Genomic DNA, 234,775 nt, shown 5'->3' on the forward strand with positions numbered 1-234,775 from the left:
TGAAGGCAGAGGCTTTAACCCACTGAGCCACCCAGGTGCCCCTAAACATTAGTCATTTCTGAAGACAAAATGGTAACCAGTTTAGGTGGATGTGTAGTGCCTTGCTAAAAAAAGAAAGAAAGGTGAAATAATTCTGACTATTTTCTTTCTTTCGTTTTCTTCCAAACTTTTGCATGACTTATTTCCAAGACACAGAATGGACTGACTTTAATTTTCTTCAGTTGTTCCCTTTCTCTGACAATTTCTTAACTTCTTACATGTATACACTTAAGGATCAGAGGTGAGCAAACGAAATATCCAGTCAAGCCATGTTATTTCATTGCATTTGATGTCAACTTCCCTGGTCTTCCTGCTTTTGTCCGTAGCTTCCGTCAGTCATTTTCAGCAGAGCAACAGGAGTGATTCTTTTAAAATTGGAAGTCAGGTCATATGACTTCTCAAAACTCTGCGACAGTTCTGCTGTCAAATTCAAATGTTGAAATCCTAACACCCAGTAGATGGTTTTAGGAGGTGAGGCCTTTGGGAGGGGATTAGGTCATAAGGCAGAATGCTCATGGATGGCATTAGTCCTCTTTGCCCTGTGAGGACACAACAAAAATTCTGTGACCTAGAAGAGGGCCCTCACGGGATCATGCTGTTACCCTGATCTTGGACTTCCAGCCTGTAGGATTGTAAGAAATAAATTTTTGTTGTTTATAAGCTATGTGGATTACATTATTTTGTTTCAGATGCAACCCAAACACCCTCAGGCAAGCTTCTGACTTCAGAGGAAAAGCAAAATCCTTGGAATAGCTCTAAGAGCCTGTGTGATCAGGTCCAGGGTCACCCTTTTCGACCTCAGCTACCGACCCTCCTGCTCACTCACTCTGCTCCAGCCACCTGGTTCCCTTATTGTTCTTTGTGGTAGGTACTCTTCTCTCTCAAAACTTTGCTCTTGCTGTTTCCTGGGCATGGAAAGCATTTACCTGAGAGATGTGCTTGGCTCACTCAAATGTTACCTCTTCATGAGGCCTTCCTTGGCTATTCCATCTAAAATCATAATATCCACCCCACCCTCTAGCCCTCTCTCTTCCTCTTCTCTGCTTTATCTTTTGCATTTTGCTCATGGTTTCTTTTGTTGTTCAGAAGCCTTTTAGTTTGATATAGTCCCATTTACAATTTTTGCTATTATTGCTTGTGCTTTTGTTGTCATATACAAAATAAGATTAATATTGAGGACATTTTTTTCCTATGTTTTCTTCCAGGAGTTTTATGGTTTTAGGTCTTACATTTAAGTTCTTAGTCTATTTCAAAATTATTTTTATGCACTGTGTAAGAAAGGGGTTCAATTTCATTCTTTTGCATGTGAAGATCCAGTCTTCCCAGGACAATTTATTGAGGAGACTTTCCTTTTCCCATTGAGTATTCTTGGCTTTCTTGACCACATATGCATGTGTTTATTTCTGAGTTTTTGGTTTTGTTCCATTGGTCTTTATATGTCTGTTTTTAATTCTAGTTATTTTTTTTTTAATTCCAGTTAAATTTCAGTCAAATACTGTTTTGATTACTATAGCTTTATAATAAAGTTTGAAATCAGGAAGCATGATGCCTCTAGCTTTGTTTTATCTCAAAATTGCTTTGGCTATTTGGGGTCTTTAATGGTTCTAAATTAATTTTAAGATTGCATTTTTCTCTCTTTGTGAAAAAGACCATTGGAATTTTGATAGGGATTACACTGAGTTTATAGATGGCTTAGGGTAGAATGGACATTTTAACAATATTAACTCTTCTGATGCATAATCAGAATATCATGAATGATCTTTCTATTTATTTGTATCTTCTTCAGTTTCTTTCATAAAGGTTTTATAGTTTTCAATGTATAAATCTTTCACTTTCTGGGTTAAACTTATTCCTAAGCATTTTATTGTTTCTGATGCTATTGTAAATGGGATTGCTTTTTGTTCTTTTCAGATGGCTCATTGTTATTATGTAGAAATGTAACTGATTTTTGTATGTTAACTTGTAACCTGAAACTTTACCAAATTCACTTATTATACTAAAAGTTGTGTGTGTGTGTGTGTGTGTGTGTGTGTGTGTGTGTAGTCTTTAAGATTTATTATATGCAAGATCACGTCATCTGTAAACAGAAACAATTTTACTTTTTTTCTAATTTGAATAACTTTCATATCTTTTTCTTGCCTAATTGCTCTGGCTAGGAGTTCCAATTCTAAGTTGAATACAATTGGTGATAGTGGGTGCCTTTGTCTTGTTCCTGATCTTAGAGGAATAGCTTTCAACATTTCACCATTAAGTATGATGTTAGATGTGGGCTTGTGTCATATATGGCCTTTGTTATGTTGACGTATGCTCCTTCTACACATAGTTTGTTGAGAGTTTTATCATGAAATGATGTTGAATTTTGACAAATGCTTTTTCTGCATCTGAGATGACATATGATTTTTATTTTTCATTATTTTAAAGTGATGTATCACATTTATTGATTTGTGTATGCTGAACTACCCTTGCGTCCTGTGCATAAATCCCACTTGCTTGTGATATGTAATTATTTCTTTTTTATTTTTATTTTTTTAATTTATTTTATTTTTTTATCTTTAAAGATTTATTTATTTATTTATTTATATTTCTTTTCAGCGTAACAGTATTCATTGTTTTTGCACCACACCTAGTGCTCCATGCAATCCGTGCCCTCTCTAATACCCACCACGTGGTTCCCCCAACCTCCCACCCCCCGCCCCTTCAAAACCCTCAGATTGTTTTTCAGAGTCCATAGTCTCTCATGGTTCACCTCCCCTCCCAATTTCCCTCAACTCCCTTCTCCTCTCCATCTCCCCATGTCCTCCATGCTATTTGTTATGCTCCACAAATAAGTGAAACCATATGATAATTAACTCTCTCTGCTTGACTTATTTCACTCAGCATAATCTCTTCTAGTCCCATCCACGTTGCTACAAAAGTTGGGTATTCATCCTTTCTGATGGAGGCATAATACTCCATAGTGTATATGGACCACATCTTCCTTATCCATTCGTCCGTTGAAGGGCATCTTGGTTCTTTCCACAGTTTGGCAACCATGGCCATTGCTGCTATAAACATTGGGGTACAGATGGCCCTTCTTTTCACTACATCTGTATCTTTGGGGTAAATACCCAGTAGTGCAATGGCAGGGTCATAGGGAAGCTCTATTTTTAATTTCTTAAGCAGCCTCCACACTGTTCTCCAAAGTGGCTGCACCAACTTGCATTCCCACCAACAGTGTAAGAGGGTTCCCCTTTCTCCACATCCCCTCCAACACATGTTGTTTCCTGTCCTGCTACTTTTGGCCATTCTAACTGGTGTAAGGTGGTATCTCAATGTGGTTTTAATTTGAATCTCCCTGATGGCTAGTGATGATGAACATTTTTTCATGTGTCTGATAGCCATTTGTATGTCTTCATTGGAGAAGTGTCTGTTCATATCTTCTGCCCATTTTTTTATATGATTGTCTGTTTTGTGTGTGTTGAGTTTGAGAAGTTCTTTATAGATCCTGGATATCAACCTTTTGTCTGTACTGTCATTTGCAAATATCTTCTCCCATTCCGTGGGTTGCCTCTTTGTTTTGTTGACTGTTTCCTTTGCTGTACAGAAGCTTTTGATCTTGATGAAGTCCCAAAAGTTCATTTTTGCTTTTGTTTCCTTTGCCTTTGGAGACATATCTTGAAAGAAGTTGCTGTGGCTGATATTGAAGAGGTTACTGCCTATGTTCTCCTCTAGGATTGTGATATTTAATTCTTTTAATGTGCTGTTGAGTTAAATTTGCTAGTATTTTGTTGAGGATTTTTGCATCTATATTCATCAGGAATATTGGCCTGTAGTTCTCTTTTTTTACAGTGTCCTTACTTGACTCTGGTATCAGGCTAATGCTAGCCTTGTCAAATGAGTTTGGGAGTTCTCCTCTTCAATTTTTTAGAAGGGTTTGGAAAGAATAAATATTTTAAATATTTTTTATATGTTTTGTACAACTCACCAGTGAAGCCACCTGGTTCTGGAATTTTTTGTTGGGGGAGGATGTTTTGATTACTGATTCAATCTCTTTATTGGTGATTGGTCTGTTGGGATTTTCTATTACTCTATGATTCAGTCTTGGTAGGTGGTATGTTTCTAGGAATTTATCCATTTCTTCTAGGTTGCTCAAGTTTTTGGCATATAATTGCTTATAGTAGTCTTTTTTTTTTTTTTTTTTTTTTGAGGAGAAGATGAGAAATTTTATTAGTAACCCACCACATAGATTCTATAATTTGTTGTAGTTATGCTTAAATTGACAGAAAGTAAAGTTACACTGTATATTATATGAAGATTGTTCTATAATACAGTGTGATATTTTTGGTGACTTTTAAAAAAAATTATATTGTCATCATAAAGTTATGAATCAACTAAGCACTTCAGGTAAATTATAGATATCTATCTCAGTTTAGACTTCACCTAACAACAATTATTAAGAACACACTGTAGGAAATATTCTTTGAGGACTATAGTGGACTTGAAGGACCATGTTTTAGTACTTTTTTTTTTTTTAATTTCTTTTCAGCGTAACAGAATTCATTGTTTTTTTGCACCACACCCAGTGCTCCAGGCAATACGTGCCCTCCATAATACCCACCACCTGTTTCCCCCAACCTCCCACCCCCGCCCCTTCAAAACCCTCAGATTGTTTTTCAGAGTCCATAGTCTTTCATGGTTCATCTCCCCCTCCAATTTCCCTCAACTCCCTTCTCCTCTCCATCTCCCCATGTCCTCCATGTTATTTATAGTAGTCTTTTATGATCCTTTTTATTTCTGTGGTATCAGTTGTAACATCTTTTTCGTGTAAAATTTATTTATTTCTGTCCTTTCTCTTTTTTTCTTGGTAAGTCTAGCTAAAGGTTTGTCCATTTCTTTTTCAAAAACCAATTCTTAGTTTTGTTGAACTTTTATGTTGTCTTCTATTCTGTATTTCATTCATTTCTTTTCTAACATTTGTTACCTCCTTCCTTCTGCTATCTTTAGGCTTAGTTCTTCTTTTTCTAGTTCCCTGAGGTATAAAGTTAGATTGTTTATTGGAAATCTTTCTTTTTCCTTAACATGGGCACTTATCACTATAAACTTCCCTCTTACAACTGCTTTTGCTGCGAGCCATAAGTTTAGGTGTTGACATTTGTGTACAACTTTTTTTATGGTCATATTTTAAAAATTTCTCTTAGATAAATACTTAGAAATAGAATTGCTGGTTCATCATATATAAAAGTGCTTAACATTAAAAGAAATTTCCTCTGTTTTTTCCCCTAGAAGTTTTATAGTTTTAGCTTTTGCAAATAATTTTGCATTCTAAATTAATTTTGTGTATGTTGTGAGGTCTGAGTCAATGTTCATTTTTCCCCCCTTGTGGATACCCAGTGGTTCCAGCATCATTTGCTGAGATTTTCTTTCTCATTGAATTGCCTTGGTCAAAAATCAATTTATCATGTAAATGTGAGTCTACTTCTGGATTCTCTTACTTCATTCCATTTATCCATATGATCATCTTTACACCAATAACTTGGTTACTATAGTTACATAGTCAGCTTTAAAATCCAGGTACATGGATGTATATTCCAACTTCATTCTCAATCAAAGTTGTTTTGGGTATTTTAGGTCTTTACATTGTCATAAAAATTTTAGAATCTGCTCTTTAATTTATACAATGATACCTGGTAGTATTTTTATTATAATTGTGTTGAATCTATAGATCAATTTGAAGATAATTAATATTTCACAACATTGAGTCTTCTAAAACATGAACACTGTATATCTCTCCATTATTTGAGTCTTAAAAATTTTTCTCAGTAATGTTTTATAGTTTTTAGTGTAGAAGTCTTGCACTATTATATTAAATTTATATTTACTTTGTGTTTAAATGTGATTATGAATAAAATTTTAAAATATTTGACTTCCCAAATTTTTGTTCTAGTATATAGGGATGACCTTGTATCCCATAACTTTGTTAAATTTACTTATTAGTTGTAGTAGTTTTTATGCAGCAACCTTGGGATTTTGTAGGTAGAAGTCATGTAATCTGTGAATAAAGACAATTTTACTGCTTTTTTTTTCTTTAATAATCTCTATGCCTATTATTATTATTTTTTCTCATTGTCCTGATTTGGACCTCCATTTACAATGTTGAGTAGAAGTAATGAGAAACAATATATTTACTTTGTTTCCAGCCATAACAGAGAAGACTTCAGTCTTTCTCCATAAAGAAAATTAACATAAAGTGTTATGTTCAGTGTGAAATTTTTTGGGTTGCGTGAAGTTCCCTACATTGTTGCTTTGCTTTTTTTAAAAAAAAATTTTTTGTATGTAATGTGCCTTTTTTCTTTAGCTGCTTTTAACATTTTTTCCTCTTTATCACCAGTTATCTGCTATGTGACTATAATGTGACTATAATGAGTTTCTTTGTTTATCCTGCTTGAGATTTGTTGAACAGCTTGAACAAGGACACAGGAATTCAGTTTTTCATCAAACATTGAAAATTTTAAACCATTATTATTTCAAATACATTTTCTGTCTTCTCTTTCTCCCCCTCTTCCTGCCTTTTTCCTGGTACTTTGTATCTTTTAGATCACTTGATAGTGTTACATATGTCATCAAGGCTCTGTTCATTTTTCAGTCTTTTTTGCTTTGTGTATTTTTGTCTGAAATTTTGTGTCATTTTTTCTGAATAGTTTCTATTGACCTGTCTACAATTGTTTAACCTATTGTCAAATCCAGTGAATTTTGTTTTTGTTTTAAATATAGTTTTTGTTCTAGAATTTCCATTTAGTTATTTTAAAATATTTTCTATTAAGATCCCTTGTTTGTTCTTTTATTATGTATATGCTTTGTTAGAAATTTTTCTTTTTAATTTTTAAATGTTTATTTATTTATTTGTTTGAGTAATCTCTATATCCAACATGGGGCTTGAACTCATGACCCTGAGATCAAGAGTTGCATGCTCTTCCAACTGAGCCAGCCAGGCACTCCACTTTCTTAGAAGTCCTTGCCAATATTTATATTAATTATAATGTTCTTGTCATGGTTCATTGTTATAATCATCTCTGTCATTTCTGAGTCTGTTCATGTTGACTAATTTTTTTGCCTGGTTATGGGTCACATTTTCCTGCTTCCTTGCATGTTTAGTAAATTTTAGTTGTATGATGGTTTCTACATTTTTACAGATGCTGGTTTTTTTAAAAAGTTTTTATTTAAATTCCAGTCAGTTAAGATACAGTGTGATATTAGTTTCAGGTGTACAATATAGTGATTCAACACTTCCATACAGCACCTAGTGGTCATCACATGTGTACTCCTTAATTCTTTTTTTTTTTAAATTTTATTTATTTATTTGTCAGAGAGAGAGCACAAGCAGTCAGAGCCGCAGACAGAGGCAGAGAGAGAAGCAGGCTCCCTGCTGGACAAGGAGCCCGATGTGGGACTTGATCCCAGGAGTTTGGGATCATGACCTGAGCTAAAGGCAGCAGCTTAACTGACTGAGCCACCCAGGCATCCCTAATTCTCATCACCTATTTAACCCTCCTCCCCTGCCTTGTTTCTTTCCATCAGTTTGTTCTCTATAATTAAGAGTCTGTTTTTCGGTTTGCCCCCCCCTTTTCCCTTTGCTCATTTGTTTTGTTTCTTAAATTCTGCATGAGTGAAATCATATGGTATTTGTTTTTCTCTGATTGACTTATTTCACTTAGCATAATACTTGGTAGCTCCATCCATGTCATTGCAAATTTCAAGATTTCATTCTTTTTTATGGCTGAGTAATATTCCGTATCTCACCCCCACACCCCCATACCCCCACACCCACACACCCACACACCCACACACCCCACACATCTTCTTTATCCATTCTAAGTCAATAGACTCTTGGACTGTTTCCATAATTTGGCTGTTGTAGACATATAGATGCTGTATTTTTGAGTGTCTGTATTTTGTTGTCTAGGTTAATAAACACTAATTTTTTTCTTATAGGCAATTAATTTTCTTGAGGATCAACTTGATTCTTCTCAGCCCAGTTTTTAAATTTTGTTAGGTTGAGTCACAAGTAATCTTTACTTCAGGACTAGATTAGTTCCATTTCTAAGGCATAGCTGTTCTGGGATTTCCACTAAAAGCTTTTGGTTTTCAGCTGTCTCTTAGTCCTGGGAGGGCCCAGGTAACTAACCAGTTCATAGGACTTGGTAGTTGTCGATTTCCTAGCAGTTGTCTTTCCTTGACCTTGAGGAGTCTCAGCTTGTGCATACACAGCTTGCTCTTTAGGGAAGGGTTCATGAGGACCCATATGCTGATTTTTGAAGCCCCCTCTTTTCACAGCTCTCTTTAATCTGCTGCCTTATTCTACAAAATTCTGACATCTCAGTAGCCTTGAATTCCAACTTCCAAGCCCTCAGCTCAGCCAGCTGTTGTATTTTATTTGAGCTCAAATTTCTTGCACTAAAACTTGAAAAGAAGTTTGAGGCAGAAAACTGGAGAGAGAATGGAGTTCATTGAGCTCATTTTGCTGTTTTCCTTCTCTCAAGGATCATAGTTCTGTGCTGCCAGATATTCAACATCTTGAAATACTTGTTTCCTAAATTTTGTCTAGGTGAAGTGCTAGTGTAGTAGTACCAATTTCCTTCATGATCAAGAGTTGAAGTCCCTTACTAATTTTTGAAACTTGGAGTCTTTTGTTCTTACCATTCACAATAGCTTCATTGTTGACAGATCACAAATGTTGTTCAGTGACAAATTATAATCCTTCAGATCTTGTTTCAGTTCATTTAATAAATTCACAGACAGGTGGTTTTCAGTTAGTAAAAATATTAAAAATCATTCATAACATATTACACTAAAATACATGTAGAGAATAACCTCCAGATAATCAGCACTTGTCACATATATTGTAGACTCTACCATAACAGAATAGTTTCAACTTATGACTTAATTTTGTACATATTTTCTAGTATTTCCATTAATTCTTTATGAAATATTTTAGATAAATTAGTCACTTTTCTCTTTCTTGTTCACCTCTTCCCAAGTAAGTGATCATGATACGTGGATAAAGTGTAATAATTAGCTTGATGATTCCAATCATATTTCTGTTATTTGAAGGACACTCTTTTCTATGTAAGAGAAAACTTCCATCATGTAAGTAATGTAGTAACTGGTATTCTTCTTACAGTGCCTCAAAATTATGTTCTTTCTTATCTGTTACTAATGTATCAGTTCTATATATTTTTCCTTTCCCACCCTTTTAAAAATTGTTATGTTAGCCACCATACAGCCCATCATATTTTTTTTATTTAAGTGTAATTCAAGCAAACAGATCTTTATTGTACTTTGTGAAATTTTTATAATTTTTGAGAGATTTTAATATATTTATCCAGTCAATTTGTTCAAGGTAATGTTTGTCTCGAAAGTAGTTCACCAACAAAATGAATAACACAATGACAAAATGATAACAAAATTTTTAGTTTTGTAATAGACTACCCCAGGTCTCAATAGTTTCAAAATTTAACTTTTATTATTAAAATATATTTTTAAGAGAACAATTCTAAATTTTATTGTCTATGCTGATTGATTTTTTTGGTAATCCTTTTTGGGATATGTAATTTTATTTATTTATTTGTTTTTGTTATAATCACAGTTACACTTCATTTAATGAAAAGGCTACAGGTTAAAATCAGCCAAGGGGAGAGGCACCTGGAGCAGAATCCAGGGGATTTCTAGCACCGACTTCTAATTGCTTCTCCCAGAAGAGTTATAGACAGCATTAATTCTTCCCAGCAGTGATGGTTGATAATACACATGGAATATTGCCAACCAGAGAGGATCATACAAGCCCTGGTGTCTAGAGCTTTTATAGTGGTTTGGCCATATAGATGCATTTGGACACCTATGTGACTGACCTTGATTTCCAGCCTCACTGGAAATCAAGCTGATAGCAGGTGGCCCAAAGGCCCACCATAAATCACATTGTCAAGCTATCTGGTGGTGGTGGTCCAAGGCCTTCAGGTAAGAAAGACACTCTTGCCAGACAGGAAATCCCAAGGGCTTATAGATAACTTCCCAAGATCTGAGGACGAAGACCAGACCTCTCTTCGGGCAAGGTTAATTCTTCACTGAATACTGTAGGATACATGATTTTAACAATCGAACTGTCTTTTACTAAAGAATGCCTAATGAAATTATTTCTTATTGTAACAGGTCAATGGGAAAGATCACAGTACAAATTGAAATCAACAAATTCATCAACTGAAGCTGCCACTGACTTTCATGCATGCTCCATTGACTGTAAAATTGCATGTATTATTTACTATGCCTATCATCTTCTATTTGATTTTTATTTATCTTTATTTTTAAATTTTTGTTTCCTGGTTGTGAGTGTACTGCTTCTCATAATATTATTTCTTTATTTATTTTTGTTGTCATTTTATTATCTATGCCTGACTCTTCTTATTATTTTCCTTGTGTTCCTAAAATTGATTAGCATAGTTTTTTTTTTCCACTATAGTAATGTTAAGAGTTTTTGACATTTTTGTTTGTAGTTTGGCATAATTTCAAACTTAAAGAAAACTTAAAGAAAACTTCAAAACTTAAAGAAAACTTCCTTTCCTTAAGCTTTTCAGTGTTAAGTTGCTGATATGATACACCAGCCTGAACACTTTAGAATACATTTCCTTCAAACAAAGACCTTTATCTATATAACTACAACAGAGCCATCAATATCACAAAATTAATAATGATGTATTGTTATTACTTAATCCTCAGATTCCATTCCAATTCTACAATGATCCCAATAATGTACTTTATGGTAAAAGGACCATGTCTTTACAGTCCTTCAATCTGGAGCAGTTCTTTAAACTCTCCTAGTTTTCATGACATAGACACTTTTGATGATTATGAACCAGTTATTTTGTAAAGCGTTCCTTTAGATGCTGCTGATATTCCTTCATGATTATATTCAGGTTATGCTTCTTTGGCAACAATATTACAGTTGTCATGCTGTTTATGTCTCATTGAATTATATTAAATGGCGCATGACTTGGATTTTTCTTATCATTAGTGATCTGGCATTAGTCACTTGATTAAGGTGATGTCTGCCAGGTTTCTTTCAATGTTTCTTTTTTCCTTTTGTAATTACCACACATTTTGTAGGCAAATTTGGGGAGAGTATTTAAATACGCCATTTGTTATCAAACTTTCACTCACTAGTTTTAGTATCCATTGGTATTTCTTGACTAAATGAACTATGATGGTTATTAAATGGTTATTTTCTTTAAAAATTTAAAAATCATTTTACTGGGGTATTGATACATAAAAAAACATGCCTATTTAGTGTATGCAACTTGATGAATTTAGAGTTTAGATAGATCAAACTATCATCACAACTGTGTCATAAATGCATCCATCACCTCCAAAAGTTATTGTGTGTGTGATAAGATCAATTGATGTAAGGTCTACCCCCTTAGCAAATATTTAAGTATACAATAAAGTATTATTTATTATAGGTGCTGTGTTGTTCAGGAGATCTTTAGGACTTACTCATTGTTGCATAAGTGAAACTTTGTATCCTTTGACTATTACCTCCCTGTTTTCCTCTCCCCTTGGGCTTTGGCAATTGCTATTCAACTCTCTGTTTCACTATTTTGTTTTATTTACCTTATTTTTAAAAAGATTTTATTTATTTAGAGAGAGCACCAGCAAGGGAAGAGGCAGAGGGAGAGGGAGAGAGAGAATCTCAAGCAGACTCCCTGCTAAGAACAGAGCTTCATGCAGGGCTTGATCCCATGACCCTGAGATCATGACCTGAGTCAAAGTCAAGAGTCAGATGCTTAACTCACTGAGCCACTCAGGTGCCCACAAGTTTAACTATTTTAAAGGTTTTATTTATTTATTCGAGAGGGAGTGTGTGTGAGAGAGAGATAGCACATGATAGCATGAGCAAAGGGAAAGGCAGAGGGATAAGGAGACTCCCTGCTGAGCAGAGAGCCTGATGTGGGGCTTGATCCCAGGACCCTGAGACCATGACCTGAGCAGAAGGCAGACACTTAACTGACTGAGCCACCCAGGCGCCCCAAGTTTTAGATTCCTCATGTCAAGAGCGTCATGTAGTATTTGCTCTTCTGCGTCTGCCTTAGTTCACTAAGCATAATGTTTAAATGGTTATTTTCTTTTTTTAAAAGATTTTATTTATTTATTTGACAGAGAGAGAGATCACAAGTAGGCAGAGAGGCAGGCAGAGAGAGAGGAGGAAGCAGGCTCTCCGCTGAGCAGAGAGACCAATGCGGGGCTCGATCCCAGGACCCTGAGATCATGACCTGAGCCGAAGGCAGTGGCTTAACCCACTGAGCCACCCAGGCGCCCCTAAGTGGTTATTTTCTAATTCAACTCCTCCTTTTAGGTCCATGAGTTGATGGAAGATAGGCACTTTTATTTGTTTATTCATTTACATTAGTAAGGACCCATTGTTTACTAAACTGGTTATAACCTGTTACTATTATTTATTTCAGTGCTGAAACTGTGCCAGTTTTAGTCAGTGGTTGTCCCCTCAAGCTGGCTTTCATGTTCCATTTACATTTTCTTACCATTCTTGGAGCCCTTCCTGACTTTCTGCCACAAGATAATCCAGGCTTATCTTGTATTTTCCCCGCCATAGACCTAAAGTTAGCCATTTTTTTTTTTTCAAGAAGTTCTGGTTCCTTTCTGTGGCAAATGGTATGTGGAAACCATGATGTGTGTGTCAGGTGTGTTCATTGCTGTTAGGTAGTAGACAGTGGACAGAATGAGAGAATATAAGTATGTATATTACAAATATAGTATACATATTTCTATCTACCTACTCTCTCTCTCTCTTTCTATTTATCTATCATCTATCTATCATCTGTCTATCAAAAGTGAGGGTTCACACCAATACTTCCAATTTTGATTCGACCTTATAGACAGTTGAACACATTCTAGTGTTTTCCCTTTTCATCTTTGTAACTATCTGCAATATAATTACCAGTCTCCTGCCACCAATACTGGCCTCTACCCATCCCTCCCTCTTGCTGCAAAGACATTTAACCCACCTAGCTTGGGCTCTAATATTCTGCCTTGGGCTGCCACTACCACTCTCTCCAATGAGGATGCCTTCCTTACTTTACTTGAGGCTTTGACAACCTGCATGGTGCTACCTTCCCCCCTGGTATGGGTTCCATTAGCCTATGCCAGGCTGCTGATATCACCACCTTCCCATTACATGGACACCTTCTGCACCTGGCTCTGGCTCCAACAGTCTGTGTTGGGCTGATGCCATCCTCCTGTGAAGATGGCTCCTCATCCTGCTTGGGATCTGATGCTGACTGACTGCTCTCATTATCCTACCCCATGAAAACCTCTTCCTCAACCTTCAGGCTCTGACAGCCCATGTTGTGTTCCCACCATCCCCCAGATGGTACCCTCTTCATCTTGCCTGGGTTCTAATACCCCAGGCTGGGATGTTGTCACTCCACCACCTTGCTTGGTCCCATCTAAAGGTATTTTGTTTGAAAGAAGAAAGAATGATATGAAGAAGCAAGACAAATAGAAATGCTTGAAGAAGGTTTTTGGTTTTTTTTTTAAGATTTTATTTATTTATTTGACAGAGAGACACAGCGAGAGAGGGAACACAAACTGAGGGAGTGAGAGAGGGAGAAGCAGGCTTCCCACCAAGCAGGGAGCCCGATGTGGGGCTCGATCCCAGGGGCCTGGGATCATGACCTGAGCCACAGGCAGATGCTTAATGACTGAGCCACCCAGGCACCCCTTGAAGAAGGTTTTTACATATTGAAACTTCTACAAGTTTTCTCTCTTTTATTTACATTTTGGCTCCCACTAGGATTCTTCCTTTTAGTCACATATGAATCTTAGTATGATCTAGAATTTTGAAAATATCTCAAAATTTATCTGGAAGTAGGGCATGAACAAGAGCAATTTGAATGCATTTTAAAACTACTCCCACGTTATACCTAGTTGTATAATTGTGTCGTCAAATTACCATTATGACATACATTATGACTTATTGGTGAATATGTGTGGGAGTTGTCACTGGAATACTTGTTTCTTCAGCCTGTTTCACTGCATCAGTGAAAAATTTCATGGTATTTCATTTGGAACTACCAGACTCTATTAGGTTTAGGCACATCAAATTTGCTAAGATGTGATCTGATACTTTAGGATGCATAAAACATGAGTCCACATGCTGATGTAATTGCTTGTGTGATGTAATCTAAAAAATTTTCAAAATTTTATTTTATATTATTCCCCCAAGACAGACATTGTATATTTAAAATTATATATGCTCTAATATTTAGTGTATATCTAATAGAGAGTTTTTTTCATTTGGTATTGATAAGAAGTGAATTCTTAGCTTATAAGTACACAGACTAGCTTCTAGCTGTTTACATCTGAAACCTTACTTCTCCCACATACTTCCAATGATGAGCACATTAAATCATAGTCATACCGTGGCATATTCCTGTTCCCTACATCTTTTGTGAGGAAGAGATAGCAATATTCCTAGAAGTCATTCTTAGGTTAAGACAAACTTCTGCAAGTTCCCTACACACAATAGGGAAGTGAACCACAAAAGCGTGTCCAGCTAGGTATAGAATGAATCTATTCTCAATTCACCTTTCCTTTATCTGCATCCCCCAAATCCCTGTGGATAGCCCAATGCCACTTAACACAAAGGGAGGTATGACAGAGGGAGAACTGCTAATTTAACTGATTGTTGTTGAAATACCTTTCCTTTTGCAAATTTTACAATATTTATGACCATATGACAATTACGCTGGGACCCTTCCAGGGCTTTGAAATGGTATGAAGAAGCTTAAGTTTTGTTAGCTTTCTGGTTAGTCTGCCTAGGTGGGCACTGCAAGGGAGTCTTTGTTCTGTGCAGCCACATCATCGGAAATACATATGCCTTCAACCTTCATCTGATATATCCCAAGCTCTGTCACTTTATGACACCATGAGAATCTGACCTTAGCATTTTTTATTCTCAGTCCATAGCTTTTGGGAGGAATACAAAGAAACAGAACAAAAAAGGCATGTTTTTAGGTTGGTGTAAAGGAAGAGAATTTAAGCAGTTTTATCAGGGGAATTATGAACCTGTTTAATAAATGAGCATGAAATTAAATTCAACTTGCATTTACTTGAGAACTGTTCATATAAAGCATTATATAGATGATGTGGAAAACAAAAGTTACACAAATCATATGAATTAGCCAATCTTACCTGAATGGCCTTACAAAATGGTTAATTAAGCCTGATATAGGTTATTCAACAAGAAAGATAATTTATTTTGTAAATCAAGAAGTGTAACTTTATACTTGTAAGCCTTGTCTAGTGTCTGTGTCCTTGAGATGAATACTTACCAAAGCAGATAATGAATTAGACTTTTAAGACTAAAACGATACTGCATTCTAGCAGGTAAGATACAATGAAATCGTCACTATTGATTTATAGAGTAGACTACCTAGACCATCAGGAGATTATCAAAAAGCATATCTTTATTGTTAAACTTTGAAATAGCTTTTCACTCATCTTTTTCACATCCTTCCTTTCTCCTCATATATAAGAAACAGAATTAAATGTAGTGGAATCAAAGGGAAATTATCATAAAAGTCAATGAAATTAGGTCCTGCTAAGAGTGACTGCATCTTTAGAGAAAAAGGCTATTGGTTTTTTTAAAAATTTCAAAACAATTGTTTATTGTAATATTTCAAATATAAAGAAATATCTCAAAAATAAAGAAATATTTCAAATATAAAGAAATATCCAGAACCCAGATTCAAATTCTGTATGTCCCTCTCTCTGATCTCTGTTAGTGGTAACCACAACCTTTAAATTGGTGTCTATACTGTTCATGAATGCAGCCATATGCAATGTGGAGTATTACTTTGGAAGCTCTTAAACTTTGATTAAAAGGTATAATATATAGATTATTCTGTAACTTGCTTTCACATAAACATTGTTTTTGAGATATTACCATGTTGACTAAGCTATCCTCATTTCTATGCAGTTGTTAGCATATATATTACCTTTTTAAAAAACCTTATGACTTATTCTAAGAAAGAAAGGCTATTGTCTTTATCTTAAGCTTCCTTAATATCTAAATCTATAGTTGATATTGCTTTTGTACTCATGCTGCCCACGTTTCAATTTGGATCCATTTAAGGATCAGCCACAATGTGGCCATGCATCTGCTTTCATTATCCTTTCCTAGAATTCCAAAATCAAATGGTTTTCAAAGGCACATGCAAATGAGTCAAAGTAGAGAAGGGATGCACAGGGGAGGCAGAGATGCTGCAAACCCTCCCTGAGGCCAGGAGAAGGCAAGTGAAAAGAGCTACTGAGTATCTGAGATAAGTCTAGGAGAAGAGGCAACACTGAGTCATGGTCAGTTCCCAGTCTGCTCAGCCCTTCCCGTCCTTTTTCAGGACTTGGTGCCAATGCCTTTACTGTCAGGAGATTTGATGTCAGCACTTGGTCTTTTGAGACATAAGAAATTTCCCTTTTTCCATAACATCATTTTTGTTAATTCAGATTTCCCTGAAAGCTTAGCTCCTGTGCATTTAACACCCTAAGAATTCGGAAATAACACACATCTGTATTTCATTCTAAATGGGACATCTTTATACCTGGAATTATAGGCTTTCTCTTTCACTGAAAATTACTTCAGAGGCGGCAAAGGGACAGACACAGGAGTGGAATTTGAATGTCACTCTTTCCAGGGTTGGTTTCCTGCTGTCTTTTCAGATGACAGACACAGAAAATGGCAATTATATCACCGCCCTTAATGCTGATTCTTTACAAGACAAACAATCCCAATTTTCTATGACTTTTAGTATGGTTCTAGATATAAAGGCTGAGACTTCGTTGTTAACAGCCCAGCTCTGCTCTGCTCTGTAAAAACCTTTTTACCACCCCCTGGTGGGTAAAGTAAGAGAAACAAGATCCCTTCAGTCCAAGGCCAAAGAATGAGCAAACTGGTTAATCTAGGGGAGCAGAGGTGCGGAGGGAAGGAGGAACAATATTAAGTATACGTGGAGCTGTGAAGTGGGCGATAATTTGGTAACTCCCGTATTTAAATGTCCTGTCCCTATTTTGTAATGCCCACCATTGGGTCCAGGCCCTTCACTGTTACATTCCTTCTGGTCTACCACTTTGGCCCACCCTTCCTACCCAGGGGTCCCCAACATTTCCCATATAAAGGAGCCTCTTTCCCGGACAACTTGGATGGAGGATCAGCCTCCATCTCAACATACAGTGTTCAGCTGTTTTGCTCCTGACAGTTTTCCCTCCCAGACCTGTCTTCTCATTCTTAGTGATCTCAAAGCTTATTCATATTCTGGATAGTGGTTAGCTTACAATGGGTCTATGCAACACAGTGTACCACATGTTTCCCAATGAATTTATGCCTCCATACGTATGCAGTGTTTCTCGAAACTCTGACCTCCTCCAACCTGCTGATGCAGTTAACATTTTTGGAGTCTGGAATTTTATTAGTTGCTGAGTCCTTAACATCTCTTTGCTTCCGGACATTTATTTTACTTCCTTTTACTAGTATCCATGGTTGTTAGTTGGAAGACTATTGTCATTAAAAATTGGTCCTCAGGTGCTGTGGAAAAAGCCCGGGAATTCAGCTAATAAATTGGAAAATCTCTGTCTCTTCTTGTTACTTCTACCATTTTCATTACTAACAGTCCAAGTGCATATTGTCCTTATTGATAAAAAGTTGTTTACAAGGGCTCATTCATGAGGCCCAAGTTACGGCTTATGAGAGAGGTAACAGAATTCTTGTTTATGGACACGTGGTACAAGCATAATTCATGATAGTCGACTATCTCGGTGTTTCAGCTCAGAGTGTTGATGTGGAAATGTTAGGTGTTATAGAAAATGTTATAGAAAATGCGAAGTCTTATAATAATAGATCCTGATAATTGGAAGTGATTTTAGAAATCATCTTATCCATTCTCTTGTCTAATTCAGAACCTCATGGAACCATAACCAACAAATGGACTGGACACCCAACCCCTGGTTCAGCATGTCCAGGTTGAGGACTCTCTACCTCAAGTGGCTGTTTGGTTCAATGTGGGAAGCTGTATTTGTGGGTAGGTCAGCACACGGTGCCCAGTTTGGAGATAGAAAATGAACTCAGTTTTGCTCCTTTCTGTTGTCTTCATCTCTAAGTTCCTAAACCCAGCCTCACCCTGAACCCAGTCTCAGCAACTGAAAGAGCTCTAGAGTGATTAATGTTATCTGCAAAATTGTTTAAAATCACTTTGGCAGGAATCTGAGCAGTGAAAAGGGCTATTTCTGACTCTTTGATTATGTCTTGAGGGTGCTTGTTATAGGAAAATGGGAGACAGGGTTCTGGGAAAACCTGATTCAGATAATTCAGGTTAGAATGCTTTAGGATATTCCATTTCCAGGGAGGAGCAGAAAGTCAATGGACTATGTTCAAATGAGCTGTGTTCAATGATGGGAGTTTTCATTCTCATCCCACCTTGACCCCCATTCTCTTTTATATTATTTAGGCTTCAAAGCTTGGGCCACCTCTAGAAGGTAGAATGGCAAAAAGAAAACAAATTGCCTAGAGACAAAGTGCTTTGGACTTCAAAGGCATATGGGAAGTGCTTGAATGAGAGTCACCAGAATGACAGAGTTAGTCTGGACTCTAAGTACCAGGGAGAAAAACACTCTTTCCCTAATCCATTAGGTGGCCATTGTGACCCTTCATTCATTCAACAGTGGTTACTGACAGACTACTCTGTACCAGATACATAGTGTTATATACACCAGAACCACAGACTTTCTTTTGTAAGTTGAGAAGTGAATGCTTACTTAAATGGGATCTATTTTAATCATTTGAAACTGTTAGTCATTTTTGGCAAAGGAAATCATCGTGATGGGTCAGCCAGATACTACAACTTCTTTCAACATTTGGTACAAATTGTCGGTGAAGCCATGCCAAGGCATAGCAGAGATGAAAAGAGATAATCAACTTTAAGATTAAAGGGTATTATTTTTCCACATGTTAACATATGGTCTGTCGCACAACCTCTGCTGCATTTACTGGTTTTTATACACAATGAGGTGGACCCCAGCTGAAGTAGCCTGAATATTAATGATGAAGACTGTTAGTTTTCTGAGTTCTTTCCTAAGCTTTATCTGTATGGCATTGAGGTGAAGACATCAACTGCTCTTTCTCTCTGGGATTATGGTATTACCTTCTTAGGTAGAGAAGTACTAGTTGGTCAAAGAGGCTCATTTGGGGTCTGGTCAGATGACAGTCTTTCAAGAAGGAAATCCTCAAGTTGATGTCTTCTCTTAAGGAGGAAATAGCCCCAAGAAACTTTATTGGAATTCAATTAGTATTCATGGAGATCTTCTTTGGCCCAGGAAAGAGGACAACATAAAACAAAAAAATCTGAATGTAGTCAGAACCTGTGGCTTCATCAACTTGGCACTTCTAAGAATAATTTTCTTACACAAATTTCATTGAGGAATAACTAAGATAGCTCCCAATGATTTCTGTTTTCTGATATTCATGCCCTGTGTAATTCCTTTCTCTTGACTGTAGGCTGGACTCAATGATGCATTTTGGACAGGATATGACAAAAATGATGAGTGTCACTTCTGAGGATAGGTTACAGAAAGATTTTGGTTTTTGTTTTGCTCTCTTGCCTTATCATTGTGATGCAGGCCAGATGTCCAGTTGTGAGCTGCCCTATGGAGAGGCCCATAGGACAAAGAACTGATGCAGGCTGCCAGTCCACAGCTAGCAAGGAACAGAGGCCCTCAGTATGCCGGTCTGCAGAGAACCCATGAATGAGCTGAAAGCAAGCCTTCAGATATACTACAGCCCTGGCTAACCTTGACTCCTGCCTTTTAAGAAATCTCGAGCCAGAGCACCTAGTTAAGTCTCACCTGGATACCTGAAAAAAAATTTTTTTTTCTTAGATTATTTTGCATGTTATGGATGTTCTTGAATGCTCTTATCTTTTGGTAAATGTATATACACTTTTCTGTCAGAAATATACCTAGGAGTTGAATCACTAAGTCACAGTATGTGTTCAGATTTAGTAGATATTGCCAAGTAGTGTTTCAAGTCTACACTCTCACCAGCATTGCCAGACCAATCACTATTTTCGGCAGGACTCTTTGCTGTGTCTCAGTTCAGCACAGGACCTAGTGTGCCGTGGTATTTAAACAGCAAGTTTTATTAGTAATAACACTAATGAGAAAATAATAACAGTGAGGGTAACCTTTTGGATACCTAATTATCTAATGTATTAGTTTTTGAAAAGCTTGTGCAGCTAAGACTTCATCATGTGTTATTACATTACATGTATAGAGCACTAACAGAGCAAAACATTACTAACAGAACAAAACATTAGTTAGGATACGTAGATACCTCGGCTGTGCCTAAACTAGATTTTTAGGGAGATAACCAGGATTTAAAAAAAAGAAGTGGTGGAAGTAGAACACTTTTATATAATGTTTTCAATGTTTAGGTTATTTAGGTGAACCCAGACTTTTTTTTTTTTTTTAGTTTACATTTCCCAGATAATAACTGTCCCTTTCTGCTTAACATTACTAATGAAGATATCATGAAATCCTATTGTTTTTCATTGTAGAGAGAGGCTTTATTTTATTGTACCTATTTTTAAATTTTATCTCAGTAATGACACTTTGTTGATTTATATGGGTTTTTAGCATTGTATACTCAATAAAGATAATTGGGATATTATTGAACATACCTAGCATCTCTTTTAATGATCAGATTCCTTTCTTAGAGCCATATTTTTTGAATTTATAGTTATAACCAAAACAAAAGAATAATACTCATGAGCTTGGCCTTGTGTCTGTAGTAAAAGCAATGTATAAAAAATAAAGTTTTTTTGTATCATGAGTACATCAGCCTGGACAAGTCTGGTTTGGGTAGGGGAATATTTGGTGGCAGGGTGAACTTCTCACTTGAAAATCCCCAGATGCTATAGGTGTCCTGTTTTGAAATATGGGTAACATTAGCCATCAGAAACTAGTCCCAGAAACAGTAAAGAAAAAGTAAATGATAAATATCATTAAAAGCAAGAAAATAAAGGTGTCACTATGGTAGGAAACTATTCAAAGTCCATATTAAATGCCATAGTTTGTAATATAAGGTCATGGTCTGCTAAGCTTAGGAATCTCTCTTTTGAGGAAAAGGTATAGAGTGGCAAATCAGATTGTCCTCCACTTCCTGAGGGCTGTGTAGTGCTGAGAAGCACAGGTGAGGGCAACAAGCATTCACTAAAGACTAGTGGGGAACCAGCTGGAATACACCTTCTGTGGTTTGGGATGTTTTGATGAAAGACTGCACAAAAATGTGACATAAAGGCCCTTGTAGATGAGAGGCTGGACAGAGGACAGCTACTCATTATGACTACTGGTGAGTGCTGAGGACACCATTTTTTTTTTTAAGTCAATGCAAAATTGCTTCTACTTTTTTCTTTCTTTTTTCTTTTTTTCTTGAGATTAAGAGTCTTATTGTTTGTCTCCTTCCTGAACCCATTTTGTTTCATTTTTTCCTTCCCTACCCCCAAAACCCACACTTTGCCTCTCAAATTTGAGGACACATTTCTAAAGGGCAAGATCACTCTAGGGTCACTGCCATCAAATGGCTAATATTTGACTCAACTTTAATTGAACACTTCAGGTTTTAGGCCATTATCAGGCTTATCTGTAACTGTGGCCACAAATTTCAGGTTTAGGTATAACTGATATAAAAATAAGTTACTTTATTCCATTTTGTTTCACATAGTTAGAGCCAAATCAGTGTAGACCTATGTGCAAATCAAGGGATTTTTGAATGTTCAGAGGAAAACAACAGCATGTAAGTTCATGACCAGACACTTCCCTAGTACTTCAGCTCATGGGGATGCTGGATTTGTGGGGGAAGTAGAGGATCTGACATTGCTTTGCGGTTCTCAGTGGAATGGCCCTATTTCCTAAGTCTCTGTGGGAGAGCAGTGTCATCCTCCATCCTTGTGTTCTCTCTCTCATCTTCAAGTTATCCCTAATGGCACCTAACCAAACCTCAATGAAGTGGATGAAGATGCCAGAAAAGCAAACTTTAAAAGGAAGAGTTCAAGGAACTGGCAATACTGGAACTATTAAACTTGGAAGTATACATGTTAGATCTCTTCAGATACATGGGAGCTGCTGAGTAATGACAATCTATGCATTGTCCTATATATTTTTTTTTTGAAAGAAACAATGAAGTTCAAACACATAGCATTTCCGCAAAGCAGGAAGAGCATTAAGCAATAAATCGTTCTCCTTTCTGAGATGGTTGGGCTCAGCGCTCTGGTTTTATCCTACTGTATTGCAGATAACCTCAAATCTAGTGACTTAAAACGACAACCATTTTATCATATCTCATGATTTGGTCAGGAATTTGGGCAAGGCTTGGGAGAATGATTCTTCTGCTCTAAGTGACTGAGGTCACTTGGTGGTGGGTGGTACACACTGGTGGATGGGCTGATTTGGGGAGCCCAAGATAACTTTATTATCAAAAATGATACCTTGATGGAGGTTGTTGCAAGGCTGAGTTCACCTATGATGGCTGATCAGAGAATTAACATGTGGCTTCTCCAGCATGGCAGTCTCAAAGTAGTTGAGCCTTACGTGGAAACTCAGACCTTCCAAGGAAAGGATTTCAAGAGACAAGAACTGAAAGCCACTATTCTCCCAAGACCTGGGCCTTAGAACTTGTAGCATTGTTTCTATCACATTCTTTCAGTCACAGCAATCAAAGAGCCTGCCTAGAGTTGAGGGGTGGGAAGGTGGACCCCACCTCTCAATGGAAGAAGTAACAACAATTTTATGGTATTTTATAATCCACCACCTTTAGGTAATAAACTCTGAGTGTAATCATTTTTACACTGTCTAACCTTGTTGTATTTTTCCACTGTCTAAACTTGCTCAAACCAAAAAGAGAAAAGGACGCTTTCTGTGTTATAGGTATTTGCTATTTACTAATAGGAAATACTCATTAGGACCCCTTGTATTTGAATTAGTTTCAGGGCCGGTGAAACATTGCTTAGATAATTACTTAAGTCCTGGAACAATGATTAGTGTGAAAACTAATAGGATTTCATTAATTGTGTCAGCAGTAAACTGACCAAGCATCTTTTTGAAAATGGCCATTGTCTTTGGAGGTTAAATGTACTCAGATTAACTCCCAGCAGTTGAGGTGAGCACAATCTCTTAGTTACTCATCTTACTGCAACAGAGCTCTTTGTTTTTTCTTCTCATGTATTTATGTGTTTGTTTTTATAGAGTGATTTCTGACAGGCACCCTCAAAAGATGTTTTTCTGATCTTGCTTTCATTCTATGGAGACAGGAGGTAAAACTGAGTCTAAGTGGGTCAAAGTGCTGAATATGGAAGGAGTGTCTGTAGAAGCATGTGGATTTCTTGGGTACTGAGTTGGAGAAGTTGGCCTTTACATAGAAGTAAGAATAACCCTAGGAATAAGATCCTGGGTCTTCATCAGTCTCTGCCAATGGTAACTACTTGGTTTCCCAAATTTCAGCCTCTAGGAACTTATCTGTCATTTACCTGTATCAGTCTTTGAAATAGACAACCTTGACATACTACGTTTCTCACTTTGTATTCACTTTATATTCTCACTTTGTATTCACTGGTACATTTAATTTCCCATTCATATACCCCAAAGTGGCCATGCTCCCAACCTTATACCTTTCTCACTGACCTGAGTTAGACATTCCACCGCATACTCTCTTGATCTCATCCCTCCTTGACCCACCCACTATAGTTCTTAGTTTTGATCCAGTTTTTTTTTGTTTTGTTTTGTTTTTTAATTATCAGTCTTTCTTAGCCTTTCTCTACAACACAGGGCAGAAGGAACAAATTCTCATTCTTGAAAGTGCTCCAACTTTGACCCGTACCTGCACTTCTGTGGCTGAAATCTCTGTAGATACCATTTACAAGTGATTTCGTGAGTCACTATGGTGAATATGGAGAGCCCTGCCTCTTCTTGCTGGATACTGACCATCTTGCCACACCAAGCTAATTGCAGTTCCCCAGAAAGGTCATTCTCATTCTCTTCTCTAGGCTGTTACATGAGCTTTTCTTTGTCAAATGATCTATATCTTACCGCTTGCTCTTTTTTTTTTTTTTTTCATAGTTCAAGTTTGTTCTCCATTAATGGAGATAGTAAAGGAGGCGTTTTCAGGCATTTTTTCTCTTTATTCCCATGGTATGCAGGGCAACTCTCTATTACTCTAGTGTCCCCATGTACCTTATCTATTTATATATCTGCCCCCCACCTCTGGATATGAGATTTTTTCTGGGTAGGGGTCATGGGACTTTTCATTGTTGAATTCCCAGACTCTAGGATGATGGCTAATGTTCAATAAATATTTGTTAAATTCATGCTTGCACAATTAATTAATGCATGAATGGTTAAATAGATTGTTGGAATAAAAATGGATGTGTGGTCGTACGGCTGGCTGGTGGGCTAGTTGTCAGGAGGATGGCTTGATGGTAGAAAAGATGAATGAATGGATGGTTGGGTTGGTTGACTATTAGCTTTGTAGTAATATTGGAAGAATGTTCATAAATGAAAAACTTACATCTGGAATTTTGTGACTTGATTGCACAAACTCGATTTCCTTCCATATTTTTATTATAAGTTTGTACATATTTTTGTTGTTATACTGCAGCTCTACGAAGAGTCTTGAAGTTGATTTTAATTCCATATTCTTAAAAACGTTGAGAGACAAAAGATTTAAAGAATATACAGTAAACCTATGGTGAGCACTGTGAATTGTGTAAGACTGATGATTCACTGACCTGTAGCCTTGAAGCAACTAATACAATATATGTTAATAAAAAATTTAAAAAAAAGAATATACAGTAAACCAAGGGTTGATTTCACCACTTGCTTATATCTGTAGCTCGATTTGCCATGATGTGTGGCTTTCTACGCCTTTTTAGGATCTTTATCAACAGGCTGCAAATAATTATATTTATTTCTTTTATAAGGTTGATGAGGTGAAATTACTTGGAAAAATGTATTCATACAATCCCTCTCTCTCTCTGTCACTGTCTCTTTCTATCTATCTACCTATCGTCTATCTATCTACCTATCTCATTGTCTATCATCTATCTGCCTACAGTTTTGCATGCATTGTTGTTAAGTTTTTCTCCATATATCCCCAGAAGAATCTTGTGGAAATGTAAGTATCCTTACTCCTCTTTGGTCACTGAAGCTATAAACATGAAGATTTGTTCAGAAGCATACAGGACTAGCAGGGGCAGAAACTAGAATTCAGAGTCTCTGGTGCTATCTGCAATTCATTGCTTGTTACCACTGCTAAAATGATTTTTAGAGCCACAGCATTATTATACAGTGTAGAATTCCAGCTGTCAGAGGGGATGGGATGTCTCTTAGGCATGATGAATAGGTTTTATTTTGAGTGCCAACTCTAAATCAGTTGGTAGTAGCTGCCTGGAGTACTGCATTGAGGAGGATTCTGAGGTCCTATCTGAGCTGCAATTGTTCTGTGATGTTGCCATGAATGTAGGATCTACCATACACACTTGCTGTATATTTTCCATCTCTGTTCTAAGACCACAAAAGGTGTCCGTTATGATAGGTGTTAACACTGGCTTGTCCACTGATTCACTGTAATGATTCGTGAGATCATTCATGAAAAAGTATCTACAGATATTTTGCAGTTTCTGGAAGCTGGTGTTGAACTAAATACATTTCGTCCTTTGATGAATGTGGCTAATAAAATGAAAAGAGAGCAGCGAGGAAAGCTAACTGTGCATGAGTACCTATTAAAGTCATTTCCTTTAAAGGAGAAATGCTTGCTTTCCTAGCCAGGGTAGGTCATCTACTGCTAAGGAAGGATGGTTTTTTGACCACTTGTGGTTAGTAGTATGTTGTGTTGAAAATTAAAAATGTTCACTTTTATGCAGATGCAAACACAATCACATCAACTTTATTTGAAGCTTTGATTACATTCTCGTTAATAAGCATATAATTACATTAAGCCAGTTTAACCATATAGCAACGTGCATTTCATTTTAAAATTGGGTATTGGAAAGCTCGGCAAATGCTGGGATTATTAATTACTTAATAGAATTAGATATAATGCACATAAGGAGGTGACCAGCAGTCCTCATGGATCGCTGGTTCCCAGAAGAGTCTCAAAGGCTTAGAAATGTGGTTATGCAGATCAGAAAAACTCATTCTAGCTTCTCCCACTTTGTTTTTGTTTTTGCTAAGAATCATACCTTAGGCATATTGATAGATAATTTTGATCATAAATCAGCCTTGCAAATAAACAGCAGGTGGCCTTGCCAGTTGGAACCTTGGAGCATAATGCAAATGATGTCAGCATCTTCTGTCATTGGGTCTGCGTTAGCATTGGCCACTTGCATGATGGTGTCTGTATTACCTTTTAGTTTCTGAGTCCTAAGCTGAGGTGATATGAAGGACATTCATATCACATGAATGATATGAAAGACAACAGGGAATTAGTGGCTGCCCATATTTCTATATGTCTGGCCACTAAGTCTGCCAGATTCTTCAACTCATAGGGCTTATTCTCTCTCTAAAAATGTACCTGGGCTGGCATCAATGTGCGAAGGAGATGATCCCAGAGAGACAGATGAAATATAATCACTAATAAAAGAGACCAATTCCTCATTTTTCCTGTCTCAAGTTAGCCTTGTTACTTTCTAGTCCTGCGGCCCCCAAAGAGTTAAAGTTAAGGATATTGGTTCCTGCTGATCAGGCCACAGTGTGACACCTCTTATAGAACACACCATAATACTACATTATTTAATAGATCTGGGTATTGCACCTGCTATCTTATCTCCTCTTAGGTGATTAACTTTCCCACAAATGCAATTTGTTAATATGGGGCCACATCTTCTCACAAGGTAAATCTGTGAAATTTGGCAGATAGTTGTTTTGCCGCAGGTGCAAGATGAAAGACCTTGCCCTGGCTTTGCCAAGAAGAAAAATGATGTTGTTCTCAATATCTGGGAAAAATAGTCTGACATAGAGCGTAGAACCTAATTCCAAAAAGGGAGTATAGAATTCTAGGGCCCAAATCATGTGCTTCTCTACCTTTTGGGGAGTATATTACCTCCAAAAGGCTGAGTGGGAGATCAGAGTCTTGTTTTTACGAAACCAGGTATTGAGCAAATCCCCTTGTTAAGAGAAGTCCTCTGATATTTGGAACTGCACCCATTTGTGATGATAAATGATGACTTTTACTCTTATGAGCTATGAGAACTTAATTAGAGCTTAATTAAGGCTAATGCTCAGAATCCTTTGGAAGGTGGAGTGATTAAAAACTAACTTCCAGATTGAATAGTCACACTGAAAAGTAGTCTTTGAAATACATGGCATCTCCACTCTAGGGCCCCTCGTAGTCCTGGCTGAGTCTCCACACCTAAGTTAAAGCAAGAGCTGACTATTTTTTGCATTAGAATTTCTTTAGCCAAGACTACAAGAGGCCCAGTACTCAGGTCCGTCTCAGCTCCCTGTGCATTTATGCAGAAGGTCGTCTCTGAATCTCCAAATCCAGCTCACCGTACACGTGTCTCAGGGTGTCACTGGTCATGCTGGCTATCAACTTCCGATGGCCAGACACCCAGGGTCGACACACTTCTTCCCATTGCACGGTGGAGTTGGGCTGTATTTCACTGAAAGGATGACAAGGAGAGGAAAGGTTTTACTTTGCAGAGAGGCAGATCCAGTTCCCCACCTTAACCAGGAAGCAGTGAGAACCCCTGCTTCCATCACATGCTCTTTTTCTCTCAGTTGATGGTAGAGGAGATAGAAGGGCTGGTTTTACCAGTTCCAACCCAAGTGAGGTCCCTAGATGGGGATGTGCCAATGACAGACTCATTGGGTCATCGTTCCTTCCACTTGGGTGCATCAGCTGGCATCTGCGGCCACGCAGTAGATATGGTCCATCCAGTGCCTGGTGAAGGGCTGAGTCTCCCACCAGGCATGAGTCACCTGAAGTCTAGCTTATACCCCAGCCTCCACAGTAGCCTCATGAATGTGACTGATCTTCCTGGGCTCATTTTGGGTCATTCTAGCTCCTTCCTGAATTACACTCCTATCTGAATCCCCAGCTCCTTTGCTGAGGTCCAGATATTCTAATTGGTTCTTGCTAATCCCTTTGGGACAGAGCTTGTTCCCAAGCCTAAGACCTGGAACATAACCGTACCTGATGCCAACGGATGGAGTGTGTGCATGCTCCATAATTCATAATCCTGTTTAACCACCAAATTGGATCCCCGTGCCCAAGCACCTGTCTGCTATTCAGTTGTATCCATTCTGATAATGGGGCTGGCCTTTAATGGTTCTGGTATTCTCGTCTCCCTCTGCAGCCTATGCTCTGAGATTTTCCTAAGCTTCATGGCCAAGCCCACTCCAGTGAATGACTGAGATCAACCAGGGTTGGGAAGATTTAGGCTTCTCTGGGGTGCTTCACATGTATTACACTATGGAAGCCTCAGGCGGAAGTTACATGCAGGTTTTACATGCATGATAGTCCCTCGAGGTAGGTACCATTTGACACACTGAATAATTAAGAAAAATGGAGGAATAAACAAGTGAAGCAGTTTTTCCAAGATCACACAGCTGTGAATGGGCGGAGATGAGATTTGGAGCCAGGTTGTTCTGATTCCCAAATCTATGCTCTTTCTATTATTGTATACTGTATTTCATACTATAGCCTCCATGAAGATGACTTTTCTGATCTCTGTGCTAGCTTTTTTTTTTTTTTTAATAAGAAAGACAGATGCCCTTTTATTCAGTACCAAGAGCTTCTTGCAGTATTGTTCATAGAGGATTCCTGGTCTCTGCTTGCTGATCCTCAGGAAGAGCATGTAGTGGGTGGCCTTGCTGGGGATCTTGGGCCAGCACTTCTCTGGGAGGACATTAGGGAGATGAAGGGAGACCACCATAAGTGCCTTAGACAGAAAAGGGACCTGTTTTCATGGGGATTACTGAGGCACAGCAGGTCAGAATTGGAAAGGACTTAGAAATCACTTAGTCCAGCTACCTCATTTATAGGCAAAGAAGATGAGATCCTAAGGAGACTTATGGAATCTTCCACATTCATAGCCTGATGGCCCAGACCATGGATGAACAAAAAAGTGCTGGGGAAAATGAAAAGTGTACTCATGCTTAGATATGAGGAACATGCTGTGCAGAGGAATTCTGTGAGTACATCCCTAGTGGAGGGTGCTTCCTACTAGTACCATGGAGGGACTGAGGGATCAAAGGAGCTGGGGATGCTGTAGCTTCAGACTGGAGTGGTGGTTGGAGGGGTCATGAGGGAGGGGAACTGCCAAAGAAAGTCTGGAGTGGTTCAAAGGCCTCAGTGTGTGATCCCCTATTTGCCCTGAGGGTCCAGGACCATAGAGCATCACCTTAAACACAGCCAAAATTCAAGGAGAAATGGGGGCCACATACCTGTGCTTGACCTATTCTATGTAAAGTTAGAACCCCCAAATTTCCTCAAATAGAGCTAAAACGATATCTATTTTAGATGGCAGTGGGTGTACATCCTCTGGGATAGATTTCTAAACCTTAGAAATGTAGACACTAAATAACAAATCCCTTTCAAACTCTTCTACCTTTGTTCAGTGAATTGGGAAAGGCCTCTAAGGCCTTGGGGACTCCTCTCTTTGGAACGGCTCCAGGCATGGACTCTGCCACTGCTGGTCTAAATGTCTCAATTAATTTGGTATTTGCTGATTCTCTTCTTTATTTTTGTTCTTTATAAATGTGGTTCTATAAATTATTTTCACCCATTATATAAAAGCCAAACTGGGTGAAAAGTACACACATATAACCTAGATAGGTATTGTTCAAACTCAGTAAATTGATTTTATGATTCAAGGGTTGAAAAACATTGACCTCATCATGTGTTTCCTTGCCTATAAAAGGCAGATGCTACAGAATATTGAATAGAGTTTGTGAGCACCTGGGTGGCTCAGTTGGTAAAGTGTCTGCCTTTGGCTCAGGCCATGATCCCAGGGTCCTGGAATCAAGCTCTGTATCGGGCTCTCCACTCAGCGAGGATCCTGCTTCTCCTCTCCCTCTGCCTCCCACTCTGCCTACTTAGGTTTGCTTGCGTTCTCTCTCTCTCTCTCTATCAAATAAATAAATATTGAAAAGATGAATAGAGTGTGGAGAGGGGTGAATTATTATTTGTACTGCACTTAGAAGCATGGCATATATGGCAATCGCCAAGTGTCATTTAGATTTGTATTACTGTTGTTGTTGCTATAATTACTATTATTAACACAATCACCCTTGTGGTGGTTGTTTCCTCTGCCTGAACTCTGCAAAAGAACTAGGAAAATAAGTTCCTCCTGCCTGATTGCAGAGAAACAGTTCTTTGTCCTCAATTTACAGTGATTAATTCAATATAAATACATGTTTTAAGATATTTATTTCTCAAGAGCTGGGCTATTTTTACCCTGATCCATTCATTCTTTCTTCCCTGGTTTCCCCAAGTGATCAATCAGAAACACTTTGCAAAATAGTTGTCTTGCTTCGGGATCTGGCCTGGGGCCACGTAACGCAGGTGACTACCTCAAATAGAAACTATAATCCCTGAGCTTCACTTCATTATTGACTCCCACTCATAAACTCAGCCCCATAATAATATTCACATACGTATCTCATACATGTATAGATGTCTACTCAAGACTATCATACAAAGATACTCATACATGAAGATGCACATGTATGTCTAAGTCTGCGTTTATTCATAAATATGTCCAGAAAGAGAAAAGAATCACTCACTCATATTGGTAAGTGGAGTAATACTGGAATAATCCTATTTGCCTGAGGATAGATGTTGTGATAAATGGTTCTCAGTTAATGTGCTGAGCTATCAAGATACACTGGTCATTTATCATCTTGAATGCATACAGGCAAATGGGATTATTATTACAATAAACTGCAACTATCTATGGGTTGTTCTCCATGTGTTTAGCCCTCAGCTTCTGTCCTACGAAAGAAACGCAAAATTGTTTTAAAAAAATCACAAAGTCGGGGAACTTTTCTCTCGAAATAACTTACTGAACCTGATCATTTTTTAAAGACAAAAATGAATCTGGAAGATGAATTATTTGATGTTCTGGAAGTATCAAGTACAGAAACTTGGAAACTGAGAGTCTGTGGGGGCAGCACTTTCAAGCATCTGAGATAGGTGGGAGGTGGTGGCAGAAGGCAGGAAGGTGAAGCATCTCGGAGCAAGTTGGCTCATACCCTGAGCAAAAAGTGAAACACCGCTGCTTTCCTCATTCCTAGTTCAATTCCCTATTCTCTAGCTCTTGCCTTCCAGGACCCTTGCTTTGAGCTTGATGCCCTTTGTCTTCTAAGGCCCTGACAGGACTATGGGTGATTCCCTTGACTATTCAAGATGTGTATCCTAGAAGGGAATACAATCTTGTGAATGATTCTGTTTCTACACATTGCTCTTTTTAAGGGTCCAAGTTGTTACATGGATCTGTCACTCTTAGATCAGATCTTGGCAGCATAGGGTACCCTGGAGTGCTTATAATTATCTGACAATATGGATGTGGGTGCTGGCTGGCTCAGGTCTTGGTTGTGAATGTGTGTGCTGGAGTCAGGAGGAGACAGGGTAAGTAGTGCTCTCTCCAGAGTCCTAAACCCACCCTCGATCGTAACTATTTTCCCTCTCAAGTTCTTTCCAATTGTTGACAGTCTCAGAGAAATAAAGCTACTCTTGCATTGGAGAGATCCACCCCCTGCATCTGGATTCCCATAAGAGATTGAGGACCTTGTTTTCTGTCTGTTAGCTATCTGCCATGGCTGTGTTGGAAGTAATGACAAACAGTACCTTAAGGAAGAGTGTGGGCAGGGCATTTGCCTTGTGTCCATGTAAGGGCTGGACTCTTCCATCCTTTCCATGATTCACTCCACTTTGCCCTACTGCAATGTCAGATATTACCCATAAGCACCTGGACACTCCACCCACTTAGAGCCCTATGCATCCCAAATGGTGGGTCATTCCACTGTGTGAAGATTAATCTTTCTTCTAATACACAGATTGTCCCTTTTCATGCATTGGTCTGTGATCAAGGTGGGGTTTTTGCCACAGCCAAGGTGTGCTGGTAGCAGGAGGTTCTAGTACCCGCAGATGAGGTTTCTAGGGTTACCGCTTGAGAAGGAAAAATTGGATGCAGCAGTGGGTTGTTCTGAGGAAGAAACGTGTTTCACTTTGGCTGAGTGATTCTCGCATCTGATTCGAGTGGGAAGGTGTGAGAAGGGGTGAGTGAGGCTGTCGTTTCTGATGAAAGCAGGGCTATCACTGCTGACCTCTCCCTCTCGCTAAGGATGATTTCTAATTTAATTCTTTTTTTTCCCTTCAACGTTCTTATTAGCACAGGAAGCATTGTTATGTTTTGTGCTTGCATTTTTAAAAAAGCACTCAAATTATTTTCCCTGTTGTTTATTGCATTCATGGACAGCAGGCATCTCTTGGACAATGGGATTGCAGAAGCTGTGAACACTGTAATTTGAAAGAAATGCAGAGAGCCCTTAGTGGGCAAATTATTCTTTAAAGGCATTCCGGAAGGGGTGAAGGAAGCCTTGGCCTGGTCCCACAGATTCAGAGGGGGTAATTTCCAGAAAGGGTGTTAGGGAGATTCCTAACATATCTCGTTATCAGGCACTTTCTACAGCCCTCCACCTCCCCTTCCATGCTTCAGAAGTTCACCCCACAGGAAATATGCTAGACTGATTGATGCTGACAGGGACTTATTTGTGGTAGAAATGAAAGTATTAAGCCTCAAAGATTGGGATCCATTCTGGGTGTCACACTTTAAGAGCAGCACAGATGACCTGGAGTATGTGGGAAAGCGGCGGAAGCTAAAGCCACATTAGGGGTCAGGAGAGGGTTAGAGAAGATGTGACAGTTGTTTGCAAATATTTCTAAGGCACCAGATGGAAGAGAGATGGGCTTTATTCTGTGCTGACCCAAATGACAGAATTAGGATCACCAGGTAGGATCAGAAGGTAGAATTGTTTTTGAACAATGAGAGCTACCTGACTGTGGAATGCGCTGTCTTGTTGGGGTACACTCTTTGTCAGCAGAAGTCACAGAAGCTGAGCCACTATAAGGCACAGTCTGATGGGACTAGATGTGAAAGAAGCAGTCCCATTCATTTTATCACAGAGCCTGAGGTAGTTATTGGTCCCCTAAATAGAAAACCAAGTCTGAAATTCTTTAGGCTCCCCTTTATTTTACAGAAAGCAACAGTTCTAGAATGCTTGTATCAGGGAAATCTGGAAGGTGGGGCTGGAAAGAAAGGACCCTTGAAAAGGGACATCTTTCAGCATAATATCTGACACAAACTAGATACTCCATGTATATTAGTAGAATTGACACCTGAGGAGGTGGTATGGCAGAACGCTTGAAACATAATTTCTGAATCAGCCACCCTGAGGCTGAATCTGGGCACCTCTTATAAGCTGTAAAACTTGGGGCAAACCAGCTGACTTCTCAAAGCCTCTGCTCCCCAAAGGGTGATGATAATAGTACCTACCTCATTAGGGTGGTCGTAAGGATTAAATGATGGAAATGCCAGCCAAACCAACCTACTTTTACCCCCTGACTCCTAGAAATGGCCAATAAGAAGGCGGCAGCTTCTCAGACATATTCATCAGGTATTAGATGTAAGTTTGGAAAAGACAGAGAAAGCTAAGCCATCCCACAGTCCCACGTCCCTTGTCACCTTCTCAGTCCCCAACCCACACCTTACCGGAACATCTTCCTCCTTGGCTTCAACACTCCAGGACCATCCAGGTGTATCCACACATTCCTCAGAGTTTCTTTTAGAGGATTGGTGAACTCAACTGTCACCACCATGTCAGAACCGACCATCCTGGCGCCGCGGACCTAAGACAGGAGTTGGAGGAGAATGCAACTCATTAGCAGCACATAAAATCTTTCTGTTCTCCTGTGTCCTTAGCCATCTTCACTTTTGCTGGTTCTACAGAATGGTTATTTTCTGGCAATAGAACTTGTGTGATGAGGATAGCTGATTGCTTTGACTGGGGGATACCTATTGAGACAAAGATGGAAAATTACTAATTAGGATCACACTCTTTTCCTCATTATAAAAACCACCCTAATTAGAGCTCAGGTTAATAGCCGTGACCACCAGCTGCTCTTTCTCAGCAGGAGGTAGAAGTGTATTTGGTGAAAAGCAATACATTTCCATGGTGAGGGTGGCCAGGCAGACTCTGCTTCTGGACAGGACTCAAGTTTCCTGCCAGCACACAGGGGATTCCTGCGTTCAAGAGGAAGAAAATGCTCCAGGGGGGCTGAGCCTTCTCACCTTTAGGTACACTAGAAAGAAATATGGCCAAAGAGGGAGTCTTCACTGTGGAACTTGAAGAAAAGGAATTTGGATACTAAGATAGGCAAAAAAAGACTTTTCATCTGCAGTTACAATGTCTGAGTCCAACAGAGTCTAAGCCCTTTGTTGGCAAGTTTATCTATGACAAGTCTCAGAAATATCAGGTATTTGGCAAAGGATCTCATGAGGTGGCCAGAGTTCAAGGTCAGTTCAGCACTTGTAGTGGGGCCTTGGGTGACTTCCTCAACCTTTTTGAGATTCAGTTTTCTTGTCTCTAAGACTGGACTGACATTCTAGTGGGATCATTGATGTGAAATGCTATTATTATTTGCTCCTAGGCTATGTTTACTAGGTTCCAGGAATAGTACGCTTTCCCGACACCAACACAATGAGCTGGAAAATGGCCATGTGGCTCTGGGGTTGGTTGGTTTGTTTGTTTAAGAGATAATCTGTGCCAAATGGATAGATCCAACTAACTTCTACATAACTTGGGAGATAATAGTAATAGTAATAGTTCCTACCTTGTGGGTAGAATGGGATTATGCATACAAAGCAATAAACATGCTGTAGGACACAAGGCAAAAGCCCCATACTTTATAGCTCATACTGTTTTTGGAATAGCAATGCTCAAGGTAGGTTGTTTTATTCACCATGTATTTAGTGTACTTTCAACTCCAACATCTAGCCAGTGCCCAGCAAATATTTGTGAAATTAGGTTAACTTCTTAACAATGGAATTTATTGACTGAGTTTCCTATGTAAGGACTCAGCCATTCTTATACCTTATTTCTTTAAGTGTCATATACTATAGAAAAAAATCATGTGGAAATGAGCCTTTCTTATGAACAGAGGAAAAGAGGAAGGACAATTCCCAGAGAAAAAGACTCTCTGACTGACTTTGCAGTAAAGAACAAATCTTCATGGGCTTTACTCTTTGAGACACAGTTTGTGTCTAAATTTACATCTATGGAATTTTAAAAATCTAGGAGAAAAATGAAAATTGCACCCAATTCTCCATGTTTATTACATTCAAATCAATATCTGCTGGGTGGGATGTGTGGAGTGGTAGGGTCAGAAGGATCAGGTGTAGAACAGACAATGATCATGGTGCTGACCACAGCATGTGTCATCAAGAGAGCACAGATCATAGGCTAAGTGGTTTCTCCAGTGCTTCGCCAGTAGTCTTCAGCCTGCCATGCATACAGAGTCACCTGGGGAACTTTAAAATCACAGAGGTCTAGGCCCACTCCCAAGCAATTAACTCAGAATCTCAGACGGAGCCTGTAATAAGTTTACTCTAAGCACCCCTGTTGACGTCTAGGAGTCAACTTAGAAAAGTGCTCCCTAGGTGAAAATCTCCGATATAGAAAAAACACTTAGAAGACAAGCTGAAATTTTCACCCCCCTTCCCAGATGTCCCGATTCTCTCAATATATACGTTGGAAGTACAAAAGTGCTTTATGAGAATACTCTGATTTCTCTTGGTTTAATTTTTGAGTGTGGCCAACATATTTTTCCTAAGTTGGCAATAAAATTTCAGAAGACTTAGATTTTTAAATATGTAAGATAAAGATAATATTTACAAAATCTGTCTGAATTGGAGAAAGTGGGGCTGCTTCAGAGACCCTATTGGTAAAAGTCTGATCACTTTAAATTCGGGGGGGATATTTTGTAGCCATCTGCTGTCTTCATGGCATGCTATTATAGGTATGGACAGAAGCCCCTTACAAAAATCTGGTAATAGCTACTGACCCTTCCTCAACACAGACACACAAATACAAGACACATACACCCCTCACGTGTGGTTTTTGGGGATTCATTACAGACCCAGAAGATCTATCCATGGACCTCCCCAGGTTCATGGGCTGCTGGTGAAAAATGATTTCCACGTGTGAGGCTAGCTCTACAGGAAAATTCCTGCACTGTGGAAAGCAAAGTGTACTTTCCAGGTCACTTTTGACAGTGTTGGGGAAATTAAGTGTTTGAAAGTCTGGCCTCTCTCTGTTCTTTGGGTCTTCATGGACAGGCTTTAGATTTGGCCATGATTCGAAGATTAAGCCTTCTCACATAATGCCGCACCATGCCTAACCAGTTTCCCTTCAGATGTTATTTCTGTAGCTGGCTGCTTCCATGGGTGTGTAAATATTCCCTGGGCTTCCCCAATTCTGAGTAGGCAGGAGGCCAGGGAGAAGTGGGAGGGTGAAAGGAGAGGTCTCTTCTCAGGTTGTAGAGTGTTTCTTTTGCAATTAACAAAGACTCAGTGTCCCTTTCCTGACATTCCTCTCCTGCACCCAGAATGTAAACATCCTTTGCCTGACTATTGAGATGCTAATGAACCTTAGAGACTCAAACCAGCCAAATAGAAAAGCCTGCCTAACAGTTAACATCACTGTTTCTGTGTGGGAGACTAAGTGGAGATATGTTCCTCCCTTCTTTTGAGGAAAACGGACATAGTATTTTCACAGTACGTGTTGATTGAAGCGAGGCGCCATGCTTTGGTATCTGCCAAATGCTGAGAAGACCATTGTAGATGAAAATGTCCAAATCTAGTTCTTTAAGGAACCCACACTGTTCCCTTTTCTTTAATTCTGTAAAAATAATTCCCTATATTGTCATTGTATTTCTGAATTTCTTGCTCTTGCAAGAAGTTAAACAAAGGGAGCCTTGAGCAATCCAGAGAAGGTTAGGTCAGGAAAAAACTTTTATATGTACTCACTTATGAGAAGAGTAGCCATTACTCAGTCCAGAGAAAAGGATAAAGTGTATGTCATTCTTCATGACATCAAAGTCTCTTCTATGTGTTTGATAGTCCTTATTGTTTTCAGTATTCTATTTAAAATATCTTCTTTAAAATTTTTTTAAAAGATTTTATTTATTTATTTGTCAGAGAGAGAGAGAGAGAGAGAGCAAGCAAGTGCACAAGCAGGGGGAGCAGCTGGCAGAGGGAGAAGCAGGGAGCCTGATTTGAGACTCAATCCCAGGACTCTGGGATCATGACCTAAGCCAAAGGCAGCCACTTAACTGACTGAGCCACGCAGGCATCTCTAAAATATCTGTTTTTAGGGCACCTGCATGGCTCAGTCAGTTAAGTGGCTGCCTTCACCTCAGGTCATGATCTCAGGGTCCTGGAATTGAGCCCCACATCCAGCTCCCCGCTCAGCAGAGAGCCTGCTTCTCCCTCTCCCTCTGCCTGCCGCTCTGCCTACTTGTGCTGTCTGTCAAATAAATAAATAAAATCTTTTAAAAAAATCTGTTTTTAAATATTGACTTGGATATGATGCTTTCCTAGTTAAACATTCACCAATACTGACATATTGAGCTCTTGTCTTTTGTAGGACTTCATGATAATGAGAAACTATTTTGATTCTTTGGTCAAGGAGAAAGTTACTGATAGGTGCGCGCGCGCGCGCACACACACACACACACACACACACACACACGCTGATACACACTCTTTAATCCTCACAACCCTATGAGGTACATACTATATGAGTCTCTGTTTTCAAGAGGAACTGAGGCTCAGGGAAGTGAAGTAACTTGTTGGAGTTCACATGGAAGTAAGAGGGAAGACAGGCGATCTGGTGCCAGTCACTGCTCAACCACACCCCCACACGGACTTTGATTGGTATCCCTGATAATAGCACCTCGCATAATTTTTAGTGTTCCTTTAGTAATCCAGGCTTGTGTTTCACTTACATTATCTTGTTCCATCCTCCCTCCAGCCCTCCTTATGGGCTTGGGGGCAAACATTATCATTATCTTCATTCAGCTGACATCAGTCTGACACTTAGAAGGTAATCAAAGAACCCAAGTGAACGGCGCTCGTAAACTGGCAGAACCCAGTGAGCAATCTAGGTCTTTCTGACTCCAAAACATTCCTCTTTAAGCCCTACATACACTGTCATCTCTGACAGCAGAGAGGCAAAAATAGTGACTTTTTTCTGATGGAAGTAGCTGCTTTATCTTCTGAAATCCACTGATGAAATCATTCACGATATTAGCTAAGGCTACCATTAAACTTCCAGGTAAGCACAGTGATTATAACCTGACCCTGAACTAAATTTGAAAATGTATGTATAACCCAAGTCTTTGTTTTTGACCTCATGGGGGAAGAGAATCTGATTCTTACGCCAGAGTAAAACATGACAAGGTAGCCCCGGGGCCTTGACACATTACTTGACGATAATAGGATTTTCTATTTAAGGTAAAGATAGAAATCTAATTTTAGAAAATAACCGGTAGCCTGAACAGAGTGGGATCATATGAAGGTAGATAAGATTCATTATTCTTGAGGTTTTACTTTGTATATATGTTTCTTTTTTAAGATTAAATATAGCAAACGGGGAATGTATAGAAAAAAATATGTCTTAGGCACTCCAGTTAGCAGTGATTTCTCATTTTTGTTCTCAAATACAGGTCGTTCAGTAGCTGTGCCGAGCAGGGAAATGGAAATGCACACTTATAGTGGCAGGGCTCGCTCAGAGACCTCGTCTAGGATGTGCTCTCTTGGCTGATGGAGCATGTGCACGGTCTGCTCCTCTGTGACAAACAGCCATGAATGGGCAGAGAATCAGCTCCCCGAGCATGGAAAACCATGGCTGGTGGTGCCCCATCTGGGAACCTTCGGGGTACATAGGCTACACCTGCTCAGAGCCCCCCAGAATGGGACCCGATAGACTCACATCCTTGTTTTTCTCCACAGATTGAGAAGACAGTGCCAAGGGGGACGACTGCAGTGGGTGGGACACAGAACAGGACCACAGTCGGGGGGAGCTGAGGGAGTGCTGCACTCAGGGTGTAAAGACCAGGGGATGCTGCTGTGTGTCCTCGGACCAAGTCCTTCTAACTCTCTGGGCCTTGTTTCCCTGTGTGGTTCTTGGGAGGAAATGTGAAATCACCTGACAAAGCATATGAAACATGGCACTTATTGAATCTAAATGCAATTGACGTTTAGAGGGAGAATCTTAAATGGCCAGCATGACCACGAGAACTTCCTCACCCATAAGTCCTCTTCTGCGGAAGGACAGATATGGTTTCTCAGGTACTGGAGTAAAGAGCCACAACGAGAGAAGCTGCCAGCCTCCACCAACACTTGAAAGAGAAGTGGAGAAGCTCAGGTCCCCATGCCCACCAGCCTCCCTGGTGACCTATGGTCCTCCTGGTGGTCCAGACATGCAGCAGAGTCATGGAGAACCCAAGGGAGGTTGGAACGGATAAATGTGCTTGGTTGGTGACATCGGAGGGTTCTATCGGTCAGGATTCAGGAGACAGAACACAGTCTTTGTTTTCTTCCTTCCTTCCTTCCTCTCTCTCTCCCTCCCTCTTCCTTCCTTCCTTCCCTCCCTCCCTCTCTCTCTCTCTCTTTCTCCTTCCTCTCTTTCTTTCTTTCTCCTTCCTTCCTCTCTTTCTTTCTTTCTTTTTTTTTTTTTTTTAAAGATTTTATTTGTTTATTTGACAGAGAGAGATCACAAGTAGACAGAGAGGCAGGCAGAGAGAGAGAGAGGGAAGCAGGCTCCCTGCTGAGCAGAGAGCCCGACGCGGGACTCGATCCCAGGACCCTGAGATCATGACCTGAGCCGAAGGCAGTGGCTTAACCCACTGAGCCACCCAGGCACCCCCTTTCTTTCTTTCTTTCTTTCTGCCTTTCTGCCTTTCTTGCCTGGCTGGAAAGTTTCAGATGTTTACGCTGTCACAGAACAAAATGATTTACCCAGTAGCTGCCATGGGGGCACTCATTCCTCAAGCAGTTCTGCAATTTTACCTTCCCTCCAGGATAGAGGCATGTGAATTGAGATGCTGGAGGAGCAGGGCTCAGGCACTCCCCATGGCAACCCTCTGCTTTGCTCTCCTCTGGTTAAAATAGGGGCTTTGGGGAGCATGAGCAGAGGGGGAATGGAGAGGATTCTACATTTAACCTCAGTAAGACTGCTGAGTTCCAGTGAGGAAAAACCAATAGTGTTTCAAATCAGAGCAGATGTGGATGTGAAGACAGTGCTGGGGTTTATCTGTGCAAGTTAGGCAAGGGCACCCCTTTTTCGGGGCTGATGCTGCTCCCTGTATGGTACAGCAGGTGGTGAGTGGGTTGGATTTGGTTTCCTCCCTGCATCCCCCATCCCCAGGCTGGGTTATCTGCACCAGTGTTGGCCTGCAGTGGGGCCTGCCCAAAGGAAGATCTCAGCACACTCCTGGGCTGGAGGAGGGGGACACTGGGGACATTTCCTGTGGGACCTGTGTGGTCCTCAAGGCTGCAAGCCCAGAGGACATTCTGCATGTTGATTTCTACGAATCACCTCCCCTCATCGGCCCCTGAGTTAGAACAGCCAACCTGAGCTAGAATAGAGCCACAGCACTTCTGGAGCTGACTGAGGGCAGCCACTGCTAGAAGGGAAATCAGCAGTCTCTCCCCATTTCAGAGAAAAAGTCAATAAAAATGTTCCCGGTGTTGAGTTTTTCTCTGGTATTTTTTTTTTTTTAAAGCATTTGCTACAACTTATTTACAGAGTGCACACCAAATAACTATTTGTTGGATGGATTGAATACCTGAATGTGTAAATGTGTGAGCGGCTAGAAGGGAGGAATCAAAGGGAAGGAAACTTTCAGCCAACGGAGCAAATAAGCAAGGAGCACATGCCTGTTGCGGTCTTGCTTGCAGGGCTCTTGCCCAACACCTAGTGGGGACTGGGCCCAACTCGGGGTGGGAGGAGGCAGGGAGCCATGTCAAAAAAAGCTTGGAAACTCTCAATTGTTCTCATTTTGAATGCTTAAATGATTTTTTCCTTTAAATTTGGGGGCACCTGTGTGTTCATGGCTGTAATTAATTTTTTTAATTTTATGTTTTTATTCTAATTCCAGTTAACATACAACGTGATGTTTGTTTCAGGTGCACAGCGCAGTGATTCAACACCAACACCCAGTGCTCGTCGAGACAGGTGCGCTCCTTAATCCCCATCACCTGTTTCACCCAGGCCCCCACTCCCTCCCCTCTGGTAGCCATCAGCTTGTTCTCTATAGATCAGAGTCTGTAGGTTTGTCTCTCTCTCTCTCTCTCTCTCTTTTTTCCTTTGTTTGTTTGTTTTGTTTCCTAAATTCCACGTATGAGTGAGATCATATGGTATTTGCTTTTCTCTGATTTATTTTGCTTATATTCTCTAGCTCCATCCATGTCACTGAAAATGGCAATATTTCCTTCTTTCTATGGCTGAATAATATTCCATGATACACACACACACACACACACACACACACACACACACCCCACATCTTCTTTATCCATTCATCAACCGACGGACACGGGCTGCTTCCATGTCTTGGTTATTGTAAATCACGCTGCTGTAAACATCAGGATCATGGTTGTAGTTTTTTTTTAATCACACACAGAGGAAGTGGTTATGTTTTCTCCTAGCAAAACTGTCCCTAGTTCATATGAGGAAATTAGTTTTTTCAGTGTATTGTGATGTCCTATAAAGGCTGCAGGATGGGTTCCACGTGACAATACTACGGAGCTGTTTTATAATGGCACTTGGATGAGTTCGTTTCCCAGATCCTGAATGGAGGTCTTCTGAGGAACACGGGAATGCCTCCTCTCTCACAGTCTCATGCCGAGCACTGTAAGAGTGGTCTCCTTCCTGGGCATGTTCCCCAGGGAGCAGAGCACACACTGCACACCCGGGGGTCAGAGTCGATGCCACCAGGTGAGGTTACGTTTGCTCTAGACCAGAGGGCCACATGCTACCCAAAGCAATTCTCAGGGGTGCGCCTGCTGGATTCCCAGGCACACGGGGGACCGGGCATGGAGGGAGGCAGGGGATATTTATCAGCAACTACCAGGTCCTGGTGTGGGCTAAGCATTCTCACAAGCATCCCTGACGTTAATGCTCACAACTTGGAGTTTTGCATCGGATTGTACTGAGTAATAACTAATAATTATCTATGATATTAATTAAAAGAGTAATTATTATTAATTAAAATAAGAATGAATAATTAAGTGTTAATCATTCTACAAAAGTGGGCTCAGAAGTTCAGAGAGACAATGTGTGTGAGACGGAGAGAAAGGAAGAGGAGGGAGAGGAGGAGGAGGAGGAGAAGAGAAAGCAAGATGGCGACCAGGTGTGAGTGGTTGAGTATGTGCTATGATTACCATGGTTTCTTGCTAGACTCTTTATGGGGATTATTTCAATGATTCCTCCCAGAAACCCAACCAGGCCAGGACTCTTATCGGAGCCATTTTATGTAGAAGGAGGTCAGTAATTAGCCCAAAGCAGCTCACATGGGATTACGAATTCAGGAGATCTGACTCCAGTCTTTGAAGTCACTATGCTGTTCTACCTCTCTACAGAGGGACTGCCGGTGTCCCTCCTGGAGTTCTCATCTATTTGGCTAAAGAACCTGAAAATCGAAGCCTTCACTGGTAATGGAGAACTGGAGAAATCCACCAGAACTGTTTCCACGTTACACACCACAGATTGCAAGCAAGCCAGTCTCTAGCCTGGAGAACAGCCAGATTCCCTCCACGTCCCCGTCCTCTTCAAAAAGTAGCTGTTCACTAAAAATCAAAATGGTGAATCTTTTCTTGACTTACAGCATCTTACAACTATCAACACATGAGAAAAACCTCCATGTCTGATTTAATAAAACATACTTTTCTCTTCAAAATATTTTGATAGCACAGATAAAGAGCTGCGTGCTCATTAAAGTTTAATGAGTGTCTCTCCCTGCCATTTTCCACATGAGGATCAGACACTATGACTCACACATGGGGGATGCCAGGGGTAGTTAACTGGGAGCACCATTTAACCCAGTCTCAATCTCTGTTTTCACAGGGACACATGCAGCCCCAGACGGGGTACATTAGGGTATAAGCACACGTCCGCTGACCTTCCTGCTTTGAGAGTGACATAGGTTCAGACAGGTGGGAGCAATAGCGCTTCTGGTTGATCTTTATTTGCTCTAAAAAGGGAGGGAGGTAAGGATAGGGGCACACCGGTTGCCAGGCGACTCCAACCTCAAGGCAAAGCTGGGGTCTCCCAGAAGAGGGCAGTGCCTTGGACAGAGGTTTATCTTCATTAGTCTCCTGCTGACTGCCTGGACTCCATCCAGGGCAGGCCTTCTAGATCTTTCTGTAGACTGCCTACCACTCTCCTTGCTTTTGCTCCCACTTTCTCTAGCCTCTGGGATGGTCTCTGCACCCACGCCTACAGACTGAGATGTTATCCGTTCATTGAGGATTGTCTACTGTTCTACCACCTTGAGTTTTGGTGCCTCGACCTGATGTGATCTCTCCTTCCCAGAACAGCACACACTGTCTGTTAAGGCAGGCACTTTCCACGGAAGTTCTCATGTAAGAGCAATGCAGCCTTGGGGTTATCTGCACAGACTTCCAGTCAGAAAGACTCCATTCCTTCCCTGACCAGCACGTTATTATGGGCAAGTCAGTCATGGACAGAATAGTGACCATACTAACGACGACCCCCCGATGCTCAGTGTTTACTGCGTATGGGGCATACAGCTCACAACAACCTATGAGGTGAGTATGGCGATTTGCAGATGAGGAAAAAGAAGCTATGAGAGATTCAGTGATGCGTCAAGGCTCACACACATGAGAAAGTAGGCTTTGATCTCACAGCGTTTGGTCCCAGAACCCACGTTTTTTATCATGATGCTATCACCCACTCAGGGACTCTGTTTTCTCATCTGTAAAATGGAGACTGCAATAATGCCCACCTCTAGGATGGTCACATGGACTAACTAAGATAATACCAGACAAGTACAATAATCAAGAGCTCGGTGGCTTCTAGCTGCTGTTACTGTCATCACCACAGGCTGGTCTCATCCCTCTCCTGCCCCAAAGTGAAGGGTGAGATGGCCAAGTCCTCCTAACACTTTGTCTCTCACACAGGGTCACCCTGTGCCCAGCATTCCTCACAGGGACCTTGAGAGGGTCTGTCCACTGTGGGCCTGACCTAGGCTCAAAGAGATTGACAAAGTGTTCTAGTGTCTTCCTAGAATTCGGGGACGTGCATCCTAGGTAACTGTGGACCCCTTAGCCATTGTGCTTTTCTTCTTTCACGGCCTTTACCCCCTTGCCAGCTCCTGCTTTAGACAAGTAATTCAACCCTCCTCCCTGAGGTCTCCTGGGCCAAGGTTCATCATAACCTTCTCTTTCTCCTCTCCTCTCACTTCCTCCTTCCCTCCTCTTTCATCTGCCCCCTTCCCTCTCCCCTTCAACACCTTCATTCCCTCCTCCCCTCCTCCCCTCCTCCCCTCCCTCCCCTGCTCCTCTCTCCTCCTCCCTCTTCTCTCTACTCCCCCTGCTTCCCCCTCCTCTACCCTACCCTTCTCTTCCGTTTCCCACTTCCCTACCTTCCTTTTTGTCCCTCCTCTTCCTTCCTCTACCCTGCTCCTCTTCTCTCCTCCCTTCATCCCTCCCTTCCCCCCCAACTTCCTCTCCTCTCCTCTCCTTACCTCCTCTCCTCTCCTCTCCTCTCCTCTCCTCTCCTCTCACTCTCCCTGTTTCTCCCTTCCCTCCTTTTCTCTATGTCCTCTTTCTCTCTCTCAGTCACTCTCAGGACGATCATATCTTCAGTAGGCCAAGCAGCATCCCAGATCCCCGGCCCTGGAGCCAGAGTTTCTGGAACCAGGGCCTCTACAGCTTGGTGACATCTGGGTGGCTGTTAGGCTGTGAGGTATTTTATGAGGAGCACCTCTTCCCTTGCTTGGATTTAGTTAGTCTCTGGGGTTGGTATGGTTAATGAGGTTAGTGGTTCAGGGGCAGCTGAGGTGAGGATGTTCCTGCCTCCTTTCCTAAACAAAGAGCACTGGGCAGCAGCCAGGATCTCCATCTCGCTCTGGCTGGAGCCCTGGTCAAATAGCCCCACCTCTAAGTAAGTTTCCTCCCAGGAACAGCATCTCCCATACCTTTATGGAAATAAAAATTAAAAAACAAAAACCCATAACTCTCTTAAAGGACGCTGCTGTTTCCCGAGTCACTCCACTTGTGGCCAAGGGAATTTCCACTCTGCGCCAGGGGAATTTCACTGCTCTTTAGGTAAACCCAGAAGACAACCAACAAATAATCTTTCACATTAATGATATCTCAAAGATGAAAGGTATTAGTTTCCTTTATACATCCAGTTTATTGTTAGTGGTGCAATTAAATTCTATCCTATGCTGTGGCTGGATCATCCCACAGCTTGGAGGGGCTCTCTCCTGAGACCTTCACAGGGACAGCGCATTGGTTCTTAATGAAGTGGGCCCCGCCTCTGGTGGGACAGGTCTCCCAGGGAGCACCTGCCATTGTGGAGGGACCCTGGTTACAGGTCGGGCACCTCTCGCTACTGAATGCCTGTCCTCATGGCATTGATGGCCCCTCTGGAGGAGCCCTATCCCACCCTCCATTTGCAGCTATTTCCTGTTCTGTCTGAAGACCCTGCCTGACCCCATTTTTCAATTATCTTCTCAGGCCTCTTGTGTGGATGATACTGTCATGGGCTGTGGGCGGTGCCTGAGGGGGAAGGCCTACTGATGACTTAAGCCTTTCTCAAAATGAAGGACTTGGGCTGTCTGGATGGGCACGGTCTGTCTGTGTTTGTGTAAGCCCTGGCCTGGGGTGACTCATTCGTTACATGGCGGTCCTCTCATGCCATGTGCACAGCACTAGACCCATTGACGGCTGCCCTGCTGAATGAATTAGCTTTACAAATGATTCATAGCAAAGGATTCATGAGACCCAGGGCTTACCGTCCCCCCACCCCTGCCACCTCTAGGGCCATTTAAGATATGCTCAACTTGGTAAACTTTGATCATTCCTTTAGAAGAATGATGCTTACCGTCTGTGCTAATATTTTTAATCACTTTTGGGAAAAAAAAAATTCTCCAGCACCTTGGAGTAAGGCTGACAAATGGTGCCCTACTCCAAGGACATGGATGGAGGCCTGGGTTTCTGCTCACAGGACAGGAAGGTGTCTCAGGATGTGGCTACTTATGGTGCCAATGTTCCTCCAAAGAGGGAGCGAACAGGTTGCCATATTTGTGTTCCATTTCCATCCGTCCTCAGCCCTTCTCTGTTAAGTTACTTCGAACAATTTGGGCAGAGATTTCTGGTGGTAAATGGAGTGACAACGTAAGAACTACTAGGCAAACAGGCAAAATAACCATATGGTGATAGAAATCAGAAAAGTGGTTCTCTTGGTGATGAGGGAAGGGGTTATTGACTGGAAAAGGCATGAGGGAGCTTTCGGGAGTGTTGGGAATCCTCGATGTCTTCATCTGACTGGGAATTGCCAAGCGTCCACGTATACACAAACCCACTGTTGCCAAGCTGACATCTCAGTGAGTGCCTCCTACTGTATACAGTTAGATCCCAGTGAACAAGATTACTGTCCCAAAGGCAGGCAGGACACAATCCCAGTGGTTTCCATTTCTTGCCATGCCTGACCCACTTTACTCTGGAGACACTGAAATTCTATCTGCATCCATTACACATCTTTATCTTCCTCCACAAGTATGTTTATACCCACAGGTTATATTTATATCTGCAACCACATCTATATATTTAAATCCGGAGAGGAGAGGAAAGTGTTATATGTGTGTGTCTATATATAGGGTAGTTTACTTCTTTCAAAGAACAGGAGGATCTTAGCCCCCCCCCTTTTTTTGGTTGAGCAGGACACACACACACACACACACACACACACACACTAAGTATCCCTGACTGCCTATCAACAACCTTGCTTTCTCCCTTGCCTGAGATGGTAAAACTGACCTTGATGACGAGCTGGGGGATGGTCAGCACGGTGGACTTCTGCTTGGCCAGAATATCCTTCGTCTCGTTGATACGTGCTGTGACGAAGAAATGCAGGTACGCTTGTTCCAGCAGATGGCCCATGTACTCGCCCGCTCTGATCAGCACCTCCTCTTTCTTGACTGGCAGGAGGAGAAACAAACACACAGGGCATCAGGACCTGAGTGAGATCTGCTTGACTTTGCCCAAGTGCCCCGTCCTCTTCCCCATCGGGATTCAAGGGAGCCAAAGGACCTCAGCATCCACCAGACGCACAGCCAAGGTGAGGGACGAAGACTCAATCGAGGACAAAGTCTCCTGCCTCTTGGATAAAACAAGAATGTGCTAGAAATTTAATATTCAAGAAAGCCTTACTAGAGAACGTGTCAATTTTTCCAAATGGTGCTTTTGCTGTTGTAAAAACGCAAAGCCATGACAGTCCTATTCAAGATGAAGGACACAGGGGTTTTAACTGTGGCTGTTTAGACTTGACCAGGGACAATCCCGAGATGACAGATATGGAGCTGTGAAACCCAGGGCCACCAGTCCATGCCCTGCCCCCTTGTGCAACAAGAAACCTCTCCCAGGCCATAGGCCACCCTTGAGCAGAACTGTCAACTACCTGAACCTTCTCCTTACAGCTCTTCAGCTTTTCTTTCCAGCTTTTTCTGTACCACTCTTACATGATTTTTCCATTTAAGACAAAGAAGCCTATGAAATCAGTTTTTACCTGAGGCATCCGGCTCTTTCCCATCCCATTCCTATTTGCAACATAGAGGACCTCTGTGCCAAATGCCTGTTTCCTGAAGTCACTGACCTTAGCTTTTCGGTGTTGAGGACAGGCCAGGGAGACTGGCACTTGGAGGCTGGGGAGTGGTCAAGGCTCCCCTCTGTTCACCATCTGGGCTGAGGGCGGGAATGCTATCTTGTGGCTCTGAGTATAACAGAGAGGTCCTGTTCGGCTGCCCTGCCCGCTTTCTCCATCACTCTCATTTCCCACTGCTCGGGATTCGGAGAGCAAAGAGGCCAACCTGGGTGATGGTGTAGCACCTGCTGCACCTGCTCAGAGTCAGGTGCTAGTGCGGCGTGGACTGCTGGCCCTGCAGGGCAATGCGTGGTCATGTCTCCATCCCCGTGCCCAGAACACAGGCTCTGCAAATGCTCACAGGATGCAACATCTCACCTACTGCTTCCCTGCCCCAGGTCTGCCCTTGGCCGAAGATTCCTCCTCCCTGTGGACGTTATTAAAGGGAATGACTCCCAGCGTCCATTGCTTTACGTGAAGGTGCAGGGCATAGTCAGTCCCCAGTGAGCAGTCATGAAATGAGGACAGGATACTGTGTAGGGCGAGCCGGGGCACAGGGAAGGCCCCCTGACTTGCCGGCCCACAGGCAAGGGCGCATCAGCACGCTCATCAGCGGCTTCAAAGCCCCTTCACAGATGAATAGGCACTGTGACGTCTCTAGTCCCCAGTGAAGTAGAGTTTAGGAGGCTGGGGTCCAGGCATTATTTTACAGGTTCACAGCTGACTTTAATGTGCAGCTGGGGTGGGGAGACATTTCTCCAACAACCCAGAGGGCCCCCACAGGATCAGCTCTGTAGAAGCCTTGGTTCATGTAGAAGGTATGGCCCTTCCCATCCAGGAGCTTGCTGCTCAGAATGTGGCCTGCAGACTATCACCTGTGAGTTTATAAGAAATGCAGGTTCTCTGACCCCCCACCCCCACCCCAGCCCCACCACCCAGCTCACTGAATTAGGATCTGCTTTTGAATGAGATACCCGTAGGATGCATATTCAACTTTGAGAAGCTCCCAGATTTAGGAGGACCTTGGCTTGAACTTGGCCCTTGAATTCTGCTTTTTTAATGACCTGTTCATATTGCCTTCTTTGGGCCTGATCCTGGAACCTACTTCCTCCATGGCTCCCCTGGAAATTAATTGTCCAGACACATAAGACTCCATCCCTTGACTGGATACAACCTCAGATGAGCACAAGGGGGCCTGTTTTTCATTCCCCCAGCTCTGGATGGATGGAGTGGCAAACGGTATGCCTTGAAGAACAAGTGTTTTGTCTCCAGCAATAATAATAATAATAATAATAATAATAGGCTTCCTCTGGTTTTTACTGGCAGAGGGGCTGTGTTCAACCACTGAGTTCCTTAAGGCTGGTGAGATATGCCAGACTTCTTCCTACCCATCTTAATGGAGGCTTTTGCTACCTTTATAATGTTGGCACCAGGACAGTATTCTCTGGGGTAGAACATTCTCTAAATCATAGCACTAAGGAAACTGGGCTGTGCTTCCAAGCCCAAGAGAACAGTGCTCCTGAAATAGTATGTTATGTAAGTGCTGTGTTTTGCCACTGCACAAGAAATTGTTCTAGATAAAGTTTATTAAACGTGGCAAGAGAAAGAAGAATAGGTTTTCATTCTATGAGTGGTGAAGCTGGGCTCCTGCCAATATCACTTACTGTGTCTGGGGAAAGCCGAGGGAGACACAGACAGGAGCTGCCTCATCTCTTTTTCCAAAAAGCAAAGAAAACTAAATATAGCCAAGTGGAAATGATAGCACCTTTGAAGGTACTGGAAGGTTTAAGTTATTCAAATCTTCCAAGCTGATTCTAGCCCACACATTCTCTTTAATCATCAATCTGGAAAGTATGCCTCCCATTCTACTTGGAAAACTTTCTTTGCAATCGAGCCTCCTAGGAGTGTAGTCTGACCTGCTTGATCAAGGTCTAGAATCAGGTGGCTTTTTGCAACACGTTGTGATTTATTTTATTTTATGATTATTATTATTTTTTTGCAATTTATTTTAGATTGCAGTTTGCAACCTATTCCATACGGTTAAGTCCACCTGGTCACTGTCCCTGGATCAGTGACCGAGAGGGTTAATGTATCATGCCATTCCAGCCCACTAACTCACAGAAGCTCATTTTCTTATTGGATTAGGGAGAAAAGGGGAAGGAGATGGAGAGATAGGACTCTTGTGAGGTGGTACAGGATGGTGCATAGTGAAACCTGAGTTAGATTACGCCTCATTTCTGCTCAAAATCCTCTAGCGGCTCCTCCACTCACTTGGAATCAAAGCCTAAGTCCTTACAAGGCCCCACAGTTCTTGATGTGGTCTAAACCATGCACTCTCTCTTGCCACCTTTGCTCCCAACTCTGGTTTCCTTGCTACTCCTTGAACACATCAATAGGCTCTGGCCTCAGGGCCTTTGCATTTACAGTTTCTTCTAGCTGCAAAGCTTGCTCCTTTCCTTCTGCCAGGTTTCTGTTAAATGTCATCCCATTAGAGAGGTTTTCCCTGATCATTCCACCCCCGCCAACATTCCTTCCTTCCCTCACCCTGTTTTATATTTTTTATTATGTGCATTATTATACTATATGGGACTTTGTTTATTGCCCAGCCCCACCTCTTAAGACCACAAACCCCGTGAGGGTTGGCACTTCTGCTGTGTTCATGGCTGTGTCTCCAGCACCAAACAGCATCTAGATATTAAGCAGCAAATAAAGGTTAGGGGAATGGATCTACAATCCTGTGATGTGGGTGGTATTGTTCCTATGCACAGAAGAGCTCAGATTAGTTAAGGAACTTGCCTTGGGACACACAGCCTGTAGGTGACATAATCACACCTAAAATCTCCATTCATCTAATTCCAAGTCTCAGTTTCTCTTAAACTCCACTGTTTGAGTCCTTTATACCGACTACTCTTGTTTTTAAGTATTCCCCTTCCTATCTTGAGGGATAGGAAAAGTGCTAGATCTCTCAGTCCCTCCCCCCCCACCCAAAATGTACCATGATGATTTCCTAATTGTTAGTCATGTGACAGTAGCTCTGGAAATTTGTTGCCCTATGGTTGGGTAGGCTTCTTGGAATTAGGATTCTTAGGAATGTTCCCCATTTTTCTGGGAATATCTTTCTAAAACATTACAAGAGTACTGATTGCAGCTTGGGACAGCCCCTGAAGCCAGAAAGCCTGAAAACCACTGGGATGTGTGAGTCGGCCATTCCTGAGGGCCATATTAGTCTTGTTTGCCTTCACGTTGTGAAACTCGTTATTTGTACACCTTTAAAATATTTTTCTTTTTCTTTGCCACATGTCAGGCCAACGGAAATCTAGTGCTCTGAAGGGTTCAGGTCCTGAGCCCTTGGCCTGGAGACTGGTTTCTCCTGGTTAACTCATTTTACCAGTTGTGTGACTAGCCTCTGTGCCCCCTAGATACTTGTACCCCAAGAACTGAGATTGGTCGAAACTGCAATCTCCAAGGTAAGCTGAAGTCTGTCGAGCCCAAGCTTGGTTAAAATATCCTGAAGTTTTACACTGAAGGAGAGGCTTTGCAAGGGCATGTGTTTGAGGGAGGCTGGGCAGGATCAAGGATGAGAACGAGACCCCATGAGAGGTGGCAGAGAGAACAAAGCCCTTCAGAGGCTCCTGGACAGCAGGCCCCGAGTCTCTAGTCTCTTCTCCCAACAGTGGGCTCTCCCCTGTCCTGATATATCAGCAGATGAGTTTTCAGAAATGGCCTATATACAGAGCTCAGATCTTTTACCTTCTCAGTGGTAAAACAAAACACATCATTCCTGCTGGGGCAGTCCCCCAAAATGTTACCTGATGTGGGTATAGAGATATCAGCAGGCATGGTAGGGGGATTGCTTTCTGACCCAGGAAAGCATCGCAAACTTTCCTGGGCACTAAAAGCCCCTCGGGATTTTGTTACAATGTAAATCCCAGGTCAACAGATCTGGGGTGGGGCTGACAGTCTGCATTTCTAACCTGCCCCCCCACCCCCACTCTGGTTGTTGGGGGAGATTCTGATGTTTCAGGTCCTTGGCCCACACCTGGAGTCACAAGAAGTTACATTTAATTTTCATGACTCGGGCGGCTCCAGGCCTTGAAAATTTCAGTGTTCACGTCTACGCATGAGAGGGGAAGCCGGAATCTGAGGCCCTCTGGCAGAAAGGGGTTCTCCTCTGGGACTCATATTCCTGAGCTCTGAGGTAGAACTTCAACTTTGACAGGAAGTTATTATTATTATTTTTTAAGATTCACTTAATTATTAGAGAGAGAGAGAGGGGTAGAAAGAGGGGGAGAATGGGGGAATGGGTAGAGGGAGAGAGGGAGAGAGAATCCTCAAGCAGAGTGCAGAGCCAGAAGCAGGACTTGACCCTGAGATCATGATCTGAGCCTAAACCAAGAGTCAGACGCTTCACCGAATGAGCCAGCCAGGTGCCCTGACAAGAAGTTATGAATGAGTGACAGCACCAAGCCAGACAGAGAGGCAGAGAACGTTAGCTTACGAGACAAGGGCTCCAGCGTCACTTCGAACGTCTCCTTCTTGAATTCCGTCTTGGAGACCCCCGTGTAGAAGACAATGTTGCCCGAGAGATAGGCCGAGAGGGTGTAACGGTTGGGGCTGTTGTTCTGGAAGGTGATGGTGAGCTTGAAGTCTCTTCCCAGCACAGCATTTTCCACTTCAAAATTCATGGTCACATCAGACCTGGGTTTGAGGATGCCGTCCGTGTTGATGGGCTTTTTAGCCCCATACATCAGGGCAGTTTCCAGGGACAGTCTCTCCTCTTCTTGGCCTAGGAGAGACTCAGAGATCATGACAGGGGAAAAGAAATGTAATCCATCCAAGAGAAATTATGAAACACTCGGTGCTCTGGGCACTGTGTGCTCTACTCATCCGTTGGCCTCTGTAAGCCACTGACTGCCCTTCGAGACAGGTGTCATCATTATTCCAGGGCTACTAATTCTCCAAAATCAGGTTTCTGGGGAACTATGACCTGCCTGGCTGCCGAGTGGCATCTCCAGGGCTTATCTGAAAGGGGGGTGCTAAGGGGTTGCTCTCAGGGCTGTTTCTCCAGGGCTGCTACTTTGGGGTTCTGTGGGCAGAGTTGGCCCAGTCGCACTCTTCTCAAATGGTAGCACCAGTTTGCTTCCCTCCCCAAATCCTAGCTAGAATTCGGGGCTCTCTAAGCAAAGATTTTGGCCATAGTTGCATCTTGCCATTCCATATTGTGCTCTACGAGTTTTCTCCTATTCACAGATCTTTCTGATAAGACCTATCTTCTTTGCTGTCTCTCTTTCCACGTGGGCCTGTCCCACTTGCTACTGCTGACCTGACCCCTGGGCAGCTGCTGTCCTGCCCCTCTACTCCTTCCCCTGTTGCCAATACCCCCGACAGAGTGCAGAGATCCCCCCCTTTTTTTTTTTTTTTGCATATAGTGCACAGCGCCATACACTCAGATCTGGCAAGTCGTTAACAAGCCTTCCCTGCCAAAGGGCTCTAAGGTCAAGTTCCCTTAGGGAGCACTGGGTTATCTAGTGCCTCCAGATAGATGTTCACTGTCTTGATTCCAGCCTATCAGACTTTCTGAGCCTGAGCCCTACAGTGAGGAATCTTAGTTAACATAAGACTTCCCAAACTCATCTGATGCAAAACACGTTTTTTGTTTTTTTGTTTGTTTGTTTGTTTGTTTTTGAGGAACACCTATTGGCATCTGGGGTACGCTGAAGTTCTAATGCATTTGGAGATGTGTGTGCCTTTTTTAGGAAAATGTCTTCTGTGGGGTATCCAGGGTCATGGTGGAGGAGATGAATGTAGGGACAGAAGGAGAAGGGGTGAGCTCTGGAAGAAACAAACAGTAGCTTTGGGCAGGTGTGGAAGCAAGAAATACAGGTACAAGTCAGACCTCAGGGCTCGCTCCTCCTGGCTCCGAGCTAGGCTGATGTTCCTTACAGAGCTCTGGACAAAATGCTCGCTTGAGGAGACAGAGAGAGTCTCTGTTCTCCTTACCACCCGAATACCTTTGGGTACATCTTGGTGCATTGTGGAAGACACAGAGGCAAATTCTTTGACTTGTGAAAACTAGTCATGGGAATGGCTAGCAAAAAAAGAATCACCTGGAAATAAAAGTGCAAGCTTTTAAATTCATTAATTTTAAGATAATGCCTTCTACTTTACTCAGCAATGAACTGCAGGGCAGATGAAGAAGTTGATTAACAGCAACAGCTATCGCTGAGAGCTAACTCTGTGACAGGTATTGTGGTTAAGTGTATACTGGGCATTGTCTCCTTTAATCCTCAAAGAACTCTACAAGGAAGAGGCTATTATTACTATCCATGTCCTTGTTTGTAAAAAAAAAAAAAAAAGGGAGGGCTACCTATATCAGAAGGCTTTTAGGAGGTCTGGAGGCATGCATAAGAACTGGTACTTTGCAAAGACAGACAGTGCCAGTAGGTCTCGCAAACAAACGTGAATGTGTGTATGTGTTAATTTCTCTGATCGTCAGGATTGCAAGAATGTGCCAGGAGCAATTGGTCTAGGACAAGCATTGGCTAGAGCACATGTTTATAGATCAATAGGAGGGAGACATTATCTCCCTGTAAAGGGAAGGAGGGGCTATGACAAGGAAAGCTCAGTGAAATATTTTAGCAGAAAGCACCTGGCCAACAGCTCCTCGGGAGAGCTTTATTGATGATCGCTTTGGATGGGCACCAGATATGCATTTAGACAAAATGCAGGAGGGGAACACCAGCACCAGGGACCTACCTGGCAGAGAGGTGCCATCCCGGGGGAGAGAGGCGAGCTGGCCCAGATTGGGGGAAGGGGCAGTGGAAGGCTTCTGGTCTCCTCAAGGGATCAGCTTCCCGTGAGCAGGAGTTGCCTGCCAGTTGTTCCAGGAAGCACAGGCCCAGATAGGAGGCAGGAACATCAGGGTTTCCCCAGAGCTCTGCAGAATTCCCGTCTCTCTGCAGCTGTGCTTTACGCTCTGACATCTTACATAATTCAGGGCCATGAATTTAGTGCTGTGGGAGAATGATCTAAAGCCAGATTGTATTTTCTGAGATTCCTCTGCAGCCTCCAGGAGCAAGGTCAAAAGCATCTTTCCGTTAACCGGGATGTAATGAAAGTGCCCTTTTATGTTTGATAAGCTTCTCGTTGTTCAGATTTTTAGCTCAAATGGCACCTTCTCAGAGAGCACCCCCTTCCATCACCCTGTGTAATGTGTCCCCAAGCCCAGTCCTCTCATCTCTTCCTAACACGTTACCTGGTTTTTGTCCTTTTCCCAGAACTTGACACTGCATAACATTATTTTCCTCACTAGAGCCTATCTCCCTGTCCCCAGGACCTATGACCCAGCCTGGCACAGAGGCTTTGAAGGATCAAGGTTTGGAAAAACACTTCGCTTTCATCCAGAGACAGAACTTTCATCTTTATAATGGATATGAAATAGTCTAGTTTTGGGGTATGTGATGTGCATTTAAATTCACCCGTGGAAGGGTCACCTGCATTAGCATTTATTTGACTGTTTGGTGCTGCTTGAGCCACTGTGATGTCCAGGCACTGTGTTAGGCTCAGATGAGAAGCACAAGCCTTCCCTCCCTTGTCTCAGGGACACGTGCAGAGGGATTGCTATGTGTATCCATCACAGATGCCGGGTCAGATGTTTGCATGTGGGGCAGGCAACAGGGGGAGAGATTCAACAGCCCCTAGCGGCAGGGAAGACTTCTCGGAGAGGTTTTTCTCCGAGGCATGAAGGCATGAAGAAAATGGCAGCCTGGCTCTCAGGAGGACCATGAGTGAGCAGCTTTCCAGGCTGCTGCTTGGGGAGCCTGTGGGTGTGGTCAGGAGGAGGAGCTGGAGGGTCCCAAAAGGCAAACAACAGAGGCTTGGTGAGCTCTGATTGAAGGGCCCTGCAAGGCAACAGAGGAGATCAAGGGCTTTTAAGCAGTATCCTAACAGGCTCAAATTTATATTTTAAATATGTCACTTTGGCAGCAATGCACAGGTTAGACAGAGGGAAAGAGAGGATGTGGCGGGAAGGTAGCCTTGGGAAGTAACCCAAGGTAGCCAGGAGAAAAATACTCATACACTGACTAATAGTAGGAGTATCATAGTAAGAAAAGAATTACTAGCAGGAGCAGAAAGTAACTTTATCGGAGATTTATTTTGTATCAGGCACGATGCTAAGGGCTTTCCACACCTGATACCACTGAATTCTCAGAGTGCCCATGGTATAGAGAGAGAGGAGAGGAGATGAATTTGAACTATTTCAAAGGGGACATTTTCAGGGTTTGCTGCTTGACTGATTCTCGAGTTGCTAAACTTGGGGGGACTGTGGTTCTCTTTACTGGAGTCTGGAGTAGGGGAAAGAGATCCAGGTAAGGGAGGGAGTAAGAGAAGGCGACATTCTAGAAGGGTCAGTTTCAGGTTTCTACAGGAGACTTAGGGGAATGTGAAGCTGAACAGAGAAGCTGGGCCAGAGATACCAACGGGGCGGGGGGTGATGAGTAAATATGTGACTCAGCCACAGAGAAAGAACATAAAGTGGGTAGGAATGAAGCCTGAGGATTGAGCCTAGAATGAGTACCATTCAGAGGTGAGGGGAAAAGAGGAGCTTAGAGTTGCAGAAAGGGTTAGAATAAAGAGTCAAGTAGGTTGGGATGGAATCTGGAGAAGTGGTGTCCTAGGAACAAAGAGGAGAGAGAATTTCAAGATTCGAGGGGTTGAGCAGGAGCATCAGAAGGTACGAGAAGGTACGAGGAGCTCAGGCAAGCTGAGATCTTCAAACATTTATTCCACATGGCAATCAGGTGGTGCTGGCAGTTTTGAGAAGAGGAGCTTCAAGGGGCACCTGGGTGGCTCAGTCAGTTGAGTGTCTGCCTTTGGCTCAGGTCGTGATCCCGGAGTTCTGGGATGGAGCCTTGCTTCCGGCTCCCTGCTCAGCAGGGAGTCTGCTTCTCCCTCTGCCCTTCACCCCGCTCATGCTCTCTCTCACTCTCTCTCTCAAATAATAAAAATAAACAAGACCTTCCAAAAAAGAAGAAGAAGAAAAAGAAGAAGAAGGGGAAGAAGAAGAAGGGGAAGAGGAAGAGGAAGAGGAAGAAGAAGAAGAAGGAGAAGAAGAAGGGCTTCAGGGATCTGGGGCTGGGAGCAGAATGCAGGGGATGGTAAGTGAGAAAGGAAAGGAAAAGGCACATAATGGGCTGCCAAGGACAGGCAGCTCTTTCAAGATGCCTGGCCGTGGAGAATAGCGGGAAGAAAGAATGGGGCATGTTTGGTGGGGAATATATTGCTGAAAAAAGGTAGCCCATTTTTTTTTTTTTAAACACAGGTGACACCAGATCCTGCTTAAATGCAAATGAGGAGCTAATAGGGAAGGAGACATGGAAATACAAGTGACAGAGTGAGTGATTGATGGAACAAAGAGGAAATGGGATCCAGACACCATCATAAAAGAAGACAGATTGCCGCAGAAGTTTTAAGAATTCTGGTTTTCAAAATTTTATAGTTTCCTTATCTTACATATTTGAAAAAAGTGTAAAATTAATATTAAGCTTTAGTTCATCCACATGAAAAATGATCTTTTCACGATTTAGTTAATTAAAATAGTTAATCCCTGAATCTGGTAATAATTTCTTCTCTATGTTTTTATTCATCTGCACATTTTAGTGGCCACATTCAGCATTTATGATTAGAGAAATTATATGAGAGATTCAATAATGAGAATCGGAGTGACAAATGTGTGACCACGGATGCCTGCAGCCTTTCCTAGGCGCCTGTGGCAATGTCTATAATCGCTCAGTCGGTCCCACCAGATTCAGGCGTGGTCTCTGAATCCTTCTGTAAAGTAGCTCCCCATTTGGTCATTCCTAAGGTCAGAATTTAAAATGCAGCTCCCATTCTTGATTAAGAGGCTAATTAACCTTCTGGGATCAAACTCCAGCCCAGAAGCCAGGTGGGGTGTCTCATAACTATCTATGCAGATTTAGGGATTCTTTTGCTTGGACCAGACCCCCATACTGTCCACCACCCTGAGCCTTGCCTTCTTCCAAACTCTGGAAGCCTGTACCTCAGCTATCTTCCTCATCTGGAGTGGGCACATGTTACTTCTTTTTATTTATTTATTTATTTTTTTTACATGTTACTTCTTTTAATCTGGTGTCCAGCCTTGGTCTAGCTCCAACTCCTCTTCTGTTGGACTGGACTTTGGTCCTTTCTCTTTGGACATCTGACCCTGATTTGGTCTTCACTGTCACCTCCACGGATGACAGCTGATGACAATGGCTCTCTGCTGTGTGGTTTAGAAGAGTCAGCTGGTTGTCTGCATGGCTCCCTGTAGGGCCATGGCTTTTTCTCTACACTGTCTGTTCAAGACTTCTTCCACATCAGTTTATCCACAATCCCTGATGGGCTGCCTCTTCCTGAAGAAGTCTCCCCTCATAGTGTTTGACCTGGCCAGTTCCTGTTTCTCCTTCTCTCTCAGTGAGCCCATCACTAATGTCCTTCAGGATCCCAAGTCTGATTTGGAAACTCCCTTCTCTGTGCCCTGTTCCGGGCACCTGCTGCACAGCATGGTGAGGGCTTGGTTCCTGATCATCTGTCCAGCTAGACGGGAAAACAGGTCTGTGTGTCTCATCCCTACACAACAGTGCTGGGAATATGGTGAGTGGTTAAGAGCAAGTTGTTGAATGGATGAATGAATAGATTACGGAATGTTGCAGCTAGTTTCTTTCTCTCTCTCTTTTTAAGATTTTATTTATTTATTTTTTGTCAGAGAGAGATAGAGTGTGCACAAGCAAGGGGAGTAGCAGGCAGAGAGAAACAGTCTCCCCACGAGCAGGAAGCCCGATGCGAAACTCGATCCCAGGACCCTGGGATCATGACCTGAGTGGAAGTTAGTGCTTAACCGATTGAGCCACCCAGGTATCCCTCTTTCTCTTTTTCTATGGACTTTTATTTTTCCTTTTCAAACCTTTTTGCCCATAACTCTATAACAAGAGGGCATTACTTGTTTGCTTTATTGTACTTATGGGTTTTTAAACTCTCATTTCAGGAAAAAGCCAAAAAGGAAAAAAAACCAAAAACAACCCCATGTCCTTCATGCTATTTGTTATGCTCCACGAGTAAGTGAAACCATATGATAATTGACTCTCTCTGCTTGACTTATTTCACTCAGCATAATCTCTTCCAGTCCTGTCCATGTTGCTACAAAAGTTGGGTATTCATCCTTTCTGATGGAGGCATAATACTCCATAGTGTATATGGACCACATCTTCCTTATCCATTCGTCCGTTGAAGGGCATCTTGGTTCTAGCATGAAGGACATGGGGAGTTAGGAGAAGGCATTTGGGGGAAATTGGAAGGGGAGGTGAACAATGAGAGACTATGGACTCTGAAAAACAATCTGAAGGGTTTGAAGAGGTGGGGGGTGGGAGGTTGGGGGAACCAGGTGGTGGGTATTAGAGAGGGCACGGACTGCATGGAGCACTGGGTGTGGTACAAAAACAATGAATATTGTTATGCTGAAAATAAATAAAATAAAAAAAATTTTGCTATAAAAAAAGAACTGTAGATGTTAATCTACTGGCAACCAAAATTTCAAAATATACTCTTAAAATACAAAAAAACCCACCACATTTGTATCTATGTTGTGCAATGGATGATAACCACTAGAAGAAAAGAATGAACCATTTCAGAAATACAGCAAAAATTCACTAGTTCAGGTGGCAAAAATCCTGAATTTTACAATGCATGAGAATTCTCAATTCAGCAAACTTTCTCTTTATAGTGCAAATTGTTTTTTTAAATAAGAGCAGAGAGACTATCTAAAATATTTAAAACAAATTCTGCCCTCCTTAGCACTTCAGGAATACTGATGAATATTTAGGTATATGCTAATTACTTGTCATTTCTCTCCATTCACTAAAATAAATGCCACTCCTAAGAACCTCTGCTGGTGAATCATTTGTATAATATACTCCATATTCCCCATCAAGAAACCTAAACTCCTCTAACTCCTGTCCACTACTGACCTTGGGCAGCTTTGCCTTTAGCCACTGGCACTCTAAGCTTGATGTTTTTAGAACCCTAAACACATCGACTAACTTACACCTCCCAGATGCCTTTGGTCGTGTTCCCAGTGCCTGGAAGCCCCCATCTAGATTTCTTTAACTGTGGCCTGTGATTTCTCTCATCCTGCTCTGCTTTTTCTGAATCTTCTGGCTGGACTGAGTGTCTTTCTTTTTTGCTCCCAAACCCTCCACATGATGATCCTATCACTTTTCCAGGAACAGAAACTGAATCCTGCTCACCATGGGGATCCCTGGCACCAAATGTAATTCCAGACATTAGAGTAGGTGCCTGGTACTGACTGAAATGGCTTTGAACTCCAGAGCTCCCTTGGAAGCTCCCAATAAACACTATTAACATTAACATTATTTTATGATTGAAATGTGACTTTGACCTAATGGACCTGAATTAGTGAGACCACACTTCCTGTTGATATTTTATTACCTATCTCAAGGGACTTCCATGATAATTCAATGGAACAATGCATGTAAAAATAGTTTGTTAAGTACTAAACAGCTGTGAACGGTTGTTTAAATTTCTATTATTGAACTAAAATCACATTAGTTGCACAGTGTTTTCTATTATTGGAAGTTAAGATTCTTCCATGTTTTTGTGGGCAAGAACTAGATTGTGTTAAAAAAGACATGACTTTAAACAAGATTGTCTTCACAAGTGATGCAAAGGGGAATTCTGCTCAGAGCAAATCAAGAAAACTACAAGGAGAAATTGTGGGTGTGAGGTGTCTCCCTCATGAAAGTTTAGGGTATTTTCTCCAGAACACATTTCATAGTGACAGTAAGTAAGTATTAAACAAACTTGGGCAAAGAAATCTTCATTCAGGGGCAGTAAGTTACCTTCTTGGAACTTGTAGGTATCAGTAATATCCCTTATGCCATCTCCTCCCACTTCTTTGGTCACAATCAATTTCCCGATGTGAGTGGTATCAACAGCTTCAACCACATGAGTGCCATCTTTCTTGGCTGTAATGTAAATGAGATCACTGTTGACCTAAAAACAGGAGAAGAGAGCGTTAGCTACCCTCTGAAGTCCTTGTCATCAAAATCTCTTCGTGGTGTAGCCGTCCGGGATCCCTAGAGCAGACATGTTCTTCTCTTCAACAACACTGGATTCACAGGGCTGAATTTGTTTTAAAATGAACCTGAAGGACAAGCTAGCTTATTTTAGTCATCAGGCATTATAAATGAAGAGTATTTGGATATTGATTGTTTAAACATCATTCACTTTTTTCTCCCCTTTTTCTTGCTGGTGAATTCTACCTCTTCAGAAAGGAGCCCAAACCATCACACCTGTTACTCACTTTCCCAGACTGCTCTTAATCGGGCCGTGGTTTTGTGACCTCCTTCTGGGAAGAAGAGGAAGTCTGCTGGGTGGCTTCTTGGAAGGATTCTTCTCTGTTATAAAAAGAGAGGGTTTGCCCTTCGCTTCCTGCTTTTCAATGTTTACACCTGAAGTGAGGTGATGCTTGGACCTTCTGTAGCCACCCTGGGACAGTGAAGAGAAATACTGCCAACAGTACAAAGATGGCCGTGTGGAGAGATAAGAGGCACCTGAGGACTTAACAATGCTGTACAATAAGTACCTGGGGTGGGGGGATGCTGAAGATACCACGAGAGCACCTGGGGCAGTGGGGTGGGGTGGGGCGGGGGGGGAGGGCGGCGAGGAAGTAACAGCAAGTTGAAAGTTGGAAGATGCATGGGAGTCAGCGAACTAAAGAAGCTCATGTTACTTGTTCTTACCAACCAACCCACAGAAGCTCACGAAAGAACACAAGGAAATTTGTGGAGGTCATGGCCATGCCTATTTCCTTCATTGTGGGGAAGATGTCACAGGTGTATGCATATGTCCAAACTCATCAAGATATATCTATTAAATATGTACAATAGTTTACATTAATCATACCCTGTTAAAGCTAAGAGGAATAAAGGAAAAAAAAAAAAATGGAAAGAGGAAGGTGGTGACAGGCAGAGGGACTGCCCCAGCCCCAGTTCTGAGAGGGTGGATCAGGGCCATGCTGGATTAGCTGCAAGAACCTTGGGTTCTGATCTAGAATGTGTACTTTTGGAAAACTACTTTATCCTCCCCGAACTTCAGTTCCTTCTTCTATAAAATGAAAATGGTTATACTTGTTCTGCCAATCTCATAGTAACGCGCTAGTGAGACAGCACCGAGCGAGCTGTGATCTATGTGAGCATGACTTGTAAACTTTAAAACTGATGAAAACGTAATGGTTTTTATTAGGTAAGGGGGAACTCGATGATAAAACCTGAACTTTCAAAGTCGAGGTTACAAAGAGCAACTTTTCTCTACTTTCTCACAAAATGTTCGGAATTTACATGGACTCTGACCTCTACTGAGGGGAAAGCAAGTAGCCGACATTTACTGAACAGCCACAAGGTTTCAGGGACACTTACAAATTATTTAATCTAAACCTCACAGCAATAAACACCTGTAAGGTATGTATTCTTATCCCTGTTTTAGAGATGAGTGTGCCAAGTGGGTTAAGAAGGGTCATCAAAGTGTTGGTGGTCCCATAGCTGGGAACTGCTAGAGAAGGAAACCCTGGGCTAGCCCATAGCCTGTTCCCTGACCTTCACCCTGGGCTGGCCCATTCTCTGACCTGCACTGTGCATTGCCTCTCCCATACAACCCTGCTGCACCACGAGGACTGCCATGAGGTGGGGAGGTGGTTTCATGCTTGGGGTACAAGTGGTCCCATGCATGCGGCTCAGATATTTGAGGGATGATAAATGGTGACCTCATTCTTCAGCAGAATAATCCTGGCTTTGTGGCATTAGCCATAGGATGTGCAAGACCAAAATATGAATTTAGGAATCAGGATAGGCCATGATAGGGTAGACATCAGGGATATTTGTCATTTTGAGGGGGAAAAAAAAAAAGTAAAGCTTCCCGAGGATTTTGGCTTTCCCTCTGGAGAAGGCCACGGGAGCACAAACAGCCTCCTCATTCACTTGCAAATTATAGCAACCATGCTGATAAATATCCTCTTAATAAGCACCCTTACCGCAGTTTACAGTTTTCCAGGGAGACGAGGCTAAAATGAAAGTGGCTAAATCATTGTCTTCCCTTGAACGTAGAGCTTAGGAAATGTACTTGGGCTAAAATCTCAGGCCAGCCCAGCAGCACTGTCCCTTGTGGAGACAGGCTAGGAGAAACCCACATATGAAATGGCTATTGCATTTGTACGTCATGGGGGTGTGGAGAGAAAGTATTCTTTCCGATCAACATTAGCAAACTTTCTTTTCAGTTTCAGCTGCCAGGGCAATGGTCCTCCAACCTGGCTGTGTATGAGCCACTGAGGGCTTAAAAGAGTAATGGTGCTAGGCCCCCAGCCAAAGCCAACTACATGTCGACGGCAGACAGTAAGTGCAGGTGATGCTGGAAAGAATATTGGATCTATATTGGATCTATACTCTGTGACTTTGGGCAAGACTCAATGTCTCTCAGCTTGGGTTTAATAATGCCATTCTTGCAGGGTGGGAAGCTAGTACTGCTGGAAAAAGCCCTATGTTGAAGGCTAACTTCTTTCAAAGAAAAGGAGTCTTAATGGCCATCTAGTCCTACCCCTATGCTTGAGGGGACTGTGGGCATGCAGAACCTGGGCATCCCAGCATGGAATCTGTTTCCACCACATCTTTGTCTCTTTGTCAGACACAGGAACTAAGCCTCTGCTCAGGTACTTACTGAGCTCCAGAGTCCCAGCAAAGGTGGACTGGGGTTGTAAGCTGAGGGTCCCCTCCCTACAGAGTTCAGCATGTACCCCTGGAATGTAAGCTTATGTCTACTGCTGGCAGAAGCTATGCTCGTGACCGCTAAGGATGAAAACTCTTTTTACAGGATGCAGCAAGATTTGTTTTGCTCCTTTGTTCCCAGGTAGAGATAGCTACAAAAATAGGCTGTGGAGAGAAAGTGGTGCTCCTCTGAGAGTGCATGGAGGCCGTGGGTCCATGAACCTGGTCCATGAGCCTTCTGGCACAATTGCCATCCTTCTACTCTGTGCTTGCCATTCCTTCAGCCTGTAGATGCTGGCTATGAGGCCAGAGCCCTGTGTGTGTTCCCTGCTGCTTTGTCCCTGTGCCTCGTCTCCCACCAGGATTGCCAGCTCTGAGGGCACCATTGGGATCCTATCCTAATCTCTGAGATTCTGTTCTTAGCAGGGTCCTCTGCATCTGCTTTTGTTTGCGTGCTTGCTTCACGCAAGCACGTTCATTCAGCTTCATTCAGCCATCCACCCATCATTCATTCATTCTACAAGTACTTATCCATGACTACTTTGTGCCAGAACTTGCTTTCAGTGATGACGATACTTTCACAGAGCTTATGTTCTAGAAGGGAGAGAAATAATAACACTAAGGCAGGGTAGAAAGATAAAAGCAACGGGTCAGGAAGTGAGATTTTAGATGGGGGTGGGATAGGGTGAGTCAAGGCCTCTTTGAGGAGGTGACCTGAGCAGAGACTTGGATGCAAGGAGGGGTCAGGTGTACAAAGTGTGGTGGAGGGTAGGGAAGAGCTTTTCAAGAAAAAGGAACAGTATATATAAGGGCTCAGAAACAAGAGTATGTCTACATGTTGCCAGAAGCGCAAGGTCAGTATGACTGGAGGGAAATGAGCTAGGGACGAGATGGAAAGAAAGCCAGGGGCCAGATCACATAGAATCTTGTAAAGACTTGTGATCAGTGTTATTGTAAGGGTGGTAGAAATCCACTAGAAAGTTGGGGGCAAGGGAATAATGTGTTTTATTTACATTTTTAAAGGATAATTCTGGCTAGTTTGTGGAGAATAGATAGGAAAAGCCTCAGAGGAGAGAAGGGAGGTGGGCTAGGAATCAAGTTCATAAAGCTCAGTGTTGTACAGAGTTCAAAGGAGAACAATCAGCATCGCAGACTTGGATGGATGCATGTTATTTTTAGAAGGCATTTCTTTTTTTTAACTTAACATATAATGTATTATTTGTTTCAGGAGTACAGGTCTGTGATTCATCAGTCTCACCGTAGCATACATGCTCCCCAAAGTCCATCATCCAACCACCCCATCCCTCCCACCCCCTCCACTCCAGCAACCCTCAGTTTGTTTCCTGAGATTTAGAGTCCTTTATGGTTTGTCTTCCTTCCTGGTTTCATCTTGTTTCATTTTTCCCTCCCTTCCCCTATGGTCCTCTACCTTGTTTCTCAAATTCCTCATATCAGTGAGATCATATGATAATTCTCTTTCTCTGATTGACTTATTCTGCTTAGCATAATACCCTCTAGTTCCATCCACGTTGTTGCAAATGGCAATATATGGGGGTTTTTGATGGCTGCATACTATTCCCTTATATACATATATCCCAGATCTTCTTTATCCATTCATCTGTTGATGGACATCTAGGTTCTTTCCATAGTTCAGCTATTGTGGACATTGCTGCTATGAACATTGGGGTGCACGTGCCCCTTCAGATCACTACATTTGTATCTTTGGTGTAAATACCAGGAGTGCAATTTCTGGGTCATAGGGCAGCTCTATTATCAACTTTTTGAGGAACCTCCATGCTGTTTTCCAGAGTGGCTGCACCAGCTTGCATTCCCACCAACAGTATAGGAGGTATATACCCTTAGAAGGTATTTCTGGCAAGATGCATGAAGAAGATTAAGAAGAGAAGCCAAACTGATTCTAAAATCATATACATTATTTGAATAAATGGTTGAACTATTTTAGATCAGAATAGGAGCCCCCCAAATGGGCTAACAAGTAGTAGCAAAATAACCTTGAATTGAGAAGGAAGCATCTGTACCATTGGTATCCACAGTGCCTCTGGCCCAGATCAAGGGAAATTGCTATGTAGCTTCTGAGCAATGGAGCAGTTACTGTGGCCCTGGGGGACCAGTCATCCTTGCTGCAGAAATCATCTCAGGAACAGGGAGGGAAGGAGGAGTGGGTATGTGCTCGAGTGTGCATGTATGTGCAGTCTTGGGGTGGGCTGGTACGAAGGGGAGGACAGAGCCAATGAGAGGAAGCTAAAATCAAGTGAACACGGGATCTCATGAGATGACTCTGCAGCTTAGCACTGTTCTGCTCTCTCCTCTCCCCCTTTAGACGCCAAAGGCCACCATTAGTTGGGGAAAGAAAAGGCAGATGGGCTTCCAGAATGGAGGTCCTCTCCATGGCACTGAGGGCATGAGAAAGGAAGAATTAGAGAAATAAACTTCAAGCCCTGGAAACAATCTAAAAATGTGAAGAAGGGCATTTCTAAAAGAGAGGAGGAGAGGAAATGGGGCAGAGATAGGATGCTTCCCATGTACCTGCCTCTTTTTTTTAATTTTGAATTTTTTAATATGAGTCTAGTGGATACACAATGTTACATAAGTTTCAGGTGTACAACATAGTGATTCAACTTCTCTATGCTGTGCTCACGGCAAGTGTAGCTACCATCTGTCACCACACAACACGATTACAACATCATTGACTATATTCCCTATGCTGTGCCTTTCTTCCCCGTGGCTTATTCTATAACTGGAAGCCTGCATCCTCTGCTCCCCTTCACTTCTTATTTTGGATTTTGCTTTCATTAAAGGATACCACGGCTCTGAGATGATCAAAAAACGTCAGTGAATATGATGTTTAATCCAGCCCGGAAGTGAGTAAGGAATGACCAGTGAGAGGCAAGAAAAGGCACACTGGGCTGCCTGCCTGGGGTGTGACAGGCAGGCTTACGCAGCCAGAGGATGGAGCAGGGAAGGGAGGACGCCATCTGAACCTGAGTCATGGGCACTCTCATTAAAGTTAAATACGACGCCCCCCGTGTGGTCCTACTTTGGGCACCCTTGAGAAAAGATTCCTCATACACTTTCAACAGCTTGAGCATCTCTTATAAATGGCTCAGCCCCGGGGCTCAGCCCGTGCCAAAGCAGCAAATCGTACGCTCTGTCAGACAAGTCTGCAGTGGCTGAGAGAGGAGTAATTATAATCTGCGAATCCTGATGACATGCATAACACCCCGATCTATATTTAATAATAGCAAAAAGCGTTTGCATTAACAGCTATTAGGCAATTCGCTCTTGGAAGGAGGTTGCTCCCTCTTTCTCTGCAGCAACGACGCATAATAAAAATATAAGAAACGTGGCTCTGTGAATTTTAGAGTGATTTCCCATTAAGAGGTTCTCCTAGCATCATAAACTATCAGCTGGCGGCTGGGGAGGTTGGATAAATCTCCAAATCCCGAAGTGAAATCGAGGGGGATGAAATTCGAAATACAGTCTGCCTGTTTTCCCCAGGCTTCTAGCAACTGCAATGGAAGTCTCCAAGTAAGAAATACTGTCCCCTTTGTGTATTCAAATTCCTGATCTTTCTGTCTGAATATTCGCGGTAATTTTACTTCCTAAACATTTCCGGATGCTCCCTCCTCCTTCCTGCCTCTTGCCATTTGGGGAGCTCAGGCCCCGCCCTCTCGGGTGGGTGTGTGGCAAGCACAGGCTTCCCCCTGACCTCCCCACTGGGGCCACCTCTTTCAAGTCCCAGTTCCACTGGACTCAAGTTCCTTCTGCCCGCATCTTCTATACCCCGGATATGCCACCTTCCGTGAGCCTGCACAACTTGTCATTTCCCTCACACATCATTCAGAGGCTCAAACTGTCCCCTTTGCCTCAGTTTCTTTCCTTCCTCCGGCTTCTGTCTTACCCACTTGGACTGAATAACTCCAAACTCTCCCTCATGACACAGCTAAGGCACTAATCCCTTCAAGGAGCCTCCCTGTCCCTCTCTCCATGTGCTCCCACAGTGCTCCTGTCCATCCGCTGTGGCTCTCACACAGGTGTCCTTATTGTCCGTCCTCATGTCATCCTCCCTCCCTGTTGGTGTCTTATAGCCTTTACTGTCCCACTCAGTTCCTGACCCGGGTTCCTCAATTAACGAATCTGTATGTATTAAATGCAGATCATTCTTCACCTACACGGCTCATCTGACAATTAGCTCCACAGAACCTCATGTATTTAACCTTTAGTGTGCTATGTATTGCCACCTCCCACCAAGAATCTAATTTTTTTTTTAAGATTTTTTTTTATATATTTGAGAGCGAGAGCACCAGGGGGAGGAGCAGAGGCAGAGAGAATCTCAAGCAGATTCCCGTTGGACGCAGAGCCTGTCCAGGGGCTCCATCATCCAAAACCAAGAGTCAGAGGTTTAATGGACAGGGCCATCCAGGCGGCCCAAGAATCTAGTTTCATAAGGGCATAGGATTCTGAGTTCCCTACAGGACAGTGCCCACCACATATTTATAATAGGGATTTATCCGTCCCAGTGTAGTAGTAGAGTGTGGCGGTTACTGACATGAGTTTCATTCAGTCCCTGCCTGGCTTTAGATCTTAACATGACTGTTTATTTAGTTCAATGAGTGTGGACAGGTTATTAACCACTCTGCCTCAATTTTCCTTTCTGTAAAAAGGGAAGAATCATAATACCAATTTTGAAGGGTGGCTAAGAGTCTCAAATAGTAAGCATAGTGATTACACAGTAACTATTCTGTATACAACTGACATTACTTCAGTGTGTTTATTGGTGAAATTGTACTCTGGGTAAAACCTGCCTCTTAGCCTCTGACATATTTCTCTGCTCTTTACCGCCTGCCCTCAGCCTTCCAGCCTCCCAGCCTTCTCCTTTACCAATACCCTTTATATTTAATTTGATTTTTAGAGATCTCCTTGGTGTGTTCTCTTCCTCATCTACTCCCAATCAACCCATGAAGTATGCTGCCTTCTAGCTGTCATTCCTTCCCTTCCCTAGTTCAGCAGCTCTGCTTTCCCTCCCCAGTGATGGATGGCCTGGAGTGGCAGGAACTGGGCTGCAGTTCCCAGACTAAGACCCTGGTTGGGGTGTGTCTGGATTTTGTTTTTATGTGAACTGCTATGTTAGTGTCGGAGTAAACTAGTATGCTCTAGAAATTTCAATTCATGGACCGTCTCCACCAATTTTTAGTTGAGGGATTCATTTAGTCACTTAATTTCTCAGGAGCAGTTGGTATCTATTTCATGGGTGCGAAGAACTCAGCTAAGGTTAGTAACACAATTGCTTTTCAAGGAGAAAATCTCAAAACATCAAGGAGAGAAAAATGTTAAGTAAGAATTACGTTTAGAATTAAGAGCCTTGAGGTTGGAATGATGTTTAGTCGACTTTGTAGACATGAAACACATGCCACGGACTTGGGAAATTTAGAAGTCACAATCTGATGTCTTATTTTTCAAGTGTTTAGAGGTTGGGGAAGAAAGTGTTGCTTCTCTCCAGCTTACTACTTACCTCTGCGAAAACAAAGGGTGCATCAAACTGGAAGCAAATATGGCCATGCTTAATGGCTTGAACAGAGGCTGGGCCACACCTATACATCCCTGCATCACACAAAGGAAGGGAAATGTGAGTTTGTCATCTCCAGTTCTGTCCAGATACAGATCCAGGCTCTGTAGAGGCAAGTGTTCCCAACTTCAACATTGATATAGCCCCAATGCTTCCCATGGCCAGAGACGGCCAATGACCAATGTGTGTCATCAAGAGGGCTTCATTGAAAATGCCTCCTCAAACCAAAATACAGGGCATCACGATGTCTGTGTCTGGTCTCCCACCTGGAATACATAACTTCAGACGCTTGTGCTGACGCTTGAGGCTGAGCTGTTTGCTTACAGAGGACTGATCCATTTCTCACAGGTCTCTGGAATGCTGGAGACGGTAATGTCTCCCCAGTGATTGTGTTAATTGTTTGTTTTGATTTTTGTGTTTTGTTTTTGGACATTATGGATGGATGTCAAGTGTTAAATTGGGGAATCTGGACATCGATCAATGCCCAACATGCACTCAGCAAGTCAGTAGGCACATGATTACTTTTATAAAGTTCTTTACATTTTAACCAGCTTTCTTTGGTTAATAAGAGATTAACTGCCATTAGTCATCTCTGACGTCTCCTCATGATACATAATTGAGAACAGAGAAAGTGTTGAACATTCTCCCTCAAAATCCAGCATAAATAAAGCATGAGTCTCTTATGAATAAGTTATGAATATCTATGGATATATGCATATATATACACACACGTCAATATTCATATCAACACCTGAGGAAGTAAACATAATGTCCCCAGGCCACTGATTTTTATCATCCTATTAAAGAGAAATGGAGGCCTGTGATGTGATTTTATAAAAATCTGGGGGAGGTCATAGCTGCCACTCATTGCTTAGCATAGACTGCAAGTTAGATGATAAATACCCACATACTTAGGTTTTGGAAGAAATCACACAACATAAAAAGAAATCAGGTTCTGGAAAAACAACTAGATCTGTAACTATTTTTTGAGTTCTTTATTTTCTCTACTGCCTTATAGCTTATCACTGTGCATCACAGAGGGCCAAGGTGTATTTTAGAGCCTAGTAAAAGTGCCTACATGGACATCTTTCTCTTGTCTTCAAAACTGCTTATCAAAGCAAGAGTAGATGAATTATATATGTTAAGTTTTATGCGCTTTTTTTTTTTTTTTTTACCAGTTGTAGAATAATCAGGGGAAAGCCGACCATTGAGATGAAATTAAACTGATTGACAGACTGTTAATACTGTACATGGGCCCAGGAAGCACGCTTTTGATGTTGGTTCCCAGTGGGAGTGTTGCCCACACATCAAATGCAACCCTAAGAGCAAAAGAAAGATTGCCGTGAAACGAGTTCCCAGAGGAAGGATGCAATTTTACCATCGCTGTTTTCTTGCGGGGTGCTGTCCACAGCTTGCCACCCTCCAAATCCAACGGGAAGATCAGGTCTTGTCATCCAGGCTTCATTCCAGCAGTGGTAGTTCCTGAGAAAACACCACCCCAAGAAGATTAAACTTCCCATTCCAGTCAACGCCCCAAGAATTCAAAAGGTGTCCAGAATTCCTGTGAGTACACTACCTACAAGTTGCTGGAATGGAAAAAAAAAAAAACTAAATTGAAGACTCGCCAGATATGTCCTGGACTTGAGTTTGCTGGACAGATGCATTCCCATTGGCACCCTTGAGGGGGCATCAGATAGCTGGATTTCTCTTCCCTGCTAATATCAGTTTCAAGGCCACCCAGTGCATGAAACAGTTTTGGTCTTAACCATCCTTTGCTGCCTAATGAAACAGAGCATACTATGTGCTAAAAGGGTAGAAAAGAAAAGTTAATACTATGTGCTAAAAGGATAGAAAAGAAAAGTTAATTGAAACCGAAATACATATATCTTTGCATTTCTTTTATATTTATGTTTATATTTATGCATACTAGATTTATAAGAAGCAGATCTCTTATAACAATTAAGCAATAAAATGCTTGTGTTTATGGGCTAAGGCTGTTGCCATAGAAACTCTAACGTTAACTTCTGACTATAATTGTCTCTAATTTGGGCAAATTTCCATTTGGTGTCCAAGAAGAAAAGGGTGTCAGGGTGAGTGTCTCTTTACCCTTTATCGAAGGTAGGCAACCCACAAGCCAAAACTTTACAGAACTTTGCATATGACCCTTGAGGCAAGAGCATGGAATAAAATGTCATCATGAATTGTATTATGATGTCCTTGGAAAGACCTGAAATTATATGACAGTACAGAAACCAATGAGAGCACATTAAGCCGTCTGCGCTATAGAAAATATTCATCTAGTAATAACGATTTAACAGTGGGGAGAAGTAGTTACAGCAGTCTTTGTCTATAGCATGGATGAATTTCAGTTCCAGCTACCATTCATCCTTTACTTAAGTGTCCTTCAATGTCAGGAATTTGTACATGTTCCCATCTCTGAGTTTGGCTCCTCTTTGGCTCAATTTGGAGGTATTAATTTCACTGTGTACCCTTTATGTACCAGGCTAGGTGCTGGGGATGCGAGACTGACCGACACGTAGGTTCTTGCCCACAGAGACCCTCGTGATCTAGGAGGAATGATGAAAAGGTAAACCAATTGTTACAACATTTCATAGCTTTGCTGTGAGGCGTAAGCAAGATAATGGGTGTAAAGCACTTAGAATAGGACCTGGCATGTGATAAGTGCTCAAAAATAGTTAAGTCTCGGACTTTTAAAAATAATTCATAGACGTGATGCACTGGAAATTCATTTGGGGTACAGCGGGGTCTCCGTGGGGGAACCCGTATGAAGAAAAGTTTCACAGCAAAAGTGATATTTGAGCTAAGTCCTGGGGAATGTGGGAGGTTGGAAAGTCAACAAGAGAAGCAAGAACAAAATTGTAGAGGCATGAAATAGCCCACACGGTGTGTTTGGGGGACGGCATGCTGTTCGTCGTGGTGTGAGGGCAGCATGCTTGCATATTTGTGTGCATGGGGGAGAGGGGTGGCTGGTAAGGGTGGGCAGGGAATCACAGAACTAACAAAAATGCACAGCACTTACTGTGTGCCAGGCACTGTTCTAAAACTTTTATGTATATTAGCACACTTGACCTTCTGGTACCCTATTAGAAAGATACTACTATTATTATCTCCAGTTTGCAGGGGAAGCCCAGAGAGGTTAAGAATCTTGCCTGAGGTCACAGAGTTGGTTAGTGACAGAGCTCCAGGGCTCAAGCTCTTAAACAATGAACTGTGCTATAAAGGAAGATGAAACTGTGAAATCCTTTTATCCCAGATCAAATGATTAGACTCTATTCTTGGGCAAGTTAGATTTGCAAATCTGTCTTTGTGGAAGATGGGTGGGGAGGCAGGATGGGCCTTGGAGCTGAGTTGACCACTCCCGTGGGGACGACTGGGAGCCATCAGCGGGTACAGGCATGTGGAGATGAGAGAGCTGGATGAGTGGAGGAAGACTTTCATGTTTCCAGGGAATATGATGGTTCCATTGACCAAGACTGAATGAAGGAGGAAGGAAGGACAGTTTGGGTTGGGTGGTGTGTGTGTTGGGTGGCTGACAAGTTCAATTTTGGATGTGATGAACTTGAGAGACAGTGAGAAACCCAGGAGACAAAACCCTAGAGCCATTTTTATATATCTGTGAGACATTCAGGGTTGAACCAGTTGCTGGCGTCTTCACTGACGGTGGAGGAGAATGGGGGGCAGAGCTAAACGAGGAGAGCATGGAAATGGAGGGATGCAGTGCAGGTTTCTCTCCTCAGAGTGATCTAGGTTGTGAAGGGAAAAAGAGAAGATAGGACCATGGCTAGAAGGTAATGCAACACAGGCAAGAGTGTTTTGATTATTTTCACATTAGGAGAGATTATCATGCTTATGGAGGAAGAACCAGGGCAGGGAGTGGGAATAGAGAATAGAGAGATGGAGTAAGAGGACATTCAACTCCCAAGAATGCAGGAGGATGAGGTTGACTGCTAAACCTTGCCGGGTGTGGGGATCGAGGTATTGTTCCCAGGGACAGGGAGGTGTGGATATAGATCAGGGTCAAGGTATGGAGGTGTTGGACAGGAACCTGAGGTTGGTTCCCACTTGAGAGCCTGTATCTTTCCTCTGAAGCTGGAAAGAAGGTCACTGTGAATTTAAACATGACTGTTAGCCTCCCTCCATAACACTGAAAGTTGCATCATTAGGCAGAGAGATCCAGGAAAACAGCAAGGAAACATTTGCAATCCAAATGGACATAGTCCTGCTTCCTACACAATCCGTGTAGGCAACCCGTGTTTAGCAAACCTGGCTCTAGCTATGATTTCACTGTTACACCACCACCCTAGATTAATAGGTGCCAGAACCTCCTTATTTAAATTCAAATATCCTGGGCAAGGTTAGCCTTGAACAAGATAAACAAGCTTTGCATTTCAGATCTCAGATAGAGAACCCAAGTTGAGGTTGGGCCTTAGTCAACGGGTAGAAAGCCAATGGCTGGGCTCCCAGGCTCGTCGTGAACAGAGTGGGAGGATGTTACCTCCAAAGCCACAGATTTTTTTTTTTTTTTTTTTTTTTTTCCAAATCATGCTGTTCTCTCTGCTCAAGAATGGCCAGAGAAAATGTGTCCTGGGCCACTCATGCCATGAGGGTTCCCTTTTGGCTGGATGTTAAGTATTTCTGGGTATACACGTTTGTTTTTCATTTTAAGGTCCCCCATGAAAGGGGCTAATATTTACAGACATTTCTGAATTCTATTTGCAACAAGGTTGTCTGTAGGTTGGGGAATATATGTTTCCTGAAAGGTTATTTTAAAGTTCCTTTATCTAGATCTGTCACAGTCTTTCTGTTTTCATCTTGTAATTTTATTATGCATTTGTTGAGGGATTGATTCACTTCTGGGACTCTGTCTTGTTCACCAACACATTCCCAGCCCTAGCGCTAGGCCTTAGAAAGTTCTCAGAAAGTATCGCTTGATCGAAAGGCAAGGACAACTCCTAGCAAGCGTAGGACATCTCCAAGACAGGTGTAATTAAACTTTCATTTGCTTATTTGTTAAGATTCATTTTCTCAGAGCCTTCATTTGAAATTTGACTTCCCACTTCCCACTATATGATCAAAATGTATGGTGTCACTTTAAAGGTAAAAGAAAAGTTAGAAACCTTCAAGATGATCTAGTTTTCTTATTGCCACTTTCTAAAGAAGCAGTGTAGAAATTAAAATAAAGCCCCATTTCATTGAGAGTTATTTAATCAAGTTGAAAATAACTTTTTTGAGGGAGAATAACGATGGAATGACAAGTGAAGAACACCACTCTGCTTTATGTTACTTTTTGCAGGTTTCCTGCAGTGACAGCTAGTGATTTCTAGAACTCCTTTCAAGGATGCTAATAACTCAGCAGAACTGGTACAAAGGATCAGCAGAATCTTCACCAAAGGCAGAGCTTTTCTAGAAAAACAGCATCATGCATTGCTGAGGGACCTTCGGAGAACGTCACTGCATTGGTTTGGTTTATCCTTTGATTAACCCCTTTCCTTGCAATTTATGTATAGCAAATAATCACACAGATGCAAAGACAAGTACTTCAGAATGTTCATCCTTGCATAATTAGGAAGAAGGAAAAATCAGAAATAGTCTCTCTAATACATGACTGTTTTGAAATACAAAACAGAATATTATTCAATCATAAAAATGCAAATCTACATATATTAGGCAGGAAAGATACTTATGGAATATTAAGTTTTAAAAATCATAGACAGAACACATATTGTGTGTGTACTTATGTGTGGAAGGCAGAATATTAAATGACCTTCACTTTTGTATAATTTCCTCCCCTTGAATGTGGGTGAAATCTATGAATAGGATGGTGTATCATGCCTGTGATTATGTTACTTTACATGGCAAAGAGGATTTTGCACATGTAGTTAATATAATTAATTTGTGGGGTCCGAGTTAGTTAAAAGGGAGCTAGCAAGGTGGGCCTGATCTAATCAGGTGAGCCCTTTAAATTTGGGTCTAGAGGTTAGGGACAAAGCAAGCTGGAGACTGGAAGCAGCAGAGACAGTTTCCTACTGACCCTGTAAAAGATGGAAGCTTCCATGAGTTCTATAGCTCCAAGAACTGAATCCCTGCAAGAACTTAAATGAGTTTGAAAGAGAGTCCTGGACATCAGATGGACCACAGCCTCCCCTAACATTTTGATTGCCATTATCTGAGACCCTGAGGAGAGGATGCAGTTAACTTGTGCCCAAACTGCTGACCCAGATAATAAACTTGTGTTGTTTTAGGTTGCTAAGTTTGTGGTAATTTGTTATGCAGCAATAAAAAATGAGGAGTTAGAAGATGGATGACTCTAACTTTTGTATTTTTTTCTGCAACGTTTGAAATTTTTATAATAAACATGAACTAATTTCTACTCCCCCCCACACACATACACATAAGTGGACTATTTTTTTTGTTAAAAGAAAAGCACAGTTAAAAATCTGTCCGGTTTTAACCACTGGCTAAGGTCACATCTGGAGTTGCAAGAACCTGTGGGATGATGGAGAAGTGGAGAGAGAACACAGCTGAAATCAAGATGGGCTTTGGATCTCTACGTGTTAGATGTTCAAAGACAATAAACTGGATAATTTAAGCAAGGAGTCCTTTACTGCCTTTAACTTGGCTAACTGCTTAAATGCTCCACAGGGTGGTCTCATTTACAATTTGTCCAAGAACATTTCCCTACAAGGGAAGAAAGAGGTGTGGGCCTGTAACCCTGTTTCTGCAGTTTTATCATGGCTCAAGGGAAAGCATGAATAAGATTGACTGAAAGCCCTCAAGAAGATTTGTTGGGCCAATTTGAAATGTAAACAATTCTTTGAATTCTTTTATTTTAAAAATGGGAGGGAGTGGACGAAATGTACTTAGCTATCTTGTAAATTGTGTATTTGTGGCAGATGCATGCAACCCCACTTCCCAGGCTCTTTTGGTATACTCATAATACAGGCAATGCTATTGATGACAAAAATGAGAGCAAACCCTGAAATTGTTGAGCTTTGGCCATTCCGGTGGTAGAGGGTATGGGTGGGCTGGGAGTTGAAAGAAGTATAAACAAGTTGATGGATTCTGAGGCTTGTCTAGCAAGACATTCCAAAGCAGAAACGAAAGCTTGGACCAAGAAAAAATTTGTCAGTTAGGAAAGGTAATGAAGCAAAACAATGAAAAGGAATTATTCAGAGAAAAGGAGGCATGCTGGAGGAATCTTGTATGGAGCTGGGAGATGGGAGCAGTACACTACTTCAGAATGTAGCTGTTTATTGTCAGGGGCTGTTGGAATGCTGAAACCAGGAAGGGGCATTTAAAGTCTCTCTGGGATCGTTAGTTAAAGTTTGGAGGTCCAATCTTCTGAAGACCAGGACAACCCCTCTTTAGAAACCAACTACCCACCAAGAAAAAAGTGAAGTGATGAAGGTGTTTGTTTTTGCTTATCCTTTACAGGGAAGGGGTCCTCCAATGCTAATTGAGAAATCAGTTTAAGCAGTCTTCTGTAGAATGAAAGACCCCAATTGGGGTATTGAAGATAAAGGGGGTGCACTTGGGGATGTGCTGTTATTCCCAAAATGAAACTATGTGGTGTATTTATAGAAGGGGTAATAATCAAAATAATAACTGCTCAGACACAGACATGAACCGACTGGAAAGCTCAACCAATCAGAAAGGACACTCAGTCTATATAAATGCTGTATGTCCCTACCAGTACGTATTGGGTAAATGCCAGCCCAGATGTATTCAATTACATATACAGTACCACAGTACCTAAGAAGTTTGTTTCCATTTACGAAGTTTTCTGGGAGTGTGTCTTTCCTTAGTCTTGAGCCTTTCTGCTCTCTTCTTAAGCTTCCAGGTACTGATTTCTTGAATATTTATTAAGAGCATTTTATAGCAGCCTTATTACAATGATGTTTTTTAATTTTACTTTTTTCTCTTCTTTTGATAGCTTCCCCTCTTTTGATTATCTGTTTTACTTTTTTATTGTGGCATCAGAAAATGGGCAAGACAGAGAATGAAACTAAATTTGGCAAAAATTGGCAAACACAAAATAAATAATCCTTAAAATGCTCAGGAAGTAGATGCCACTCATCCATATGAACCACATTTGCCATTACTTCTTAGCAGAAAGCTCTCTGTAACTCTCCTGGGTTCCATGCACTAGATTCATTTTGAAAATAAGACCCTGTTCCCCTTTACTATTCTCTTTGGCATCACAAATTGGGAATTAATCTCACACCTGAAAATGAAGAAAAAATTAGATTTTGAGAATATTTTTTTGGATAACTCGAAAGTATAAAAAATGTCTACAATAAATTATGGCCAGGTTTATCCATAATTACTGAAGGAATTTAAAAAATATATAGCCAATAGTTTAAATAGGTACCAAAATCACCATTTTGTACTATAAAGCTATTTATAAGTATAATATTTTAAGGTTGATAGCTCTTATTTATATAAGGTTTTTCTAGAGCTCTTATTAATCATCAAAAGAAATTAATACATTCAATATAGCCTACATAGTGTTTATTTTATTAGCTTCTAATCATTTGAAAGCTGGCAAAATTTGAATGGTATATATGATGACTTTTAGGCAGAATTTATGATTAACCAAAACATGATATTTTTCTCATTATGGAAAATACCTTACTGTTTTCTATGTGGTTTATCAAATGGCTCCCACTTTCTTTTCCGTTCTAATTTCCCGAGAGGTATTTGTAGTAACCTCTGATTTTTTTTAAACCTCTTAAACTCCTTCTTTTATTTATTTATTTTTTTTAAGTGGATCTTGAGTAGAATAGGGACTTCAGGCCTCTTTGGAGATATTCTTCAGGACTATGATAGGAATGGGAAGAGAGTCTAGTGAAGGAATTTTCAACCTTCAAAAAACAATGTCCCTTCCCAGTTTTAAAACAAATATTTTATAACATCTCTTTATTGTACTGAAATGAAATCCACAGATAATTTTTTATATACAATTTCTAAAAGAGCAATATAATGCCCTATAATGTACAAAAGAAATAGAGAAATAAAAGGATATACATAAAATATTATGTTTTTTCAATAGGATGTCAGGAAGATGACACTAGATACTTAAATATTACTACAATATGTAAAACTTTCAAGGAGTGTGGTAGACTCCTAATTTGGAATATTACTACAATATGTAAAACTTTCAAGGAGTGTGGTAGACTCCTAATTTGTGTTGTGGTTAAGAGTGTGCTCTAAGGAAACATTTCTAAAATGACAGAGTAAGGACTTCCAAGAAACTGTTCCTTCATAAAAACAAAGGGAATGTTAGGAAACATGATCAAACCAACTTTTTCAGAACTTTGGGAATGGATCAAAGACTTACAATAATCTGAGGTAGAACTTATTCAACAAAAACAAATGAATCTCATTAAGAATAGTGAGCTTTGTAGCATTGGAATTTGCCTTATCCCCACTCCTCTTCATAGCTCCACAGTAGTCATGAAAGTCAAGAGCCTCACAACTATGGTATAAAAACTTGCAACCTAGCAACAAATTAAGGGGAGAAAATTGGGTTTGGAACTCTCTAAAAGCCCCATCTCTAAAGAATTGCCACTAACCTGTCTGGGGGTTCTCTGAAAACTCCATTCTCAGGATTTCTTTTTATTTGATTAGATTCAGAATTCACCCTGTGCAAATAGCCTTATCCAAAGACTGTTTTTCAAAAACAATTAGAAGTGACTGTTTGATATCACAGCTGCCTTAAGGAATGACACCAATTGGTAATAATAAAAGGCTGACCCCCAAAAGAACTTAAAAGGCAAACCTAATGACAGAGATGTCCGTAGCGGGCTTTGAACAACTCTGACATACTCTTAAGAGTCTGGATAGCTACACAGATGTGCAGGTCAGTGAGCATGGCCTGGAAGGCCCTAAGAGGGTTCTAATCTCTCACCTCTTAGTGACCTTGAGATATGGTGGATGCAAACAGGATGTAAAAGCTACAGCAGAATTGCAAATTTACTGGTGGAGCATTGATGACATTCCCCCAACACACAAAGAACTCCTTGAGGACTGAGGACTTTTTAATTCAATTAACTAAGGAAATTTCTGTCCAATTGCTAACTGACAATTAAGCTAACCCAGCAGAGACTTCAATGGCCACACGCGATAAAAAATACAGACTTTCCAGAATTAGTTCAGGAAAGTCACTAAACAAAGAGTAGCAGCAGCAACAACCCTACAAACATCTACAACACACTCTGGAAAGCAGGTAATCTGATTTACAGAGTTGTCACATTGTATTATTTAAAATGGCTAGCACTTTTCTTTTTTAAATGGAAGACACACAAAGAAACAGAGAAGTATGGTCCATACACAGAAAAAAAAAAAAAAAGCAGTCAAGTGTCACTGAGGAAGCCAGGACATTGGTTTTACTAGACAAAGATTTTAAATCAGGTATTATAAGCATGTTCAAAAACTAAAGAAAACCATGTGAATAATGTATAATCAAACAGAGGATATCAATGAAAAGATAGCAATTATGAATAGAAATCAAATAGAAATTCTGGAGCTGAAATATATAACTAGAATGAAAAATTCAAAAATTCACTAGTGGGTCTCAAAAGTATATTGGGGTAGATACGAAGAAGAAAAAATTAGTGAACTTGAAGATAAGTAAATTGAAATGAAAAAATATGAAGAAAAATGAACAGAGCCCCAGGGACATGTGGGACACTATCAAGAGTACCAACATACTCATAGTGAAGGTCCCTGAAAGAAAAGAAAGAGAGAAAGGAGCAGAAAGAATATTTGAAAAAACTAATAGCTAAAAACTTTCCAAATTTGATAAGACATTGATATAGACACCTGAGAAGTTAAATTTCAAAAAGGTTAAACTCAGAGATATATACACCTAAATACCTCAGAATCAAACTGTCAAAAGCTGAAAACAAAGGAGAATTTTGAATACAATATGAGAAAATGATTCATTATCTATATGAGTTCATCAGTAGGATAAAACTAACTACTCGTCAGAAACCATGGAAGCCAGAAGGGAGTGGAATGATGTACTCAAATTGCTGAAAGGAAAAATTAAATAAGAACTGTATATCTAGCAAACACTACCCTTTAAAAAAGAAGGCAAATGTAACTTACATAGAGAAATAGACAAAAACAGTATAAATTTATATTTGTTTGAATTCTTTTCTCCTCTGATTTTAAAGACAGCTTTATAAAGCAGTTATTATAAAATTGTGTTGATGGGCTTATAATATAGAAAGATGCATTCTGTATTACAGTAACAGAACAAAAGGCAAGGGGAATGGGACAATGTTTTTGTATGCTACTGAAATTTATTGGTATTATTATGAACTAAGTTGTTTCAAATGATGGTTTTAAATTGTAATCCCCAGAGAAACACTAAGGAAAAACCTGAAAAATATGTCAAAAGAAACAGAAAAAGAATTAAAATAGTATACTACAAAATATCTTTTTACACAAAGCAAGAAGTAATGGAGGAATAGGGGAAGAAAAAAGACATAATGCATATGGAAAGGAAATAGTAAAATTGCAGATATAAACCCTATTTATCAGTAATTACATTAAACATTAGTAGACTAAATACTAAAATCAAAAGGCAGAGATTGGCAAGATGGAAAACAAAACTGTATGTTGTATCTAAGAGATACACTTCATATTCACAGTTGCAAATAGGTTGAAGTAAAAAGTTGGAAAAACATAAACTGTGCAAATAGAACATAAAGAGAACTGGAGCGGCTATATTTATATCAGACAAAATAGACTTTATGACAAGTATTGTTACTAGAGACAAAGAAGGACATTTTTTTTAAAATTTAAATTCAACTGGCCGAGGAATAGTACGTCATTAGTTTTTGATATAATGTTCGATGATTCATTAGTTGAGTGTATCACCCAGAAGGAGATTTTATAATGATTAAAGGGTCATGTTTTAGGAAAACAACAATCATTAGCATATCTGTACCTAATAAGAGAGCCCCAAAATACAAAAAAGGCAAAACTGACAAAATTGAAGGGAAAATAGATAATTTAACAATTCAAACAGACATGGGAGTAGGAGTAAGGAAAATGGGTGAAGGGGGTCAAAAGGTACAAATTTCCAGTTATTTGAAAGTTGGGAGGTAAGATCTTAAAAGTCCTCATCAGACACACACACACACACACACACACACACACACACACACACACATTTTGTAACTATGTATGGCAACAAATATTAGCTAGACTTACTGTGGTGACCATTTTGCAATATACACAAATCATTACTGCACACCTGAAACTAATATGTCAATTATACCTCAATAAAAACAAACAAGCAAACAGAACAAAAATGATTTAAACAAATAAAATTTGGAGACTTCAATACTGCATTTTCAATTACAGACAGAACAAACAGGTGGAAGATTAACAAGGAAATAGAAGACTAAAACAATGCAATAAACCAACAGACCTCATGGATAGCTATGAAATATCCCACCCAACAACAAAGAAATACACATTTCTCAAGGGGAAATGAAACATTCTTTGGAATAGACCATATGTTAGGCCATAAAACAAATCTTAATATTAATATGTGATTCATTAACATTTAATCTAATTACTGATAAGTAGGACTTACATCTGCCGTTTTGCAAATTCCTTGCTACAGTTATGTTTTTTTCTTCCTCTATTCTTCATTACTTCCTTATTTTGTGTAAAAAGATATTTTCTAATATACCATTTTAATTCTTTTTCTGTTTCTTTTTACTGTACATTTTTCAGTTTTTCCTTAGTGGTTTCTCTGGGGATTACACCTAACAATCTGAGAATTCTAATTCAGATTAATACCAACTTATTTTCAACTGCATGCAAAAACTTTGTTCCATTTCCCTGTCCTTTGTGCTATTATTGTTTTTTTTTTATATTTTTATTTATTTATTTGACAGAGAGAGAGAGATCACAAGTAGGCAGAGAGGCAGGAAGAGAGAGATGGGGGAAGCAGGCTCCCTGTTGAGCAGAGAGCCCCATGCAGGGCTTGATCCCAGGACCCTGAGATCACGATCTGAGTCGAAGGCAGAGGCCTAACCCACTGAGCCACCCAGGCGCCCCTGTGCTATTATTGTAATTCAGATTACATCTTTCTACATTACAAGGCCAGCAACACAATTTTATAATTACTGATATGTGAATTATATTTCAATAAAGGTGTTATTTAAAAAAAGTAGGCTTTAGGGTCAACGCCCTTGGATTTGTAATTCAGGCTCTGCCACTTTTCAGCTGGTAACTGTGGTTAGGTTACTGTGTGCCTCAGTTTCTTCATTTATAAATGTGGACAATAATAGCAAGTACCCTAACAGGTTGTTAAAAATGTTAAATGAGTTACTACGTGTCACCCATTTAGATCAGGACCTGGCACAGTGAAAGCATTCCATAAGCATGAGGCATTTTGGTTCTTTGGAGGTGGCAAACAACTTTTTCCATCCTTTCTTCAAGACTTTGGTATAGATTCAGAGTGTATATTCTTAGTTCTTTAGTGACAGAGCTTGTGATCTTGTTTTAGGGGATTTCCTCAAAAACAATTTGGCTGACAGCAATGCGGTTAACAAGATAATCTACTTGAAAAGAAATATCTATGGTAGATGTTCAAAACTGGCAACCTAGATGAATCACCGGTTAATTTTACAAACCCTTAAACATGTTTAAGCAGTTGGGTTTATATTCAGAAAATTTTCTCTGCCTTTTTATTTGGAATTCATTTTTGTATAATCTTTTTTGCACATACGGTAATTAAAACTTAGTGTGATATAAGAACATGAAAGTCTAACTAGCAGGAACACACTGAACATCTACAACAAGACAGAGCGATTTAAATTTCAAAAACACGCCTACAATGGTCAAACCCCTGTGTCAAGCGCAGAGACTGCAGTGAGAATTAGGATCAGTATGGTACACAGTGCTGATTCCTAGGTGTGAAGGCTGTTTAATTTCTGCTCTAAAACTTGCTTCAAAAGAGCTTTGTTTATAGATTCAGTACTACCCACTACACAGAGTTTTTGTTTTTTTTTGTTTTTGTTTTTGTTTTTTGCATTTGAAGTGAGAAAAATAAAACAATAACGGCTGTACTCTTTCCAGCAAGCATGAAGGAAGTTGGAATTTTTTTTTTTTTAAAAGAACCAGATCCACGGAGGCCAGAAAGTACAGCTACAAAATTTTTCTGTGGTGTGTGCCTGATTTTTGTTTTTGTTTGTTGTTTTTGTTTGTTTTTCTTTCCTTGGGAGCTGATGTTAAGTCAGTTTGCAAAGCGACACTTATATGTGAGTGGGTGGATCCTAGCTGACCCTGTGCATGTGAGTAGGTCTTCACACAGAGCATGTGGTAGAACCTGCTGTATACGGAAGGAAAGGCCTTTCTGGAAGAACAGTGATATTTATTTTAAAAATTTTTGGGAGCTAGAAATGACCCTAGAGCTCATTAAGGCTGAACTCATCCATTTACATAAGAGAAAATTAAGGTCCAGAGAAATCAAGGAACTTGCCCGAAGTGACCCAGCTAATTAGTGGCAGAGCTAATCATATTGCCTTGCACCATGGAGAGAGAGAGGGAGGGCAAAATTACAAGAATAGTTTGACTTGATTTGGTGTTTTTCCATAATGCCCTGGGGAAAAACAGAATAAAATTGTGATTACTTTCCATGTGGATCACTGACTAATTCTTAGATTGTTGCAGCATTGAACTGAAAGTGAGAAATATATATTTGCTAGTTCACAATTATTTGAAAAAAAATTAAATTGTAAAAAGCCAGTTTAATCAACCCTACTTAATTCCAAATGAAAAGGAAATAAAGACTTGCTAATTGTTACAGTACTCATGGTTTTTACAATTATCTTTGATATCATATAAAATGTTTAAAACTCTGAGTTAGGATGTTTCTACATCTGCCAATTGGCTAATCAACCAGAATCTGAGAAGCAGACCAGTCAGCCATGGGCCTGGGTGTATACATATATGTTCAGCCCCCTTCTCCTCACATCCTGAGAGCATGGACAGCACATGCTTCCACCCACCCGACTTGAAGCTCCATTGTCAGGAAATGAACAACTTCCTTGGGAATGTGATCAGGATGGAAAGGGGCACATGAGGGAGGGGCTGAGAAGCTGGACAAAAAGGAGTCATAGGGTCTCAAAGCTGTTGGTTCCAAGAGGAAATCTGGAGCACTGTTGGCTGTTGGCCCCTCTGAAACTAAGAGTGAGGGGTGGGTTTATTTTAAAGGACTCAGGAATTACTGCCTATGGCTCACATATACAATGGAATATTACTCAGTCATCAGAAAGGATGAATACCCACCATTTGCATCAACATGGATGGAACTGGAGGAGATTATGCTAAGCGAAGTAAGTCAAGCAGAGAAAGTTATCATATGGTTTCACTCATGTAGAACATAAGGAAGAGCATATAGGACCTTAGGAGAAGAAAGGGGAAAACTAAAGTGGGTTAAATCAGAGAGGGAGACAAACCATGAGACACTATGGACTCTGGGAAGCAATCAGAGGGTTTCAGAGGGGAGGGGGATGGGGCGATGGATTAGTCCAGTGATGGGTATTAAGGAGGACACATGTGGTGATGAGCACTAGGTGTTATATGAAAACAATGAATCATGGAACGCTACATCAAGAACTAATGTATGGTGACTAACATAACACAATTAAAAAAAAAAAAGGATTCAGTGCCTAGAGGGTAGAGAAGTAGGAGAGGGGGTGATAGGTGGAGAACACAGAAGGAAGGATAGAAGGGTACATCCCTGCCCCTAAACAGTATTAACTCCATCTGCTCATTGAATGCACAGCCTGGGGGCATTAGCTCCTTCAGGATGGTGGGCAAAGAGCCAGCTGTTCTTGGTGTTTTAAAGGAAGGAGTGGCAAGGGGCTGGAAAGTGAATTAGAACAAGTTTTGATATTCAACAACTGTGGTCATAAGAATATAGACTAACTCTGCATGAGCTTTCATTCCTTCCTGCTGGGTCCTGGAAGCAGATTGGTCTCTGGTTGTCTCATCTCAGTGCTTTTGACTTTTGTAGACAAACCCCTGAGTTTCATTTGTGAGCTAAGGTCATTTCCTGGGCATCCGTCTGTGAATAGCACAACCAGAAGATTGCAGAGGGGATAATGGCTTTGAGTCTATGGCCACTTCCCACGTGAACAGCCTTTCCCTTTGCTCCTCTGGGCTTAGGATGGAAGCCCCTTCCCCTCACCTCCGTGCCTCCTGCCTCATGTTACAACCTACTTTATATTTTTTAGAGTTCTATATGTGGTTGTCTCACCCACGAACATTGGATCAAGCTCCTGAAGGGTAGTGACTCCAATTTCTCTCTGAATCCTTAGAATTTGGTATTTGGACATAATAGTGCACCATAGTGTTTGTTGAATGAATTAAATGACATTTATTCAGTTAAATGAGCATCAGAAATTTTTCCAACCAATTCCATTTATCAAGTTCTTGCTCTACGCCCTGCACCTTGTTACATGCTGACAAAACAAATGAAAACAAATTAGATCAGACATTGCTCTCCCTCATGGGGTCTGCTGTCTGGTGGGGGCTAGCTAAGAGGTGGGCATAGTTCTTTCACCCAGAATCATCAAATCTGACTACATCCTCTCCGGCAAAAAGGACACAGGATAATGCTTTCATTTAGAAGGAGAAGAGCCTTTCACTGAAATACCTTCATGACACTAATAAGTGCCACCATCTCTTTCTTTTAAAATTGTTTCCATTTCCACTGTGATAGTCATATAATGAGGTGATCAAACTGAGTTCTTGCAAGGTGAGGCCAAACCGACACTTTACCCCTGCCCACGGAGTGAGCCGTGTTCTCCCTCCTCAATGAACCGTCATCTCCCTATTCACTGTTGGCGCTGCAGCTAAACATTGTGCAAGCATCTTCATTAAACTGTCCGCAGTGATTCATAGTTGCCTTTCTCCAGAGGTTACACATAATTCAAAACCCATCAGCACACGGGGGACAGGCGGCTTAAATTGCTCCTTCCAGGATATGTTACCTTGCATTGGTCCACTCAGAATTTCATTTGCTACGGTGAGGTCCAATTACTCTGTCCAGCTGTGCCCTTCTAAGGTTCCTTGGCCCCTCCCTCTCCTGAATCGCTAAGAAGTGGACTCTTCCCTTGGTGGGCATCAACAGTGTGTCCACTCTGCAAAATTGCTGCTCCCGAAATTCACCTTGGAGGGACCCGAGGTGCCAAACTGGGAGGCAGGCACATAAGCAGTCAGCCCTCCATGGTCTGCAGTGCAAGAAGAAGTCAGAGCACGAGCTGAAATCCATGCTTTGTGCCCCCCACCCCCTGGCCTTGGGGAGTGCTGCACATAATATGCCCTTGAAAGCATTCTTGCACTGGCTCTCTGAGCCCTTTGTACCGGTTTACTTCTGCCCTGGCCACACTGGACATGGCTGAGTCATAGGAAAGAGGACGACTTTCAGTCACGGAGACCCAGTTGGACAAATTAACTCACCACAAACTGTGTACCATCAGGTTACCTCCATGTGAAAGAGATGGTGGAAGCACAAGACAGAGAAACTAAGAAGTCATTCTCACGGTTGCCTTTAGAAAGAAGGGGGCAGGGAAGGGAGCGCAGGAGCCATGCACAAACCAGGAGGGAGTTGGGGCCAGTTTGTCTGACTGGAGCCTGTGGAGGGAAGTGAGTCTGGGGTCTTGGGGGAGCCAACTGCGCCTGAGACCCCTGCTAGGAAATCTGTTAGGCCATTTCTAAGCTATGCTGTGCTGTCTCCTCAGTGATCAGCTGATGCCCACCAAATCCTCCCTGCCCTCACCTCAGCCTCTGTCAGCCTTCAGCCCCTCCGCCTCCCTTGCTCACCAATCTATAGTTCAAGCAGCTCCAGCTTCTTACCCAAGGCTATTACTAATCTCATTAGTAGGCATGGGGGAGCGCACCCTCTGGGCCTAGCACTGTGGTAAATACTTTACCTGTATTACCTCATTTAATTGTTACATATACCCCATCAGGAAATGGTTACCCTTATTCAACTGAAGAAGAAACCGAAGCTCAGAGAGGTGAAATCATTTTCTCAAAGTCACACAGCAAGTAACTGTCAAAGCCAGAGCCAGAGGGTCCTAGAGATTCTTTTGGTTTTATGGAACATCTATAGTTTGTAGGGTCCACTAGTGTTTGCACTGGGGGGTGTGGGGGGAGACACACATTTCTGATTTTGTTTTAAAAATACCCCAAAGGTACAGAAATGGCACAGTCATCTTAGGACATGGGACACCCCCCTTCTTTTCTGACTGTTTCAATGTGCTTAGGTTGATGGCAACATATTGCCTCCAAGAAATTCCAGCTGTGTGACTAATAATGAAGGCAATAATGATAGCTAACATTCATTAGGCACCTGTTATGCTCTGCTATGGGCTGAGTGAAATAGGAAATTCTGTCATCTCCACTTTAGAGGAGGAAAGAGGCACAGAGAGGTTGTTCCTTGCCCAAGGTCACACAGCTGGTTATTGACAGAGCCAGGCTTTGGACTCAGACCTGACTGAGCCCTTCAATTTTTGTGCTCCATGGTCAGACGTGTCCCAAGTTGGGTCCACATCAGCCAGTTAGTGAGATGTCAGTCACCGTACGTTGAAAACCTACCATGAGTCATGCAAGGCAGGGAAGAGAAGCCTAGGGCAGTGGTCTGGTGGTGGAGGATGGGTGAGGCTCCCAGAGCAGGGAACATAGTCCCAGTGTGATGGGACATTTGTGGAAGGCAATGAGGGAGCAAAGGCTGACAGAGACAGGGACAGGAATTCAGAGTAGGAAGCCAAATGAGGAAAGGGTTACCAAAAGCAAGATCTAACAGCTTCACAATTTGTTATCAATTTTGTTAAGGGCCTTGTGGGGTTATTTGTTAGGGGGTCCATGGGGATTCATGGTGGAAGCATTTAGATCAAGGAATAGGGAGGACTAATTTTGAACTTCGGTTGGCTACTAAGGCATTAAGCGTGTGTGTGTGTGTGTTTAAGAAAAGGCACAAAGTACAGAATACCAAATAATTCTCCTTTTGCCATTTTCTACTGTCACAACAGGCTTTTAGGGCAGCTATTTTGGTCTTTTTTTCTTTTTTAAATTCCATACACATGTAGGGATGCTATACTGTAATTCCAAGGGCTTAAATGATGCTTTAAATTGCTGTTCAATTTACAGAGGTGAGGTTTTTGTCTTGCCTGTACTCTCTGGCTTACCATTCCTCAGCTCATTCCCTTCAAATGAACTGCACTGTTTTTTATTCGTAGTACCACACTGCTACTAGTTCCCTGATTTCCATCTTTCCACATCCTCCAATGAGCGCTTCCCAGTACTGGCAAGTTAATACTGCTCCTACCACTGCGATTCATTCCTGTAACACGGGGGAGTAAAGGCACTTCTAACTTTTAATGTCTCTTCAAATGAGCTTGTAACTTCCTCCCATCCCCATTTGGATGCTTTTACAACCGACAGTGTTTTCGCTTTATTACTTAAACAGAACAACCATAGTAGACACACTTTTGGCTTGGAGATTCCAACTAGTTCAATGCCTGGAAATTTCCCCCATTTAGACTTTCATAAATAGCCTTTACGTTTGGGTTTTTTCTCCTGTTTTTAGAATATTGTTTTGGACTGAGTAAGTCCCATGAACATAGGAAATTTCTCTGGGATCTTAAACCCCCCGTAGCCAGCTGTGGTGCAGCTACTCAGGGCAGTGAAAGAAAGATGTGGTTGGTATTAATGACAATTGTAACTTTACTCTCATTCCTATCTCTGTTTGAAAGATGAGGTCACGATCTCGAAGAACCACATCTTTACATTCAAAGAGCATTCCCAAGGACACCTGGGTGACTCACTTGGTTGAGCATTTGACTTTTGATTTTGGCTCAGGTCATGATCTCAGGGTTGTGAGATGAGCCCATGCTCATGCATGGGAGTCTGTTTGTGATTCTCTCTCTCCCTCTTTCCCCACCCCCTACTTGCACACTCTTTCTCTCCCTCTCTCTCTAAAATAAAAAAGTAAATTTTTTAAAAAATTAAAGAGCAGTCTCATACTGCAAAGGCAAAAAAAAAAAATCATGGTTAAGGGTCAGATTCACTTGGGTTTTATTTTCAGCTTATGAGATGTGTGACCTTGAGCAAATTGCTTTAACCTCTCTGGGTCTCAGTTTCCTCTTCTGTAAATGGTGATATTAATAAGCACCCATATGATACAGCTGTTAAAAGAATAAGATGAAATCATGTACCCACAGACACTGGTACATAGTAAGTGCTTAATAAGTGTTAGCTATATTATTCCTGGAGTCCTGACATAGAGAATACTCGACTCCACTATTTCTGCCCCTCACCATAGTATTCTCATACTAAAGTAGAGACAAGCGAGTATGGACTCTCACCTGAAGGCATAGCTAAAACCATGACCCTTTCCAGGGGTTGCTGTTGTAATGCAATGATTGATCTTTATTACTAGAAACGCAAACTGCCTGTTCAGGAACAATTCTTTCATTCACTAAAAAAAATCTCTACCAAACAGCCATTTTTGCCTGGGGTATTGAACAGCCCTTAACATAGAAGGGAAAGAAACATTAGACCCAGTCTGTCTTGTGGTTAATGTGTAATGTCACTCTAATTTGATATCAGCAAGGGCCCTTGTAAATCAAACTCACCACACTGAATCCTTGGTGAGTTTGGAGTTCACGTTCCCATCTTCTTCCAGGAAGATGTCCATTTGCAAATTGGCATCATTATCATGGGCTGAGAAGTAATTGGTAACAACTCTTGCTGGTATCCCAAGGCATCGCAAAACTGCAGGAAAGGACAGGCCACAGTTAAACCCATCACCAAAATTTAATATATACATAGTGAACAATTCCTTTTCATAAAGGACTTCCTTCTTTACCCAAAAGAAAAGCCCTTTGCACATGTTTTATCCTCAAATGTTCCATACTGAAGAAGGGAGACTACTGTCAAGCTTTGGGACTGTGGACAGAAACCTTGCTATGTGTTCATTCAGAATTAATGGAATAAAAGGACTAAAATCCCAATAATGGGGTTCTAATTGTTCAGTTGCTAATCATGCAATCACTTAAATAGTATTATTTTAGTCCATCTAATAGGACTGTGTTCCTGAAAATAAAAAAAAAAAAAAACTCAGCTAGATTTTATTTATTTATTTGAGAGAGAGAAGGAGCACAAACAGGGAGAGTGGCAGACGGAGAAAGGGGACTCAGCAGACTCCATGCTGAGTGGGGAGCCCAATTCAGGGCTTGATCCCAGGACCCTGAGATCAAGAACTGAGTCAAAGTCAGAGGCTTAACTGACTGAGCCACACAGGTGCCCCAGAGAAAGACAAATACCACATGATTTTACCCATATGTAGAATTTAAGGAAAAAAAAAAAAAAAACAGATGGACATGGGGAAGGGAAGGAGAAATAAAATAAGATGAAATCAGAGAGGGAGACAAACCATAAGAGACACTGAGCTCTAGGAAACGAACTGAGGGTTGCTGGAGGGGTGGTGGGTCAGGGGATGAGGTAACTGGGTGATGGGCTTTAAGGAGGGCACTTGATGTAATGAGCACTGGGGGTTATATGCAATGATGAATCAATAAATTCTACCTCTGAAACTAATAAAAGATTTAACTGAAAAAAAAAAAAAAAAAGCAACCCTCAGCTAATAGGAGGTTATAATAGAGGTCCTCAGTGGGGTTTGCTCTCCTGGCTGGAATTTGCTCTTGTGACACTTGGTGGAGGGTGACACCACAGATTCATTTTAATTGCTAGATAATAAATTACCTGGATGCATCTCTTGCCATATGTACCTATTGATTAAACTCAATCCAAATGCCCTCCCTGGCTCCCAGGATGCCAGACATCAGGGCTCATTGAAAATAATTCAGCTGACAATTTTAAGATTAATGACTTGGCTTGCCTTTTTTTCTTCAGAATAGTTTAGCATTTTTAACTAAAGGCTATCCACCTCCTTCAATAGAACAACCTTGGAAGTCCAAACTTGAGTCTGGTAGCATTCAAGTGTCCTCATTATCTGACTTTATCTTAATACCCCAAACAAAAATGATGGCAGCCACCACCTGCTTCCTACTTCCATCTTCCTGTATTGATTCACAGACCCTATTCAAGCCACAGTTTTACCAGTAAGATGATTGGCACTCTAGCTCTATTTCTGGCTTACCACTAATTCACAGAATGAAAATTGTTCCAGACTTTGCCTGACCTCATAATTTTAAGACAGATGAAGCCTGACACTGGGGCACCTGTAACTTCTTCCTTCCCACTTCCCTCTTGGGGTTCATTCTTACTCTAACTTCCCCACATGTTCTTCTGTTTTTTTCGTAGCTTACCACCAAAGCCTGTTTTCAGGAATAGATCTGATGACCTTTTCATATAAAAGGCATAAGTGTTTGGAAGGTGTTCACTATTTTATCTGGTTCTAAGCCCGAGGGAATTATGGTGGGATAGTGAAATTGTAGACAGCTGGAGGAAAGGCAGAGGGTCTTTTCTGTTTTTCTGGAAGCATTTCCTAAGAGTGACTGCTCCCATCAGGCACCCTCTACATAGTCTGGGATTGTGAACAGAGAGGGGGCAGTGGCTACCTCTAATCGTTAGCCCATCATGAATTTCAGCTTCTATCTGGAACCTCAGAGGCCAACACACCTAGGAAACTGACAACACTGGACTTTATTTATATTTCTCAGGAAATATATTCCCTTATCCCTTGAGTACATTCAACTGGCTAAGAAAACAATCTTATTCAGTTTAATAACATAGAAAAACAAAAGCACAAGAGGCATAATTTCTTCCCACTTGGATCACTGACTAATCTTGAACTGTCACAACTTTGAGCTAAAACGGCGAGGCTTCATGATGATTTAAAAAAAAAATGGCCTCATCCTGGCTTCCAACCTCCAGCCCCTCCTTGATTTTTCTGATTAAAAGAAAAATGCTAACTAGGTAAAACATTCTTTATTAAGGAGCAAGCAGAAAGGACACTTCAGCTTGAGCTTAATATTTTCTCCAAGGCTGTAGAAATGGCAAGTGAATGAAAATCATTACCAATGATGAAGACATACTGAAATAAATGTATTTTTAAAAATATTCACTGAATTAACAATAATATTGTCTGGTCCTAGACAGGCAAATGGCATTTCAAAAAATGATGCATGACGCTGAAGAGACTAATTCTGTTCCCATATGTTTTTCTCTATAGATTAGATGTTGGGTAGATTAAAAACCAGAAGGGAAAGTGGGGAGTAAAGATTGTTCATTAAGTTCTGATATGTAATTGCTCATGGGCATTGAGATTCCCATGTAAAAATGGAGTTGAAACCACCTGTCACAATCTCTCCCACAGCTACAGTAAAAATTAAGTGCATATATTTACAAAATTTCTCAATGGTAAACAATGTGGTAAACAAGCTGTTAAACATATTTATAACATATAACATATTTATAACACTTTAATAATCAGTGTATACCTATTATTATTTATTATTTTAAATTTTGTTAATTTAATCTTTTTAAAATATGCGGGGTTACTGAAAAGAAAATGGCATATCCTTTCCCTCACATCATTTCTTGGACCCAGGACCCCCATTTCTCTGGGTGTTGAATGATGGATTATGTAGGAAATAGTCCATCATTCTTTTTACAAAGATTCTGCAGTCAAAGAGAAACTATGAGCATATTTGGCCCAGTACAATTTAATTATGCATTGACTATATCCCAGAATAGCCATCTATAAATTCTAGAGAGCTAACAGGGTTTCTGGGGCTCTTCGCCAGTTTATAGATAAAATGTCTTGAAGTAAAATTCTCTTTACATTAAAAAATGTTATTCAATTTTTTACTTACATGTATTAAAAACACCAGCAAAAACCCAGCACTGACCATACCGGACCGGATTCTTTGTACTCTGGTATTCCAACAGAATGTCAACACTTCCTGTCCAGGCTGATGGGGGGACACCATAGGCATAGACATTGTCCCAGGATCCAACAAGAACACCTTCATCATCTTTGGCATTAACCTAAATGAGACCATGATGGTAAGAAGGAAGAAAGAACATTTAGAAGAATTCTCTCCAGACTCTGAAATTAAGCAAGCTAAGGCATCCAGTGCCTTCCAAATGTCCTGTATGATAAAAACAATCCTACTACTGTTCTGTTCACTGTTGTGTTGTCAGGGAAAAGTGATGCAATAACTAACTGTGCAAGAGAAAACCAAATAACCCAGACTGCTTCTCAAATAACATATTATTGTAATTAAGGTGGTGTTGAATAGCAGCTATGAACAGTTGTAATGTCTTCTCTATATGCTTAGGAAAAGATAGGCACAGGACACTTGGTCTGGTTGGAGTCATGAGGAAGAGAGAAAAAACAACTGCAAAAGAGGACAGTTCAAGTAGGGATCAAATAGGGATCTTGCCTTTGTGGAAGGAGAATTTAAAACTGACACATGACGAAAATGTATAGGTAGAGTGGGGGGGTCCAAAGTCTCATGGTCTAGTGAGTTTTGACTTTGAGGATTAATTGCAGGCTCTGACAAAGTAAATAGACATCATAGGAACCATTAAGAATTAATAAGAAACTAGATTTCCATGGATAACTTACAACATTTATTTTAAGCAAGTCACAATTACAAAGTATTTCCTTTATGACTGTTTAAGGGGATTAAGGTTTTGTAGTTTTGTTAAAAGATATCTGCATTTACAGGAAGGGCTTGGGTATTATAGTGTAAGTATGGGGGAGATTTAAAAATGGCAATCTTGAAGATTTGGGGAAATCTTGCTATACATTTAGACCACAGTCTTCTGGTAGCAACAGACCTTAAGTGCAGGAACAAAGACCTTTTGTGTTTAGACATTAAAAAAGCTAAGAAGTAACCATTTCAAGGCATCACTTTTTGGGGGTGCACTATTGTATCTTACCTCTCTTGGTGTAACTTTCCTCATGTTTAATTATACTTAGAAGACTATCTAGGTAAGAAGCAGTGGGAGCTTTTCCAAAAACTGGTGCCTCTTCAACAATGTTTATGTGTTGACATGACAAGCATTTAGAGCCTTGATCCTCAGATTGTGGTCTGTGGACCAGCACCAGTGGCATCCCCTGGGAGCTTGTTAGGAATGCAGAATCCCAGTCTCTGCCACAGACCTACTAAATCAGAGTCTGCATTTTAACAACAACCTGGGGTGATTTCTGTGAATGTTAATTTGAGAAGCATAGGTTTAGACTATGCCAAGAAAACATTAGCAAGCAATGTGAAACATATGATTGAAGCAGGTGTGTTTGGATTATGAAAACCATAGAAGATATATTAAAACATGGGGACTTTATGTGTTCACTGCCTTGCCAATTAACAGCTCAGCCTCAGCACTTGCCCAGACCCCTTTCTTAGGCTTGCTGAGTTTAGTTGTATAGGAGTCTATTCTACCCCACTGGGTCATGAATTCATTGAAAATAGAGATTAAAAAAAAAAAACCAAAACAATGCCTTTTTTTACTTCTAGCAAGTATGAGCAAAGAGAAGGTGCTCAATAGTGGTTGAATAACCACTTGTATATTCAACAAGAATGTAGTTATTGGTTATCTGAATAGGAATAAGACCTTCTCCCTGGGGAGAGATGAACAAGAAACAAATCAAGTGGAAGTTTACTAATGTTAAGACAGAAAGATGTACAGGTAAGGTGGAAGCACAAAGGAGGTGGTAATCAGTTTCATTAGGTTGGAGGGTTGTGGTGGTAGTGGGCTAAAAGGAGAAATTACATGAAAGTTAGGTCTTGAGTGGTTGAGGGCCATCTACACAGTGGGAACAGTTTGAATAAATGCTTGGTATCATAAAACAATATGGTGGGTTCAGGGACCTGCTAGGAGCTCTACATGGGTGTTATGTAAATAGACCACATTGGGTGAAATATAAAATGCCAAAGAAGACACTTAACATGTACTTCTACTGTGAATGACAAACCCTCTACTGAAATATGAGATTTACTCTAGCACTGAGTGGCATTTCCCAAAGAGGGTGCTTCTGGAAAGTGTTCTCTAGATCACCATTCAATTTGATTTAGACGTACTACTCCTCCCCCTTGATTCTGTCCCTTCAAGTTAAAGTAAAGGTAACTACTCAGTTGATTTATTTAAAGTAGAAAAAGTAATTCTTTGAGATTTCTGAAGGACCTTGTTCAGCTAAATTAAACTCACACCTTTGATGTAAAGTTCGACTTTATCCTATAACTATATGAAAATGACTGGAATGCAACAGGGTTTAGTCAAACATTTTGGCTCTATTACTGATCAACACATCTCCTTGCAGCTGAATTGATTATTTAAAAATCTGTATCTACCATAATGAAGTGTGAAGAGTGCCCTGGTAGGCTATGATGTAGTTTGGTCTTGTGGATCGGTAGATTCAGGTTTAACTCATATCACCCTCTCCTTATATTTATCACTGAGAAGTAAAATAGAGCCTATGAATCTCAGAGGTAAAAGTTCCTAAATTATGATTCTAATGACTGACTTTCAAACAGATAGCCATTAACTAGAAGACTATTTATAGCATCTGGCTGAACCCAATCTGCTAAGGGGAAGAGAAAGAAAAAAAAAAAAGCTCTCTTCTCTACAGACCTTTAAATTGTTAATGCTGAGTTGTTTCCCTGTTGCTGGATAAATCACAACTCTCATTTATTAGCATTTGGTTGGATTAGCTACTATTTTCTAATTAGAATATTGATTTCTGAGGGGCCCAGACACTGAAAGAGGTTAAGTCTTTGTGACACATAAAAAGGGTTAAAGTAATATCTCCTTCCCTTAGACAACAAGATATGTTTGGGGAATACTTCAAGGGCATCCTGGTTCTTTTTCGTGCCACAGTGGACTGTTTTAATACCCTGTCATGAACTTAGAGTTTGACCAGTGTCAGAATGAAAGTCCTGGAGTTGTTTCACTCACCAGTGAGTATCTAGGAGATGATATGAGTGCAGGACTTCGGACAGGGAGTGTTAGTCAGCTACATTAAGGTTGCACTAAACTGTCTTCCCATAATACCTACAATATGGGAAAACTGAAAAACCAGGCCCCCCAACAGTCATTATCCGCAACTTCATTGGCATAACATAATACAGTAAATTTCCAAAATCTGGTTCCAAGAAAAAAAATGAAGATTATAGATTGGAATAGAGAGGCAGCATGGCTCACCTCCTGATTCTCATCTCCAGTTCTCAGAAGCCCTACTGTCAAGTCCACAAAATCATAAGACTTCTCATTTGTATTTCAGAATCTGGAAAGAAACTAGTGGAATTAAAAAGCCAATCTTTTTTTCTTGTTCTGACCAGAACAGTGGAAACAACTGCTGTGGAGAAATGGGTGAGAATGGGTCTGCGCCTCAAAAGAAGTAGACTTTCTGGGACTAGAGTGGGGAAGTGACCTAAAGCATGACAGTTACCCATCCCCCTATGGAAATGAGATACATATCCAATTAGGTGAGGTAGATTATCAGCTGAGAAATTTAGCAGAACCTTAAAAGAAAGAGCAGAGCTGAATATTCTAAAAGACATTTCCATCTCTTCAGCTCCCCTCCTCTCCCCACACCAACATTTCTTAGGGTACTTAAAAGTAGATGGAATGAAAAACATTGGCTTCAAGCTGTAGTTCAGAGGGAAAATCTAACTAATCTTAAGGGGCAAGTGTCAAGATTTCACCTACACTGTATTAGAGCAAACAGGACACTTAGAGAAGAATTATGCAAATATGAACGTGAATAAAAAGAAAAGAAGCAGTGAGGAGGGAGGGACAGAGAGAGAGAGAAGGAAAGAGATGGGGAAGAGAGGGAGACAAAATACGAAAAAAAAATACTTAGGAGAAAATAAAATTAAGAAATAGAAAGAATTTTCCCACATTCTCTTAGGAGAACACAGACTTAAAGGACCAAATTGAGGACCAAATCACATGATCATGAAACTAAAAATAAAGTACAAACTATAAGAAACAGAGTAGATAATGGTAGAAAATAAAATTAATGACGTGTACTAGGTGTTGGCTAATTGAAAAATTAATGACAGAAGAAAAGCTTGAGATAAAAGAAATACTATCTAAAATATAAAGAGATGAAGTTATTTGGAAATGAGATAATAGTAATGGAAAAAAGGATGATACAACATAAGGATAATTAGTAGGTTCAAAATAGAGAACCCAAGAATGCAGTATCTGATAGTTCAGTTGGTTAAACATCCGACTCTTGATTTTATCTCAGGTCATGATCTCAGGATGGTGGAATCAGGCTGTGAGTTGGGCTCTGAGCTCAGCGTGGAGTCTGCTTGAGATTCTCCCTCTCCCTTTCTCTCTACTCTTCCCCCTGCTCAAGCTCTCTCTATATAAATAAATAAACAAATAAATGAAATCTTAAAAAATTGAGAACCTAACAAATAAGGCAGAAGATATATTTCTGACATAATATAAGGAAATTTTACTTGAGGAAAAACTGAATCTATACTTTGAAGGAACAATCTGTGCTCCAACGTAATTTGATGCAGAATTCTTGTTGCTTAGGAACTTTAATTAATTAAGCTATTTGAACTTAAGAATAAAGAAATAATTGTTCAGTCATATAGGCAGAAAACGCAAATTAGCAACAAAGGAGGAAATAACGCTGCCTTTAGACAGCTCCATGGCACCATTCAACGGCAAAACACAGTCAATCAATATTTGCGCAGTCTTGAGAAAAAGAAAGGTTGACCCAAGAATCTTATGCACAGCTAAGAGGTTCTGTAAGTATAAAGGCAGCCAGCACTCATTTTCAAACATGAAGAATATCAGGGAATTTAGTACCCATTAAAACCAAACTACTTGAAAAGTGATATCAAGATAATTAAGGGCTGAACCAAACAAAGAACCCACAAACAAAGATGCTGTGGCAAAAGAGCCAGTGATGAGAAAAACCCCATATAAGTTTAAAGACCTTTGGGAACTGTAGTATCAGAATGAATATGAATTTTAAAACTTGATAATATGATAACAACAATCTTAAAAAAATTAGACACGAGGGAGGTAAGAGGGAGAATGAAAGTGCTGATGTTTTAATGTGTTGGGCTCTCAGTTAATTGGCATCATCTAAAATTAAAACATAATCCAAAAATATATAATTAGTCTATTCTTTTAATGGTTTTAATGGTTTTTATAAATGATCTTAGAGATATCTGTTAAGAAATAGTATTTCTTGTAGTGAAGAAACATTTATTTGACATTTAACAATGTCTTTTGTTGCAGTTCAGATTTTTATTTCTGTGAAAGCAAAATTTAATGAGATTAAATAAAACTTAAAATTAAATAGAATTCGAGTACAATAGACGTAATGCTTTTGAATTAAATAGCATGACACTATTTGGCATAAAGGTAAGCAAACAGATCAATGGAACACAATAGAGAACAGAGAAATAGACTCTAGAAATACAGTTAATTAATTTTTGACAAAATCATAAAGATAATTTCATGATCAAAGGATAATCTTTACAACAAATGGTGCTGGGACAATCGGATATTCATATGCAGAAATGAACTTTGATTCATACTTTATGCCATATAAAAATATCTCAAAATGGATCATGTACCTAAATATAAAACCTAAAACTATAAAACTTTCAGAAGAAAACAGTTTTCCAGAAGAAAACTTTGGTTAGGCAAAGATCTCTTAGCTATAAAACCAAAAAGTAAAGAAAAGAAAAGAAGAGGAAAAAAAAGAAAAGAAGAGAAAATGATTCATAAGGAATATATTTACAAATTGGAATTCATCAGATTATGGACTTTTGCTCTTTAAAAGACATCATTAAAAGAGTGCAAAGGTAAGTCCAGAGTGAGGGAAAATGTTTACAAATCACATATGATAAAGGACTTGTATTCAGAATTTGTAAAGAACACTAGAAACTCAGTAATAAGAAAATGAGAAAATTTAAACCATGGGCAAAATATTTGAACAGGTACCACATCAAAGAAGATACATGGGTGGCAAACAAATGCAACTAAACATGCTCAACATCATTAGCCAGAGGGAAATGCAAATTAAAACCACAATGAGATAATATTATACACCTATTAGAAAGTCAAAAATTAAAAAGACTGATCATATCAAGTGTTGGGGAAGATGTGAATACACGGGACTCTCATACACTCCTGGTGGTGATGTAAAATGGTACAACCATTTGGCAGTTAAAAGTTCTGCCAAAATCTTTAAAAAACTAAACATATACCTATCATATGACCTAGCCATCCCACTCCTAGGTATTTAAGAAAAAAAAAAAAGGCTTATGTCTATGTAAAGGCTTTTGTATGAATAACCCTAGCTTTATTTGTAAGAGGAAAAAACTGGAAACATCCCAAATATCCAACAAGTGAGTGGATAAACAAATTGTGGCTCTTCTATATGATGGAACACGAGTCAGCAATAAGAAGGAATACAAACATTAGTATGAACAAATCTCAAAATGAGATAAAGAAGACTGAAAGAAGTTAAAAAGAGTACATACTGCATGATTCCATTTACGTAAAATTCTAGAAAATATAAATCAATGTGAATGATGGAAAGCAGGGGAATGATTGCCTGGGGATGGCAGATAAAGCAGAGATTTGTCAAAAGGAGAAATTACAAAGGAAATTTCTGGGGAGTGACACAGATGTTCATTATTTTCGTTTTGGTGATGATTTCATGGATGCATCAAACTATCAAAATGTGTTCTTTCAATATGTGCGTTTTATTGTATATTAATTATATCTTAACAAAGCTATAAAGAGTAAATGTAATACTTTTTAAAGTAGCGTCTATAGTATAATATCATTATGATTTTAAAACAACATTTACCACTTAAACATCTATGTATCTACCTGAAATGATGTACATCAAATATTAATAATGGTTATTGCCTGGTGGTACAATTTGGGTTGATTTTTTGAGGAAAAATTTATTAAAGATTTTCATCTTTAAATTTTTCGAATTGTCTAAGTTCTTTTTAGATAGCATTATAATTTTCAAAAAGATTTTATTTATTTATTTGAGAACGAGGGAGAGAGAGAGAGCATGAGCAAGGGGAGGGGCAGAGGGATAGGGAGAAGCAGATTCCTCTGATGAGCAGGGAGCCTGATGTGTTGCAGGACTTGATCCCAGAATCCCAGGATCATGACCTGAGCCCAAGGCAGATGCTTAAACAACTGAGCCATCCAGGCACTGCAAGCATTATAACGTTATAATCTACTGTGTCCAATTCCTGAAGTAGGAGTATGTATATGTATATAAACATATATGTATATATACATATATGTACATATGTATATGTATATATTTACATATGTACATATATGTACGTGTGTACATATGAAGAAAATATATAGATATATATGTATATACATAAATATAATATATATAGATATAAATATAGATAGATATATATAGATATAGATATATATGTCTATATCTGTATATATCTACATATGTATATATGTATATGTATATGCATATATAAATATAAAAATATAAATATAGATATATAGATATATACATATACATGTATCTATACATATACATGTATATGTATAGATACATGTATATGTATATACACATATGTATACATATATACATATATGAATAGATATATACATATACATGTGTGTATATACGTATATATGTATATATACACATGTAAATGTATATATCTATATATATCTATATTTATATCTATGTATATAGATACACACATATAGATACATAAATGTACATACATGTACATACATATATGTATATATCTATATATTCATATCTATATTTATATCTATATTATATTTATATATTTATATTTATATATGTGTATACCTATATATACTTTTTTTATATACTTTTTTAAATGTTTAGAAATTTCTCATGTATATACCTTAGGGGAAAGAATAGTTAAAATTCATTCCGTGCTCAGTGGTGTGGGGTATTTCTGAATTCCAGGCTTAGGCCCATGGGGAGTGATTACACTGGATTTGTTCAAATATGGGGAAAGGCAGAGGCAATGTTCTTTGAGGCTAATGATTTAGGAATTGAGCCATCAGCGACTGGAGACTGTGGTAAATCCAGTCTGGAATTCGTGCTTTCGGGGTGAGAAGCCCTTTGAATGGGACTGCAGGAGGGTAGTCTACCCTGTGCTTGGTTCCGTGACGTTAGGGTCTGGTGCTGCGGCCATGCTGGGTAGATCTCCATCCCAGGGTCAGAATAAGACCCCAGTTCCTATACAATTCAAACGATAGGGAGGGCCTTAAAGCATAACCAATACTGGACTTCTCTCCAGTTTTGGTCTTTGGACAGATTTTCATCTGATATTGAAAAATAGAAAAGTGAATATTTCTTGATTCTCCAATTTCCTGAAACATACATGTTTACATTTTATTTTTTTAAAGATTTTATTTATTTATTTGACAGACAGAGATCACAAGTAGGCAGAGAAGCAGGCTGAGAGAGGTGGGGAAGCAGGCTCCCTGCTGAGCAGAGACACCCCCCCCCCATGTGGGGCTCGATCTCAGGACCCTGGGATCATGACCTGAGCCGAAGGCAGAGGCTTTAACCCACTGAGCCACCCAGGCACCCCTCATGTTTACATTTTATATAATTACAGTTTTTTCCCCCTGCTTCTCCTATTTTTTTTTAAAGATCTTTATTTGTTTGAGAGAGAGTGGGAGTGAGAGAGATCTCAGAGGGAGAGGGAGGGGGAGATAGCGATGGAGAGGGAGAAACAGACTAGCAGCTGAGCAGGAAGCCCAAAGCAGAACTCAATCCCAGGACTCTGAGATCATGACCTGAGCCAAAGGCAGATGCTTAACTCAGTGAGCCACCCAGGTGCCCCAATTTCCTGCTTCTTTTTAAGTATGTAAAGGTATTTTTCTTATACTGTGTGCACATTGTATATGGCTATGATGAAATAACTTTTCTTTGTTATATTCTGTTGTTTATTGTTAAAAGTTATGTTTTCATAAAGGCTAGGATTTCTGTGACTCTTGTAGAATGCAGCTTTATGCCTAATCCTGTTTATAACAATTTCTTGAAGACCACTCGATATAAATTTTGGGAAATATGAACTAGTTTCAAGATGAAGAGTTAAATTTGGGAAGGAAAATAATTATTTCTTGAGTGAAATTCTTTCCAGGTTTTATGAACCAAAAGCCCCCAGCTACAATCTGGTGGTGATCAATCTTAGCTGTAGGTGAAAATGGTGTAGTGGATGTCAAATTGTGCCCATGACACTCTAGGGATTTGCAAAAGCAGCTCAGCGGTCATTGTGTTGGGTGGTGGAGGAGGAGATGATTGAGTGATGGTGGTGGTAGCTTCAGGCACCATCTCTTTTCAATGACAAGAGTTTCTTTCTTTCTTTCTTTCTTTCTCTTTCCTTTTTTCTTTCCTTATTTCTTTTGTATTTGGGTTCAAGTGATATTTGCTTTAAAAAAAAAAATCATTCCAAAAGTAAAATCTGAAAATTCATTCATCTTGGAATGTAGAGATCTGTTTTTTGTGTCTTCTTGTCATTTGTCAAGTGATCTGGTGAGTATGAAGGAGATGAGCAAATGCATGAGAGAAAGAAATAGGGTAGCAAGAACTCTATTTCCTCCCTTGTCTGGATCCTCATCTTTGATCCTTTTGGGGCTTTCATAACAACTCTAACAGCTAGGATTTGGATCCAAAGAGTAAGAAAGCCATCTATCATCTCCTTGACTTTTATAGTGGTGGACTTAACAAGCTTTTTTCTGCCTTGGTGCTTTTCGCAATGTCATTCTCTCTTTCTGGAATATCCTTCCATACTCAAACCCTTTCTTTCTTTTTTTTTTTTAAAGATTTTATTTATTTATTTGACAGACAGGGATCACAAGCAGGCAGAGAGGCAGGCAGAGAGAGAGGAGGAAGCAGGCTCCCTGCTGAGCAGAGAGCCCGATGTGGGGCTCGATCCCAGGACCCTGAGATCATGACTTGAGCCGAAGGCAGCGGCTTAACCCACTGAGCCACCCAGGCGCCCCTCAAACCCTTTCTTTATATGGTGCATGCCTACTGATTCTTTGCAACTCAGCTGGTTTCATTCTGGAAATCTTTAGCTATCACTTTGATTTCGATGTCCTCTCTCTGTGTTCGTACAGTATTCTTTGCTTCATAATGCTCTCCTATTTATCATATTGCCTTGTGTCGTTGGTTGATTGTCTTTGCTCTCATTGTGAGGATGGAAGATACAATGCCGTTTGACTTTGTATCCTCAGTCCTAGCCCAGAGTGAACACTCAGTAAGTTCTGCAGAATGAATGCATATGGTATCAGTGGAAGGTGGTCGTAGGTCACTTTTTAATATTTCTTAGATCAGGGCAAATGGGTTAATCAAAATGTAACAGATATTTTGCTGAAATTGAGAAATTGTTTCTAAAATTATACACAAATGAAAAGGGTCTAGAATAACCAAAACAACATTGAAAATGAAGAAAAACATTTGGAGGACAGCCTGATTTTGAAGATTTGCTGTAACACTACAGTAGTCAAGATAGTATGGTATATAAGGGCAAACAGAGATCAATGGTAGAACAGTGTCTAGAAATAGACCCACCTTTATATAGTTATTTGATTTCCAACTGTTATCAAAGCAATTCAATGGGGGAAAAGATAGTCTTTTCAACAAATGAAAGTCTTTGTGACAAATGAAATTTTTCCCAACAGGCTTTTCAACAAATGGTACAGAAATAAATGGATAAACCAGGAAAAAAAAATTTAAACCTTGACCCCTACCTCACACCACACAGAATGATAAATCAAGATGGGTCATAGACCTAAATGTAAAAGCTAAAATTATAAAGCTCCACCCCCCCCAAATACAGAATTTCTTCATGACCATGTGGAAATAATATCACTTCCTCGGGAGGATTCTTTTTAAAAAGTTTAAAAACTGAATTTCATAAAATTTTAAAACTTTTGTTCCTTAAAATGCACTATTAAGAAAATTTAATGGCAAACTATACTCTGGAGAAAATATCCTCTATACTCATATGACAAAGGGTATGTATTCAGAATATATGGACAGCCACTACAACTCAATAAAAAGAGAAACAATCCAGTAAGATATTGGACAAAGACTTGAAAAGATACCACACTAAAAGGTTTTTTGAATGGCCAATAAATGCATGGGAAGGTGCATTTATCATCATCAGTCACCAGAAAAATAAAAATTAAAACCCCAAAGAGATACCACTATACATCTGTTAGAATGGTTAAAATTAAGGAAGCTGAAACACCAAAAGGTGAAACTGTAGAAAAACTGGAACTTTCATGTATTTCTGCCAGGAATGTAAATGGTTCAATTACTTTGGACAACTGGCAGATCCTTACAGAGTTAAACATATATAGACCCCATAACCTCGACATGCCACCTTTGTTACTTGCCCCAGAGATGTGAAAACATATGTATAAAACTTGTACAAGAACATTCATAGCAACTTTACCCATAATAGCTCCAAATTGGAAATATCTCAAATGGCCTTCAACAGGTGAATGGATGGACAAATTATGATAGAAAATACAAAGAAATGCCACTTAGCAATAAAAAGGAACACATTAAAGACACATGCAACAACTGGTTGAAAAAATAAGCCAGCTCCAAAAGGTGCTGTATGAACCCCATTATGCAAAAGTTAAGAACAGGCACTGTTGCAAGAAATCAGAACACTGGTTGCCTATGCGAGTGTGGATTGACTAAAAGAAAGCACAAGGGAAATTTCTGGGCTGAAGATGATGTCTATATTTTGGTGATAGTGATTCCCTCAATCAAAACTCACTGAAATTTGCATCTAATATGCATTTCACTATATGTAAATTTTATTTCAAGAAAGAAACAACTCATGAATCAACCCTAACCTATATTGTGAAGCATATAACCACTGTTATGCAAATGGACTTTGGTATATATACTCCACACAAGCTCTGACAGGGGTGGGTAATTAGATTCATTTTTCATGGAAATCATTACAACTAGAGATTATTAACCTTGTTCCCTTAGTAACTGAGGATTCTTACTCGGCCAAAACATATTTTACTAATTGATAATCACAAAAGAAAGAACCAAATGTGGACTGAGAGAGAGAGCCTGGGATTTTAAGCTCTTCGAGTGTCTGCTTTTGTCATTGTTATACCACTGTTGCATGGTGTAGGGCTGGTTTGGACAAGCCTCCAAAAATACCTGAATGAAAGAAATAGATGAGAAATACAAAAAAGCAGGGTAGGAAGAGGGAAGGAGAAGGCTATCAGGGAGGAGGGAGAGGAAGGAAAGAGCACAAAGGAATCCCAAAGTGCATAACACTGTGTGGCATATCTTAAAGTCTTTGCTGCATTGGATCCGTCCATCCTGGGGTGGCTCTCCCAGGAGAGCAGAGCAGCCCCAACTGCACAGCTTGGGGTGGGGGTGGGGAGTGCTGAAAATCATCCCCGTGTTTCAGAAATAGCCTATGTGATTATGAAATAGATGCAGCACTGAAACCTCATTCTGGGAAAGCAATTCAGGGAGAGCAGACATCTAGATTGACTATGATTATCTCATTGGAGAGATGGTTGGTAATAAACGTCTGTTTTCCTCCAAAAATATGGTGACAACAGGCATAAGAAATGCAACCTTAATAATTGAGAAATCAAGCTGTTTGCCCACAAATGGAAACTTCATTACATTGCTGACTTTTACCATTAGAGAAAAAAATGATGTCAGTTCATTGTCCTCTTCCCACCACCCCCAGATCTAAAAGAGAAGGACCGAATCAGACAGAGGCATTATATTTAAAAGGCATTATATTTGTATCTAAGGAGCTCATGCGATAGAGAAAGAGGACAGGCAGAGAGGATAAATCCAAGGAAATATAACACTGTGTATGGAAGGTTGAGGTCAGACAATCTGATATCCATTTCCAGTTCCTCCAGTGACCTTGGGCAAGTCATTTAACTTCCTGATAGCCAACGTCTTCATTTGCATGTTGTTTGTTTATGGAATGAATACAATTTCTCAGAAGTGGCCATGAAAACGATTCTGCTGGGTAGATTCTATTTTCCCACTGGCTTCCAATGTATTTGTTAACTGTAAAAAATTCTTCAAAAAGCAAAAATGAAAATCCCTAGTCACCTAATAAGGCGACAGTATGGTAGCATGTTTAGTTTAAAATCATGATTGGATTGCTTGGTCCTTCCTGAACTTCTAGGAGTGCCTCCCATGCTGAGGGAAAACTTGATTCCAAATTTAAGGGTTTAATTTAGAACTAGGATTTTAGTCTTTTATGCTGTTGGACTATAATAATATTTTTCATTAATTCTAATCTGTAGGTTCTCCAAAACTGCCATCACGGATTGAGGTGTGTCATCATTGGAAAAGCGATAAAGAGTAGGAGAGGCCTCTTTTTCTGCTATACCAAAGTGAAGAATGTCATGCCTGACATTCCTGGGCCTGAATCATAGAGAAAAAAAAAATACAAAAGCCAGATCAAGTCCATCATGAAGCCTAGCTCTGGCAATGGTCACCAGCCTGGAAATTTTAACTCACGGGCATCTGTAAAGTTAGTAATGCAGATGGGTGTGTGCCATTGCCACTTTTCCAAAACACCACAAGGAAGTAGTATCTTTACCTTTACAAAGGTGGCACCAAATCACATTCAGTGTACTCTTACTGATTATCTGCACTGATACCAGCACTATGGCCACCATTAAAAGTTCTGACTGGCAATTATGTAAATTTTTGACACAAGAATGGGGAAACAAATTATTATTACATATTCATGGTTTTTTGGTAGATGGAAAGTTTCCAAAAATAAGATGCATATGGGGAAATGTGAAAAACTCCACAGTGGTGGCATGACAGAGGACAATGGTCATTGAGCACCTAGGTCCTCAATTCACCCCAATACAGGCAGTTTTAGCTGCTTATAAACCAAAGGCTCAGCTAGATGGTGCCTTTTAAATTTTTATTTTATTTTAAAAATAAAACTCTTAGGGAACTATGCTATGGTTGGTCTGTATAATTAGGGAATAGATTTCATGTTTTTATCTCTGACTTCACAATTTATTTGGGACGACTAAGGGTGGAATTTCTAACCCAGGTGAATTTTTAAATGTAATTTGAGTAGTGATACTAGTTTGTTGCTTGGAGAGGTTTGCTTGATGTGAAGCCTACAGTAGGATGCCAAAGTCAACAATTGGAGGAAAATAAAAGCGTGGTTTTGTAGTAAGCCTCTTGTGGAACTGCTTGGCAAGCTATCAAAGAAGTGATGTCAGAACTTTTTTTTTTTAATGCATGCAAAGAAAAAAAAAACTTTCTAAATACTAGGACAAAGAGAAGTGAAAGCAAAATGAGTAAGGTAAACAATAGCTCTATTTTCAGCTTATCCACGAGATCATGTATGCCGAAGGATCAGAAGCCCTGGAGTCTGCCTTGTCTGCAAGTTCTACAGCCATTCGTCTTGCATTGGGCCCTACAAAACTCCAGGACCTACCTCCAGTTGTGGTCAGTTTGATTTACTAGCTGGAGTTCAAGATTCTTTTACAACACTAAAGAGTACACCAAACATCAATTGGTTAAAAAAAGTTCACACTTGAGTTAGTTCCCAAAAGGCATAGTCAGAACAGGGTATTAATGGGGATTAATGATGGCACTGTGGTTCGATATGAGCAAAAGACCAGGGTTAAAAATAAATGTGGATATCTCAAGGGAAGCAGGAAAGTCCAGGCTGGCAACAGTATAAAGACTAGAATTTTAAAATATGAAACTATGTTGACATTTCTCTCCTCTGTCTCTTTCCAAAATTTCCCAATATTGTCACATTATTAATATTAATGTTATTAATATTGTTATTGAATTATGCTCCTAGAGGAACAAATTACCCCCAACTACATTTTCCTGTAGTGCTTTTGGCAACTGGCTCTTCGGGTATAATTTCCACCTCAGAGAAGGGTTTGCATGAATAATAGCACAGTTTATTATTGCTGTGGGCCCTTGTCAGCCATTCTTCTAGCTCTTTGTCCAATATCCTAACACTTGCTAGGCCAGTGTTTAGTCCTGGGAAAACTCTATGCAAAACTTGAGAGATTTGGTTTCCCATACAACCCTATGCTTATTTCATCAGAGAATATGCCATGTTGTGTTGACATATTTTACTCATCAGCCTGTCTTTTCTATTAGACTGTAAGGTCTTTGAAGGTGGACATTATGTTTTGTCTACACCGTAACTGAGTATCTAGACTGGTAGGTTCTCAAAGGTTCTCAACAAGTACTTGTTGAATGAATGAGTTAACATTGAGTGCTTTACTACTGTCTGCACCATCATAACAATCACTACCACCATCACCAACATGGTCATCCCATGACCATAATCATCACCACCACCATCATTGGCACCATCATCAACAACCAATACCACCATCAAACAATATTTGGTGCTTATCCTCTTTGGAACTCTCTCCTGAGGGACCCAATGCCTCTAGCTATTTAGAATTTTCTGGTTTACACCTTTTTTTCATTTATTCCCTGTTTCAAAATTCATTTATTCTGGATGTTCTGGATGCCATTTGCTTGGTGGTGGTTGTTGTTGTTTTCCCTAGGAGACAGCTACTTAACTTGATGTTGTAATTGTGTTATAGTACTAACGTGTTGGTAGTGGCCTTCTAAGGTAATATGATCTGACAGCAAGAACACTATTTACTTCCCGTTCAGCCATTTATTTGTTACGTGACCTTAAGGGACATCATTTCCAAGGGCTTCTTCCCCTATCAGACTCCTGGAGAGTCTTGTAGATTTCATGTACTGATACTGTGTGCATTTCAACACAGATTTTCTGTTGATAAACTCTCAACTCAAAAGAGGGAACCTGTATGGAGGTGAAATATTAGGAATTTCACAGAAAATAAGCAAGTGGTATCCACTCAAGCAGCAGTGTATCTCCCTGGAGAGCTTCTCTGCCCACAGTTGCTGCCAGATCCAGTCAGTCATGGGACAGGTAACCTAACCACCCAGCTGCCAGGCTATACTGTCATTGCCTTTCCCCTTTCCCAGAACCATGTTGTTTTTGTCTCAGATGGCATAACACACTGTTCGGATAGTCTGACAGAGGCTCAGAGTCCATGCCTGGTTTCTTCACAGTGATTCAAGGCCAGCAATGGGATGCTTTATTAATGCCCTGTGAGCAAAATGAATTTTCAGAAGGCACAAAGCATACTTCTACAATTTTCCTTGCACATTTCCTGGCAATTGTTCTGGTGGGGCCTGTCACATCAGATTTGAGGTAGAAAGAAAACAACAATCACACAATGTAATTTAAAGGAGAAAGTATAACTTTGGGCAAGTTTCTTCTTTTTTCTAATTTCCTCTATTTAAAATTTTTCTCTCTTCAGTCAGTCTGCAGTGTGGCTTTGGTAAAATGTACCACTCAGTATTTAGAAGGGCCTAAATAAAAGTCAGCTTATGTAAGGTTATAACATCTCAGACCCAATGCCCCAACAATGAGATTATAGGACTTTTAGACTTTCTTTCTCTTGTGAAAATCCACTAGCCCAAGGCTGTCCAGATTGTCATAAACTTTTCTAGTTATCACATCAAAGTGAAATAACAGCAACTCAAAATGAGGACAAAATAAGATACTGAATTTATAAAGGAAAAAAAAAAAACAGAAGAAAGGAGAACATTGGTTTGAAGAATAAAAGGATATATGTGCTACCACTGGGAATAGCAAACGTGATTTGAGCAGAGAGACAAAATTTTGTTTTAAGGATGAAGTGAGGCCTGGAGAGGTTGAGTGATTTGTCCTGAGTCACATAGTAAGTTAGTGGTAGAGTCAGAGCTGAGGGTTCTGATCTGACATGGGCCAGAGCTCTTCCCATATGATGCTGCCTCCACTTTTGTTTCAGTAGAGAAACGAAAACCAGCAGGTGTCGATTTTTTTAAATAGATTTTATTTATTTATTTGAGAAAAAGAGTGAGCGAGAGAAAGCATGAGCAGGTCGGGGAGTGGGGGAGGTGCAGAGGGAGAGGTAGAAGCAGACTCCCCGCCAAGCAGGGACCCCAGTGTGAAGCTCAATCCCAGGATGCCAGATTCATGATCAGAGCTGAAGACAGATGCTTAAACAACTGAACCAACTAGGTGCCCTGAAAAGCAGCAGGTTTTGAATGAGTTAAGGAGGGTGAGAGGAGAAGGTTATGTCCATTGCATAGGCTGGGAAACTGAATCACAGGAAGATTTAGTGCTGTGGTCCTCACTGGGGATAGTTTTGACCCCCAGGGAACATTTGGAAATATCTGAAGCCATTCCTGGTTGTCACAACAGGTGGGTGGAAGGTGTTACTGTCATCTCCAGGATAGAAACCAGGTATGCAGCTAGAATCCTCTTGTGCCCAGACCAGCCCCAACAACAAGGAACTATCCAAGGTCATCGACACTGGACCATAAAGATTTTTATCTGGGGATTATGCCCTCAACAACCAGATTTATATTACTATTATTATCATTAGAAATTTTTCACACCTGAATTATTGTCTGTACTCATTTAGCATTACACATCCACCAACTGCCTGAAAATCTTCAGTGCTAGACTTTATCATGACCACAGCAGGCAAACTTGTCTTTGGGGCCTCAATCATCTGCTCCTGCCTCTTGTTGCTACTGGGGCCTCTTCATGTTGCTCATTCCGACTCCTTTGTGGCAGAAAATGATCCCAGGAAACTGAACTGAAGGCAGTGCCATACCCCTCCCAGAGAATTTGCATGTCACCATGTCTGGCTGTTCTAGCACTGGTATCCTGTGAAAGGAATTTCCAGCCTGTGAGATCAGGCTGGGCAGATATATAAGAAGAATTCCTAAAATACCCAGCAGCAGCCTCTGTTCTTCCCGCCAACGAGGCCAGCCCCTTGAGAAACCAGGCACAGGCTCCTCTGCCTTGGCATCAATGTTTTGACTGGACTCTAGCAACTTCAGAGCATTTTCTTTCTGGGCTTTCTTAACACATCTCATATTTTAAGGCAAATTTTTGAGAAATTTGAGGGGGATCTTTGTTTTGTTTTTCTTTCAGTCTTTGCTTAACTTCACTTAACAATTTCAGGATAGATATCTAGAATTTGTGAACAGGAGAGGAACTGCCTCAATGACCAGAATTTTCAGATGCTCAATATTTCACTTTCTAAAATCATTATAACTGAATAGATTTTGAAAAGATTTACAGAGCTCTTCTAAGGATTAAAGGAGAAAATGGATACGAAAAGGCTTTGAAAGCTATCAAACATGTATTTTGTGTATGTAAACAACAATGGGGATGGAAACAACTACTGTCCAAAACGACCCAGGATTAAACAATCAACAAAATTTAAAGAAAACATTCAGAATGGGAGAAGATATTTGCAAATGACATATATGATAAAGGGCTAGTATCCAAAATCATAAAGAACTTATCAAACTCAGTATCCCCCAAAATAATCTAGTTAAAAAATGGGCAGAAGACATGAACAGACATTTTTCCAAAGAAGACATTCATATGGGTAACAGACACATGAAAAGATGCTCATCATCAGGGAAATACAAATCAAAACTACAATGAGATACCACCTCACACGTGTCATAATGGCTAAAATCAACAATACAGGAAACAACAGATGTTGGTGAAGATATGGAGAAAGAGCAAGAAACAAAGAGAAAATTTGCTTTTTTTAGAAAAGCAACTCTCAAACTGTTGGTGGGAATGCAAATTAGTACAGCCACTGTAAAAAACAATATGAAGTTTCCTCAAAAGGTTAAAAATAAAGCTACTTGATGATCCAGCAATTGTACTACTAGGTATTTATGCAAAGGATACAAAAATACTGATTCAAAGGGACACATGTACCCAGATATTTATAGCAACATTATCAATAACAACCAAATTATGGAAAGAGCCCAAATGCCCATTGACTGATGAGTGGATAAAGAAGATGTGGTATATATAATGAAATATTACTCAGCCATCTAAAAGAATGAAATCTTGCCATTTGCAGTGATGTAGATGGAGCTAGAGTGTATTATGCTAAGGGAAATGAGTCAGTCAGAGAAAGACAAATACCATATGATTTAATTCGTATGTGGAATTTAAGAAACAAAACAGATGAGTGTACGGAAAGGGTGGAAAAGAGAGAGGCAAACCATAACTGACTCTTAACTATAGAGAAACACACTGACGGTTGATGGAAGGGAGGTAGGAGGAGGATGGGTTAAATGGGTGATGGGTATTGAGGGCACTTGATGTGATGAGCACTGGGTGTTATATGTAAGTAATGAATCATTAAATTCTACTTCTGAAACCTATATTACACTACATGTTAACTAACTAGAATTTAAATAAAAACTTGAACCAAAACCAAACCAAACCAAAACAAAACAGCACAGGGTAGGGCCTCTGTCCCCTAATGCCCAAGACTACTCCATTCAAAAATAAAGCCAACTCAAACCAAACCAGCCCTCCCCACCTATCCCCACAGATTCTGTCTAGTTCTAAATCTTATAATTGGGTTATGGATTTTCAAAATTAGAACTCCATAGGCTTTTTGTAACTAATAACGCTCAAGGCAATTTGCATTAAGATTGTGTGCATAACACAAGATTCTACCGCTTCTACTTGGCTAGATGCCACTAGAGAAAGTACTGGGTTAGCTGCTTCATGTTTACTTCCCTCTTGCAGTGGCTTGTGTTAGGCAGTGATTTTTAGATTAGTAAAAATATTCACAACGTGTGAGTAAGCTTAGGCTGGTGAGCATGCCATTTCAGAATGCTAAAGAAGGTATTAGTTCATATTTAACCACTGAGAGCTGTTGTTTCCTTCTCACTGCAAACCTACAATGGTAACTTCAAAGAAAAAGAAAAATGGGAATCTTGTCTGGGAAACAGGAATAGCAATGATCACCTACAGGTCTAATAAATATTGTTATAAATAGTTACTATAAAGAAATTCCTAAGTTCCTTAGAATTCACCATGTTTTCATTATACAATGTGAACTAACTACAAAAAACAAAATTGTCTTAAGAGATTGGCTTTGTCTAAATTTATATGTCGCTTAGCCACCAATAAAAAACAGCACTTCTTAAAAGCTAACCAGAAATTATATTTCACATCATTCTCATTCTAATTTGTTTGCATGAACAATATTGATTTTATTTAACTCCAACCAAACTCAAAGACAAAATTCTTCCAGAGAGTGAATTTGTTTTATAGAAAACTTAAGGAAATTAATAAGATAGACTTGTTTTTTTTTTTCTCAGTCTTCGTATGAAATAGTATACTGCTTAGTGTTGTTGTCAGGAATATTCTGCTCACTGACCAGATTTGGTATGCTTTAATGCACCAAAGGCAGGATCCATATGCTGTATTTATCAGGACAGTCCAGGACTACACAGGACCTGGGCATCACATTTTATCCACTTCACCACCTGACCCCAAACCTTCCTATTAATGATAATTCTATTCCCTCTCCTAGGAGCTATTCCATTGCAGGATCTCTGCATTTTTGAAGATGTTTCAGGATCTCCCTTAGAGAGCAGCATGGAAGGAAGAAATCGTCTAGATTGGGAGTCTGCAGACCCGGGTTTCAGCTGAGGCTTTGTCACTGACAAACTGTTACCACCTTGTTTCTTAACTTGTAAAATGGTATGCATAATGTCTTCCCTATTTATCTCACATAATTAATGTGAAGAATTAACTACAAACTATAAGCTAAACTAACTTTCATAAACTATAAAGCCCTATGGTGAAGTGTTATTATAATAGAAGCTAGGATTTAGACTCATTTACTTCTTTATTCTTATAGTGGGTGTGAAAATGGAGAAAAGCTATATGTTGCAATTTTCTCTCTCTCTCTCTCTTTTTTTTTTGGTGCTCCTTGATATTTCTTTGTTTGATCAACAGATTATAGTTGTTGACATTTTCTCATGGTCACTCCTCAGTCCCAAGGCAAGAGATTCTAAGAATAAGTGGTCTGTGGTATCATGTAATCTATCATCATTTGTCTGAAGCCAAAGAAACATATAGTACTGAGATAAGATTTTGTTTCATAGCATTTGACAAGTCCAGGGAATTCAAATAAAAGTTTAAGTCATCATTTCAACAACTCTTAATGAACTGGCATCTATACTGAGGCAAATGATGTGTAATCAACATAGTAATCAGTAATTGCTTACCATTGCAGACCCAACACGGCTGACTTTGATGGGATTCCCTCTACCAGAAAGATCCATCTGTGCTTTGTCCATCACATACAGGCAAGCGTCAAGCATGCCATCTTCAAACTATTTGGGAAAAATTAAAAAATAAAATGAAAAATATGAAGAAAGAAAAAAAGAGAAACTACTTAATGTCCACTCTGCAAGCCCAACATTCTCTGCCAAAAAAAAAAAAAAAAAGGAAAGCACAGCCTAATGTTTAGAGATGCACATTTCGTATAAAGTAATCACCCATAATCTTTAGTATGAAATATTAAAGTAGGAGGAAGAAAACATCCTCCTTTGTTTTTCAGTAAAATGGATAAAAACTTAAAAGCAAGCTAGAAACATAAATAGAACTACTGGAGAGCTGGTATACTCAAGGATCATGAACTGACTTGAAGTTCTTCAGAAAACTGTGTAAGTTAATTTAGAAGATTTCTTCAACATGTGGGCTCTAGTGCCAAAGGCAAAGGAATAAATGATGTACCAAAGTCAGGCCAAAGTTTTGAGACCTCAAAAATAACACAAATCCTTGCACATCTCAAAAATAAATGGCTCTCAGGTGTGTCATAGGGAGGTATTTCAGACCTGTATACCTTGCATTGATAATAGTAGGACACCTTGTGTCATGAATGATTGTCCAAGTTTTTTCCTCTTTTAAAATAAGGGAGACTCCATCGTCTCTTTGTCTTAAAGTCTTAAAAGACTATCTTTTAAAACAAGGTAAACTCCTCCAAAGAGAGGGCGGGAAGGTCTAGAGAAAGATTACATTATCAAGGGAACAGATTAGAAGTCAGTTCCATTGCAGGATCTCTCTGTTCTTAAAGATGTTTCAGGACCTCTTACAGAGAGGAGCATGGGAGGCTGTTCATAGTTTGATTTCCTTAGAAAGAACTACTGACCCCATGCAACACCAGAATTTTTTTTTTTTTAAAGAAAGGAACAAGGACAAAATAGTAATAAAATAGCAAAATGGGGAAATTTCACCTATACTGGATCTCACTGAATAAGAGATCTGAAAACCTTGTATATCCACCCACATACTTGTGACAGAAACCACAATTTTAATGGCTAATTACTATGTAGTTCTTTATTAAATCTAGTTAAAACACCAACTTTCTGGGGACCCTAAACTGATAAGATGGATGTTATAATGTAAGGGCACTAGTTCTTCAGATATGTAAAGAATTCATTATTCTGGTTCTTATCAAGTACCATCTCTCAGTCTGTGGGACATAAAAGAGTGAACTGGAGAGGTAAAGAGATAGTCACAGGACTAGTTGTTTGCCTGCACCATTGCAAACTACTGGCTTGGATATTTGTTTGGACTAAAAGACCCAAATTAAGGGACTCTGAGTGACAACAGAGACAGATGGTGGCTCTGCTCGAGGGTGTCTACCCAAAGGCTACTCAGCATGCTGGCTGAGGAGAACCCTGATCACTTGGGATTCTTTCCCACTCTTCCCTGTTGCCCACCTTGGTGTCTTCTTTCCTTATTAGCTCTCTACAAAATGTTACTTTGGGGACACAAATAGAATCACACGTAAACATTAGGAATTAGGGCACTAGAAAATAGGCAATATCATGGGTTGTATGTCATTTAGGAGGGGAAGGCTTGCAACCAGGAAGCCAGGCTGGGATCCAAAAACAGGAGAAGAGCACACAGATGAATAGCTTGACAGGACATCAGAAGTGCAGGTGACCAAGGCTGAGCACTGGGCATGCAATTCTCAGGAGTTCAGGTGGAGAAGTGGGTTGTAAAGTCAGGCAGACAAGACAAGAACTAGTGATGACATTGATCCCAATGGCCAGGCTGGGTCAGGGGTAAGGGAGGCAGGGAAAGCTCATATGGAAGTCAAAAGAAGGCATCAGAAACCAAGAAAATATGATGCAACCTGGTGAGGCCAGGTTCCATGAAATCTACCCTCCTGGATACACAGAACGATAGTATACAATTCCAGTCATCTCATCCATACTCTCCGAGAAGGACACACTCATCTTTTCTCATGTTGCTAATGAAGGGTCTTCACGGAATCACAGGACATACATTCTTAGGGGAATATGGCAGAAATATCAGTCACTTTTTCCATTGTTAGAGATATCCAACTGAAATAGTTTGGATTATTGAATATCTTAAATGGAATACTATTTATTATTTTATATCCAAACAGTAATGTGAGATTCTAGTTGATAAAATGTCTCAAGGTAAAAGTCCAGTGGGCGCTTCTTTGATGAAATGGTGATAGTCTTTTCTAATTCTAATTTCTAATTTTCTAGGATCTTATACTAACAACAATTTAAAAAAGGGGATTTCTTTGAGTTGAGAACACACCTTGCAGTATCCTTTGCAGCAGCATCAAAACACTTTACCTTATAAAAAAAGGAAAAAGCCTATTGTTGAAGAGCAAGGTCTAAGCTAATGAGATTTGACTGTACTGGATGCCAAGCATTTCTCACTAGAATGCCATGTTATCCATAGAATCTCTGATCTCGGTTACCTCGTAATACCTGAAGATACGTGCTTTCAGCGGATAAATTACATAGTTGCCTTTCGAAGTCTCTGCTCCTGTGCTGTCGGCCTTGCAGTCTCAGATCCTCAAAAGCAGGAAATTGTGTATGTCTGATATCAACATATGGCCTTGTAGTGATACATGTGACAAAAAAATATTAAGGAAAAATGTCCTTGACAATGACAAATGTTAAATGGCTCACCTGACCATAGCTCCAGCTTCTACTCTTGATGTCATTGAAGTCTCCATAAAAAATAACCCCAATGTCATTCAGGACATATTCTTCCTTTTCTTTCTCATCATCCAGGTACACAGAATCCTCTGCGTCAGAATTCAAAGACAATGACCATTACCAAACCAGACTGCTTTAATATACTTGTAAGTTTGTTCTGGTCCTAAGTGGCATTTTAATCAACTAAATGAAAAACAAAAAAGTCTTTTGTTTCACTAAAGAGAGCTCATTTCCCGATATGTAATTTCGGCAATGGTGAACCTAATCCGTAGCCAAGATCAGCATCCAAAGGATGACATTTGTCAGCAAAATGCTGACAAACTCTGGTTCTTTAAATTCCAAGTAGTACAATTAAATTGACATGTCTCATTAAACATTTTTAGGATTCTGGGACATCAGTAGTTTCAGAATCAGAATTCTGTGATGCAGACACAAATCTGTTACACGGATCAAAAAATAATTTCCAAGCTATTAACATTAATAGGAAACTAGCCAAACTGAAATGATTTTTAAAACAAGGCTGGGATGTGTTAGAAGAATCTAGCATGGTCTGTCCTGCCTGGTGTGTGGCCCAGCATGAACAGGAGGAGACAGGCTGGGGGTTGTCTCCTAACAGTGAGCAATCCTTGTGGATGTGCTTGCTGGTAAGTATGTGTGTCCGACCAGCCTTCCAAGTCAGCTTCTTCCACTGCAAGGGCTTTTCTCCCTGTGGCCATAATCTCAGGAAGGCCACACTCCCCATCTGTCTGCTTCATAATTAGCCTGATATTTATTTCCAGGCCAGGTATGAAAGCCACAAAAGCATCACTAACAAAGGCAGGACCATACAGGTACGCTCAGGTAAATTTGCATGGTTGGAATAGGGAGACATTTGATTCTGACTGGGGACACGGTTTATTATGTTTCTCTGGCTCCCTATTACCTTTTCGGAGTTGTTTCCTCCTCATTCCATAAGACTTTTATCATTTTCTTTGGAGTAGATGTTAAACTTGGCTGCATATTAGAATCATCTGAGTAGATTTAAAAACCTTTGATTCCATCTGGACTGAACTCTAGATTAATTAAATCAGAATTTCTGGGGGCTGGGGGCAAGATCCAGATATCAAGTGCTTGTTTATTTTTTCCTTTATAATTTTATTTATTTATTTATTTATTTCAAGCTCTCTAGTGATTCTGATATGCAACCCAAACTGAGAACAAACGCTCTAGCCCTTTGCTATTCAAAAGAATCATTGAAATACCAATAGCTTCAGCATTACCTGGGAGTTAGTGAGAAATGCAGAGTCTCAGGCCCCAGCTCAAGACCTAAGGAATCACACTCTGCATATTAAGATCTGAAGGGGATTTATGTATACATTAAGGTTTGCAAAGCATGGCTCAGTCCAGCCAGTTTAGATCCCCATTCTGGGTTATATTATAGCTGTGATTAAATCTCTTGGAGACTCCTTGGTTTTATCTTCTCCCCAGTACTTTCTTATATCTTCCTCTTTCTACTCTCTACCTCTTGCCTACTATTTGGTTGGTTTTCTGCAAACACACACACACACACACACACATACACACACACTTACACAGATAGTAATGTCCAAAAACTGCACATATTTAAAGTGTGCAATTTCACAATCAAAATAATACAGTTATCCATCATTCCAAAATTTTCTTGTGTCCCTTCGTAATTCCTCCGTCTGGATTCTCTCTCTGACCTCTCACTCCTACCAGGGAGCCATTAATCTGCCGTCTGTCATTGGAAATTCATTTGCATTTCTTGGAATTTTATATGAAAAGAATCCTCAGTGTGTACTTTTTTAGGGGTCTAGCATCTTTTATTCAGGCTAGTTATTTGAAATTCATTGATGTCATATCAATAGCTCATTCATCCCAAAGCCATTTCATGTTTCCAGGGAAATCAGAGTCGTACGACAAATACTGCAGCCTTCCCTCTTCCCTTGCAGATGTGAGCTCTGATGCTTCACATTGGCCATTCAGGGTCTGGAGACAGAATGCCACGGATTTACCAGTAGTCTGTGCCTAGGCGTATGGCCCCTAAACCAAAGTGAGAGCTTCCTTTCTAAGTGGAACAAACCAGAGACATGACAACTGTGTTCGAGGTCAGTGTTTCTGAGCAGAAATACGAAAGAACACTTTTAAAAGAAAATCTCATAAGGGTGAGTGTGAAGGGGCATTGACCGTTTACATGCATAGTCCTCCACCAGATACAATCAAACACCCTGGAAAGTAAAGGCCACTTTTGCTTTCATCTTTTTATAATAGTGGCTTAACTATTGTGACCATTGTGATAAAAAACATCTTAGTCAAATGGGTTTCAGAGGCCTGTTACTGAGACAGAAATCTCCTCTTAAGATCACTGAGGTCTAGAAGTGCCATTTGGCAATGTGTTTTTAACACGTTTTCATTATAATATGAGATGTTTATAGCCTTGTCCTATAAGATATTAGAAATTGGATTGTATTATAGAGCTACTATAATTTAAATGGTTGGTATAAAAATAGATTAATGGGTCTAAATAGAGAGCTTAGAAATAGATGTTACTGTATGCATGTTTCTATGAAATCAATATATGATAAAGAAAATACTATAAATTAAAGATGACTGGAGTGTTTATTAAATTCAGCTGAGAAAATTGGCTGGTTGTGAAAAGTAACTTCTCTGTACATCAAAATAAATTGAAAATTAATTTAAAACCTGAATTGAAAAAGAGAAAGCATAAGAAATTTAAAATAAAAATAAAAAATTGAATATTTGGTCTCTAGATGAAAAAGTTTTATCTAAACAAAAATAATAGAAAAAATTTTTAAAAAGATTTAAAAATTTTTATTATTTATTTATTTATTTATTTCAGAGGTGGAGAGGGAGAGTGAGTGTGAGTCGAGGGGTGGGTGGATGGGGCAGAATGAGAGGGAGAGATACAATCTTCAGCAGGCTCCACACCCAGAGCAGAGCCCAATGCAGGCCTTGATCCCACAACCCTGAAATCATGACATGAACTGAAGAATTAGAAGCCCAACTGACTGAGTCACCCAGATGTCCCTCAGTGTTTTTTTAAATATAAATATAGCTTTTGAATTTCAGATATAATGTAATTTAAAAGTGCACTAGAGAAATATTTGCAACAACAGAAAACCGTAGCAAATTTTCCTTATACATAAAGAATTCCAATAAACTGATGAAAAAATCAAAAGTGCTTTTAAAAAGTCAACAAAAGGAAAATGGTTTCACAGAGAGGAAATGGAAACAGAAAATAACTTTATAAAGACAATTTTAACTGAGTAGTAACCTAAGAAGTGCAAAGGTTTGCAAGTAAATTTTCATCCACAAAAATATAATTTCAATCTATTTTTATTCTTTTACAGATAATATTTTTTAAGTTGGCTTTAAGGTTTGGTTTTTTCTTTGAAGTTTTGACATTTAAACAGTTTGCATCTAGGTGTCGGTCTTTTTTCATTTACTAGGTTTGATATACTCTGATCCTTTATAGTTTGACAATATGAGTTTTTCTTTAGCTCTGGGAATTTCTTTCTCTTTTATCTTTGACTATTTTCTTCTTTTTATTTTTCTGTATTTTCTTATAATAAAATGCCTTTTAGGCAGATGTTGAACTTTCCAGATAATCTCCATTCCTCTTATTCCTCTTATCATACTTCTCTATCTCTCTCTGTCTCTCTCCTTCTTTGTCTGTCTCTCTATATATGATATATATACATATATATGTATTATATAAGAAATATATGTATTATATAAGAACGTATGTTAAGAAAGAATATCATCAGCACTTCCAGAAGAATTGAGGAATTCCTGGAACAAAAAAATGGTTGAATGAAGTATGGTATATAATGAACAGCTATATAAAAACATTGGAAAGATCTCTATATACTGCTGTGGAAGAATATCCAGGATCTCCTTAGGCAAAAAATAGTGCACAAAAAATGTATAAAGTTTACTGCCTTTTATTTAAGAAAGAAGGGAGGTAAATAGATAGCTAGATACATATTTATATACATTCACATATGTGCTTATATTTTTAAATGTAGAGATAAGCCAAAAATTAACAAAATTATTATCTAAAGTGTAGAAGGGATGGTTGGGAGTTAGACTATCTCTCTAAAGTGTCTCTAAAGTGTCCTTGACTTTGGGGTTACATAAATGTTTTGTAAAGTCACAAAACAAAACTAAATAGAAATAAAAGACAAAGCAATTTTTAAATAAATGAAGCAAAAATGAAGCAAATGAACATGACTGTGTAAATAGATTAGTGGATTAACCACAGAAAACTATTTCAAGTTACTTTAAAACAGAGTAATTTCACTATATATCCCCACTATATATTCTTTACCATAAAGAAAAACTGTAAAATAACTATATTGTTACTAATAATATTGATATTGCTATTTTGAAATAAATATAACATAAGCAATCATGTTAATGACATTAGAAACCAAGATCTGCAGGATAAGAGAAAAAATGCATAAGCAAAATCAAATAAATAAAATTTGAAATCTTGTATTTTAACTTCAAGCAACTTATTACATAATATTCCTTTGCAAATCATTTTAGATTTAGTGTTATTTTTCCTCAATTGCTTTACTAACTTTTTTTTATATCTGGAGGGAAAGGCACTCTTTCATTTTTCTTTTCATAATGACTTGCAGGCCTGATACGATACTTAGTACTGTACCTGCCAGAGACTGGTATTTTAACTCTTGCTGCTACCGAGTAAGAGCTGGACTGATTTTGAATAAGAATGAAAGGATTAAAAAATCTGATTTCAAAAAGAAGTTTTCTTTAAAATCTTTGTAAAATGGGGGCATCTGGGAGGCACAGTCACTTAAGAGTCTAACTCTTGAATTCGCCCAGGTCATGATCTCAGGATTGTGAGATCAAGCCCCACATCGGGCTCTACACTGGACATGGAGCCTGCTTAAGATTCTCTCTCCCCCTCTCTCTGCCCTTCTCCCTCACCCCACCCCCACAAAAAACCCCCAAATAAATAAAATCTTTGTAAAATGGCTGTAAGACTGACTCATCCTTGGAAAGCATCATAACTGATTGAGGTTTACATGGTTGCTGGCCCTCCCAGCTCCAAACATTTCTGTAAGTTACTGTGTGCCCGTGATTCCTCTTTTAATCTTATATGCACACTCATTTCCTTACTCAAGAGAAAGAAAAACATATTTTAAAAAAAGAAAAAATGTGGGGTGCTTGGGTGGCTCAGTGGGTTAAGCCTCTGTCTTCGGCTTGGGTCATGATCCCAGGGTCCTGGGATCGAGCCCCACATCAGGCTCTCTGTTCAGCGGGGAGCCTGCTTCCCTTCCTCTCTCTCTCTACCTGCTTCTCTGCCTACTTGTGATTTCTGTCTGTCAAATAAATAAATAAAATCTTTAAAAAAAAAGAAAAAAATGTATTGAATAAATAAACTTAATATATAAAATTATTAAATACTTCTTTAAATAGTGTAACTTAGTCATTACAGTATGTCAATGATAAATTCAAAGAACTTTTTTTTTTCCCCTGAAAATGCTACCTGGAGACTATTTTGCAAATGTAGGTGTTTTGTAAAATAATCTTGAAAACATACATTGACATGTTTTTGGTCAGATTGCATTAGGCTTAATTTGTTTTGTTTTGTTTTTAATTTGAAAATGACTTTAGTATGGATTAATTCCATGGTTGCCATATTCTGACATTAAGAGATGTATATCAGAGCAGTAATACTTCAGAAATATTAATGAGTATAAACTTTGGGGGTGAGGGGCTTCTGTGTTTCTTCTCTGCCTATCCTTGTCAATTAAGGTATTTTTTTTCTTGACTCATAAATCCTTTGATGCTTTTAGCCATAAATTAGCCTTATAAAGCTATTTTTGAGTATAGTTTTTGTGGAAAAAAAAATTCGCTTTGGTAATAAATTTTCCAAGCTGAACTCACTCTAGCAAGATATTTTTCAGTTCTTTTATTTTATTAGGCTCTGCACTTTTTCTGTAATATTTTGTAACACTTGACTTTTTTGTATTTTTGCCACTTGAAAGGTTGGTGTAGTTGGTCTGTAATTAAGTTTCAAATTTAAAACCACTGTTAGTTTTGTAATCAAAATATAGGTATTTTCGTCTTTGTACGTGTCATTCCACCTACAGCTCTACCTGGAATCCCATTGATCTTCTAGCTACCATTTATTTCTTCACAGTTCACAAATGAAGAATATGAAATTCAGTGAATGCAGTTACTAATCCTGTTGGGGAATGACTCTCATTTAACCAAAATTAAAATGTATTTTCACTAAAATGAAGATACAAGTTGATGATACACTCTGAAGTTGGAAGACCTTCTCACTTAAGACTCTGAAGTGATTTATTCAACTAAGTTCTAGGTTACTACTCTTTACTTTGTTCACCCACTGGGGATTGTGATTTTTTAAATGTTGAAAGATGGCCATTCTAATGACTGTCAAATATCCATTTTAGGAAGATATAATATGAAAAATTTTAAAAATATGTATGAAGGAAGAGACTGGTTATCTCTTCCCATATTGTTGTGCTTATTCTCTTATGGTCTACAAATACATTTTTGGAAGTTTGCTTTCATCATAATTTTTCATCAACAAATATTATTATGAGATTTTTTTCCATTTATACTAGTCCCTGAAATACTATGAAGTGTTTCAATCAGAGCATACTATGATAATCAGAAATCTAATTCCATTAAAATAAAATGTCAAACAAAAGAATTTTTAAAAAAATAAATTTAAGTTGAAAATATCAGTAATAGCTCATGATACATTTTCTCTTTAGAAACCACATTGTTAAATTCTATCCACAGAAAAGAAATAGAAAAAACAACCAATATAGTAGCAATGAGTCTCTCGAGCCTGGACTATGGTCTCTAAGTACCATTCCATTCCCTTCCCCCTTTCATACTAGAATGTACTCAGGTTCCTATGAGAAATGACTCATTACAAATCTGGGTAAGGAAATGTACAAGACCAGCTTGAAATACTTCTTCTTACCAGAAAATAAAGAGGCTATTAAAGATTCTAGGAGTCATGACAAAGGAATCAGAAATAAACTTGAAAGCTCCCACTGTCCAAGAATAAGACAATTCTAGTATCAAAAAATAAGTCATCACAAAGTATTAAAAAAATCAATATTCATAGATTTATAGTAATTTTAAAAATTCATTGGTTATCTTTGCAGGGTGCTAAAAACCAACTCATTATTCTGATAACTTAGAAATAAGGAAAGGGACACATATCTAGACTTCTTATATGAATACTTCCTCAAGACAACAAAATAATTGATGTTAATAGATGCAGAAGGAATGGTAGATTAGAATATTGCCATTTTGCAATCCCTAATGAAATAAAGAATCTAGGCTAAAATCATTTGTTAAAAGGCTAGTGGGGAATTTCATAATGGATGTAAGACTGACAAAACCTGATCCTATTGATAACGCTAAACATCACTAAAAGAGGGGCAACCAGACATCATGTATCTCCTGATGGGATGGATGCCCTGGGAAGTGTACAGCATGACTTACATAGTATTCTTGCTCTACCTTCTTATCCCTAACACAAAAAGAAAATGATTCTCTTGAAGATAAATCTGATTGAGTCTCAGATCAAACTAACCACTTAATAAATAAGGGGCTAGAGGAATGTTACATGACACCAGGTGATAGCATAGATACAGCAAAATCTTGATAACTATTGAATCTGGGACATATGTAAGTAGATATTAATTGTACTACTTTTTCTACTTTTGAGTTGTTTGAAAGTTTTAATAATAAAAATAAACCCTGCTGAAGAGCATAAGAGAACTTGAATAAATAAAAACATTAAAGATGTTTCTAATTGCATATGAAGATTCAAAATTATAAAAATTTATGAATTCTACCCAAATTAGTTTCTATATTAAATGAAAACCCAACCAAAATTCCACTCATACTTTTTTAGAATTCTGCATGCTGATTTAAACGTTTATCTGAAAAGACAATGCGAAAAAATAACCCAAAAATGAAATGTTGAAAATAAAGAAAAATGGGGGGAATTTCCCCATGGTAAACTGAACTTTGGTTCTAATCCATCTGATCCTGTATCCACGCTTTTGTCATGTAACTACTTATCCTTCTTTCTAAAGGTAGAACGTCCCCCTTTTGACTTTGGGGCTTACTTTGGCTGAAAGGGTGTTGGTTGATGTGATGCAGGCAGGGGTTTGAAATGTGCTTGCATACTTGAGCATATGCTGTTGCATTTCTGCTATCACCATGAGAAAAACATATCCTAGCAAGCCCACTAGCCACAGGAGGATGAGACACACATGGAGCACGGTATCTCTACAGTGGGGTGGTAAGGAGTGGGACCTCTCTGGCTATTCTCAATGCAGAGCTGGCCAGTCCATTCCAGTCTACAGTGGCCCAACCACAGACAAGCCAGATCCATGAGATAACATGCTTGTTGTTATAGACCAGTGACATTTTCTGGTCCTCTCTTAATGAGCATTACTGTGATTATAGCCAGCTAAAACAACGCTATAATGAAAAACTGATTTTGACATAGTAATAGATAAATACATGAATAGAGCTAAATGTATATTAAAACTTAGTAGATGATAAAGATGGCATTTAAAATCAACAGGTAATGATATATCTGATCAATAAATGATGCTTTGATGACTGGCTATTCCTGTGGGAAAAAATTTTCCATAAGATCTTTTTCTCCCACTAACACAAAATTTATCAATAGATTTAAAAAGATTCATGTGTGTCTCTTCCTGCCAACCCTTAATTCACCTAAATTGTCCCAGATATGAACAGGTCAAGAAATGCAATGTTCAATATATATATACAAAATGTTGAACTTCATTAATAATTAGAGATATATGAATTAAACCATGAAATGTTAATGTATTACCAAATTTTGTCCATCATGTTAGCAAATATTAAAACAAATGATAATACCTGGTATCAATGAAGGCATGAAGATATGAATATTCTCTTGTGCTGTGCTGTATTATAAACTGCAGCAGCATTTTTTTAAAAGATTTTATTTATTATTTATTTATTTGACAGACAGAGATCACAAGCAGGCAGAGAGGCAGGAAGAGAGAAAGGGGGAAGTGGGCTCCCTGCTGAGCAGAGAGCCCGATGTGGGGCTTGATCCCAGGACCCTGGGATCATGACCTGAGCCAAAGGCAGAGGCTTAATCCACTGACCCACCCAGGTGCCCCTACAGCAGCATTTTTAAAGGAGTAATTTGGCAGTATCTATGCAAATTCAAAATGTGAATTGATTTTGACCAAGCAATGCCATTTCTAGATATTCATTCTACAGAAATATGTCTGTTTAACATCTATGTGAAATATTCAATATAGCACAGTATACTATAGTGAAAATGGGAGGAAATTAAAATATTTGTAAGCAAAAGACCAAATTGATTATGGTACAACCACACCCAGTAGTCATTAAAAGGAATATGTATGTACTGATATAGAAAACTTTCCAAGATATATTATGTAAGGAAGTAAAGTATAGAGACATTGTATAAACAATGTCCCCTATGTTTTGGGAAAAAAAAAAACTCTATAGAAGTATATATGTAAAATTATAGCAAAGTATCCAGAACAATACAGAAATCAAGAAAGTTAAAGTTAACAATCTAGAAAGTTAAAGTTTTCTAAGGAAGTGAGGATCAGAGAGTAGTGAGAAGGAAATTTCACTTTTTACTGTATGTATAACTACATGTGTTATTTGAAAAGGACATTCAATTAATTGAGGGCAATTCAATTAATTGTCAGATTAAAGTTAAAATCATTCAAAAATTCATCAAGGGGTGCTTGGGTGGCTTAGTTGGTTAAGCAACCAACTCCTGGTTTCCAGTTAGGGTTGTGAGATTGAGCCCTGTGATGGGGTCAGTGCTCAGCATGGAGTCTGTTTGACATTCTCCCCCTCTCCCTCCCACCTCTACCCTACCCCCTGCCCATGCATGTGTACATGCACTCTCTCTCTCAACTAACCAGATAAATAAAATCTTTAAAAAATGCATTAAATGGATGGAAATACACCAAAATGTTAACAGTGTCTGTGATTTGTAGATCTCTGAGTTCCTTTCACGCTTCCATTATTTTTATTCTATAAGGCTTTCATCATTAGATGAGAGTTTTAAGACATTTTTAAAAAGTTTGTTTTAAATGTTGCATTTCAGTGATGCACCTATTTAATAAGAGGTTATGTTCAGCTCTTAAATATCAATTTTTCCTCCTTAGTAGATATCATCATATAACCATGCCTTGTAAATTTCCTTCAGGTCTCCCTGCATCCTTTTCTTCCCAGCACAGATTGGATTAAACCTTGTTCCCCTAGTGTCCTATGGATGCTGCAGTCACATCCATCCGTATGGAGATTATTCTGTAATTTTGTTATTAATTGAAAATGCCTGTTTTTAGTATTTACCATGTGCCAGGAAATTTCTGAGTATGGTAAAACAACAACAACAATAAACTCACTGAAACTCCTAACACCTCAAAGAGGAAGGTATTACCTTTCCCTCATTTTATAGATGAGGAAGCTAAGGAAAACATAAGTAAAATATCTTTGTTAAGGCCATAGTGCTAGTAAGAGGTGAAATTAGGACTTGAATCCTAAGCTGTTCCCCAAGTAGACTATGACTCTTGAGTCCAAGCTATCAGGTCTCGTATCCCCAGCACACAGGACAGAGAGCCTGGGAACATAACGCAATAAATGTCTACAGCAAGACTGAGAGGTGGGGATGGATGTCTGGAGCTTGGAGAGTGAGAGAAGAAGAAAGTGATGGATTTACTATTGGGCTTAGGTTATTATCGATGGGAACTTACAAATTTAAATGGTAAACTATGAATAAGGAGGAGTTTGAGACCAGGCCACCCTTTTCCTTCCAGAGGCTGAATTAAATCTCACTTCACAACCAACGTGCATAATCATGAATCCACAACAAGCCAAGGAAGTCAAATGGGAAGTCTTGATTTTAATTTTAAATTTATTTATGATTTTAAAAGAAGATTGAGGGTGCTTTCTTTCCCCTGTTTTTTTTTTCAGATCTGTCACTTTAAAATATAGTTGTCCAAAGCTAAGATTAAAAAAAAAAAAAAGAAATTACATCACCATGGAAACTCCAAAAAACTCCCTATGTTTGATAGGCTAACAAAGATAGGAAGACTTAATCATTTGTCTCTGGACACTTTTATTGTTGGTGTTTTGGTGTTTTTGATTGTTTGTTTGTTTTAACTTCTGGTTTGTTTCGGAAGCGTATTGAGGTTTTATTAGATTCTGGAGCAAAAACTGGTTCTCTACCTTTGTAAAATGGAGGATGCTACTAAAAGTAAAAACAGTGACAATAACCCACTGTTCTAGATACCAATTTGAACTGCTGGAAAGTGTGTGTGTGTGTGTGTGTGTGTGTGTGTGTGTGTGTGTGTGTGTATACAAGTATGGGGATTGGGAGCTATACCTCTTAAATCTATGCAAGTTGGTAGCAGGAGGTAGGTCTAAAGAGATCATAGAGTTAGAAGCAGCACCAAGGACCTACTGACAACTTCTTGATACTAAGTGACCTCTGGCAAATTAAACTCAAGAGGAAAACAGATTCCACATGGCATCATTGGCGAATATGGCATGATACCTCCATCTGCTTTCAACATGCCTTAAAAGAACTGCCTTTCCAAGGTGACTGATAGGAGGCAAGTAGTAAAGAAGAATTATCTCATTTATTTTACTCATTTATTTTACTATTCCTCTGGTGGGGATAACGTAGTAGTTTAAACAACAACAGCAACAACAACATTGTGGGCTGAGACTTTTGGGATTCACTTATAGGGCTGATTTTAGCCCCCTTGGAAATTACCACTTGCCTCCCCACACAGAGAGAAAGTAAGAATTTATGACAAACATGTAAAAAGGAATGCTGAGCCTATTCATTTTAGTATCTGTATAACTGCTTTGAGAGAAGGATGGATATTCATCACTGCCTAGGCTGAAAATTTCCTTTTGCTTATTTACATGCTATTTTAAAGTTAAAGTAAGTCCCATTTTGAAAGTCAAGCTCTGCAAAGCAAACTCAGGGGTGAAAGAAAACTACAGTGCCAGGAATGTTATCACGTAAGTTGTCTCTGAAGAGACCGCCTACCAGCTTAAATCAGAATTTGGTTTTGTTTCTGATCCTTTGGAAGAAATAATAGTGTGGTTCCTTCAAAAAGGCAAAATGTGTCACCTCTTTAGAGAAGGGAAAAATTTTGAGCGAGGGGATTGGGAATAACTTTTACCTGCCTCCCCTTTCTATAACAGCTGAGCATCACTGAAGAAAGAAGGAAGACATGTTGGATGAATGTAATCACTCTTCAAGGGAGTGGCTTCACATGTGGAGCAAATGTGGCTCTAGGTTGGTGTCATCATGGTAGCTTTTCCATCTCAAAGTAGAGCAGAGGGGGTGGTGAACCCCAGAAGTCTGTGTGTGCTACTGGCGTGTTAAGAATCACTTCATATCTCTGAGAAATGGGAAATGATAGAGCACAGAAAAGAATGGCATTTCTAGAGTCGGTGCTTTCGTGTTTTTCCTTTGGAAGGATCCAAAGTCGCTGTCTTCCTAAAATGGTTTAATACAGCCAATCTTGAGGTCCACCTTTGCACTCATTAACTCTGGAATGAAATAAATCCAAGAAACACAAGTAAGGAGTTCCTCAACAATTGGGTCCATTTCATTCCTTGCAAACATATTGTATTATGTTACATCTTAGACCAGCTTGGGAAGTTTATTTGATTTGTGCTAATTTACTAGTTTTGCTGGCTAAGGACTTTTCAGGTACTTAAATATCTTCAGAAGATAGACTATTATTCATAAAGCAGTTCTACAAAGAAAATGTCAGAGATTCTTTACTTAGTATCCTCAAAGAGAGCCTGTGCCCTTGTTGGTATCCTTATTATTATTTTTCTTTTTTGCAAAGAAAACTGTCGTTTGATCTTATAGCTACCAACCTGGTTTTGTTTTTATTTATTTACTTGTTTGTTTGTTTATTTTTAACAGCAGGACTTTCAATGTTGTAGAACATCATAGAAGCTTCTCAGCCTGACACCTACTTCTTTTTCTCTTATTACACAAGATGGGATGCCAGTGGTTCTGGTTTTAAAGATAAAAGAGAGTATCCTGACCGAATCAGAATATCCAGGTTTTAGCCCCAGCTTGTTTCCTAATTTTTTATATGACCTTGAGAAATTTATCTAACACCACAGAGTCTGTTTCCTCTCTTGAAATGTGAGGCTCATAATTCTCTCTCTGACCTTCAGAATGATGGTTATCAGTTCAATTCAGTGCACATTTGTTGAACATTTAACTTGGTGCCTGGCACAATGCTAGGCTGAATGAGAGAAGAATCCTGCTTCCCAAAATACATAATGCAGACAGATGCTGGCTTTGAGCACTCTTTGTAGAATATAAACAACTACACATAGAAGGAATTAGATACCATATGAATCGGCTGATGAATGTGGTTCTGGATTAGGCCCTTTCAGCTCTGCTCCTTCCAGAGCATCTCAAAAACAGCTTTGGACCTTGATTCTAGGGTCATCTACGTGCCGTTGGAAAGAATGTCTACTGTGAGCTCTCTGAGCTCCTTGCTCACTGCAATGTCATACTGAATAATATTTGCTTGGTGTGAAAAGGATGAATGAACCTCCATATCACTTGAAAGAGTGATATGTGCTGTTTTATTAAATAGGAGTTTTGAATAAATAAGGGCTTAAAATTTTCATATAAGCTTTTTAAAAAATTTTTTTTAAATTTCATAAAAATTCAAGTAACCAACTATCTGATTGTTATTCCAGGCAAATACTATTCTAGGGGCTGGGGAGGGTACAAAGATAAGCCACTGACCCATTTCTCTTCACCCTCTGGCTAGGCCAGGTGACTCTCTTATATATTCTTGTTGAGTGATGACTTATGTTAATACTTTTCACAATTGTAACTCATGTTTATTAGTAATTCATTTGTGAAATCTTTGTGGAAGCTCTGTGAGGCAAACATTGTTTGTCTTTTTCACTGCCATATTCCCAGTGCCCAATTCAATGCTGACCCTTAGTATTTGTGGATGAATAAGTAATACTGCCATACTACCCATGAGTACTTATATGTTGTCATTGGGGGGAAGGTATACCATCAATATATGTGGATTGATGAATGAATAGCTCTAGTCTGAGGGTATAAATTCTGGCCTGAGCCCCAAGGTCTTCAAAAGAAAGGGATATTGACCATTGTTACTTGGTGCATTACGCCATTCTGTACTGAAGGGTCTAAAAGACCATATATAATTATTAAGTAAATAGCATAGAAATGAATGTCATAAGAAAATACAAGTTGGTTGTATTTATTTACTATCTATTAAAGGTATCCAGGTATTGGAAACATTAATTTCTTTACATCAAATTTATTTAGGTTTATTCCCAGGTATCTTATGGTTCTTGGTGCTATTTGATTTCTTTGTTTAAAGGAAAATACAAAAGTCATAGTGAATAAAAAGTTAGAAATAGCAGATGTCAATTTGGTGTCAGATACTAAGAGAGAGAAATCTACATACACTATGCCCACAAATTCACTCCTACACATATCATATAAGTTTTTTACTTTTTTCAAGATGGTAAGGTGTGAGATTGCATTTACAACTTGTCTATGATTGTAGGTGCAGTGAGCCAAAAAAGCATTTACTTAGAATTATTAAATCAATGCAGTAAACATTTATTAAACATTAAGTATGTACTAGGTGCTGGGATACAAGGCTGAATGAGGTAAGAGGAAACCAGCAATGGGGGATATGGGGAAACAAGTTAGGAAGAGAAAAAAGACCCCTGAATATGATTGATGTCCCACCAAACAGAATAATCAAATATGGACCCAGAGTACTAAGCACAGGTATGGAACATCTAAATCTTTCAGAATACACTGTCTGGCACTAATGATAGACTAACAATCTGGTACATTCTGAATTTAAATAAGGAAATATATTCCATAATCCAGAGATCCTGAGCAGTTAGAAAAACAAGAGGAAGTCACAATAAATCCCTAACTCCTTCCTTCTACCCTTGTGGGTACAGTTTTCTAACACCCAGGAGAAAGGCTCTCTCTCTCATGGGATGGATCTGAAGCCTGGTTAGCGTTATTAAATTAAAAAACTGACCAATAATTCTCACTGCTTCTGCCCCTGTCCTCACTGGTGTAGTATTGCTATCGATCCCCATTAATGATTTAGTGATTAAGGAGGATAAATTGCCTATGAATGCAAAGCAAGCTGCAGGGCTCCCGGGAACCCAGCTGAACATTCTTCTATCAATAATTACTGTACATACCTGTATAATTTTCAACCCAATGTCCTAAGCCACCTTGGACATCACTTACAGATCAAGTGCGCAGTATTTTCAGCATCTTTCTCATCTCGCTCTATTTTGTCAACTTCTGATTTCCTCTTTGTTATCTTTTCTACTTGGGCAATGGCTCTCTTTTTACCTGCTATCCCATTACCAGACTGTACAACTCTGTGAGTTCCTTTTTATGAATTAGCATAACAGCTGTCAGGCTACAGTGTACTGGGCTGTGTGGGGGGCCATCACACAGATCTTTTTTTTTAAATTTCTTTTCAGCGTAACAGTATTCATTGTTTTTGCACCACACCAGTGCTCTATGCAATCCGTACCCTCTCTTATACCCACCACCTGGTTCCCCCAACCTCCCACCCACCCCCTGCCCCTTCAAACCCCTCAGATTGTTTTTCAGAGTCCATAGTCTCTCATGGTTCACCTCCCCTTCCAATTTCCCCCAACTCCCTTCTCCTCTCTAACTCCCCTTGTCCTCCATGCTATTTGTTATGCTCCACAAATAAGTGAAACCAAATGATAATTGACTCTCTCTGCTTGACTTATTTCACTCAGCATAATCTCTTCCAGTCCCGTCCATGTTGCTACAAAAGTTGGGTATTCATCCTTTCTGATGGAGGCATAATACTCCATAGTATATATGGACCACATCTTCCTTATCCATTTGTCCGTTGAAGCGCATCTTGGTTCTTTCCACAGTTTGGCGACCGTGGCCATTGCTGCTATAAACATTGGGGTACAGATGGCCCTTCTTTTCACTACATCTGTATCCTTGGGGTAAATACCCAGTAGTGCAATTGCAGGGTCATAGGGAAGCTCTATTTTTAATTTCTTGAGGAATCTCCACACTGATCTCCAAAGAGGCTGCACCAACTTGCATTCCCACCAACAGTGTAAGAGGGTTCCCCTTTCTCCACATCCCCTCCAACACATGTTGTTTCCTGTCTTGCTACTTTTGGCCATTCTAACTGGTGTAAGGTGGTATCTCAATGTGGTTTTAATTTGAATCTCCCTGATGGCTAGTGATGATGAACATTTTTTCATGTGTCTGATAGCCATTTGTATGTCTTCATTGGAGAAGTGTCTGTTCATTTTTTTTTAATATGATTATCTGTTTTGTATGTGTTGAGTTTGAGGAGTTCTTTATAGATCCTGGATAGAGCAATCTATACTTTTAATGCCATTCTGATCAAAATTCCACCGGTATTTTTCAAAGAGCTGGAGCAAATAATCCAAAAATTTGTATGGAATCAGAAGAGACCCCGAATCGCTAAGGAAATGTTGAAAAACAAAAATAAAACTGGGGGCATCACGTTACCTGATTTCAAGCTTTACTACAAAGCCGTGATCACCAAGACAGCATGGTACTGGCATAAAAACAGACACATAGACCAGTGGAACAGAGTAGAGAGCCGAGATATGGACCCTCAACTCTATGGGCAAATAATCTTCGACAAGACAGGAAAAAATATACAGTGGAAAAAAGACAGTTTCTTCAATAAATGGTGCTGGGAAAACTGGACAGCTATATGCAGAAGAATGAAACTCAACCATTCTTTTACACCGTACACAAAGATAAACTCAAAATGGATAAAAGACCTCAACGTGAGACAGGAATCCATCAGAATCCTAGAGGAGAACATAGGCAGTAATCTCTTCGATATCAGTCACAGCAACTTCTTTCAAGATATGTCTCCAAAGACAAAGGAAACAAAAGCGAAAATGAACTTTTGGGACTTCATCAAAATCAAAAGCTTCTGCACAGCAAAGGAAACAGTCAGCAAAATAAAGAGGCAACCCACGGAATGGGAGAAGATATTTGCAAATGACAGTACAGACAAGAGGTTGATATCCAGGATCTATAAAGAACAGATCTTCTTTTTGAATTTTATGCCTTAATTTCTGGGCCGGGAAAACTACACAGTGCATGAGGTGAGGAGGTGATATCCTTCTCCCATTTCATAAGCATTCTCTCAGAGATCTCAGTGAGCATGTTTAGAAAAGATTTTGTTATTTATTTTATTTTAGAGAGAGAATGAGAGAGACAGAGTGGGGGAAGGGGCAGAGGCAGAGGGAAAGAATCTCAAGCAGATTCTGCGCTGAGTTCAGAACCTGATGCAGGGCTCAGTCTCACAACCCTGAGATCATGATCTGAGCTGAAATCAAAAGCCAGACACTGAAACGACTGAGGCACCTAGTGGGGATCCCCATTAGGTGGCTAAAATTAATCCCCACTGCCCCTCAGTGGGGATTGATTTTAGAATTTAAAAGGGTCTTAGCTTAAAAACTGGCACCAGAATTTTTCTGGAGGGAATGATCTTGGAAAAGTGTGTAGTCCTCAAAAGCCTAATTGTTGGAAGAACCCAAACAGCAAAATAAAAAATCTTGCTGAATTGCTCTACATGAGAGAATACAGAGAGTCTCCTCCTAAGAGAGGATGCAAGAGGAGCATGGGAAAAAGGAGGAATGAAAGGATTCAGAGAAGAGACAATAAGGTGGGGAGAGACTGGGATTGGGTTTAAGGAGTTGGTGAAATTTTAAGCAAAGTAGAGGAGAACATAGGCAGTAACCTCTTCAATATCAGCTACAGCAATTTCTTTCAAGATATGTCTCCAAAGGCAAAGGAAATAAAAGTGAAAATGAATTTTTGGGACTTCATCCAGATCAAAAGCTTCTGCACAGCAAAGGAAATAGTCAACAAAACAAAGAGGCAACCCATGAAATGGGAGAAGATATTCGCAAATATCTTCTTGCCATGTTCCTGGAATAAGCCCTCTTCCCACCTCCAAACTCTTCAGTCCTTTTTTATGAACCTCCAACACTCCCTTTCTTGCTTCTGATTCTGAACAGATGACTTTGCATTTCACCTCACTGGGAAAAAGACATCACAGAATGGAAACAACCTTGTCTTCCTTCCACTTAATCTAGAAAAGCTTCATACTTAACCCATCTTCCACATTGATCTTGTCACAGTGGAGGGTGGACAGCCACATCTATCAAGGGCTCTTCTTCACCTGTTCCCTGAATTCCACTCAGTCAAGGATTTTAATCCCTATGTTGATTCTTCTCAACCTTGGCTTTAAAAATCACCTGCAGACCTTTTTAAAAACCCTAAAGCCCAAGAGTGCCTGGGTGGCTCAGTCAGTTAGGAGTCTGACTCTAGATTTCAGCTCTGGTCATGATCTCATGGTGACAACTAGGTGTGGAGCCTGCTTCAGATTCTCTCTATCCTTCTCCATCTGACCCTCCCCCAACTCACATTATCTCTCTCTCTAGAAAAACAGAACAAAACAAAACAAAACAAAACAGATAAACCCTAAAGCCCAGGCTACATACCAGACCAACCAGAATGTCTGAGACATATGTAGTTAACTGCCTGGGTGATTCTAATGTGTAGCCAAGGCTGTGGACCGCTACCTTCTCTCTGGGCAGTAAACTCAATTTTTCTTGGTTTGTCTCCATCTCCATAAAATTATGCCTAATCTATTCTGTCTTTAAAAAAGTTCTTCTTTGACCTTCATATCACCATCTCTGTTTTACAGAAAGTCTTCTTGCAGAACATGGCAATAGCTGTTATCTCCACGTTCTTACTTCCCATTGCACTGTAGCCCATGCCCATCTCTTGGCTTCTTTCTCCATCACTGTGGTAAAAAAAACTTTCCAAGTTCCCCAGTGACTTCCATATTTCCACAGTTTATGGCTATTTTCTTTCCCTGTCCTATTTAACTCATCAGCATCATTCCAAAGAACCAGTTGCTGTCTTCTTGAATCAATCAATTATCCAGCTCTGTGACACCATGCTTTACTGATTTCCTTTAACTCCTTCTCAGTCTCCTTCTCCTTTGTCTAGACTCTAATTGCTGATGATACTAAATCTGTGTCTGTTCTTTCTTTAAACTTCCCTGCTAGTTCCTGCTAGATGGTGCCCATATTTACATCCCAAGCTCAGCTATCTCCGTGGAGCTCTAGATTCACTGATTCAAGTGACTACTTCAAGTGATGTTTTCACTTGAAGATCCCACAGATATCACCAAATTAACATTTCTAAATATAATTCTTAGTTCCACCCCTAGATCTTCTCCTCCACTTTCCCCAGTCTTCCTAGCTCTGAAAACAGCACCACCACAAACCTAGTCAGTCAGATACAGGCCACCTAGAGTTATTCTTGACTCTTCTCTCTTCTTCACCTGCCATGATCAACCCCTCTTCATTTTCTGTTCTAAATCCAAAGCATTCTCCAATTCATCCCCTCTTCTTCATCTCCACTGCCACCACCATCCATCATCATCTCTGTCCTAGGCCACAGCTTCCAAACTGATCTGCCTAGTTTTATTCTCATCTGTCCTTTCAGTGATACCTAGGGGAGGGCCCTCTGTTCCCTTTCTGTAATGTAGCATCAAGTGTTGGGCCATGTTATCTCTACACCAGGAAACTCCTTCTGAACAGGGAAACCTGGAAGCTGCTCACCATGGATACAACCAAGGCAGGGATCAGGTAGTAGAAAGTTATTAAACTACCCACTCCCTGAATGATTCTCCTATAAACTCAATGTCAGGCAACATGACTAACCCTTTTCACCTCTGGAAAACTGGAAACATAGATTGAAATGCATGTAGACACATACCCCATGATATGTGGTATAATCCTTTTTGGGGATTATACCAAATTTGGGGTAAACCATATCATTTCTAAATACCTTGGAGTGCCGGATAGTTATATGAAATTATATGATTTTCTATTTGTAATGCAAAGAAAATTAATAATGAATCCTTAGTTTATTTATTTTACAAATATGGATTCTTAAATTATAATTTTTTACAATAGGCCATGACCTAAGTACTTCGCCATTTCATTTCTTTGCTAATTCATTCTCTATTAGACCTCCAAATGCTGGTGTTCCTTAGGGCTTAATGCTATATCTTCTTTCCTCTCTGTATTTTCTCCCTAGGTGCAAATGACTCCCAAGTTTACAACTCTGATTCTTGTCTCCAGATTCACAGAATGGAATACCTACTTGTCATCTCTGCTTGGGTATCTACAGTTAACTCCAACTTAACATTTTAAAAATCATAGTGTGTCTCTACACCTTCATTCCCTTCAGTCTTTCCCACCTCTGTAAGTAGCACCACATCCCCTCAGTCACAGAATGCTTTATATCTGGTTGACAAGATTATTGTACACAGGAGGGCACCTTTGAACAGCACATGGCCCCATTAACATCTCCTATTACCATCAGCCTTGGACATCTGTCTCAGAGATAGGATTATCAGGTACAAGATGATGGGGTGGAGAGTGGGGAGTATAGGATTAGCTCAGTGCCATCTGCCAACACTACTGGAACTGATAATTCAAAGTAAAGGTCAGTAGGATCCAGGTTTATATTATATATGAGTAAACAATGTTGTTGTTCACTTATTATCAATAGGTAAGTGCAGCTCAACCCTGATTCAAATGCCATTCTCACAAGCAATGGTCATTCAAAATCAGCAAAAAAAAAAAAAAAAAATACAGACTCATTTTGGAAGATAGTGGAGAGCAATACACAGGAAGTAAGATGATGTGAGACATCTCCCATCCTGTGTCAGCTTTTAATAAGTTTCATTACCTTATTTTTTAAGATCCAAAAGTACACCCTCTCCCATTAATGCAGCTGCAATGTTTGCTTCTGCTTCTGGAACTGAAAATCAGCTCCATTCCAAGTATGGAAGCAGTGGGCAGATAAAGAAGGGCAGACATGGGGATGGGGGAAAAGTACTGTGCGTGACTAAGTTTTTAAACTGAATTGAGAGAAATCCTAGGACTTGACCTATTTTATTTGAATATAAGTAGATTAAGCTTCTATAAGACAGAAAGGGAGAATCAGAATAGCAGTAGAGATTAAGTTGTATTATATTAAACTAAAGTTACATATTTGTACATCCAGAGTTATGGTTTCTGAAATTTATACCCACTTGGCATATACACAAATTTATGGGATTCTTCCAACATTCAGGCTTTCTGTTCTTGAATTAGGGAGATAGAGAAGTTTGTTTTACTATGGATAGGATCAACTTTATCCTATTTTTCTGAAGCCAGATTATAGAACCTAACAGTCTTGAAAGCCCATTTTGTTTACAGAGTAATAACATACACAGAAGTGACACCATCAACACCCAGCTCCACAATGAACTAATTGTGCAACTTCAGGCATTCTTCGATTATTTCCTGGAATAAATGTTTACCAGTATTAATTTCACATGCACAGGCTTTGTCCTCATATACATTAAGGACAAATTTCATTTTTTCCCCTGTCTTTCAACCATGGGAAACAGTGTATGTAGAAAAGAGACATATGTTCTACAATAATTCTGCTAACCCTCCAAAAAGAGATGCTTTGGAAAAATATGAGCAATTTTTTTTTTTTAAATGAGAAAAATGCTTGCTCCTTACCTTCACACCAAGGATTGAAGAGAATGTAGGTGTCTGTTTCTGGGTTTCGGCTGGTACGAAGTATGCCATAGGGGGTCCAGACAGCAACATACATGCGGAACTTCCCCACAATACACTCTGGAGAAGACTGGATGGACAGCCGGACAGACCTGTCCTCTCTCATGACAACTTTGGCCCCCCACTTGCCTCTCTGCAGCTCCGGGACGATAGGAACTGGAATGTAGGTTCCCTTGTTCTCCTGAGGGTAGCGACCTTTGAGAAGAAAGAAGTGTTGAGTCTATTTCACAAACCATTTTTGTTCTCACTCTGTCATCTTGTAGCTGAAGATTAAAATAATTAATTGGACTTGAAATCATAAGACTTGGGTTTGAATTTCATTTCTGCTACTGTGTTGCTACGCGACATTAGTTGATTTTCTTCTTTGAAGCTCAGATTTGTCATGTCTAGATTAAAAAAAAAGAATAACAATATTACAGGAATAGTCATTCGTTAGTTAATGAATTCAAATAAGATGTAGAAATCATAATCTGGGATACAAAACAAAACGGAGCTTCTAGGGTACTGTGAAGTTATCATTCCCTGAAATTCTGCTTTCTAAAAGTTAGAATTGCTTTTTTAGTGGGATAGGCAAATGTGTTTTTGCTTATTCTGAATACGATTTGTTATATTACCTATAATAGGATTATATTTAGAGGTTGTATATTTGACCTTCTTCATATTCAACTGAAACATGTGTTTATTGGCAGTCTTATCAGGGATTTAGCTTTATGTCCTGGGCAAGAATTCAGGTTCCAGAGGCAAGTTCTCTAGATTTGAATCTTGGGCTCTGCTCCTCCCCTATGCTGGCAACTCTAGCAAATCACTTGACCTCCACAAATCCCTATTACCTTCTCTTTTTCTTCATCAGTAAATGACGATAATAATATTACCTGAGGAGGAAGTAAAATAACCCATGTAAGATGCTTTGCCTATAATTTTTCATGCATAACAAATTTTAGCTGTTATTTCAATAAAAAATTAAGTAACAGGGAATTTTACCATATTTCCAGGCTTAGCACACTTTATGTATAAGTTTTCTCAGGAAACATTTTATTTGTCTTTAATGCAGTCATTTAGACCAAATTCTTAATTCATAGTGTTAACCTCAAAACTAAATTTTACCAATGGTTTCCTGAAAAATAGTTTTCACAGTATCTCTCTCTCTCTCTCTCCATATATATATGGAGATATCTATCTTTCTATCTATCTGTCTATCTATCTATCATCTATCAGGTCAACTTCACAGCATTCTTTTTTTTTTTTAAGATTTGTTTATTTATTAGAGGGAGAGCATGAGAGCAGGAGGGGTGGGAGGGGTGGAGGGAGAGGGAAACAGAAAATCCCAGGCAGACTTCCTGCTAAGCAGGGAGCATGACCTGGGGCTTAATCCCAGGACCCTGAGATCACTACCTGAGTTAAAATTAAGATTCGAACTCAACCGACTAAGCCATGTAGGTGCCCCTCAACCTCACAGCATTTTTTAACTTTTCAGCTTACAGTTTAATTTATAGTTTAGCATACAGGATAATCAAATATATAGATATTTTAAAATGGAACAGCACTTTCATTTATAAAGTTTTCCAAAATGTGTTACATATTTAATTCTAATTGACTGGAAGAAAAATACAAATCAGGCTAATAAGTCTACAAATTATTTTGACTACAGGCAGACAAAACTTTAAAAGAAAAACTTATTTACTTTAATTATTTTATAGAAAACATATAGAGGATTCTGCATTAAAACTAACAAAAACAATGCTTCATTTGGGGCTCCAATTACATAGTATAAGGTCTTTTAAGATATTTATTTATTTATTTATTTATTTATTTATTTATTTATTTGAGAGAGAGAAAGAACAAGCAAGCACTAGCAGCAGACAGAGGGAAAGGGAGAAGCAGGCTCCCTGCTGATCAGAGAGCTCAATGTGGGGCTCGATCCCAGGACCCTGAGATCATGACCTGAGGTGAAGGCAGACACTTAATGACTGAGTCACGGAGGTGCCCTATGCTATGAGGTCTTAAAGGATTCTTTGGTAGGCACATTTTCAAAGGTAGAGCATCCTAAGGAGGTGGTTGCATAAGTTAACTGCTGTGTAATTTTGTGAGATGCTTAATCTTAATGAAAACAATAACTTACGCAGTGTAAGTTGGGGAGAAAGAGTAGAACCCCAGTGCTTTGTTATGTGGTAGGGGTATCAGTTAATCACCACTCAGGATGAATATGATAAATCCAATAAAGCCTTAAAAATGGTTTGCTGCCAAGGTGCAACATTGTCTAGGTGGTGATTTTGGAAATACCTGGAGCTTAGCCTCTGTGAATGCTGCACATAAATCCTGCAAGAGCTGTTTGTTCAAAGGTGCCTCCATATTTCCTGTGCATGTTCCTCTTTGTGCTTGTTCAAACTAGGAGATAAGGCTGCCCTTTTCTCTGGAGACATTGTTGCTCTCTGGAGACCCCCATCAGTACTGAAGTGTACACATCAAACACAATCTCACTAGCTAAATGGGACCATAATTCATTCATTACAGGGGCTCCTGGTAGCTGTTGCCACTAAACACTGGCTTGGATTTAGAAGACACAGTATTAAATATAATACAAGCTTAGTAAAAACAAATGTTCAGAGATAAAATCTATGCTATAAGGACAGATTCAATTTTTTTTTAAAAAGATAAAAGGAGTTTTAAAAGGCATTACACAATAGTGCTTCTTCAGGAGCAGCTATGAAGGTGGAGGGTATCTCTGAAGCTATGTGTGAGCGATGAGCCCCAGCTTCTACTTTGCACTAACATCCCCTTTTGTTAGGAACATTGAAATAATGAAGACAATCACTAGTTTCCATTATTACACCTGATTATTTCAAAGACTCACATTAAATTTTACCTGTTAAATTCATGGTATACCATAGAAAGGAACGAAAAAGGAGAGCCATGTTCATTCCTTCTGGCGTTGAACACAGTCAGAACTTAATCTAAAGACTAGTTTGAACATTTTTCATTCATGCAACAATATTGTCTACTATGTGCTAGACATTATTCTAAGTGCTAGGAATACAACAGTGAACAAAACAGACTCCTGTGCTCATAGAGCTTGTAGTCTGTGGAAAAAGCCAATGCTTGTTCTGTGTACTATGTGCCTGTCACTGCTTTATTCCTTCTATTAAACTGTGAGAAGGAAATTATTATCATCACCCTAAATTTGACAAATCAAGGAACTAACAACATGTGGTCATTAAGCAATTCATCCAAGGTGATGCAACTAGTTAAGCAGTGAGGTTGAGATCCGAATGCAATCAGTCTAGCTGGAAAGCCTGGCACTTTAACCACTAAGCTCTGTGGTAGTTGGATGTGTGGAAAAGGCTTTGGAGTTGGTGAGAACTATGTCCAAATTCTGACTCCACAATTCACTATAGGTGTAACTTTGCACAAATTGCTTAATTGATTGAGCTTTCATTTCCTTGTCTCTGCAGTTCCAGAAATGGAAGGAAAATAGATTTTATAACATACTAAAAGCTTTACACTTGGTGCATGGTAGAGGGTAACTCAGAAAACATTTATTGTTTGTGTTTAAATGTAACAGCTACTGGCAAGTAAAGCCAGAAGGAAGAAGAGGTGATACCCCACCCACTCCTGCCCTACAAGGTCTGGTTCTAAATCAGAAGAAATGTGAGTGTCCCAGTGAAAGATGGTTACTTCTGTGGAGGGACATGTGGCCATGGGGAGAGTAATTCAGCTGGCTCAGACCCTGACTGTGTGATCATGATACTTGTCCTCTCCCACTTTTTCTGTAAAGTGGGACACTATGGATCATAGTTGGTGATGGGGAGGGCGGGTCAATAAATGGCAGTTATTGTTACAATATTTCCTGCACTGTCTCAAGCTTTCTGATTCCTCTAAGTGATCCTTTTTCTGCACCAAGGTTAGGAAGCCAGGATGGGTTCATTGGCATTCAACTTAAAGAATCCAAATCTACTTCAAGGGCCAGTTCATTCCTGAGTCAAATATGCTGAACTAAGAGAATGCACACTCAGTAAAAAACACGACATCATTCATTATTAACCAAAAAGCCTTAATAATTTCAGAATCACCATGTAAGAATCTCCTGAAACTTGTCCCTCACTCATAACTTGGGATTTTCTGAATCAGTTATGGTGACTGTCATTTTCATTCATTCGTGCCTTCATCAGAAGTCAGCAGTGATGATCTACAGGCCAAAGGTAGCTTACTGGCTGTTTGTGTAAATAAAGTTTGACTGGCACACTCTCATCCTAAAGTAGCCGTGACAGGGACCATATGGTCTGCAATGCCTAAAATATTTGCTATCTGGCCCTTACAGTAAATGGTTGCCAACCTGTGCCTTAGAGAATTTTACATTTTATTTTTTTAAGGGGTGATTTATTATGGAGACTCAGCATCTAAGACTGGGACCTAAAAAGAAAATATTATCACCTAGTTTTCTCTTCTAAAGAGAAATATGTCACTAAACTAATAATAAGCATCTGAATTACTATTAGGTCAGCATTTGGTTTCCTTAACACCTCCTAGTTAAATTCCTCACAGTATTAGATGGTGTTGAAGACATAGGAAGTGGTTGTAATTTTTTTTTATGAATTTCACTAGACATAGCTAAAATGTTCAATTTTATTACTGTACAAGGTGTTTAGAGTTGCCAAGGCAGCTCCTATAGCTAGAGATGGAAATAAAGTGACAGGAATAAAGGTTTATTTCTGGGGTCTTTTCCTACGAAGGAATTTTTGCAGATGGGAAACTGAGGCCCCTTGAGGTTGTCACATGAAGGGCATCTACATAACTAGGCAGAGGTTAGAGACAGGTCTTGGACCAAGTTCTCTGTACTGTGACACCCATTCTCCTTTCTCTGGATCATGTTGCTTACATGGAGCTAAGGGGAGGATACTAAAGGCATTACAAAATAATAATAATAATAATAATAATAATAATAATAATAAATGTATCTACATTGTTAGTTAATTATGACAAATATACCATATTAGTGTATAATGTTAATACTGGAGCAAACTATATGCAGGGTTTATTTATTTATTTTTTAAAATTTATTTATTTATTTTAGAGAACCTGTGTGCACACATAAGTGGGGGGAGGGGCAGAGGAAGAGAAAGAGAGAACCCTCAAGGAGACACCCTGCTGAGTATAGAGCCAAAAGCTGGGCTCAGTCCCAGAACACAGAGATCATGACATGAGCACAAACCAAGAGTCCAATGCTTAACCAACTGTGCCACTCAAGCACCCTTAGATGAAGGGTTGATAAGAACTCTCTGTACTATCCTGTACTATCCTTATAATTTTTCTTTAAACCGAACAGCATTCTTTTTTTTTTTTTTTTTAGGAGAAGGAGAATATGAGCAGGGTGAGGAACAGAGAAAGAGAGAGAGAGAGAGAATCTCAAGCAGACTCTTGCTGAGCACAGAGCCCAGCATGGGGCTCCATCTCATGACCTGTGGTCAACGATGTGAGCCAAAGTCAAGAGTTGGATGCTCCACCGACAGAGCCACCCAGGTGCCCCTAAACTGAAAGTACTCTAAAATAAACTATTTATCTAAAAATAAAGATGAAGAATAGAGAAGAATAAGGCTGGAACATCTGAAGGGTTAGGAGTCCAAAGAACAGTGGGGGGGGCATGCCTTGGTGGATAGGAGGGGCAAGAGACAGAAGCATGGATGCAAGGGCTTAATAACCAGTAGTGAGAAAGAAAACCTGCAGGGGGAGGTCGCAAAGAAGAGTTGGGGCTATGGTGGATTTGAGGTAGGAAGGGTTCTAAAGCCCTGTCAGTGACTGAATGGAGAAGGGAAGAAGGAGAAGCAGGACAGCTGATATGTACAGGACACACAGCAGCAGACCAGCGTGTGGAAACAAATCAGGAACAGGTAGTCAGTACATTCATTCCAAAGGAGCAAGAACCCAAATTCACAGATGTTTTCATATTCACTGTATGGAAAAGCTGATTATTAATGGGAGACCTGACATGTCAATAGTACCGCAGGGTCTTGTCGGCTGCTCTGTACACCATGTTTAATTCTGAATGTAATGATTTCAATGACAGCTCTGGGGAAGAATTTTCTATGATTGAGCTGTGAGTGAGGAAGTTATGACAGAGTAGTATTTCATTTCATTAAATAGCCCTTCTCACCCCCAGGAGGTAGCATGTATAAAAGCCACGAGCAGGCTGCACTCTGGAACACCCATCCATCAACATCTATGACTGCCCATCAACTATCCTTGCCTAAATCTGGATGTGAACCTCAGCCTTACACAGGTTGTGATCACCATACACATATTTGCTGAAAGTGTGGAATGCCCTGATAATTGCTCCCCCCCAAAATTGTGTGACTATTGTGTTAAAAAATCTGAGCAAGAAAAATAGAAGTAGAAAATATAATGTCCCAGAAAGGATTCTTACTTTGTCTTTAATAATGTAGTCTTTGAAATTGGACTACCAACCCTGAAAAAAATATAATTACTGATTGCATTCTTTCACACTTATCTAAAATTGGTGCCATCTTCCCATCTGATCTAGAAATTAACACATGCTCTTAAAGTGCTTGTTTTCATTTGTAAATTAGTTTTGAGGCCACGGAAAAACTGTTTGTAAGGTAAAATTCACTTGGACCCTATGCCTACATTCGAACACCCTTGTGTCTTCTTTAACCTCATTCTCTCCTTACACATACATGGGTAAATACCGAGAACTGCATTATCTTAACACCCTCATTCCGGGAGGAAGTGGGTGAACATATTTAGTTCCTTAAGATTTGATTTTTTACTAATATTGGCTTGTTGAGGCTGAGCTTTTTACATGGCTTAACATATTTGTCTCATTCACATGAAAGACAAGAGAAATCCACCTCCAGGTCATATTCTCCCTCTGTGTCCCTGGGGAAAATTAGCTCTCAATGATTCATTGCACAGACCAGAGAACCCTCTTCATGAAAAGTGCTGTCTAGGCAAAACTCTACAGAGGAACATGTTGTATTTTAAAAATTCATTCTTGTGAGTTGATTGCCTGGAATATTTTTTTTTATTGAAAAGACAATGTCAAAAAAAGGAAAAAGTAAATATAATGTCCTTGTGCTAATTAGGTTCCCCAATAGTCCAAAAAGAACACCAACCAGCATATAGTATGGTCAATATGGTTGAATATTGTTGCTAAATAGAATTTTTTTGACTTCACTTTGCTCAAACCTAAAACCCAGAAGATCATACTCAGCAAGGAGGAGGAGTAGGTACCCGTAACTGCCGAAGACATGTCTGCCAGTCACTTTGCCTTGGTGCTCTGAAATAAAGAAGTTTATACCTCAGAACACCTCTACTTCTCTCATTTCTTGGCAACATCACCTACAAGTGAAGTGACCAAAGTTGTGCTCCCTCTATGCTAGACTTAGTAACAATCACCCGAAAAGCCCAAACAAAACTGTTCTTTCTTATTCACTTACATATCTATTTTTCTTATTAAACAAAACAAAGATATTATCTTACTTGTCTTTATAGCCCCATAGAATGCTGTCAAAATGCCATGCACCAAACAGGTGCACAATAAATGTCAATGGGAGTGAATCGTGCTTTTTGCAGATGTCAAGTCCGATTAAGAGTATCACAGAGACTTTAGAAGATCTGGAACGAGATGCCTGTAGCAAACCAGTTGTCAATTCCAAGCATCTTTCACAAGAAATGAAAATTTCTAGTTCGAAACCTTTTCTTCAAAGGGGTGATTTCCATTCACATATAAATATGTTTTAAGTTGAGCTCTGACTCCACCTAATTGCAGACTTTCTTTAATAGTGAATTCTTAAAAGAGGATCATCTCTAGGGAACACATGAATATATCATGTCTCCAGCTGGGAAGGTAAATTTCATGATGTTAACTCATTTTTCCATTTGATTCATTTGTTTTTCCCAAGACGCACCTTTCACGCTCAAAATAATGAATCAATTTCCAAACGGGCCCTGAAAGTGTTGTTGCGGCAACATGGTGCATGTGGCAGAGCTGGAAAAAGGAGTATGTAGCCTTGTATAGGGAAGGAAACCTGGTTTTAACAGCCTTGAGATCGAACAGCAGTGGAGAGCAAGCAGGATGTGATAAGTCCCTGCATTATCTTCAGAAACATTAGGTTACCAACTACAAAAACGAAATACCACCATCAAAAAAGAAACAATTAAATGAAAGGCGTAGGAATCTTGGGTGGTAACAACTAAGAGGAGAGAAACGCAAATGGTCAAAAGCAAATCATTTCATCGAGGACCTCAGGAATTTGCCCTGTTTTGTATTTTGCCAGTGGGAGAGTTTATACATATATTTTCAGATGTTTCCTAAGGGAAGAAAGCTTCCTGGCAATGTTTCTTCTGTGGCTCCAGCAAACTGAGGAAGGAAAGGGAAGCTTGTAGAGGACAGAGACTGATTTGTGTTTAACATTGCATACCCAGTGGCATGCAAGATGGTTGGAACACAGTAGGTGCTCAAAAAATATTTGGTAAATTGAAGATAGACTTTCTTTAAGCATCTTTTCTATCTCAATTTTATTTCACTTTTCTTTCAATCTTTCCTATGTCTTTAATTTTTTAAAATATTTTATTTATTTATTTGACACAGAGAGAGTGATCACAAGTAGGCAGAGAGGCAGGCAGAGAGAGGGGGAAGCAGGCTCCCTGCTGAGCAGAGAGCCCAATGGGGGGCTCGATCCCAGGACCCTGAGACCATGACCTGAGCCGAAGGCAGAATCTTAACCCTCTGAGCCACCTAGTGCCCCATCCTACGTCTTTTAAAATCTTTTTCAGAGTAAGATGAAATTTTGTGAAATAACCAGCACTGTGCTAGGCTCCTTGAGTGACTAAAAATAATAATAATAATAATAAAGCTACCTCTTGATGCACCATCAACATTAAGAAGTACACACCTTCCATGGCCAAGCAAGGTAATAATCTGTACATGAGGAGACGAGAGCCTGGCGTAGGGTGCTTCCAACAACAAAGAGAGGAAGAAAAGGACTTGAGGAAAAAATCAGAGATAACCTCAATGGCATTGAGATATAAGAATTTCTTCATCTATGAAATAAGACTGTAGAGCTCCTGCAACAATTCAATACTCATTGTAAATGTGCCTACAGTACACCAGGCTGTAGCTGGGGTTATTAGCCATGAGGTACAGGGCATGGCAGAGAGGAGTCCTCAGAGAAGGTAGCTTTGGGATATTATTTTAAAGATGGACAATGCGGCAGAAGCCTTCCCAGCAGAGGGAATAAGGAAAGTGTGGGGCATACAGGAACGATGAAACCCCTGTGGTAGTAGAAGCAGGTGGCTAGGGCAGAGTAAGAGCCAAAGGGACATTTGATGCTATGCAAAGGTATTAGGCTGTGTCTCAGGAGGGGCTGGAGATGGGGCAGGAGCCATTGAGAAGCTTTAAGTGACCACATGAGATTTGGACTTTGGAAAGACGACTTTGATGGTGGGATTGGAGAATGGCTTGGAAGGGACAGCCATGGAGGAAAACCAGGCAGAGGGCTGCTAAGTACTCAGGTGAGACATGACAGTGTCCTCAGAGTGAAAATGACTGGCTCCAGATAATGACCAAAGAGGGAGGATAAGTGGACAGTTAGGGTAGAAGCAATAGAGGCTTGGTAAGGTGGGAGATGCTGGTTCTGAGTGACAGGGGTAGAACCAAGCTAACCCTAGGTTATGTTCATTCTTCACCCATGAGCTTTTGAGTGCCTACTAGGTTCCAGGTGCCATTTTAGTTGTTATGTATACAGTCACAAGTAAAACATCACCCTCTTAAGTCCTAAGAATCATGATTAAGTTGCAAGCTTTGTTGAGCATGCTGCTTTCTAAGGGGTCTGCTCCAGAAATCAGGTCTGATGTGGTTAACTGCCATGGAGCTTTACTCAATGAAACTAGTTTTCTGGAAATCCCCTTAACCACAGGAATGTGTTGCCTCATTTGAGAGAAGACAGAATATTTTTAGTTTTTAAGAAAAAAAATCATGAACATAAAATCTCTATGATTCAGATAAAGTTGGTTATAGAACATAACATTACACTGTAAATTTGTTCATATTGCTGATCCAATTCCTCAGGAATGGGAGGAATAGAAGTCAGATAATCTGTATTTGAGTTCCAGGTTGTCAACTAGGGAAAACCAACTACTCTTTGTGCTTAGTGTGCTTGTTGGCCTCCTGGTTGTTTGCTCTCAGACCCAAAGCCTATACCCCGTAGAACCCTCATCCTGGTTCTACAGAAAATCTTATTCCACGCTCCTTTGTTCTCTGGCTTCTAGGTAGGTTTGACCCATGAGAGCCTTTGGAGGCAGATGGGGTACATGCCAGTGTCTGTCTTCCCTTCTCTCTCTGCTTCTGGAGACGCTGAAACTCCTTCAAGGCTCTCCACTCCCACTGGGAACTGGATAGTCCCTGCCATAGCTCCAGCCCTTGGGGATTACTTCTGGGTTCTGGTAAGCCCTCCTCCTCCACAATGTGCCTCCAGCTCCCAGTGTGGTAGCAATTTTATGCTGTTACTAATTCTTGAGCTGCCTCACTCTGGCTTCTTGGTTGTTCTCTCAGCAGTGTAACCGATTCCTTTGACTACACTTCCATTGCTTATACAACCTAGAGAAGTTTCTGTTGTACCCTCTGAACCCTGACCATGTAGTGTATCAAATAGTACTAATACTCTGTATCAGCTCTTACAGTTATGACCACGTAATATCTGGGAAAACTGGGGCTCAGAGAACTTATGTAATTGGCTATCAATTGCAGAATAACGATTTGAACCCAGGTCTGTTTGGTCTAGCACTTATAACTGGGAAAGCTAATCAGCTTCCCAGTCTGTTTTCCATCTGTAAACTGGCCTTATAAAGGATGAGGTTTAAATAATAATATGTGTGAAGGGCATGGCATGAGCTGAACATATTATAATTCTCATTATTATATGGTGTCTGATTGTCACAACAGAAAATAAAACTCATTAAACCTATTTTATTTTTATTTCTGAGCATGACTACGTGGGGAGTGAAGAAGGTGGCTCCTGATGTGGTATGGTTCAAAGATTTATTCAACAGACATTTACCAAGCACCATTTAAATGCCAGGCACTGCAAGCACCTGGGTAGCTCAGTCAGTAAAGCATCTGCCTTCGGCTCAGGTCATGATCCCGGAGTCCTGGGATGGAGTCCAGCATTCGGCTCCAGGGAGCCCGCTTCTCCCTCTCCCTCTGCCCTTCTGCCCCTCTGCCTGCCTGTGTTCTCTCTTTCTCTCAAATAAATAAATAAAGTATTTTAAAAACATAAAAAAATGCCAGGCACTGCTCTAGGTATTGAGAATATAGTGACATCAACACAGATAGGATCATGGAGCATATAGTTTAGTGGGGGAGAAACAGACAATAGAAAAATAAATATATACATATCAACGGAAGTAAATGCCATGAAAATAAATAAAGCAGCTTAAGGGGACAGAAAATAATGGGGTTAGGGTGCTGATTTGGAGAGAGAGACTAGGTAGGGCTTTCTGGTAAGGTGATATTTGAGCAGAGATGTAAAAGAAGAGAAGAAATAAGCCATGCAAACATCTGGAGAAGAGCACTGCAGTAAGTGCAAAGGTCCTGAGGAAGGTGATACTTAGTATGCTTGAGGAGACTGCTGTGCCTTAGAGCAGAAGGAATATTGGAAAGAGCAGTAGGAGATGAGGCAAGGGACAGTCAGGACATCAAATAAGGCTTTGTAGGTTGTTGTCAGGACTCTGGAATTTATTCTGAGGGAGAAAAGAAATCACTAGAAAAGACACATTGTCTGTCTTAAGTTATTCCTAAAAATCATGTTGGCTGCTGTGTGAAGACTATAGGAGAACAATCTAGATGACTAGGAAGACCTCTTGGCATCCTAAATTACTCCCACTTTGCCTTTCGATAATAAAAATCCTTCCAGTGGAAAACAAATCAGAGATAGTGCTAAAATGTTTATATCTCTGGGAAGTTTGCTTAAATTCATTATTCTGTGATATGAAAGCTGATTACCATAACTTTCCTTAAAGCTTGTTTCACAACTGGAAGACAAGTGGACATTAAACATGGGGAAACTTGCTCATGGAAGATGGTACAAAAATGTGGCCATTTGGAGTACAAAGTTTGTCTACATCATAATTGTTTCTAGAGCAAGTTTTAGTCCTTCCCTAGCATGAATTTAAATGAGGGTCTATTGTTTTACCAATTTATTGAAGTTTAAATCCTCCAGATTTCAACAATGTCAAGGAGAGAGCTAAAATGTTGATGTCACAATGACTAGTTTATTGTACTTTGATGTATTTCATGATTATAAACCAAAATGCATGTCAGGGTCTTTTTTTCCCCCTTTTCACTCCAACTGTTAGCAACACTTTCAAGGGAGGGATAAAGGATGATTCCACCTTTTCCTGGGGTTCTGCCACCCTCAAAGTGGGCTCTGGAAACCCAAGCCAGGTTTGGAGAGGGCAGGAAAACACACTTGGATTAAAAGTGGGGATCACTGACTGGAGGTATGATGGCTAGCAGCTTTTATCTTTGATAAAAGATACCTCCTTTATCTTCTCAATCAGCCTCAGGGAGCATGCCATAAAAATTCCCTCCTACAAGAACTGAATTTCCCCAGCAAATGGTAATTGTATGGAGCCAAAGCTCCATTTGTTTGAGCTGTATCCATCATGTAAGCAGACTGAGGCTTGTGGGTCTTATGAGAAAGACTCATTTAGCTAAAATAATAGCAACTGGCTTCAAAAACAGTGTCATTAGCCAACAAGGATAGGATCAAAAGTTTAGCTGAATATCTTCCAAGCAAAGCCGTCCTCTGATGAAATTGTCACTAAAAGATTCAATTCTTGTTAATAATTTAATGCCATTGCGGATGGAAATAAGGACAAATCATTGGTAATCTAACAAAAATAATTGTCTGTCTTTGGAATGCAAATATATAAATGCAATTCATGAAAGCAAGTGTTAAATGAGTTTGCATTGCCAGAAATCAAACCAACTGCTGACAGAGCAAAAATCAGCATAGAAATATTCTAGGCAATGAGATGTAGTCCGTTTGGTATTAGTCTGCAGGTGGATATCAACAATACATACTCAATAAACATTTATGTAAACAGATATTTATAAATTGCTGACTATAAGCAAAGTCCCATCACTTTACCTGGAATTGACAAAGGTAGTATATGAGAGGTAGATGATATATTTCTTGTACTCAGTGAGTTTATACTCAAACACCAAGTTTAGATCGTAATTCCCGTCGGAAGTCTAATGCCACATGACGCTAACGGATCTAGAGCAGTGACTCAATGGTGGAGGCAGGAACAACTTTATTAAAGACATAACAACCAAAAGTAGAACTTGAGGGATGGGCACAAAGAATGACATGCATTGCATTTTATTACATCCTGTGTACCTCTAAGTGTGGGTGTTCATTTGCTTATTACAGATGTTCATAGTTGCTTCATGAGCTAATCACTGCTTATGATGCTTTAGAGGCACCATAAAAAGAACTGTACTCTAGCCTGATTTTCATGACAATGACATAATCAACTACATAAGTGGCCATGAAGAAGACCTTGTTTAAACACAAGGATGTAAAGGAATGATATCCCAGGTTGGACCAGTAAAGCCCTGCTTAGAGATGCCTGTGGAAGAAGGCTATTGTTCTTCTTCACATCTCCCCAAGGCCCAAGATATTCCAGTCTTCTCTCATTTTCTCTGGCAACCTGTTGCCCACTGATTTGCCTAAAATTTTTAAAATAAAGGTAAGTTTCAAGTTTCTCTTTATTTGTGGACTAAAGGTGTACAAGTTGGCCCTCCTTGAGTGACACCCAAATCCCGTCCTTTGGAAATTGGCACAATGAGGGAATTTTGTCAAAAACATCTGTCACTACTCTTGAACTCCAAAGTTTAACCCCAAACTCAGGGCATATGCTCTGAAGTTTCATACTGCTGAGGGGCCAAAGAATCCTCACTTTGGGACTTCCTCTGGGCCTGCCTCCCCAACAGCTCCTAAAGACCAAGCAACTCCACACTATACCTAATAAAAACAGCCATTTGGCTACTAATTCTAAGGGAACTGGTCTCAGCTAATAGTAAATACCAAGAGTCTAATAAATCCACTTTTAATAAAATTTTAGTATCTGATAAGACTAGTTACACTTCCTGTCATCTCCAAATTCACTCTTTATGGAAATAGTTCCCTACTATTTTAAATGAATAAATTGTCATAGTTGAATTCCATTCATGGCACATAACTTGGAGAGAGGGATGGGTTCCTGTTTTCACCTCCCATTCAGTGGACACTGTATCCTTCCAAGACCTTCCCAGACCCCAGGCCTGGATATGAATTTCACTGATTCCTCCCTGAGGGAAAAGATTAGGTATAAGGATCTTGGTTAAAGTATCATTACACCTTGATCAGTCATTATCATTATGCTTAATGTCAAAATAATACATTTGTATTGTTTTAAGCCCCTAAGATTATAATCATTTGTTACAGCAGTCATAGAAAGCTAACACAAACACAAAGCACACAGTTGTCATGTTGTGATTTCATGAATGAAATATCAGTTTATGAGTGATATTATTATCTGTCTTATATACCATACTCATTCAAGTCTCTTTGGGTATAAATTAGAAGAAACCTCAAGGATGAGAAATGTTATGAAGGTCAGGGGTCAGGATCATCATAGATATATCATAGAAGCAAAAACAATGAGTGAGATAAACCTACATTCAATTGGGAAATACTGACAGGCGGTAAAATAGCAGTGAGACCACACAGGATTCAGATCATGACTTCTAAATATTACTTTTTTATTAAAAGGAAGCAGGACTCCTCAGAGAAATGGTTGATTTTAGGACTGGGGCAGGGAAAATACAAGAATGAGCCTGAAACATCCTGTTGTGCCAGAAAATAAGGAAGGAAGGATATGCAAGCCAGTTGGAGGATCTTCCAACTGGCAAAATCTAGGATAATTTGAACATCAAATTAATTAATGATAGTAACAGATTTAAGTAACCTGTTTAATTAAAAGAGGAAATCATGAATTCATACAGGCATCAATCAATCATTCTATCAGTAAAAGTTTTGATGATGAATGAAATAAATTCATAGTCTCAAGGTACTTTCTTATAAAATACTTATTAACTACAAAGGAGGGGGGAAAAAGAACTTTGCACTAGGGACCCCTGAGAGACATCACTGGGTTGGGTTCTGAGATGCACATTGTCTGGAGTTGCTGGGAGTGATGCCAGAAAATGGTTCTTGGCGGGTCAGCTCTCTTTGGGAATTGCCTAAGCTGAAGAAAACTGCCTCTGAAGACCTGTTCTAGCTCCAAAACTCTCCATGAGATCAGGTATGGCCTTTGTTAGGACTGCTCACAGCTCGTCCTCTCCCTCTGCCCAAGTATTCCCAAGAGCACTCTATATTCAACTTCCTTCCTACTAATTTCAAAGTTTACTTCCAGTGGAACCCAACTGTTATACGCTGAATGCTGATATCCCCATCCTCCAAACTCTATGTTGAAATCTAACCCTCAATAAGATGGTATGTGGAGGGGGGCCTTGGGAAGACAACCAGTCTACAAGGATGGAGCCCTCATGAATGGAAATAGTGCCCCTATAAGAGATATCCTGGAGAGCTCCCTTACCCTTTCCACCATGTCGGGACACAGCGAGAAGACATCTGTCTATGAACCAGGAAGTAGGGTCTCATCAAACACTAAATCTATTGGCACCTTGCTTTTTGGACTTTTCAGCCCTCCAGCACTGCGAGAAGGAAATGTCTATTGTTTATAAGCCACCCTGTCTATGGCATTCTGTAGAGCAGCCCGAATAGACTAAAACACCAACCTGTAACACTGCTTTCCTTAAGAGCTCATAGTCAACATCATCAGTAATGGGGTCTGTAAAAAATCATGTGCAACCAGATAGGATTCACTGAAAAGAATGCCAACCACTTTTGTGTATTACTGCCAGAGATACATAACCAGATTGCAATCACGAGGAAACATTAGAGAAACCCAAATTGAGGGTCATTCTACAAAATTGACTGCTTTTGGTGTGCTTCATAGGTGTCAAGTAATGAAAGTCAAAACAAGTAAGTAATGACACTCAAATGGAGTCTGAAGATGAGATGATCATAACTTCACAATATTAATTTCCTGATTTTGAGGGTTATATAGGAGAATGTCTTTGCTCATGGGACAACAGATTGACAACTCTCTAACAGTTCTGAAAAAAAAAAAGGGTTTTGTACTATTCTTTTTTTTTAAGATATTTATTTATTTATTTATTTGACAGAGAGAGAGAGAGAGAAAGACACAGTGAGAGAGGGAACACAAGCAGGGGGAATGGGAGAGGGAGAGGCAGGCTTCCTGCTGAGCAGGGAGCCCAATGTGGGGCTTGATCCCAGGACTGAGCCAAAGGCAGAGGCTTAACGACTGAGCCACCCAGGCACCCCATTTTGTACTATTCTTGTTAATTTGTTTGTACGCTTGTTAGTGTAGTTTGTTCCAAAATTAAAAAAAGAAAAAACTTTTGTGGGGGTCCTGGATGGCTCATTTGGTTAAGTGTCTGACTTCTTTATCTCCTGGTAGTGGAATTAAACCCCAGGCTCAGTGCAAAGTCTGCTTCTCCCTTTCCCTCTGCCCCTTCCCCCGCTTGTACACATGCTCTCTCTCTCAAATAAATAAAGTCTTAATTTTTTTTTTTTTGCAACAGAACAACATGTATACCTGCTATTTGTATAATTACCCATGTTCTTCTTCTTTCTTTTTTTTTTTTTTTTTTTTAATATCATCAGTGATGTAGGTCTTCCAGTTTCCTAAGGAGAGCAATACTCGTGGATCTTTCTCTCTTTGGAACTCCAATATCAATTCTTCAAAAGTATGCGCCGAAGGGATACCCTCTTGATTGCCCTGCACTAGGCAATAGCCTATTTTAAACAACAGGCAAAATACAGCCTTTCCCCTCAAGAAGCATCAGCTCTAGGAGAATACAAAACTGGGTGATGAGGAGCAAACTGTCAATGAAGGGCTCAGCCTGTTGCATAATAATGCAGAGTCCAAGTCTGAAGGAATCAATACAGGGATGGTTACTTAGTAAATCAACAAAATAGGGATGATGGAGCACCCAGAAGGCCAGGTTTACGGTGTCATATAAATCTAGGGGAAATGAAGCAGAGATCAAAAAGAGATTTCTTTCTAACTTCTGAAGATGATTACCTTATAGTTGTGCCCTAAATAATAAGGACTGTGATTTTTTTTCTTGAAATTTTATCTCGGTGGTTATAAACACAAATGCTGTCTTTATGAATCATCTTTATTTTTAAAATTTGGCTAACACTCCACTCAAGTGTCTTTGACATGTTTAAAGCAATTTGTTTCACAAATATGAAAGTTAGAAAAAAATGAAATGACGGAAATGAAGTGTAATGGAGACAGTGTGTCACTTTCTATCACTTAGAAATATGTTGCACAAATAAAAATGTTGTTTGATGGAAAATGCCAAACTAGCTGTCTCCACTACTTCATGTCCATCATTTTAGTCATAGAAACTTTGTTTTTGTCTCTTTCTGTGGAATTAATTGGTTCAAATACTAAGGGCTCTTGTCTATCCTGTGCACTAATTTTCCGGTGAACAAAACCAACTTTGAGATGCTGGACATTAAACATGGCTTCTCTTTTTGGGAGCCAGTTAGGGGATGAAAGGTAAAAACATATTGCCTTTGTGTTTTCTCAGTCAAGGAAACAGGACTTGAACAAGCATTCATTCTTATAAGTCCAAATGGAAAGCATAACAACTTTAATGGATGATTTGATAGCATCGCGCTAAGGTGCTTTCCCAAAAAATTTCCTGCATGTGTATTTCTCTCTGGGCCAATACCACAGCACACAGGGTTGCACACACTCCATTAGCCTCTGGATGGCAAGAAGGATCAGTCCCCAAGGATTCTCATTCTATGGTGTCTATCTCAGCCTGCTGGGACTGCTGTACCAAACTACCATAGGCCAGCTGGCTTAAACAACAGACATTCATTTCTCACTGTTCTGGAGGCTGGAAAGTCCAAGATCAAGACACAGGCAGATTTGGTTCCTGGTGAGAACCCACCTCTTACCTTGCAGATGGCAACAAAAGTATGCACCAAAGGGATACCCTCTTGACTTCCCTGCACTAGGCAATAGCCTATTTTAAACAACAGGCAAAATACAGCCTTTCCCCTCAAGAAGCATCAGCTCTAGGAGAACAAAACTGAGTGATGAGGAGCAAACTGTCAATGAAGGGCTCAGCCTGTTGCATAATAATGCAAACAGAGTCCAAGTCTGAAGAAATCAATAGGGGGATGGTTACTTAGTAAATCAACGAAACAGGGATGATGGAGCACCCAGAAGGCCAGGTTTATGGTGTCATATAAATCATACTTCACACAGTGTGGGGAGACATGGCTCTGATCTGTCTTCTTCTTCTTAAAAGGATATAAATCCCATCATCAGGCCCCAACTTCGTGACCTCATCAAATCCTAATTATCTCCCAAAGGCTCCAGCAACAAAGATCATCCCATTGGGGGTTAGGGCTTCAATATAGGAGTTTGGTGGATGGACAAGGAAAAAAAAAATTTAGCCAATAGTAATGTCTCATCTCTCTTCTCTATCGCCTTTCCCTCACTAAGGGCCTGCCTTAGGGCTGTCCTGCCAGGACTATACCATAACCAAGTTTCTTATACGTAGTCTATTCCCTCAAAGAGGAATCAGTAGAATTCAGATTCTGAATATTGGCTGGTCCTAGCATTTCTGAGCTGATGCTGAAGTTGGGATCTGGAAAAATCTTGGAAGGATACAGGGTTCACTGAATGGGAAGCAAAGATAGGAACCCATCCCCATCTCCAAATTGTACGCAATGAATGGAACTCAACTACAGCAATGTATTCATTTAAATTATTTCCATGAAAAAATAAATATGGAGGTGATAGTTGAATATTTAAATTTTAACAAGAATGGGATTATAGAATCTTGCCATTAGCTGTTAGCTGGGACCAGTCCCTTTAGAATGTTGCCAAAGGCTAATTTCATGGGGTATAGTGTCGAGATGTTTGGTGACCCAGTGCTGCCAGGGAAGGCAGGTGCAAAGGTAGTGCCAGCATAAGGATTTCTGAACTGCCCAATACATTTGCAAGACCACTGCCTCTGTTTCCTCGCAAGCAAAAGGTAGATTATAACTGTAACTTCCTCCTATAGCTAGACCACACACAGAGAGAATGATGGCAGACCTGACCGGGGGTTCCACACTTGTTGAACCACACTCACGGACTTTGGCCTGTTTATTCCCCTATTTGTTCCAAGTCTCTGTTACTCTCCCTGTCCAGTCCTAGTACTCTCCCAGGTGATCTGATTAAACATCCAAAGAACTCAAGGCAGCTAAGGCCTCCCAGAACCCTGAGGGGTTATAGAGGACTGTGGCAATATCTTGCGCAGCCCCAAAAGAGATCTAGAGAGAGGTTTAGCTCTCATTTTCTGGGGGGCAAAAGTGGCTCCCTTCTGCCTCAGCCCCATCAGTAGCTCAGGTCTCTTTGCTTCTGCAGCGAGGAAGTACAAAGGAGCCCACACTATGTCTCAGATAGCTCGCTGTGGCCTGCTTCCAGCTCTGTGCCTATATGTTCACTTCCCTGTTGCTGGGTCTGCTTTCCTTTGCTCTGCCTCATCTTGAATGGATGACCCTGCTTGACCTCATCTATGCTGGAGGAACTCACCATCCCAAGTCTGCACTTCCAAAGCCATGTTAACATGGCACCACATTCAATCAAATGCTCTTGGCTCATCACATCTTCCCCATCTGAAATGGTTTTTCTGTGCCCTGTTTGGACACTTATTCCATTTTTTTAACATTATGAGACTGTTCTCTTTTCCTCTCTATATACCTCTGATTTTCTAGTGGTTTCCTCTTGCCTCAGCTCTGATTTAGCAATCATATATCCAAGGTTTGCCAAGGACAGCCCCAGATTATGCCTATTTTCTTAGCCTCTCATCTATTTAGTCACTCATCCCCTCTCAAAAGCGTCTTGGCTTAGAGGATGCTTTATAGGGCCACTCTAGCTGTGATCCACTTTGCTCTACCGGGCCTAGGGTTGAACTCGTGCAAGAATGCATTTTCAACGGACGAATGGATAAGGAAGATGTGGTCCATATACACTATGGAGTATTATGCCTCCATCAGAAAGGATGAATACCCAACTTTTGTAGCAACATGGACGGGACTGGAAGAGATTATGCTGAGTGAAATAAGTCAAGCAGAGAGAGTCAATTATCATTTGGTTTCACTTATTTGTGGAGCATAACAAATAGCATGGAGGACAAGGGGAGTTAGAGAGGAGAAGGGAGTTGGGGGAAATTGGAAGGGGAGGTGAACCATGAGAGATTATGGACTCTGAAAAACAATCTGAGGGTTTTGAAGGGGCGGGGGGTGGGAGGTTGGGGGAACCAGGTGGTGGGTACTAGAGAGGGCACGGATTGCATGGAGCACTGGGTGTGGTGCAAAAACAAGGAATACTGTTATACTGAAAATAAAAAAAAATTAAAACAAAACAAAACAAAACAACAACAACAAAAAGAATGCATTTGAAGACTTTATTGGTCATGGGTAGTTTCCAGACCTGTAAAACAGTTAGTTGGGCAAAGTGATGGCTATGCTACTTTCCAGTGCCCAAATATTTATGATTCTGTGATTCTATGAAAAGCATCACGCTTTGAAATGCTTCACATTTAACAATGAGCAAGTACACAGAGTAAAACATTTAGAGAGGCATGATTTTCAGAGCAGCCAATCCTAACTGCTTGGTGGGCAGTACTCCTGGGCTCTCCTCTTCCTCCTTCAGCTCCTGGTTGGTTTCTGCCTTGAATATAAGCTCAACCCTCCATCTCTTTCATTCCACACACTTTGAACTTATGGTACCCTGTTCTCCTGCATCTCTTAATACCTGACTTCCAAAGCTTTTCATCTTTTTTCTCAATATTTATTGTCAGAATAACTTGTTTCCTTAGGACATTGCTCTCTGCAGAGTGTCAGCTAGTCATTCTACAGAGCCTATTTGTGCAAATTTGCAAACAGGTCAGCTGGATAATATTATCCATCCTTACAGAACATTTTCATTTTTCTAAGGGAGCTTCAGATATTATGCATTAATTTAAACGAGTAACTACAATGGAGAAATTCAACATCCTGTTGCTAGAATGCCTTTCATGGCATCATATAGGCAGCTGCCTCTCTACCTGACTATAGATCCAGCAGTGGTAATCATATGCTGGTGAACATAAAGTATGCATGAATGAATGAATGAGATTGAAAATCTATTTCTACTATAATCCATTTTATTATCATTCTACACATTCCTTTCTGGAAGCCTTTATTTTTAAAGTGTACTTGGTTTCTCAGTTTGAAGTATGAGAATTTGATCATCTTTAGATTATTAGGAAAATATGGATTGTAGATATCACTCTCTCTCCTCCCCCTACAGGCATATCGGGTGGTAAAGTAAAGGGATGCGGATATCACCCAAGTCTCTTGAGCCTTCATGTGCACAGAGACCTCCACCATTTACTGAGCCCCCTTTAAACTGCTCTTGAAAGCTAATGGTGACTTAATTGCATTCGATCATGTTAATGAGATTCTGATCTTTGACAAAAGATAGTTTTTCAGGGCTCGTGTTTTAATCTGACATGATGAAGTGGATTGTTTAGTGGCGATAATGATTCTGCTGTGTGGAGAATCCAGATGTCACAGCTCACCTCTACAAACCCCTGCAGAAGACCCAGTGGAAGAGCTCTGAATTCTAGTTAGTGAAAACATTCACTAAGCAAACAATAACCAGAGGCTGACTCCATAAGGTAAGTTCATCCCTAATGGGCTTGTCAGAATGGGTCTCCATAGCACAGCAAGCTCCATGAAACTCCAGGACCTCAAAAACCAGTGGTGCCCAAACCAAATATAGTTGTGAGATCTGATTCAGTTCAGGATTCCTTTTCTCATTAGAAATATGTGTACATCAGCAGAAAATACACTCTTAGGCTTCCAAGAATGCCTTCCTCCCAGCCTAGAGGGTACACACTTTCTGTCCCTTTTGTGATACTCCCAGTTCCTTAACATCCATCTCAAGAACTTTCTTGCTTTTTCCCAAGATCTCTCCCTTTACCTATAGCCTAGGTCCCTCCTGTCTGCCCACCTCTCTCACACATTTCTGGTAAGGAAATTGATTTTATACTACCTGGTTGTGTTTATTAATTGCGGAATTCTCACCCCAACCACAGTAAGCTCTTTAAGGACAGGGATGGTGTCTTAAATCTTCCATGGCATCTCACACAGTGCCAGACACAGGAAGTTTCTGCATTAGAAATTCACCGAACTAGTATGACATGAGATATTATGAAGACACTTAAACAGAAATGGAGAGGAAATAGGGAAATAAAAGAAGCCACATCAAGACCCCACAAAGAACCTTCAACAGTGCAGCAAAAGAGCCTCTAGGTGGTTAAGCTCACTTTAGCCAGAGATAAGCCAGTCATTCAGAGCATCCCACTGCGCTTCCTGAAGGCTCACACATGAATTGCTGTACCCAGCTCCTCAGGATAACCCTTATTACTCCCCTAACGGGTAAATACCAAAACATCCACCCATAAGACTATGTGTATGTGTGTACAAGAGAGAGAACAAGAGTGAGAGCAAGAGACAAACGGAAAGAGACAGAGATGAAGAGTAAGAGAAATGACAAGAAAGGATGGAAAACATTACAAGGCTGAGATGCTGAGAAGAAATAAAAGGTGAAAAGGATAGAAAAGGAGAGGTGCTGCTATTTATAGCTTACCTGTGGTCATCTCACAGCTGTCTGGCTCTGGATGCTGTTATAGTAATGCTTTATGAAGGTTATACTGCCTTAAGGAATACTGTAAGGATTTAGCTTTCCTATATAGTTGTGATATTCAAAATAAGCTTGGTAATTGGGTCATCTTATTAGCAAGCAACTATCATTAAGGAGTTCCAAGAGCTTCCCAGTCAGTCCCTTGTCAGTCATGTAACACACTCACAGAGTAATGAGATGGCATAGATTATGAGTAATTAGTCCATTTTTATCCATTCTTCAGTGGGTTTTCATTCCACTTGGACACTATCTCTCTTTTCACAGACTGGAGACTTAAGAGCAAGGTATCCGACTGGATACATTAATTTTCATTAAATGTTTTCCCTCTCCTTTTTTAACTTCACATACTGCAAGAATGTCTGAGAATTTATGTGGAAAAGCCCAGGTGCTGCCCATGCTGAATAATCCCCGAGTTCAGACCAGAGGTTTCTGGTCATGTACAGTTTCAATTATGTGGGTGCTAATTAGTCAAGGTTGTGAATTCTCACAGGTGAAAGAGGTCAATGTAAGACACAGCATGAAGACAAAAAGAGAGGGCAGAGAGGGCAATGGCAAATTAGGGGAATAAAAAAGAGGGAGAAAGAGGAGGAGGAAGTCAGTATCTATGCAGGATTCTCATTCCAACCTCCACTGTCTCTTATGAGTGTGTCACACAGCATACTTGATGTTATAAAAGACACAGGCGACTCTATTACCCTCAAAATCCTAGGCTACACTTAGAACCTCCAGCTCTGCAGGATAGGATGTGGGTCACAAGGCAGGGACACGGGGACTCCCCGCCGGTCTCTTGCACTAAAATATGGATGTCGAGTCCTCCTGCTTTGAGACTAAACAGCTTCTGTCACTTCAGCTAGAACTCCCAGCAGAACTTGGCCTGTGGGTTGTCAGGGTTCCTGTTTGATTAATTAAGCTGTCAGCATGGATGTTGTAAATACTGGATATTTTTGTTTGGAGGTTCAATGGTCATTATCTCTGCTTGGCTAACAGGAGAGAAAAGAGGGAGGAATGGCCTCCTATTTGCCTTTTTGACAGCACATTCTTACTTAGTAATAGTCCTTCCTCAGAGAACCTCACTCAGGGCCACTGGTCCTGACTGCAGACATTTTGAGGGCTCACCCTGCCATCTTCCCTCTCACTGCCCTCTCTTCAAACCCAGGATAGAGGTGGGGGCATTACTAGGGCAATATATAATAGCAGAGAAATTGATTTCATAGAAAGCTTAGGAGTCAGTCATATCTAGAGTCAGGCTAAACCAGGGCCTCAGCAAATCTCCATTCACAGGGAGACAAATAAGAAGCTTAGAGGAGTATAAATGGATTAATCTACCAAAAAATGTAAAGAGGATTAATTTTATTATTTGATTACAATCTTCACAGTGTGTCTGCCTTCTTTTAAAGATTTTATTTATTTATTTATTTATTTAAGAGAGAGGTTGAGAGAGAGAGAAATAGCATGAGTGGGGGTTGGGTGGGCAGAAGGAGAGGAAGAGAGAGAATCTCAAGCCGACTCCAAGCCCACCGTGGAGCCCTATGTGGGGCTGGATCTCACGACCCTGAGATCATGAAATCAAGAGTCGGATGCTTAACTGACTGAGCCATCTGGGTTCCCCTGGCCTTCTTTTATAGGACCAACGTGGACAGACCACTGGGTTAAGATTCTGATCATCTAAGAGGAAGTTGGGGACAGGGGACTTCCCCTTTCCTGCACAGCCCTGGGTCAGTCACTTAATCCCTATGCACTCTGGTCTCCAGATTTTCAGTGAGGCTTATTCCTATCCTCCCTGCTTCCCAGTATTGTTTCGAGAATAAGAAGGCAAGAAGGTACTTTCCTATACATTATCTCCTTTAATCCATAAATAGCTGTTAGAAGTAAATATTTTCAGGTGAGGAAATGTAACTCGGGGGATCTGTGATTCTGTTGTTGCTCTGAGTGGTGGAACGGGGACTCTCACTGGGTCTGCCTGATTCCAAACCCTCCCCAACCACTGTATTGCTTCCTGGACCCTTTACCAGAGGAGCTGTCATCCCTGAAATGTCCACATGCACAGAAAAGGGTCAGTCACGGAGGCATATACCTTTTCCTCAGACCATAGCACATTACTTTATTACAGGTGAGTCTTATTTGACCATGTAAAAACCCCCCAAAACAAACAAGCCCCAGAATCACTTCTTGTTATAAAGGTAAATATTTTTTAAAAAGAGGGAAATATCATATAGAATGATGTATTGCACATTTACCCTGTCATCTATTAATAAGATTCCCTCCCCTCCCTAAGTCTGTTACTGATGTCCCTGACAGCAACCTCAGCCTTCCAATTTATCTTTCATGCTCTGCCACAGTAAGCTAAAAAGCAAACACTTAGAGCTTTTTAATATACTCCTTTTAAAAACTCTTCCATAGAGGCTTCTGGTTGCTTATAGAATAATATATAAATTTTGAATCAAGGTGTATGAGGTCATCAATATGTTTCCAAGTTTTCTTTCTCCACTAAACTTTACATTTTTTTTCCTAGGACATATATTTTCCCATTACATTGGGAATGTAATGAGATCCAACTCTTCCTGGGGGACTCTTCTAACTAGTCACACAGCCAATCTCTCTCCCAGTGTGCTTCCCAAGCACTGTGCCCAAGAGATCGGCATTTAGTTCAATTTCTAGTGTGCAGGCCATCCCCTCCAGACTCTTTAAGAGCAGAGGATGAACATATATTAATACTCTAATCCCAGTTCAGTGCTTTGCACATGAAAGGTGTTCAGTAAGTATCTAGTAAACACATTCAAAAGGAAAGTAAATCAACTTTATGATTACAGAAGCCAAACAAAAATCTGGCAAATAATATATAAATGTAAAAAACAAAGTAAAGTAATCCTTTATGAAAAGAAAATTACTGAGTGTAAGTGCCAAATTTATAGAGTTACTTCATTTTATTTATTTTTTTAAAGATTTTATTTATCTATTTAACAGAGATCACAAGTAGGCAGAGAGGCAGGCAGAGAGAGAGGGGGAAGCAGGCTCCCTGCTGAGCAGAGAGCCCGATGCGGGGCTCGATCCCAGGACCCTGAGATCATGACCTGAGCCGAAGGCAGCGGCTTAACCCACTGAGCCACCCAGGTGCCCCTATAGAGTTATTTTAATGTTGGCACAAAATCTAAAGTACTAATGAAGAAAAATAAACCCAGATAATGTATTAAGTTACCATAATACACAGACTACAGTATTCTGCAGAATTAAGGTAATCTGTAACAGTAGTTCAGCATCTCCTAGAGTGAGTTGTATATTTTACTAAAGAGCATAATGAAAATAAAAACATGGTAGAGTAATGTTTGTAGTGAAACAATTTTGAGACACATGAGGCTAAAGAAGATTCACTTTTTGACCCTGTACCTCCTCAGAGCCTTTAATATACCAAGGTGTGTTGGGATTCTCCAAGAAAAGCCACAAAATACAGCATGACCTAAATGCATTTGACCACGGAACTTTTTTTTTTTTTTTAAGGAGTCTTTCACATGACACGTGTTCATAGAGAACACACTCTGGGAAACACTGTCCTAGTTTCTTAGATGCCATTATTCATCACTTCACAGAGGGCTTAAAAATGAATGCACTTATCATCAATGCAGAAACACACAGAAGGAAAAATCTGAAATGATATCCCATATAAATGCTTCTTCAAAATGATGGTATAGGTAGCCTATTTTTATTAAAACACAGCATGAAATAGTGGAGAGAGCACTGGCTAAGAAATATTTCTCTACATCTTACCATCTTCATGATTTAGGGCAAGAAATCTCTCAGCAGACAAATTGTGCTTTGTCCATGAAATTCACAGATAATGATTTTATCTGGACTTTCTGAACCAAAAATCTGTAGGGAAACAAAAGTCTTAAATGTCTTGGTTATGCTCTCAGATACAAGAAATGGTTCTTTGCTCTCCTCAGTTCCTGCCGCACCTGCTCACCTCCAACGTCTTTGAGAAACTTGAGGTCATCAGGCCCGATGATCAGTTCCTATCCCTCCACCTAACACATTCACATTCTTTCTTGCGTCTTTCCCAACACCTTCAGAGGACAGGGATTCTTCTTCCTAGACAATCCTTCATCCATGCCTCTTCACCTCCTCCAGCATTCTGCCTCAGCTACCCAGCGATTCATCTGAATCTTCAGGATTCTTCATCTACTGGCTCTGTTCCCTGGGCCTCCATACACATTAAACTACCTTCAATCCTAAAACAAAGACCCAAACCAAGACACTACCTTCTCTATCCTACATTCTTTTCAAGTTACTATCCAAATTGTCTATTCTTCTCTTCCAAAAAGATTAGTCCACATTTGCCATGTCCACTTTTCATATCTCATTTACCTTCAAACCATTAAAGTTTGGTTTGTCCCTGAGTAACCAGTGTCCCCATGACTGCTGAGTCCAGTGGGAAGTTCTTACATCACTGCATCTCCTTGTTGTATTTGATAAAGCTGGTCACCCTTTCTACTTTAAACACCCAGCTCTCTTGGCTTTAGTGACCCTGTGTCACCTGATTTTCCTTCTGTTTATCCAATCATGTGGTCTTTGTCTCCTCCAGGGGCTCCAGGTCCTGGACTGATTCCTTAAAAGCTGTTTGCTCTCAGGATTTGAACCCCGGTCTGCTTCTTATCTGATTTACTTTTTCTGAATAATTTTACCCATCTACGATGTATGAAATCGAAACTGATTCCCTAACCTTCAAAGGCTGTCTATTGGACATATTTATCTGGAAGTCCTTCAAGTACTTCAAACTCTGAAGGCATAAACCAAATCACATTTATGCCTCCACTATTTGCCTGGTGGAGGTAGTGTGCATTGAGATGAGGAGAGAATGTTGGGGTTCAGATGGGAGCCCCAGCACTCTTCAGATGTGACTCCAGGTACATTACTCATACCACCCCAATCCTCATCTCATCTGAAAAATGGAGATAACCATAGTCCCATACCCAGAGGTGTGCCCAAAGAATTAAATGGGACATACACAGAACCTCTGCACAGTACCCAGTGCTGGTGAGTGAGTTATCAGTGAGAGCCAGTATCATCATTACCACTTCCCACACTCATCTTTTTTTCCCCAATTTCTCTGCATTCTTTAACTCGTTTGGAGTTGCCAGCCTCTGTCATCATAGGCATACAACTCCGCAACCTGGGAGCCACCTGACTCTTTCCTCCCCTCTGCTCACACAGACTGCCATTCACAAGTCCTGTGGATTTTGCCATCCAAACGTTCCTCAAATCCCATCCATTCTCCATTGTTACAACAGCTGCCCTAATCCAGGCTCTAACTCTCTCTCTCTCTCCAATCTTGAACCCCCAACTGAGAATTGTTAATGTCACTCTTATCCTTAAAACACATCAGAGTCTGACACCCCAGCTGGCTTTCAAGACACGCTATTCAAGAAATGAGTGAAATAGAAATATTGAAGTTTTAGGATAATCCAATATTTTATGTGGTTAAGAATGCAGAATATGTGCAATTGATATCATCCTGTAAATGGCCGGGTCCAGGATGAACGACCTCAGTGTGCCATCAGTAAGGGCTGCGCTTTCAGACTCACAGGATGGCCAAGCTGGAAGGGACTTCTAGCACACGCCACTGGGTGTCTACAAGCATCTGCTCCTAGTGCCCCTGCCCCTCTCCTCTCAAGGGACTGGAAAAATGAAATAATTTTATAGCTTCTCTTATAGATAATGGTGGCAAGTGAGAAGCTTCCAGAAAAGCTTTTGTTGCCCTGATGGGAGGAGCAGGTTTTGCTGATGCCATCCCTCCCCTCTGATTTCCACCATAACCAGAAATATGAAGCCTGCAGCCATGGAAGCCATGGCAGGACTGAGAAAAAGGCAAGAAAATCTTTGAGGTGCTGTCCTGCACGTGTTGGGTTCCTGTGGTTGGGCCCAAGGAGCAAGGAACTTGCTCACAAATCCTGTCATTTGCTTGGAGGGCTCACTGGGTAAAGCTGCTTTGAGGGGGATTGTTGGTAAGGAATCTAGCTCATATGTCTCTCCTCAGAATGACTCTCCCCAGGTAAGTAGGGGGCCCATGTCAAAGTAGAACAAAGTAACACCACAAACTTCCTGTTTCCACAGTTGGAGCTCCAGGTTCCACAACCTATAATGAACACTGCTCCATATTCCTTCCATGATTTGTCATGGCTTCAGACTCAGAGGTAGAAAGACAGAAAAGGCCCCATAGAGGACCAGGCACATTTTTCAGCCACATCCACCTCCTCAAGTTCATTAACACGTCCCACCTAACGCACAAAGATGGCTATGTTCTGCCAGCAACTAATGAATGCAGTTATCAAAGCGTGGGGACCATCTGTAGCTCACGTGCAGGGAGTCGTGGCCAAGGAAATGCAGTAGTTCTCCTGTTCATCTTCTCTATTCAGAGGACCCAGGAATCAATGAATAAATCTGGGACCACTTGAGAGAGTCTATCTACTTAAGTGTTTAAAAAGAAAGAAAGAAAAAAAAGCTTGATTTAAAGGCAGGATCACTGGGCGCCTGGGTGGCTCAGTCATCCGCCTTTGGCTCAGGTCATGATCCTGGGTTTCCAGACGGAGCTCCACATTGGGCTCTCTGCTCAGCAGTCTGCTTCTCCTTCTGCCCCTCAGGCCCTTTGTGCTCCCTCTCTCTCTTTCTCGCTCTCTCTCTCAAGTAAATAAATAAATAAATAACGTCTTTTAAAAAAATTAAAAAAATAAAGGCAGGATCACTTATAAATAAATGCTGTGGTTCTGAAGATAGTAACAAAGGAAACTCCAGCGCTTAGCACGTCCCTGATCATCTGACATAAAGTCACAGGGAAACAGAAAGGAACATAATAAAGAACTGAATGCAAACTGCAGACAAGTAAGTGTAAGGTGACCTTTTTCCTGTGTTTTTTTATATTTTTTATTTTTTTATTAACATATAATGTATTATTAGCCCCAGGGGTACAGGTCTGTGAATCGCCAGGTTTACACACTTCACAGCACTCACCATAGCATATACCCTCCCCAATGTCCTGTGTTTTAATATAGTGATAGCTTGCTCTATGCAGTAGTTATATTCTTTAAATTAACACATAAACTGATCTTTGCTGATAAATCTAATCATGGTGTAAACACTTCAAGAGAAATATTTGAAGAGATTATGTGTTTTTATTTTTTACAAAGCATTCTTTTCCTGTTTTTTGTTTTTTTAAAATCACTCCTTCTACTTTCTAGGTTTCCTGAAATGGAGGTGCACCTGCATGTATGTATAAGACTTTGTGCCTCATTCCATTGCTAGTGCACATTTAATACTCTTGTCTCTTTTCATTACCGCAATGACTTTTAAAATCCAATTTTCATGGTTTTATTCAATCCTATTGAAACAAATGTTGCCTTTCTTTCTCTTTCTCTCTCTCTTTCTCTCTTTCAAGTAGGCTCCATGCCCAGCATGGAGCCCAGTGTGGGACTTGAACTCACGACCCCGATATCAAGACCTGAGCTGAGATCAAGAGTCAGATGCTTAACCAACGGAACCACCCAGGTGCCCACAAATATTGCATTTTGAGAGAAAAATCTCTGAGTCCCATGAGTGTCCCACATGCTCTTTTTCTTCAGTCCTGGTCCTACCACTGTCATGAGAACTAGGGCGGTCATGGCACCCCCTGAACGACATGGGGTGCACAAAAGAACTAACGGGATAAATCTTCTATCATTGGTCTTTTAAGGCCCATTTACAAATGTGTCTGATTTCTCATATGCCAAAGAGTAAATGTGGAATTTTGTTATTTTTCTTTCCTTGTTTCTGCAGGAAATTTGGAAATACGAAATCCTCAAATGTAATAACATCTATTATAGGTTACACATACTGGAATACAGCTTACCTCTGAAAGTACACATTGTGAGCTCTAAGAAGGATTTAAAATACGTGTTGATTTTTAAAATATATAGATTTTTATCTCAAAGGTAAATTTGCTATGCTTCTCTTCTCCCACTTTTTTACTGAGGGAACAAAATACAGTGCCTTCTGTGAAAAAGAAGGGAGGACTTCATATGCTCACGGTGGTGATGCTGTGGTCATGGCCCTGACCTTCCCACTCAGGACAAAGTGTCCTGCCCCAGTGACTCAAACTCTCCCTGGGAACACAATCTGACACTCATCTTGTCATCTTCCCTAAAACTTCCATTATTCTAACTATTTTCTGAGTGGTCTGTGGGAAAGAGCCTCAGACCTCAGTCAAGTCCACTTCAGGGACAAAGATTTCCTCCCTCCTCTCTGCACTAAATATTTGACTATAAAGGAGATAAAAAACGTTCCTGTGTAGTTGGAGCTAAACTGGGGACAGAGCTTCTAACGTTGACACACAGGTAGTTATCATTGCGTTACAAAGGTGTGAAGGGCATTTTAATCAAATCTAGTCCAAACGTGTGCATGTACACACACCCACACCAATCCCCCCAACACCCCTCCCCCACCACACACACACTCAAAAGTGATAAATGAACTAGGGGAAAAAATAAAAATAAATTTTCATCGGATTTTAAAATACTCTGAAAAATATTAGTTGTGGATTCCTTTCTCACTTGAAGTACACATTATTAAAAAATATTAATAATAATAGTCTGCTCCCTAAAATGTAATGAAATTGTGGTTATTACATGTCACCTAACATACAGGAATGATAATTTAGTTTTCCTTTCTCTCGCCCCTCAATCGGGATAGCAAACAGTTCTGTGCAGAACCCCAAGTTGTACTGATGCTATTTATTCTGACTCTGTGATCTCTTTCCTCCTCTCCCATTTCCACTCTGGCTTCAACTGATTTTCCCACATTTCTGTTCAAATTTGTACTGTAAATGAAAGGGAATGCAAACCACATACTTCCAACTAGTTAAGGGTCAGAGATATTTTTCTAAAGAAGTGTTTATTTTTAGCTCTGATGTTATTACTTTTAATTTACACACACACACACACACACGCACATCCCACAAAGATCCATAATTTTACCTAGATGCATACATATAATCATATCATTGTGCTTGCTTTTTTTCTCTTTTCCTTACCAGCTTCCCCTTTCCTTTTGCCTCTCCTTCCCTTCTTTTGGCTATTCTCCCACCATGGAATGTCATCACCTGTGTGTGTGCTTCTTACTCTTTAATGCACTCACAGTGCTCGACAGACCTAGGCACAGTCACACACACGTAGAGAAGATGATATGTGCTCGTCCATAGTCTGTTTCCTCACCACTACCTCACTCGAACTCATCTGACGTAGGTCTAATTCATTCTTGTTTTTAAAGCAACAATCCATTATGTGACTATATCACAACATATTCTGCCATTCCACTACCGAGGGATGTTCACTTTTATGTCGCTCTAACAATGCTGCAGTAAATAATACCCATCTTTATAAACTAGAATTTAAATATCTTTGGTATCAATTTCCAAGAGTGGAGTTACTGAGTTAAAGGAATATGTCTTTTTAATATTAACAGATACTGCCAAATTGCTTTCTTAAAAGGTTATGAAATTATACATTTATATCAGCGATGTAGGTTTTTCTTAACACACATTCCAGCCACAGATTTTACAGGTATTTTTCTAAATTTTTGCCTGTTGGATAAAAATGACTTTGCTTGGCTTTCCCAGTCTACTGGAGAATTTGACTATGTTTTCATATGATTACAAGTTATTTGGACTTTTTATTTATTTTATTTTATTTTTTTATATGTTTTTCTTAATTTGGACTTTTTACATTGTGAACTGTCTCTTCATATACTTTGCATATTTTTCTATTGCTTGTCTTCAGATTGTCAATTTGTAAGAGCTTTTTTTTCCTATGCTAACCTTTTATCACTGATGTATGTTCTGAATATTTTTCCAGCTCTACTATCATTGACTTCATATGTGATATTTTTGTCATATACTTATAGTTTGGTCATTTGTACATATATATGATCATCTGTCGTATTTTGGCATGTATAAGCCAAATATATACACATGTAAAATAATATATATAATTATACACATATAGTTAAATATATGTTAAATACAAGAATATGTTAAATGCATATATTTACGTGTAACATATATATCTACATATACTAAAATATCAAGATGTAAAATACTAGTTACTTCAGCATCATTTAATTTATTAAAACAACAAACAAAAAAACCAAAAGCCCACATAATTTTCTTACTCCACAAAACTAACGACTATATTCACTAGTCTTATATACTGACATCAATTTCTGGATTGTCTATTCTGTTCCACAAGACACTTCTTTTTTTTTTTTTTAAGATTTTATTTATTTATTTGACAGAGAGATAGCACAAGTAAGCAGAGCGGCAGGCAGAGGGAGAGAGAGAAGCAGGCTCTCCGCTAAGCAGGGAGCCCGACACGGGGCTTGATCCCAGGACCCTGGAATCATGACCTGAGCCGAAGGCAGCTGCTTAACCAACTGAGCCACCCAGGCGCCCCCACAAGACACTTCTTATAGTATGTTCAATAGATGCTTCTGATAGAAAATGCTCTTTTTTTTGTATAATTTTCTTGATTTTTCCAAGTAATTACTCTTATAAATGAACTCTTATTTTATTTAAAAAAAAAATCCTCCATTGGGATTGCTATTGGAAATGCATTATATTTACATACTAATTTTGGGACACTTAAAAAAATTGAGATATCACATCCAAAAAATGCTTTTCTTTTCCAAGTTTTTTCACATCTTTTATGAAGATTTAATAGTTGCTTTATTTGTGTTTTGCATATTGTTTTTTAAAATTTATTTTTACATTTCATAGTTTTACAAACTCTTATATGTGGAATATTTTTCTTCTTATTTCTATTTCTGGGTTCTCAATGCTAAAGGGAAAGGCTATTGACTTTTATGTATTTATCTTCTATCTAGCCATCTCACAAAGTTTTATTAATATTGTGCTTTCGTCCTTGAATCTATTGGATCTTCTATATATACAACCATAGCATTAGCAAAATATATAATTTTATTTTTATCAGTATTTATAGGAGATATTTCTCTTAAATTGTTCATTTGTTAAAATCTTTGAAGCTTACAAAAAAGGAATGTCAATAGCAGGTATCTCTCTCTAATTTCTCATTATAATTAAATTAACTTTTTGCCACTTAGAATACCAAAAATTGTTGGTTTGGGGTAATTTTTACTATAATTGAGATTTCTTTTACTTTTGTTTTATTTAAAGTCTTTAAGAAAAAACAGCTGTTGAATTTTGTCACACTCCTTTCAGTGAATATTGATCTGATTGCCTGATTTTTTCTTTTACTTTGTTTATATATAGGATTATATAGATAATTTTTCTGATATTGAGCCACCTTTGCTTTTTTGTGCATGTGTTTACTTGCTATATTTGTAAATTTCTAGGGAAATATTTACTAAAATGTGTCAAATAATAGTAGCTGCAATTTAAAGAGTTCCAGGATCTAATTAATTTGGGAAACACCCAACCAAACAGAGTTAAATGGTACTTCACAGAACTGTTAAGCTAACGTGTATTGTAAACCTACAAAAGGAGATTAGAGTACAAAGTGTTTAGTGAGCTTGACTGTCTATCTTTCCTGAGTCATCCCTGGGAGTAGATTAGAGCTGAACAAAGCTTGGGAAATGCTTATATGGAAATTGTACACTAAGAATTGAAAATAGTTTTAGCACATAAGAGTGATGAAATCATGAGAGTAAAATCGATAAATTAAAAGCCACACTATAGGATGCGAAAACCATTTGGAGAAAAATAACTAACATTTTGTACCAATTATACTCACTTTTATTATACAAGATTTTTACCCGGCTAGGCTCAAATTATTAATGTTTGGCATTATACAGACCCATCTTAGAGCATAGGGTGGTCCTGGGGCTGGATGTAGCCCCAGCTCCAGCCAATTGTCAAAGTATAATTCTAGGAAGTAAACAGTTGCACCTGTATCCTTCTCTACTGTGTGGCCCATGGTATCATGACTAGCATAACATGATGACACAGATGGACTATCACAAAACAGCTTGCGCATGGCACTCACCAATGACATATTCCACTCTGAAGAGATCTCTCCTGGGGTCATATGGACGATTGAAGTCGATCTGGATGAAGAAAGACTGTCCTCTACGTACAATCAACTTGTTGTTTTCATACTTGTCAGTGTGGTGGTCTACTTTATTGGTGTCCCATCTCTCCTTGAACAGGTGAACACTGGTGACATGAAGGTAGTCTACACATAAAAAAAAAAAAGAAACAATTGAGGGACACCACTGAATAACTTTGATACAACTGCAAACTCAAAAAACAAGATTGTTTTTCCTGATTCTTTAGGTATTGAGGTAATGAGGTCTGTTGGATAAAACTCTCTATTGGAGGCTGATAGATTTAAGAGTCCTTCTCTTGTGACATTCTTGCCTTCAAAGAGGATTTTAAAAGCTTTGTCCCCTCTGATCTCACTTCAGACCACAGGGTGCTCACTTGGGATAGACAGAGAAGTGCTGATGATGTCTCCCATATAGGTCTAGGTACAGAGAAACTCAAGTCTTCACATTCCCAGAGCTCAGGCTGGCTCAAGTCTTCACATTCCCAGGTGCACGCTGGCTTTCATCGTGACTATCACCTCACTATGTCACTAACTAGGAATAAGGACAAAATAGCCATTTCGATTTTCTTATCTTTAAAAAGGGAGGAATTAAATCTGACAAGGCCTCAAAAGGATGTTACAAAGGTCCAAATTGACCTTTAGTTCAAAATTTTCCTCTTACTTCAGATAGGGTCAAATACCCTTCCTTCTACAATTCTAAAAATAGATCTAGTCCTTCAAAGATAGGAAAGAAAAGAACAGATATGGAGACAGAGTACTGACATTTCGCTGAGATAGATATAACTCTTTCCACTTTAAACATGAAGAAAAAAAGTTTCACATTTCCACTAATCTGGAAGTCAACCCTGGTCTGATACAAAATCTATAGGTCTTTCCTCTGGCCTTTTGGAATTGGGAAGATAAATGTCAGTTATACATTTATTTCAGCCATGATAGCACTGGATAAAGGTTAGATCCCCTCCTACCTTTCTCCCATTCTTCTGCAAATGATCACTGAGTATGAAGATAACTTTACCCATCTACACTGTAGCTTGAAAATCTAGACTAGAGATAGATTTCTGCACGCACACTTGGAGTTGTAAAGGGGGAATTAAGGAGAGAGTCTGGTGGGGGTACACTGGACTTCTGCTACCCTGATCCTGTCTGCTGCATAGTTTGCCTTCACAGTTATGAATACAGTGTACACAGAGCACAGCTGCTGAGCCTGCACTCATGCTGGAACATCTCCCTGAGAGACTCCAATGCCTTCATTTGTGGTTACACGGGAATCCTGTGCAGGACACTTGGTCCCATCTGACTTCATTTTTGTCTCATAGGAGAAACCAAGAAGTTGGGATCATTAAGATACTCTCTAGTACTAAAATCTAGGAGTTCCTGAAATGCTCTTGATTAATTCAAAGTCCAAGTAATCCTGAGTTTGAATCTCGGGTCTCTTAATTATATAGGTAAGGAATGTTGCCTCACAGAAGCTGAGTTTTCTCACCTTTCAAATGAGGAGACTAATACTTTGCGAATTTCTACAAAAATTCAATTACATAACAAGACAACTGCTCTGGCACGATGCCTGGCACATAGTGGGGCCCTAGGCTTACTTGTGGCTAGCTTAACTATAAACGCTGATGGAGCCATGGTCTATATTACATGATGTGGTGCTCAGTGGGCTATTCTGACTGCAACATTACCGCACACAGAAAGTGCAAGATACAGTTTTATTTTTACGCCATTGCAGAACCCTGAACATGGTCCCCTAAAGGGCACTTTCCTTCCATTATGATGTGGGTGGAAGATGTTTAATTCTCTAGACCTCTGTCTTCCAAGCTGACTTTCCCCTAAGTTCTTTGGCCTTATTAAGGTCACAATCCTAGTGTTAAGGCAGCTTCAGAAAGAGCTGGAGACTCATAAATGTCTTAGTTGAAAAGGACCTTAGTAATCAACTCATCTGGTCCTCTTTCTTAGCACTGTGCTTTCCAATAATGTTTTTATTTTGTTTAAATGTCTGAAAACCGAATCCTCAGAAATGGGTTTAATCAGGTCTCCATTAATCAGCACCAATGGAAGGAATACACTGATATTATAGCCTCACGGAATCTCTGAGGGCAAAGGCACTTTCTAGACCATCTGGTAGACCTGCTATGTACTGCATGAAACATCTTGAAAGCCCAAGTGCTTAGGCTTTTTATCTTCAACTGAACAGGAAACCCAGTATCTCACAAGGCAAACAGTCCATTTTTAAACAATTTTAATTATTTGAAAAGCCCTCTTAAGATGAACTGACATCTGCTTCCTTGTAATTTTTCTAGCCATGGATCCTGGTTCTGATTTCTGGGTAAATATAGACTACATTCTATTCATTTCATCTGGCACTCCTTAGGTATATAAAGACTTCTATTCCTTTGACTAAAACACTTTCCATTTCCTCAACTGTTCTTTTCCAGAACTTTAACTCTCTACTCTTTTCTGGAACATATTTCATTTCATAAATTTCTTTCTTGATGTATTTTTCCTAGAATTAAGTACGTTATTCTAGCTACTGTTTTTCCAATGAAAAGAGAGACTGCTACACCTTTCAAAACAAATAGCATATTTCTATTATTTCAGTCAAAAGTATCACTAGTATTTTGAATTGTTTTATCTTATTTTTTGATTTACAGTAAGCATCTGTTAGAGCAAAAACTTTAAAAATACATTCTGATGTCATTTCTACCAGTAGTGCCTTATGATTCAATCCAGACTCCTAGAAGCCAGCCATATCTATACAAAAGTTTTCTTCTTTGTAGCTCAATTTTAAGGTTTTTCGTGTATTCATATTAAATTTCATCTTATTGAATTTGGTTAATTGTTCCAAGCTCTTAGTATAATTTTAGACCCTAAGCATATATTCAATATATTTAATATTCTCCCTAATTTCCTGTCCTCCAGGAATTTTATGTGTGTCATTTTATGTTGCCATTCAAGGCATGGATATAAATGTTGATTAGGTCACTGCCCAGTAAATACAAGCCAGATAACTGCATGGTGGTAGGCTCTAAAAAGTGAACAGATAGTTATGACATAGTACCATAAATATTCTGATAAAGTAGTATAGGGTATTGGGTGGAAGAGGGTATCTGGGAGGTATAGGGAGCCTGTAACTCAGATTGGGGGAGTGTAACTAAAGAAGATTTTTGGAAGAAGTGAGGTATATAAGCAATAGTCAGAAAGATGAACAAGTTAGCCAGGGGGAGGGGAGCAAAGGCTTAGGCAACAGAGTGTCTGGTTTACTGGATTGTAGAAGTGGGACCACAAAGGAGGAGTAGGCAGGAGCCACTCATGCAAGCCCTGTACACCATGTTAGGGGATTTGGACTTTAACTACATTGGGGGTACCATGAAAAATCTGAAATAGCAAACTGACATATCTTCATATATATATATATATGTGTGTGTGTGTGTGTGTGTGTGTGTGTGTGTGTGTGTAAATTTCAAATGCTTCTGGTGAAAGAGTAAGAAAAGGAATGGATGGTGGCAGTGTTGGAGGCAAGAAGGTCAGCTAAGAGGTTGCTTCAGCATTCCAAGTGAGGGATGAGGTGAGTTTAGTCTGCCTGAAGGTATTGAATGCACTGGTCCTGGAGCGCTGCCAGGATTTGCCTTATCTCATCCCACCTCCACTCCCATGATAATGTCCTCCTGCAAATGAGTATATCAGTTTTATGCCTTGGCTTCCCAAGTATCTTTGACAAAGAGAAAAATAAAGCTGGAAAGAGAAATACAAGTATTTTTTAGTATCTGGTTCTCATAGGTTTTATTCTTATTGCAAAATGGAAACTCTGGCTTTCTAGTTCCATGGGCCTATCCAGTGAAGTTGGTTAGTATCTAGTGAGTCCAGCTAAAGCCAGTCTATCTTCAAAGTAGTGTAATGTGGTGATACTTTGGTGGGATATTGATATGCACTGGAAGAATAAGAGTTCCATGGTTACTCCAATTTGGGAAAGGCTGGATTAACCAAAGTCAGTCAGGATTCTTAAAGGATTTATGGGAGACCTTTAATGATGTAGACTATAAATTTCCTATAGGTCTCGTGTTTTCCAAATTTAAATGACCATGAAAACTATTTTTTGTGGCAATCAATGTTTTGCAGCATATGTTCTGGGAGATGCTTCACTATTTACCAATTGTGCAACCTCAGGAAAGTTATTTAATCTCTCTTCAGTTTTCTTATCTTTAAAAAGACAATGAAACACTCACCTTATAGGGTTAGTGTAAGGATTAGATGAAAAAAATGTAGGTAAAGTGCTTTAGTACAGTGTCTGGCACCTAATAAATGCTCACAAATTCTTTTTATTATATTAGTATTGTTACTACTAAGAGAAGAGATTATCATAGTGGATAAGAGTATGGATTTTACAGCCAGACTGCCTGGAGTCACATCCCAGCTCTGGCACCTACTATTGCTATGACCTTGCACAAGTTATGCAAATTTCCTGTCCCTCAGTTTTATCATTGCAAAATAGTGGTGGTGTTGGGATTAAATGAGAGAATGCTGCATTCCTGGGGCACTTGGGTGGCTCAGTCGGTTAGGTGTCCAACTCTTGATTTTGGCTCAGGTCATAATCTCAGGATTGTGAGACTGAGTCCCACCTTGGGCTCCACACTCAGCATGGAGCCTGCTTGAGATTCTCTCTTCCCTCTCCCTCCATTCACTTCCTGTCCCCACTAGTGCATGCTCTCTCAAGAAAGAAAGAAAGAAAGAAAGAAAGAAAGAAAGAAAGAAAGAAAAAAGGAAAGACGAGAAATGGAATGCTGCATTCCCTGTATTCTGAGAAGACAGGCTTGTTTTCTTTTCTTACATTTCTACGGGCAGATGAAATAATTTTCTCCTCTTCATTCCCAGAATATGTTTTTCCTTTTTAAAATAAAAATTAACTATAATCAAGCACTTTGTGTCATGTTAATATAGGTGATATTAATTTGTGGGACTGTAAGCCCTTTGAGGACAAGACCTCATCTTCACTGTACCCGAGACAATGCAAAAAGAAACTATAGTAAATATGCCACTTTTCACTTTAAACAAATGTAATGCCTGAATAGGAGCTTGAAGTTGGTTATGCATCATAAAATGGATATTCTATTTATCATAGGATTAACCATACAAGCCCTTAAATGTTATTTATCAGACAATTTCATTCTTATCATATACCATTTTCAGGACTATATATATAGTATATTGTATATTCTACAGTGTTGAAGACAGTGATCTAAGGTTTTATAATATGAGGCCTCCAGAGCAGCACTTTTATTTCAGACTGGAATAAAAATGCCATGCCTTGATAGCACATAACTCATATATTGCTTATAACAAAAGGTAAGGAAGAGCACTAATAAGTTATTTTGAGTATATAAAACCTAAGTCAAAAAATTATAGTTTCATAGTGAAAACAAATATATATATATAATATATTTATATTTTCACAAAAGTATATATTAAATAATATTTTATATTACATAATGATAATATGTAAAATAAACATACAATAACATATACATGAGGAATTTGTTTTAAAATAAGGCAATCTACAATGTTATAATTTTAATAACATTTTATTCCAAGTATGGAGTTTTTAAAAATACTATTTTTTTTCTAAGTGATCTTTCATTCTCTCCTGCAATATCTCTCTAACAGGTCAGTGCTTTCAAGAAAAAAGGAAAAATAATATCATGGAAAATTATAGTGGCACCCTGTGTGGAGAAAAACTAAGGCAATGATAAGTAAAATCTCCCTGTATAATCTCTTAAAAACCCATATTAAAATAATTTAAACCAAGGAAAACACTTCATTTAAAAAATAAAACTTGAGGGATGCCTGGGTGGATCAATTGGCTCAGATTTTGGCTCAGGTCATGATCTCAAGGTCATGAGATTGAGCCCTGCACTGGGCTCTGCACTCAGCATGGAGTCTGCTTGAGATAATCCCTCTCCTTCTGTGCCTCCTCCTGCTTATGCTCTCTTTCTCTTTCTAAATAAATGAAATCTTAAAAAAATAAATAAATAAAACCTTGACCAAAACATGGAAGATTAAAAGCAAGACTGAGAGTTTGAGAATTTGGAGAATATTCTAGACTGTAGTCAAATGGACAAGACATATGAAAGAGAAAAGAGGGTCATTTATACTTTAGAGGGAGAAGGAAATGACAGCCCTGTTGCCCTTCCCCTAGAGTAATCTGATAGCTCTCCAGATCTGCTAGGGGGCAGGAGTACTAAGGAATAAGGTGAGGTCCCAATACCACCAATTAAACATTTTTCTCATTGCTCATGGACACTCATCTGCAGAGAAACCTTTATATTTGGTGTTTACAATACCTAATAATAACAAGGGCTTTACAGATGTCACAAAATATAAAATATAAGCATAGATATACAAATACCATAGTTTTTTCTTTTGTCCATTTTGCTTAGTGTTGTCTGTCTTCATGCAGTAAACACTCAGTAAACATTTATTAAGCTTGTATATTGATTTCTGCTTTTTTTTTTATTGGATTACTGAGACATAGTTTAGTTTGAAAGAGCCTTCTCATCATCCAGGCTCCATTCGACACAAACAGGATATGAATTTGCTTCTCCCTGTCCAAGCCCAGTTCCTGGCAAAATGGAGCCACTCATTGCTAAGCTACTTTTTTTTTTCTTTAGAGATATTGTAGCTGGAAAGTTGGCAGCTTGCTCTTTCAAAGTGACAGCTTTCAAAAAATCTACCTAACACAGTTTAGCCTAATTCCAAACACACCAGAAAATGGACTGTTAAAAAAAAAAAAAAAAAAAACTCTCCTCATGAGCCAGCTGCCTCCCTGTCCTCCTACCCTTTCCCTAATATGAAAAAAAGTAGATTATTTTCTCCTTAGGTTGTAAAAATATCCTTCCGAGAATGATTATACCTGTCATAGATGGAATCTTGAAATAAGTTAAATGTTTAGGTTCATATCCTAGAAGTTCCCTAGTGAATTGAAATCTCCTTGCAATCTTTGGTAATATTATTACCAAACTGTAGGCATAAATACTGTCCATGAGGAAGTAGGTTTGTTTATTGTTGAGACAAGAGGATAAAAGTTCCTCTTTCATATTTCTTTTAGATACCCCGAATTTTAAAGTATCATTAATTAGAATGATTAAAATTAATTTCTTAAGCAGCTTATTGTTTTTTAACTGTTGCTATTGAAATGTCCTGTACCATAAAATATATAAGAAATGCTCAGCTGCTCAGAGGAATCTAGAATAAGAAGTGAGACCAGGATCTTCTCCAGGGATGGAATTATGCCTTGTCTACTTCTCCTCTCACCAGAAGTATCTGAACTGCCTCCAAATGTATTTCCTTCTCTCCATTTGCTCCTTACCATTGGAATTACCTTCATGAAACATAATTCTGATTATATCATTTTGCTATTTAGAATCCTTTGCAAGTCATCCTTTATCTGCAGGAGAAAAGGTAAGGTCTCAGTGTATCTACTGTAACAGATCCCTGCCTACTTTTCCCAGGTTCATCCTCCTCTTGTCCCCATTACTTGGTATGCACACTTCCCTCTGCTAGAAATGTTGTTCCCATGCACTTGTCTATCTGGAAGACTCCTATTCATCCTCTAGGACCCAACTCAGATGGCCTTTCATCATAAAGCCTTCCTCACCCTCTTTCCCACTGTTCCCATACCATATCATTCCTTTCTCTGTTCTTTCACTGCAACTGGCATAATTTATGTAACAGTATCTGTTCCACTGAATTGAAATTTTATTTTCTGTGTCTATTTCATCCAGTAGATGGAGAGCCACTTGAGGCCAGGGATTGGCTTACTCATCTCTGTGTCCTCAGAGAGAACTTAGCGTACTTCCTGACACATAAGTGGCAATCATTAAATGCTTTTACACAAACCGAATCAAAGAATGAATTGGTTCTATACAACATCATTTCTTCTTCATACATTAAATGCCTTCCTAATTCTTTTAAGACCCCTCAGTCCAGATGGGTTTACTCTGCACTTAAGGGAGAGTGATAATTAACTAGTTAATTAATTGCTTTGGTTCTGACAGGGGTGGGGTAGGAAGGAGAAGGAATGCTCAGAAAGGCACCAGACCCCATTAGCCTGAAAGATTCTAGATGTCTCCTGGATTTGACTTTTTTAGAGATCCATACTTGCTTTCCAGTTAGAATTCATCACATTAGATCTGCCAAGTAAGGATTATAATTACTACTGCAAAGGATCACCTATGGTTAATAACACAGAGTCAAACCAGAACAAGAATATAAGGCTATCTTCCAGAACATTACATCTCCTGCAAAATAGCCTTTGAGACCAGGAAAGCTGTAGAGAAATTTCCAGAAACAACCACTAAACATTCAGAAGAGTCTATTAGGAAGAGATGCAAATCCAGCATTCTGAGGAGATTTTCACATACTTTAATTGGCTACAACTGAGTTCAGAAGGGGGCATTAAGTACCCTTAAAACACATGAGGACATGAAACATTGGCACTGACTGGCTTGTCCCATCTCCGGGGTCTCACTGTCACCTCACCTCAAATATTCCCTTTTTTTTTTTTTTTTTTTTTTTTTAAATATCATGCTGCTGTATGGGAAGTACCTAATGTGAGTTTATACATTTTGAAATGCATGCTAAAGTCATTCTTAACCAAATATTCACAAAAGCTCTGAATTAAGGGTATCATTCACACTCAGTGTACATTGTATCTATCCATCTATCTATCTATTATCTATCTATATATCTCTACTGCCACAGAACTATTTGAAATGAAAAATCCGCCATTTATCCTTTTTCTCCTCTTTCCTTTCTGCCTTCTCAGTCACTTTGGCAAGAGCATCTTGCTGAAACTTTTGGAAAAGGTTTCCATTGAAACAAATGAGGAGAGTTTGACTTAGGACTTTGTGAGCCAAAGCTGTCCTCAGTCAGGAGCTCAGGGAGCTTCAAGCCCTCTTGGTCGCCCCTAGGGGTCACTGCATAAACTGCAAGAAGTGCAGCTAATCACACGTGACAGCCTTCACAGGGGATGACTTGGGAGAAACTGATGTATTTTGTGTCAGGAAACCTGCTTTTGGCACTATTACAGAGAAATGTGAAATGTAAAGAATAAGTAGGAGACAGTTCTTGATCACATGGTTTGTATACTGGTATTTTTCTTCTGTTCTACTCATCTAGGAGTTCCCCCATGATACCTGGGTTCAGAGATCCTATCCTCAGTGTGTAGTACTTAGCTCACCTGTGGGAGACAGATTAAATAAAGGCATGTTTTTAAAACCTGGAGCCTGCTATTAGTAAGATTATAATGACTCTAGGCCTGATGAGTCACTCAATTCTCAAGTTATTAACTGTTCATTCATTCTACAAATAGTCATTGGACACTCACATTCCTCTGCCAAAGCCTGTAATAGGTACCTCAGAATGTCACTTGGGCTGTGGACACCTATGATTGCCAAGCAAATGATGAATGATTTTTCAAAATAATTCCCCACCCGTGCCTCGAAAAATAAATACACAGAACACAGGAATCCCAGATTTTTACAAAATCATCCTACCTACTCAATTATCTGTTAGTTCTGATTTCTTATTAACCGCATTTTTTCCAGATTTCAGATATACAGCTCCTGCAGGCTGTTAATGTTCCCCTTAGAAATAAGTGTTCACTGGGGTGGGCTCCTAATCTTGTAGGGTATGATATCTTGCACATTCCGAATCAATGAGTACTTGTTGGTTAACTCCCATAGACCAAGTGTCTCATAGACACTAGTCTTTTGATCATCATGGCAACTGTGAAGTAGGTATTACTTCCATTTTCTTGTTGGAGAAACTGAGGCTCCCTGGGTGGCAAAGTGAGTAAGTGACAAATGAGGAACCAGAACCTAGTTCTTCTGAATCCTGAACAAAGGGGTTCTTTGCTACATCTCACTGCCTCTGTTCACACTTCTCCTCACTGTTCCTTTGCCCCTTTCTCTTTCTGTTCTTTCTGCCCACGTCTTCCAGCACCCTGGCCCCCATTCCACAGGGCCAAGAGACTTGTCTGCCAGAGGGGGATTTTGCTAAAAAACTGAATACACCAAGGTATAATAATTTGCTCATAATTGCTTGATAGTTTGATGTCTGCATGCTTTCCAATTTATTTGCTTTCTTAGAGAAAGAAAAGAAAAGAAAGGAAAAGAAAGGAAAAGAAAAAAAGAAAAGAAAAGAAAAGAATAAACCCAAGATTGGGCAATGAAGAAGTGAACATCAGCTACTTACTCTGACCTCAGTTTCCCCACCTTATAACACGGGGATTTAGATGAGTTGATTAGCAAATCCTTTATAACTCAGTTTTGTGGCTCTAATGGTGGAGTTGTAGGGAATGCAGCGCCCCACTGGGAGAGAGAGCTCAGAACTACAAGTTCACAGGTCTGTCCCAAGCCTTCCACTCAACTGGAGAAGCCCTTTGGTGAGCTCCCCCCTCCAAATCTGCATGGTACCTTACTGTGTGGTACTCGATATCTCTGTTTTCACAGTTGGACAGCAAATTGTCTAGACATGATAGTAACACAATCAAACCTGTCTGCAAGGTGCAGGCAGTTCTCTGATTTGCTCTTGCATTGTTCTTTCCCTTTGCTTTCAACTGCTGATCTCTTTCTGAGGAAGGGGATTAACCATGTATCACAGGGTGATCCTGGGCATCTGCCCCCAGCAAGTGGGTGTCCACCTCCCGGGGAAGCCAAGTGCAGAGTACCCTCAGGAGCAGAAGTGGACTTGCTGCAGGAGTGCTACTGACAAAAAGTGGTCCATGCGAGATGCCATTGGGGGACATGAGTCTGAATGTCCCTGCTGTGGCCCAGGGGAATGGCGTCTGTGTCACCAAGCCACTGCTGGCACCTGGGCTCTGTCACAATTGACAGGGCTGAGTGGAGGTCAGCTGCTGGCTGCTCCTCCCAGAGCAGGTCCCTTGGGATCAGTGGAGGCGAGAGCAGGGGAAGCAGCTTGCCTCACCAGGCTGTTCTGGAGAGACGTAGAGGGCTTCCATCTCCATTACTGTCAGAGTCTGGCATCTTTTGCCAACTCTGAAATTCACAGCAAAGGAGAGAGAAGGGAGGAGGGAGAGGGAAAGAGGCACAAGCCAGACAATCAAAACAGCCACAATATTTTGGAAGTGGAAACTTCCAGCTAGAGAATATTTTTAAAAACAGAACAGTAGCGCTGGAAGAGGCATCCACTGAGCCAATGCCCTTGTTTTCTAGAGGAAATAGCTAAGAGATAGAAAGACAGAGTGACTTCCCTGGGATCACAAAGCTATTAAGTGGCAGAACTGGGACAAGAATCTGGATCTTGGGGCCTTTTACCACTGAAAAGAAGGCTTGGGAGTCTTTAATACCAGACACTGGCAGGGGAGCCGCTTTTGTGGGAGCCTAGTGGAGACAAAGGGTGCTGACCCAACCAGCACCTGCAGGGAGGAGCAGGTGGCCGACCCTGTACCTTGCAAATTGACACTTCGGGGCACCAGCCCCTGCAGTTCCACAGTGGGGAGATCATCCTCTGCCGCATTGGACGCATTGCGGGGCAGGGCTCTCCTGCCTCCAAATGCAGGCTCCGAGGTCTCAGACATTCTCAGTTTCACAAGCTCCTTATGGGAGAGAAAGGGAGACACAGAAAAGGAATGGGAGACAAGTTACATTTGAGACAAGGATTCAAAAATAGAGAAGCAGACATATCTGTGTGGGATAGCACATTTTGAGTTTCACATAAATAAAACTTGAGAAGTGGCAGTAAGGATTATTCTAATGATGAAGTATAGTTCCCCAAGGATCTCGGGGAGATTTCTTGTTTGTCAAAACACATGGAAAGCAGAAGAAAAGGGGCTTATCTGAAGAAAGAAAAATGTAAAAGATTTTAGAAAGCAGGGTTCCCCCCCTCCATTACCCCTAAAGGCAGTATTTTTGTAAGAAACATTTATTGTCATATGCCCAAACATATGTCCATTTCATATAGACTTAAGAAGGCCTAAGTCACTTCTAAGATTAAAGTTATCCAACCATGTCCAGGTAAGTGTTCATTTTTGCAACTTCATTCAACCAATGTTTAGTGAGAGCCTACTATGTGCCAGGCTGTGATCTGGGCACTTGGAATACATCAGAGAACAAAACAGAAGATTGTTGACCTAGAGCTTCCAGTCCAGTGAGGGTTAGGGTGGAGGCCACACTTTGCAGAAGTAAACAGAAAAGGGTATAACAAGGTGGCAAGTGCTTTGGAGCCAGGACCACACAGAGCAGGAGAAGGCAAGTGGAGTCTGGGTGGGTAAAGAGGGTACATTGCGATTTTGAATTAAGGCTATTAATAGCCTTTCTCTAAATGTACTTGGTCAGTGGTGCTAACACTGCCTTTGCTCCAAGCCTGCTTCCCCTTCCTCTGGAGTTTGCACAGGCAAGAAGCCAGCTTAAACACCACATACCTCACTGTTAGGCCCCAATCAGCACTTGTTGACAAACTGACCAAAGAAAGGAAGCCCTTGTTTCTGGCCCAAATGGAGCTTTCACCTTGATCACGTGGATCCCCCAGTCATGACTCTTGGTTATTTGGCTCTTTTCAAAAAAACCAAGCACACCCTCAAAAGATGAAGAGCCTCCACTATAAAGGCAACCAGAGTAGACTGTTCCAGAAACATGTTGAGCAAAGGCAACACAGCTGGAGACAAGAGAACCACTTGCCAGGTAGGGTATTGGGTCTGGGAAGCAGACAGCAATATTTGCAAGCATAAAGTCTGAATTGGTTTCCATAAATACCTACAGACATATTTCCAAAGTCTCTAGTGAGCTGAGGGGACAGGGAGAAAGGGTTAATGATGGAAGGAAGAGTTAATGATGGAAGGTAAGAAAAAGCCATCCTCTGGAGGAAAATAACCCCCAGGTGGGCTTAGGATCACTAAGGGAGGGGGGAGTTTGGGGGAGAACAGAGTAGAGCAGTGCAGTAGCCTGTTGGGAGAGAGAACCCAGAAAGCAGAGAGCTGGGGAGCCCCAGGTGCTTGCCAGGTAAGAGGAGCCTGTGCAGGTTGAGTGCAGGTGGGCAGAAGCACCCTCCTCTCCACGGGTCTTGGAGGGCGTAAGTGCTCAAGTTCAGCTCTTGCATTGGGAAGGGGAAAGGGGATGCAAGGGGATGCAGAGCCAAGACAAGTAGGTGTTCTTACCTGCCCCCGCCCCTGTCTCTCTCTCTCTCTCTAACCTTCTGTCTCATCCCTCCACAGTTTTCTCCACTGAGGAGAAGGGAACTCCCTTGGGGGAGCCCTCCCAAGTCCCTCATTCCCATCTGGTGGCCTTCCTGCAAGCAGAGCCTTCAGGAAATCTTGAAGGAGTGCGAGAAGTCCCTGCTTGGACGGAAGTGGGGCTGGGTAGGCGCGGAGAAGGGGGCCAGGAAACGTAATGGGGGCGCCTCTTACCCCTGTCCCCTATACCCGGCGCAGCAGACGCCTGAGGGATCGCAGGAAAACTCCAGGGCAGGAAGGCAGGCGCAGCCGGGCCCCTTGGCTCCTGGGTGCAGGTTTGCGGTGAGGCCTGGCGGGAGGGGCGGCTGCTTACCTGCGGTCCCCGCCCGAGGTGCCCTAAGGCAGGCTGGCTCTGTGCAGCTCAGAGGTACTTCCTCAAAAGGACTCAGGAAAAACGACAAGAAAGTTGGCTCTTAAATAACTTCCTAACAGCCCCCACCCTCCACCCTCCCCTCCCGTCCCACAGGGTTTTCTCCTCCCCCTTCTTGACAGCTGGAGCAAACAGAGCAGCTTCTAGGACTTTCTACTTATTTCTGCCATCCGGAGTTATTCTGGCATGAGCCCCTCCTCCGACCCACGCCCCCCTTACTTCGGAGTTCCTAGCCCTGCTTCTCCTCACCATCCCCCCTCCAGCTCTGCAGCCCCTCAGCAGAGGCTCCTCACACCCTGCCTCCTCCCTTTCCTCAGGGGGGCTGGAAGGGTCTTCCTCCACAGGGCAGTGTCGCCACTGGGGATTCTGAGGTTGGCTGCTTGGATGAAGGGTGGGTCTGCCCTCTGGCAGACAGGTCACAGACAGCAGTGACCAAGCATAAAGCAAGAGGAAGGTGTCCTTCTTGTCAATAAGGCTGAGGGGGATGGTCTGTGTTCTTGAAGCATCCATGCGAGCCTCAGCCACCACCTTACTGCAGCACTTCCCACAGGAGGGGAGGCCCAGCCCTGGGGAAGATGAGTAAATAACTTTAAGTGTCACAAAAATTAGAAAAGAACACTTTTTTTCCCCTGAAAACCATTTTGGTTTATCTTCAGATAACTGGAGAAATAGAAAATTTTTCTTCTGTGTATATGTTTTTTTCTGATTCTTTGTCTCTCTAAATACTCTTATTTTCAGACAGGGCTATTTTTAACCCTTTTTACTGTCTTCAAATTTCTGAACTTGCCCCTTGATCTAATTTCATAGACAGAGGGGGAATAAAAAAAGACCACTGATTAGGAATTCTCTAAATTTTCTGCTACCAATCTATGAACTTGTTTGCAAATGCCTATATTCCCCTCTTTCTTCCTCTTACTAAAGTGGAAAATGGTTCCAGTCACCCCTTTGCCCATGGCCAAGTGCACGAGGCCCTGCCTTTTTGCCTGTGGTCTATGTCACCTTGTTCTTCAGGGCCTCGTCATACTGTATATCCTTTCTTTCTCCTCTATCTTAAAGCTCCCACTTGAGCAGCTGCTCCCCACCAGCATTGACACAACTTCAAGGCAAGTCTCTTCAGTACTTGCTCAAACCTTCCCTGGGCTCACATGCCCCCAGCTATTGCTCCCCTCTCTCCTCTTCATTGCAATCTTCTGCCATCTGACATCTGCTCCATCATTCTGTTGAAACTAGCTCAAGGTCACCAATGACCTGTGCTAAATCCAAAGGAAAGGATTCTGTTCTAATTTACTTAACATTAGGAGACATTAAACTTGGGCACTCTTAACCTTGAAGGTCTGTTCTCCTGGATTCTGGAGCATTACACTCCTCTAGTGCTGCATGCACCCCCTTGGATAAATGTGGCATTCCCATCGTTCTTATTTCCCATCTGTATCCTGACATGTCCCAAATCTAGGTCTTTAGCCATGATCTTTTCTAGAACCTCAGAATCCCCAATGTAAGTGCCTTCCAACCATCTTGGCATGTCCCAGTGATAACTCACACTCATCATGTCTAAAATGAGATGTGTAATTTCCCCTGAAAACCTGGTCCATCTCAAAAGTTCCCTATCTCAGTGAATGCCACCACCCTACTTTCTGTTGCCAAGCCAGACATGTGGTGTTGTTCTCGGCACTTCCTTCTTTTCCTCCCCTCAACCCCCAAATCCAATCCCTCAACAAATACTTTCTATTCTTCCTCTTAAATAGCTCTCGAATCTACCCATTCACTCCCACTCCCACAGTGGAGGTTCAGACTCCCGCATCATCCTTGTCAAATCTCCAGATGTCAAAATCTCCAGAACCACCTACCGCTTCCGATCTTGACTCCTCCAGTCCATTCTCCACACTGCAGTGAGAAAGAGCTTTGAGGGGCTTAAATCTGGAGTCAAATTCTTTGCACAAGCTCTTCTATCACCACTTCCATTTGCTCTTAGGATAAATTCCAAACTTTGGTTGACTGGGTTTTTGCAATGTCGGTCCTACTTTGTCCTCCATCCCCTTCTCTTTCACTCTCTCTTGCCTTCTGCAATGAACGCCCACTCTACCCACCTCCTGCCCACCTCACCCCCCGCAGCCCCTTGTGGTACGTTCCAGCCCCAGTGATTTCCCTGCTTGTACCACTTGTACCATGGCCAGAAACACACTCCACTCCTCTTGCCTCCTCTCACCACTGGACTATTTCTTATTCACTCTCCAGATCTCAGCCCAAACTATACACATGTCCTGCAGGAGGTGGCCTTGTCCTGGTGCTTCTCATACAAAGCAGCCACTCTCTGTCTCCTTGTCTGTACTCCCACTAAACTGTATGAGAGTAGAGACCCTAGCTGGAGTTCCCCAGAATAGTCTGCTGACCATTCGATTACTCAAAGCCCATCCTTTCCATGCTCTTTGTTGAGTGATAAAGAAGGACCAGCCTACTCTGGTAGTTCTTCTGGCAAAAATCAAGCCTGAGTGTCCAGGATTCCTAGAGACCCCCTTGCCTATGTGGGTCTGGAGAAGAGCCAGGCAGCTTGGCTCCCTTCAGATTAGGTGGCACAGCTGCCAGACCCCCTGGGATTCCTGACTGTGCTATGCATTCAGGAGAGGTCTGTCACCCTCACAAGTGCCACCTCAGCGCCGCTTTGGACCTGAGACTCACTCATTATTGTGTGACTACGCACATGTATTATTTAGCTTTCTAACTTCCCCAAACCACTGACCCAGAAGAATTAACAAAGCAGTGGCTTTCCTTGTGCCTAAAACTAGTGTCAATAGCAGAGTGTCTGAGGACACCAAGCACAGAGATGTTAAGATGCTACAGATGTTATAAAAAAGTCAGTCACATCTCTGTTACTGATATTACAGAGCCTTTTCTCATAGCATGGGGGCTTAGAAGTCAGAACAAAGTTTTCTGGCCATACCATGAACCTTGAACTCTGCCCCCCCCCCACCAAATGTGACTATGGTAGAAGCAGCTGGATGAACAGACTCTGAACTCTGTGGTGTCCTTTGTTTCTGAATGTTTCTTGCCTGGCGTGGAGGTGGCACACTATAGGTATTTAAGGAACGTTGCATGTGGGGTCTAGCTGGGGGGGGGAAAAACAAAAAAACACCTTGGATATTTTTAAAAGAAGGAATTGAACACAGGGGTTTGGTTACATGGGTGCCAGAAGAGACCAGAAGCCAAAGAGGGAAATCAAGTCAATTAACTCAGCAGTTAGCAACAGCAGGGGAGTGGTGTCATCCCAGCACAAGGGTTAGGGTCATCACCAGAAACCCTGTCTGTCTGAGGCCAGGAGGGAGGGAAGAATGACTCTGGCTCTTCTCTTCTTCCCTTTCTACTTTCCCTCCAGTGTCTCTCATTTGCTCAATTTAATGAAAATCAGTTGATAAAGGAGTCTGGGCAACACAGTCCACAAAGCTGGCACCACCACACCGGGGTGGAGAGGGCTTCCCAAGATCACCTCCAGGTTTGATGATTCACCAGGCTGTCATCCTCACAGCTGTGATTTATTGTGGTGAAAAGATGAAAATCAAAATCAGCAAAGGAAAAGGCTCATGGAGTGAAGTCCAAAGAAAGCCAGGAGCAAACTTCCAAGAGTCCCCTCCCAGTGGAGTCAGACACATGGTTACATCCCCCAGCTACGAATGTGACAACACATGTAAAATATTGTCTACTAGAGAAGCTCATTAGAGACCCAGTGCCCAGGGTTGTTGTTGGAGGCTGGTCACACAGGTACTCTGCTGAGCATGTACCAAACTCCAGACTCACAGAAGGAAAGCAGGTGCTCAGCATAAACTGTGCTCTCTGTCCAAAGAGCGTGGGCACAGAGAGCCATGCTCATCAGTCAAGGAACAGTGGGACTCCTGAAGTCCAAGGTCCCAGATGCCAACCAAGGGCTAGCCCTTTAAAGAAGGCTTTCTGGGGAGAGTAGTCTCAGGTGTGCTGTGTTGACTCCTTTCTCCATATCACCCACCCTGTCCCCCCCATGCTCCCCCACACACCCAAAACAGAGTAAAGCAAGGACAAAGTGAGGAGTGGATCTCAGGGTGAACAGTTGCAGTGAGGTCAGTCCCTTACTCTCCCTTCTAGACATTGCTATCAGGGTCATAGTAATGGCTTGGAGCAAGCGGAAGCTCTCAGGGGAAGGTCCTTGACTGGGTTAATACAGGTTCCCCACACACACTTTCTCTGGCCTCACTGGCTCAGGATGGGACCTCTGAAGAGGTGTACATTCTCTCGGAGTGCATAAGCCCTAGCACACCTTCTCACTTTCCTGCAACTGAAGAAGCCATGATCCTGGTGTCCTGTTGATTGAAACAGAGCTGCAATTAACTCCTCATTGCCTATTCAAGGGGCAGGGCAAGAATATCTACACCTGTCACTTAGGGATCCTGGCTCCCGTCAGAAATATGTAACAACCTCTGGAAGCCTTAGGTGAGCAGAAGGTGCATGCGATGGGAGGAAGAATTCCAAGTTACCTTACTTTGACTTGTTCAGTCTGAGTTCTCATTTCTAGGGTATGGACACTCTTCTCTCTAGATATATTACCATCTCTCTCCTATTTGGCAATATCCAAAAGCAGACTGTGTGCTCAGGGGATGACTTTTCCGGCAAACTCTATTTGATTTATATGCAAAACATCACAACCCAAACAAACAAACAAAAAATCAGTCACGTCTGGACCCTGTTGGTTTTTTCCAGTTGAAATAGGACTTGGATTTTGTTGGTTATAGATGTGGTTGCACAGGGAGTGGATATAAATAACAATGAAGTTGCCAAACCCTCCAACATAAATGATCAAAGTCCACCTCTTGGGGAAGACTTTCTCCTCCAGTGACCTTGAGTCTTAGGAATTGGGGGGGAACTTTCCACTCCAGGAGAGGTGGTGTTGGGGAGAGGATGGGAGGGAGGTTGGGTGGAAAGTTTACAATCACATTCCAGCCACCAGAGTGAGCAGTCAGTAAAGGAGAGTGGGCCTCTGCATCCATTCAAGTCTTGATAGAAGCCTCAGGGGAGTCGTCACAAAGTCTGACGATGACATTTAAAGCCACGAGAAGGAATTTATAAAGCACCATCACATCTGCCTCTGTAACAGGGCTTGGGTTCTGAGAAAGGACTGCTCCTCCAAAGGTTCTTTCCCTCTTCTTTTAGGAGAGATGTAAACCCGCAGCAGTGACAGTTCCAGATGGCAGATGCTTCTCCTTGTTTCAGCTTCCCTAGGCATGACCCTCTTGCCAGCATTCTGCCATCATCTTTAATCTACATTCCCAGGAACAGCAGATTGCTGGGTTCGGTCTCCTCATGGCAGGGTCCTCCAGGAGGGCCCATGGAGGAACGCAAGATTTAACTAATGCACTGGTGAGCTTACCAAGTACATATCCCTGTCTTTACTATTATTGTCATTTTTAATTTTGGTAAAATATACGTAACATAAAATTTACTGTTTTAACCATTTTTTTGTAGATTTTATTTATTTATTTGACAGACAGAGATCACAAGCAGACAGGCAGGCAGAGAGAGATAGGAAGGGAAGCAGGCTCCCCGCTGAGCAGAGACCTTCCCCCCGATGTGGGGGTCAATCCCAGGACCCTGGGATCATGACCTGGGCCGAAGGCAGAGGCTTTAACCCACTGAGCCACCCAGGTGCCCCTGTCTTAACCATTTTTAAATGTGCAGTTCAATGGTGTAAAGTATATTCACAGTGTTGTGCAACCAACCTTCAGAATTTCTTCATCTTGCAAAACTGAAACTTCATATCCATAAAATAATTGTGTGTCTGAGTGTGTATGTAAGGATGTTTGTGAGTATGTGCCTGTGTGAGTGGGTGTGTGTCTGAGTGTGTATGTAAGGGTATTTGTGGTTGTGTGCCTATATGTGAGTGCATTGACTTTGTGGGTGATCGTAATTGTGAGTGTGTGCCCATCTGTGTGAGCATATGTGCAAGGACAAGGGAGGACAGAAGAACTGGAGCAGGGATGGCTCACTGTGTGGACTCTTGGAGGTGGGTTTAGCTTTGGGAAACTCTTCATTGGCTTCCAAGTACCTCCTGAGTTCTGGCTGGACTTAAGGAGACTCTAAGAGAGCTCTGTACTCTTTAAAAGACTCAAAATATGACAAAAGTTACCTAGAACTAGATCTCTTACAGATGAAGGCCTTCAAACTTGAGGAGAGATTTTATAAAATGTTGATTAATTGGAGACATCCAGACTAGGGGACAGATGCCCTGATGAAGCCATAACCAGCCTCACCAGCATGCAGCATGGACACATGGCAAGACCTGCTTCGTTTTTTATTCCCTTCCTTACTCTAGCGGTACCCAGACTCTATTGATCACAGAAGCAGGGCAAGACACCCCATATCCACCCATCCTGTTTACCTCGCTTTTCAGGAGAAAAAGCATTCAGTGATAACAAAGCATTATGAAAAAAAAAAAACAATTAAAATAGAAATGTAACAATGCATATTGAACAAAATGGCCAGCAGAAGTGAAACCCAAAGTAATGCCACAGATTTGTTTCAAATAATGTACTGATTGAAAGAATAGTGGCAATGGAAAAACACCACTAACCCCTGGATAATGGGGAGGCACTACAAACAAGTCCAGAATGCCAATTACCTTTGTGTGCCTGTGTGCAGGAACCTTGCAAGCGTCCCCAAGTGTAATATGCAGCTGGAATTAGAAGCAAGACTTCCTCCCCTGCTACCTGTGTGATGGTGGGCAAGTTACTACCTTAATATCTCTGTACCTCAGTTCCCTCACCTGTAGAGTGTGATCAAAATAGTGTTTGGTTCGCAGGTTATGCAGGTCAAAGAAGAGGGTATTTCTGAAACACTGTGCAGCCCCTGGCGTGCAGCCCCTGGCACACAGCCAACACATTTCCAATGGTGGCATGTGTGACCTGAGCAAACCCTTCCCACCTGTGATGAATATTTTAACTTTTCCTAATAATTGATATCATCTGTACTTTCATTATCAGGGAAGTGAATATTTAACTTGCTGATAATTTGGGAGGAGATCATAATCAGCATTTACTGAAGGAAAATTCTTCAGGAGTTTGAGGAATTTGATAATTGGCAGGTTGCAGGTGTGCACACAAGGATACAAGTGGGTCTGTTTCTGACTGAAGTGAATGAAAAACCTTCCAACACAAGGATGCTGTCCAGGGAGCAGGTGTTTGTTACATAGCAATGGATAACTGGGACACATTAGTTCAACAAGTGTTTATCTAACACCAGCTATTGGTGGGCTGTGTGATGAGTAAGAGAAGGATTTTGATTGGAGCATGCCAAGCAAGTGGACCAGCTTTTGTGTGGTCTTGGAAGCTGACATCTAAGTTGGATCGAACTCTTCTAAGGGGACTCTAGGGAAGAGTGCCCCAGTCTATGGCAGTCACTATGCCCACAACCCTGTGTTCCCTGTTGTGATCATACAATGGCATCTTCTTCCTGATGAGGTTAAGTAGTAGAACTAGGCAAGCGAGACTGTTCTGAAGGGAAGCAAAAGCAGAGATAAACACTGAAACTTAGAAACTGGAAGAGGACCTTCGAGTAAGGGCAAGCCGGAAATGGAGAGGACGTGATGTTCTGCTGGATGTTCCCAGCAGCAGAAACTTCTGGATAAGGATTTATGAATTTCCAAAGCAAGCCAAAGGCCATTGCATAATCACATGTGTGGGTGCCAAGATCTAGCCAAAGAAGGGGGCAAGTTCTCTTTTCTTTGGTGCTCACTCGGCAATTTCTGGAGGGAGGCTTGCAGTGAGGTGCAGTGTCGGTGCAGAGTCCTTCCTGTGAATGTGTTTCTTGTTAGTGCATTTCTGCGATCACTCATGCAGTCCAGCCACCATGTGGAGGGATCATTTGGAGGGCCACATGGAGTGGTGGGGGTCCTGAGACTACCTGGATGGAAAGAGGAACCGGCTGTCCCAGTGTCCTAACTGCATCCAGTCTTCACCTGTCCCTGACCGTTCACCACCTACAGGAGGCAGCCATCTTGAAAACACATCCTCTGGTCCCAGGCAATCCATTCCAGTGGATGCCACATGGAACAGACAAGCTACTCTGCTGAGCCCTGCCAAAATCATAACATTTTAAGCAATCAAATAAAGTAGCTGTTATTTCAGTCCACTAAGCTTTGGGATAGTGTGTTAGTTTGTTACATAGCAATACATAACTGCGACACTTAGTCCAACAAGTATTTATCTAACACCTACCATTGGTGGGCTGTGTGATGAATAAGAAATGTCACCTTTAAGTCATACACTCCAGACAGGGTAAGTGTATTTTTTTTTTAAAGATTTTATTTATTTGTTTGACAGAGATCACAAGTAGGCAGAGAGTCAGGCAGAGAGAGAAGGTGAAGCAGGCTCCCTGCTGAGCAGAGAGCCCGATGTGGGGCTCGATCCCAGGACACTGAGATCATGACCTGAGCTGAAGGCAGCGGCTTAATCCACTGAGCCACCCAGGCGCCCCCAGACAGGGTAAGTGTATTAAAAGCTAGGCTTTTGGAATTTAGTCAACAAGTCTGTTTCAATGATCTCATAGACTTCCAAATTTCATAGACATCTTCTCTTTCACTCCCGTGACAAATGTCTTTCACGTGGACCTGATCTGCCCTATAATATATATTCAAAATACATGTTGATTAATTGATGAATTAAAGTCAGTAGACTATCTGATCGATGAAAGCAATATGGGTTGCTGACAAAAAATAGGAAGTAAGAGCTTTCAGTAAATTATGTATGAAGAGCCGGTTTTACTTTGTTTCTTGCCTTAAACAGTCAGTCACTCATTTAAAGTTGTATTTCCAAGTCAGAGAGCCACATAAAAGGAAGCTCCAAGTAACTGCAAGGGTAAATAATGATTTGTGTTTTGTAAAATGCTTCACTCCTATATAGTAGTAATCCTTATTTAAGTAATCAGTGCCCAATCCCTCTCTCCATAGCCAGCTGCCCATTTACATTCTAACCTCCCCCGCCAACTTTCTTTGGGCCATTTATTCCATGGTTTTTATGTCCATCCAGTCAAACTTGTTTTAATCGTGGAGAGAGGACTGAGGGAAGCACAGGAGAGCCTTATACCCCCAGACCTGGGAATCCACTATGCATACCGTGGCAGCAACTGCCTGTCCCTAATCTGAGGACATATAGAGAGGGAACCATATACTTCCTGGAGGCTGAGTTTGGAAATATTGTCCCAGACACTTGGTATCCATGAATGGTCAAATAGCCACTCAATACCCTGACCCACTTCTGCCAACTTCTTCCTTCCGCACTTGCACTGTTTTCAACCATATACCCTTGAAAACTTTAGGCAAGATCTCATTTTGAGAGGGAGATGGTGCTACAGGAAAAGAAAAATAAAGTATGTCATAGATGAACACAATCAGGCTAATTCAATCAATTTGAGATTAACATGGCATGATTTCTTTCAAGTCTTTTGTCCCATGAGAGCACTAATTTATATTGTTTTCCATAGTACTAAGTTCTCTCTATATATGTGTATATTTGTACATATCTACATATAATCTATTGTTACTGCACATATTTTTAATTTCCATATGGATATAATCCTTTTATTATGTAGGAATTCTATGTGCATATATTTGCACACATAAAAAGCATATATGTTTACATATACATAAAACATATATATATATATATATATATGTATGTATTTGTATAGGCATAATGGGTGTCATAGGGTAGAACAGCCTAGAAAAAGATATGGAAATTAGAAATTATTTTGATTTTTAACATTTGCCTCCAAAATGTTTTTTTTTTTAAAGACTTATTTATTTATTTTAGAAAGAGAGGGTAACAGAGGGGCAGAGGGAGTGGGAGAGAGAGTCCCAGGTAGACCACACACAAAGCACGGAGCCCAACTCGGGGCTTGATCTCATGACCCTGAGCCAAAACCAAGAGTCAGACACTCAACTGACTGCCCCACCCAGCACCCTGCTTTCAAAATGTCTTCATCTAAAAAGGCAATTGTATCTTCTGTCACTCCTTAAATTGGAATTGATAATAGAAAACACAATTGTGATTTATTGCATAATATTAATACCTTCTAGTTGCTGGCATCTTACACCATACAAAGCATTTTCATGACTATTTAAGTCCCCAAACAACCCTCTGCAGTATCTCTGAACACAAATAAGGGAACTGAGGCTTGACAAGGTAAGGGACTTGTTCATAATCACACAGCTGCAAAGTTACACATATCTGGGGCTCAAATGAAAGTTTTGTTGTTTTTTTTTTCTAAGTCAAATTCAGTGTCTCAGCTAAAATACACTTTTGCCAAGCCACTCTCCTTCTCTTAGTCAAAATTTCTCTTTAAACTTACATGCTCCAAGGTCCCTGTAGAGTTGGACTCCTGTTACTCCTGGAAGACAATTAATTACATGTCTCCAAATCCTCCGAGTGGTGACACAGGCAAGTAGGAACCTGCCCAGTGGTTTCTAAGTAGAATAAGCAGGAGACACTAAAGTGAGGCTACCAGCCTGTACCTAGTGGGTGCCATCACTGTGAGTGGGGGCCCCTGGACACTGCAGGGACTAGACCTGGGTCCCCTCAAGCCTGACTGCAAAGCCCAGAGTTCACTGATAACTGAAACTCTTTGCCTCTTGAGTAACATCTCCTGAAGGAATGCAGAAGCGGAATGTGTACCTGAAGGAAGGACTCTACTAGGAAGACGTATGAAAACTGAACTAAACTAAGTCTGCCGCAAGGCGGACCCCAGCACTGACCTTTCACCAACTTCCTTCCTCATTATATTAAAAATCATGCCCAGAGGTGGATTTTTAACATGGTAATGAGACACATGATGCAAAGAAATATGACCTTTAAATGCACGAGGCACCAAGAAATCTCCACCTCTACACCCTCAAACACTTCTTCTTTCCTACCTCCGTCCCTTTAAAAACTTCCCCAGCCTTTGTTCGGAGAGCCAGCCTGAAGGACCGTTTGCCCGTTTGACCGTTGTGCTAGAGCACAGGTCCCAGTAAAGCCTTGCCTGAGCTCCCATTTGGCCTCTAGTCAATTTCTATTGCTCAGAATGCCCACAGACCCAAGCTGGTCACGCCTCTACCCACCCTTGTGGGTCAACACACTACAGTAAACTATAGCTTTTATTGGACCTCTGAATGGGCCAGGGATTCTGCTAGGTGCTGTAAGGGATTCAGCCACAAGCAAGAGAGATTGACCTTTTCCTCAAGGGCTGACAGTTAGTGCCTATGCTCACCAATGAAAGAAAAGAGCAACATGTACCATCCATCCTGGACACTTTAACCCAGATACACCTGCCCTCAAGAGCTCCTTCCCATGGCTCAGCTTTATGGAATTGTGTTCATTGTATTCCGGACCACCTTGGTTCCCCAGAGCAGGTTAGAACGACCCAGTACATCCACCATTACGATCCTTGGTCCAACCCTCACTTGGTTCTTCCCTAAGCTAACAATGCCTTCCAGCACAGGCAGGAAATCTGACAGAAGAACTTTCCAGTCTAACAAAGGATAGCGGAAAATGCCTCTGTGGCTGGGACTTGGCGATCAAAGTGCATCGCATGTGTTCATCAGCTGTAATCCCGATGGTTTCTATTTTACTCTGCATTAATTTTTTATGAAATCTCTCTAGGACCCAGGGGACCCGTAATTGGCTTTTAGTTCTTTATTCTGCGTGTCCTGTCTAATTGCCGAGATGGTTCCATGATAAGACTCACATTTTAAGGTGGTTTTATATATTTACCAGCCTTCCCATCTGCAGGCAAGCTCCCTTCACTGTGTGGAATGTTAATCACGTTTTTCTTTTGGTGGCGGGATGGAGGAATTATTGGGCTATTTATATATTTTCTTTTTAATATCATTTTCTCCCATCAGTGGCATTATGTACAGAGCATTGCCGACAACAAACCTCAGACTCTAATCTTCTGATTTCAGTTTGATTTTTTAAAAGATTTTATTCATTTATTTGAGAGAGAGAGAGCGCGCGAGCAAGCACGCGAGCAGGGGGAGGGGCAAAGGGAGAAGGAGAAGCTGACTCCCCTGCTGAGTGGGAAGCCTGACACGGGGCTCGATCACAGGAACCCCAAGATCATAACCTGAGCTGAAGGCAGTCACTTAACGGACTGAGCCACCCAGGCACCCTTTCCGTTTGATTCTTAAGGAGAGTATGAAATCTATGCAGTAGATGCAAGTCCCATTTCAAAGGAAGCTTGCTCTTGGTAGGAAACATGCTCTTATGGTTATGTGTGCATGATATGAGGCCTGTGGGGCCCGAGGGGGGTCTCCACTCCCCTTCAGAGCAGCAGTCCTGATTTTGTATTAGATTGTCTCTGGATCCTTTGGGGAAACCAGCTAGTGGCTCTCACAGCATGTCCTTGCCCCCCCCTTGCACCCTCAATATGAAAGGACCTTATAGACTATCTAGAAAACACTATCCTATAAAAATGAGAAGGGAGGCCTGGAGAGTTGCTTGTTGCCAATGGTCTCCATGCAAGGCCAGGACTACAATCTCTTTCTCTAATTTCAGATGTTCTTTTCCTTACCAACTTCATATACTTTTTGAAAGCTAAGAAGGAAAAAAGTGGTCATCTGACCATGCTTCCTTAAAGGGAAGCTAACAGAGGTATAACAGACCTGCCACCTGCTGCTGATTTTCTTCCCGTCGTGACTGTGGCTACACACCTTGGCAGGCGGCTTGCGGGAGTTCCCTGAAATGCAACGTCACATCCTTGACTTTTCCCCTTGGTTTCAACTGTTTGCAAAGTTTAGATTTTGCATTAGGAGTGATGTTTGCGGAGAAAGGGAAAGATTTCATTTTGGGCACTTTTGCCTTGATGCACTTTTCCCGGTTACCTGATTGCTTCGTGGGTTGAGGGTACCGTGGATCTGTGTGGGAGAGATCCCCTGTCTTGTGTGCTGGCAGCTCCAAGCTCCTGAGACTTCATTCACTGGAGTGTCTGCCTTTTGATGTGGCCCCTGGTTAGAAACCGCACTCCCCGTGGTCATTAGCCTCCTTGCTTCTGCAAAACTTCCCATCTAGGAAGCAGCTTCGGCACCACTGTTAAGTCTGAATTTGCTACTATTTAACTCACTCATCACAGACCATAAAAACCTCTGCTCCTTGAAGTTTCTCAAGTGTGTGAAAGCCGAATGTTGGGGAGGAGCTGCCTTTTAATGTATGTTTTGCCCTGTGTTCTCAGGGCAAAGAGGTATTGTTCAGCGGCATTTGTTCAGTCCTTGAAGGCGGAGGCAGTGCTTCTATTAGAAGCCTTGGTCATTCAAAGGGAAGCAATCAATGAGATTCTGCAAGTGGTCTTTGAACACTTCCTGTGACCTAAGAACAATGCGAGAGGCTGTAGGGCCAGGCCCCTCAAATACTGATGTGTTGTTGAATCAACTGGAGAGCTTCTGATTAGATAGGTCTGGGACAGGTTCCAATTCATTCGCATTTCTAAAAAGTGCCAAGGGATGCTGATGTCGTCTGTGGACCCTACTTTGAATAGCCCCACTATGAGAGACCCCTTAATGAATTTGTAGGGTTTTGTGGAAAGACAGTCAAATATTCAAATTAAGATAATGAGACAACACATAATGCAGGACCAAATAATCCAAGTTCCTAAATGCACACCAGAGAGAGGGAATGGCAAGGACCTTCAGGAGGTTGATGGGAACAGTGTGGACCAAACACATCAGACTAGTTGCTACTAGTCTGTGGTAGGAGTTGTGAGGTGACAGAGTTTTGGAGAAAGGGCATGATAATGGTTGGGTGGAGAATAGGGGAAAGCTCTCTGGGAGAGGAAAATAAAAGTGATATTTGGGGCTCCTGGGTGGCTCGGTTGGTTGAGCATCTGACTCTTGGTTTTGGCTCAGGTCATGAGCTCATGGGTCATGATCCCATGGGTTGTGAGATTGAGCTCCGGGTCAGCAGGGAGTGTGCTTGAAGATTCTCTCTCTCTGCCCATCCCCTTCTCTTGAGTAAATAAATCTTCTTAAAAAGGTGATATTTAATGATGATAAAGGTGATTATTTAATGGGGAATTTGCACTGAGAGTTGATGGGATTAGTTTTGCAGAGCACATAGTGTTAAAAAGAAGACCACAAAGCCAAAATGGCGTCACTTAGGTTAAGGGCCCAGGTCAGTAAACCAAGACTTAAGAGTACTTAACCTGACCACAGTCTCACCCCACACCCCCAGGATGGAACCTTTAACCCACTAACATGGGAATTTTCTGTTCAGCATAGGAAACTTATTGATAGACCCTTTCCTTCCCCTTAGGAGGAAGACCTTGCCTAAAACAATGGATTCTTTGCTAATAATTTATTTTCTTCCACCCCATCTCTACCTATAAAAACCTTTCCTTTTCTATAACCCTTTGGAGGTTCCTTCTACTTATTTGCTAGGTGGGAATGCTGCCAGATTCGTGAATTGATTAATAAGGCCAAAAACGTACTTGGTTGAATTTTTGTTATTTAACAGATTTGGTAGCAACAACGGGATTCAAAGTGAACTTCCAGAAGCATTTGGGGACTACAAGAAACACAACCATGGTATCCCTGAACCCTTTGAATTCACTGTGTTTCTTGACATTTCTGAGGGCTGGGGGTGAGTTCCTCTAGGTTCTGAGGAGCTCTGCTCTTTCTGCATTCAATCTCCCAGTTCTAATCGGCTTTCCTTTCTAGGCAGGTCAGGTGGACTGGCAAACATTTATGCCCGGTACCCAATGGAACTGGCATGTTTGTCCAGAGCCCAGCTGAGCTGGCAGAAGGGTCTGCCCAGAGCCAAGCCCCTAGACTTTCAGACCACATTTCCCCAGGTGGAAAACTCAGCGGGTATCCACAGGCATCGGTGGTGGTGTGTGCAGACCCTCCTGTGGCCAGAGCACAATCCCATTGCTTGGTTATCGCTGACGCATGAAGGCGCACGTGTTCACTGGACTTGTTTTGTGTAGATAAAGGCTGTTGCTGGCGGGATCTCAGAGGCCAAAAAGCCACAAAAAATGGTGGGCCTGGGTAGAACATTTAAAGTCTATTAAGGTGGGGGGCGCCTGGGTGGCTCAGTGTGTTAAGCCTCTGCCTTAGGCTCAGGTCATGATCTTAGGGTCCTGGGATCGAGCCCTGCATCTGGCTCTCTGCTCGGCGGGGAGCCTGCTTCCCCTCTCTCTCTGTCTGCCTCTGCCTACTTGTGATCTCTCTGTCAAATAAATAAGTAAAATCTTTATAAAAATAAATAAAAAAATAAAGGCTATTAAGGCTATTAGAATGCTTGCTACCTCAAGTGTCAAGATTAGATTGATACTAGGTCACTACCAACTTCAAGGAAGCTTCCATGCAATGAAGTTCACTATAAACCATGCACAATCCCCCACCCTTCTGCATGTCCCTTTTAGGTAATAGTTCAGCTCTTAGAGAAACTCAAAGGCTTAGCAAATCGGTTCCTTAAACTCTAGAGTCAAGCACACCATCTTATTGTACACCTGCTTATTTTATGTCTAAGGAATATACATAGTTCCAGAAGTTATACATTTCTAGCAAAAGCAACAAAAATCCTACTAAGCTTGTTTTGTGTCCTGAGGAACTTGGCTTGGTAACTATCATGCTGGGGTCCCCAAAATGAGGCCAGACAGATATGTGAGTTGCACCCCACCTGCGGCTAGATACAGCTGAACAGACATGTGGGTTCCCTCCATTTGTGGCCAAGGTCCTATCAAACGGCTGCCAGCCCTCAGGAGAATTACAGCCTAGCAACGCAGGGGCCGTTACGCGGAATGTTCCAATTAGATCAGATCATTTAAGAAGCGCACTTGAAAGCAAGGATTCCCAAATTAAACAGAATGGGATACCTGTTTTGATCGACAAGCTGAAGCTTCCAAAAGGTTTCGAAGTTTCAAAGTAGTTTCACTGCAAAAGGCTAATAAAAAATTAAAGATGTAAAAAAGTACCTAAAACAGAAGGCTATAAGGCCTCCTGCTGTTCCCTTTTCCTTGTGTACTTGTTCTGCTGATCCTCTGTCTCATTTCCACTCTGAAAAGACTACACAACTGAAACCAAAGTCTGCTGAGTTCATGGCCTTCCAGACACCCCCATATCTACCTTAAAGGGCCCCTATATGGGCTACTCCCAGAGTTGTAGAAATAAAGGGATTTTCTGGGAAATTGCTATTATTTCCTAAAACAGCCCAGGGGGACCTTCGGCAAATAGCAGAGCCTCCTGAGGGGATCCTTGAAAAACTGGCAAAAGCCAGCGGAGGTTGAAAAATCTTAAGAGAATTAGTGCTTCCAAATCTCTGTCTGTAGTGCCCACTGGAGAGAGGAAAATAAAATTTCACCTTGTCCGTTCCTTTTCAAATCCAGACCCAGAGATAGCTATTGTCTTCTCATTTGCCTTGTGTAACTGTGTTGGTTCTCTGCCTGCCTGGGATGTGTCGGTTGTTGGTTCTTTCTTTTGGCTATCACTGGGAGTGACCCTGAATTTGGAGAAGGTAATAATACCCTTTGCACCCTCTTTAATGACCCCTCTTACACTAAATGGGGGTGTTATTCAATACTGCCGGAAATATTTAAAATTAGAACTATGTACTCAGAGAGAAAGAAGCCAACTGAATAATGTTGCATAGGTGGCTTAACCTATGATGTCATTTAAGTTACAACCCAGTTCTTTGGGGAATTAAAAGCAACTGTCCTTATCTTACAAATCTTTACAAAACTAGATATGGAGCTCTAGAGACAATTCAAAGTTCACCTATTCCTTTACCAATCCTAAAACCTTCCCTATTTATCTCAAATGACTTGTAAATTATTGGCTCCAGGAAACCATTTTGGAAGGACTTCTTCCTCTGTCCCTGAAGTCATGTCTTACCATGTCTTTTTTTTTTTTTTTTTAAGATTTTACTTATTTATTTGACAGACAAAGATCACAAGTAGGCAGAGAGGCAGGCAGAGAGAGAGAGAGGAGGAAGCAGGCTCCCTGCTGAGCAGAGAGCCTGATGCAGGGCTTGATCCCAGGACCCTGAGATTGATTCCAGGACCCTGAGATCAGGACCTGAGCCGAAGGCAGAGGTTTTAACCCACTGAGCCACCCAGGCGCCCCTTATCATGTCTTTAAAATGTAAACATGGCTCATAATCACCTGAGATTGAAAGGAGAAAAAAAAAATAGGGATAGAAACCTTTTAAAATACAAACTGCTAAAAGGGCTCCTATGCTCAAACTCTACCACCTTCTCCTTGAAGTTAATTTCAGGGACAAATAAAAATCTTAAAAATCTTTCCCGCAAATATTAGTAACTGTAATAAGGTCTTTGCATCTGTGTGTTTATGTGTATGTTATCAATCCAAGATATTGTTCTGCCTCTGGATGGTATTGCTAAAATTAATTTGTAAACAAGTTTTACTCAGTTGGTTTAAAGACAAGCACTTGTAAGGAGTGAACATTCTAAAACTCTCAAAAAGATAGAAACTAACTCAAATGTTTTTCAAGTTCAGGTGATCTGGGAAAAAAAAAGCCAGTGCAAAATTAGAATTTGGTGTTCTCTCTGTTAAAAAGACAAAAGTTTTTCTTTTCTTTCTTTCTTTTTTTTTTTTTTTTTTTTTTTGTGGTTGGAAGGGGAGATTTATTGTCTGCTAATGTTTTTTGACCTGGAACATTTCAAAGGATTTGTTGAACTAATTAGGCTTATTTGATATGTTAATTATATGGAAGGCATTATCAAATAAGAAGTAATACTATGTCTTCTTTATGTTGTGTTGTAAGAGTGTGGCACATGTGGCTAAAGTCTATCCCTATTCTATAAAAATGGCCCCTCATTGCCAGGATTTTGCCATCCTGATATCCTTGTAACATAGCAACAATCTGCTCCCCAATCAGAGAAAATCAGAGAAATTAAGATGAGCAAACAATGGTTGAAAATTTAATGAATAGTCCTGGCTATGGGAAGCCCCAGATGGCTACTTGGTTCTTCCCAATCCCTGGCAACTCCCATTTTTAAATTTTGACCTATCTTCACCCATCACGGTACATTTAAGATGACTCAGATTATAAATAACATTGGTGGGGAGACTTCCATAAAACTGCAAAAATAGTGTACCATCAATGTCTAAACTGTCCCATCCGTAATCCTGGAAAAATTGTTTTTGTGCCCAGAGGCTTCAGACCTTCTCCCTCTGGACCCTTTGAACTCTTGCAGCTTGGACTTCATTCAACGCCCAGTTAGTATGAGTCACCAATATGTTTTTTGTAAGTTTTTATTCAAATTCCAGTTAACATACAGTGTGACATTAGTTTCAGGTGTACAATATAGTGATTCAACACTTCCATACATCACCTGGTGCTCATCACAGGTGCCCTCCTTCATCCCTATCACTTATGTCACCCATCCCTCCACCCCTCTTCTGCCTGGTAACCATCAGTTTGTTCTCTATAGTTAAGAGTCTGTTTCTTGGGGTTCCTGGGTGGCTCAGTCAGTTAAGCATTTGCCTTTGGCTCAGGTCAGGATCCCAGGGTCCTGGGGTGGAGATCCTGGGATCCAGCCCCACACTGGGCTCCCTGCTCAGAAGGGAACCTACTTCTCCATCCCTTTCTGCAGCTCCCATTGCTTGTCTGCTGTCTCTCTCTCTCTCTTGATCTGTGTTAAAAAAAAAAAAAATCTTAGGAAAAAAAAAAAAGATAAAGTCTGTTTCTTGGTTTGTAGGGACAAACCAAATCATTCTCTCTTTTTTCCCCCTTTGCTTGTTTTGTTTCTTAAATTCCACATATGAATGAAATCATAGTTTCTGTCTTTTTCTGACTTATTTTACTTAGCATAAGACCCTCTAGTTTCATCCATGCCATTGTCAAAGGCAAGATTTCATTCTTTTATATGAGCAGTATTCCATTTTATATATATATATATATATATATATTGGAAACAGCCCACGTGTCCATCAACTGATGAATGGATAAGGAACATGTGGGCTGTCTCCATTATTTGGTATTGTAGATAAAGTTGCTATAAACATTGGGGTGCATGTATTCTTTTGAATTAGCACTTTTGTATTCTTTGGGAAAATACCCAGTAGTACAATTGCTGGGTCATAGGGTAGCTCTATTTTTAACTGAGGAACATCCATACTGTTTTCCAAAGTGACTGCACCAGCATATCATCGCCAACAATTGTTGTTTTTTGTGTTGTTGATTTTAGCCATTCTGACAGGTGTGAGGTGATAGCTCATCATGCTTTTGATTTGTATTCCCCTGATGATTCATGATGTTGAGCATGTTTTCATGTGTCTGTTAGCCTTCTGTATGTCTTCTTTGGAAAAATGTCTGTTCGTGTGTTCTGCTCTTTTTTTAAATTGGATTATTCATTTTTGGGGTGTTGAGTTGTAGAAGTTCTTTATGTATTTTGGACACTAACTCTTTATCAGATATGTCATTTATACATATCTTCTCCCATTCCATAGGCTGTCTTTTAGTTTTGTTGATTGTTTCCTTTGCTGTCAGAAGATTTATGTTTTTGTTTTTTTTTTAAGATTTTTTTAAATTTATTTGACAGATCACAAGTAGGCAGAGAGGCAGGCAGAGAGACACAGGAGGAGGAGGCAGGCTCCCTGCTGAGCAGAGAGCCCGATGCAGGACTCGATCACAGGACCCTGAGATCATGACCTGAGCTGAAGGCAGAGGCTTTAACCACTGAGCCACCCAGGCGCTCCCAGAAGATTTATGTTTTAATGAAGTCCCAATAGTTTATTTTTGCTTTTGTTTCCCTTGCCTTAGGAGGCATATCCAGAAAGAAAGGTTATCAATATATTTTTGTTATTTTTCATATGTTTTCCTGATGGGTTTAAAGCCTTTTCCTGCCACAAGGATAGTGGCCTCACAATGGAAAAAAAATGTTAAAAAATGTGTTTCCCACTTGGGGTTTACCTTCTATAATCTCTGGTGAAAAGGTCATCCATTTCACTGGGCAAATCACATGATCTTTAATAAAAACCTTGCAGATATTTGTATTTCTATCAGTATATAGCCTTCTGTTGATCCCTTGCTGTCTGGTGCTGGTCTAACCAGCTACTGTAAGTCTCTACTGTCTTATGTTAAAGTCTATCACCAACAGGATAAATAAACCTCTCCAGATCCCAATTCAAAGCATCCTGCTTGTCACAGTGTAGAGTCTATCACTGGGTATTTTGAGAATGTCATCAGAGGAAGACAGCCCTCGAGGTCAGTTGAAAAAAACCTTACCAAGTCCTCCTAATGACTAATATCTTTGCAAAACTAGAAGGCATTGATCCTAGCATACATATCACATGGCTTAGGAAGTCTTAGCCTGACACTTGGTCTTGTATAGATACTGGGGACCTCTGAATCAAATTGATGAAAAGAGAATCAGCTTACATCAAAGCAGACTGCTTCCACCCAAGACCACAGATCAAGACTTCATATATTAACTAAACATGAAACGCTTCTCCTTTTTCTTTCCTTTACTCTGGCATTGGCCTGGAAAGATAATACCTGCATCTGTATCTCCCAGGCTAAGATGGATAACCTCTGGAATTTAGAACAACCTTTTATTTCAGGCCAGGAGAAAATCTAATTGTGCCTTTAAGTTTTCATAAGAAAATAAGACATCTTGGGGCACCTGGGTGGCTCAGTTGGTTAAGCAACCTCTTCTTGATTTCAGCTCAGGCCTTGACCTCAGGGTTGTGAGTTCAAGCTCCATTTGAAAATGAAAAAAAAAAAAAAAAAAAGACATTTCATTGGTCAACTGCCCTAAATTTACATCATGGAGTCAGAAAGGACCTAACTGGAAGCTTTCATGATTTGGGATTCACTCCTTTTGGTAAGTTCCTATTTCCCTGATTAGAAATAAATGTAAGTGATGCTTTGATCAGGAACTTTTCCTTAATTCTTGAAACTATTGCAGAATCAGCTGCCAGAGAAATACCTGCCCAACAAAGATCCTTAGACAGATCTGCCCAGAATTATTCTTGATAATAAAATAGTTCTTGATTACCTTTTAGTTGAACAAAGAGGAGTCTGCTGTGGACAACACCACCTGAGGTACCTGGTTTAACACTTCTGGGCAGGTTAATACTCAGTTGCATAAGATCACCAAGCAAGCCACTGGTTTAAAAAGATGACTCCTTGGGGCTCCTGGGTGGCTCAGTCAGTTAAGCATCAGACTCTTGATTTTAGCTCCAGTCATGAACCCAGGGTCGTGAAATCAAGCCCTACATTGGCCATACACAGGGTATGGGTATGGAACCTGCTTCAGATTTGCTCCCAGGGTACCTGGGTTAAGTGTTTGACTCTTGGTTTCAGCTCAGGTCATGATCTCAGGGTTGTGAGATCAAGTCCTGCATTGGGCTCCTGGCTGAGCTCAGACTCTGCTTGAGATTCTTTCCCCTCCCACTCTCTCTGCTCCTCTTCCCTCTCTCTCTCTCTCTCAAGCTCTGAAATAAATAAATAAATAAAATCTTAAAAAAAAAAAGAGAGAGAGAGATTCTCTCTCTTTCTCCTTGCCCTTCCCTCATCTTAAAAAAAAATGGTGATTCCTTCAGCAGGGTCTTTCTTTGACTTACTTGATTTGATTGGCTTGGGTGTTGGGGATCATGGCTTCAAAGTGCACCCAAAACATTGGGAATTATCCTGTTTATAGTAGCCAGGATAATACCCCTAGGGCATTACAACCTCTCAAAATCTTTAAATGCATCTTACAGCCACTAACCACCAGGTAAATGGTCTTTCTTACACCAGAACATTAAAAACAAAACAACAAAACAAAAAAACCCTCAAACCATGTGCACCTGAAGTCATAACCTCTGATTATCACAGAGATTAAGCAAAAATTTCATGATCTGTGAATACCACACAAAGGAACAGCAAGAGCTGTGAAACTACTGAGCATAGCTGAGAGTGGCTCTTAGGCCTTGAATTTTGATCACATCTCTCAGTTAAGCTGAGAGTCTGATCAAAAGGGGGAATTGTTAAAAAGAAAACCACAAACCCAAAATGGTGTCACTTAAGTTAAGGCCCCAAGTCAGTAAACCAAAACTTAATACCTAATTTAACTGCAGTTACAACCTCCCAGAAAGGGAACCTTTAACTAGTCAACATAGGAATTTCCTGGTCAGTACAAGAAATTTACTAATAGATCCCTTCCATTTCCTTTAGAAGGATGTCCTTGGTCAAACAATGGATTCTTTGCTAATAATTTCCTTTTATTCCCCCCACTCCCTCTCTCCCTTTAACAACCTCTTTTTCCCTATAGCCTTTTGGAGCTCCCCTTTACTTGCTTGCTAAGGGGGGTGTTGTCTGATTCATACATTGATTAATAACATCAGATCTTTAAAAGGTAGTTCATAGGGGTACCTGGGTAGTTCAGTGGGTTAGGTCTCTGCTTTTGGCTCAGGTCATGATCCTGGAATCCTGGGATTGAGTTCTGCATCGGGCTCTCTGCTCGACGGGGAGCCTGCTTCCCCCTCTCTGCCTGCCTCTCTGCCCACTTGTGATCTCTGTCTGTCAAACAAATAAATAAATAATCTAAAATTAAAAAAATAGAATGTAGTTCATTGAATTTTTATTATTTAACAATAGTTTCTGTGAAAATAAACAAAGGCCAACCAAATAAGGACAAGAAAAGTCCACTTATTCTGAAGTTGTTAACATTGAGGAAGTCAGACACAGAAAGACTCAAAGGCAGGTAGAGAAGAAAGACAATTTTATAGTGGAATAAAGGGAGGCTAGCAGGTGTGCCTGTTTGGAGGAAGCAGTACAGAGGCTAAAAAAGTAGTGCATCCTATGTGATTTGTTAGGAGTGTATATTTGATTTTCTTTTATTAGCCCTCAGTTGGAGGTGGGGACAAAAATTAGAGAACCTAATATTAATTAGGTCCTGACCATTTAGGGCTGATTGTTAAAGTCAGTCACAAAAAATTGTTTTGTGTTCTGGATTTTTACTCAAGATGGCAATCAAGCTTCCTGCCAGTTTGACTTACAGCAGGCTGGCTTCCTGGACTGGTTACAGGTATTCAGTTTTTTACAAATTAAAGATAGGTGGCAGCCCCGCATCAAGTAAATTTTTGGACACCATTCTTCCAACAGCTTGTGCTCACTTTATGTCTCTGTGTCACATTTTGGTAATTTTCACAATATTTCAAACTCTTTCATTATTATTATATTTACTATGATGATCTGTGATCCATAATCTTTGACGCTACTATTGTCATATTTTGGGGAACCAAGCACATCTATATAAGACAAAATTTAATTTACAAATGTGTATGGTCTGCCTTCTCCACCAACTGCTGTTGTTGTCTCTCTCCCTATTTCCTGAGACACAACAAAATTGAACTTATGACAATTAATAGCATTACAGTGTCCCCTAAGTGTTCAAGTGAAAGAAAGAGTTATGCATCCTTCATTTTAAATCAAAAGCTAGAAATGATTAAGCTTAGTGAGGAAGACATGTCAAAAGCTGAGAGAGGTCAAAATCTAGGTCTCTAGCATAAAACAGTTAGCCAAGTTGTGAGAGCAAAGGTAAGGTTCTTAAAGGTAATTAAAAGTGCTACTCCAAGGAAAACATGAGTAGTAAGAAAGCAACACAGCCCTATTACTGATACAGAGAAAGTTTTAGTGGCCCAGATAGAAGATCAAAGCAACCACAACATCCCCTTATGCCAAAGCCTGTTCCAGAGCAAAGCCCTAACTCTTTCCAATTCTGTGATGGCTGAAAGAGGTGAGGAAGCTGTAGAGAAGAGTCTGAAGCTATCAGAGGTGGGTTCATGTGGTTTAAGGCAAGAAGTCATCTCCATGACATCAGAGTGCAAGGTGAGGCAGCAAGTGCTGATGGAGAAGCTTCAAAAAATTATACAGACAATCTAGATAAGGTCATTAATGAAAGTAAACAACCGATTTCAATATACTCCAAACAGCCTTCTATTGGAAGAAGCCATCAAAGATTTGCATAGCTAGAGAGATATCAATACCTACCTTAAATGCTTCAAGGACAGGCTGACTCTTTGGTTAGGGGCTAAAGCAGCTGGTAACCTGAAGTTGAAGCCTATGCTCATTTACTATTCCAAAAATCCTAGGGCTTTTAAGAATTATGCTAAATCTGCTCTGCTTGTGCTCTGTAAGTGAAACAACAAAACCCAGAAGACAGCACATCTACTTATATCATGGTTTACTAAATATTTAAAACTCACTGTTGAGACTTACTGCTCAGAAAAAAAAAAAAAAAGAGAGAGAGATAGATTCTTTTCAAGATACTCCTGTTCATTGACAATGTACCTGGTCACGCAAGAGCTTTGGTGGAGATGTACAATGAGATTAATGTTGTTTTCATACCTGTTAACACAATCCCCTTTCTGTGGTTAATGGATCAAGGAGTCATTTCAACTTTCAAGTCTTATTATTTAAGAAGTACATCTTGTAAGTCTACAGATAGTGATTGCTCTGATGGATCTGGGCAAAGTAAATTGAAAACTTTCTGGAGCAATTTCACCATTTTAGATGACATTCAGAACATTAGCAACTCATGGGAAAAGGTCAAAATATCCACATGAGCAGGAGTTTGGATGAAGTTGATTCCCACTCTCATGAATGACTTTAAGACATCCATAGAAGAAGTAACTGCATATGTAGTGGAAACAGAAAGAGAACTAGAATTAGAAATGGAGCTTAAAGACGTGACTGAAATGCTGCCATCTCATGATAAAACTTGAACAGATGAGGAGTTGTTTCTTACAGATGAGCAAAGAAACTGGTTTCCTGGGATGGCACTTACTGCTGGTGAAGATTCATGAAGACTGTTGAAATGACAGCAGAGGATTTAGAACATGACATAACCTGGTTGATAAAGCAGAGGCAGGTTTGAAAGGATAGACTCCAATTTTAAAAGAAGTTCTACTGTGGGCAAAATGTTATCAAGCAATGTCATATGCTATAGAAAAATAGCTCATGAAAGGAAGAGTTAATCAACATGGCAAATTTCACTGTTGTCTTAGCTGACCCACCTTTAGCAACCACCACCCTGATTAGTCAGCAACCAGCAACATGAAGGCAAGACCCTCCACCAACAAAAAAATTATGTTTACTGAAAGCTCAGGTGATTTTTTTTGCAATAAATTATTTTTAAGTAAGGTATGCATGTAATTTTTAAAGACATAATACACACTTAATAAACCACAGTATTGTGTAAACATAATTTATGTATGCACTGGGAAATCGAAAAATGAATTTGACTCATTTTATTGCCATATTCACTTTTTGTGGTGATATGAAACCAAACCTGCAGTATCTTTGAGGTATGACTATACTGTACATAAGACATTGGTCTCCTTGGTAGGTTGCTGCTGTTTGTGGGTCGGAGCTCTATTTTTATGTGTGGTCTGGACACTGTATATTCAGTCTCTCATTTCTGTTATATATAGAGAGAGAGGTGCTTTATGATTTTGTGGGTTGTCCTGATGTCACTTGTCCCTTCATCTTTTTTTTTCCCCCATTCATCTTTTGGGAATGTGGGCTTGTTGCCTCAGTCCATTTCACTGGTGAATTCTGAGTATCCCTTTCCTTTTTTCTTGAGTACTCAATAGCCCTTTCTGTATTCTAATTATTCCATAATGCCTCAGATAGATAATGAGTAAACTTCTGAGGTCAAAGATATTGGTCCAGTGTCCCCTAGGTAAAGCCCAAACCTTGGGCTGCATTGAGGCTCATTGGGTAAAACTATGACTTGTACCACTAAAGAGATGCCAGAGCTGCTGGGGAGGCATCAAGGACTAAAGGTCATAGTTCTCCCCTTGACCTCAAGTGAAAGGACAATTGAAACTTCCTGCAGAAGTTTCCAAGTTTCCATCTAGAGAGTTTTGCAGATTCTTGTTAGATGCATGTGGCCACAGGCCCCAGTTCCTCTGCTGATGGAGGAAACTGGAAATTCTGCAGGTGGTATCCTTTGTTGCCAAAGCTAACATCCTATAGGCCTGCAAGCCCCAAACAACTGAGCGAGGTCATCTCTTTTTTTGGCAAGCACTTAAAAAGGCTCCACAGCAGCGGTTCCTAGAAACCATGCTGAGGATTTGTGGGAATACCCTCTGCTCTCACCATCTGCCTGCTGCTTCTTTAGCCTCGGAGTTGGGCTACCAATTTAAATATTCCAGCAGAGATGCCTTCCTTTAGGTTTCTTGACCAGCTCCTTGAGGATGGTCCATAAACTTTTTGCCACCTCCTTGCTCTGCAGGTGGCTCAACCCTGTTTTGTTTGTTTTATTTTGTTTTCATCCCATTTTGTTTTACTTACTGAAACCTTTGCTGTTGTGGTCCCAGGATGTCTAGTGAGCTATGAACACCTAATTACACTCCCTAAGTTAAGCCCATGTATTGGACCTCCCTTTCTTTTTCTCTCTGAGTTATTTGCTGCACTTAAATTCATTACTCATGGAAAAATTCAACAGGTAAATCCATCACAAATTAAATTAGTTTAGTAAACTAAAATGACCACAAGCACTCAATGTAAAATATTTCAGCATTTTAAAAATCTGTAGCAAAGATTTATCATTTGTAATAAACATAGATATTATTAAAATGAATAATACACCTAGAAACTAGGATTTTTCAGTTTTGACTTCAGACATGTTGAGTATATTTGGGCCTGTGTATTTTTTTTTCTCAACATCTCTTATAGCTACTTATGGCCAGGTAATAGCATCCTGGACAATGGGAAATAAATGGAGAAGTGTGTAAAATTTCTGGTGTGAGTCTTTAAAGGTGGGGTATGCCCTTTCTTGTTCTAATGTCCTTCTTGCGCTGGAATGTAAACATGATGGCTGGAGCTAAAGCAGCCTCATGAATCATAAGGCAGAAGGATACTAAAGATCGTGAAAAAAGCAGCAAAGAGCCTGAACTCCTGTGGTTCCTATTCTAGTCCTGGACCACCTTGTCAAATCCTAAAGTGAGAGTAAAATAAATAGGTGTTCAGTTTAAAGTACTGTTATTTTTATTGTTATTGTTAATTTTAAATTACTTGCAACCAAACCCGATCCTAATACATACACCAAAATCATCAAAGAGCAAAGAATAAATTTCACATTGTTCCTTAAAGGATGGGAAGAACATTTATGCCATACAGGACTGCTCCTGCTTTTGTCCCTTTAAATAGACCCAGAAGGATATTCATTGGAGTTGCAAACAGTAACTCACCATGCTCACAGTCTATAGTGTTAGAGCTGCTTATATATACAAGATGAAACAGAAGTCATTATATCCAGCCACTGATGCTTCCTTTTTTGTTATCACCAAGAATAAAAAAATCTCATGTTGAGTATGGAAGCAGTACTGATATCATAGTATCAGGAAAGCTTCAGGTTAGAAATAATGGAAACATGAATTTTCTTTAAAAAACAAAAACATAAACAAAACCTGACCAAACAGCCAAACAAACAAATGGAACAGGGTTAACATAAAATATGTGGATGGTAAAAACCAGGCTTTACAGTCTCAATTTCAAATATCTTCAGGAATGAACAACTGATTTAAACATGGTGTGATTTAAGACTACTGGAGTGACAGGAACTCAAAACCCGAGAGTCCATGTCCCGCCTGAACACATTCAGCTCTTTCTAAAACGTGCTTCCAGCCAAATAAAACACACTGGTGAGCTGGTCTTATGCCTGGACCACCAGTTTGTGCCACTAGTAAATTTTGATCAGCATTTGCTTTGGCTTATAGCAATTAGATTTCATTATTGGGGTAAGACATGATCAGGCATCAAGGGGCTTACAATCAAGATGGATAAATAAACAGAATTTCTATTTGCATGATGATGTTTAGAAACTGAAATGCCTCATGAGGATTAGGAGTTATAATCTGGGAAGGTTACCTTTGAACTAGGTATGAGGTATAGATGCTAACGGAGTGCTCCAGATCAGAAACCAAAACCCACGTACTAGACAGAAAGGAAAGAAGTGCACGGCCAGGACTGGGATCCCGAGATATCTAATTTTCAAAACTAGCGTTTCAAATCCAAACAGTAAACCATCAGTCTCTTTCTTCCTTTTCAGGTTCATCGAGCTATAATTGACATATAATACTGTGTAAGTTCAAGGTGTACAGTGTATAGCCAACAGTCTTTGAAGCATATGACAAAAAGGTAACCTGTATTACACAACACAATCAGGGTTAAGTTCAGGAAGGACAATATGGAGAAAACACACTGATAGGTTGATAGTCATTCTTCCCATACCACTCAAAAATACAAGGGTCAAAAATAATGACATAAAATCAGTATTTATTAACAAACCTTGAGTTAATGACTTACTTGGTTCAAATCCCCTTTAATTTAAATAAGTGATATGATCTTAGAAATTATTAAGAAGATATCTGTTCCCTTCAATTTCTATTTTGATTATTGACAAATGTACATTATTTCATATACTGTGGCTAAGATAGGCTACATATGGTCCAACTCCCCATATGAAAAATACTGACAATTCAGAAAATTAAAACATTTTCCTCTAATATGCTTTTTTCTAGGCATAACGCTGCACCTGAACTAATTACCTAGCTAGAAAAAAACACATAATTTCATTTGAGTTAGTAAAAGAACCAGAATATTAGAAGATACTATGAGAATTGTGCACTGAAAAGAAGAGCTAGGAATGAATCACAAATCTTGGACTTTATCTTCACTTGTGAGATAGCTTTACTTGAGTGAAGGGGAAAAGCACATACGAAAAATTGCGAAAGAAGCTCAATATATAGGAATCAACACACTGACATCTAAAAGGAGGAAAGCATGGTTCAATAGCATCAGTCCAATTCCTCGCATCTACATTGTGGGACAGATGGAGAAACAAATTGACATATAAAAGGTCACTGATTTTGATATTCCTAGGATAGAAATGATTCCAACTGGGAGTAAATCCACAAGTCACTGAAGTGTGAAGGGCTAATCCACTTTATCGCCTTCATCAAATATTTAGAAATGGTACAATACTCATCGGAAAGAACTAAAAGGATAAGAAAGGAATTTTTCAGTTCTACAGTTTAAATATGCACAAGCTAAATACTTTATTAAAACATTGGCATTTTTCTTCTATGAAAACAAGAGCCTTCTTAGTGGAATTTGAGACACAGTCAACGGGACTATATATCCAAAAGATATTATATCTTTTCCATATGTCTTTATATGGTAACACCAAAATCCCACTTTTTGCATATTTTGCAGAATGGAAGAGGCCAGGTGGTCATAGGCTGGTCACTTGGTCTGCTGGCCCAGTGACTGATTTTTTACATTAAGAATTTGATGTTAAAGACTTACATTAAAGATTCAGTTGCTGGCCTGAAACAGAATACCAGTAAGTCTTCCCGCATGCATTGCTTCTTCCCCAAATTGTTTCAGAGATATGGATTTTAAAAAGTCCACTAAACTGTATGTGCCTATTTTTAGAATCATTAAGGATAAAGCCTTCAGTATATGAGGTTGATCACTAGAATAAGAGTTACCTTGGGATCCATCCCAAATACAGTGAAATAATGCATTAAGCAAAATCTTCAAAATCAGAAACTTCTTCCTAATATTCTTAAAATTCTGCACAGTAAAACTCAAAGAATCCAGCCAGGATAAAATTGGTTCAATAGGATACAAGAGGTTATGACACAAAACAGTAGTCATCACAAATTAATACAGCTTTGCTGATCAGGTACCAATAGTTCTTTTTCAGAACATCAGATGTCCTTTTAAGATTTTATTGATAAGGGGTAAATTAACTACACAAGATGGGACTGTTAAAAGATAATCTATATTCTCCAAAAAACCTAAAAGATATCGTAAACAAGTTATAACACATAAACTGCACTTACTTTTCTCCTCAATCCAAGTTACGGTTCCCACCAGCTATTGGAATCCCTAAGCAATGGGCCAAAAATCAGAATTACATGATTTGTTTTTGTTTTTATTAGTTAAGATGGTGGAAAAATAGGCTGGTGTTGAAAGCACGATAGATTTGAAATAATAATGCCTAAATTAGAGTCACAGCTGGGCCACCTTTGGCTGGGCAGCCTCGGACAATTCACTTTATTTATTTCATCTTGAGTTCCCTTTCTATAGGTCTGACTTTTAGTCTGTAGTATGCTATGGGCAGGTATTTTTTCCCTTTAGGAATTCCTGGAAGGTGAAAAAGAAAAATAAAAATAGAAAGGGAATTCCTGGAAGGTTCTGTTGTCCTTTTCTTATGACATCTGTTAAAAATACCACTGATTTCTCCTTCAGGATCCCTTTTATTGGTCCCCAGACCCAAGAGTAACCAGATTCCTCTTGTGGTGATTAGTTTGGAAAAGGGCATGTGACTCAAGTTAGGAACATTGAAGTCAAGAGCTCTGAGAAAATTCATTCTTATTTCTCTGATAAAACTTCTGCTTTCTTTCTCCAGACCTGGCGGGCTGCAGAATGTCAAATCAGAAATGTCATGATCTCTCTGCCCCTCCAGAGGTGACACCAATGTTTTGAGAAAGTCTAAGTCCAAGGATTGCCAGGAAAAATGGACACAGAACCCAGGATGATGTTAGCATTAAAGTTGACGGTACTCTGCACTTCCAGTTACATAAGTCAATACATTTCCTATTGCTTTAGCCAATTGGAGATGGTGCTCTCTAGTTCCTGCCAACAGACATAAGAAATTTTCATTTCATTGTACTTGAAACATTCATTCATGCTAGTCTTTCCTCTGAACTCAGGCAACATGCTGTGGAAGAAGTATTAAGAGTGATTCACCCACAATGTGTCCACTTGGTCTACAGTCTCAGCAGTGGAAAGAACGTAAGCTGTGAGGTTGTTATGTAGGGAAATAGCATTTAATACATATGTCATGAATAAATAAGAAAAAAATAATATTGGCAGCTAACATCTATTGAATGCTTATTACTTGCCAAAACACACAAACGAATTGTTCCTTTTGGTTGTTGTGAATCAGATGTCACTGTGACTATTCCCATTGATCAAAAAAAGTGAGAAATTAAGTAACTTGCCCAGGAGCATCTATAGGATTCCAGTCAACTCACCCAGTTTCAGGGGCCATGCTCTCTATCTCTCCATTTTTACTTTTATTTATGTGTGTGTGTGTGTGTGTGTGTGTGTGTGTCTGTTTCTTACTGATTTAGGTTATTTGCACAAATAGCACAGGAGGACACCTGACCCATGCAGTGGAAGTCCAGTGGACACAGCAGTGCTTCTGTCCTCACTATTGGTTAACAGAGGCCTCTACACTGTAGTCCTCATGGGAGCCTGGGCACCTCTGGGAGCCAGAGCCAGAGTGGCAGCTGCAGCCTGGGCTTTGAGCCCTACCATGGGCCTTTGGCCAGCAGAGGCTGAGATCCTTGGCAATGTGATACGAGCAGGTGTATTAAGCTTGGGGTGAGTGATGCAGGAATGTTGATGGAATGGGTGGCTGCCCCCCTTTGGGAGCTTGGGCTTGACCTCATTGTGCTTGACCAGGGCCTGGACAGTCTCAGCACATGCACTCATGACCTTAGTGTTTTTGGCCTTCCTCTTCTTCAGGCCCTTCTTGTTGTGCATCTTGGCAAAGTGCATGTTCCTCAGGAACTTGGGGTCCATCCCCTTAACAAATTCCCATCTTTGTGACTGGGGTTTCTTGCTGTTCTATGCTGTTTCTGTGCCATTTTCATGACCAGTTGTGTGTGGTTTAGTTCTTGGCCTTGATCATGTCTATACCAAAGTTATAGTTCCTGAGTACCTAAGTTCTGTAATTTTTAATTTCAGCTACTTCAGATGTTTTCTAGCTCAGAGTTACTCAAAATGTGGTCTGGGTCCAGGTACAAGTCTGCAAACCATCTGTAGTATTATATTCAGCTGATTTTTCTTTCTTTTTTTTTAATGGTAAGGCTTTCCTAGTGAAGAAAGCATGCATTCTATCTGAATAAATGCATTCCATCTATCTGTCTTACTCAAAAAATAAGTTGTTAACATTTCACCAACAGTAAAATATTTGGAATGGCGTGCTAGTTCAGTTCGTTACCTTAAAGGAAAGTCTTTTACTATATGAGAATCACATGTATAGAGTTTGTACAACGGTGAACAACTTTTTCTTGCTATTTCTTTCAAGTTGCTACCAACTCATAAAGAACTTATTTGGGTTATCCCCTCCATTCTCTGATATTGCTTCCCCTTCACTCCTCACTTCACCACCCCAAAAACTCCTCAGTGCTTCCTCTCCTCTGCTTCCCTTTCCTAGGCTCCAGCTCCATCCTAGGTGAGACTCACTGGGTCCCCGATGTTCTGAGCATTGCTTTTGGCTCCAAGACTGTGTCCTTACTGTGCTTTGAGGGAGGAGGCCTGAGGACTTTCAGATTCCTCAGAGAGGTATATCTGCAGAAAAAAATAAAACACATCAAAACCATCCCTTTTAGCCAATATTGGTCACTTCGTATGGAATAGCTTCAGGTGTTATTTTGTTAATTAAGAACATCCTGTTCTTCCCCAAAGGAAAGAGGGGAGGATGAATAGGAATAAAAATTTTTCCCTACCAAACATACGCCCTCTGGTTATGCTCATTTTTTTCTCACACATTGAGGAATATGGAAAATGATATCCTCCTTGAGTGGCATTTGGGACCCACTGGTCTTGATCAAGCACCCATCTGTCAGACACTAATGCAAAACTGATCTTTCATGAACACAGCATGTACAGGGTAAGAGGAGAACATAATGGATCTTAAAATGAAGAAAAGACATTGCCTTCCTCACTCTTTAGCGTTTCTGACTCTGAGGTCAATTGCTCTCTGGTGAATCCATCAGTGGAATGAAAAATTTTGTATATTTGTACATTTTTTATGGAGAAAGAGTCTGTGACTCCAGGTAGGTTGATGACACATTCCTGATATCTTTGCCCAGTGAAGAGAGACCAACTACATGATTAGCATACTTTTCTTCTCCCACTTATGGGTAGATGGAAATATATATATATATATGTGTGTGTGTGTGTTTATATTTATATTCATATATATATTTATATATATGTGTGTATATATATATATACACACATATATGTGTGTATGTCTTCTTTTTATACATATAATTTATCTTATTTTCATAAAAATGTGATTACATATGTATGATCACTATTTATGAAAATAAGACAAATTAATAAACAAATTTGTGTGACATAACCATGAAAATCTATGCCATGGTTTCAGACTATGCTCATACATTTTCCAGTCATCTCATAAATACCTTTCACCCCTAATGGAGAAAAAAGGAAATGTATGTCTTATTCTATGTGAGTCAGTAAAGGAAGGTGACAGATTTGGATTTCATTTGGAGATGGCTACATGGAGAGGAAAGTAACTTGAAATAAAATAAAGCTTAAAGACAATGCCAATTTGGAATTTAGCTTTTCTGTCATAAGACAATTTGGAGATCTTCAGGGGATGAAGTTTTTTTTCTACAAAGTGAAAGAAATATCTTACTTTTTCAGTAATAATGGACACATTGTCACATATCTGTTAACTTTCAACTTTTACTTTTCTTCTCCTTTGGAACTTAAATCACTTATGAAAATATAGTAATATAGACCTTTATTTATACTTTGCAAACAAATAAGAAAATTAGCTAGTTCTACATTCAACCATACTTTTAAGAAAGAAAGAGGAAAAGTATGTAACAAATCTTAATTGAATTAAAAACCACACTATTTTTGTAGATGTGATTTTAGGTAATTGTCATTAAAGGTTTTTATACTCATTTGGAAAGTTTTGTATCTTAATAAAGACTTTTGCAAATAAGCACATTGGATTAAACACCAATTGACTCATAAATTAAGCCCTAAATAGTTAAAAATATCTGCCTTCCCTGCTGTGAGTCTTAGATGCCAAAGATTCAACAAAGTCACTCTGAATGCTTCTCAATGGTCACCCCTGACATTTTCTGACATGCTTCCCAGAACTCAGGGACCAAGGAACATCTGGTACCACATTTATGATTTATCATTACATAAACCAAAGATGCTGAGAATGCATACATGAAAGAAGCAGACTGTAAAAAATTTAGTTTCAATAATAATCAGTCTTTGATTTGTACTGTCAACTTTTCAAAGAACTTGCATAAACAAATAACATGAACTCACATTTAAACATCAATTTATCACTTCCAGAACCCCTTTACATGCATGATTTCATTTGTCTTTCATAAGAAGTCTGTAGAATTGGTGGGCCAGAGACATATCCACATTCTTCAGATGAGAAAATCTAGATGAGAAAACCAAGGACTCATATTCACATTCTTCAGCTGAAGGGATCTGACTGGGTCACACAACCAGCAAGGAGTAATGTTACAAGTTCTCCAGTACTCTTTTCATCCTACCTTGATGTAACTTTCATTTAATGCCGCCTGTTGATCTTACAATTATTTTCCAGATAATTTCCAGATATCCAGGTGATAATATAATAAATATCATAATTATATCAATATGATAATTATACTGTTGTCTCAGGTTGAGTAGTAGTTTCTTTGAGTAGCCACTTCTGGATTCCAAAGAAAAAGGAGTCAGGTATGATTTGAGCTTTCTGGATACACCATGTTCTTAGACCCTAAGGACAAAACAAGACAAAACAAAAACCACCACAAAACAAAACAAAGCAAAACAAAACAAAAAAAAACAAAGGAAGCTTTTAAGAGTGGGGAATGTGGAGAGGAGCACTGAATGGTAGAGTCTAAGATCAGCTGGGAGTGGACCCATACCCACCTAATTATGTGGCCTTGATAAAATCACTAGAGATTGGTGCTAGTTTTGTGGACAAGGCAACCAAATATTGGTAGGAAAAATTCCTCATACAGTGCTCTTAAAAATCTGTTTTCTAACTGAGAAAGAAATAACTAAATCTCTCAGAGAAACAAAACAGAAAAGTAGAATTGGGATTTATGGCTCCAAGACCTGCACTTGCCTTATTATCCTCAGTGATTTTTTTTTAATGCAATGACCTTTAATAGTCCCCTCCATCTCTCAAATTCTGAATCTATATTGGTATTATTTAGAAGTTCACTAACAAATCAATACAATCTCCCAGGTGACTTCATTCTCCTATGGTTCTTTGACAACAATTTGAAATTTAAACTAGTCAATTGTGACCTATCTCAAAGGGCCATTATTGTTCTGTAGTAGTAGCTTGCTGTTGTTGTCAGTGTTGTTATTGTCACCATATTGGTTTTATGTTTCTCTAATTGTTTACTGATACCTGGTTTAAATTTTATATTGCACCAAATCATGTATCTTGAAAGACTGCTCATACCTTTCCTGTTTTTCTGCTACCCATATACAACATCATCTGGCAATAAGAATAACATATTTTTAGTCAAAGAAGTCTATTCTGACAAGTTAACATTTCAATACAGTTTCCTATAAAATAAATAAAATAAAATAAATAAAAAACCCTTTTTATAGGAAAGTATATTGAAATGCTCATGGGAAGAAATGAAATTAAACATAAGAAGCAATGAATATAGTCTCCAATATGAAACATAATTAAATATTTTGTTTTGTCCCAAATTTAAGGAATTGGCAGTCTCTTTTTCTTCAAATTTTTTTTATGACTCCTTCTTTCCTTTCCTTTAGAGACTTCAATTACGTGCATGTTAGGACTTTGATTATTACTCCACTGAGGCTCTGTTCATTTTCCCCCCAATCTGTTTTCTCTCTGGTCTTTAGATTCAATGATTTCTATTAACCTGTTTCTGTTGATATCTTTCTTATGCTATCTCCAGTCCATTGTTAAATTCATCAGTGAATTTTTACTTCAGGAAACTTATTTATTTAACAAAATTTCCATTAGGTTTTTTTTTTTTTAATTTAAATTCAAGTTAGTTAACACATAGTGTAGTGGTTTCAGGAGTAAAATTTTGTGATTTATCACTTACATATAACACCCAGCGCTCATCACAGCAAGTGCCCTTCTTAATGTCCATCACCCATTTAGCCCATCCCCCATCCACCTCCCCTCCAGCAACCCTCAGTTTGTTCTCTGTAGTTAAGGGTCTCTTATGATTTACCTCCCTCTCAGTTTCTATGTTATTTTATTTTTCATCCTTTCCCCTGTGTTTATCTCATTTGTTTCTTAAATTCCATGTATGAGTGAAATCATATGGTATTTGTCTTTCTCTGACTTACTTTGCTTAGCACAATACACTCTAGTTCCATTCACATCATTGCAAATGGCAATATTTCACTCTTTCTTGATGCCTGAGTAACATTCTAGTGTGTGTGTGTGTGTGTGTGTGTGTGTGTGTGTGTGTACCACATCTTTATCTATTGATCCATCAATGGACATTTGGGCTCTTTCCATAATTTGACTATTGTTGATAGTGTTTACTATCAACACTGGGATTAATGTGCCTCTTCAAATAAGCAGTTTTGTATCCTTTGGGTAAATACCTAGTAGTGCAATTGCTGGGTCATAGGGTAGTTCTATTTTAGCTTTTTGAGGAATCTGCATCCTGTTTTCCACAGTGACTATACCAGTTTGCATTTCCACCAACCGTGCAAGAGAGTTCCCCTTTCTCCACATCCTCTCCAACATCTGCTATTTGCTGAGTTGCTAATTTCAGCCATTCTGGCAGGTATGAGGTGGTATTTCATTTTGGTTTTGATTTGTATTTCCCTGATAATAAGTGATACTGAGTGTTTTTTCACGTTTGTTAGCCATCCGAATGTCTTCTTAGAGAAATTTCTGTCCAGTCTTCTGCCCATTTTTAATTGTGTAATTTATTTTTTCTATGTTGAATCATATGAGTTCTTTATAGTTCCAGATACTAGCTCTTTCTTTACTATGTCATTTGAACATATCTTCTCCCATTCTATAGGCTGCCTTTTAGTTTTGTAGTGCCCTTTGCTGTGCAGAAGCTTTTTAAATTGATGAAGTCCCCATAGTTCATTTTTGCTTCTGTTTCCCTTGCCTCAGGAGGCATAGCTAGAAAAATGTTGCTATGGCCAATGGTAGAGAAATTACTGCCTGTACTCTCTTCTCTCTCTTCTCTGATTTTTATGGTTTCATGTTCACATTTAGGTCATTTATCCATTGGAGTTTATTTTTGTGTATGTTTTAAGAAAGTGGTCCAATTTTATTCTTTTAGATGTAGCTGTCTAGTTTTCCCACCATTTGTTGAAGAAATTCTTGATCTATCTTTCTATTTTGACTGATAGCCTTGCTAGATAGAGTATTCTTAGCTGCATGGTTTTTTTCTTTCAGCACTTTGAATATACCATGCCATTTTCTTCTACCTGGCAAAGTTTCTGCTGAAAAATCAACAGGTGGCCTTATGGGGTTTCCCTTGAATGTAACTGTTTTCTTTTCTCTTGCTGCTTTTAAAAATCTCTCTTCATCAATACCTTTCGCTACGTGTCTTGTTATGGACTTCATTGGGTTGATTTTGTTGGAAGCTCTGTGTACCTCCTGGATTGGGATTTCTGTTTCCTTCCCCAGATACAGGAAGTTTTCAGCTATCATTTATTCCTATAATTTTTTTGCCCCCTTTTGTGTCTCTTCTACTGGTATCCCTATAATGTAAATGTTATTATGCTGCCTAGTATTGCTGAGTTTCCTACATCTATTTTCATTTTTTTTTTTTATTACTTTTCTCTCTGCTGTTCAGATCAATTGCTTTCCATTACTCTGTCTCTCAGGTCACTGATCTTCCACTGTTCTTTCACTTCCTCTAGCTTATTATGTATTCCCTCTAGTGTATTTTAAATTTGTTATTGAACTCTTCATCTCTGATTGTTTCTTTTTTACATTTTCTATCTCTTTGTTAAGGGTTTGACTGAGGTCCTCTACTTTCTTTCTCAATTCCAGTGAGTATCTTCATGATCATTACTTTATATTCTCTATCAGGTGTATTGCTTATTTCCATTTCCTTGAGGTGTCTTGCCGTGATTTTGTCTAGTTCTTTCATTTGGAATATATTCCTCTTTTTATTTTGTCTAAGACTCCATGCCTATTTCTATGTGTTAAGAAAGTCAGTTATGCCTCCTGCTTTTGAAAGTAGTGACCCTATGAAGAAGAGGTCCTGTAATGTCCTGCAATGCAATGTCCTTTGTCCACTAGCACCTGGCCCTTTTGGAGTGCCTCCTGTGTATATTTTGTGCATCCTACTATTATGACTGAGCTGTGTTTGCCTTCAGTCCAGTCATCTGCAATGACTCTCTTTGCATGCTTGGACAGAGCTTAGTCCCTGTGTTGTTAATGGGCCAGTCTGGGGCCACACTGGGCTTGTGTTGAATCAGACTAGGCATTTGCCAAAGATGCAGTAGCACCAAACTGCAGGGCATTTTTCCTTTGTTGTGCCCTGAGAAGCTTTTGTTGGTGGGTGGGAACTACAGGCAGACTAGTTGTTTGCCCCCAGCCCACTGCTAGAGCCTTAGTCTGATGGTTGTACGTGGTTATCTTTCCCTCTCCATGGGACAGGAGTCACTTTGGAGTAGTGCTGGCCCCTGTCAGGGCTGCTTACTCACTATCAAGCTTGTGGCACTGCTTTGGATAGGCTCTAGCCAAGAGCATATTGATGGGGTAGAGCACATGGTGTTAGCAAGGTTTTTGCTGATCCACTGCAGGATGGGACCTGCAGTCACTGGAACCCAGGCAGGCAAGGTTGGAAGGGGCAAATCTGCAGAAGCACATGGGGGTAGGGCAGTAGGCAACAGTGTTAACAAGTTTTGGTGGGACTGCTGTGGGAAGAGACCTGAGGCATAGGCCTGGCTCAGGGCAGGGGGCAGGTCCACAGGAGAACGTGGGGACAGGGCACACCATTAGTAAGTTAGATAGTTAGTGTTGGCACTGTGCTGGTTCCAGGTGTTTATGCTGGGGAAAGAAATGGCATCCATCAACTCCTTGTTCATGGAGGTCTCCCAAATCCCTGCCCTCCAGCACATGCTCTAAGATTATTTAACAAATTTCCCTCCCATAGACCCCAGGCATGTGTTGTGTTTTAAAACTATTGCTTCTAAGCTATATCTCTGTAGTGGTGTTGGTGGTGTTGTCTCTTTGAGGAGAGTGAGGATTCAGTTTTTTTCTTGCCCTCCTAGCTCTCTGAGAGCCAAGCTTGATGATTTTTAAAGTTTCAGGTGTTAAGCTCTGCTGATTGTAAAAATTCACAGGATTCATCCCCTTTGATTTCCGAAGTCAAATATTATGAGAATTTGTCTCTCCTATATGGGTCCCCTATGTGGACTCCATGGTGTGTCTGCTTCTCTCCCTTCTTCATGCCTGTGCCATCCATCCCTCATGTCAATAGTTCCACTGGTCCATTTCGCTCCCAACCAACTGTCTGCCCTTTCTAACCTTTTCAATATGGCCTCTTCTATACATTTAGCTGTGGAGGGACTGTTCTTCTAGTCTTTAGGTCATTTGGGGCATTATTTACACCATTGTGGGTGTTATTTAGTTTTAACCATGAGACAAGGTGAGCTTAGGGTCCTCCTACCCTTCCATTTTCCCCAGAAGTCTCACAAGTTACTTTTATGAAAGCTTTTTTGGCTGGCATACAGTCATTAAGAATTGCAATTAACCTACACTTAATTTTCGCTGGAAATCAAGTAGTTTTTCTGTTCATCAAAGCAAGGAAGAATGTAGAATCTCCATGGAAAGGAATTTATACTTCTAAGAATCACTACTCCAGAAACTGATAAAATTTAAACTACTGAACTTGACAGATTATGTAAAGTGTTCTCATCTAACCATTATGTCATTTCATATAAAATCTGGATGTGCAATATTTAGAACTAAAGATTTTAGTCTTCTTCTATCATGTAGCCAAGGCCCTATTATCTCCAAACCTGAAGCAGAGGTCCAAAGCAGAGATTTGCTTCAACATGTAACTAAACAAGGACTCTTCAAATCATAGCATAGACCCTGTGGGAGGCTGTTGTTTATTGTGTCCCTGTGCAGGGATAGTCAGGATGGAAATTTCCAGAGTCTTAGTCAGCATACCAAGAATAATCCATGAAAACACATATTCTGCATACCTGAGGCTTGGGTCTCAAATTCCTATTTTGTTTTCTATCCTGGGAAACTAAGTTAAATAGTAGGTAAGCCTCAAAAACTATATTTACTCCCATCATCCTAAGGCATAAATTGGAAACTGACCAAATAGTCTGTTCCTTGACCCTCTTCTTGAAACTGTACCTTGGGCTTGCCTTCTAGATCTATTTTTCCTACTGTAGAGAAAGAAGGGTGTGAAAAGACAAGAGCAGTGATGGAAAATGAGCCCTTCTTCCTCAAACTAGTGACCAGCTGGCCTAAGTTCTTACACCAATTTCACTTTATCTGGGTACCACTTTAATTTAGTTTCCAAGTATAATGATACTTAAGGTAAAGAGCCATGTAGGATGGTGGTATCACATCAACTATATGGGGGGAAGTGGAGGCGGGGAGAGACATGTAGAGATATCATCACTATCGTCCAAAAATTATGTCCTATAAGATACAGTTGGGATAGATGGTGCCAATGACCAAAGACCTATAGGAATCCTAAATCTCATAGAAACTTGTGTCATATGCTCATGACTATATGTCAGGTAATTGATACCTAGATGGTGAATAAGCTCCATCTATGGGGAGAAAGAAAGGTGAAGAAAGAGGGAAAAACTATAAATCCACTGAGAGCTCACCAAAAATAAACTGAATTTATTTTGGAACACTCCATCTCAATTTGAATTGACTGTATTGTGTGTGGGTTTTTTTTTTCCCCATTAATGAAAACTGAAGTCTCCTTAGCTCAGTAATAGAGAATATTTTTTATGTGTCTGAAAGCGAAATGAATCCCCCTAAACAATAAACATTTTTGAGTGCACATAGGGGTACTGTGCTTAAAATAGCCTCATAAAGCAAATTTTTCTGAAGTAGATACTGAAAATAGAATGTGTAGGGCACGGATTGCATGGAGCACTGGGTGTGGTGCAAAAACAATGAATACTGTTATGCTGAAAATAAATTTAAAAAATTAAAAAAAAAGAAGAAAGTGTAGGGTCATGGAGAATGAATATTTTTCACTTTAATAGATTATCTATGCAATGGAAATGGCCATGAAAATAACCACACTGACTTATATTCCAATAGCACTGTATCAGAATATTGGTTTCCAAAAAAAAAAAAAAAAAAAAGAATACTGGTTTACCCATAAGTTCATCAGAACATATTATCAAACTTAAATTGATTTTAAATCTGAGCAAATTGTAATGGGTTTAATTAAACTATTATATTTCTTCTATGAATTTATATTAATATTCTATCCATAGCTAACCATCTATTATTGGTTGTTTGTATTTTACTTTCTAGTCAGTGTAACTCTGTGTTTATTGTAGTTATTAATTCCTTAACTGTTATTTATGTTCATCTAATTATAATTTGTCATTTAACTTTTAAAGAGCCTTTTTAATAGAGGAGATATTAATTTTATGGGTTTAGATATATAAATCTTTTCTGTTTTATTTTAAAGGCCTTCACTATTTGTGTTACAAAAGATTCTCTAATAATTTATAATTTTGATTTTAACATTTAGGACTTTCCATTTGAAATTTACTTTGGCTATGGTGTGAGATAGAATTTTTTTTTCACCAAATGTATAGACAAGTGCCCCAAAATAATTTGTTAAATTTTTTTCTTCTTTCTCTCTTGATTTGAAGTGACACTGTTCTCACACACCCAATTTCCAGATATATATGTGGCTGTGCTTCTATCCAATGTTTTGTTTTTCTTTTCCATTGAGCTATTTATTTGTATCATGCCACATGAGCCATTCTCATTGTTCTTCTCTCCTAAAATTATTGTAGTTATTTCTGTTCATTTACTTTCATGGGTGATTTTGTTTTAGCATCTAGGTGATTTTTATTTTCTTATTTATATTTTCTCTATTTTTAAAAAATTACTGTGTACAATTTTTATAACCTAAAAAGGTAGGTTTTATATCTTTTTGTTTTTATAAGGGATATGACATTTTAAATACAAAATAAAGAAAACATTTCTGGATATAGCTTTGCTTTCTTTAATCACCTAGTTTGATGCACATGCCTGATGCTAATTTCAGAGACTTTCTTTTGTTTTAACAACTTCTATACCAGTGATGTAAAAGATAATACTCAGGGCAACTGCAAGACAGCATAGCATAGTGGGAAGCATTTGAGTTTTGATAAACAAGACCTAGGATCTAGTTTATTTGATAATGGATAAGCCAAATGGATTTTTTTAATTTCCCTTTAAGCTGTATGTATGAATGTATGCATTTTTAGTGAAGTAGAATTGACATATAACATATTAGTTTCAGGTATACACAGAAATGATTTGGTATTTGTATACATTGCAAATGATCACCACAATAAGTCTAGTTAACATCTACCGCCATACATAGTTACCATTTTCTTATGATAAGGACTTTTAAGATTTACTCTTTTAGCAACTTCTGAATATACAATATAGTATTTTTAACTATAGTCACCAGGCTGTACATTACATTCCCGTGACTTAGATTGTAACTTTTAACTCTTCTTGCCTATTTTACCCTTTGCCCCAGCAACCACAAATTTGTTTTCTGTATCTATGAGCTCGGTTTTTTGTTTCTTTGTTTCTTTTTATTTATTTACATTTTTAGTTTTAACAGATAAGTGAGAATATATGGTATTTATCTTCCTCTGTCTGACTTATTTCATTTAATATAATACCCTCAAAATCCACTCATGTTTTTACAAAGTTGAAGATTTTTTTCTTTTTTATGGCTGACTGGTATTCCATTTTGTGGAATTCTAAATTTCTTATCCATTCATCCATCAATGGACACTTGGGTTACTTTCATATCTTGGCTATTTTAAATAATCCTGCACTGAACATGGACTGCATATAGGTTTTCAAATTACAATGGATCCTTGAACAAACACCCCTTGAGCAGCTGAAAATCCATGTATAACTTTTAACCACCACCGCCTATATTAACTAATAATATCCTGCTATTGACCAGAAGCTTTACTGATAACACAATTATTTAACACATATCTTGTATAAGCATTATACGCTGTATTCCTTTTTTTTCTTCAAGATTTTTATTTAAATCCTAGTTTGTGCAATGTTGGCTCCAGGAGTAGAATTATATTATTAAAATAAATTAAGCTAAAGAAAAGAAATGTTATTAAGAAAATCAGAAAGAAGAGGAAATACATTTACAATACTATAAAAAAAATAAATCTGTGTAAGGCCCCCACACAGTTCAAACATGATTGTTCAAGACCAGCTGTAACATTCTATTTTCTTTGGATAAATACCCAGAAATGAAATTGTTGGATCATATCGTGGTTTTATTTTTCATTCTTTTGAGGAACCCCCATACTGTTTTCCATAGTGGCTGCACCAGTTTACATTCCTACCAGCAATATGAGAGGGTTAATTTTTCTTCACATCCTTGTCAACACCTGTTGTTTCTCGTGTTTTTGAAGATAGCCATTCTAACAAGTGGGAGATGATATCTCGTTGTGGTTTTGGTTGGCTTTTCCCTGATAATTAGTGATGTTAAGCATTTTTTCATCTTCCTAGTGTTCATCTGTATGTCTTTGGAAAACTGTCTGTTTAGATCCTCTGACCGTTTTTGTTTGTTTACTTGTTTTGTTTTGTTTTTTGAGAGAGAAAGTGTGTGTGTGACTTGAAGGGTTGGGGGTCAGAGGACAGGGAGAGAGAGAGAATCTTAAGCAGGCTCCAACACCTAGCACAGAGCTCGACCTGGGGCTGATCTCACCACCCTGAGATCATGACCCAAGCTGAAACCAAGAAATGGATGCTTAATGGACTGAGCCATCCAGGTACCTCTGACCATTCTTAATCAGATTATGATGATGATGATGATGATGATTTTGCTGTTGAGTTTTATGAATTTGTTGTATATTTTGACTATTTGCCCCTTATCAAATATATAATTTCCAAACATATTCTCTCAATCCGTAGATTGCCTTTTCATTTTGTTGACGGTTTAATTTCCTGGACAGACGCTTTTAGGTGAATGTAGTCCCATTTGTTTATTTTTATTTTATTACCTTTGCGTTGGGAGTCAGATCCAAAAAGTCATTGCCAAGACTGATGTCAAGATGCCTACTACCTATTTTTTTCCTAGGAGTTTTATGGTTTTAGGTCTTATGTTCAAGTCTTTAATCCATTTTGATTTTTTGTGTAAATGCAAATGCTTGTCTAGTTTTATTCTTTTATTTGTGGCTGTACTCTCCTTATAGTATATTCTTCTCTACTTCATCATAAATTAATAGGGCTTAATATGCATGGGTTTCTATCTGGGCTTTTTGTTTTGTTCCTTGGATTTATGTGTCTGTTTTTTTTGTATCAATAGAATATTGCTTTGATTACTATAGATTTGTAATATTTTTTGAAATAAGGGAGTGCAATACCTCCAACTTAGTTTACTCAAGATTATTTGACTATTCTGGGTCTTTTGTGGTTCCACACACATTTTAGGAGTGTATGTGTCTTATTAATGTCATTGAAATTTTGATAAGGATTGCATCCAATCTGCAGATTGGATACTTTGAATCTTTTTTTTTAATTTTTATTTATTTATTTGACAGAGAGAGATCATAAATAGGCAGAGAGGCAGGCAGAGAGAGAGGAAGGGAAGCAGGCTCCATGCTGAGCAGAGAGCCCGATGCGGGGCTCAATCCCAGGACCCTGAGATCATGACCCGAGCCGAAAGCAGCAGCTTAACCCACTGAGCCACCCAGGTGCCCAGATTGGATACTTTGATTATTAATTCTTCCAATCTATGAGCAAGAAATAGCTTTCCATTTATTCATGCTTTCTTCAATTTCTTTCATTAGTGTCTCATAGCTTTCAATGTACAGATCTTTTACTTCTTTAAATGTATTCTCAAATATTTTTGATATAACTGTGAATACATTGTTTTCTTAATTTCTCTTAATTATTAGTATATAAAAATGCAACAGATTTTTGTGTATTAATATTATATCCTGCTACTTAATATATTTATTAGGTTTTTTTTTTTTAAGATTTGACAGAGGAGGAGAGTGAGAGAAAGTACAATTAGAAGGAGCAACAGAGGGAGAAGCAGGCTCCCCACTGAGCAAGGAGTCCAACTGGGGGGACTCCATCCCAGGACCCTGAGATCATGACCTGAGTTGAAGGCAGACACTTAACCGACTGAGCCACTCAGACGCCCCACCTGCCCATTTTATTTTTTTTAAATTCATTTTTTTAAATTTATTTTCAGCATAACAGTATTCATTGTCTTTGTACCACACCCAGTGCTCCATGCAATATATTTATTAGTTTTAACATTTTGGGGGGTTAAGTCTTTAGGGTTTTTCTATACATATCATGTCATCTGCAAAAAGTGATAGTTTTATTTCTTCCTTTCCAATTTGGATGTCTTTCATTTCTTTTTCTTGCCTAATTGTTCTGACTGGCACTTCCAATACTATATTCAATAGTAGTAGTGAAAGTGGTCATCTTTATCTTGTTCCTGACTTTAGAGGAAAATCTCTCAGCTTTAGCTGAGGACTTGTTATACATGGTCTTTGTTATGCTGACATATGGTTCCCTCTATACCCATGTTGTTGAAACTTTCCTTTTAACCATAAATGAATGTTGAATTTTATCAAGTGCTTTTTATGTATCTATTGGGATGACTATATAATTGTTATCCCTCATTTTATTAATGTGGTATATCACATTGATTGGTTTGCAGATATTGAACTGTCCTTACACCCTTGGAGTAAATCTTACTTGATCATGGTATATGATGCTTTTATGTATTATTGAATTCAGTTTGCTAATTTTTTATGGAAGATTTTTGCATTTCTCTTAAGGAATACTATAGTTATCTTTTCTTGTAGTGCTTTTGTCTGGTTTTGGTTTCAGGGTAATTCTGGCCTCCTAAAACAAGTTTAAAAGCTATCTCTTCTATTTTTTTGAAAAATCTTTCCCTAGGTTTTTCAACAATGCGTTTTTTTTTTGTTTTTGTTTTTGTTTTTTTACCTGAAATACAGTTGACACACCATATTACATTACATTAGTTTCAGGTGTACAACAGTGATTCAACAAGTCTACACATAATGCTATGCTCACCACAGGTAGAGCTACCATCTGTCACTGTACAGCACTATTACACACCATTGACTATATTCTCTATGCTGTACGTTTCATTCTCATGACTTATTCATTACATAACTGGAAGTCTGTATCTCCCACTTCCCTTCACCCATGTAGCCCATCTCCTCACTCTTGTCCCTTTTGGCAAACATCAGTTTGTTCTCTGTATTTTAGGGTCTCTCTCTGCTTTTTGTTTGTTTATTCAATTGTTTGTTTTTAAAGTTCCACATATAAATGAAATCATATGGTATTTGTCTTTCTCTCTCTGGCTTATTTCACTTAGCATCATACTTTCTAGATCCATCCATGGTGTCACAAATGGCAAGATCTCACCCTGTGTATATATGTATTTATTTATTCATTCATTCATTCATCATTATTTTTTAAATTCCATTTTAATTAACATACAATATTGTATTAGTTTCAGGTGGAAAATATAGTGATTCATCAATTCTATACATTACTCAGGGCTCATCATGATAAGTGTGTTCTTTTTTTTTTTTTTTTTTAAAGATTTTATTTATTTATTTGACAGAGAGAGATCACAAGTAGACAGAGAGGCAGGCAGAGAGAGAGAGAGGGAAGCAGGTTCCCTGCTGAGCAGAGAGCCTGATGCGGGACTCGATCCCAGG

At 39.9% G+C, this 234,775-nt stretch overlaps 1 protein-coding gene and 1 pseudogene across 1 annotated transcript; both read right to left on the reverse strand.

The window, feature by feature from the left end:
* Positions 1–26,043: 26,043 nt before the first annotated feature.
* On the reverse strand, positions 26,044–187,972 carry LOC111156704 (coagulation factor XIII A chain). Its single transcript, XM_022517741.1, has 15 exons — positions 187,811–187,972; positions 185,857–186,004; positions 174,331–174,519; positions 139,322–139,573; positions 117,470–117,588; positions 114,734–114,841; positions 93,393–93,567; positions 90,189–90,327; positions 70,871–70,974; positions 69,439–69,527; positions 60,990–61,143; positions 52,574–52,861; positions 47,253–47,413; positions 33,894–34,030; positions 26,044–27,779 (listed from the first exon to the last, which is right to left on the reverse strand). The coding sequence occupies exons 2-15, from the start codon at positions 185,984–185,986 to the stop codon at positions 27,626–27,628; spliced, it is 2,199 nt and encodes a 732-aa protein (XP_022373449.1). The 5' UTR covers positions 185,987–186,004; positions 187,811–187,972; the 3' UTR covers positions 26,044–27,625.
* A 31,278-nt stretch (positions 187,973–219,250) lies between these two features.
* LOC111156674 lies at positions 219,251–219,604 on the reverse strand (annotated as a pseudogene).
* Between the last annotated feature and the right edge of the window lie 15,171 nt (positions 219,605–234,775).

This window comes from Enhydra lutris, unplaced genomic scaffold (assembly GCF_002288905.1).
Source record: "Enhydra lutris kenyoni isolate GAN:26980312 unplaced genomic scaffold, ASM228890v2 scaffoldscaffold48, whole genome shotgun sequence".
Classification (NCBI taxonomy): Eukaryota; Metazoa; Chordata; class Mammalia; order Carnivora; family Mustelidae; genus Enhydra; species Enhydra lutris.

What these genes read in the sequence shown, in the direction of transcription:
- LOC111156704 (XM_022517741.1), bottom strand. Translation starts at nt 185,986, where the DNA reads ATGTCTGAGACCTCGGAGCCTGCATTTGGAGGCAGGAGAGCCCTGCCC. An exon ending in CTTCAATCCTTGGTGTGAAG is followed by an intron (nt 117,589 to 139,321) that starts GTAAGGAGCAAG and finishes ATTCTGACGCAG; the next exon opens with AGGATTCTGTGTACCTGGAT. An exon ending in GCCGTGTTGGGTCTGCAATG is followed by an intron (nt 93,568 to 114,733) that starts GTAAGCAATTAC and finishes GGTCTCATTTAG; the next exon opens with GTTAATGCCAAAGATGATGA.